At 30.5% G+C, this 256455-nt stretch overlaps 23 protein-coding genes and 1 long non-coding RNA gene across 37 annotated transcripts; 10 read left to right on the top strand and 14 right to left on the bottom strand.

Annotated features, from left to right (window-relative positions):
* Positions 1-3878: 3878 nt before the first annotated feature.
* On the bottom strand, positions 3879-5851 carry LOC127265833 (peptide-N4-(N-acetyl-beta-glucosaminyl)asparagine amidase A-like). The gene has a single exon (XM_051295845.1). It carries the CDS (start codon positions 5817-5819, stop codon positions 4008-4010), a length of 1812 nt encoding a protein of 603 aa, XP_051151802.1. The 5' UTR covers positions 5820-5851; the 3' UTR covers positions 3879-4007.
* A 3996-nt stretch (positions 5852-9847) lies between these two features.
* LOC127266031 (tubby-like F-box protein 7) lies at positions 9848-12526 on the bottom strand. Its single transcript, XM_051296105.1, has 4 exons — positions 11898-12526; positions 11130-11217; positions 10880-11009; positions 9848-10728 (listed from the first exon to the last, which is right to left on the bottom strand). Exons 1-4 carry the CDS (start codon positions 12330-12332, stop codon positions 10188-10190), a joined length of 1194 nt encoding a protein of 397 aa, XP_051152062.1. The 5' UTR covers positions 12333-12526; the 3' UTR covers positions 9848-10187.
* A 7295-nt stretch (positions 12527-19821) lies between these two features.
* LOC127266196 (protein DOG1-like 3) lies at positions 19822-21055 on the bottom strand. Its single transcript, XM_051296364.1, has 2 exons — positions 20537-21055; positions 19822-20426 (listed from the first exon to the last, which is right to left on the bottom strand). Exons 1-2 carry the CDS (start codon positions 20939-20941, stop codon positions 20193-20195), a joined length of 639 nt encoding a protein of 212 aa, XP_051152321.1. The 5' UTR covers positions 20942-21055; the 3' UTR covers positions 19822-20192.
* Positions 21056-27829: 6774 nt separating this feature from the next.
* LOC127265871 (uncharacterized) lies at positions 27830-28372 on the top strand. Its single transcript, XM_051295887.1, has 2 exons — positions 27830-27942; positions 27988-28372. Exons 1-2 carry the CDS (start codon positions 27830-27832, stop codon positions 28370-28372), a joined length of 498 nt encoding a protein of 165 aa, XP_051151844.1.
* A 7053-nt stretch (positions 28373-35425) lies between these two features.
* LOC127266195 (protein DOG1-like 3) lies at positions 35426-36696 on the bottom strand. Its single transcript, XM_051296363.1, has 2 exons — positions 36103-36696; positions 35426-35992 (listed from the first exon to the last, which is right to left on the bottom strand). Exons 1-2 carry the CDS (start codon positions 36538-36540, stop codon positions 35759-35761), a joined length of 672 nt encoding a protein of 223 aa, XP_051152320.1. The 5' UTR covers positions 36541-36696; the 3' UTR covers positions 35426-35758.
* An 11262-nt stretch (positions 36697-47958) lies between these two features.
* Positions 47959-52157, bottom strand: LOC127266160 (protein DELAY OF GERMINATION 1-like). Of its 2 annotated transcripts, none has more exons than XM_051296319.1 (5): positions 52015-52157; positions 50658-51926; positions 50330-50510; positions 48603-49174; positions 47959-48427 (listed from the first exon to the last, which is right to left on the bottom strand). In XM_051296319.1, the coding sequence occupies exons 4-5, from the start codon at positions 49071-49073 to the stop codon at positions 48140-48142; spliced, it is 759 nt and encodes a 252-aa protein (XP_051152276.1). In that variant the 5' UTR covers positions 49074-49174; positions 50330-50510; positions 50658-51926; positions 52015-52157; the 3' UTR covers positions 47959-48139. The 2 variants fall into 2 exon arrangements, with proteins under 2 accessions (XP_051152276.1, XP_051152275.1); XM_051296318.1 differs by having other exon boundaries at positions 50658-51897.
* A 14460-nt stretch (positions 52158-66617) lies between these two features.
* LOC127266066 (pathogen-related protein) lies at positions 66618-73438 on the top strand. Its single transcript, XM_051296159.1, has 4 exons — positions 66618-66839; positions 67109-67241; positions 72022-72320; positions 73112-73438. The coding sequence occupies exons 1-4, from the start codon at positions 66699-66701 to the stop codon at positions 73241-73243; spliced, it is 705 nt and encodes a 234-aa protein (XP_051152116.1). The 5' UTR covers positions 66618-66698; the 3' UTR covers positions 73244-73438.
* Positions 73439-75700: 2262 nt separating this feature from the next.
* On the bottom strand, positions 75701-79012 carry LOC127265786 (uncharacterized). 2 transcript variants are annotated; one of them, XR_007842024.1, is made up of 7 exons: positions 78618-79012; positions 78130-78237; positions 77708-77794; positions 77232-77281; positions 76326-76384; positions 76027-76215; positions 75701-75946 (listed from the first exon to the last, which is right to left on the bottom strand). It is a non-coding gene; the product is annotated as an uncharacterized LOC127265786 (long non-coding RNA). The 2 variants fall into 2 exon arrangements; XR_007842023.1 differs by lacking the exon at positions 76326-76384 and having other exon boundaries at positions 78618-79010.
* Positions 79013-81626: 2614 nt separating this feature from the next.
* Positions 81627-84695, bottom strand: LOC127265869 (uncharacterized). The gene is made up of 5 exons (XM_051295886.1): positions 83864-84695; positions 83480-83575; positions 83288-83383; positions 82904-83191; positions 81627-82615 (listed from the first exon to the last, which is right to left on the bottom strand). Exons 1-5 carry the CDS (start codon positions 84693-84695, stop codon positions 81627-81629), a joined length of 2301 nt encoding a protein of 766 aa, XP_051151843.1.
* An 11413-nt stretch (positions 84696-96108) lies between these two features.
* On the bottom strand, positions 96109-99433 carry LOC127265810 (protein GRAVITROPIC IN THE LIGHT 1-like). The gene is made up of 3 exons (XM_051295815.1): positions 99198-99433; positions 98805-98891; positions 96109-97588 (listed from the first exon to the last, which is right to left on the bottom strand). The coding sequence occupies exon 3, from the start codon at positions 97586-97588 to the stop codon at positions 96251-96253; it is 1338 nt and encodes a 445-aa protein (XP_051151772.1). The 5' UTR covers positions 98805-98891; positions 99198-99433; the 3' UTR covers positions 96109-96250.
* A 5694-nt stretch (positions 99434-105127) lies between these two features.
* LOC127266163 (probable LRR receptor-like serine/threonine-protein kinase At1g53420) lies at positions 105128-108149 on the bottom strand. Of its 3 annotated transcripts, none has more exons than XM_051296323.1 (8): positions 107948-108149; positions 107673-107855; positions 106943-107164; positions 106324-106592; positions 106037-106247; positions 105719-105956; positions 105472-105625; positions 105128-105375 (listed from the first exon to the last, which is right to left on the bottom strand). In XM_051296323.1, the coding sequence occupies exons 1-8, from the start codon at positions 108036-108038 to the stop codon at positions 105190-105192; spliced, it is 1554 nt and encodes a 517-aa protein (XP_051152280.1). In that variant the 5' UTR covers positions 108039-108149; the 3' UTR covers positions 105128-105189. The 3 variants fall into 3 exon arrangements, with proteins under 3 accessions (XP_051152280.1, XP_051152281.1, XP_051152282.1); XM_051296324.1 differs by having other exon boundaries at positions 106037-106235; XM_051296325.1 differs by having other exon boundaries at positions 107727-107855.
* A 9553-nt stretch (positions 108150-117702) lies between these two features.
* On the bottom strand, positions 117703-120655 carry LOC127266167 (universal stress protein PHOS34-like). The gene is made up of 4 exons (XM_051296328.1): positions 120352-120655; positions 119834-119928; positions 118085-118206; positions 117703-117941 (listed from the first exon to the last, which is right to left on the bottom strand). The coding sequence occupies exons 1-4, from the start codon at positions 120521-120523 to the stop codon at positions 117851-117853; spliced, it is 480 nt and encodes a 159-aa protein (XP_051152285.1). The 5' UTR covers positions 120524-120655; the 3' UTR covers positions 117703-117850.
* Positions 120656-121709: 1054 nt separating this feature from the next.
* LOC127265868 (uncharacterized) lies at positions 121710-126685 on the bottom strand. Its single transcript, XM_051295885.1, has 3 exons — positions 126611-126685; positions 122018-122149; positions 121710-121940 (listed from the first exon to the last, which is right to left on the bottom strand). Exons 1-3 carry the CDS (start codon positions 126683-126685, stop codon positions 121710-121712), a joined length of 438 nt encoding a protein of 145 aa, XP_051151842.1.
* LOC127266165 (uncharacterized) lies at positions 126560-130964 on the top strand. Its single transcript, XM_051296326.1, has 7 exons — positions 126560-127036; positions 127270-127341; positions 128654-128821; positions 129456-129626; positions 129720-129929; positions 130039-130130; positions 130232-130964. Exons 1-7 carry the CDS (start codon positions 126853-126855, stop codon positions 130877-130879), a joined length of 1545 nt encoding a protein of 514 aa, XP_051152283.1. The 5' UTR covers positions 126560-126852; the 3' UTR covers positions 130880-130964.
* Positions 130965-131102: 138 nt separating this feature from the next.
* LOC127266168 (uncharacterized) lies at positions 131103-133398 on the top strand. Of its 2 annotated transcripts, none has more exons than XM_051296330.1 (4): positions 131103-131445; positions 131538-131660; positions 132839-132958; positions 133052-133398. In XM_051296330.1, exons 1-4 carry the CDS (start codon positions 131409-131411, stop codon positions 133114-133116), a joined length of 345 nt encoding a protein of 114 aa, XP_051152287.1. In that variant the 5' UTR covers positions 131103-131408; the 3' UTR covers positions 133117-133398. The 2 variants fall into 2 exon arrangements, with proteins under 2 accessions (XP_051152287.1, XP_051152288.1); XM_051296331.1 differs by having other exon boundaries at positions 131550-131660; positions 133052-133396.
* Positions 133399-140570: 7172 nt separating this feature from the next.
* LOC127266166 (BES1/BZR1 homolog protein 4-like) lies at positions 140571-143505 on the top strand. Its single transcript, XM_051296327.1, has 3 exons — positions 140571-141097; positions 142504-143246; positions 143319-143505. Exons 1-3 carry the CDS (start codon positions 140882-140884, stop codon positions 143320-143322), a joined length of 963 nt encoding a protein of 320 aa, XP_051152284.1. The 5' UTR covers positions 140571-140881; the 3' UTR covers positions 143323-143505.
* Position 143506: 1 nt separating this feature from the next.
* Positions 143507-151929, bottom strand: LOC127266162 (probable LRR receptor-like serine/threonine-protein kinase At1g53430). Its single transcript, XM_051296322.1, has 24 exons — positions 151625-151929; positions 148652-148832; positions 148469-148540; positions 148181-148249; positions 147813-147884; positions 147617-147688; positions 147454-147525; positions 147272-147343; positions 147131-147202; positions 146978-147049; positions 146821-146892; positions 146654-146722; positions 146502-146567; positions 146374-146433; positions 146264-146302; positions 146135-146184; positions 145689-146053; positions 145414-145609; positions 145196-145336; positions 145000-145118; positions 144701-144911; positions 144378-144615; positions 144148-144298; positions 143507-144061 (listed from the first exon to the last, which is right to left on the bottom strand). Exons 1-24 carry the CDS (start codon positions 151722-151724, stop codon positions 143648-143650), a joined length of 3045 nt encoding a protein of 1014 aa, XP_051152279.1. The 5' UTR covers positions 151725-151929; the 3' UTR covers positions 143507-143647.
* Positions 151930-168364: 16435 nt separating this feature from the next.
* LOC127266003 (probable leucine-rich repeat receptor-like serine/threonine-protein kinase At3g14840) lies at positions 168365-177047 on the top strand. Its single transcript, XM_051296066.1, has 24 exons — positions 168365-168579; positions 168729-168903; positions 170764-170835; positions 170923-170991; positions 171085-171156; positions 171283-171354; positions 171443-171514; positions 171615-171686; positions 171775-171846; positions 171971-172045; positions 172129-172197; positions 172337-172408; positions 172482-172547; positions 172695-172757; positions 172840-172872; positions 172972-173018; positions 174174-174553; positions 174640-174835; positions 175103-175267; positions 175402-175520; positions 175625-175835; positions 175924-176161; positions 176236-176386; positions 176478-177047. The coding sequence occupies exons 1-24, from the start codon at positions 168489-168491 to the stop codon at positions 176841-176843; spliced, it is 3018 nt and encodes a 1005-aa protein (XP_051152023.1). The 5' UTR covers positions 168365-168488; the 3' UTR covers positions 176844-177047.
* A 16845-nt stretch (positions 177048-193892) lies between these two features.
* On the top strand, positions 193893-199864 carry LOC127266050 (probable LRR receptor-like serine/threonine-protein kinase At1g53420). 4 transcript variants are annotated; one of them, XM_051296141.1, is made up of 24 exons: positions 193893-194127; positions 194335-194518; positions 194615-194686; positions 194775-194843; positions 194954-195025; positions 195210-195281; positions 195392-195463; positions 195550-195621; positions 195702-195773; positions 195872-195949; positions 196033-196104; positions 196187-196258; positions 196347-196412; positions 196548-196610; positions 196689-196721; positions 196814-196851; positions 196946-197328; positions 197394-197589; positions 197676-197816; positions 197899-198008; positions 198103-198313; positions 198394-198631; positions 198709-198859; positions 199359-199864. In XM_051296141.1, exons 1-24 carry the CDS (start codon positions 194040-194042, stop codon positions 199707-199709), a joined length of 2976 nt encoding a protein of 991 aa, XP_051152098.1. In that variant the 5' UTR covers positions 193893-194039; the 3' UTR covers positions 199710-199864. The 4 variants fall into 4 exon arrangements, with proteins under 4 accessions (XP_051152098.1, XP_051152097.1, XP_051152096.1 ...); XM_051296140.1 differs by having other exon boundaries at positions 193894-194127; positions 196811-196851; positions 197394-197586; XM_051296139.1 differs by having other exon boundaries at positions 193894-194127; positions 196811-196851.
* Positions 199865-204150: 4286 nt separating this feature from the next.
* On the top strand, positions 204151-212545 carry LOC127265842 (protein trichome birefringence-like 41). Of its 2 annotated transcripts, none has more exons than XM_051295855.1 (5): positions 204151-204615; positions 208985-209159; positions 210884-211059; positions 211138-211296; positions 212159-212545. In XM_051295855.1, the coding sequence occupies exons 1-5, from the start codon at positions 204206-204208 to the stop codon at positions 212448-212450; spliced, it is 1212 nt and encodes a 403-aa protein (XP_051151812.1). In that variant the 5' UTR covers positions 204151-204205; the 3' UTR covers positions 212451-212545. The 2 variants fall into 2 exon arrangements, with proteins under 2 accessions (XP_051151812.1, XP_051151813.1); XM_051295856.1 differs by having other exon boundaries at positions 204152-204615; positions 208988-209159.
* Positions 212546-214042: 1497 nt separating this feature from the next.
* On the bottom strand, positions 214043-219934 carry LOC127265969 (uncharacterized). Its single transcript, XM_051296021.1, has 9 exons — positions 219566-219934; positions 218982-219191; positions 218098-218899; positions 217507-217574; positions 217366-217424; positions 216574-216677; positions 215135-215207; positions 214838-215018; positions 214043-214614 (listed from the first exon to the last, which is right to left on the bottom strand). Exons 2-9 carry the CDS (start codon positions 219181-219183, stop codon positions 214529-214531), a joined length of 1575 nt encoding a protein of 524 aa, XP_051151978.1. The 5' UTR covers positions 219184-219191; positions 219566-219934; the 3' UTR covers positions 214043-214528.
* A 7971-nt stretch (positions 219935-227905) lies between these two features.
* On the top strand, positions 227906-230777 carry LOC127266077 (protein trichome birefringence-like 43). The gene is made up of 5 exons (XM_051296192.1): positions 227906-228168; positions 228713-228884; positions 228973-229148; positions 229447-229605; positions 230405-230777. Exons 1-5 carry the CDS (start codon positions 227906-227908, stop codon positions 230718-230720), a joined length of 1086 nt encoding a protein of 361 aa, XP_051152149.1. The 3' UTR covers positions 230721-230777.
* A 1201-nt stretch (positions 230778-231978) lies between these two features.
* LOC127266127 (B-box zinc finger protein 22-like) lies at positions 231979-235062 on the bottom strand. Of its 4 annotated transcripts, none has more exons than XM_051296263.1 (4): positions 234602-235062; positions 232905-233339; positions 232479-232803; positions 231979-232369 (listed from the first exon to the last, which is right to left on the bottom strand). In XM_051296263.1, the coding sequence occupies exons 1-3, from the start codon at positions 234782-234784 to the stop codon at positions 232513-232515; spliced, it is 909 nt and encodes a 302-aa protein (XP_051152220.1). In that variant the 5' UTR covers positions 234785-235062; the 3' UTR covers positions 231979-232369; positions 232479-232512. The 4 variants fall into 4 exon arrangements, with proteins under 4 accessions (XP_051152220.1, XP_051152218.1, XP_051152221.1 ...); XM_051296261.1 differs by having other exon boundaries at positions 231979-232346; XM_051296264.1 differs by having other exon boundaries at positions 231979-232331.
* A 4968-nt stretch (positions 235063-240030) lies between these two features.
* On the top strand, positions 240031-253346 carry LOC127266128 (alpha,alpha-trehalose-phosphate synthase [UDP-forming] 1-like). 2 transcript variants are annotated; one of them, XM_051296267.1, is made up of 17 exons: positions 240031-240644; positions 240803-240900; positions 240999-241387; positions 241779-241893; positions 242020-242121; positions 242196-242346; positions 242465-242553; positions 243115-243163; positions 244283-244383; positions 244805-244992; positions 250531-250648; positions 251734-251898; positions 251979-252098; positions 252190-252277; positions 252370-252500; positions 252593-252691; positions 252774-253346. In XM_051296267.1, the coding sequence occupies exons 1-17, from the start codon at positions 240287-240289 to the stop codon at positions 253056-253058; spliced, it is 2646 nt and encodes an 881-aa protein (XP_051152224.1). In that variant the 5' UTR covers positions 240031-240286; the 3' UTR covers positions 253059-253346. The 2 variants fall into 2 exon arrangements, with proteins under 2 accessions (XP_051152224.1, XP_051152223.1); XM_051296266.1 differs by having other exon boundaries at positions 251734-251910.
* Positions 253347-256455: the final 3109 nt, after the last annotated feature.

Below are 256455 nucleotides of genomic sequence, written 5' to 3'. Positions count from 1 at the left end.
AATATTTATAAAATTATATATACTTAAAAATATAAAAATATTAATTTAATTTTTCTAATAAATATTGTCGAACGTTCGCAAACAAGTTCGAGTTCGTTTGTGAACATAACGAGCCAAAATTTATGTTCCTATTCGGCTTGTTTAACTTGACGAACGAGTTCTTAACAAGCTCAAGCAAACCAGACTGAGCCAAGCTCATGAACTATTCATTTATTTTACAGCTCTAAAGAAGGATAGAATGCCAGTGATTTAGTGACTAATCTATTTCCACGAGAAGAAAAAACTTGCACGTCAAGATTACCATGACGTCCGCCGATTAACCTCTAAAGTTGTGAGGGCTGAACAATTCCTTCATGAAGTCCATACCTCTCGAGCCCCATTTTATGTGGGGGTTGAAAAAAACGATCTTGACATCGAAAAAGAGTTAAGAGGATATTTGTTTGATATGAACGAGCCAAGGTTAGGTCTACACATGTCCATCCTTGAGGGTCTCCATCTATAAGAAGGTCAATTCGAAATTCCAAAATTCTTTTGATATTAATTTAAGAAACAAAACAGATTTTTTTAGTATATTTGAAAAATTAACGAGATTCAATAAAGTAAACACCAAATCCTCCGTGGTAATTTTTCTATTCTCCTATACCATCCAATAAAATGATTACATTTGTAAGAATAAATAGGAGAGAATATATATATATATATAGTAATTATTTAGATTTAGATATATTTTTTGAATTATATATTAATTATTTAATCCTTTCACTTATTTTAAAATTAAAAATAAAATAAAACTTATAGTTTATTCTTATTTGTATTTATTTTTTTATTATCATTCATTTATATTTTTTATAAATATATATTATTTTTTACAAAATATTACACTCAACATTATATATAAAAAATTTAATACAAAGTAAATTCTTAAAATATATATATTTAAATTTAATTTCATCCAATATTATAGAAGTCTATATTTTTATTCTCTCTTCGTCCCATAATAAAAATGTCATTTACTTTTAGCATGAACCTTTTTATATATTAGTATTATTTTGTTTATAATACAACTTATGTAAAATAATTTATACCCTTAATAAAATATTTTTTACTAAAAATAATATTTAGTCCTTAATGTCTATTCAAATCTTGAAATGAAACTAACAAAATAACAATTATGCTATTTTACCATTTAAAATGACTTATATACAATAGTAAAAATTGATGTAAAATGAATTATATAATTTTATTATGCTATTTTACTATTTCTTTTAATAAAATATCCTACCTATGTAATAAAAAAATTAAATATGAAATTATAGATCCTTAAGTATTATATAAAAAATTGAATGTATTTAATTTATTATATAATTTTGCATGTATAAAAATAATTAATTTTTACAAAAATTGTAAAGTAACATGAAAAAAATTAAAATTAAAATTAAAATTGGATATAATATTTATTTTTTTAAAAAAAAAAGACTGAACATACAAAATAATGAAGATTGAATTTAAAAAACATTTTTAATTCTAGCTAAATGCTATACTATTTTCTCTTATTTATTACTACTATATATTCCCTCCGTCCCAAAAAATGGTATAAAGTAGAAGATAAAAGACTAAAATACCCTTGTTTTTTTTTAATGATTTTAAAAAGTAGGTTAGAGTAATAATTATTGGTAGTTTGAAAAAATATAAATAATTTTGTTATAAAATGAGGACCACAATTACTAAATAAGGAAACAAAGACAATTGTTTTGGAACGGACGAAAATGAAAAAACAATACAACTTTATTGGGACGGGAGTATATAATTATTTTATTAGATGGAATAAGGAAATAGAGAAAAATTGGCACATACATCTTTCAAAAAATTCAACAAATATTAGAGTACTTTTGTATTCTTCTAATATATGACATTTTTTTATACAATGATATACATATAGTTATATTTGTACTTAATTTTATTTAAAAATAATAATTTTGATATAAATATAAATATATGCACATCATTTATTTTACATAAAATAAAATATGAGGTGAAAGTGAAAAGAAACTTCCAATAAATTTTTTTGATACAAGTGCTCTAAGAAACTTCCACGTAGAAGAAAGTCTCCAAACACATTTTTCACTTCCACCTTATACGGGGTTTGTTTCTTTTCCCCAAAAATTTCAGTATACTATTTTAACTCTGTATTTTTCGAAATATATATATATATTTTCTTCATAAAATATCTTATATACATTATTTTAATATCAAAATCAAACTAATTTTTTTTCCAAACCGATCAAAAAACACATATCGGTACTCTCTTTTATGGTACTCTCTTTTATATCATCATAGTCTATTTTCTTGCCCAAAAGAAAAGAAAAAAAAAAAAAAAAACATATGTATTTATAGTTATTTCAACATAATTTAATTCTAAAATTAAATTTAATAAAAATATATTAATATAAATATTATTTTATAAAAAATAAAATATTATATAGCACAAGGATATAAAAATAAATATAATAAAAATAGATATTAAAAGAAAAGGTACTTTTGGATTTAGGGATGGATAAAGTTACCGAACATATCGAAATACCGACTTATCGTACCGTATCGTGTCGAAAATATCGAAAATCTCGGTATAGTATGGATATCGTACCGAAGTTTTCGATATGGTATCGGTATGAATTTTCAAAAAGTTCGGTATTTCGGTATGATACTGTACCGATATTATTTTTATTAAATAATTTAATTATTAATATAAATAATAATTATTAATATTTTTTAAAATTATAACAAAAAAAAATGTAAACTATTGAAAATTTATTGGTTTCTTCGTAATATTTTTGTGGTGGAGAATAGTGATTTTTGTTAATTCTTTTAATTATTTTGAAATTTAAAATTATATTTTCGGTATAATCGGTATATACCGGTATCTACCGAAATCAAAATTTTCGGTATAAGTGGTATATACCGGTATCGTATCGAAATTGAAATTTTCGGTATAAACAGTATATACCGGTACCGTACCGAAAATTTCGATATACCAAAATTCGGTATATTGAAACTTTCGGTACGATACCAATTTATATTTTAGTCATACCAAAAAGTTTGATACGAAATCGATATGGACACATATTTTCGGTACAGTATTGCATGCAATCCCTAGTTGGGTTGCTGCAACCCAACAACAAAAATATATAAATATATATATATAATATATATATATTTAAATGCTAAAGGATGGCGTGGGAAATTCAAGTGATCGTCCAAAGTGAATTTTTGAACAGTAATAAATATATGTATTTTATTATATAAATTATATGTGTATTTAGTAAAACAATACACAAAATTTGGATATTCTTTTATACATTCATAATTTAATTTACTTTGTTATAAAAAATTAGGGATCGTGATAGTAACAATGTAAGAAATGTAATAAGAGCCCATATTAAATAAAACATGGGCAGGGAAAAGGCCCAACTACAAAATCACTTTTTAAAGGTACCAAATAAATAAATAAAGTTAATTGAAGTAGCTTACCATTTTTAATTAAATATTACTCTTCAAGTTTGATTAAGGACGATCTAAAATTAAAATAAAAGTTTCTATAGACAATAACACTCCATCCATCGATTTAAAGTTAAAATAAAAGCTTCTAAAAATATCAACAATAATATTTTATCGAACAAACAATACATCTCAAGTTGAAATGGAAGTTTCTAGAAACCCAACTTTAATACTTCATCGACATGAAATTTTTATATTTTAGATAGCGACGGCAGATTCCACGTCATAAAATAAAAATAAAAATAAAATAAAAATAAAAGTCTCTAGAGATTCTAACAATAACATTTATCGATCGATTGATAGATCTAAAGTTGAAATGAAAGTTTCTAGAGACACCAACAATGACTTCTTCGATACTTTTCGAACAAGGCAAGAGAATTACATAACAAAACAAACACAAGAAAGCTCATCCAACACATACAATAAGCCACAATCAAACCATCCTTTTGTTCTTACCACGTCAAGGTTGATCCAAGAAAAGCTCGTCGAGGAAAATAAGAATGTCGAAACCTCGCGAATTTGTTCTTACAAGTATCGCTCACCTCGTCGTAAATAATAGTATAGTTCGAGCTGCTCACATTCCTGTAATAACACGTCTCTCCGGTTGCGGCGCTCTCGTATTCTTGCCTCGTACTTCCTAACCCGCTCGAGACCAAGTTCCCCTTCACCACCATATACCCGTCGCCTTTCTGCACGTTCTTGACCTTCCCGTAAAACGTTAGCCCCGATTCTGACACCCTTTCCGAATCCTCGTTCATTCCCAATGTCACGTTCGCTACAGAGTCGTAAGTTCCATTCCCTTTGTCCACGTCGGTGGAGCGAAGGGAAATGGTGAATTTTTTCCTCAACTTGGCGGAGGAACCCGCGGGAGAAGATGGGGTTTTAATTTCGACGGTTGCGTTCAAATTCACGACTTGATCGACGGCCTGCGAGTTCCCGTCGTTATCGATAGTCATAACGTTAGTACACGTAAATCCCTGTCGCGAATGGGTCGTGATCATCCCGTGCGACGAGTTCACCCATCCGACGGACACGATCGACCGGCTAGCGTTGGTTACGAACGATCCATCGAGGCCCGTAAAGTTCGAGACGAGGGACAACGATAGGGGCGAGCTCTCGTGCTTTAACAACGCCCCGTGCGTCGCGGAACTTTTCCCATCCAACCATAGATGCAAATTTGCGTCGACGTACCAAACGTTTAATGCGTTTGTTACGCTAAACCCGATCGTATGCGACTTCCCGTCGAGAAGCTTCGCTAAAAACGGCGTGATTTCGATGTCGTAAGACGGGACGTTGAACGAGCCAATGCCGGTGATCGGACGCCACAAAAGTGGGTTGACGCCGCCGGTGTAGATCACGGTGAACGGAGATATTGCTCCGATGATAATCGATTCGTCTAAACTTACGACGACTTCCCGGAAAGGGCCGTTGCCGGCGGCGCCGGAGATATTGTTTGCAGCAATGTAGTCGTTTGGAAGATTTTGGTAATAAAATTCGTCGTTCTCATGGTAAGATACGTAGAGTTCTAACACAGCTCTGTAAGAATTCAATGGAATCTCGATCGATTTGGACATAATTTGGGTGGAATTGGTAATTTCGAACCACAATCCATCGTTCAATGGCAAGTTTCGAGAAATTGGAAGTATCAAATCGGCTGAAATTGGAAACCCTAATTTTTCCCCCAATTTGTTGTTCCCATGGCGGACGACCTCGGCGGGGTAGAAATGGAGGCTAACGTTGACGTGATAAACGCCGGTGTAAGTTTTATCGACGACGTTGCCCAAATAAACGGCGAGGGTTTGATTACCGGTCAGAAGGAGGGAACGGTACCTGGTGACGTCTTTTTTGACGGTCCAGAAAATGCCGGCGGCGGTGGGCTCCGCCGTGCAGCTGCGGAGGAGCTCGACGCCGCCGAGCCAGACGCCGAAGATCCGGTCGAACTGGCGGCCCTTGCAGGTGGCGGACCATTCGAGGACGATTTTGTCGAAGGTCTGAGAAGGGCAGTCCGTCGGCGGCGAGTAGGCGGCGGCGACCGGCGGGCGGGTGTAGGTGTAAGCGAAGTCGTGGCGGAGGAGGAGGTAGGAGCAGGGAGTGGTTTTGGGGAGGGAGATGGGTTTTGTGACCTCGAAGAATGTGGTCGGAGCCGCGTGCGGCGGCGGCTCCGCCGTGGCTTGGGATCGGAAGAGGGCGGAGGTTTCGCGGAGGCTGGCGGCGGCGGCGGCCGGCGGAGAGAAGAGGAGGAGGAGGAGGAGAAGGGGAGCCATTGGGGGAGGGGGGGGGTACGGTGGGGTACGGTGGTTTGGATATTTAGTGGAGTTTGGAGTGAAAAACGAGATCTGATCGGCATTGTAATGATCAGACGAAATTTAAATAAAAACTTCAATGAATTATTTTATTTATTATAAGTTAAAATTTAGAACAAAATAAGTATTAAGGGAGAAACATTTGTATTAGTCTCTTTTGGAAATCGATGACTAGTAGGGATAAGGGCGTATTTTGCTTCAATTTGGATTTGGGTTTAAGTTTTTAATGGTAAATTTTTTTATTATTACATTGACTTGGATTTGTTTGTTTTGATTTGAATTTGAGTATAATATTTTATAAAGAAAATACTGCCTATTGCACTTGGGACATAAAATAGAGAACCTCTCACCATTTAATTTATATAGCTTAAATCAATATAATTAAGTATGAATGTAAAATATATGTTATGTATTTTTAATAAATACAATACTATATAATAATAAGACATTTGTGTTGCCACCAAAAAAGGGAAAGAAGGATAATTTTTCAATTGTTAAATTATAGTATTCACTATCAATAAAAATATTTATATTTCTTATATTTTGTGCAGAAAAATATACTCCTTCGTCCCAAAATTATAGTGTTATTGTATTGGGCACGGGACGGGATGTAAAGAATATTGATATTATATTGATAGTAGGTAAAAAGTAAGGATAAATGATTTTTTTTGTCTTTTGAGTTTATTAGTGTAAAAAGTAGTGGCAATTATGTAATAATAATAAAAAAATAGGGATAATTCTAGGGTGATACGATTATTTATGGAAATGAGATTATTCTTTTGAAACCGACAAAAATGATAAGTATACAAGAAAATATATCAAAGTGTACATGTTGGGCCTAACTCAAGATAATGGGCCAAACCTAATGAGTCCAAACAAATTGGATCTTTATTGTATGACAAAATCATAGATTGAGGTTAATATTAAAGGCTCAAAAATTAGAAATAATAAATAATAAGATAAATTGCATAATACATTGTTTTATGAAAATTGCATCGAAAATCATATGTTCTATTTATTGCATAATGTATCTTTGTTGTTTAAAAATAGTGATTATTGAGAATCGGACACTTATTATGTAAATGACTTTAGTATTGAAAATATAAATATTGTAAATTTTTTATTAGAATCGTTTTTTTTTTAATCAAAAGAAATAATATTGATATAATATATTATATCTTTATTTTTATTTAAAAAATTAGATAAATTAATAAGAGATGCGTGATCTTATATTATATAGAAATAAAATATTATTAAAAATATAATATTTCATTGGTCTCATAAAAAAATATTATTTTTTATTTATATTTGTCTAAAAACAAGAGTGTCGTTTCTTAATTTAGTAATAATACTACCTATTTAATATAATATATCGTTACTATATTACACAAATATCATTATTTTTATATTATACAATACTAATAGGAGTATTTTTATTATTTTTTAATTACAAATCAATATAATACTAATATTAAAAAATTTACATTTAAAAAAAATAAATAATATTTTCTTGGGAATTGAGGAAATATAACAGTCTATTGCTTAAAAAAGGTAAATAGTTTATGTTGACCAAGTTTTTCTAATTTTGTGATTTTTGTCTAAAAAGTTAAAATCATATATTTATCTTCAAAAGTTATTTGCAAACTAGCTAGATATTTTTTATGAACAAAGAGAAAGAAAGAAAATCACAACAGAGAGGAATTTAAGAGATATTTTTGAATTTCTTCAATTGAATGAATGAATTGGTTTCTTGAGGAGTTATATACATATATATATATATAGTTAATTGAGAAAATTTTTTAAAAAAATATATCATACATCAAACTTAACTCATCTGAAAGCTGCTGAGAGGAAGGCACATAGACAAGATTAATGACTCCATTGGCATAGTGATGATGGATAAAGTGACAGTTTATGTTGATGTGTGTTCATGATGAACCAGATTCTTCACCATCTCTATGGTGGATAGACTCGCTGAGGATAGATATTAGTTGAGGAATGAAAATTTGAAAGTCACCTAAAAGATAGGTGATCTATAAAATCTTTGACACAGTTGAGGCTAAGGCCTGATATTAAGTTTCGGTAGATAAACGGGAGACAATAAGTTGCTTCTTCGTCTTCCATAATATTAGAGATGAACAAAAAAAATGTCAAAACCAGTGAGTGATTTACAAAAGTCTAAACAACAACACCAATCTCCATCAGCGAAGAAAGTGAGCGAAATATCATATTGGGAGGGAAAGAAAAGTTTGAGGTGTTTGGTGCCATGAATATAGTGCAACAGAGGTTGAGCAGCCTTCTAGTGTGGACTGTCGGACAAGACATGAATTAAGAGAATTGTTGGATAACAAAGGATAGATCGGGCCGAGCCATAGTGAGATATAACAACCTTCCAACAACACGACGATACAGAGTAAGCTTGTCAAAGGGAGTCATTTCTTGTTGGAGCTTACAACCAGAGACGAAAGGAGTGGAATTCACTCAAACCCGCATAAGCCAATATATCCTCAATAAATTTGTGGTGTGAGCATAAAGACCAAATGAGGTAGAGTCAATCTGAATGCCAAGAAAAAAATTTGCACAACTAATGTCTTTGATCGTGAGTTCTTTGTCAAGATAAGTTTTAACTTGAATAATGGTGGAGAGATCATTCTCTATTATTAAGACATCATCGACATAGACCAATAAGCAGTGTAGCCAGAGAAGAATGCCATAAAGAAGAGACAATTGTCAAGAGTAGACTTCTGAAAGCCAAAGTGAAGAATCTTATCTAAAAATTCTTTATACCATGTGAGGAACCATGTGCAGATCCTTCTAAACATGGCCATGGAGGAAAGCAATGTTGATGTCAAGTTGATGGATTGCCGAAATCCTTTGTCGCAACTATGACAAGTAATAAGCGCACAATCAAAACTTTAGCAACTGGTGCATATGATTCCATGAAATCACGACCTAGAATTTGGAGGAATCCCTTGACAACCAAGAGAGCTTTATACTTGTGGATAGAGCAAGTGACTGGAGGATCAATGGCAGTTAATTTTCATCTCATATTTTCTGCATTTTGGTGTAGTAAATGGAGACTGAGTCTTCTTCTTGAGTCATTGTAGAGATATTTTTACGCAATTGAAAAATGAGAGATAAGTTGTATTGACCATACTTCTCTGCTAGATTGTCCCAGAGTTGTTTGGTTGTCGGAGCAAATACAAATACATCCTGAAGATCTGGTGCAATTGAGTTTCTAATCAAGACTCTAACTATTGCATTAGCTTCAATCCAAGCTTCATTTGTTTAATCATCAATTGAAGGCATGGGCAATTGATTTGTGATGAAGCTTTGGTTACCTTTTGCCATAAGGGAGGTCCCGAACCGTACAAAACTATGTGATGAAGTTGTTGCCATTAAGGGGAATGGTTAAAAAAGAAAAACATAAGTGATATATGCAGTGGCTTAGTTAAGGAAACCCACAGGATTATCAGATTCCAGAATCAAGGATTTATGGAGCATATGAACAACAGCAAGGGATTTTTTGAGCATCAAACATAGGAAATCAATGGAAAGTAGAAACCTGTTTTGATACGATGATGAACAGAGAAAAAGAAAATCATAATACAAAGAAATATAAGAGGTATTTTTAGATTTTTTAGACTGAGTTAATAAATTAGTTTATCGAGGAATTACAGAAAAGATATATATAGCTAATCCAAAAAATTCTAAAAGAGAATCTATCATACAACAAACTTATAACTAACTAGTATACACATCAACAACCATGTGGTGAAAAGATTTCATCCAATATTATAAAATAAAAGATAAGTATATACAATATTTTTTTTTAAATAAAACAAAGGTGTGTAATACTCTAAAAAAAATAAAGATATTTTTATTTTTCAATCAAAAAAAGATATTTTTATATAGTAGAGTATTAAATAGCATAATTCTTTAATTTCTTAGTTTCGAAAATGACCAAAAATTGAACAAAAACACCGACACGAATATTACAAACAGAAGAAGAGAAGAGGCGAGGCGAGGCTGCTTCAAAGTTCAGACAACCAAATGGACATCAACAACAACGACAATCGGTATAAACCGTTTTCAACATGACCACAACAACTTCGCTTGTAAGAATATATGAGTGAGAAAAAAAAGAGAGATCTAGAGATAGAGAATAAAAACACCATAATTTGATTCACACAAATTTACTAAACTCTCGTACTCCTCCCTTCACAAGTTCCTTCATATTCGAACTCCATTTCACTTCTCCGATTTCAATTCGATTCCGATTGCGATTTCGATTTCGATTCCGATAATCAGCCACCGAGCTTTCGCGGCCTATTCGCACGCGAGTTTCGTCCCGAAGCTCGTCAGGCAAATGGCAAACGCCTGGAACGGCGACAAAGGGTGTCGATAGTCCATCGTAAAAGTGTCATCTCCGACCTTCCCGAACTGAAGCAGCATGGTGTCACCGTCGCCCTTCCCGCCTTGATCAGCGGCAGCTGCGACGAGCTGGAAGTTCTTAACCGACGCCACCGTCACCCTGCCGTGAAAGTTCAAGCACCAACACTGCAGGTGTTCGTGCCACCTCGGCGCTTTGTTCTGCAGAATCACGCGATCGTTGGGATCGTCGTCTTGACCTTTGTTGTCCGGCGACGGCGATGGGGTCGAGATCGAGCACACCATTCTCCGCGGACCTCTCGATTTAAAGAGATTGAACTTGTAAGAAACTTGGCCAACTTCGAAGTTCCCGGCCGGGACTTGTGGGCTTATCTGCTTGCTCCCGACTCGCCTGCTCGCTCGACTCGTCGACGCCTTTGCGCCCCTGTGGGGCGCTTTGCTGTCGTAGATCGTGAAATTAGTGCCGAGGAAATTTGTCCTGCAGATAATTGTATTGTATAGATCATTGTAAGTAGTCGAATTTAGCGAAGAGGGCGCGCAAATGTATCAAAAGAATGACAATGTATTGATACTAAACCAACATATGTTGCGCCGATGAGTATGCGGATGGTTCGGGGTGAATTCATTACCTTATTTTCCCGACGTAGGATTTGCTTCCTTGCGATAAATCGTCAGCATCGAGAGATATGATGAACTCTGAGTGTACGCGTTTTCTGTATCTTCTTGCGGCGAGGAGAAACTTTCCTTTCTCTGTGAATGCTGTTGGAACCATAGATGAGAAATGCAGAATTTGAAAGAGACACGGTGCATAGAGGTAGAGCAATGGCTATGGAGTTATTCGACAATTAAAATAATCAAGGATTGCGAAAGTCTACTTACACTGAGGCAGAGCAAGATAGAGGTAGTACGTCTCGTTCCTCTTGTCTCTTTTAATAAGACATTGGACAGGAGAGTCTTCCGGCCCCGGCTGCATTACATATAAAAAGCTCGAAACGCTTAGAAATTTGGCATATCTTGATGGAACTATGCATTCTTAATCCAAAACATATCATAGAAAGTAACAACCATGAAACAAGGATTATCTCTGGTTGAATTGGTTAAACCAGAGGATCATTTGTTCTAGCTTGTTATCGATTGTAAAACAATGTTTCCAGGAATTGGAAATTCGAAGAACTTCATATGTGCTAGCCTGTTATCGATTGTAAAACAGTATTGCCAGGAGTTGTAAATTTGAAGAAACTATGCACTACAGAGAAGCAAATCGTAGAATTCTCATTAACCTCCCCACCATTTTAGATATTCAGAGCCTTGAAAATTGAAAGCGTGCTTAACCTACCACGTTGTCTTTCATGTTTTGTTTAATATACGAACAGAAGAGCATTGGATTGAATGGGAAATTGAATGAAGCATGAAGAATTAGGGATAGACTGAATAGTTTAACAACAGTTTGATCAAAATTGTTAATCACAAACCAGAACATGTTGAACATCAAACCACGAAATGCATTCATATAAACAATTCGAACCAAAAATAATAATTGAATAATCGAAGGAACATTTCCGAAATCAAATCGAAAGGATCAGTCAAAATTGATACAATCTACAAAAATAGTTATATATATATATATATATATATAATATAGTGTACCTTTTTGAGAGAAGAAGTAAACGTAATTTTCCCTGGCTGACGAAGGGAAGCCTTTTCGACGGCTTCCCCAATAGCTTCCCTCCACTGCTTGCAGACGCCGCCACATGCGACGACGTTTTGTCTCTGCGGCCATTGATCCTCGCTAGCTTCCACTCGCCGCATTATTTCCCCTAACAGCTCCGGTAGCATATCTCCCCAGGAACCCCCAGATTCGCCTGACGGAACGACGCCGCACTGCTGCCTCCGCAGGATGATTCCACCGTCACGATTATTTTCATCGTTCTCCGCCTTTTTAACCTCCCCGCCGAGATGATGATCATAACATTTCTTCTGCGATTCGGATTCTGATTCTGAATCCGATTCCGATCGTGATTCTGAGTGCCCGAAGGAATGGGAAATGATTCCTCCCCACAAAATCGATCGCACCAGCGACATCTCGATCGATCGGCCCGGCGAGAGGGCGGGCGGGGCGGAGGAGGGAATATCGGAGGAATCTGTCTCTACGGAGGGGAAGGAGAACAAACCATGAGACACCAAACACGTGATATATATGTATGAGCAGAACCGGATATAACGTGCTCTGCCTGTCACCCAAATGCTGGTGACGGACGAATGGAAATATCGACACGTGTACGCTACAGACAAATGGACACGTCATTTTCTACGGAGGCAGTGGTGGGTTAGGTTAGGGTAATATTTTTTGAATGGTTCCACTACAACGACGTCGTTTTGTTCTGAAAATCCCGTTGCAAATTTTAACTTATTATTCTTCCACTCTTTAAATTTTAAATAAAATAAAATACTACTATTATATTCGATTGTATATTCTGAAAATATTATATGAAATATTTATGTTTAATTTATTATTAGTATTATATAAACAGGTGTTTTTTTGGATTTGGATGGTGTAAATTTCGTTTTTGAATTTGATATTAAAATAATACTATCTTTTTAAAAATGTAAAATTTAAATAATAAAATTTGAGAAATTAACTTTAGTCGAAAAAACACATTATTTGGTTGAGTTTGTATTGTTTTAATAAAATATTTATATTTATTTATTTTATTTTTTTCCAAACCACTCAAATCATTATTACACAAATCCAAATTAAGAAAACAAGCCCGATCTTGATTTTCTTTTTGAAATTTTTTGGAGTAAATTTTTATTTAAATCATAATTTTAATTTATTGGAGAATAAGAAAAACCAAGAAAAACTTTTTTGATTTTGTTTTTGATTTGAAATTGAAATTTTGTTTTAGTTTTGAAATAAAATAATGTATTTTATTCAAAGTAGTACGTACCGATAGAATTAATTTTGGTTTAAAATACAAAAAAAAAGACACCATTATTAAGTTGTATTTTGCTTTTTTCTTTTGCTTTTTTTTTTTTTTTAATGACATAGGAACCAGCCGCCGCTATCCAAAAGTGCACACTGGATAAACCCCTGGCCGAGCCTAATGTTGTATTTTGCTTCTTAATTATATGATTGCAATTTAATATGATAGCTAACTAATTTAATTATAGTGATTTGATACTTAATTAGAACCATGGAAAATTTGAGTGACAAAACATATTGCTTTTTGAGTGATTAAAGCACCTGGATTTTGGAAATAACTAATTTAAATTAGTTCATTTTGTTTTATTTGATGCAACCATAATTTGTTTATATGATTCTATAATACTCCCTCCGTCCACTCGTAAAGTATACAATTACTTTTTGCGCGGTGCTTAAGAAATAATAGTATTTTAATTATAGTGAGTAGTTAAAAGTAATGTAATGACATTTTTTGTTTTACTTTTTGATGTAAAAGTAATGATGTAATGTAAAGTAATGGTATTTGTGGAAAAAAAATAAGATATTTAATGAAATATTTACTTTGTAATTGAACATCCCAAAATAGAAATATGTATACTTTCTAACTCAACGGAGGGAGTATTAATTATGTTGTATATAATTTTATTATTTCGTTTATGATGTCTCTAATTTGAAAGTTTTTTATATTGAAAAATAATCTTTTATATCATTTGAGTAAAAAAATAGATATTATTTCACTTAATTTTATTTGCATTTTTTATTATTCAATATCTCATATTTATTTTAAATTATAATTTTCAATAATTATTTTACTTTAAATATCAAAATAAATACCAAAAAAAAAAAAAATCAAGCAAACAAATAATTTGAATGTTATTGGGTAAGAGATAATATAAAGAAACTAAATTAGATGATATTTTATTAAAAATCAATAATGGTATAAAGTTCAAATAAATGAAATTTGCAATTTTATAGGTTTAAATTTTTCCATTGTTTTTTAAAGCACAATTTAATAAAATTAAGAAATTGTTCGGAAGTGTTAATTAGCTTTGATGGGAAGGTAATTTAAATTTTAATGAAATACTATAGTTTGATTAAGTGATGTAATATTTGTAATAGAATATTATATTAAATATTTTTATTCAATGCAATAATAAAATAAATATTATATTATATTTTTTATTCTAATTTTTTAATGTTGAAATCAATGTATGCAATTATATAATAAAAAAAATTTGACTTTAATAATTTAAATGTAATTAACACAACAAAAATTTTAATTATAAAAATTTTAAAATAAATAATACCTCAAATTTTTTGAATTTGATTGTTGGTAGGAATGGTTCGTTATATTATATCAAAATTTATAACGCATATCGTATATCTTATCAAAATTTTGATTTAATATTAACTTTTCGGTACCACATCAATAATTTGATATACCAAATTTACGGATGAAAGTATACCGAATTACGAAAATAGCGTGCATACCATATAAAAAATATTAAAAATTTCAAAGTTTCGGTATGGTATGATATTTTAAATATTGAGAAAATTTTAAAAAATCAATATTTCAGTATATATCGAATTTTTTGTGCGGGATTGTTAAACAAACCAAAAAAATTCTATACCTAATTTGGAATTTATGATATGCTATACCGAAGAATTTCTAACCGATAATTTTTATAATACCGGGATTGAAATACTAAAATAAAAAATATTTTTATAATTTTGCAGCGTAAATGAATTTTATTTTTTATTATTTTTTTTAAAAAAAATAAATTTAAAATCAAATTTCGTTAATGTTAACTAAGTTTTCATTCATAAAATACTAAATAAAACGTTAATATTACATTAAATATAATTTAAGATTTTAAATATTACATAAATATCTATCAGTATTAAATTAAGTTATTTATTTATTTTTTTAATTTTTGTTATTCAAAATACTAGCCTAACTTTTAAAATTTACAATTAAACAAAAAATAAAATTAGAAATATTAGTAATAGAAATATTAGTAATTTAATTAAATGTAGTTAAATTTATTATTTTAATTATTATTATATTAGGAAAATGAACTAATTTCGTGAGATGACTAAAAAGAGAAAAATGGGCTACGGAATGATATAGAGACACTTTGATTTCAATAACTGTCAAATAAATACATTTAAGTTCAGTTCCTACGAGTTATTTTAAAATATTGCACTCCCTAGTTTTGTAAAATATTTACATATAGGCTCCCTACGACTCATTTTGCCCTTGAAATGATGAGTTTATGTAACGAATATCTTATATACTCCCGCTCAGTTTATGTAAACCTACATTATTTACTTGCGTACTCTAAATTATTGTGCTATACAAATTTAATTGCAAAGTAATGTACCTTGGTTTATTATTTATATATTATAATCGGTTATAAAAATAACAAACAAAAATAACCGAATCTAACAAATATACATGATCTCAATCACTTTTTTTTCTTAAAAAACTTTTATCCTCTTATTTTCAGGTTGTTGTCTCTGACCGTCGTCCTTGAAATCATCACCGCTACTGCATTGAAAGTTTTTTTTTTATATATTTTTTTATCAAAGACCAACCGAGATAACAAAACAAATCTGCACAGTCTGCTCGAAATATCGAAGATGGTTTACTCTCCCAAATGAAATTCAAAAACTAAGTTAAAGTTTTTGTATTTGGTAAAAACAATATTTTAGTTTTGTTCTTTTGAATTCGTGGTATACTCTAGTTTCTTTGTCATGTGTCTTTATATGGTTTGTAAAAGCTTAAGTGCTAGTCGAGCTTACTTTGACATTGTAACTCACCATCATTTCAAATATAAATTATTTATTATAAATGCATAAAATGCATTTTGAAATGAGAGATCAAGATGCATGTTTGAGTGCATCCATGCATTTACAACTATTGAGTTAATGTGCATATCGTGTCCATTTCATGTCATTCACATTCATTTGAAATTCATACATGGGTTTGATGATGTATTCAGTTTCAGGAAATGTAATCTTCACAATAAATCATCCATTTTGGATGAGATTTATAGACCTCTGATGAGCATGTCTTAAAAAGGCTTTCGATTCATTCTTTTCAACACACCACAACAAAGTTTATTCCTCTCATCTCAAATACATTCTTCTTTTTCCAACATTCCGGCGAGGGTCTGAATTTCTGACGAGTTTTTCGGTTATATTTTCCGGTAGCTCTCCTTGTATTTAATTATCTCGACATAGTATTAGTTCATCGGAGTTTTGAAATATTAGGGTGCCACCTAATTTAGAGACGAACGTCGTTTTATTTTTGGGAACGTTGCGCCACGAACCGGAGGCACTATCGGGACATAATCGTTTTTACGGATAGAAGTTATACCTCGAACTCGACATGATTATCGAATTTTATTTCGATAAATTATTGTGATTATCGAATTTATTTCAATAATTATATCTAACAATTTCTAGACGAGCAATGATCGTTTACCGTTGATGATTCCAATACAACATTTAAATGACATTGTTTTAGATTTTCAATATTTTGTGGTGAGATAGGATGTAAATAAAACCACGTTTATAAATCAAAAGCGAATAGATAAAAAAAAAAAAATGTCTCGTATAGAATTGTCTGATGGTATAGGAGTGAACTTATAACTGTGAAGTCATGGATCAAACGTCTTTAGGTTTCACCTACCACACATATTCGCCTAATTGCCTTGTCGGGTCTACTTTACCTAATTTGCAGGTATTTGGTTCGACACTACACTTGATATGTAGTCAGGTTTTATCTTTATGATAGCTATTGGATGAACTTTAGTTTATCCAACAATATATCGTTAAATTTTATTCAATTTTCTAAATAAAATAATCATTAAAGTATATAATATTTTCTTAAATAATAAACAAATATCATTTTTTTAAAATGACTTTTTTAATAAAAAAATAAAATATTATTGATTTTATAAACGTTTTATTAAATTAGATGAATACATATTAATAGTAAGGTGTGAATTGTGAATAGGAAAAGTTATTTAAAATAATATATAAAATGAAATATTAAAGAAAAATATTCATTTTAAAAATTCTGAATTGGATTAAAAATATTATAGTATCTGGAATTACAAATAATATAAATAAAGTTTTTTTTTATTGCAGATAACTTTACAATTTATATAAGATAAATTATATAATTCTCAATTGTATTTTAGTAAAAATATAAAAAAAATTCTATATTTTATTTATTGCGTGAAACCATAAAATTTGCACGAAACACCTCATTGTCCAAAACTAATGTTTAGTTCTAAATAAAGACTTAAATTGCCTCACAGTCATAAATTCAACTTGAACACCACCAAGTCATTCTTTACGGACATCTAATATGAAATTTTGAAAAGTACATCTATTGTGCATATGAGAAATAAATAAAGTACATGTCAAACACAAATATAATACATTGCATTGTTTCAATAGAAATTTTTCCTTTTTTTTTTTTTTTTTTTTGATAGTTCATAAGCGCTTTCTAGTTACACGAATTATATATCGAATTACATATTTATTAATAGTGTCCATTTATGTAAAAATAGTTGTATAAGATACATATTTATTATGTTCGCAACATATCATGCAATGCCAGCCAACTATTCTATTATCGTTTCACGACTACACTTACCTTTCGGAAAATATATGATACGATAATCATTTTTCGTATAATATTCAAGTTATATTTTATGCGTAAAGTTTAAAATTATATTTTTTCTGTTTGCTAAATGTATTCATCTTTTTGCGTTTGTCCGTTAAATTTAAGTATTTCATTATTATATTTGGAAAAATCAAAATTTAATATTTAATTATTACCTTTTACTTAATACTTATTTACAATAAATATTATTAATTTTATTATATTCTCTCCTTTTATTTTTCTAAATTACTAACTAAATTTTTAAAAATACTTCTGTTGAGCACAAAATAATGGATAGGTTTTTAGGAAATGGGCCTGCCAAGATTAGGTCATTCGAAACGTCCAATGGGCTTTTTGAAAGTCCAAATATGATTGTAGTAACCAGGTCGGATGAGTTTTGAGTCTGTCCAAATCTGGTCGGGTAAATCCCCCAGGTCGGGTGGATGAGGAGATTGGACCTGGTCGGGACCAAATAGTTCGGACGTCAAAAGTCGGACCTAATCAGGTCAAAGTCCGAGGGTCAGATTTAAGAAAGTCGGACGGTTGATAAGATTGGACCTGGTCGGGACCAAATAGATCGGATTTAGAAGTCGGACCTAGTCGGGACAAATTCCAAAGGGTCGGGCATAAGAAGGTTAGGTATCAAAAATAGTTACCCTATAGGTCGGGTAAAATGCAATTTCTGATAGTGGAGGTAGTTTCGACTGGTGAGCGATTTTTAAAGTCGGACGTGACGTGACGGTTCTCATACGTGTCGATAGAAGAGAATTTTTTGGGAGTTAACAGCGGTTATGGTAACCGACCGGATAGCGGTTCGAACCGTATCTTCAAGGAGTTATTTAAAGATTCTGTATGGTATAGAGAGGGTATCTTCAATCGACATCAAATTCAAGAAAATCGCTTTTGGGGATCACCACTTTATTTTCCAGTCTTTATTTTATTCTTATTTCATTCTACAGTGTTTAGAAGTTTCTAATTTCAGACACTCTCCTATCAAATTCGGGAATATTTCTCTATTTTCGAATTTTACTTTTTATTGCTGAAAAACGCATCAACAACTTCTAACTACCGATTTACTTTTTTCACATTCTCTCTATGACGACTCCAAATGGCTAATTGTTGCGTATGAAAAAAGTATATATTATTATAACTTATAATGCATTATATGTGTAAATATCATACACATAAAAAAGTAAATAACGTATATGAGTATGAGTATATATACATTTGTGCGATCATCGTACGAGTAATGAAAAATAAAAAATAAAATAAAATCTTACGTATTAAGACAAAAAATTGATAGTAATATATATATATTTTTATTAGTGATTAAAAATATATTGAAATTAAATAAATAAAATATATTAAAATAGTAAATTTATATTTTAAATTAATTTTAAATATATGAATGGATATTTATCACATAAAAATTTAAAAGTATTAAATAAATGATATTTTATTTTAATTCTTCTCTGAAATAATAATAATAATACAATATATAATGAAATACTGATATTCATTTTCTCCTCTAAAATAATAATAGTAATAATACAATATATAATGAAACACTGATATCTGCTTTCTCCCATAAAATAATAATAATAATGAAACACTGATACCCACTTTCTCCCTCGAAATAATAATAATAATAATAAATAATACAATATATAATAAAATACTGATATCCACTTTCTCCCTGAAATAATAATAATACAGTATATAATGAAATACTGATATCCATTTTTTACCCAGAAATAATAATAATAATAAAAATAATAATACAATATATAATGAAATACTGATATCCACTCTCTCTTGAAATAATAATAATACAGTATATGATAAATTATTGATATCCACTTTCTCCCCTGAAATAATAATAATAATAGTAATAATTCAATATATGATAAAATATTTATATCTATTTTCTCCTCTGAAATAATAATAATAATAATAATAATAATACAAATAATACAGTACACTGATATCCACTTGTCATCACACATGATTGTGATAACGATACGTGTCACCATGCATGCAAATGTTCAACTGTTTCTCTGTATTTCACAACAGTAAATTTTCAAAATTTAACAAAATTAATTATTTAATGTAATATATTTTCTTATATAAATTATTAGTGTTAAATAATTTCATAAAAAAAATTGCTTATTAAACTTGTTCTCATTCGAATTATTACCCATAAATAAAATGATTAATTCACCCACTAATATACGGAATATTCATTTTACCCAAATTATCATAATATAATTAAAACATAAATAAATATATATATTATGAGTCAGATATTACGGCGGCGGCGGTTTCCGTCGTGCTGAATTCCCCAAGCGCGGATTCCGAAGTGCAGCTCGGCGGCGGCGACGAGCAGCTCCGCCGCCTGCTGCGGCGTCAGAAGCTCCACCAGGCTTTTAATGGTCTTGAGACGGAGCTGATCGGCCTTGTCGAGAATCGCCGCCAGTCTCTCCATCTTGCTCTCGATATCTCCGCACATCCCCACCACATCGCACGCGTTGTCCTGTTCGTTCGATCGATCCATTAATTAATTGATGGATTTTTTAATTCTTCCGATTTCGAAATTAATTCGATTGTGGAATTGGATGCGGAAATTGAGAAAATGAAAATTACCTGCCAATCGGAGAGCTCGTCGGAGATGTCGTTCTCGTGGCCGACGGTGGCGCATTGGAGCTCGCTGACGCGCTGGAACTGCGCCGGCGAGAGGTCGCCGAGGTTTCCGGTGTGGACGCCGCGGAGGATGTCGGCGACCTGAGATTCGAAGAGGATGCTGGATTCGGTGTAGAGGAGGTGGGAGGCGGTGGTCGGACGCCAGCCGCCGATCCAGAGGAGGGACCGCTCGAGGGCGGTGGTCCACGGCGGCGCGAAGAAGGCGAGGGCGTCGTGCTTGGCGGCGGCGGATTTGGCCTGGTAGTAGCCGGAGTAGTGGTCGACGGTCTTGTGGACGAGCTGGAGGCGGTGGTGGTCGTCGGCGGCGGCGGAATTGGTGAGCTGATGGATGGTGTGGCGGAATTGCATCAACAAAAAAAAAAAAACGATGGGTACGGTTTTCGAGAATGGGCCTATCAAATTAGGTTAAGGAGTGGTGCAGAGTTTAATGGGCTTGTTAATAGTAATAGGATCTTAAAAAGAGAGTCCAAAACGCTGTTAAGGAAAAGGCTTTCTCGGGAGAAAGCAGAGATCGGGTGTAGAGATCGGGCGTGATAAGGTCGGGCACGGAGCTCAGACATGATAAGGTCGGGCACTGAGGTCGGGCTCGGAGGTCGGGCGTAATAAGGTTGAACACTAAAGTCGGATGTGATCAGGTTGGGCACTGAGGTCGGATGTGATCAGGTCGGGCACGGAGGTCAAACATGATAAAGTCGGGCACAGAGATCAGACGTGATAAGGTCGGGCGTTAAGATCGGATGTGGTAAGGTCGGGCACGAAGGTCGGGCGTGATAAGGTCGGGCACTGAGGTCGGATGTGATTAGGTCGGGCACGGAGGTCAGACATGATAAGGTCTGGCACAAAGGTCAGACGTGATAAGGTCGGGCGTTAAGATCGGATGTGGTAAGGTCGGGCACAAAGGTCGGACGTGATAAGGTCGGGTACTGAGGTCGGACGTGATCATGTCGGGCGTGATAAGGTCGGGCACTGAGGTCGGATATGATCTGGTCGGGTACGGAGGTCGGATGTGATAAGGTCGGGCGTTATATAGGTCGGACGAAGCGAAGTCACGCAAGTCAGGAGGTCAAACAAGTGGAAGACGGACAAGAGAAGACGGAGCAGCAGGTGTGCAGGTCAGGCGAAAAAAGCAGTTTCTGGACAGTTGAAGGAAGTTTCAACCGATGAGCGGATTTGAAGGCACGACTTGGTGGTGGCGGTTGACATGAGTTTTAAATGGGTCTGTTCGTGACTTAAGAAACCATCTTCAATCGACATCAAATTGAAGTGAATTGCTTTTGGGAATCACCACTTTATTTTTTTAGTCTATAGTATTTTATTTCCCTAGTTTATCTATGTATCCTACAGTGCTTAAGGATTCTTAATCTCAGGCATTTAATTTATCAAATTCGAAGATAATTTCTATTTTCGGATTTTACTTTTTATTGTTGAAAAATCGCATCAACAATTTGGCGACCACAGTGAGAGAGAGGCAATATTGCTGATCCTACGTCAACAGAGAATTTCATACGACTGAGGTCCGACCAAATCATCGGAAGAATCCATATGGCAGGCTCATAGCCTCAAGCATCTTCAGCACCGGTGGGAGAAACTGTACCACCTGTCATGCCAAATGCAGGGGATATCCCCCAAGCACCCGCCAATTGGGTGTCTTATGTTCAACATTTGAGCAATCAACAAGCTCTGGCTATGCAAAACATGTTGCGAGAGCAGCAGACCCTCATGTTGCGTGAGCAACAAAATCTTATGCAAAATATGCTAGATCAAGCTCTATTAAGGGTTACTCTTCAACCCACTCAGTCTCCAGCAGGGTTGTCACCGTCCAGGTTACAGAAAAATTTTGCAGGTCCTTCATATGTAGATAGCACTTTTCCAACTGCTACTGCTACTAGGGTTGACAGGGGAAAAACTCCTCTGACATACCCAAATAATGTTCCACTGGGTGTTAGGGCCGAACCAAACGACCCCAGAGAAGAGAGGTCGGGAGGTCAGGCTTACTATCCTATTCCTGTATTCGATCCTGTTCCACCCAGGGTAGATCCAGAAGACGTTGCGCAAGTCTTGAGGGTGCATTTTGGAATGAATCCTCAAACGGTCAACAGACAGGCATATCAGAGGCCATTCCCAGAAATAATCATCAATGAGCACCCCCTTCCGAGGAATTACATACCACTCGACTTTCATTTGTTTTCAGGAGAAGATGGAGCATCAACCATTGAGCATGTAGGACGCTTCACGGCCCAATTGGGGGAAGTGAGCAATAATTCGTTTTACAAATTACAGTTGTTTGGATTATCGCTCACAAGAACCGTTTTTTCATGGTTTGCCAATCTCCCGCCAGGACAGTTGCAAACTTGGGAAGGTCTGGAGGCCGCGTTCCATGCAAGATTCTTTAATCCACTCCCGACGGTCTCACTCACAGATCTCTTGGAGATCCGGCAGATGCCCGAAGAGACTGCTTATCAATTTATAGAGCGAATACCTTTAATGAAGGGACGGTGCCCGACAATCATAGAAGAAAACGAGATGACCAATTTAGTGGTCAGGAATATGCATACCAGACTTTGGGAGGCGTTGACAGCCCACGATGTTCAGGATCTGGCCAGTTTGGCTTCCAAAGCAGGAAGGTTAGAATCTCTTTTTAGAGAAAAATATCATAATTTCTGGCGGAACAGGGTCCAACAGATGGCCAGTGTTGATACAGAAATGTATGCGCCAGATGATAAGCAGGGAAGCAGCATTGAAGAAATGGCAGTTGAAATTGTAAACGGCAAGCCTTATGTGTGTTCCAAACTAAAGCCCCTTCCTGGGGAAGAAGATAAGGAACAACCGACTTTTGATGCGTCTAAAGCAGACGAAATTTTCGATATTATCCTAGCAGATGGGCAAATTCGCATTCCTAAAGGGCAGCGTTTAGCAACGAAAGAAGAGATAAAAGGGAGGCCATACTGTAAGTGGCATAATTCTTTTACGCATTACACTAATCAATGTACGCATTTCCGAAAGGAAATACAGAAGGCTATCAAAGCAGAGAGATTCAAGTATGTAACAATGGGAGTGGAGCACCAGCCGTTCCCAAAGGTGACTACTGCGGTGATCTCTCTGCGCTCTTCACAAGATACGTAAAGTGATGATGAAGAAAATACCAAGCGAAAGGAGCGTAAGCCCAAAGAGCGGGAACACGATCAGGAAGAAAAGTTCAAAGTTTGCGAAACTAGAGTGGCAGGAAAATGGGATAAAGAATATGGATCCTTCGAAGTGGAATTGAAGGATAAAGCTGTAGTACGAGATCGACCAACGTGCAAACCACAACCAGTCCATGACAAATGGAGCCGGAACAGAAAGCCTCTGCCAATAGACGTAGATCCCCGGTTTCCAGGTATGAATCATACACAAATCCGTAATGCTAAGCGCAGGTATGCGGCTCGACATTTAAAGCGAGCAGACAAAAGGAAAGAGAAGAAGGCGTCGTCACCCAAAAGGAAAACCTCGAGTGACCGACTAGAGGAGTACTGGAAGATTGAAAAGCCTATCAAGAAGGCCAGGTTCTGCAGACGGATCAACATTGATCCTGAAATAGGAGATGTCGAGGAAGAGACTCCTGAGATAATCTTCGGGTCATTTGCTCCAGAAGAAACAAAAGTTTTGCGCAGCAAGATAGTGAAGATTGATAAAGCCGGTTCGAAGTCAGGATGACGGATATGCGATGGTTCGAGGAAGAAGAAGAGCCCATCTGCGCAAAGTTCAAGGAAGAAGAAGAACCAGAGTGGGCGGCGATGACTGGCAGTCCTTCACCTATGGTTTTTCCGCCTATACCAGAAGGAGCAATCCCACACTGGAAACCATTGTATGTTAACGCTCACATTTGTGGTAAGCCGATTAACAAGGTTTTCATTGATAATGGGGCCGTCTTCAACGTCATGCCTCTTAAAACTCTGAGAAAATTGGGCAAAGGGATTGGCGACCTGTCTCCAGTAGATATCGAGATGACAAGCTTCACGGGACAACCAACCAAACCAGAAAGGATGATGGTGGCACCCATTGAAGTCGGACCAAAGATGATTTCAACAATATTCTTCGTGGTAGATGCCAGCACTACTTATTCGGTCTTGTTGGGGCGAGACTGGATTCACGCTTCCAAATGCGTGCCTTTTTCTCTCCATCAACAGATCATATTTTGGGAAGGAGATTAGGTATTCACCATGGAAGCCGGCACCAATCCGTTCGGCTCCATAGAAGGTGTGGAAGAGTCAGTGCTTTATTCAAAGTACGTACCGCCGATTTTACGGACAACTGTGGTAGACGAATATCCCTGGAAGGGCTGTAGGCTCACTGCCCAGGGTTATATGTTTCATTAGAAATATTCTTCTGTTTTATGGCTCTGTCGTTAGCCAAAAAAACTTTTTCATTTATTTAAGTTTAATTATGGAAGAAATAAGTAAATGTGATAAGATGATTAGGCAGTTTTATTTAAACCAATTAATGGTTAGGTTACATAATAGGGAAGGTTCCAACAATAATGATGGCGAGGGAGAAGGTTTTCGCTGGCCTGATCTATTGGAAAAGACAGAACCTTCCTTGTCAACTTAGGATCCGCTCATTGAATACAATGTAGGAACCGAACAGATACCCAAGACGGTCAGGGTAAGTGGTTTGTTGTCTAAAAACCAGCAGGAGCAAATGGTAACGCTAATTCGGAATCACATGGTGTGTCTAGCATGGGATTACTCTGAGATGCCCGGATTGGCACGCGATTTGATAGAATATAGGTTGCCTATTAAGAAAGGATTTAGACCGTATAAGCAACCACCAATGAAAGTTAGTCCAGAATCGCTGCCTCAGATCAAAGAAGAGATTGAGAAACTGTTGAAGGTGGGATTCATTTGACCTTGTCGGTATGCAGAATGGTTAGCCAATATTGTTCTGGTAACCAAAAAGAATGGAAAGATTCGGATCTGCATTGATTTCAGAGATCTCAATCTAGCTACCCCGAAACATGAGTATGTGATGCCCATAGCCGATATGTTGATCGACTCGGCAGCAGGGCATCGAATTTTAAGCTTGATGGACGGGTATGCAGGGCATAATAAAATTTCATTAGCGGAAGAAGATATCCCCAAAACCGCGTTCAGATGCCTAGGAGCTTTGGGAATCTACGAATGGACGGTTATGCCATTTGGTTTAAAGAGTGCTGGAGCAACATATCAACGGGCAATGAATACCATCTTTCATGATCTGATCTGGCAGCCAATGGAGGTATACATCGATGGTGTGATCATTAAGTCTACTGACTTTGACACACATTTGTTTGATTTAAAGAATGCTTTTTTACGGATGAAGCAGTACAACCTGAAAATGAACCCAACGAAATGTGCCTTTGGAGTTTCGGCAGGGAATTTCCTGGGGTTTTTAGTGCATGAAAAAGGGATAGAAATTGATGCAAACAAAGCCAAGGCTGTTTTGACAATGCGGCCACCTCGGTCGGTCAAAAAAGTGCAAAGTTTGTTGGGAAAGATAAATTACCTAAGGCGTTTTATATCAAATGCTGCTGGGAAGTTAAAACCTATCACAAAGTTGCTATGGAATAAGGCGGCCGATTTTTCTTGGGGTCAGGAGCAGCATAAGGCATTAGAAGAAATCAAGCAAGCATTAACCAAACCACCTGTATTGGTTCCCCCAAATGGAGATCGACCCCTCCGATTGTATGTTGCAAACAGTTTCGATGTGGTAAGTAGTTTTCTTGCGCAAGAATGGGAAGATGGTAAAAAAAAGGGCTATTTATTATTTAAGTAAAACTCTGATAGGACCAGAGTTAAATTATACTATGCCCGAGAAAATGTGCTATTCTTTAGTTTTTGCGTGTACTCGGCTGGAGCATTATATTCTGCCAATATAAACCGAGGTGGTTTCTAAAATGGATCTGATCAGATTAATTTTGCACAGACCAACCATGCAGGAAAGATTAATGAAATGGGCCATCAAATTGGCTCCTTTCGCGCTGCAACATCGACCTATCAAAGCGGTAAAATGGCAGGTTGTAGCCGACTTGTTGGATGAATTTGCAGGCGATGAATCATTGGAAAACAAAGTAGTGCCGTATATAGGCACCAATCCTTGGAAAATATTTTTTGATGGTTCTCGTTCAAAAGGAAAGTCAGGAGCAAGGGTGATACTAGAAGGACCAGGAGCCAGTAAAATTAGTTTGCAACTTCAAATGGAAGAGATGACTCATAACTCTGCGGAATACGAAGCACTGATTTTGGGTTTAGAAGCACTTATCGCTAAAAGAGTACAATCGGTCCTAATTTGTGGAGATTCTCAACTTGTCATCAACCAAGTGTTAAAACGGTACGCTTGTAATTATCCTCATCTGCATCGATACCGAGATTTGGTATGTCATCTGTTATACAGAATTTCGGAGGTAGTTTTCGAGCATGTACCAAGAACAAAGAATAGGTTGGCGGATAATTTGGCTCAGAATGCTTGCCAACAAATGATCGGGAGCATCGATTCTGGGACTGATTGGAGAACAGAAATTATGGTGTATTTGGAATCACCAAGTTTTGTGACTCCTGTGGGCATTCGATTGAAAGCCTTACGTTTCCAGCTTATTGAAGGGGCTCTGTATAAAAGAACCTTGGAAGGAGTTTTATTGAGGTGTTTGGGGCCGAAAGAATCCATTAAAGTAATGGAAGAGGTCCATGGTGGAATTTGTGGGGCGCACCGAGCAGGATTAAATATGCGATGGGCTATTCATCGTATGAGGTTCTATAGGCCAAAGATTTTTGACGATTGTATCAGATTTGCTAAAGGATGTCAGGAATGCCAGAGGCATGGTCCACTAAATCATCTGCCAACTGTAAAACTGCAGGTAATGGTTAAGCCATGGCCATTCAAAGCTTGGGCGTTGGATGTAATAGGAAAAATTCATCCGACATCGTCAAAACAACATTCATTCATTCTGGTAGCAACTGATTATTTTACCAAATGGGTAGAGGCAGTCCCTTTGAAGAATTCGACGCAGAAAGAGGTGATTGAGTTCGTGCTTAATCACATCGTCTATCGGTTTGGGATTCCGCACACTCTTACAACCGATCAAGGGTTGATGTTTACTGGGGAGAAATTTGTTGATTTTTAGCCGAATTTAATATCAAATTGCATCACTCGTCACCATATTACCCACAGGCTAATGAGTTGGCCGAAACAGAAAATAAGATTGTCATCGGTATCATTCAAAAAATGGTAGAAGAAAATCAAAGGAAATGGCACACATTGCTGTCTCAGGCGTTGTGGGCCTACCGAAATAGTAGAAATACGTCTACTGGATTTTCCCCATACCAGTTAACATTTGGGCAAGATGTTGTTCTTCCGGCATAATTTGTTGTGTCTTCACTCAGAGTGGCTAGTACAACAACATGTATTGATGAGGCATATGCACAAAGGATGTGGCAACAACTGGAGGAGGTGGACACAGATCGTTTGAATGCGTTGGATCAAGTGGTTAGACAGAGTGAGATTAGAGCAAAATATTATGGAAAAAGAGTGTCCCCAAGGTTGTTTATAGAAGGAGATTTGGTTTGGAAAACAATTCTGCCTACGTATAAGAAGGTGGACCAATTAGGGAAATGGTCTCCCAATTGGGAAGGTCCTTTCATCATTTATAAAGTGATTGAGAATGGAGCTTTTATTATTGTAAATCAAGAAGGAAAGCTGGTACATGAGAATATTAATGCTAAGTATCTGAAAAGGTATTACCCTGCCTTTTCAGAACATTGTCATTAGTTCTTATTATAAAATCTAGGAACCCCTCAAAGGGTTCGAACCTATTAGAAAAGGGTTCTCTAATCATCAGAAGGATAGTTGTCCTCTGGTTCAGAGGTTTTATCCCAACTCGCAGAAACCATTTCAGGTTCTTCGTCCAAGAGGTCGTCCAAATCAAGACGGTAGCGATCCCACTGATCCTGCATTTCTTGAAGATCTTGTTCGGTGCGGACCTTCATATCTTGCAGAGATTGATTCTCTCGTTCGACAAGGACGCGCAGTCTGGAAAGTGTTGATCTTTGATGATGGAAAATGTTGTTCCAACTGAGGTCTGGAAGGATTGCTGATACATGATGATCTATCATGTCCAGATGATGATCAAGGTCAGATATGCGGGTGAGTATGTCAGTAAGGGGTTCGTAGCCAGTGGATATACGCTCCATCAGTCGGATCATACGATGTATGGTTCTCCCGCTTCTGCCGGAGAACCTAAATTTAAAGTCCAGTTGTTTTAGCACCTGTATCAGGTCTTCAGCATGATGACCTATGGGGTATTTTCCTACTAGGAATGGTTGCAAAGAACCTTGCCAGTTGGACGAAGGGACCCAACTGCGAGGAGAAACCATTTTGAGTGATGATATGGATGTGCTGATGATATTTGCAGTGAGAGGTATGGAGTTTATATAGGTGTTATGGTGTTTAATTTTTGGTTTATTAAATGTGCAAAAAATATGGATCTTGGTTTTGATGTTTGACTTAGTAAAAATGCAAAAACATAGGATACTTGTTCTGAAAATAGAATATATAGATGAAGTCTGACAATTCTATACAAATTATGTCGGGGTTACAGAGAAAGTAGGGCCTTAAGGGCAGTTTGGAGATCGGTCCACTTTAGCTCCGATTTAGTGGCACGCCGATGTTGATAAGCTTCCTGGTGTCTCCGGACGAGTCTTATTTGTATGGCTGTTTGGAGTTACTGGCAGAGACTCGTCTGAGTATGGTAATGTGCCTCCACCAGACGACTCCCTTCCTGAATGCTGTCATCTAGGGACTTCATCTGTTCTTGGAGGCGTTTGAGTTCTTCCATTTTATGGGAGATCTTATCCGTTAATGTGTGTCGCGCTTGTCGAAGTTCGTCCAACGTAGTCTTGGCAAGATTAAAGTCTTGATCGAACTTTTTCAAGGTTGCCTCAAGACTGGCTGGATCAGCAGTCGGTTGAGATGACGTGGACTAGAGCTTCGAGGTCGGCTAAACTCAGGTCGGCAAAAGATAGGTCGGCGCAGCGTTCCACGATAGATCTGACGGGAGTCGGAAGGTTCACTCGGGCCAAAATGTTCATCTCTTGAGCAGCCTGAGACAAAAGGAAAATGTTAAGTCAGAGAGATATGGTTAACTCATTACAATATAAGGATAAAGTTTACCTGATTTAAGGCGGCCGTGGCTTCAGAAAGGGCCATGAGTCGGAACGTCGTTGAGGCACCATGGTGAGTTGTCGGGCCAGCAACTGATTCGTCTCCCAGTTGAAGAAGGTGAGCGACGGCCAGCTCTATCCCCTAAACGAAGAAAGTTAAGCAAGGAAGAAGGGGAGAAAGCTAGAAAATGGATGAGAGGGAATACTAACCGAACCCCTTGGGACAAAATTGACTGAAGCCTCGCCCGACTTCGAGGAAAAAATCTTATCTATGTCGTGAGGCGGTGGGATCGGTTGGACTGGTTGAGGAGCAATAGGAGGAACCTCATCAATAGGCTGAGCGGCTGGTTGTAAGGGTAGCGCGGCAGCAGCTTGTCGGGTGGTGCCACGACTGGGTCGGGCAATTTTGTGACCTGGTCGGGTTCGGGCACCACCACAATTGCATCAGGTTCCTAGTTGAAATATCATACAAGAGTTAGAGGTTTATAAAAAATCATATGGAAAAATCATGAAAGTTACCTGTGATGGTTCCGCAACCTGGTCGGGGAAGGCGACGGGTTGGTCGGGCATCGCTGCGACCACATCAGTCATTTGTAATGGTGGAAGAGCAGGTAAAGGCGAAATTGTAGGAGAAATTTGCCTCCCCGCCGATTCCTCCGATCGGTGTACCTACAGTAAGAGAATTGAAGTTAATGGCCGAAGTAAGTATTCTCTTTTTTTTTCTTAGGAGCATTAGGAAATACTTACCTCAGCTTGCAAGGAGATCGGTTGTGTGATGGTCGATTGACCAGCGATCGGGATGTTTTCTGGAGGACCAACCGGTTGAGCAGGTCTTTGTTCAGTTAGGGTCGTTGGTGCAACTGATGGTTGATTGGCAGTCGGGTCCTCTCCCCGACGGGTCATTGGTAGTACTACGGATGGGACCATAGTCGGTTGGTTTGTGGCCGGCATCATAGTCGTTTGGTGTGTGATCGGGACTGCAGCTAACTGGGAAGAAGTCAGATGGATGGGTGAGTGCGCCGCAGTCGATTAAGTCATGGTCGGCTGAGTCTCAATCGGTTGAGAGACAATTGGGGTTGTGGTCGGCGGCAATGGAGGGTCCTCTGGAATAGAAGCTGTTAAAGTTAAGAAAAGCTTGCAAGGAAAATAAAATATGGAAGGAAAAAGACTTACCAAATTGTTTCCTCAAGTATTTTGGCATCCCACTTGTATCCACTGGTAGAGATGCTAAGTATTCCTCAATGACCGGCCTATCAATGGCAGGGGCGGCCTTCTGCTTTTGTTTCTTTGCTCCGGATCCGCCTACGGTAGGTGCCTGCCTTTTTCTTCTCGGGGCAACAGCCAATCGAGGAGAACCCAGCGCCAAGACTGGGGGTGGGGCAAGTTTTCCAACCAATTGGTTGGTTGGGGGAGCAATAAAAGACCAGGTGGCCGACCACCAGGCAGGAAATGCTTCGGTCGCCGAAGGTTTTAAGCAGAAAGGCAAGTACGAGTTAGAGGTGATATAGTCGGTGAGTTGGGAAAGGTAGGTCAGGATAAGCTCGGGAATCACCAGCCCTTCTGGGCTTTGAGGTATAAGGTGAGGTTGGGCTAGTGGTCCCGGCAGGCCCTGACAACAACCGAACTGTCGGACCAAAAATTGGGGCTAATAATTGAAAGTATAAAATAATATGTGGTTTTTCTTGTCCGACCTCTTACTAGAAAATAGAGATCGGGGTTTCATGGCGGAGTCCCAAGAGAAGGGATAGGTCGGATGAGGAAGAGGATCAGGATAAATTTGGGAATAAGATGTGTCGAGATAAAGCCAAAAAAGATCGGTCGAATATTGTATAAGGGTTTCGTAGACATAGAAACGGGAATTGCTACGGTTCTCAGTCAGGATTTGGGCGATGACATGATCGGACGGATAGAGATAAGAGGAATTAGGAGTTAATCTGGCCAAGGCATATCCTATAGACCTATAAGGATTCGGGGTGATAAGAAGTCGGCCAAAAAAGGCGTTTGGGAAGTAAAGACGGAGCCACAATTCCATGAACCAAAATGGTCCCGAAGCTGCTGTGTCCGCCTTCTTAGTATCAATCAAGCGGGTGCTCACTCGGGTTAACCCCTCAAAGAGGTTAGCCAAAAAGAGGGTTCCCAATGAGAAAAATTGGCCGTTGGCCAGTTTAATGGCCAGATCAACTTGGGTAGAAAGGACGAGTTTGGAGGGGGAAAGAATGATGTATATGTAAAGAAAGAAGAGATTCAACCAAAACATCCAACTTCGAACTTACGAAAGAGATTTCAAAAGGAAGAAAGCGTACCTGCAGAGCCAGAAAAGAAGGAATGTTGTGTGTTCCAATTCAGAAACAGGGGTGCCTTCCTTACCCTGATATTTGTTGAAAAAATTAGTCCAGCTTCTCTCTTTCTTAGGAAGCTTGGCGAGGGCCCAACTAGCATGGTTGGGTGAAGGCTCTCGGCCCTTAAAAGAAACCAGAACAGGATCATCGCCTACGATTGGCAAATGAGCAATGATAGCCACGTCCATCAGGGTCAGGCCGATAGGACCAGAGGGGAGGAGGAATATGCCCATCTGAGAATGCTAAAAGGCCGCCATCGCTAGTAGGGCTTTGTCGTGAAGATAAAGGGGCTGAGTCGAGAGGAGGATGGCTTTGTCAATGCTTTGCTTTTTCCACTGTTCTTCAAAGTGGGGGAGGAGCCTCGCGTGCCATTTACGGTAGGCGCTTTCGGATCAATGAGGTGAGTTCTGATACTGTCCAAAGACGTTCCGGCTTGAACGCAACATCGTTGACGATTATTAGAGAAACCTGAGAGATGACGGATCTCATATGATCAACATCTTCGGTGGTGGTGCAGTAAGGGCGTACGGTGGGGCAAGGACCCTCGAAGCCACGGAAGGCACTGATGAATCAGCCCCATCGAAAAGAAGAGTAGGAACGTATTGGTTAGCCATTTGAGAAGGAGTTGCAGAAGACGAATAAGTAGAGGGTTCTTGGAAGTTGATCGCTGGGGAGCAAAAGGAGAATTTTAGGATTTTGAGGGCATGAGTATGGCTGGATCAGAGAAGGGTTTTCCATAAAACCTGCGATGTGACATAACACAGTGTAATGATAGCACTGTGTTACAAACCCCTAAACGTCGCATCTCACGCAGTTCAAGGAGTGACGTTTAGGAGTTGGGCGGGAGGAGGCAAGTTGTTGAGCACAAAAAAAAAACGATGGGTAGGGTTTTCGAGAATGGGCCTATCAAATTAGGTTAAGGAGTGGTGCAGAGTTTAATGAGCTTGTTAATAGTAATAGGATTTTAAAAAGAGAGTTCGAAATGCTATTAAGGAAAAGGCTTCCTCGGGAGAAAGCAGAGATCGGGTGTAATAAGGTCGGGTGTAGAGATCGGGCGTGATAAGGTCGGACACGGAGCTCAGACATGATAAGGTTGGGCACTGAGGTCGGGCGTGATCAGGTCGGGCTCGGAGGTCGGGCGTAATAAGGTCGGACACTGAGGTCGGATGTGATCAGGTCGGGCACGGAGGTCAGACATGATAAAGTCGGGCACATAGATCATACGTGATAAGGTCGGGCGTTAAGATCGGATGTGGTAAGGTCGGGCGTGATAAGGTCGGGCACTGAGGTCGGATGTGATTAGGTCGGGCATGGAGGTCAGACATGATAAGGTCGGGCACAGAGATCAGACGTGATAAGGTCGGGCGTTAAGATCGGATGTGGTAAGGTCGGGCACGAAGGTCGGACGTGATAAGGTCGGGTACTGAGGTCGGACGTGATCAGGTCGGGCTCGGAGGTCGGGCGTGATAAGGTCGGGCATTGAGGTCGGATGTGATCAGGTCGGGTACGGAGGTCGGATGTGATAAGGTCGGGCGAAGCGAAGTCAGGCAAGTTAGGAGGTCAAACAAGTGGAAGACGGACAAGAGGAGACGTAGCAGCAGGTGTGCAGGTCGGGCGAAAAAGCAGTTTCTGGACAGTTGAAGGAAGTTTCAACCGATGAGCGGATTTGAAGGGACGACTTGGTGGTGGCAGTTGACATGGGTTTTAAATAGGTTTGTTCGTGACCTAAGAAATCATCTTCAATTGACATCAAATTCAAGTGAATTACTTTTGGGGATCACCACTTTATTTTTCCAGTCTATAGTATTTTATTTCCTAGTTTATCTATGTATCCTACAGTGCTTAGGGATTCTTAGTCTCAACCATTTAATTTATCAAATTTGAAAATAATTTATATTCTCGGATTTTTACTTTTTATTTTTGAAAAATCGCATCAACAACATTGCATTGTTTCAATAGAAATTTTTCCTTTTTTTTTTTGGTAGTTCATAAGCGCTTTCTAGTTACACGAATTATACATCGAATTGCATATTTATTAATAGTGTCCATTTATGTAAAAATAGTTGTATAAAATACATATTTATTATGTTCGCAACATATCATGCAATGCCAGCCAACTATTCTATTATCGTTTCACGACTACACTTACCTTTCGGAAAATATATGATACGATAATCATTTTTCGTATATATTTTATGCGTAAAGTTTAAAATTATATTTTTTTTGTTTGGTAAATGTATTTATCTTTTTGCGATTGTCCGATAAATTTAAGTATTTCATTATTATATTTGAAAAAATCAAAATTTAATATTTAATTATTACCTTTTACTCAATACTTATTTACAATAAATACTATTAATTTTATTATATTCTCTCCTTTTATTTTTCTAAATTACTAACTAAATTTTTAAAAATACTTCTAACTACCGATTTATTTTTTTCACATTCTCTCTGCGACGACTCCAAATAGCTAATTGTTGCGTATGAAAAAAGTATATATTATTATAACTTATAATGCATTTTATGTGTAAATATCATACACATAAAAAAATAAATAACGTATATGAGTATGAGTATATATATATTTGTGCGATCATCGTATCAGTAATGAAAAATAAAAGATAAAATAAAATCTTACGTATTAAGACAAAAAATTGATAGCAATATATATATATTTTTATTAGTGATTAAAAATATATTGAAATTAAATAAATAAAATATATTAAAATAGTAAATTTATATTTTAAATTAATTTTAAATATATAAATGGATATTTATCACATAAAAATTTAAAAGTATTAAATAAATGATATTTTATTTTAATTCTTCTCTGAAATAATAATAATAATACAATATATAATGAAATACTGATATTCATTTTCTCCTCTAAAATAATAATAGTAATAATACAATATATAATGAAACACTGATATCTGTTTTCTCCCATAAAATAATAATAATAATGAAACACTGATACCCACTTTCTCCCTCGAAATAATAATAATAATAATAAATAATACAATATATAATAAAATACTGATATCCACTTTCTCCCTGAAATAATAATAATACAGTATATAATGAAATGCTGATATCCATTTTTTACCCAGAAATAATAATAATAATAAAAATAATAATACAATATATAATGAAATACTGATATCCACTCTCTCTTGAAATAATAATAATACAGTATATGATAAATTATTGATATCCACTTTCTCCCCTGAAATAATAATAATAATAGTATAATTCAATATATGATAAAATATTTATATCTATTTTCTCCTCTGAAATAATAATAATAATAATAATAATAATACAAATAATACAGTACACTGATATCCACTTGTCATCACACATGATTGTGATAACGATACGTGTCACCATGCATGCAAATGTTCAACTGTTTCTCTGTATTTCACAACAGTAAATTTTCAAAATTTAACAAAATTAATTATTTAATGTAATATATTTTCTTATATAAATTATTAGTGTTAAATAATTTCATAAAAAAAATTGCTTATTAAACTTGTTCTCATTCGAATTATTACCCATAAATAAAATGATTAATTCACCCACTAATATACGGAATATTCATTTTACCCAAATTATCATAATATAATTAAAACATAAATAAATATATATATTATGAGTCAGATATTACGGCGGCGGCGGTTTCCGTCGTGCTGAATTCCCCAAGCGCGGATTCCGAAGTGCAGCTCGGCGGCGGCGACGAGCAGCTCCGCCGCCTGCTGCGGCGTCAGAAGCTCCACCAGGCTTTTAATGGTCTTGAGACGGAGCTGATCGGCCTTGTCGAGAATCGCCGCCAGTCTCTCCATCTTGCTCTCGATATCTCCGCACATCCCCACCACATCGCACGCGTTGTCCTGTTCGTTCGATCGATCCATTAATTAATTGATGGATTTTTTAATTCTTCCGATTTCGAAATTAATTCGATTGTGGAATTGGATGCGGAAATTGAGAAAATGAAAATTACCTGCCAATCGGAGAGCTCGTCGGAGATGTCGTTCTCGTGGCCGACGGTGGCGCATTGGAGCTCGCTGACGCGCTGGAACTGCGCCGGCGAGAGGTCGCCGAGGTTTCCGGTGTGGACGCCGCGGAGGATGTCGGCGACCTGAGATTCGAAGAGGATGCTGGATTCGGTGTAGAGGAGGTGGAAGGCGGTGGTCGGACGCCAGCCGCCGATCCAGAGGAGGGACCGCTCGAGGGCGGTGGTCCACGGCGGCGCGAAGAAGGCGAGGGCGTCGTGCTTGGCGGCGGCGGATTTGGCCTGGTAGTAGCCGGAGTAGTGGTCGACGGTCTTGTGGACGAGCTGGAGGCGGTGGTGGTCGTCGGCGGCGGCGGAATTGGTGAGCTGATGGATGGTGTGGCGGAATTGGTCGAACCAGGCGGCGTAGAAGCGTTGGAAAGTCATGGCTGAAGTTGTACGCGGCGGAGGAGTGGCGTTGGGAGGTTAGGGTTTATAGCGGTTGCCGCCGCAGCCGGGACGCTCTGGTAGTGGCGCGTGGCGCACAGTTGTACGGATGCTATTCGTGAGCCTTTCTTTCCTGGACGCCTCAGCTTGCTTCTCCAGCATTATTGTTATATATTTATTTATTTATTTGATTATTTATGATAAAAATAGTTTTTTTTTTTTATGGTATAAAAAATAAAATAAGTGATTTTTTTTTTAATAGAGAGAGAAACAAGAATAAATTTGGATGATAAAAAAAAAGTGAAAATAAATTTAAATGACAGAAGAAGTATATATATAATTAGACGAGAATAAATTTGGATAAAATAATAAAAATAAAATTAGATGAGATAAGAAGTATATATAATTAGACCAATTTTTATGTTATACTTTCCATATATTTATATCATAAAAAATAAATCACAAGATACCAATAAAAAAAACAAATAAATAAATAAATAAATAAATAAATATAGTTTTAGTTTGAAATTAATTTAAAATAAAATAAAATTGATTTGAAATTATGAACTGATTTAATTTTTTGTTCAAATAGTATTTTGATAGATATTTATATAAAAAATAATATATTTTTATTAAATATTGTATATAGTAAATAATTTTAATTTAATTCAAAATTAAAATAAAACCCGATGTTTTATGAATTTATAGCAAATTGTGGGAATTTATAGTTGTTTGCTGAACTATTTTTAATATAATTTCATATCTAATGTGTTTGGATTTGTTATATTGTTGTATTTGCCTAAAAATTTGACTGAAAAATATAGTGCATATGCGTTGATTTTTAAGTTGTTCATCTTTGTAATTATACGGTAGCAGTGGTTAGAATGTTGATTAGATTAAACCAACACATGATCACTTTGATTCGGTTAGTATATAATAAAAAAAGACAATACATGCTTGTATACAATACAATATATAATATATTAAATAAACATGTATTTCACAATTTATGTCATATACTGCATTTTATAAATATATTTATTTTTGTGAAACTAATAGTATATTGTAATATGTGAAATTATACATGCTATTAGGAAATATGTTGTATTTATATTATTATATACAATGTGTATTTTTCTTATATGTGTTGATTGAATTAAAATATCACCGTGTTGATTTGACTCAATTAACATTCTAATCGATCTGCATGCCTGTATATTGTTTTTTAAGTTGGTTATGTTAGTAATTATATGTGTGCCTACATGTAAGAACAATGGATTTATAGATTTTGGTTTTATATTAAATAAGTTGAGCTAATATTATGAAAGCATTGTTTAGAAAGTATAATAAAATAAGGAATTAAATAACTAGAATTTTAAATTTTCTTTACGAAGTGTGTGAGTACGTTGATCTTATGAGTAAACAACTCAATAATGTACTTTTAAAATTTAAAAATTATAATTAAGAGTTAAGTATAAAAAATAAGCATTTCAAACATGAAGTTTAAACGTGTCCACATATTGCCCCAATAGTTACAACAAAAATGTTACGACGTCCTTCTGTAACGTGGTGTTTGCGGACCATCAAACCGTCATGGTGACAAAATGAGAAACGCAACACACTACGTATAAAATTATATATATTATAAATCTTAGGAATATTATATTATTAAATTTCTATTAATCTTCAAAATTTTATATACCTTAAATCATAACATGAAATATTATACCATAAAAAATATAATTTCAATTATATCAAACAAAATAAAATACTATTCATAAATCTCCAAATCATCAATGATATCATCTCAAATCTCAATAATCAAATATCTTTCGTCTACCGCTACAACTAGGAATATTATCCAAAATATCATCATATAATGATACATCTTCTTCATCTAATTCTTGTTCCATGCCGAAGTTGAAGTTTTCCTGAGATGTTAGAACTATAATTGTATTGATGAACCTAATGTGTCACCCATGTTTCCTTTTCTAGAAATGGTGCACTGTTCAAGATTGATCGATGCATCTATGACTTCATCAACATAACTTCATGTAAGATTCTTTTTCGGATGAACTACATCATTAGTGTCGAAAACTCACTCATTATCCCGTTTAAATTCATTCAACACAAAAATATTAAAATTCCTTCATTCATCATATATCATTTGAAATCTATTTGTATTTTTTCTTTATTGTGTTGAACGAAAACTAAATTTTTAAATCTCTTATGCTTAATCTTTTTATCTAGAAAATAATAAATTATAATATATTAGTATGTTAATATGATAATATTAATAATGAACTCCAATTGCATTCATAACAACAATAACTAGTTTTGCAAAATACAAGGATTGAAGTTCGATATGATATGAAGACCTTCAAAAGCATTTTATCAATCAACTAAAATGATGAAATAATTAAAAATAATTATAGACTTGATCACATATTTTTGTTTGCAAATCATCATCCATGATTAATTTTTCAAGAACATCATTGAACATAGTTCGTACTTTACGAACATACGCCTCAGCTTGCTTCTCCAGCATTATTGTTATATATTTATTTATTTATTTGATTATTTATGATAAAAATAGTTTTTTTTATTATGGTATAAAAAATAGAATAATTGATTTTTTTTTAATAGAGAGAAAAACGAGAATAAATTTGGATGACAAAAAATATAAAGTGAAAATAAATTTAAATGACAGAAGTATATATAATTAGACGAGAATAAATTTGGATAAAAAAAGATAAAGTGAAAATAAATTTAGATGAGATACGAAGTATATATAATTAGACCAATTTTTATGTTATACTTTTCACATATTTATATCATAAAAAATAAATCACAAAATACCAATAAACAAATAAATAAATAAATAAATAAAAGAAATAAATATAGTTTTAGTTTGAAATTGATTTAAATTAAGGTAAAATTGATTTGAAATTATGACCTGATTTAATTTTTTGTTCAAATAATATTTTGATGCGGTATTTATATAAAAAATAATATATTTTTATTAAATATTGTATATAGTAAATAATTTTAATTTAATTCAAAATTAAAATAAAACCCGATGTTTTATGAATTTATAGCAAATTGTGGGAATTTATAGTTGTTTGCTGAACTATTTTTAATATAATTTCATATCTAATGTGTTTGGATTTGTTAAATTGTTATATTTGCCTAAAAATTTGACTGAAAAATATAGTGCGTATGCGTTGATTTTTAAGTTGTTCGTCTTTGTAATTATACGGTAGCAGTGGTTAGAATGTTGATTAGATTAAACCAACACATGATCACTTTGATTCGGTTAGTATATAATAAAAGAACACAACACATGCTTTTATACAATACAATATATAATATATTAAATAAACATGCATTTCACAATTTATGTCATATACTGCATTTTATAAATATATTTATTTTGCTGAAATTAATAGTATATTGTAATATGTGGAATTATACATGTTATTAGGAAATATGTTGTAATTATATTATTATATACAATGTGTATTTTTCTTATATGTGTTGATTGAATTAAATTATCACCCTATTAATTTGACTCAATTAACATTGTAATCGATCTGCATGCCTATATATAGCTTTTTAAGTTGATTATATTAGTAATTATACGTGTGCCTACATGTAAGAACAATGGATTTATAGATTTTGGTTTATGTTAAATAAGTTGAGCTAATATTATGAAAGCATTGTTTAGAAAATATAATGAAATAAGGAATTAAATAACTAGAATTTCAAAATTTCTTTATGAAGTGTGTGAGTATGTTGATCTTATGAGTAAACAACTCAATAATGTACTTTTAAAATTAAATAATTATAATTAAGAGTTAAGTATAAAAAATAAGTCTTTCAAACATGAAGTTTAAACGTGTCAACATATTGCCCCAATAGTTACAACAAAAAATGTTACGACATCCTTCTGTAACATGGTGTTTGCGGACCATCAAACCGTCATGGTGACAAAATGACAAACGCAACACACTACGTATAAAATTATATATATTATAAATCTTCGGAATATTACATTATTAAATTTCTATTAATCTTTAAAATTTCATATACCTTAAATCATAACATGAAATATTATACCATAAAAAATATAATTTCAATTATATCAAACAAAATAAAATACTATTCATAAATCTCCAAATCATCAATGATATCATCTCAAATCTCAATAATCAAATATCTTTCGTCCACCGCTACAACTAGGAATATTATCCAAAATATCATCATATAATGATACATCTTCATCATCTAATTCTTGTTTCATGCCGAAGTTGAGGTTTTCCTGAGATGTTAGAACTATAATTGTATTGATGAACCTAATGTGTCACCGATGTTTTCTTTTCTAGAAATGGTGCATCGTTCAAGATTGATCAATGCATCTATGACTTTATCAACATAACTTCATGTAAGATTCTTTTTCGGATGAACTACATCATTAGTGTCGAGTACTCACTCGTTATCCCATTTAAATTCATTCAACACCAAAATATTAAAATTCTTTCATTCATCATACATCATTTGAAATCTATTTGTATTTTTTTTTATTGTATTGAACGAAAACTAAATTTTTAAATCTCTTATGCTTAATCTTTTTATTTAGAAAATAATAAATTATAATATATTAGTATGTTACTATGATAATATTAATAATGAACTCCAATTGCATTCATAACAACAATAACTACTTTTGCGAAATGCAAGTGATTGAAGTTCGATATGAAGACCTTCAAAAGCATTTCATCAATCAACTGAAATGATGAAATAAATAAAAATAATTATAGACTTGATCACATATTTTTGTTTGCAAATCATCATCCATGATTAATTTTTCAAGAATATCATTAAACATAGTTCGTACTTTACGAACATACGTATTATCATTTACATTGATATCAAAATTCTTTGAAGGATTAAGAAACAATGCAACTCTATACAACTGGACTTCTATTTGATCTTCTCATCGGCTATCGATAATATGCATAATTTATCTCAACAAAATTGAATTTTTTTTCCTCAAAATTATCTTTAATTTCATTTTCAGTCACATTCATCACTATAACAAGCTCCGACATCGCTGGCTTCTTATCCCTATTAACTATCCTCAAAACAATTAAAAATATATGTGAAATTTTTATATAGTATCCACACCAGTAAAAGAGAAGACAATCACAATACTGTATTTGCTACAAATTTTTGAGCATTTATATTTTCCCAAAAATAGTCTTGTCCTTGCTAAAAATAACAAGCTTCTCAAAGCATTCTTATACTTGTATAAGATATATAAAGTGAAAAATGAAGTAGCTAACCGGATAAGTCCGGACCTCACGGTCTCTGACATCTATCTTCTCTTTCATCGCATTAAGAAATCTCACGTGCTTATAAATAAAAATAGTAACTCTTTTTGCATTGTCTATCTTTGCCCGAAGATAGATAATTTTCCGATGTTTTCCAACATAAGTTTAAAGCAATGAGCTGTACAAGGAGTCCAATATAATATTGGTACAAATTGCTTCAATAATTTATCCACTTTCTTGAAATTAGCCTCATTGTCGGTTCTATATAAACCACATATTCTTTGTCATTTTTTTCAATTTTAGTCTAAAGTAAATCCACTAGCAATGAAGCAACTTGAGTTTAACTTGATGCATCGATTGACTAAAAAAAAAAATCTTTTGGGTGACAAGAAAATTGATCAAATGCCGATTTTTTATCTATGCACCCATCAGCCATAAGCGAACAACTGTATTGCTCCCAAGCAATTACATATTTTTTCATAAATATTTTTGTCTTTTTTACTGTTTTCAGCAAAAGAAAAACCTATAATTCATGATACCTTGGACGTTTTACACGAAGTTCCATATGTCCCGCCAACTCAATAATAATCTATAAGCTTCGAGATTTTGCCATATTAAATGGTATGCCATTTTCATAAAAAAATCAGCAATATGTGAATGAAATATTTCAATATCCTATTTACTCATCATACAAGCTTTCAACGTTCTTTTAGTGCTACTACTCTCTGTACTGTGTATTTCCTCGATAACTTTTTTTGGGTTTTTTCGAAGTATTGAGCAACTGACTTACTATCTTTTCCACTTTGTGAAGATATTTGTGGAAAATTTAGAACCAATTGTGAAGGTTTTCTCTTGCTCAAGATTCCCGAACTTAGATAAGATATAGATTCGTGCGATAATTCTTGCCTTGCTTCTTGCTTCTAAATCAATGTGACTAGATTATTTTTCTACCAACGTCTCTTTTAAGAACTCCTGCATCTCATTTTGGATTTTTTCTATAGTCTTTAGATATTTTTCTATATTTTAGAATTTCCTATCAAGTGTTATTTCAGTCGCTTTATTCCCAACTATACTTACTAGTGGTAGAACGAGCATTCTACCAAATTTATATTTTCCAAATCCGGCCAAAAATTATATTTTCAATTCGGATCATTTATTTGGCTTTTTTTTTTAGGATCCTTGATAGGTCAAATGTAAATGTTTCGAGAGAGAATTAGAGAGGCAACAACGACGGAGCTAGAACGACTGAGCAACGGAGGAATGACTATTTTGATAATTCGATCGACTGATGTAGGTTTTAAAATTTAGATCCGAACACTCAATTCGATCGACCGTAAGGTATTGGATTGAGATGAAAGGATTGATTTGATCTGGACACATTGTAATGTCCAGTGGCATTGTCATGACGTCTTATACCATTCAATATTACATTTATTTATATAAACACCATAACTACTTACACACTCAACTATAAAAAAAAATTTCATTTCATTAACTCACTCATGTATTTTTCAAAATATTTCTAATTTATATCACAATCAACTAATATACTATTATATTTATTAAAACTCGTGTTTAATCCAAATAAATATACATTTGGTGGATGGAGGGAGTAGTTGTTTTTGCTCTATTTCGCATAATTCATCAAACTAATATTCTTTATACACGTTTATCATAAACTCAAAAAATCTTTTTTAAAGACTGATTATGCACGCATAATTGATGATTCGTTAAGAAAAATGAGCACTCAAACATGAGATTTGAGTATGTATAGAGGATGCCATAGCAGCTGCAACTTCGTCAACATTTTTAATTGACCTATTATATGTTGGATTTTTAGATTGTTTATGATAGTAATTATACAAAACCTATAGGTGGAACAATCAGTTGATATATGTTCATTTGTGTTAAAATTCTTTAGAACGACATGATAAAAGCATTGTTTAAATGATGAGTATGTTAATTTCATGAAGAAAAAAAATTCGATAACGTATTTTTAAAATTAAGCGAGTATAACTGAGGATTAGTTATAAAAATAGACTTCTCACACATGAAGTTTGAGTGCGTCCAGAGGTTGCCAATACTTGCAACTTCACAACTTTTCTTCTGATCAATTGTTATTTTTGTTCTTTTGTGCATAATTCATCCAATTATTATTCTTTGTATATGTTCTTCATAAACTCAACTATAAATTTCTAAAAAGTTATATATAAAGAAAGATTTTCCGTCTTAATCAATGGATGAAAATAATACAAAAATATATATACAATCCATCTACCACTATTGGAATATTCGTTTATAACAATTTCAACAACCTAATATATTCTAAAAGATAATTACACTTAATGTCCAAGTTATAACCCCACAATAATTTATATATATTGGGCTAACATTTAAAATAAAAGTAAGGTAAAGTTACTAAACCCAATTTTAAATTGACAAAGATGTTTCTTTATTGACACTCTATTTTTATTATTTTGATTAAGCTTCTGTGAATTTTCTATACACATAGTTGTCATCACACTTTCTTTTAAACCAAATTTAATCATACTGAGCTAAATACAAAGACCTTTGAATGGAGTCAAATGAGAGTCTCAATGAAAATGTTAGCTATATGTTGTTTGCTTCTAACGTGGATAGGTTTAATAAATCATTTTAGATATTGATGTCGCAAAAGATGACAAGGATTTCTATGCGTTTTATTCCTTCATGGAAAACTTAATTTGACACATCTATAAATGTTTTACGTGTGATTATGATTCAAAGTATTTTATGTTCCTCTATGACTCAATACATGTCATCTTACCGTATTATTCATCGGTCTTCTTGTGCTTATATACACCGTAACAGAATAGAGTTTCAAAGCATAGAAATCATCATCTCATTAGCTAAATTAATATTATTTAATAAGTTTATTTATTTAAATAAATGTTTATAATTTATAAAGATAAAATAATGCTTAAAAATTTATCTAAAAATCCAAACTTGGCCTCAAAAAGTAAAATAATGGCTTCTGGAGCGACACTTGGCCACGGGCTCACAATTCAACAAAAAGTCAACAGCATGGGGTCAAAATCAACGATCAACGGTAGCACAGAAAGCAGTGAGTACGGAATTCCAGCGGCGGCTTCACAAATGCCAACGGATGCAGAATCTGTGTGCGAAGCGGAAGTCCCTACATGGTGGTGAACAAAGCGACGACTACATTCATCTCAACGGCGCAAACCAACCCATTTTTTAAACGAAGTAACGACTATGGATTTATTCTTCTCTTTTTAAGGCAAAAATTCATTTCCTTTCATGGCTCCTATAAAAAAATTCTCAAATTCTCATAATTCAATCTATTGCACCATGAATAAGTTCTAAGTAAGGAAATCAATTTATATATATATAAATAAATATTTATGTTCCTCTTTCTTCTCTATTTTCTTTTTCTCCTTCTACCATAGTTCACCCAATTCTTTCCTCTAAAAAATTTTCCGTCATTTCGGTAAGCCCTAGCTACTTACACCTTCAATCTCTTCCTTCCGCCATCTTCATCTTTTATTTATAAGAAAAAATCATAATTTCACATCCGATTCCCTTTCAATTTCGCCCAGTCCTAATCCTTTTACCGTAAATTCCCCTAATTCCTCCACTAACAACGATGTTCGATGAAATCAATAACACCACCTCCACCAATTCTAACCGCCTCTTATTCCACCACCATTCATCTTGTCTATAAAATGGTAAGCATAAAAAGAAGAAGAAGAAGATTGTATTACTTCACTCCCCCTTCTCTTGCTATTTTTCTCGAATTTCCTTAACTTCGAACATATTACTAATATTCTGAAAATCTGCATGGCTGCATGGGATTGGAGTACCTCTTTTAATTATGTTAATTATTCTCTTGTTGATATTTATTCTAGAGTTGTAATTGTGATTAAGTTGAGAATTATGTTGAAGTTTTGGATCTAATTTAAATTGGAATTAGTCGGTGAGGTTGAACTCATTATTTTAGTTGGTGAATTGTAGAGATTAAGTTGGCGAAAGTGTGAATAATTGATAAGGAACTTCTTATTTTGATTTTAGGATTAGTTGAATTTAGGCAAAGTATAAATAGCCGACAATCAGCCCTTGCAGGTTGTTTTGGGTTTGATTCGATTTGAGAATTGATAATTGAGGCTAGAAGTGTTGTTATGAAAGAAAAAATATCTTAGTTCAAGGATTATTCATTTAAATGTTATTGTGCACTTCTAATTTCCGAAATCGAGGAAAGTCATGTTACTTTGAACATATATTGTTAATGTGGAGATATTACAATAGATAACATTTGTTGTTTGAATATAGGGCATTCAATGAAAAATTTTGTAAACAACTTGTTGTTGCTGGTCACATAATTTGAGAGTTTCAAATTTATTCCATCATGATTCGATACTTATTTTACAATAAGTGTGAGGAGAGGAATATTTTAAGAACTCTTAAGCCTGTCGAAAAGAGAGTTCTATTGCATCATATTTTGATTAATTACATCTATAATGAATTGTGCTATTATGAAATATTGTTTAGATTTGATTGCAGCTCCCTCTGTTGTTTGAGGACGAACATTGGTGCAAGTGTGAGGAGGAAAATTTAATCGGCACCATAAAAAATTTTGAAAAAGATGACAAACGATTTCTATACGTTTTATTCCTTTATGGAAAACTTAATTTGGCGCATCTATAAATATTTTACGTAATGATTATGATTCAAAGTATTTTTTGTTCCTCTATGACTCAATACATGTCATCTTACCACATTATTCATCGATATTCTTGTGTTTATACAGCCTAACAAAATAGAGTTTCAAAGTATAAAAACCATCATCTCATTGAGACTGTCTGGACTCTTCTTATCTATAATCATGTCCATCATAATTTTGGGACAACTTGTTACATAATCAATCATGTCTTCTTATATCTTTTAGAGTGAGGTTTCTCATCAATGTCGTTTTTCATCTGTGCTATTGTTTCCTTTGCCTTATCGCGTCTATTTTAGTGTACTTGTTTCGTTCATGATCACACTCTTGGTCTCGGCAAACTCTTCATGTGATCTATTAAGTATATTTTCCTTAGTTACTTTTGGATTTAAAAGAAATACAAGTGTGCCCACTTACACATCGTCATTATCACTTTTTTGCTAATGACACATTCTTCGAATCATCGTCTTTTCATTGTCTTTCCTCCTCGTCTCGTTTTATTCCCGATGGCCCTTTCTTTTACTTCAACCGAGCCCCTCATTACCACCGCCTTCCCTTGCAACTTTATTATTGATGTCTTCGTCCTACAATTTCTTTCGTGATCTTCAACTTATGCCAACCTTGTTTTATTTGGCATCGGAAAACTCTCCCATTGCCCCCCCCCCCCCCGGCATGGTATATATTTCACATGTAATTCTCACATTTTCTCATTTTTTTCGTCCTAACTAAAAGTACTATTTCTATTATTTTCGTATATTTTATTAAATTTTTTTTTTATATTTTAGTAAAAATAATCATATACTAATACCAAATACCCTTTATTTAAATTACAAACGTATCATTAGACATACAATTTAGAAGCAAAAATATCAAAACTTCTTATCCAATTTAATTATCTAATAAAATATTATTATTTTGTAATTTCTTGCAAGATTTCAAAAGGGAACATTCTTTAGAGTATAATTTTTTAAGCTACCACATAATTTGTCATTTTTAAAAAAATATATAATTATACATTTTAATCACATTTTAAAATTCATAATTTATAATTTTTTTATTTAAATAAAAACTATTTAGTCATTTTAATATCTATAATTATTCTTATTAAATTATAATTATTTTAATTAATACATTTGTTAATTACTTACTAACTATACAATAGCTAAATCTCTGCCTAAATTAATGAAGATAAATTAGCTAGACGGAGTACAATTTTGTGACTACTTTAGAATCTATTTCTCTCTCTAAGTTAGTCTGGGAAGCTCTCTCTCACTGGTTGTAGATAGGCAATGGTGTATGGCAAATTTGATCGGCTTAAGGCTGGATTGGATGGTACTCATAACTAATTTCCAACTGCATCTCCCAAACTTATAGCTTATAAACAAGCATTTAGTAAATACATTAGAAGACAAACAAACACACCCTTAGATCCTTTCATAACATCAACGCCAGAGATACTTCTCTGGACTTTATTATTATTATTACTACTTCCAGAGCAGTCTTCTCCGACCACTTGCATACAACATACATACATAAAACTAGGGTTCGTTCATGACGGAGAAGAAGGTGCGGCCAGCAGTTGATCTCTTCGCTTTCCCCATTCATGAATCGAGAGGTTAAGCTTCTTCGTGGCCACGATAAGATCCACCGCCTGCGCAGGTGTCAGAATCGCCATCAGGTCCTTCAACGTCCGGAGCCGCAGCCGATCCGCGTTGGCCAGCAGGCGACCCAGCGACGCACAGAGCTTATCCATGGCGCGATCCACCGCCTTACTCGGCACCCCAATTTCACCCACTCTCTTCGCCATTATCGCCAGTGGCTCGTCTGCTATGTCCTCCTGCAATATGCACAAATCAACACTCACCAGGTCCAGTTCATTCAATCTCTACTGATACGAATCAATTAGATCTTCGTTCGTTAATTACTTCAGAAATGATTCGAATCCAACATCAATTTCATGATCGATATCTGATAATCTAATTCAGAATCGAACAACTGACGAGGATGCGCACCTGTAAACTCGCAAGGCGGCCAGAGAGCTCGTCTACCTCCAGAACAGTTTTGCAGTGCAGAGTATTGATCATATTCAGCTGTTCCGAAGATATCTCCGCCAGATTGCTTTTCCGGTCACCGGACAGGACGCCGGTGAGCTGATCCTCCACCTCCGAGCCACAGACAGAGTAAACAAGCCTGACGGACAAGGAAGGTCTGCAGCCTCCAATCCACATGAAGGCATTCTCGAGCGAGGAGCACCACGAGGGCGTCAGAAATGACGAGGCGTCGCGCTTGCACATTCTTCCGCGGTTCTCATAGTATTCCTCAAAGTGTTTTATGGCCTTGTCCCCAAGAAGCTTCAGCTTCTCATCAGTTATGGTGGAAGGAGGGGAGATGGCGTTGAGGAGCTCATCAAGGTCTTCGTACTGTTGGGCGATCCAGTTTTTGAAGGACAACTGGAAGTGACCCCAGACGAAGCCCGCAGCCATTTTTTAGTAGGTTTTTGGTGTCGAGACAGGCGGAGAGGTTTCCGAGTTTTATAGTAGGCCATCTGTCGCCGTGGTGCCATTTTATGTGAGCTCAAGCTTTCCTACATAAGCAGCCAAAAAAATATCAATGTCGGGAATTGGAGAATATACATTTATGGGCGGGCTCGTCTAGTTGTATGTAAAATGCACATGCGGAGGGCACCGTGATATTAGCCTACCCGACTATTTCAATATCCGCTCATACAACTTATGATGGACTCATTGTATTCCTCGTGTCAATGAAGTATACATTCTCAAGAGTAGATTAATAAGAATTTCAAAATTAAGCATACTTATCATGAATGGTGCTCTAGTCGATTTGTAGAACGAGTCTACAGGTTCAGGGCAAAGGGCCTGGGCCGGGGTGTTACATATAGACATAACCATATAGTACTGAATAAATTTATTCAGGACTATGCTAACGGCTAATAGTGCATAGATGATGCAATATCGTCTATCGCATGAAATTATGATGGATAATATCATTTTATTCAGTCTAATCTCATATTTTACTTTTATGTGTCTATTGCATGAAATTATGATGGATAATATCATTTTATTCAGTCTAATCTCATATTTACTTTAATGTACCCGGGTATGATATAACTATAAATTTGATAAAATACCCTAATATCATTTCATCCTATGTAATAGAAATATCAAAATTACCATTCATTAAGGGATAAAAAGAAAATAGTATAATATATTTGCAAAAAAGTAATTTAGAATTTTGAGAATAAAATTAAATATATTTAATAAATATTAAAAAATTATATCAAATTTATATATTTAATTAAACAAAATAAAAATTATACTATTAATAATCTATTAATTATATAATTTCTTAAAATAATCTTATATACTATAATCATATTCTCAATAATCCATATAGCACATATTACAATTTAGATCAACACAGCACATAATACAATTAAATTCACCACAAAATAAGTTCTTACATACATGTATTGTGTCAATTTAGACTATATGTTCTCTTACTATTTTCTATCGGTGCTAATTAGCCCTAATCAACGCACTAACCAGTCCCTAACTACACATAACATACATACAAAAACATTGGGAATACACAATGAAAAACAGACAAAAATATGAGAGAAAATCATTGAACTGACTGAAACATTTGGCATTATGTAGAAGAGATGCATATCTAAACTGTAATTGAGAGAGACAGAGCCTTCAGAGTAAAATAGGATCACCTTATATTTCCAAGACAAGAACGACGATAACGATACACAACAAAATCCTGCAGACATATCGATCAGCATCAGCCCCTGAAACCTCAGGTCAAGCCCACAAGGATCACATGAAGTTGTCGCGGTCAGCCGAGCAGATCATGTACCCCACACAATGTAACTACACAACAGATTCAGGTTCATACTGCGATACAGATGTTGCAGAAATAATAAGAGAACAGCCAAAAGTTCGAGTTCTGCCATGGTTTAAATGAAGTAAATTCGAAACAGGAAATTATCGCGGCAGACTACAAGAAATGCACCATAATCAAATACCATTAAGAAGATATACCTGAATCCATCCTGTGCAGTTAACTGAGTTCGGCTTGAGAGCCCCCCGAGAACTGTTCCATGCGACTATAACACTGTTGTAGAGCTTATTAGAGATACGGTGGACAATGTCGAAAATAACAACAATAATAATAATAACAAACATAGGTTAAAACATCAACAGAATGTTATAGATTAGATGAGCAATTATTGTACAAGGTTCGACTAGATAAAGATCACAACTTTCGCAGGCGCCAATTTAAGAATCACAAAAGAGCTTCCTGCAACAAAATTCCCGCAAAGCATGTCCCGGAAAATGGATATTCCTCAATTCAAATGTATAACAAGAAAGATCTCAAAATGGCAATAGGTCGAACAAAGACCTTACAGTTAGTTTCTTACAGGCAATAATACAAACAGAAATTTCGAAGGCCTTAGTCCCATGACCAACAAATATGAACAGTTCTCATCAATCGTTAAGTAGATATGCAACAAAGATAGGTTTCCGAGCAATGATTCTTCTACACTTCACACATGTTCTTGAATCAATGCTAATGCAAAGCAAAAAAATAAATACCGAAAACTTAATTTGCAACGCCCCCGGAACTAAAATTTGCTCAAACATATCTTTGGATACAAAGAAATTATAGCAGCCACCATTCTTGCACAAACACTCCATGGTAAGAAAGATTATCCCCGTAACCAAGAAATTCCAAAAACACACCATTGTCTGTGCCTAAATGTTATCGAAAAATATCAAATCCAACCCGCTAATTACCACTCCCAAAAATATCAAATCCAAAATTACATGCCTCAGTAAAAACATCCCAAAATACAGACCTATTTATCCAAGAATCTCTATCCAAAATACATATGCAGAATGGCGAGAAATCATAAACTGATGGATTCAATGAAAGAGAAACTATATATATATATATATATATATGTATGAATGTATTGGTCAAAATCAGCAAACAATCCCAAAACAGATAGCATAAAAAATCAAACAAACTTCTTCAATCATAAGATCCTAATTAAACAAGGAATCAGTTATTTCGGAGTTCTAAACTACGTAACAATCAACAATCGCTCTTCCAAATCCAAATCCACATCCATTCGTAGGAATTACGCTTATTCAACAGCCTTCTGCACGTTGGATGGATTCTCTACAGACGCTCTCTCTACTCGAAGCTCCTCCTGATTCTGGACCGATTTATCCTTCTCTATTCCTTTCCACTTGTTAATCGCAACGGTGCACACAACTTCAACCAAAAACATCGAAAATCGAAGTCTGTAATTTAATGATACGCAGAGAAAGAAAGTATGAAAATGAATCAATTGAAAGAGATTGCAAAGAAAAAAAGCAAGCAAGTATGTACCTGCAGGACCGATGAAGAAGAGAAGGCGTATGAGCTTGGGGGCGACCTCTTCGCCGGCGGGAACTGGAATCTTCATCGCTAAGTCTCAACTGCTCTTGGGAGAGGAAGAATTGGTGAATATGGACATGGGCCTTCATTGATTGGGCTATGGAATTTTATTTGGCGATTTCTATTTTTATTGGGTCAAAAGCTCGAGGTTTCCGTAGATGATTTTGAAATTTAATTTAAAAAATCCAAAAAAAAAAATATAGATATTGTTGGCTCCAAATTTCGATAAACTCACCGCAATAGTAAATTTCGAAAATTAACACAAAAAAATTTCTTGTTGGATAACTGCTAATACCCAATTCGGTTGCATCAGCCTATTGATGGAATTAGCTTCCGAACTTCAAGGGGAGGAGGGCAAAATTGATATGTTAAATTTATTTTTTTTATTATTCGACTTTCAATTTTAGTATATTTTGAAAAATTTTTTATTGATATTTTATTTGAATCGATGATTTGACTTGTTTATGTATGTAAAAAAGAAAAAAGAAAATTACAAAAATCTACTTGTGAGTTCACTACAGTTAAATTAATATCATTTTATCTTCTTTAATTTTCGTTAACACTATCGTAAAATTATGAAAAATAAATAAATAAACAAAAATAAAAAAAATAAATAAATAAAAAAGTTGTGGGAAATATAAATAAATGAAGTTGTGGCTGCAATGAAAATACAATTTGAGCTACTCTCCTCAATAAATAGACAATCAATCTTTTTATAATAATTCATCATACGTTTCGATAATATGTAAATATCAATTAAAATTTAATCAAGAAAATAACTAGTAATAGATATTTAATACAATAATTTACGAATATATATATATATTTGATGTAATTTTTTAAAAATATGATTTATTAATAGTGCCAAAAACAAATATATATATATATATATATAAATAGATAAATAGAGATAACTTTTATAAATTATTATTCTAATTCCTATGAAAGTATCAATTTACTTTTTTCTAATTAAGTTTTGTAATATTAATATTATAGTATATAATATAATTTTATCTCTAGGAATATTTTGTAACCGTAATTAAATTATATTGATGAATTATTGTATAATGGGATAATAATTTTCTTTTTTGTTTAAATATTTGTAGGGATCACAATTATTAAAAAAAAAAATCAAAATAGATGGATGAATTCTAGATAGAAAGAGTAATTTTAGACTCTTTTTAAATTTATCTTTACTATTCATCAATAATTTTTTTTTGTTTGTTCTTCTGAATTTTTGTCTAATCTTCAAACGAGGGATGTCTTACTGCTTGATGTACAAGGATTTGACAATTAAGTTGCTGACTAGTCTAATTGAATTGAATTTTATAGATTTGGGCTCGGCTCATTAAATATTGAATGTTTGAATTCGATTCATATTTGTTCAATTAATATATACGAGTTGAATTATTTTATTAGCTTGACTAGTAAAATGTTTTTTTTTTTTATTTAAAATTAAATTCAAATAATAATAATTAGAAAAACTTATAAATTTTGCCTTAGATGTGAAATAAATGATTAGTTTTAGATATTTTTTATTTTGTATTTTAAGACAATATCTTAACAGTAGACTTTAATTTTGTCCTTCAATATTAGGAAAAATCACGTACAAATCACGTAATTTTATATGACAGTGTCGGCACCAAGTTGGACATGTTAGAGTTGAAATGGACGCTAAGTGGCATTTTTTCGACGATACCATTTAGCGTTCACTTCAGGGCTTGCAATGGGCATAAGAACACATTATCTGCCCATCAATTTTCCGACATTGGAAAACAAAATTAAGATCTACCATTGAGATATTATCCTAAATTGTGAAATTAAAAAGAAAAATTTAAAATGATAATATGTCTCACAAAATTTGTATTTTTCCTCAATAATTATTATATATTCTATTAATAGTACATGGAAAATTGAATTAATTATAATATCAAAAATATATATTTATTAAATGTAAACCTATTAACTTAATTTTAATGTATTAACAAATTTAAACTTGTTCATGAATATAATGACCTAAAGTTATATGTTTGTGTTTTCCATTTAACTTAGCAAACAACTCAAACTAAATTGTTTGTTTTATAGTACTATGATGTAGTGTAATATCCCCAGAGTTGGAGATGTTGCTTCACCAATTTTCGTGTATGGATGAGTCGGTGTCATACCATCCGAGGTTGAATATAGGTTAAATTAATGGATTGAATAGATTACTAATGTTAACAATGTGCACATTTCTTTTCGGGAGTCCTACTGAAAAAATTCTAGAGTTAAACGTGTTTGTTCTAAAGTAATTTAAGGATGAATGACTCGGGAAGTCTCTTAGGTACGCATGAGTGACGACAAAAGCGCACATGAAAGACTCGTGTTGACCTGTGCGACCAGTCTACAATCCCGACACGCTCGACTTTGCGTAGCTTGCGGATCGGGGTGACATATAATCATGTAAAATGTACTATAAATAAAAGAATATATTTTTTTTTAGAAAAGAAGGAAAAATTAGTAAGGGTATTAGTAATTTTATGTGTGGGGAGTGAATTTCTTTTTTTCTTTTTTTTTTTAAATGAAGAGAATAAGAAAAAAATCAGTGTATTTGGAGTAAATAATACTCCTCTCATTTAATTTGTCCATTATTTTTATTTTCGTCCATTATAAATAATTTATCTTTTTTTTGAAAATATAATTATACACTTTAATCATACTTTAAAATTCATACACAATATTTAAAACTCTGTGCCTGAGCTAAGAGAGACAAATTAGCTGAAACAAGGGGAGGGAGTATTATTTCAAAAACCATTTATATACAACTATTTCAAAATTAATTTCAAATGCTTTGTTCACCAAACACTAATTTTCATTTGCGATTCTCCAAAAATAATATTAATACAAAACATTTCATCCGTCTCATATCTATATATCTATTTTTTTATACGGAATTTTAAAAATATTAGTATTATATTGAGATGTAGTAGAAATAAAGCTTAATATGTTTCTTTTGACAAATTTTCTCAAATTTTACTATTTAGATTTTGCGTTTCCAAAAAAAAAATACATTTTTTCCTCTCACAAAACATCCTATCAAATATTATTTTAATATCAAACTCAAACAAAATTTTCCCAAACTCAAGCAAAAGAAACATATCCTAAAGTAACCTTATCAGTATTATATGATATAAAGGTAAAGACATTTGTATAATATATTGTAAATTTGAAGGATATTTGTACTATTATGTAAATAATACAATTACTAAAAAAAAAATTGATACTTTGTTATGAGACGGACAAAAATGAAAAATTGATAGATTGTTAAGGGTCGGAGGGAGTATATTTTTATAAAAATAAAAAAAGAAAAGAAAATTTCAAATAATTGTTACAAAAAATCAAAATATTCAACTTAAAATAATAAATTTTATATTTTTGATACAATTATCCCTACCACAAAAAAAAAAAAAAAAAAAAAATCAATTATCTAAAACACACTGTGAACAACGGGGTTTTTTTCAAGTAAAATTGTCATTAAAAGTAAAGTTATACTCCCTCCGTCCCGTATACCGTGTCTGCTATACCGTAGACACGGTATTTTAGGAGGAGTATAATTAGTAGATAATTAAGAATATATATTAGTGAAAATAATTATCTTATAATATAAATAATTATAAATTAAGATTAAGATAACTAATTAGTTTAATTAAAATTAATAAAAAAATAAATTTAAAAAATTAAAATGAGATTAAAGTGTATAATCATTTTTAAAAAAATGAAAGTGACATGGAATGTGGGAAAAAAACGGACATGGCATGTGGGACGGAGGGAGTATTAAAAAATTATTAAAAATAAAAATATGATATAATAAAAAAGATTTAAAATTATTCAAAGAGTATCTAACAACTTTATTACTATTATTATTATTATTATTATTATTATTAGATTTGTTCTTGTACAATTGAATATTTGTTATTGAATGATCATGGTGGTAATGCAATTTATGAGTGACAACATCGAATCCATACCATTCTTTTGTGTGCTTTTTTATTTTATTTTATTTTTTCATTATATAGTCATTTGCCTTGGCATGTTGTTACATTTTTTATACACTATCTATCATATATTGAAATATTTTTTCTCCACTAAGCCATATTTTTTATTAAAATATTTTATATTTAAAAAATGTTAAAATAAGAGAATCTTTCTCTTATATATATTTTTTACCAAAAAAATTCTACATAATTCTCTATATTAATTTTAGTCCAAAATTTTCTCTTCACACATTTAATTTTAATTTAATACTTTGTATATATTTTTGTTATAGTTTGAAATTGATTTAAAATTAAATATTAATTTAAATTTTTATTTTTATTAAAATAATAGTTTGACGTAATATTTTATATAAAAAAAATAATATACTTTTATTAAAAATATACAAAATTAATAGTGCTGATTTCAGTTTGAAATCATAACAAATATTATTCAAAATACTCTTTAAAGTAAAATTGTCTATTTACACTTTTTTTACATCATATATTAAAATCAATTAAAACAAATGACATGAAGAATAAATTAAATAGATTAATTGAATTTTAAGATAGCAGAAGTAGACAACGAAGGACAATGAAACATGACAACATACAAGAAAATATGACTGAAAAGTGACAAAAGATAGCACCAAGTGATAAAATGAGAAGAAAGATAACTACGAGTCTATGACCGTAAAATTAAGAACGAAGTCGAAAAATAACGACAATAACGGTTTGCTTGTTTAGTTATTTGATTGATTGTATATAAATAAGGTATAAAGAATTACGTCGGTAATATAAAAAATAATTATATTAAATATTGATTTTTGTGATAGGATAAAATATATATTAAAAATCGTGTAAAATAAATTTGAAATAAACAATGTTTGAATATTTGCGGAAAATAGAAATTATATTTTAATCTAAAAAGAGAATGCATATATATAGGCATATATATGTGGACCCCAAATAACAATATATAAAAAATATGCTAACACCCCCCTAAACTCAAGATGGTAAAGTAGAAACCAACTTGAGTTTGCTCAACAATGTAGAGAAATGGTCTGGGAAGAGAGACTTGGTAAAGATATCCGCAGTCTGATCCTCGAAAGTGACAGAAGATAGATGAACAGTGTCTGCACGAACATGCTGACGAACAAAGTGACAATCAATCTCAATATGCTTGGTGCGTTCGTGAAATACATCATTATGAGAGATCTGAATTGCGCTCGTGTTGTCACAATGGAGGAAAGTGGAAAATGGCTGAGGAACCCCGAGATCATAAAGAAGCCGAAGAAGCCAAAGGAGCTCTGAAGTCGAATTCGCAAGAGCACGATACTCAAACTCTGCACTAGAGCGAGAAACGAGAGTTTGTTTCTTGATGCGCCAAAAAACAAGGGAACTCCCAAGAAAAAAAACAATAACCTGTGATAGAGCGACGATCAGTCGAATCACCTGCCCAATCAGCATCAAAGAAACTTGCAAGAACCAATGGAGAGTTAGCAGAAAAATGAAGACCGTGTAGGAGTGTTCCTTTGAAATAACGAATGATGCGCAACATAACAGCATAGTGAATTGTAAGAGGATTAGTCATGAACTGAGCAACAACATGAACCGCATGAGCTATGTCAGGGCGAGTGACCGTCAAGCATATCAGGGATCCCACTAACTGCCGATAGCGGGAGGGATCCTCTAGTGGAATGCCGTCGAAAGGAGCAAGTCGGTAGTTCCCCTCGAGAGGGGTGGATGCAATTTGGCTATCAGTCAGACCTGAACGAGATATGAGATCAGATGCATATTTCGCCTGAGATATATATATGCCATCTGAAGCGTCAGAAATCTCAAATACGAGAAATTAGCGGAGCTGACTAAGACTCTTCATGTCAAAGTGTCTATGAAGGTAGGTCTGTAGATCGGATGTACCATAAGTATCATCGCTGGTAATAACCATATTATCCACATACAACAAGAGAATAATGATCCCGGAAAGAGAACGACGAATAAAGAGAGCAGAGTCATAGGGAGATGCAGAAAAGCCATACTGAATGAGCGCAACACTAAACTTGGCGAATCAAGCTCGGGGCGTCTGCTTCAGTCCATAAAAGACACAGCGCAGCTAACATGCCTTCCCTGAAAAATCCGAGCCAAGTGGAGGGGTCATGTAGACTTCCTCAGACAAATCTCCATGAAGAAACACATTCTTCACATCCAATTGTAATAATTTCCAACGTCGAACAACGGCAACAACAAGGAGACAACGGACAGATGTCAAACGAGCAACTAGTGCAAATGTCTCCTTATAATCAATACCATACTCCTGTGAAAAACCTCTGGCTACAAGGCGAGTCTAGTAGCCTTCAACAGAACCATCGAAGTGAGTTTTGATTTTGTACACCCTCTTGCAGCCAATAGGTTTCTTGCCAGGACAGAGATCGACGATATCCCACGTGCCGGTCTTCTCAAGAGCCTGCAATTCCTCAGACATAGCGTCGCGCCACAAGGGATCACAGTTCGCCTCACGAAAGATCCTGGGTTCATGATAAGATAAAATGGCAGAAAAAAATGATAATCAAGTAGATGAGAGAGAGGACGACTTACACGGGTGGGTCGCCGATCAGTGACGGCAGGAACTGAAATTTCCGGAGGGTCGGACACAAGCTCAGGAAGCGCAAGAGGGTCAACTAGTGGGGAAGGATCAACATCAGACAGACCAGCAGGAACGGACGGGGGTTCGGGACCTGTAGGAGGATGAGAGGAATCCAGAACAGGAACGGACGGGGTTTCGGGACCTGCAAGAGGAAAAGAGGAATCCAAAAAAAAAAGAACGGGGATTCTTACTCAAAGGGAATGAAAAATTTAGACTCAGAGGAAAAGAACTTATGCTCCCAAAAAGTAATATCCGAAGAGATACGTAGACGATTCGGCATAGAATCCCAACATCGATAACTTTTATGTTCTATCCTTTACCCAAAACAACAACACATACGGGTGCGTGGTTCTAATTTGTTACTTCATGAGGAGGAACAAAGCTGACACAACCAAAAGGATGAATATAAGAGTAATCAGGTACCTAATAGAAGAGCTCTCAAAAGGCGTGGTATCCTGAAAGACAGATGAGGGTAAGCGATTAATATTATAAACAACAGTAAGAGTAGCCTCGCCCCAAAACCGATCTGGACAACTAGCAGATAATAGCATGGCTCGAACTGTGTCTAAATATGACGATGCTTACGCTATGCTCTACCATTTTTGTTGAGATGTGTAGGGATAAGAACGTTGGACAAGAGTACCTTGGGTGGACAGAAAACTAAGAAAGGCAGAATCATTATATTCGGGAGCATTGTCAGTGCGAAGAGTCTTAATAGGACATGAGAATTGAGTTTGCACCATTTTAGCGAATGCAGAGTAAATGGAAGCAAGTTCAGACCGCTTACGCATAAATTAAATCCAAGTAAAGCGAGAGTAATCATCAATAAAAAGTAAAAAGTAAAGAAACCCAATAAGAGTAGCAACATGATAGGGCCCCCAAATGTTAGAATGTACTAACGAAAAAGGTTTATCAGCAATAGACAAGTTATTCAAAAAAGGTAAAGCTGGTTGTTTTCCAAGTTTACTATGCAAGCAATCAAAAGACTCAAACGAGTTGTGCCTAAAACACATGTATTTACAAGAGACTTGAGTTTAGATAGGGAGACATGACCAAGTCTGAGGTGCCAGTAATAGGAAGAGGAAGAATAGACTGCAGCGGAAAGAGATGGTGTCTGATGAGGGCAAAGGTGGTCAAGCTCAAATAGGCGGTCTGTCTTGCGACCCGTCCCAAGTATTTGACCCATCTGTGTGTCCTGAACTTACACACCAGAAGAAGAAAAAATTACAGTAAAATCCTACTCAACCAACTGACCGACAGACGCAAGGTTTAGGGCTGATTTGAGAATGACATAAATATCATCGAGGTGGGGGGACGATATATGGCCAATATGGGTAATGCGCATGGAGGTGTCATCAGCGGTAAGTATAGGAAGGGATGAGGTGACGGGTTAGGAGAAATGTAAAAGACGAGGGTCAAGTGTCGTGTGGTTACAACAAGCAGAATCAATATACCATGTGTTGTTACCTGATGTCGAGACTAATGAAGGATGATTTGATAAAATTTGAGTGAGCATGTGACGTAGATCCTCAAGAGTAGGAGACGGTTGAGGCAGCTGTGATACGCTAGTGGCAGCAACAATGGCAAAGGAAGAGCCGGAAGATGACTGACCAGCCTTGGGATTCTGGGGACAATGCGGACGGATGTGGCATTTCTGATGACAGTGGTGACACCCAACCTTAGGACAATAGATATTAAGATGATCAACATTCGTGCAACTGCGACATTTATCAGACTGCGGTGGTCGGGCATCCTTGCGATTATCTCTGCAATGAGGAGTAGAAGAGGAAACTGCTAAGGCCGAATCAAAAGTAGGAGCCTTGAGCATCTTGAGACGGTTGTCCTCAAACAAAATCTCCTTCATCACTGTCTCCAATGAAGGCAAGAGATGACGATGAAGCAAGGAAGCACACACAGACTCATATTCTGGACCAAGCTTCATCAAGAACTGAATCAACCGAAAGTGCTGAATCTGTATATCGGCCTCATCAATGCGATCCCACATAGACTGTATAGTAGAGAGGAACTCATTCATATCTTGGTTCAAGTCATGTGTCAGTGCATTCAATGACCCTATAAGATGATAATAATGCATGCCTCCAGTGGCCTGATATCGATGCTGCAAATAATCCCAAGCTTTCTTGGCAGTGACCATGCGGCAAAGTTGAATCTGAATAGACTTGGAAGAGGTATTCCGAATCCAAGTAAGAATAATCTGATTCTTACTATCCCACTTATTCAAGGCATTCCGATAGTCCGTGAGATCCTTATTGTTGAGGGGCGCCGTAGAAGTGACAACATGAGCAACCGGCGCAAAAAAGTAGCTAGTAACATAGCGCCATAATTTTTTACCAATCAATAAACTCTTCATGGATTCAGCCTAAAAATCATAATTATCACCAGAAAGAATAACAATATTCCCGGAAGTGTCTACACAATCCATATTAAGAACCATACTATGAAGCGAAAAAATCAAGAATAGTATAGAGCGCGCAAAAGAATCGTGCAGAAAATCTGACTGCGGCTGCCATGCGCCGGCGTTGGCGGCGAAAACAATGAGGATTAGTAGTTATGTCTAACTCTGAAGAAAAATAAGCTCTGATACCATGTTTGAATATTTGCGGATGTTGGGAATTTTGGCCGTTCGAGGCCTAACCCGATAAGTCCCTGGATAAATAATTAGTTGGCCCACTCCATAGCCCGACCCACCGGATTGGTCCAAACCCTTTAAACCAAATCCATTTACCCAAACCCACCTTACTCTGAACACAATTAGTTAGGTTGTTGATTATGTTATAACCGTAAGTGAGTTGGTTACGGTGAGTTAGTTTTGATAGATATAAAAGAATGGGTTTATGGGTGAATTAAGAGAGGTGAGATACACCATAACTGAGTTAGAGAGTTTGGAGTGAGGGAAAGAACCGACGAATGTTTTCCGGTGAGCCGAGCTATTCCAGTGAGTTCCCAGTGAGGTTCGGGACTCTTTTCTTGTGCCGATTCCGGTGGGCGTCGAGGCTTGGAGTAACGAGCCGACCTCCAACCCTGAGGCGTTATTACCTCGGGCCACTTTGCACCATGGACTGAGCCGATATCCGCCGTCCCTTCGCCGCCAGTGAAAGATTGAATGAAGAAAAGAGTCGATTGAAGGTTTTCGTCACTGTCGGAAGGAGTTCTGGAGAAGACGATCGTAGTCTCTGTTCGGCGCTGTCCGTAGGAGTCTGCTGCAGAGCCGATGCTATCCAGCCGCGCTTAGCTGCTGGTTACCGGAAGGAGAGTCGCTATCGCCGTTGTTCGTCGAATCGTCGGAATAAGCTGTCGTGAGTATCAATCTCGTAAGGGAGTTTTCTTCAAATTCTATTCTGGAGTGTTGATTATTAATTGAGTTTTCTCCAAATTCCAAAGGATTTTTGGGAGAAGCCTTGATTACGGCAGCCTATTTAATCAATAGGTCCCCGTCGGTCCCTTTGAAGGGAACTTGCCCCGAATCGATTTGGTGTAGGAAAGATATAGACTTGTCCAACCTTAGAGTCTTTGGTTGTTCCGCTGTTATTCGTGTTTCTAGTGATAAGTTGGAACCTAGAACTTTAGAATGCATTTTCTTAGGATACCCCGAGGGAGTTGAGGGGTATAGGTTGTGGCTAACTTCTAAACCGGGATTCAAAACTTTTGTGAGTCGGGATGTGATGTTCAATGAACATGTGATGCCTTGTTTGATGAATAATGTGCTAAATGAGATAAATGAAACTCTTAGTGATTTGAATAAGACCTCAAATGAGGTGGAGCATAATAAAAGTGTTATGTTTGAATTCGAAAATGTTCCAGCACGCACCGAGACTAAATCTGACCCGAAAAGAGAATCTAGAAATTTCCAGAATATGCCGAGACCAAATTTAACTTCTGAAAATTCTGAAAATCTGTCCCAAAATGTTTTAAATTTTGAAAATGTGCAAAATCTGTTTGAAAATGTTTTGAATTTTGAGAATTTGCATGAACGGTCTGATTTACATGAAAATTCTGATTGTTTAGATTCGGATTTAAATATAAAAAGCCCTGGATTAGAGAATAATCAATTGACTAGTGATAGAACTAGTAAGATAATTAGAAAATCATCTATGTTTGATGATTTTGCTAATATTTTTCTTGCCTTTGATGTTTTTGAATATGCAAGTGGGATTGAACCAAAAAATATAGTAAAGCAATAAAATCAACATATAGAAATGAGTTGGTTAAGGAAATTAATGAAAATAAAATTGGACATGGTCTTTTGAAAAAGTATCTTTATGTTTTGAAACATATAGACATTAGTTGTCATTTCATTCATGAGGTAGTGTCTAAATGTTTGATAAAACTTGAAAAGATATTTTTTGAAAATAACCCTGTGGATATGGGATTAAAGATTTTATCGGTTACGAAATTGGAATTGGGTAAGAAAATGGTGTATATTGATACTTTGATTAGAGATGTGTTTGAAACTGTAAAAATAGTAATTTAATCACTGTTTTTTGGAAAGTAAAAATACACTGTTTTTCTTAACTGTTTTAAAAGGATGTTTTGCTGTTGTTTTCTTATGTAGATAAAATGTCTAAATACTAATCGTGTTAATAAGTCCGCAGGTTAAAAGACTGGAAGCAATTGATGATTCGGACTGTGATAACAGCCACTTTTAAAGCACATTCTTCATGCCCAAAAATGTAGAGATTTGTGGAGTTTTGGGCCAATGAAAAAGAGACCCAATACAAATACAACCGACCCGCCCATTTGAAGCCCAAATCCGTAACTCGCAACCCGACCCGAACATCTCTGTGAGACTTGTTGGCTGGATCTGTTGGATCGCTGAACCGGTTTGAACCGATCTAGACTGAACCGGTCTGATCTGATTCTGTATATATAGGTTGGACCGTCTCATTCATTCAATTCAGAATAGAGATAGAACATATCACGATTCTTCTCTCAAGCCCTAGGCGATTCCGTCGACGTCGCCTGCGTTCTCCAGTGATTTTGTTCGGCAATTTGGGAAGCTCTCCCTCTCCTTCGACACGCACCTTCCCCCTTGGTGTTTCTACGGTTTGATTGCTCGATTTGCGTCTTACTGTTGGTTCGCAGTGTAATATTGTCTGCGATGGTATTAGGCTTTAATTTCGGCAATGTTTCCTTAGATTAGAGTTCGGATTTGAGTGTTAGTTGCGATTCTGTGGCGAGTCATTTGTGGCTTGGGTCTTGGATGTATGTTCCATGTCGGTTTGGTTGATACGTGGGTAAAATTGAGTCCGAGTAGATTGCTTCCGTAATAATAAAAAATTCTTTAAGTTTTTGTTAGATTCGAAATATTCTTATGCGAATATGTGTTGTTGATCTTGGATTAATAACAACAGCGGAAAATATAATTATATTTTAATCTAAAAATAGAGTGCATATATATAGGCATATATATGTGAGCCCCAAATAACAATATATAAAAATATGCTAACAAACAACTCTAAATTCTTACTTTTGAGAAAAAAAAAAAAAAAATAATGGAAAGAGTAAAGGAGAAAATAATAATATTGATGAAATGAAAATTGGAAATTAAAAAAAAAAAAAAAAAAACCAAACTAACCGTTAAAATTTTATGTCTCCATTTTTTTTTAAAACGGAAAACAAAAATAATTGAAATAGTATTTAAAAATAACCGCCAACACCGACAGTTTTACTGGGAGATTAATATTAAATGCGGCATCTATATCCCAACCGCCAAGTTGGATGGTCAATTAAGGCTACCATTTAATTAAAATGCAGCCATACGTAAATTTAATAATATTGTTACGTATGTTTGCTTAATTTTTTTAATTGAGGTAATTTTTACTTAGAAATATAAAAAATTGACTTGATAATAGTCACATTTTGAATTTGATGTTAACTTTTTGTATAAGAGAATAGAATACATATTCCAATCGTTTCAAAATAATAATTTTATTTTGTCATTTTTTGTCAATTTTAAAATAATAGCCTTATTTTAAAATAATTACCTCCCTGTCTTTTACATAATTATTTTAATTTTTATACAATAATTATATAAAAATAAGAGTATTTTAGTCTTTTAGAAACACTTTTACATCTATTATCAATATAATACTATTATTTTTTAATTATCGTGTCCGACCATCCCAAATGTCCCAGAGGAAGTATATTTTATATATATTGAAACTTGTATCAGTAAAAAAATTATTTAAGTGACAAAAGCATTTGTTTTATTATTTTTTGTTTTGATTAGTTTTGGCACCATTTTTAAGTGGTATAATTTTATTAGTTTATATATATATATATATAATGAAAATTTAAAAAAAAAAAAAAAATTGTAACAAAGAGACTTCCAACAAACAGTATTATTTAAAATTTAAAAAGAATCCGCAAACGAACGTAAGTTGAATTTGACTTTGAGGCAGAGTTTTAAACCTCAAGGTTGGAAGTAAATTTTTACAACTTGACTGAATTGTTATAAGATATGATCTTTAACAATTGGAATTACTTATGAAATATTTGACTTGATCATCCTTCGGACGTAGATTATTCTAATCGAATTTGATCCAAAATGTATTTTGTATTTTGTGTTCTTTCTTTATTGTTCTTTATTTTTTAATTTTCACAACATTTTAATGTTTTGTAAAATTATGTTCAATCTATCATATTATAATTTTAGTCTATCTATCAAAAGTATACTACTACATTCAATATGAAATATAATTTTTACTTAAATCTATACTCACTATTGTTCTATTTATTTATATAAATACTATTGATGAACCCTATATATGTATATATACATATATTATATTCTAATCTAAATATTATATTACCAATTATATAAAATTTGAATTCTACCGTTATAACTATTGATATACCTTAAATCTAGTTTATCACTTCGCTAAGTTTTCATAAGGATATCGCTGACCGGTTAGGGAGTCTGGGGTCAAGGGGGCGCCCCCTTTCTTGGGGATCCGGGGGCGCGGAGTGGCCTCCAACCCGACAATATGTAGTATTAGGCTTTTGAGTTAGTATTGGGTTGAATTTGTTTGATGTATTCTCTTGATTTATTTAAATAGACTTAGAGATATAAAATTTGTAATCTCTAACGTAGCCGTCTTCAATAAATTAAGCACTATGCTGACACCACTTCGCAGCACACGGTGTGCGGTCAGACATCACACGGTATTGCTATAGACAACACATCATATGCATTCATATAATATAAATACAACACATAAACTAATATCACATGCTATAGTTTTACACAACACAAACAATATTTGATTTCAGAACATCACATACTGTTATAATATTACTCAAATATAAACACAACACATAAACTACAACACATGCTATAATATTACACAACACAAACGATAGTTGATTTCAACAAACCATATACTGTTGTTATACAACACACTTATAATTATGGACCAACAACATATGTCTTTATTATACAGAACACGTGTGTATAATAAAACTGTATGATATTTGTATATATTACGAGCGCTGGTTTGCACGGTGCTGATTTTTTCAATTCAGCACCCTAACCGTTCTTATTTATATTTAAAAACAAAAAAAAAACACATCAAAATCTATTTTATTACAAATATAAAGCATAATATATATTTTTAGTTTTTTTTTTTTAACTATGTAATTCACCATTTTCTATAAAAAAGTGTATAATATTTTATATCACATAATATTATATTCTTCAAAACATTATATAAATCAAGATTATAATACAAAATCTAATACAAACCAAACATACCAAAATTAACCCAAAATATTTGTAATATTTAAAAGAAAACGAACAAACAAATACACCTTATACTCTTCAATGGAGAGGGCTTTCTTGGTTTGCCTATATATATATATATATATATATATATATGTAGCCTTATCCTTTGAACATAAACACAACATAAATACACACTTCCCATTTCACACATATACACACAACCATTGTTCGAAACATGGCCGATACTTCGCATACAAAAATCGGAGACAAGTACCGGTCTTTCTTACACGACCAACCCGACGATGTAGTATGGCGCCATGGTGGCCCCCCCACTTATGATGCCGTAAACCACCTCTTCGAACAAGGCCGGTCCAAGGTGAGGCACCCCGATTAGTTAGGATCTATTTAGATATGATTTTTGAAAGTTTTAGAATTTTGAAATTTTTTTAAAATAGTAAAATATTGTTTATTTTCATGCAATATTTTATAAAAAAATAAATATTTGATCTGATACCTATTTGTTAGATACATGGAAACAAAACCATATATAAAGAAAGATCAATAGATCTCCCCGGCTTCCATATATATATATGCTTGTGTGCGCGCGGTTGTATGAATGTTGAATTTGATTTTATTTCGAGGTAGGAATGGGAAAAGGGATCGTTGGAAGAGGTGGTACAAAATGCGATCAAGTCGTGGGAGATGGAGTTGTCTCACAAGATTCGCCTTCAAGATTTTAGGACAATAAGTCCTCAAAAGTTCAAACTCATTGTTAATGGTAACTAAATTCAATAAGTTCACTGCTTTACATATAATCATCTTAAATTTTAGGTAAAATTGCTTATAACTCCTCTGTGATTTTAAAATTCAGCATAAAATTTTCATATACTTTAAAAATTGCATGGTACCCCCTTATACTTTAAAAAACGTTGCATGAAACCCCACCACCATGAAACTTTCCTCCTGTGATAAGAAGATTTCCTATTTATATGTTTTTCATGGCAGAGGGGGTTTTATGCAATATTTTTGAAAGTATAAGTGAGCGTCATGCAATTTTTTAAAGTAAAATGAGAATTTATGCTGAGTTTCGAAACCACAAAGTGGTTTCATGCAATATTTTTTAAAGTATAAGGGGGCATCATGAAATTTTTAAAGTAGAGGGGAAATTTACGCTGAGTTTCGAAACCACAGGGGAGTTATGGACAATTTTGCTTAAATTTTATAAAAAATATATATATTTATATGCATGCTTAATTTTAATGATTTTTTTTTCCAATATATAATTAAGTTTCAATTGTTTTGCAATCTAAACCCTAACTGTTCATTTGATTGCCGAATCCTACAATTCTTAGTGCGACATGCATGTGTATAGTTAGGCTAAAACTTTAGATATATAAAACTTAATGCATAAAATTATATAAATAGTTATAAAATAAAATTGGTAACTGAAATTGAAAGCAAAATACTTATTTCGTCAACACCTTGCAATATTTTTACTTTTAGTATGTCTTAAACTAATATTTATTAATAGAAAATAATTAAAATATAAAAAATAAATATATGCTTCTTCTCATTATATCATATAATTATCAAATTATCGTATTTAATACTATCCACTTAAATTTCTGTGTCGGAAACAAATATTGCATCATATTTGAGACGTATAGAGTATATTCGAAGCTTTATATATATATAATTTGATGGATAGAGTTTTTGATTGCTACAAGAAAAATTGAGTCATGATGTTCATCATGAAACTTCTTCCATTGATTTGAAAATGATACCTACCTTTATTAATATTTCATACTTTGAATTGGGCAAATTTATTTAATGTTGTGGGGTTGAGACAATTGATTGGTGATGTCTATGTTGTTTATGAACGATTGACTTTGATATATTTGAAATCAAATAATACTTCTTTTTGTTGCAATATTTTTATTTTATATACCTTTGATACAAATTTTGAAAGTTTATTTTTGATAATTTTAAATTTTAAATTATTTTTCTTTTTAATATTTGTTTGGGATAATTTTATAAATTATATTTTGAGCAAATAGAGAAGAAAATTTGGGTGTGAATCAAAATAGAGTTAACATTTTTACAATATTTCAGATTTAAAATAATAATGAAAGATTTGAAATTAATATACTCCTTTAATTTCATTGTATAAAATAGGGTTTGGTTATTAGGTAAAATACATGTATAGTAGTTATATTTGATTTTAAATAAATAAAATATTTTGATGAATATAATTGTATATATCATCTTCATATGAATTTAAATGATACATAATATAAATGTATAAATTTTAACAAAATAAGAATTCTATGCTTATTTTTAACTTAAATGAAATCAAGTTTTACAGTAAATTTATGAATAACACCTTATGAATATATGTATACATATATATATATATATATTTCTTCCGATTATAAATATTAATTTACACAAAATTAAATATGCTCTCTTAGTAATTACTAAAGGTGTTTGACAATTAGCGAGTAAATTTTAGCTATAAGCTGATTCGATTAGTTGTTAGTTGTTAGCTGATTCAATTAACTGATTTTATTAGCTGATTCGAGTAGTGATTTGGTATTAATTGTTTATACGTAAAATGATCATCGGGGGCATTTACATTATATTTAAAAAATTATATTATTTAGAGTTTAGAATTTTTGATAATTTTTTGTATTGGTTATCTAAAATTGTGAAAGTAATGTTAATATATTTATTTTGCTATTTTAAATATTTTGTAAAATAATAATATATTTTTACCAAAAAAGATAATAATTTTTGTATTGAAAATAATATAAAATATAAAAGAACAATTTTTAGTATATCTATCTTAACACTGATTTAGACGCAATATTTTATTAGTGTAAATATTATTTTGTTTTTATATAGAATTATAAAGATTAAATTGTGAAAAAAATGAAAAAAAATATATATATTATTTTTTTATGCAATTTATTTAAATTTTCTTATTTTTATAGTTGTCTTAACAAGATAAAATAAATTATATATAAATGGGAAAATATCATTACCATTTGACAATTTATGGACAAAAAATTTTCGAAATTAATTGTAACCTCACAAAACTCTTGGGTATCAATCTGCCTTCGTGGAACAAATTAATTTAGTAATTAATGGCTGCCTAAAGTTTGCCTAAAATTTTTGATGTGTCAATATTTTAAGTTTCAATATATTTCATAGGAAATAATGGAAAGATTATTATATATATATAGCTTTTTAAAAAAAGTATGGTTTGTTTGTTTGTGTTTGGGTATTTGTTTGTTTGTTTGTGGGCTTTGAAAGAAAAAAAAAGTAATTTAGATAAACGTCAGCAGCACTGTGCTAATTTTTCTGAAAAGGACGTATTGATTTTATCCAGAGAAATTTTTAGTGCAAATAACGTTGTCTTTTTAAAATAAAATTTATGTATTATATGTTTATTTTTTTTAAATTGATACTTTACAGAAGTATGTCTAGTGTTCTATAGAGTATATACCGTGCTCTGTACAAATATATATATAGTGTTATCTAAATTTTTATTGATACTATCAAAATAATTGAACGATACTTTACGAAGATTGAACGATGCTAGAAGAGAAAATTCGCCAATGAAAATAATCGAAAAATGAAAGTAAAATTATATTATCTATTCTAAATCTAATGGGGCATGTAATAATATGGTTTGTTTGGTTTTGATTTGAGTTTTAGTTTTAATGAGATGTTTTATGATATAAAATAATACTTCATTTGTCCACTTTAACTTATGCACGAAGTTTTAGGTATTGAATAATTAGTAAGTAATTAAGAAGTGTATTATAGTAAAAATAACTATAATTTAATAAAAATAAATGTAGATTAAGATTAAGATGACTAAATAGTTTATTTAAAATATATATTTTTTAAAATTATGAATTTAAAATGTTATTAAAGTGTATAATTATATTTGCAGAAAAAAAAAAAGAACAAATTATGTGAGATGGAGGGAGTATATTTTTATTAAAAATTGTACTACCTCCGTCCGGCTCTAAGGGCCACGTTTATTTTTTACGTGTTGATTTTTTAATATCAATTATTATATAAAAAAGTAGTACAACTAAAAAAAAAATAGCAAAAATATTTTATTAATGTATTATAATACTACTTCGTTTGCACAAAAAAAAATTATACAGATATAATCTTCAAATGTGGATAGAGAGAGTATAAATTAAATATTACTCCCTCCGTCCCAGATACCATATCCATGTTGTCATTTCTGTCCGTCCCACGTACCATGTCACTTTCATTTTTTGGGAAATGATTACACACTTTAATTTCATTTTAAATTTTTAAATTTATTTTTTTTAATTTTAATTAAACTAATTAGTTATCTTAATCTTAATTTATAATTATTTATATTATAGGATAATTATTTTCACTGATACATTATTAATTATCTAATAATTACAACCCTCCTAAAATACAGTGTCTACAGTGTAGCAGACACGATATCTGAGACGGAGAGAGTATTAATTTCTATTAAAAGTACAAACCAAACACAATTTTTTTGGGGAAACTTGTGTCTTTAGTACGTTTTGAATTAGTCTCGACTTGTTGTACTACTTTAATTAAAAATTACTTGCGTGTTTTTACTTGTAATGTAGATTAGGAATCTTAATTATATAATTAATACTTTCTACATCCATCAAATATGTCATATTTTCTTTTTTATTTGTCCAGAAAATATATTTATTTATTATTTATAGCAAACATATATATATATCTTTTATATTTTTAAAATTTATATGTTTCAATATTATATTTATTTACAAATTTATCACAACAGTTTACACATTCAATTTATAATTTTTTTAAAAAAAAAATTTAATTACTCACTCATATACTTTTAAACATATTTATACTTTATCTTAAAATTAACCAATATAATAATATATTTATTAATACTATTTTCAGTTCAAATAAATATACATTTTGTGAACTGATAGATTGATTAATATGATTTAAAAAAATGTTCATTCTATCCCACTATAGCCAATATACAAATAAAAAATAAAAATATCATTAAATTTTATTTTATTTTATTTTTCTACAATCATCACCAATTCTCAAGTTAAATAGCAATGTTTTTATAACTGATCTAATATTTAAAAATCTCTCAAAATTATTACGCGTTCCTTGATATAATAAATTTATCCTATGTATATATATATATATACGTCTCTATTATTATTATTATTATTATTATTATTATTATTATTATTTCAATTTTAATTTTAGTCTGTTCTATAGTTTTCGTCCCTTAAATTTATGTCACGTCTTAATTAAAAAATCAAAACCGCCGAGCACAAATCTGCAAAATAAATAAATAAAAACCATTAGTGTAAATACACTCCCATCCACATCAATATAAATGTATATATATATATATATATTATTTATTATTTATTATTTAAAAAATATTACTACATTCGAACGTTTAAGTTACAGTACACTCACAAAAGCACGAGGTACAAGCCAATCAAGCTAATGGATTGGACCAATGCATGCAGGAAGAGAGGGGCTATCAGCAGAAGAAACCCTAAAACTTGGAAGCTACAATGCTCTGCTGAAAACCTCCATTCCCGACCACCTTAAATTCTACGACGCCGACAAGGAGACTTTCGACTCTTCCCATGACGCATTCCGCTCGGCTTTCCCCCGCGGCTTCGCCTGGGAAGTTCTGGCCGTCTACTCCGGCCCCCCACTTATCACCTTCAAGTTTCGCCATTGGGGATTCTTCGAAGGCCCCTTCAAGGCCCACGCTCCCACCGGAGAAATGGTCCAATTTTACGGTGTCGGAACCCTCAAAGTACGTAATTACTAAAATAATATTCGAAAGAATGAAGGATATATATATATTTTTTAACTAAGCTGGACTTACATAGATATTTTTAAAAATTTAAAAATTCACTAAAATAAAATAGTATATTCGTAACGGAATTTCGTCCCTAAAATTCACGTAGCTAACGTAGTTTCATTCCTAATTATGTTTTCAATGTCATTAGTAATGAAAAAAAGTAAATTTAGGGACAAAAAAATCTCGTTACAAAAATGATATTTTCTTTTAATGATTATTTATTAATAGTATTATTTTTTTAAAAAAAAAATCACATCAAATATACAAATTTTTTATTATTATTTTCAAAATTTTCCGAAACTTCCAAAATATTTATCTAAGAACACCCCTTTGCAACTTTACTTCCTCACTATATATATATATATATATATAAAATCCTTTCTCTAAAATATATCATATTTGAAACATAACTTTTATCTAAATTATTAAATAAAAAATATAGTCTCTATTTAGATAAAAGTTTTGAATTATAGAAAAAAAAAATGAATGATATATATATAATGTTATGTAATTAAGTGTTGGATGAGTATTTATATTAAATATAAAATTTTAATACAATATTCTAAATGAAGAAGAATATTTGATTTATATATATATAATATTACAATTGACTGTTAGTGTGAAGATTTTTAAAATTGTATATATAAAACAAAATAATTTTCTCTGCTAAAAAACCATTATATGTAATATTTATTTATATTACATCAAATACCTATTTATTTTAGATTTGATCTGACATGTAGGTGGATGAATCATTGAGGGTAGAAGATGTGGAAATTTACTACGATCCGGCGGAACTTTTTGCCGGACTTCTTAAAGGTCCTCCCGTCAACGATGGCGATCAGACATCCTCTAAATGTCCTCTCCATCATTAAATCAAATCGAATAAATTGGTACAATTAAAGGATAACTCTATGAGTATGTTTATGTATGGTTTGAATGTTGATTTTTTTTTTTTTTTTTTTTTTGAGTTATTATATAGGTATATGATGTTATGTTGTTTAATGGAAAATAAAACTTGGATGATATGTATTTATGGATAAAAACTAATTTCAGTGTTAATTGTATGATGTGAAAATGTGTTTTTTTTTTTTTTTTTTTTTCAGTTATGTCCACAATTCAATACTTCTTATAAGTTAATTGTGCTATAATGTTTTCTTCTAAGAATGTGGGAGGATTACGGTGAGACGAACACTACCAGAATTACATAGATTTATCTCGAATAAATTGTCTCGAAATCTATATAGATACGTGACAATTAATTGAATACTCTCGGCAATTGTCTCAAAACCTTTGCCGTGGCCGTTTCATTGTGACAATAAGGAAAGTCACGGAATGACAAAACAAATTGTCTCGTCTAATTAACTGAGAGAATGTTGTGACAATTCATTGTCTCAAAAATATTCACAAATGCCATTGAGACTATATTTTGTCTCAACAAAAGATTCCGTGACACAGAATTATCTCGAAACTTTTTTACCGAGACAAAATTTCGAGATAAATTGACATTTTCATGGTAGTGGAAGGTGCAATCTATATATTTACGTAAAATATATACTCCCTCTGTCCTAGGTAATTTGAGCTAGTTACTGTAGACACAAGAATTTAGGTAAAGTATGACTAGTAAGTACTTAACAAGTGTATTAGGAAAAATAATTATTGTACGGTAAAAATAATTATAGATTAAGATTAAAATAACTAAATAGTTCAATTAAGATTAAAAAAATTATAAAATTTAAAATTTAAAATGTAATTAAAGTGTATAATTATATTTCCAAAAAAAGAAAAGACAAGTTATGTGAGACGAATCAAAATAGAAAATAGGGGCAAATTATGTGGACAGGGAGTAAATATTTTTAAAAATGATAGGCTATTCATTAATATTAAATTTTATTACATTAATATTGATTTTTTTATTACAAAATATTATAATAAATAATTAATTTTGATTATTCTAAAAATTTCCAAAATTTATATCTTAACGTGTATTTCCTTTATTTTAAAATCAAAGAGTGTTGATTTGTTGATTTCAACACGAAATTTAAAACACTAGTTAAAAAAATATAAAAAGAAAAAGAAAAAGAGGGAGAATCATTAATATGTTGGAGGGCTAATTGCATAATATAATTATATTAAAGTAAAATATGTTGTCGGCTTAGTTTGCGAACTATTAGATTCAGTTGGGGGTTCACTTAGAGTACACTCAACGAGTAACAACTACAGTTTTTACATTATAAAAAATATATATATATGTCCAAAAATATTTTTTTTATACAATGTTGATTATGTAAATAGTATACAAATAAAAAAGTTGAAATATAGTACTCCTTCCGTCCCTTATCAAATAAGTCATTTGGAGTTTTATAATAGATTAAAAAATAATAATATTTTATTAATTAGTGTAAGTATGTGTTATGTTTGTAATTTAGATAAAAATTAAGAATATTAGTATATGATTACATTTTTTTAAAATATGAACACTACAAAAAAATTCATTGCAAATTCATTATGTGATGGATTGTACATCAAAATGGAAACCGTCTCAAATTATTTGTTGTAATTTCCATACAACTAAACTGAATTCCGTTGCAGAAAATTGCAATGGAAGCAGCAACGGGAATTCCGTCGCAATATCATAGGACTTACATTGGAAAGAATCTCTTACTATTTCCATCGTAATATTAGAGAATATTACAAAAGAATAAATCTATTGTTAATTCCATCACAATATTTAAAAAGTATTACAAGAGAATAATTTTGTTTCTAATTCTATCACAAAATTCATGCCACAATTCAATTATTTTGCTTTTTTTGTCCGTTTTTCCAAATATATATATAGCTAATATATATTCAAATATAAATGAGTCTTATGAACAAAATATCATTAGCAAATATCAACAAATGTAAAAGTTAGCAAATACCATATAAAAATATGTAAAATCGTAGCTAACAAACTATAATTTATTTACTCAATATCATATTTCACTTAGGTCTAACCATCTAACTTAACTCACCAATCAACCTAAGAATAACTTATCCCAACATTTATAATAGTAACACAACAAAAATCTAAATTATGATAAAAATCCAATCGAAATTCATCAGCAACTTAAAAAAATAAGCTTGTTTAACAATATAACAAATCTATCATCCAACATAATTTAAAAAATAAAAAAATAATTTTAGTTACAATGATTATGAAAGCGATAATGAAAATCAATTCACAATTACTTTAGATGCTTTCGGTTAATATACTCATGACGATTGTAACCTTTAGTATGGACCCACGTACATGTGTCAACCTTATTCATCCCATAAATGTTTACAATAGATAAATAAAATTAATAATTAAATTTGAAAAAATTATTAATCAATGTCAACAAATAAATAAAGAAATACCAGCATTTGCGGTGACTCCATAAAAAATTGCGAGCCGCCTGTCTGCGTCAACTCAACTAGAAAAGGGATTGTAAGCATAAATGGCTATAAGTTTTTCATTACCATTCAAGCAAGAACTTAGTTTGCCATTGCGTTTGAAACTCCAAGTTGGTAGCGGCCTCATTCGAATTGCTTAGCTTCTGCAGTAAACATGAGCTTAGTATTTGATTATGAAAAAAAAAAAGGGTTTTAAGCATAGATGGCTATAAGTTTCCATTACCATTCGATCGCAGACAGGAACTGCCAATCCCTGATATCTCTTGGCCTGTTTATGCATTTGCAATTGAACCTTAGATAGCTCCTCCGAACCCGCAAATCTTTTGAGATTCAGCAGCTCTTGCTCCAGCTTTTTAAGTTTAGGCAAAACTCCATTTTTGAGACACCATTATCTTGCCAAGGGGATTCCCTTCTGAAACAAAAAATAAATAAATAAAAAGAAAATTTATTAACAACCATAAATATAATATAGCATCATAGTTTTTTTGAAATTCTCTTGCAGTGACAGAGCAATAGCATTACCTAGAGACAAAACATTTTAAATATGAAATGGATTCATAGTGTTGTTGAGGCTGCAAATCCTAGATTGATAAGAGACAATTAGACATAAAGAAGAAACTTTCTCTAATAATCAAACTTGACAGAGATATGCTATATCACATGGCCTTAAACAGATTAGTCTTATTCTCAAATATGAAGGCATTTGTTTTGGCTTGCCTTCAAAGGTCAATTCCCATCAAAGAAACCAAACATCCAGGAAGAAGACAAACTATGATATGTACAAATGATAAGAAAAATGAATCAGAATATCAAAAAACAAAAACTCAATCAAGAAAGAAAAACAAGTGCAGCCAAAACATACTTGTTAAATAAGTGCTGATACCTCTGCACCAAATTTCAGAGATATGTTGCAACTACTCTTATACTTAAAGATATTGATTTTATGATTTTACACAACATAAGTTAACCCCATCAATACATATACAAGAAAAAGAAACAAAAATTATTACATCATTCCGACACTATGTATCAAAGAATTCTCTCACCAGCAAGGAATCCATTCCTCCATTAGATAGTATACCTATATGAAATAATTTAATAATACAAAAGCTAGAATAACTAAATGAACAAAACCCATGATAAAGAATGTAAGAGAAAGATAAATTTAAAATCTTTAGTCCCAAAAGTACCACCTACCTGCCAAGACTAGGCTTTAGCAGACCATAAGTTTGAAGCAAAAAAATAATAAAAATTCAAGAAGTCATCAGGATGAAAGACACTTTGAGTGTGTCCAGAAGCATAAACAAAAACATCAGCACCATCTCCACCCCTCAAAATAGAAAACTAGACATGACCTAAATATTAATCAGAATTGACGTAAATACATGAGATGACCAAACAAAATTGAATCGCTAAATATGGTCTTACCAAGACAATGAGCACACCAACGTCTTTAGTTCCTTATCTACAAAGCTTATCTGGAAAATGTTAAGAGCAGAGGATGAACAAATGCATTGAAAAATAATAAAGAACTATACAAATTTAAATTTAAAACTCAAACTATAGACTGTTTCACTATTGAGACACAGTTATGATATACATTGTACTTGCACAATGAAATAATAATGTGTTCATAACAAACATTTTAAACAACTCAAAACATACCCTTCAGTATTTTTATTTATGATGAAATATTTCAAAATAAATATGCTGAAAGAAAGAATCAATGTGCTTGAGAGCATTTTAGATACTAACTTTGTCAAGTAAAAATTCTGAATTTTGTTTTGTTCAAAAAGGAATGGCAAAAGTACCATTTAGTATTCAAACATGGAATAAAATCACAATCCTAAGATTTGTCTAATGGGTCCATAATTGAGACTGCATACTGATCCTCAAATACTTACAGTGCCTTTTTCCTGATGATACTACAACATATCCTCAAATGCTCTCTGTCCCTTTTCCTGATACTGCAACATATTTTGGCCACACTTCTAACATATATATATATATATATAGAAACCAGATATAAACAAAGTTAGAAGTAGAATCAAAAGCACCAAAATATTGGAATTCATGTTTGTTCTATACAGAAATGGGAGGATGGCCAAGCAAAGAGGTTGGCTCATTTTTCTTTTTTTTGGATGACACTTGGTTAATTTGCACAATTCCAATAATAAAACAATACAAATAACTGAAAATCATCCATCCATTCTACTATAATATTGACATAAACAACATATCACAAATTAATGCAAAATATCTAAAACAATACGATTTCAAATTAGAAAATAGCTAATTACTTAAAGGAACTAATGAGCTCACTTACTTTTGGTGTAATCACCGAGGCAGGAGATGAGTATAGATCCTATGGCCTCAAGTATCGTCACCGTCCGAAATGAACACCCGAACCTCAGGCTCTCCCGCAGTTGGCTCACTAGACAGTGCAAAACAAAACCATACAATACAGGTGATCATCTATTCGGAATGGTATTTACATTTAGCATATGCAAGAATGAAACCAAGAATTCAGCCAAATTGATTCGCCAATCAGCTGTGTTTTTCTAATCATCATCAAAACTAAGATGAAAATTTCAAAATTCAATTGAGTGTCTATGTTTGGATAAAACCTAATTTGATCTATATTCCCCAACCTCATACATCATCCTACCTAAAACTCAACCACTGAAAGCAAACAAAACCTACAGTGATTCAACCGAATCCTGAATTAGATAATCAATGATCGATCTATTTCCAAAAACATGTTCCAACACACAAACAAAATGGAAGAAACAATGAAAACGACACATAACTTACACCAATGAAGATGAAATTTCGAAGAGTGGCGTCTCACAGCTGAAACTTGGCAGCGGACAATGGTCGGAGGCACCGGAGAAGAGCGGCGATTGATAGAGGAATGGCGGAGGTGCGGCCGCAGTGGCAAGGATTGAGTGGCGGAGGCTTCGGGGTCGCGTGCAGCTGAACGGGAGAAGAAGGCGATGCCGGTAGTGGTGGTTGAATCAGCGAAGTAATGGATTAGGCAAGCGTTTGGGAGTGGAAGACATGGAAGTGGGGAGACGGGAAGATGAGGGAGTTCGTGAAATCGGCGAACGTGAAACCGCGGAGTTGGAGTTGGGTGGGTTTAGGGTTTAGATTGGGGAAAATATTTGTTGTGACGGATGGCGTATCGTCGCACAGTCAATTGCAATATTGCAACGGATTTCCTTTATTCGTCGTATTAAAATTAAAAAACTTGGTATGAATATATATTTTGCGACAATTTGAATTTTTTTGCAAAATCCTTCACTGAATTATGTCAAATTAAATTGATTATTTTGCGATGAAACATTTTTTATTGCAAATTCCATCGTTACATTGCAGTTTGTTATATCGGTCCCAATATTACATTGCAAAAGTGATTAATTAAGACAGATTGTATTTACCTTTGCAATTTCCGTTGAAACATTGTAACAGAATATAAACCTTTGCAAAATTCCATCGTAATTTTAAATTTTTTTAATGAAAAAAGATACTTTGAAATGAAACGACGAAAATGATAAAAATAATAGTTTGAATTCGAACAAATAAAGTACTATTAAATAAAAATTTTTAAATAAAATAATATAAATAATTATTGAAGATGAATTTGAAGATAAGTCAGTGATCTAATTTTTACACACTGTGACATGAAAAATTATCAATGATATATTTATTTCTTTTTATATATATTACTCAATCTGTCGTCCCAGATACCGTGTTCTGCTACACTGTAGACACGGTATTTTAGAAGCATGTAATTAGTAGATAATTAAGAATATATTAGTGAAAATAATTATCTTATAATATAAATAATTATAAATCAAGATTAAGATAACTAATTAGTTTATTAAAATTAAAAAAAAAATAAAATTAAAAAAATTAAAATGAGATTAAAGTGTGTAATCATGACGAATGGAGTATTATTTTTCTTTATTATTGGTATAAAACTTGAATGATTAGTCAGGTGTTTACAACATCACCGATGGATAATAAATATATTTTGTATGTACTTTAATTTTTAAAATATATAAATTAAAAATAATGTAATACATAAAACAAAAAATATATTTTTATATTTAAAACATAATATGGATGGATGAATATTATGCAATTTAGGGTATGTTGGACATATGATTAAATATACGAGGATACGATCCTAAAGTTATTATTTGAAATGTTACACATAAACAACGATTGTTTCATCTTCATTCATCTTCATTCCTTCGAACAAAGTTTCCACATGATCCAGATTAATTCCCGAACTTGTATTGATTCTTCGAATGCATTTTCCAGAATGTCCCAAGCTTCCTTAGCAAATTTGCAGTTGAATATCAGTTTTGTCTTAGTTTCATCTACAGCGTTGAAGATCGAAAAAAGAGCTTTTGAGTTGGCGATTGAAGAAGATTTTTCATTTAGAGTCTATTCTCTTTTTGGTTTCTTCACAAGAGAGGTAATATCATTTTCATCTTGGATGGTCTTCACGGGATAAGACCATGCAAACTCCACAGCATCAGAAACATATTCACCTTGTAACATCATAAAAGCTTTCATCTTGTTTTTCCAACTTCGATAGTTTGTTCCATCAAACAATGAAAGTCTCGACGTTGAACGACCTTCCTTTCGCATCTTTGCAACTGTGAAAGAATCTATTCAGTAACTTAGAGAACACTGCTCTGATTCCAAATGTTGGGAAAATAGGTGTTGCACCAAATCACCTTCGAACACCTATTCAAGGGTCAACTTCCGAAGCGTAGTTATATTACAGTTGTAACAACATCTTGTCAACGAAATAAATATAGTGGCCAAAACAACAAATGACAAGATATTTTGGTAATCCGGTTCGGTTATAACCAACCTACATACGGAGGATTCCAATTCAAGAGAAGTTCACTACTCCTTTTACCCAAACTACAATTACCTAGGAAAATCTCTCCACAGGTATAAGTTGTCACAAACGCGTAATGACAACTAACAAATAGCTGAGCTACTCAGAATTTGAATGTTCCCTTGATCGGAACTCCGAATTCCCTTTGACCGACGAACTCTCCAGCGAGATAGCAGTGTATAACACTCACTCAATGAATGGAGAAGGGAAAGGTTGGGGTTAAGAGTATTAAATACACTTTCTCTCACTACACTTCACTCTCTAAACCCTTACAACAACAAAACTTTCCACACGTCTTACAATTTAGCAGCCATGTAAGACATGCAAGACAAACCTAATTAAAATCCATTACACTAAAAAGGTATTGTATCTCTGCATAATCTATGTTGCCAAGTTGACTAACCAAAAGCATATTCTTTTGTCTTTTCTATACTTCCCTAACCAAGAGAGAAGAACCAGCATGTTGCAGACAGGTTGATGCAGCAACTAAACAAGACACATTACTAAAAATGTTAAAATGAGAAAGACAACAAGAAAAGTAAACATGCAGGTGCCCATATGCCAAAATATATTGGAAAATTCTTGTACCAAAATAAATATACGGATGAATTCTCACTATTATTCTAGTGACTTAAGGGAATGATATATTACATTATATAAAAATTAAATTTCATTAAAATGAATATAATGCAACAATTTTCATTCATATATTACAAAAACAAAAAATATTGAAACATAGAAAAAAAGTACATAAGTAACTAAATAAAATACAAAATCAACAAATGCCCTGCCATTCCATTGGAGGCTAAATTATAAAAACAAAGAAGACAACAAATATTAAATGAAATAATTGAAATCAAATCATATTCTTTGAATTAAAAAGATCGATAGATTTAGCGATACTAGTTGTAGCCATTGTTGAATTCTTCATTTTCATCTTTTTTTTGCTTTTCGGCGTGCTTCACTTTCTCATAGAAAGAATCTTTCTTTTGAGATTTCTTTTTACATGTCTTTTCATCTCCCTTCAATTGATCGTTTTCGTATGGCAAAAATTCTTTTCCATGAGGTAAATCTTCATCCTTCCAATAATGATCTTGAAATTCTTTCCCATGAGTAAAGCCTTCCCCATTGATTAATCCACCATCATGCCCTAATGGTCCTTTTCCATAAGTCAGGTCTTCAACTTTGTGATCTTTTCCTAACGATCTTTTTCCATAAACCGAGCCCTCTACTTTACCATCATGCCGCAAAGATCCCTTTTTATAAATTGAGCCTTTTTCTATGTCGTCTTGTCCTAAAGATCCTTTCCCATAAAACGAACCTTCTACTTTGACATCTCTTCCCAAAGAGCCTTTTCCATTAGCCGAGCCTTCTAATTTACCATCTTCTCCCAAAAAGCCTTTTCCGTTAGTCGAGCCTTCTAATTTTCCATCTTCTCCCAAAGAGCCTTTCCCATAAACCGAGCCTTTAGCTTTGCCATCATCTCCCAATGATCCTTTCGCATAACCTGAGCCTTTCACTTTGCCATCTTCTCCCAAAAAGCCTTTCTCGTAAACGGAGCCTTTTGCTTTGTCATCATCTCTTAATGATCCTTTCGCATAGCCGGAGCCTTCCACTTTGCCATCTTCTCCCAAAGAGCCTTTTCCGTAAACCGAGCCTTTTACTTTGCCATCATCTCCCAATGATCCTTTCGCATAACCTGAGCCTTCCACTTTGCCATCTTCTCCCAAAGAGCCTTTCCCGTAAACCGAGCCTTTTGCTTTTCCATCATCTCCCAATGATTCTTTCGCATAACCTAAGCCTTCTACTTTGCCATCTTCTCCCAAAGAGCCTTTCCCGTAAACCGAGCCTTTTGCTTTTCCATCATCTCCCAATGATCCTTTCGCATAACCTGAGCCTTCCACTTTGCCATCTTCTCCCAAAGAGCCTTTCTCGTAAACCGAGCCTTTTTCTTTGCCATCATCTCCCAATGATCCTTTCGCATAACCTGAGCCTTCCACTCTGCCATCTTCTCCCAAAGAGCCTTTCCCGTAAGCCGAGCCTTTTGCTTTGCCATCATCTCCCAATGATCCTTTCGCATAACCTGAGCCTTCCACTTTGCCATCTTCTCCCAAAGAGCCTTTCCCGTAAACCAAGCCTTTTGCTTTTCCATCATCTCCCAATGATCCTTTCGCATAACCTGAGCCTTCCACTTTGCCATCTTCTCCCAAAGAGCCTTTCCCGTAAACCGAGCCTTTTGCTTTTCCATCATCTCCCAATGATCCTTTCGCATAACCTGAGCCTTCCACTTTGCCATGTTCTCCCAAAGAGCCTTTCCCATAAACCGAGCCTTTTGCTTTGCCATCATCTCCCAATGATCCTTTCGCATAACCTGAGCCTTCTAATTTTCCATTTTCTCCCAAAGAGCCTTTCCCGTAAGCCGAGCCTTTTGCTTTGCCATCATCTCCCAATGATCCTTTCGCATAACCTGAACCTTCTAATTTGCCATTTTCTCCCAAAGAGCCTTTCCCGTAAACCAAGCCTTTTGCTTTTCCATCATCTCCCAATGATCCTTTCGCATAACCTGAGCCTTCCACTTTGCCATCTTCTCCCAAAGAGCCTTTCCCGTAAACCGAGCCTTTTGCTTTTCCATCATCTCCCAATGATCCTTTCGCATAACCTGAGCCTTCCACTTTGCCATCTTCTCCCAAAGAGCCTTTCCCGTAAGCCGAGCCTTTTGCTTTGCCATCATCTCTCAATGATCCTTTCGCATAACCTGAGCCTTCCACTTTGCCATCTTCTCCCAAAGAGCCTTTCCCGTAAACCGAGCCTTTTGCTTTTCCATCATCTCCCAATGATCCTTTCGCATAACCTGAGCCTTCCACTTTGCCATCTTCTCCCAAAGAGCCTTTCCCGTAAGCCGAGCCTTTTGCTTTGCCATCATCTCCCAATGATCCTTTCGCATAACCTGAGCCTTCCACTTTGCCATCTTCTCCCAAAGAGCCTTTCCCGTAAACCGAGTCTTTTGCTTTTCCATCATCTCCCAATGATCCTTTCGCATAACCTGAGCTTTCCACTTTGCCATCTTCTCCCAAAGAGCCTTTCCCGTAAGCCGAGCCTTTTGCTTTGCCATCATCTCCCAATGATCCTTTCGCATAACCTGAGCCTTCCACTTTGCCATCTTCTCCCAAAGAGCCTTTCCCGTAAACCGAGCCTTTTGCTTTTCCATCATCTCCCAATGATCCTTTCGCATAACCTGAGCCTTCCACTTTGCCATCTTCTCCCAAAGAGCCTTTCCCGTAAGCCGAGCCTTTTGCTTTGCCATCATCTCTCAATGATCCTTTCGCATAACCTGAGCCTTCCACTTTTCCATCTTCACCCAAAGAGCCTTTCCCGTAAACCGAGCCTTTTGTTTTTCCATCATCTCCCAATGATCCTTTCGCATAACCTGAGCCTTCCACTTTGCCATCTTCCCCCAAAAAGCCTTTCCCGTAAACCGAGCTATTTGCTTTGCCATCATTTCCCAATGATCCTTTCGTATAACCCGAGCCTTCTAATTTTCCATCTTCTCCCAAAGAGCCTTTCCCGTAAGCCGAGGCTTTTGCTTTGCCATCATCTCCCAATGATCCTTTCGCATAACTTGAGCCTTCCACTTTGCCATCTTGCTCAGAAGATCCTCTCCCATAAACTAGGCCTCCCAACTTGTCATCATGCGGCAACAATCCTTTTCCATAATCCAAACCCTCCTTATTTAAGCCACTCTTCGGTGATTCTTCCCCATAAGTAGATCTCTCTCCCTTTAGAAAGTCGTCGTCATGCCCACCTATAAGCCCTTTTCCATGGGCATAGCCCTCTCCCTTTGTCGATGGATCGCCAAGATGTAACATGCGGCGCGCAACAGCTTCGCATTTTCGAGTACTTGTTATGGCGATCACCATGACAACCAAAATGAATGTAGACTGCAGCTTGGAGCTGCCCTTTCTTCCCATCATTTTATGTATCGAAGCAAATTTAATCCAAATCGAAGTGTCAGAAGATAAAAACTTAGGAAGAGAACATAAACTGTTTATATTTGATTAAGAAGTACTTTGAAGATGTTTGGATATGTCTTCATTGGACCTATTTATAATGCTTTGATATGCCTTGATTATTTGGCTGTCATTAGTTCATTATAGATAATTTAAACTAAGCACTTCAAATGCATAAGGGATTTGGAAATCAAGCCACCACGTCTTAGGGTTCAAATCTTTTTGGGATTTGATATATATATATATATATGGCTATAGTTGGATTTTTTTTTTTTTTTTTTATTCTATTTGGAGATATCTTTTTCCTTCATAAAAAATAGGAAAATTTATTATGAAATACGTTTACAGATTTGTGTTTTTTTTTTTTTTTTTTTACTATATGTATATATGATGTATTATATTTTTATATCTTTTGGTAATAGTTTTATGGAATCATATAAGAGCAAATATTAAGTGAACATGTTAAATATAAAAATACATATATAAAATAAAATACAAACAGAAAATACTTATGATTTGTTTATTTTATATTATTGGGCAATCGTTATTCACAAATCATGTTGGGAGAACGAAGGCCTATAATATTTTACCCTTTTTTTTTTATAATTTGAGGTAAAATAGATATTAACTATTTTATCCGTCCATAATTTTATTATTTATATTATAATGAACTATGAATTTGTTCACTTAGCATATTTAAATTAATTATTTTTTATAAATAATACTAAAAAATACAATAAACATATACATTAATATAATATATAATATATATTTTATCTATTTATAAAAAATCAACAATTTAATATAAGATAATATTTTTTATATTACTAATATAATTCTAGATATCTAATATAAAAAACACTTCCAGCTAAAAGCAAAAAATAAACAAAATTCATTTTCATTTTTTTCATTGCCTTTTTTCAATTTACCTTATTACTCCTTTATTCAACTCTTTAATATTTTTTTTCATAATACACTTACTTTATTTTTTATTTATATTCTCATTATATTAAAACATTATTAATTTGGTTTTCGTATTCAGTTAAATTATATAAATATCCCGAACATAGAATTATAGAAAAGATATACTCCATCACTCAATATCACTTTTCTTTACCAAAAAAAATAAAAATTTCTATTCTTACATATTTTTTTTTTAAAACTCGTGTCCGGTCAAATGAATACACAATTGGACGACGGATGGAGTATTTAAATAACTCACCCTAAGTTAGCCATGCTTTAAATATGTATATATATATATATATAAAATATGTGTATTTTAGTATTGATTTATATATATGGGTTGACGTGAGGATGCTGTAAAGACGTGCATATTAATTTGACGAATCCCATAATTGTTAGATCAAAAAAGACATGCATCCATCAAAGTTTCAATAATTATTCAATAAAATTATAAAATATTATATGATTATAATAGTCGACGTGGTTGTTATAATTTCCAAATTAAATAAACTTAACATAGATAGATTATAATAGTCGACGTGGTTGTTATAATTTCCAAATTAAATAAACTTTACATAGATAAATTTAGAGGTATATTTATTTTGGATTTTATTAGATTTAAAAAAATCTATTGATTTATGTTGATTTAATAAATTTTATTAATTTTATTTATTGATTTAACTGAATTTTTATAAATTTGATTGGGTTATTTATAGATTTATATGAATTTCATAGTATTGTAGAATAATTTTTTTATTAATTTATATAATTTGTATAAATGTATATGAAATATATTTGTATATAATTAAAAAAATATTCAAATAATTAAATAAAAATATAATAGTTAAAAGATACATTAAATTATCTATTATTCTAATCTTCATTCTTACTATCTTCATTTTTATCACCATTATACACATTTGTTACATGTGTACGTGTTTGTTACATGTGTACGTGTGGAGTATTAATTTAACAAATTTAATGTGAAATAACAATATAATAAAATAGATATGAAAAAAATATATATCTTATTGTCAAGTGATTTGGGTTCAAATTCTTTCTTTTATCTTTTTTTTTTAATTAAATCTATTTGAATATTTTTTTATACTAGAGAAAATAACAATTAATTTAGAATTTCAATTAAAAACATATATTTTTGAAAATTTTGTTAATAATTCGCTATTATATTTTAATTTCTGAAATTATTATTATTATATTTTGCTAGTATATTAATTTTTAAAAGCATAATAATAATAATAATTTTAAAATTCTATTAAAGTTTCTCCCGACAATGAGAGATTTTTTACCGTATTGTTTATTTATAATTTTCTATAAGAATCTAACAAAATTCATAAAATTTTAAAGTTTATAAATTGTTGAATACTCTTAATTTCAAAAGACTTTTAAAAATTGCGATTGAATATCTCCAAATTTTAAAATAAAGTCTGGATTAAATACATTTAGATTTTAAAATTTTGGATTAAATACACTCAAATTTTGAAAATCCAACGGAATCCTATAAAATTATGATTGAATACGCTCCCTGGTTTCATTATGTGTTCGTTTATCATTCCATATCCATTTTATACTAAAATATGCAAATGTATATAGGTGGGTTCACCTAGGGTGTGTTGGTTTGTAAGATTTACACAGAATTTTACCGTGGTTTTACTGTTTAAATCCACAATCTACAAATCCCAAAACTCCCCACCTACAAATCATATTCTCCTGTTAGGTTTGCCACAAATCACTTTTCAACTTTTCTTTTTTTTTTTTTTCATATTTTATTTTTGTCACTACAAATTTCCAAATCAGCCTTCTACTTCGGCCAAAGAATGTTGAGGTGCCGGCGACGGCAACAACCGGCGAAAGAAGGTGGCGGAAGAAGGTGTAGAATTTTTAAAAATAAAAATAAAAAAATGAGAAATCAAAATTGTTAAAATAAGGTAAAAAAAAAAGAAAAGAAATCAAAACTCATCAGATGTTCCAGCGGTCGGCGGCGGACCTCGTCTCTGGAAGAAAGCGGCGGCAGAAGATGGGGAAAGGGAAAAAAATAATAATAAAAAAATAACGAAGAGAAGAAAATGAAAAAAGAAGAAAGGAAAAGAGATTGAGGTCGCAGCAGATAGAATGTATTTGTGGAATAGGATTTTTTTTAATCACAAACGTCAAATCAAATTATATTTTATTTATTTATTTATTTTATTTATTTAAATAATATTTAAATATTAATTTATTCAAAATATCACATCAATATATCAAATATTTCAATAAAATAATAATTTTTTTCAACATAACATTACAAAATTCAAACCCTCAAACAAACACAACTTAAAAATTCTTACTTCAAAATTTTCAAAAATCCAAATCCAAAATTCAAACCCCCGACAAACACACCCCTAGTGTTTTTAGGTGGAATTATCCTACATAAATATTATTAAAAATATATACTCCCTTCGTCGAAGAACTATAGTCTAGGTTGTGATTGACACGGGATGGGTAAAAAATACGGATAAAAGACTTTTTTACCTTTGTGGGTATATTAGTATAAAAAGTAGTGGCAATTGTGTAATAATAATGAAAAAATAAGGATAATTTTATAGTGATAAGATTATTTATGGAAATGAAACTATTGTTTTAGGACGGACAAAAATTGTAAACAAGACTATTCTATGGGACAACGGAAGTAATATATATTAACATAATATATATATACATACTACAAAAAAATCAATAATTCAATACAAAATATTGTTGTAAATAAAAGTATTTTTGTTTATAATTTTAATAAACAGGTATTCCCCTTCCCATCTATTATGACTTTCATTTGGGCACAATTATTAAGAAAATCTATATTATAAAGTTAATTATTTTTAATAAAGGAGATCTTCTATAATTTCGCACATGAGTTGTGATTTCTTGGTTTCGTCCGATCATTAATAACTTAATTATTTTTAGATCCAAATCCATCTGAAACAAGACAACAAACGATATCTTAAAACAATAAAAATAACCGAAAACGAGCTAGTGACAACAATAATAGTCATACACTACGGCCAAGTTTCGACTAGAGTGAAAAGGCATAAACTTTATTCGTTAATCATCGTCACAATCTCAGAACCCCACGAAATCTTTGGCCAACGGAAAACGGAATTTGGAATTATAACACGACCATAAGTCGAACTTAATCTCATCAAGTACGAAATTTGACTTCAAATTTGGGTCTTTTCGATTTCAGTTTAAGTAACAAAAATCCTTTTTTTTTTCATATTTACATAAAAAAAACAAAAAAATTATAAATCCAAAAAGGTACAAAATGTATACCGGTAAGAGACATTATCAAATAGCATCCTTAAATTTTGTAAGAACTCTTAAGAAACATAAATAGCATCGAAGCACACGAGGATTCAGATCATTCGGTATTTCACAAGGTACAAATTTAGTTTACCCTTTTTATTACGCATAAATCGATGAACCAAAAGCCGATCAAATACATCCAACAACATTGTTCAACTTTCGACACGTGGAATTCGGTCCTAACGACTAATAACAGCAACAACCAAACTTAGATAGCATACCTATCAGCTCATTAGTAACCACATTACGACACACACACACTTGCGCCGCAACCACAATCAATAACGTCAGAAACACGACAACGAATTTCCATTACCAACATGATCAATGACCGAGATATAGCTTTCCAAATGGAGGTACAAATCGATCACAACGACCCGGAAAAAGTTTCAGACACATGTGTATAGAAACAAACCCAAACTAGCTATCTCTCTACGAATTATTTCATCACACTTTTTTACCTCATCAAATCAGCTGTTAAAATTTCTCCATGGTCGATCAATTATTACAACACTGATCCATGATTTTGATTACAACGAAGATTCAAGAAACTCCTTTCACATAATCATTTCAAACTCCTAAAATTACTCAAAGATGAAAAATATTATATTTCAAATTAACTCTTCGCACATTCTTTATCCAACATTCTCCACTGGTAAAAATCAAGACACGACGACAATAATTAAGCTTAATAAATTCAAAAAAAAAATTATCACAAGGATACAAAAATGTATTACGGAATAAAGAAAATGAGATGAAATTAAAATTTAATCATCGTCCATATCGATAAATGGAAAATTATGTATATGAATATAATATTAAATATTTTAGACTATAATTAATTTCATCTACATGTATTCTCAACCCTCGTCAATGCAATAATTAATTATTTTTTTATAGATTTTTCATTTTAAAAAAAACAAATATTCGAAGGTTGTTTCAAAAACTATCAAATTATTTTTAGTGTCGTTTATAAAAAATATATATAATATCCATCGAAAATTTGAACAAAAGGCATGTGAAATTCCAAATTCAACCGATTGGACAAAAATAAAACCCCAAATTTGTAAATTTTAAAAGTTATACTTTATTCCCCCCGGATCGGAAAATTAAGTGACGGAACAAAAGTTCGCCGGAGAAAATTTAGAATTTAATCATGATATCCATCTCTAAACCGCACGCGCACGAGATCTACACGATGAATTAACTCAAAACATAAGATCGCAACACAAAAACAATGAAATTCAAAATCATCGGAGTTAAAACGGTCAGAGAAAAACACATAAAAGTTTATCGACAAAAAATTGTATGTAATTTCGATATTTACGCTCGTAACCTCTATATCCGCATGCCTCCAGCATTTAATTGTACGGGTAAGATGCTCGGAGTCATTATCGACGAGTAAAACATTTATATTTGTCGTCATTATGCCGGCGAGAAAACGGAGAAAGATCGATTAAGAGAAGAACACGAGAACCAGCCGTAGAAAAAGTGAGAGTGGATGCTTATGCCACTGCCACTGCCCGGACGGATATATACATAGGCGGAAAAAAACCGATTTAATCTAATTTTTATTTTTTAATAAAATTTATACATAAATATATCATCTACGCGTAAGTAAATGAGTGATGTTTGACTAATTTGTATACATAAATAATTTTACATGACTAAAAAAAGTACATAATTAAGGAGTGTTTGTTTGATTTTTTTAGACTTTTTTTTTCTAATAAAATATATATTAAATATGTATAAAATCATTATGATTTTTATTTAGAAACTATAGAAATCCAAAATATATTTGAACAGAACCAAACATGCATAAACGATAAAAAAAAAATGTAAATCCGTTTTTAAATTCAAAATTTGAGAAAATTTATACGATTCATCTGAAATTACCAAACAAAGCAACCAACGACATTGTTTTGTCCATCCAAGGTCATTTAGTATCCCAAAAGCACTAATCACTAAAAATAAGTACACTTATTTTTACACTCGAAATTACACGAAAGTCGCACGGTTAATCTAAAACAGCCGAACCAAGCAACCAACGATATTGTTTTGTTCACCCGATGTTATTTAGGGCCCCAAAAACTCTAGAGGCTTAAAAAAATTGTACATATGTTTTCAGACTCAAAATTACACAATACTTGCACGGATAATAAACAACCAAACAAAATCAACTAGTGATATTATTTTGTCCATCCAAAATAGCTTAGGGCCCTAAAAACCATAACCGCTAAAAAAATATTAAACCATTTTTAGATTGGAATTTGAAAAAATTCTCACGTTTCATCCTAAATGACCAAACGAATCGACCAAAGATATTATTTTGTGCATCCGAAGTTGTTAAAGGCTCTAAAAATCCTATATGCAAAAAAATGTAGCTCATTTTTTGAATCTAAATTAAATAGAACTTTCATGATTTATCCAAAATGAAAAACCGAAACGTAAACTCAATTTTAGATTCAAAATTCGACAAAATTTGCATGATTCATCCAAAATGATCAAACAAACCAACCAATAATATTTTTCTTATTAATTCAAACTCATTTTGGACCATAAAAACCATAAACGATAAAAATATATATATAAATTAATTATTAGATAAAGAAATGAACAAAATTCGCACGGTTCATCCGAAATGAGCATACGAATCAACCAGCGATTTCTTGTTAATCCGAAGTTGTTTAGAGCCAAAAAACCAAAACGCTAAAAAAATATAAATTAATTTTATATTCGAAATTGAACAATTATCAGTCTTGTCTTTAAATTAATTGTCACATTGACAAAATATATCTCATATGTGTCACTTTTTTGCAAATTTTGTCCTTAGCCGTGCATCAAGTTCATGACGGTGTCGGTGTGAGTAAAATGGTGCTAAGGAAAATAAAAATTGCGAAAAAGTGACTAATGTATAATATATTTTTTCAGTGTGACAATTAAGAGACAAAAATGATAATTGACCATAAGTATAGATATTTGTTGCAATTTTCTCATAAATATTATAGGCAAAATAGTAAAAAATCCCCATATGGTTTTTCGAATTAGCTGAAAACCCCCCTCTGATTTTAAAATTCCAAAAAACCTACATGTGGTTTCCAAAATGCTACACACTCTCCTCCATCTCTAAACTTGACTAACGGACGTTAATTTTTATCACATTTGACCGTTATATCTTTATTTATATATGTTTTAATTTATTTCTTTCTTCTTCTCTTCTCTCCAAGAGATTCTTCTTCCCCAATTTCTTCTTCACACGCAGGTTTTTCGCAATTTTTTTTTCTTCTTCTCCAATTCTTTTTCGCGCCCCGCAGCCTTACCCTGTTCTTTCTTTTCTTCTTTTTTCTCCAATTCTTTTTTCCTTCTTCTTCATCTCCAATTCTTCTTTGAAAAATGAAGAACTGGAAAATAATAAGAAGAGAAAGAAGACGACCGGCAGAAACGGCTGGAGCAGGGAAGAAGGAACAAAGAAGAGAAAGAGAAGAAAGAAGAAGCGGAACAAGAAAAGAAAGAAGAAGAAGAAGCGGGCTGGACCAGGTTTTTTATTATTTTTTTTCCTCAAATTTCTTTCTTCTTTCTCTCTTTTTTCACCCAATTTTCTTTCTTCTTTATTTTTCCTCTCCAATTCTTCTTTCATCCTCAATTCTTCTTCTGCAACCAACAATGCCAAATTCTTTCACTTCTTTTTAGATTGATTTAAAATCTGGATGTTAAATTGGTTTCTTTGATTTCTGGATTTGGTAAAATAGAAGAAGAAATTGAACAATAAATTTGGGATCTATTTCAAATTTGGTTATGCTTAGTGGATTTAAAATGAAAAAAAAATAAACTGAGATTAATTTTTAAAAGTATGAAGAAGAACAAGGAAGAAAAAGAATAAGGAAGAAGAAGATGTTGTAGAAATAGTTATTAGGGTATTTTAGTAATTTTATACAAAAATATATCACGCGCGTGACATACAACCACTTTTAAATCCTAATGGATGGAGGATTTTTTGCAACATTTTAGAAACCACGGAGAGGTTTTTTAGATTTTTAGAACCATGGGGAATTTTCAACAAATTCGAAAAACTACAGGGTTTTTTTTGTTATTTTGCCAATATTATATATGTTGTATCAGTACGTATATATTTTATTTTTGATAATATTTATGTAGAGTCATACTATCTAAAAATAAGTTGGATTAATCCATTATTATATTACTCATTCCATCACATTGAAATATTGTTATTTTTTACTTTCGTTCGTTTCAAAACAAGGTTACTATTTCCTAATTTAGTAATTGTATTATCTACCTAATGTAATAAATATCGTTCCAACTTACATTATATTACAAAAATGCCATTATTTTTTTATTACACGACATTAGTAGGGGTATTTTTGTCTTTTTCACTACAACCTACTATAATACTAATATTAAAAAATCTACGTGCAAAAAATAAACAGTAACATTTTTACGGGACGGGGGGAGTATTATTTTTTATATTATCAATATAATTTATTTTTTATAAATATTAATATTTTAATTTTAATTTATCTATTGTGCTATTAGTAAAAAAAAATTAAATCCGCCTCTGACTATTTTTTTTATAACGTGGGAATCCGCAGTCGCTACCTTTTGAATGCACTTTGGATAAACTTTTGGTCGAACATAATAGTTTACAAACTATGCTCGACAAAGGAAGTCACACTATGCGAACCATGTGTGGCAGACAAAATTCGAAGGCGTCTATAAGTAAAATTAATGTGAGAAACTAGACCCGCCCCGATCGACTATTTTACCTATATAATATGTAAAATTAATGTGAGAATATTCATTTCAATAAATATAAATATAAGGATATTTGTAATGTGCATACTCTGTTGTCCATACATTAAAAAAATTATATATTACTCCGAGCTTAGACAATGAAAAATGACAAAAATATATAATTACTAAATAGAATGAGGAAGTACATACTTTTGTTATACTCCCTCCGTCCCAAAAAAAAATATCAATTTGCTTTTTGCACGTAGTTTTAGAAATATTAGTATTATATTGGAATATATTAGGAATAAAGTAGAAATGACTAAAATAACCTTATTAGTATGTGTGATATAAATGTAATGGCATTTGTGTAATATATTGTAAGTTGTAAGGGTATTTGTAATGTTAGGTAGATAGTACAGTTACTAAAAAAGAAAATTGATACTTTGTTATGGGACGGACTAAAATGAAAAAATGGATACTTTATTATGGGACGGAAGGAGTATAAAACATAATATTCTATCTGTCCCGCCACGACCCCATTTTATTTTTGGTACGTCTCACGAAAGATAATCTCTTTCTATTTTTGGTAAATTTATCAATCTTAAACATACTTAACAAATATAAATCAATTTAATTAAACTTCTAACGTCTTACAAGTAGGACCACTCAAAACCTCTTTATTTCTATCTCTCTCCTCAATTAACAAATATTTTTATCTATCTTTAAAATTTTTCATTTTTTTATAAAACTAATTTATGATAATGATAAATAAATAAATATATATTTTTTTATTCATTTGTATTATATAAAATTTTATTGTCTACAAAATGATATACATATTGTATATATTTTATTGAGATATAATTCTAAAAGTATTTAAAATAGCAACAACACTACACATATAAAAAAATAATAAAATATTATCTTAACTTATTATTAATAACTTAATAACCTACACTGTCTACCATACCGTGTCCCTAACAAAAGGCTCCATTTTTCGCGGGACGGAAGGAGTATTTAATAATGATTTTACCTTTAAAAAACAGATCTGATTGTGTTTTTTGAACTTATTATTTTTTGAACAATGATAATATTTATAATATACATATATATATATATATATTTACAAAAAAAAGTGCGATGATTATATAGTAAAAATACTTGAACCTTATCCAACAGAAGCACAACCGCTAAGTTTTTTCAACGGGTGGCTACTCTAAATTGTGTCGATTGAATGCTAAGTGTAGTCATATTTTCAAAACCCTTTCTCTTTAAGGTACCCACCCACTTTTTGATCTTCTCACTTTATGTATAGTTCAAATGAATTTCTTAATCCTCAAACTCAAATCGACACTATTTTATATCCAACATTGTCTGAAAAATGGTTCGATTTCTTGCGCTCACGATGTTTTTACTTCTCATTTCTACCCACACGTCTAGGGATGACAATGTGTCCCGGACTCCCGGGTAGACCTGACACCCGACCTGACCCGGACCCGATCCATTTATTTGGGGTCGAGTCCAATTCGGAGATCGGATCCGGGTTTGGGTCCAATTATTAGGATATCGGATCCGGGTCTGTGTCCGATCGGGTATTGTGTGTCCTTATTGAATCCGGGTCTGAGTCCGGTCGGATTTTGTGTACTCTTATCAGGTCTCGAGTCCAAAAGTGAACCTGTCTGGATCCGATCAATATATTACTAATATATTAATTATATATATTAATTATTTTAATATAATACTTTGAATAAAATATATAAATTTTAATATATGTTAGAATCCGAATCCAATTTTAAGTTAAATTTTAAGAATTGTAAGAACATTTTTGCGTCTGACGGATCTTGTCGAGTATTGTTCAGGTCAGGTCCGGATATAGTCTGATTTGGGTCTCAGATCCAAATATGTGTATTCGAATCGGGTCTCGGGTCCGACTGGATCTGACCAATACCCCACCCATTGCCATCCCTACCGTCTCCAATCCTCAGATATGAAAACGTCCCGGACATCGAAAACCCAAATGTCGACTCAAATCGAGCCCAATCCAATGTAGTACAAGACATCCATCCCCGTGGATCAAGAAAGTCTATTCCGAGCCTCAATATAGGACACCGGACCATAGCCTAAATATTTGATGCGCAATAATCCATTGAACGAACAAATAATTCGCTATGTCTATGTCGATTTTAGTTAATTTAATGTTTAGGTAGCTCGGAGTTGCGCCAATTATGGTTGTATCTGTTACGTACATCGACATACATATATATATATATATAGGCATATAACACAAGGTTCGAGTTATAAGATTCGAATGGAATGTCTAAATACTATCATCGCGCTTTTATATTTATGTCAAAACACTTGGAGACGGCGCTACTTAAACTAAAAGTTTTTAGCTATCCATATACAGTTGCTAGATATCGATCGCGATCCAAAAGCTTAAAGAAAAGAACTTAACGGCGAAGATATACCTGGCATTGAATTACGGTTGGCCCGATTTTGAACCCGGGAACTACGGTGAATGCCACACGAGGGTCGGCTTCCGGGCCGGCGCTATCACAAATCAAGAAAGCCTCGTCGCTTAAGCTCTCCATGTACACTTCGCAAAAACGGCTTCCCCTTCCCGCCTGGAAAATCGAGGCTGGCGGATCGAACGACAACGACAAGCAACGTAGGACCCATACACGCTTCGCCATCTCGATGAACGCCGAAAAACACGGAGCATCAGGAAAATTAATCGAATCCGCGGAATCCCTAATGCCCAAGTTACCGAAAAGGGATGCTTCCATCTTCGGATGAACAATTTCCGCGTACTTTCTACGGCAATATGTAGCGAACGGCGATTTAGGCTTTCGGGATATGTAATCCTTGGGCCGAACCGATTTTAGCTCCGTGAATCTCTCGAAAAATTGGCGACCGCAGTGATCGCCCTGATTCGGCATGGACTCGATTGGGTTGGAGTTGTTGAATCCGTCAAACATTTTCTTGCACACGAAGGACTCGAACGCGTAACATTTATGACTCGGTTTCCAGAACGAGACATCAGGTTCGATCGAGCAGGCTGCGTCATCCATATTCCATCCTGTGGATTCCATTTCTCCGATCAGCAAGCGGACAAAGCTACGGACGGACTTAAGCATATGTCGGAAATATGCAACGAAATGGCTCGGCTGTAGGTCTGATAATCGTATATTCTCCGGATGGACTAACTGCCCGCTTGCGTTCACCTTCTTTTCTAGCACCTTGTTCCCCCTCTCGGCTTCGCACAATTTCTTCTTAAGAGAGGTAATTTCGTCGTCTTTGAGTTTCAGCTGCGATTCCAATTTCTTACCGGTGATCTCGTAAATTTTCAGGAGATTCTTCTGCTCCTGAATCTCGGACAGAAGAAGTGACGTTTCGGGAGGGATAGCATACGCCGGTTTCTGCAAGTAATTCTGTTTCATCGTTGACACATTCTTAAGCTCCGATACAATCATCTGATCGGCTGATTGAATCCCGTCCGCATCGTAAGGCGATTGGGAAAATTGCAGCTGTGCGTACGCAGCCTTAACAGTGGATATGCTGGCGAACAGTTGCGCGAAAAATGCTTCATTTCTAACAGCCTCGTCGTTTTCATCTTCAGAAGGAAGCCGGGATTTTTGGACTACATCGGAATTTGTCTTTTCGAGGGTCTTCGACCTCTTCATTCCCTCATCTTGAGGTACCCCGGAAGCAGCTTGAACTCGAAAGACCTTAGAAAATGGGCCGGACAGTCTACTCTTATTATTCGACAAATTATCATCCAAATCCATCTGAAACAAGAAAATAAACAATATCTTAAAACAATAAAAATAACCAAAAAACGAACTAGTGACAACAACAATAGTCATAACACGACGGCCAAGTTTCAACTAGAGTGAAAAGGCATAAACTTTATTCGTTGATCAACGTCACAATCTCAGAACTCCACGAAATCTTTGACCAACGAAAAACGGAATCTAGAATTATCACATTAGACCGAATAATGACAACATTCCAGCAAGAAAACGATAGGTATTATAACACGAGCATAAGTTGAACTCAATCTCTTCAAGTACAACACTTGACTTGAAATTTGGGCCTTTTCGATTTCAGTCGAAGTAACAAGAATCCTTTTCTTCATATTTACATAACAAAATTATAAATCCAAAAGCTACAAAATGTTAACCGGTAAGAGAACTCTTAGGAAACATAAATTGCATCGAAGCACACGAGGATTCAGATCATTCGGTATTTCATAAGGTACAAATTTAGTTTACCCTTTTTATTATGCATAAACCGATGAACCAAAAGCCGATAAAATACAGCCAATGACATTGTCAACTTTTGACACATGGAATTCGGTCCTAACGACTTATAACAGCAACAACCAAACTTAGATAGCATACATATCAGCTCATTTGTAACCACATTACGACACACACACATGCACGGACCACAATCAATAGAGTCGCAAACACGATCACGAATTTCCATTCCCAACGTGATCAAGGACCGGAGTATAGCTTGGCAAATGGAGGTACAAATCGATCATAACGACCCGAAAAAAGTTTCGACACATATGTATAGAAACAAACCCAAACTAGCTATCCCTCTTTGAATTCTTTCATCACATTTTTACCTCGTCAAATCCGCTGTTAAAATCTCTCCATGGCCCATAAATTATTACAACGCTCATCCATCACTTTCATTACAAAGATTATTCAAGAAAGTCCTTTCACATCATCATTTCAAAATCCTAAAATTACTCAAAGATGAAAATTTTACATTTTAACTTCAACTCTTCGCACATTTCTTAATCCAACATTCTTCACTCACATAATCAGTCCCCCAACCCCACCCCCCCAACCCCCACGTGGTGCTCACGTGATTCATTCTTGATGGATCCACTTCATGATCCATTCGGCCATGGGAGGAGCTCTCAAGAAAAGCTTAAAAAGAACATACATCTAAAAATTACTTTTACAAGAAAAGTAAAAATAGAGTTACCTTTAGAAAGCCCTCAAAAATCGAGATGAACAGCTGATTTAATCAACAAAACACCATCATCGTCATCATCAGATTTCTCCCAAACACCTGATGCAAAACACCATAAACCAAAAAAATAAAATGTAAAGATTTATGCAAATGAACACACACACACACATACACACGTGGGTGGGCAGTGTGTGTTCCGGAATGAAGCCAATTAGAAAAACAAACAAAAGATGGAATCTTTAAGCAGTGAAATATGAATACAAAAATACCTAAACCCGAAAGGGAAAAAGGATCTCAGAGTTGATTTAAAAAACTAAAAAGCCACAAAACGCCGAGGAAAATCTCCCTCAGCAAAATCTAACCTTCAAACGGAATCGAAACGATGGAAAGGAAAACTGCACTAACCTCATTAAGACAGTTCGTGAAATCAGATTCATTCAGAGGTCTGCCATTGAGAAGAAAGATGAAAGCATTTTCATTTCATTTCATGGAGAGTCTTGTTGAATCGCAGAGAATGAATGGGAAATTGGAGTGGTGGGGAGAAGGTGAGGCGGAGGAGAGGAAAAGGACGAAAATGGCGGTCAGAGGACAGGGCATTGGGAGAATCAAAAACCTGCAGCACTCAGCGTGGGGACGAATTCCGCTCTGCAACTCTCCTCCTCAGTTTGCTGTTTTCTTCTTTCTTTGACATGGTTGGACGGATTTGCCCTGCTGGAGTAGGGGTAGTGTGGTAATTTCGATTGATGCCTTAATGACGCGGTTTGGCTTTGGGGGAATGTCCACGAGGGAGGTGTTTGCTTTTCCTAATACTATTATGATAATATGTAATTAAATACCTAAAATATATTTTGTTGTTTTGATTTTTTAGTTTGAATTTACAATTATTTTTTCATATAAATAAATATCAAATGATTTAACTTTTATATAATACTCTCTCAGTCTCAAATACTATGCAGCATTTTTTTTAGTATGTTTCAAATACCATGCAATATTTTTAAAATAGAAAATAATTAATTATATATAATCTCTACCTCACATTTTATTCTCTCACATCGTCCAAATAAAATATATATTTCTCTCTCCATCACATCACCTACTTTTAAAATATCATACTTAATACTATCCACCTAAAAATCCCTGTCAAAAACAAATGTTGCACCTTGTTTGGGACAGAGGGAGTATTAAACAATATATACTGAAATTATTTACTCCACCCGTCCATTATCAAATCATTTTTTGAAATTTTGTAGTAAATTAATAAATATTAATAATATTTTATTAGTCAGTGGAAATGCATAAGATATTTTGATATTTTTATCATTTAACTTTATGTATAAAGTAATTATATTTGCAATGATATGTTTGTAATTTAGGTAAAAGTTAACGGTATTTTGGTATTAATTTATAATTATTTTTTCTAAAATAAGAAAAAATACTTTGAAAAAGACAAACAAAAATGGTAAAATAATATTTTGAATTGAAATGGAGAAAAATTAAATATTTGAAAATATATATTCCTTCCGTCCAGTTAATTGTTCATTTTAACAGTGGCACAAAGTTTTAAATACCATATAATTAATAATTATTTAAAAAGTTAATAGTAAAAATAATTATGATATAATAAAAATAATTATAAATTAAAATTAAAATAACTAAATAATTTAATTAAAATAAAAAAATATGTATATAAATTATGAATTTAAAAATGTGATTAAAGTGTATAATTATTTTTTTTTTAAAAAAAAAAGAAACAATTTATATGAGACCACCAATCTGAAAGAATGAACAAATCAACTGGGACCAATAAAGTAATACTCCCTCCGTCTCATTAGTAAGTATTCAATTACTTTTTACGCGCAGTTTTAGGTATATTAGTATTATATTGGAATATAGTAGGAATAAAGTTGAAATGACTAAAATAATCTTGTTAGTATGTGTGATATAAAGGTAATGACATTTGTGTAATATATTGTAAGCTGTAAGAGTATTTGTAATATTAGGTAATAATACAGTTACTAAAAAAAAGGAAATGGATATTTTGTTATGGAACGGACTAAAATAGAAAAATTGATACTTTGTTATGGGACGGTGGTAGTATTCGGGGTGTGTTTGTTTGGGGGTTTGGATTTTGAGTTGGGATTTGAATAGTAAAAATTTTGAATTTGAATAGTTGTATGATGTGATATAAATAGGTGTTGATGTGATATTTTGAATGTAAAATTGATTTTTAGTATAATATAAAAAATAAAAAATACGTGTTTAATTTGATGTATTTGGGGGGAAAAAATATGATGAACAGTGGATTTAAAATCCAATCACAAACACACCTACATATATTGAATCTTATGAAAAATATAGTATAACATCTACATTCAAATATATATTTAAGTACTACAACAACGGATTATACATCCTACACGTCGATTTGAATTAAATTATTATGGTGTTGATTTAATCAAATCCATGCATGTTATTAAAGTATATAATATATATATAGTATACAATATATTTATAACACATTATATATTTTATTATAGGGAAAATTATTTTTTTAATTTCGTAACTGGATCACTTTATTATTTTAGTCTCGTAAATGAAGGTTGTCTTAAACTAATCTCGTAAGTGAAAAAAACTTTTCAATTTAGTCCGGAATGCCTATTGGTCATCTGCGTGGCAAACTGGCGGATACGTGTCGGCCAGATCAGCGCGCGCCACGTGACTGACACATGGATAATTTTTATTTTTTTTATTTCTATTTTTTTTAAAATAAATAAATAAAAGTTAAATTAAATATATAAAATATATAAAAAAATAAAATTTCAAAATATAAGAAAATAAAATATAAAAATTAAAATGACAAAATAAAAATTATCCATATGTCGGTCAGATCACTACCACATGGCCGCTATATGAATAATTTATATTTTTTATATTGAAAATAAAAATAAAATATAAAAAATACAATTAAAAAATATACTAATATATAAATTATTAAAAGTCACATAGTGCTGACTTGACGTACATATGGATAATTTTATTTTTTATTATTTATTTTATTATTTATTATTTATTTTATTTTTATAATTGTAATTTTTTATATTTTAAAAAAATACAAATAAAAATAATCCACGTGGCAGATATGTGTCAGCCAGTCTGTCGCGCAGATACCACCTGAGGACTAAATTGAGAAAAAATTTTACTTACGGAATTAGTTTATAACAGCCTCCGGTTACCTCCAGTTATATGACTAAAATAATGAAGGGTCAATTACATACTAAAAAACAGTTTACCCTTTGTTATAATATATTTCCTCCGTCCCACGTACCATGTTCACATTGTCGTTTCTGTCCGTCTCACATCCCATGTCACTTTCATTTTTTGGAAAATGATTACACACTTTAATCTGATTTTAAACTTTTTAATTTTTTTTTAAAATTTTAATTAAAGTAATTAGTTATCATCTTAATTTATAATTATTCATATTATAAGATAATTATTTTCACTAATATATTTTTAATTATCTACTAATTATACTTATCCCAATTTTTGTGTCTACAATGATCCATACATTCAATGTGGGACGGAGCGAGTAATATATATATATATATATTATTATATCACTTTTTTTCTAAATTTTATATATCTATGTATATATATTTGAATATTTTAGCGCGGGATCCACAACTAATAATAATAGTTATATACTCTATCTGCACTATAACAGTTAATATATTTTTATTTTTAATAAATTTATTAATAAATATAAATTAAGTTAATTAAATTTATAATATTAGGATTTCCTTAAAATCTCTTCTATTTCTCCTTAGTAAAATAATAATATTTTTATTTATATATAAAATTCCCTATATTATACTCCTAAATTTCTCCTCAGTAAAATAATAATATTTTTATTTATATATAAAATTCCTTATATTATACTCCTACATGCCATGTCCCACGTTTATATTTGCTTTTTATATAAAGTTTTAGAAATATTAGTATTATATTAATATAGAGTATAAATAAAGGTAAAAAGACTAAATTAACCATATTAGTATTGTATGATATAAAGGTAATGACATTTGTGTAATATATTGTAAATTGGATGAGTATTTGTAATATTAGGTAGATAGTACAATTACTAAAAAAAAAAAGAATGGATACTTTATTGTGGTACGGACGAAAATGAAAAAATAGATAGATTGTTAAGGGACGGATGGAGTATAAAATTAGTCTATATTAATTATAAATATTTTTTATTATATAAAATTTTATTTTCTACAAAATAATATTCATATTATATACTCCCTCTGTACTGTTCTAAAAATGTCTCGTTTACCTTTTTGCGTAATTGTATTTATCATTAAAAAAAAATATTTGTATAATTTTTTTGTACAAATGTCATTATAATAGTATTATAAAACACTATTAGAAATATTTTTTTATTTATCTTGATTTGTACTATATTTTCATATAATAACTAATATTTAAATATCAACACGCAAAAAGTAAATAAGACCTTTAAAGCCGGAGATAGTATATTTCACTGATGTATAATATTTAAAATATTTAAATATTATTTTATTTTTTTAATCATATACATTAATTTTTATTTTAAAATATCAATAATACCCACTGATATAAAAATAATAAAATAATATAATAACCTACTAAACTCTATTACTCCTTCCGTCCCGTGTCCACATTGTTGTTTCTATCCGTCATATATCTCATCTCACTTTCTTTTTTTAAAAATAACTACGTAGTAACTTAGCACAGTTTTTAATAAACATTTACTCCCTCCGTCACAGAAGAAGTGTCTTGTTGGAAATTGACACGAAAATTAAAAAATAATAGTATTTAATTAAAAGTGAGTATAAAATAGAATGTAAAAGACTAAAATGTCTTTACTTTTTGAAGGATTTTAAAAAGTAGGTTAGAGTAATAATTATGGGTAATTTGAAAAAGTATGAATAATTTTGTTATAAAGTAGGGACCACGGTTACTAAATAAAGAAACAGGACAATTGTTTTGAAACGGACAAAAATGAAAAAATAAGACAACTCTTTTGGGACGGAAGAAGTACTATTTTTTCATAAAAGATCACATCAAAATACAAATTAAAAAAAAAAAAATTCAAATTCAAATTCAAACTACAATCAAATAGAACCAATTATTTTTTTCGATTTTGAATGGATGCGTGCATGCTTGAGTATGAGAAAAAATTTTGTAAGTGCATGGTGAGTAAAAACCAAATAATACAGACATATTTATTTGTGGGGCCACTCGGTATAAATATATTATTTTTGTAAATTAAATTTATATGACCCCGCCCACATGTATAATTCTAATTGCAATATAAGTTAGAAATAAAATAATAAGAGACTTAAATTGAATTGTTCATAACTTCATGTACACTATTTTCAAATTATTTTAAGAATTTAAAATTTTTTAAGATTACAATTGTAGCTACAAAAATGGATTTTTTCTAACAAATTTCTAAATAGAATTGAGATAACTATTTTTACAAAATATGAGGAGTATGATTGTTTGTTTTTAGTTTGATTTAGTCTTTAAATTAGGTTTTGTATTGAATTATTAATTTTTTTAAATGTATAGAGTATATTATACATATATATATATATATTTTGCTTGCCTATCTGAGTATGTTATAATTATTTAAAAATATTAATTGAAAAATATATCAAATTCTTTTTATAATGGATTTGTTTGTTTAGTGTTTTGGTTTAATTTTTTTTTTTTTAAGATGATTTTTTTTTAAGATGATAATATACATATATATATATATATTAAAAGTTGTGTAGAATTTTTTTTTTTTACAAACAAATCTATTAATATTAATTAAAAAATATATATATCAAAAAAATTTTGGTGAAAAAATACGTCCAGCAGTATTAAAAATTGAGAGTATGTAAAATAGTTTGTTAATTAAAATTAAAGAAAATATATAGAATTATATCCATTTAATTTTATTTTGTTGAAGAACTTTAAAGTGATAGTTTAAATATTATTTGAATATATTTATCAATGTATCTTTAGTAATTTCATTAATATCTATCTTTATTTTTTTTTAATAATAAAAATAGTTCAACAATTATGTAAACTATTTATTTAAAATATATATCATATTATAAAATATCAAAGAATAAATAAAAAATGCCAATGTATAGCACATATTACAATTAGAGTGTATATAAAATATTGCTACACTAAAATAGTCCAACTTGACAATCAAACACTAATTTTATTATGTCAATTTCATTTTGAGAAGTATTCTCAACAATATGTCATTCCCAAATTTTCTACTTACGAAAGCAAGAGAAGGTGAGAGCCCCGTTGACATCTTATTTACAATTTTTTGTTGGTGAAATTTCAATTAAACATAAGTTTTTTTCTCAAGTATGTTGACAACAGTTGACATATTCGGCCTCTCCGTAGATTCAACATTCGTACAAACAAACGCCAACTCGATAATTATTTTTACCTCATTTTCCTTGTAGTTAGATTCCAATCTTGGATCAACTAGTTCTAGCAATTTCCCCATCTTCTTCAAAGATTTTGCCTAAATTTGTACACAAAAATATTACATTTTGCAAATTATAAATCCGAAAAAAAAAAAAAAAAATCGATAGATTTAAAATTGCGATAATGAATTTACCCATTCTAAAAGAAAGAAGGGATCGCCATTCGGCCCACGGGTTGTGGCTATGCTTTTCCCGCTAACAATTTCCAAAAGAACAATCCCAAATGCGTAAACATCTGCTTTGTCCGTTAAATAACCTCGCATAGCATATTCGGGCGACATGTATCCACTTGAAATAGGAAAACAAGACAATAATTATATACATCGAGGTATATGAATAAAACCAAAGTAGAATTAATAAAGTGAATGATTGAATTTTTACTAAGTTCCGGCAATGCGGGTGCTTATATGCGTGCAATCCTCTTCATCGAGCCGGGCAATACCAAAATCAGATATTTTGGGTGTGAGATCTTTATCAAGAAGTACATTAGTAGCCTTGATGTCCCGATGGACAATTTTGATCCTTGATTCTTCGTGAAGGAAATACAAACCTCGTGCAATTCCGAGACAAATATTGCGCCTTGTTGGCCAATCCAAGTGTAATTGTTGTCCTTCGGAACCTAAAAAATTGCAAACACGATTTACAATTTTTTAAAAAGACTCTACCGTCGCCAGATAAAGAGATTGAATAAAAGCGTACCAAATAAAGCACGAGCAAGACTATTGTTTTCCATATACTCATAGACAAGCAATAATTGATTGGCCTCGATGCAACATCCATAGAGCTTAACAAGATGAGGGTGTTTTAGAACAGAAATCATGCCGACTTCATTCACAAACTCACGGTTCCCTTGCTTCGATTTGGTAGAAAGTTGCTTCACCGCGATTACGGTGCCATCCTTTAGACATCCCTTCAAATAAAACAAACGAATCAAAATCTACGCGCTATTATAGTCTTGTACATGCAATATTCAAATTAATTGTCACCTTATACACGGGACCAAAACCACCCTCCCCAACCTTGTTCTTGGGGTTGAAATTATTCGTAGCTGCTTTAATTTGCTTCAAAGTAAACAGTGTAGTATGGAGGGATGGACCCTCATCATCAGTTTTACCATGCCTCGTCGCGTATTTACATGGCCGATAACCCTTCCACCAAAGAAGAGCCCCAAGTAGAAAAATCACAATAACAATTGATGTTACCACACCTAATATTATACCAGTAGAATGACTTGTCGATGTAGACGACTCCTTACCTGAAAGTATATTTACTTTGAATGATTAAATAATTATTTTTTTAAAAAAAAAAAAAATTTCCTCCGTCTGGCTCTAAGGTTCTCGTTTATCTTCTGCGTCATTTTATTAATATTAAAAATATTATTATATTTCTATAATTTTTTGCACAAATATCAATATAATAGTATTATAAGACACTAATAAAAGTATTTTTGTCATTTTCTTCTAATTTGTACTACGTATTCATATAATAATTAATATTAAAAAAACAATTAATTGAGAATAAGCACATTCATTAGAAACAACAATAAAAGTAGGAATTCAAAACACAAATATAAATACAAACTCAAACAAAACCTCAATCCCTTACGCGTGCTTGGGATTGGAGCATGTGCCGGGCTGTAGGGCCACGGGGCTGCAGCCAGACCGGAAGCACGTCCGCCGGGATACTTCCTAGGATCAATAGGATCACCAATAGATGCCAACATCTCTCTTGAGCTTGATCTTAAGCTTGAGCTAATAATAAATCGATCTTTGGAGATACTAGAACTCATCTCTTCCAAACTCAGCTTTCGTAATGGCTTCACCATCTCTATAAAATAAAATCGAAATATATGTCACAATTTAAATCAGAAAATGAGGAACACCTTTTGTTATTTACCTTCGCTCTATTTATATATATACTTCCGAAAATTCTAAATATATATTATTCAATCAACGATAATTTTTTAAAAATATCACGTCGAATATATTTTTTTTTTATTTTTAAAAAAGAGCATCATGTCATTTTGGACAAACGAAGAAATCTTAATGATGAATTAATTATTGTTTCTTGGATTTTATTTTATTTTTATTATTTTTGTAGTGTCATACAATTTTATAAATTTCTACTTAGCAGTTCTTCTAAATTTTGAAAAAATATTAAAATAGTAAAAAATTGAATATTCGATATAATATTTTATAAGAATAGATATCTATTTGATATGAAAACTTTTTTAAAAAGTACTGACGGTAAATAGTATCAAAATTTTAAAAAATATGTATGTATCTTGTTCATTTATTTTATTTTTTGCCGATATATTTTTTAGTATTGTATGCACCTCCCTTTCTGTTATCATTAGGATCCAAACTCGAGCTCGGACTACTGATCCAACCTGTTCTGGCACTTAGAATGGCATGATCAATCTCTAGAGCCACACTCGGGCTGATAGCAATCGAACGCGACAAATCCACACTGCGATCCCAATCACTCTTCCCCAAACTCGTCAACGACTTAAAAGTGCCTACAGAAGTTTCATAAATACCTATCATGAATATAAATGAACATAAACCATTTCAATAAATCTAAATACACGTGCTTGTGCGTGATCGTTACCTTGATGATGATAAGTAGGTGGAACGGCTCGTCCAAAAGCATGACCCCATAGGCAAACAAACACAACAAAAAGCCATTGGAACAGCATCATTACATACAGCCAATCTTACAGATATGTCGAATTCGAAATGAACATACAGAAGAAGCTGCAGCAACTGAAATGGCAGTGTAAGAAGAAGAGCTTGAGTCATGTAGATTTTGAGAGAATTATTTTACTAATTAATTGATGAGATCATATAGAGGTTGACGATGACCAGTTCTAATAACTAAGTCGTATGCATTAATCCTATCTTCAAATGGACTATTGGTTCATTGAAAATTGGAAGAGTGAGTATATATAACTCTCAATGAAAATAACAAGGATAAAAAAAAAAAATACTTTATACCCCGTGTTGATGTTGACACGGCCATGTTGGTGTAAAATATGCTGTCTATATGCAAATGTATGAACACTCATTCTATTGTTTTTACTCCTCGGAGAAGAAATTGACAGCGGCGAAACCAATTTTTCGGGTGTCAACGAAATGAAGAGTAAAGGAAAATATTCATTCTTGAATGCTAAACCACACCTCTCTTTAGCTAAAACATCAACCATTTCGATTGTTTTGCCAAGAAAATATTGGAGCGTTTTGGTGGAAAACATGCATTGCAAGCTTTTAATAAAGCCAAAGTTTCACCGATGAGTAGTTGAGGCATAAATCGGCACTAGACTGGAAGATTTTTTCATCTCAATTGTTTCCTCAAAAATTTTTAAAATTAAACCAACTTATTTAAAAAAATTTATATTACAATCTCTTTCATATTAATTATAGATAAATATATATATATATATAGACATATGTTTTTATTGATTTGTATTAAAAAAAAAATGATTATTTATAAAAGGACACTCATATTCAATATACTTAATTTATTAAAATATACTGTTTGTTTGTTTAGTATTTTGGTTTGACGTATATTTGTTTATGTGAGATATAATAAATTATATATGTAATAAAATGTTGTATTATGCAAAAAAACAAATCCGTTTTGCACCTAACGCCATTTTGGAAAATCAAACAGATATTTGACCAAAAAGCCAACTTTAATTGTATCAAAACGTGTCTTATACATGTTAAAATGAGACAAATCAACTTGTCTCGTATAGGAAACATGCAGGAGAAATCAATAGTGTGTCACGCTCGTCCTGCATGACAATTAATGCCTCGTTTACACTGCACAAAAATGTACACAAAGCATCATGTGAGAAATTTGTGTAGAGTGTATTGAATTGGATTATAGTGGATGAAACATCGGTTTCTCTCACTTCAAATGTGAAATATTTTCTCCTCATCACAGTGAGTTGAGAGGTGTGTTTTATGGAGGTTTGAAGTCGACCAGAAGAAAATTTCATAAAGTCAAAACCAAATCATGAGCTAATAAACTGTTATGCCACCTTAGTTTTAGCTTTAACTGCTAGTCTGTTGGAGTCTTACCGCATTGTAACAACCAGCCCATTTAAGCTTGTAAAACAACATGGAACTTGGTTAGAAGATAAGTCTATTGATTTGTTTGGTATCTTGGATGATGTAAACCAAGTGTTTGGTTTAGTTAACATTCCTTCATTGGAATCTTCCAAACGTAGATTTGAATACCGACCTGGATAAACAAATCGTGTGTATTTTTTTCTTTATTTGCACTTCCTCATCCATTGATTTATGCACATACATGCATTGTTGTTTCAACCGCTAGACAACCTCGTCGTAAAAGTTGTATTTACGTCGATACGTGTTACAACTATGTTGTGTAAATAACTCGAAGGCATTGGACCTCTTATTTGATCGCTGCCCCGATTTTCAATATATATAAATAATATTTTATATTAAATTTAATTTTTTTAGATGATAAAAATATATTATATCTATATATTGAGAATCGAAAAAAAAAAAAAAAAATTAGTAGAACAAACCCTATGTTTTTTAAACATTCAAGACGCATTGTAAATTTACCTTTAATTAAATACATATTACATCATATCTAAACTTATAACCAGTATGGATGTCATTAAATAATTTAGATCCGGTAGGTTGACTCGAGTATAATGTATTTTAAACTAAATCATTTTTTGGCACCTATGGTGACAGTGATGTCGAATTTGAATTTAGAGCAACTCGTCCCAATAGCCTCGTGCAAGAATTGCATTATACCCCAATCCAATTATATCCTAATCCATCTTATCTTACCTAAATTTTTAATTAATACTCTTAATAATTTTTACCGATTTGACCCAATTAACACCTGATCCACACCTTATTTTATTTATTTACTTTTTGTTCTTTATTAGGATTGGAAAATTGAAAATGTAAGATTGGAAACATGTTTCATGTTTAATCGGAAAATTATTGCTGATTTGACCCGATCAGCATATACTATAAAGACGTACAATATAAATTTTGTGTTATAAAATATCAGATGTTGAATTATAATCTAGTATGTGATGTATCATAAAAATGCTCTGATAGTATATAATATGTGATGATTACCTTTATATGATATGCTGACCCGATCGAATCAACATCATATTGATTTGATTGTATCAGCGCCAGATCCGCAGTCATAAAATAAAATAAAATAAATAAGAAACATGTTTGTAATAGTAACTATATCAAATAAAAGTTGCAAGAATTTTTCGTTACAAATTAGAGATATCTCAACTTGATATGTATACAAATTTATTGTTTCAATGATAGTTTCTTGAGCAATTTTAGCATCGAATTGAACCCAAGTTTTCTATTGTAAAAGCGCATAAGAGGGTGAGGGCTCTACGGAGATCTCATTCACAGTCTGGTTCACGGTCATGTCGTCACCAAAGTCGAATTCATGAACACTAGTTCTTCCCTCAAGTATGTCGACAACATTTGACATGCATAAACATCTGCCTTGTTTGTCAGATAACCTCGCATAGTGTATTCAGGCGACATGTATCCACATGAATATAAATGTAAAAAATGAGACAATAATTATACATGTGCACACACACACACAAATATCAAAGAATGTCGATGATTGATTGCTTACTAAGTCCCAGCAATGCGAGTGCTTATATGCGAGCAATCTTCTTCATCTGAGCCGGGCAATACAAAAATCAGATATTTTTGGGACAAGATTTTTATCAAGAAGCACATTCGTAGCTTTGATGTCACGATGGATAAATTTGATCGTTGCTTCTTCATGAGGAAGAACAAACCTCGAGCAATTGTTTGTAGCTGCTCTTATTTGCCTTAGGGTGAATAATGTAGTGTGACGGGACCAGTCCTCGCCATGGGACAGGTCCTCGTCATCAGCTTTATTATACTCCTGTCGCATATTTACATCTTAGATAAAGGACCATAGGTACAAAACTCAACAAAAAAATTGCAGCTACTCTACCTATTACGGCCCCAATAGTAAGGTTGTGACTTTGGCTTTCTGAAAAAAGACTCATATTCATCAGTTCCAATGTACATTTCTTGAAATTATTAAATAATATTTGTAGTATAGTATATTATTCTTATCTCAATTTTGTTATTATTCCTTTTTTTAGAATGTCTCGATGTGAAAGGGAGAAACACCCGATTGGTTGTTTGGCTTTTGGGATTGAAACATAGATAGAAATTGAATTAGTTGATAGAGATAGTGATGGTGATGGTGATGATGAAACTATGATGGGCGATAACAATGGGCCCGAAGAAGTGCAAATAGGTGGAGAAGGTGAATGATGCAATGGAACATGGATGGGGCAGTGTTCGGAAAGCTGAGATTGGTGAGAGAATAAAAACAATGTCCAGTTAGACCGTTCGGCCAGAAAATATTGATGATGAATGCTCATAATTTTATAATTGTGATGACAGCGACTTTGAGAAAGATACGAAGAGTGAGATGATCCCTCTTTGATGTACAATTAATTTGATGATCTAAATGATGATAACATTTTCACATAGTAGCTATAAGAACCACATGATAAGTAAAGTAAGAAAAAGAGAACAGAGAAAAAGCAATCGAGAAGTTAAACAACATCACAAGAAGTCAAGCATGGAGTATAGAAGAAGATATGTTTCCTAAGTATAGTGAGTGGGACGTATATATGGATATGGAGACCAGTGATCTTGCCATAGGTATGAATTTTTCTTCTCGGAAATATTTAAGGGAATTTTGAAGGATTGGATAGTCCGTAAGAATTGAGACTTAAAAATCCCGAGGTTACAGGTATATCCAAAAAGGATTGTGACATATCTTTCAACATATCATCTGCAAAATCAAACATTTCAAATAAGACACTGAGAGAAAAACACATGTGCCGATGTATGACTACCAACTCTCAAGCGGAGTTTAGGTACTTATCTATTTCACAATGTGATTTTGTTTCCATTTCCCTATGTTTTATGAATCAACAAATATATCATTTTAAAACCTATTTTCACAAAATTCCGCAAATCTTAATGATATATACAATTATTAAAGTAGGAAAAAAAATATTAATAAGCATTTTCTGTTTGTTAAGGGAAATACGTTAATCTCTCTGTCCCACCACAACTGACACTATTTTTATTTTAGTTTATTTCATAACAATTGATACTTTTCTATTTTGGGTAAAGGATACTAAATCAAAATATATTTAACAAATATAAATTAACTTAATTAATACATAACTTATAACATTATCATGTAGGACTCATTCAAAATTCATTATTCTATAACTCTCCTCAAAAAACAAAATATTTTATCTACATTTAAAACCCACATCTTTTATAAAATTAATTTATGTTAATTATAAATAAATAAAAGTATTTTTTGTTTACTAGTATTATAAAAAATTTTATTCTCTACAAAATGATATATATATTGCATATATTTTTTATTACGATATAATTTTTAAAATATTTAAATACATATTTTAATTTTTAATCATATATATTAAATTTATTTTAAAACTATCAATATTATTTATTAAAAAAAATAATAAATAATAGCATAGTTCGCTATTATTAACTAATTAAGCATTATTTCTTTAAATAGAGTGTCTCTAATGAAAAATATCAACTATACTGGAATAGAAGGAGTAGAAAAATATTTTTTCTTACATTTGAATAATTTTGTGAGTTCTCTGATATTGCAATAAAGCCTTATGAAAGAATTTTGAGCGTATTTTTTCAATATAGATATATATAATATATTCCATAGTCATTTCTATGTAAATCATAGTATTTCAATTTTATAGATTTATTCTTTTTATATCTTTTTATAATTTTATACATTATTTATTTGTTAGTTCTCCCTATAGAAATTTATTATTTACACTTATTTCTACAGGAGGAATATCAAACCATTAGTTAAACCAAAAACACAAACATAATATTCAAAGAAATCACAATGCAGGGTATATTCTTGGGCACGAATCAAGTGTTGATCGCGTAGATATATTGCGTTATAAGATATCATATATTGAGTTATAATATTGCATATGAAGTATTATAAATATGCTATGATAGTATATAATATGTTGATTATATGATGACCCAATCAAATCAGCACTATGCTGATTGGATCGGGTCAGCACCGGATCCGCAACTCGTATTCTTCTTTAATTTGACTTCAAGTTTTTTTACTATTTCATATAAAAACATACTCCCTTCGTCCGGTGGTAGACTTTCCGTTTGATTTTTCATACTGAATAAGGAAAATAAGCATTTTATAGATATGTAGTATAATAAAGTAATGTAATATCTATTTTACCTTTGAAAAGTAATGTGAAAGATAAAAAAATAATATTATTTTGGTATTTGATTGAGAGATATTTTTCTAAACAAAGAAATGTGAAAGTTTGATTTGGACAAACTAAAATGAAAAATGAAAAATTTAGTAATGGACGGAGAGAGTATTATTTTATCTTACAAAAATATTATATTCAAATCAAACTCAATATATATATATATATATATATTCCTATGATATATTCCAAATTGGGCTCTATATACACACATTGACTTTTAGAACTATTGGCACAATTTATCTACCATAATTTTTGTAAAAACATCAAATCAAAAATATTGTTTTTCCATACAAAATAGCACATCAAATACAAATTTTCTTTTATCAAGTTTATCAAAACTTAGTCTTTTATTATTAATTAATTTTTTTTCAAAAATATCAAATCAAAAGCATATATCACATCAATATCTATTTATTCCAATTTAAATTTTTTACTATTCAAATGTTAAAACACAAAATTCAAGCCATCAAAAGAACACACACTAAAAGTTGGGCCAAAACATTCTACAAAATACAAACACACCCTTTACAATTCCATCTTACATGTCCCTAAAATTATTCTTTTATTTGTTTATGCATCAACCCAAGCACAGTACAGGCGAAACCACTCAACCCATAATCAAAAAATTTAACAAATTTTTTATTACTAATATATACTAATTGTTATAAAAACTGTTATTTTACATAAATAAATTTTCAATTAATAATCAAAACAAATACACAATTAATGTCAGTCTTCAATTACCAAAGCAAACATATGATGCTTGACACGCTGCTGCTGCTGCAGACATGAACCATTTTTTCACTTTTAAAATGTATATTATATTATATTTTATTAATTATATATAATAATTTAATTTATAAAAAACCAAAGAAATTTAACCTAATCTACGCCGCTGCATGTACATTCATTCACTTTCTCTCTTTTTTCTCAGATTTTGGAAAAATCTCCTCCAGCTTCTGTCTTTTAATTTGGTCGATTTCCCTGTTAGCCTTGAGGAAGAAGACGATAAGAGTCGTTCTGAATTTGTTGTTTAGTCGCTGAAGAAGATTTTGTTGTTGTCAAATTTCTCTGTCTGCGCTCCATCGGAATCCGGAGCTTCAGAACGTCGGTGGATCAGATTCTGATTTTCTGGGTTTGATATTTTTGGATTTGAGCGTGAATTTTGGATTCTTGGGTAATTTTTTTCTTTTCGAGAATATAGCTTTATTTATGTTATGTGTTAGTTTCATCGTTATTGGTATATATACTAGTGTTATTTCATAATTTAATGTTATAAAATTTATATTGATTTATTTGTTTAACTTTTTGTTAGGTGTATATTTATTATTTATAGATAAATTTATTATTAAATCAAAGAAGTTAGTTTCTTCTGCTTCGAGTACATCTTTCCCCACACCAAACAGTGTGATTGGTAATTAGATTATTACCGATGATAAAGAATGTGCTAAAAAACGCATAGTAGAAATAGAATTATCAAGAATGATGTGTTGGTAATCCAGGGTTACTTAAACTAATTGATAGTTATCGTATTGATGTTAAACATGAATTAAAAAGACGGTATATGGAGAAAGGCCATGTCAACCATATGATAATGATTTTCCGAGGACTTCATTTGGTAAGATTATGAGAAGTTTCAATCAACGAGGTTCAATCAATATGAGTGACTTGAATATAGTGTATAAAAAGATGTTGCGTTTTATTTTGTATGCTCTTGTTTAATAGAGGTTACAAGTACGGTGGAGATATTACTTTTATTGAAGTTGGTTTTAGAAATTTGGAAAAAAGCCCTAGAAAATTTTTAAAAACATGAAGGACCTTCAACAAGTGCACATCGTTATGTTAAATTCAATGTTCCTCATTTCAACATCAACGACTAAGGTTGATATGTTGGAACAAAGAAGCAATAAGGTGAAAGTTGATTACCCGATTTGATTAACAGCCGTTGTGGATGTAGTTCATTTCTTCTACAACAAGGTTTGGCCCATCGTGGACACGATGAGTCAAATAAATCAATGCAGCGAGGTAATTTTTCTTGAATTATTGAAATGATATTGTGATCGAAGTGAAAAAGTGAAAAAAAAAATGATGAACTTAAATGCTTCGGAAAATAGTCAATTGGCATCTCCTAAGATCCAAAAGAAAATTATTAAATCTTGTGCAACACAGGTGAGAAAAGTTATTTTTGATGAGATTGAAGACAAGTGTTTTTTCTTTTTTGATTGATGAAGCTCGAGATAACTCAATAAAAGAACAAATGTCCATAATTTTGAAATTTGTAAACAAAAAAGGGAGAAGTGATTAAACAGTTTGTTGAAATTGTGCATGTTAAAGATACTTCTTCAAAGGCTTTAAAGAAATCCATTGACGATTTCTTTGCAAAATATGATATATCATTTTTAAAGCTTAGAGGTCAAGATTACGACGAAGCTTCCAATATGTGTGGCGAGTTCAATGGTTTGAAGACACTTATTTTAAATGAAAACCGCAAAGCACATTATATTCATTGTTTTGCTTACCGACTTCAGTTAGTAATTGTGTCAGCTTCAAAGGATCATAGAGTAACTTTTTTTGTCATTTAACTATGATTGTGAATCTTGTTGGAGTTTCGTGTAAAAGAAGGGATGTTCTTTGAAAAAAATATCATGATGATCTTGCACAATGCATAGAAAATGGTAAAGTGGATACGAAAAGAGGCAAAAATCAGGTAATGGGTTTAACTCGGCCAGGTGATACTCATTGGGGCTCACATTATAGGACAATCAATCGAATTTTAGACATATGGGATGTGGTTACAAATGTTCTTGAAATTATTGTTGAAGATGACATTGATCAAAGAAGTCGGGGTGCTATGCAGGTTTAATTGAAAAAATATTGAATTTTGAATTTATTTTCATTGCTAATTTGATGTTCACATTATTGGCGAAAACAAGTGCATTCTCGGTTGTCTTGCAACGAAAATCTCAGAATATTGATAATATTGTATCTTTGATTATAGTATTAAATGATGAATTGAAGGAATTTTTTAAGGATGATAGTTGGGAGAAATTTTTGAAAATTGTCTTGGACTTTTGTTTTAGTAATGATATTTTTTTGCCGAATATGGAAGATCCTATGCCTATCCAAGTTAGATTTCGAAGGCAAATTGATACTCAACCAAAAACGTATTTTTATCGCAATATTTTTCTTCATGTACATGTATATTTTATTTTATTTTATAATTATCAATTATTTTATTTCATTTCCTTTACAAATCATTATTTTTTTTAATTATTATATTAGGTTGTTGATCATATCACATAAGAAATAGATAATCGTTAAGGAGACAAGTTTATTTTAGGCATTGCATTTCTTAATCCTAGATATTCATTTGCTAGTTTTGATGTTGAAAAACTACTCCATCTTACTAAGTTATATTCACATGATTTTGATGATGAAAGAATGGTCAAAAGAAAATGACATACTACTTTGAAGTTAGTGTATCTACTTATGGAGTTGTCGTTAGTTCTACCTCTTATTCTGCGATGAAGATTATCAAGTGATTTGCGCAACAAGACGAGAGATAAATTTTTGGCAGATTTATTGCTATGTTATATGGAAAAATAATTATTTGAAAAGATTGATACAGAAACTATTTTGCAATATTTTCAAAATATGACAACTCGAAGAATACGACAGCAAATAGACGACATGTCCTTTTATATGTATGACTATAAATAGTGTATTATTTATAAAAAATAAAATAAGTAAAAAAAATTCTTAGCCCCCTTTATTTAGAACCCTAGTTCCGGCTTGAACCCAAGGGTAATATATATGTATGCAAGTAAAATTATCTCACGACAATATTACAATTAGTCAGACAATTAAGCAGAATATATATATATATATATATATATAGAGAGAGAGAGAGAGAGAGAGAGAGAGAGAGAGAGAGAGAAGTGGGAATTTAGGATATTGGGCAAACAAATACGATGATGTTAAAACATGCATGCCATAGCCCGTATATAAGACAAGACAGACGACATATTATTGTGGTTATAATTAAATAATACTCCATTATTGACTTACCTTAGGATAGGAGAGTAGGTAGCAGTAGATGGTGAGTGAGGTGATCCTCAGTGCTTGGTTTTAGAGGGCTTCTTAACAATGGTGACCGTGCAGTGTGCGTGGTGGGCGCAGTAATCGCTAACACTGCCTAAAACAGCCCTGCAATAATTTATAATGCATCTTCATCAACTTTATTAAACAATTAAAAATCATTTAATTTGTTTACAGATATATATATATATATTTAATCAATTAACTAACAATCTATTTATAATAATATATATATATATATATAATAAAACCTCTTTATAGCTCCATAGCCATGGCTGCCCACAACCAACATAGATGCACGGTGCTTCTCCACAGCCTCACACAGAATGTTTCGGGCATCGCCTTCCTCAACTTCTAAAATTGCATCATTTACCTTTTTATTGTATCACATACAAAACACTAGATCATTAATTACATATTATATAGTCTTCTATCAATATATATATATATATAAAGTCTTGCATCATTATCTAAATTGTGTTTAATTATTAATTATTAAATGATAATTTCACTTAAAAATTTAAATTAATAGAAAAATACATCATTAATTATTATATATTCCCTCCATCCCAGAATAATCAATATATTTTTCATTTTTGTATATCCCGTAACAATTGACATATTTTTATTTTGAGTAAAAATTTACTAAATCAAAATATATTTAACAAATATAAATCAATTTAATTAACTATACATACATAACTTATAATACGTTACATTGTTAAAACTCACTCAAAACCACTTTATTTCTATTTATTTTTTTTTAAAAAAAAAGAATAAGTATTTTAATTTACATTTAAAACTCGTGTCTTTTATAAAATTAATTTATTTTTAATTACAAATAAATATATGTATATTTTTATTTACTTTTATTATAAAAAATTTAATCTTTGCAATCTAATATCCATCTTGCATGTATTGTTTATTACAATATAATTTTTAAAATATTTAAATATATATTCCATTAACGAGGGTGTGAGACACGAACACCAGATCATGTTATCTTAATTAGTTGAATTTTAATTGGTATAATTTGCCCTACATGAAACCTCTACACCAGTTGTCCATATACAGCTAGAGGAGATTTTATTTTATTTTATTTTATTTATTTATTTATTTTTGCTAGAAGAGAATTAAGCCCATGAATATGAAGGAGCCATGCAAACTGACTCCTCCAAATTCCAACTACTAATCTATTCTCTATATATTTTTTTTATCACTTTTACATTCAGAACATAGAACATGAATCATAGTTTCAATTTAAAATTTTACTATTCAAATCTCAATTAAAAAACAAACCCCAAACAAAAACACCCATAAATATCTCTGATAATTAGCACAAATTAATTTTCAGAAGCAAATGGTTCTAGTCCCCTAGTCGTTCAAATCTATACTCACTTTTCTTTTTACGTTGTCATCGAAAAATATTATTATTTTTTTTAAATAAAAAGTTATTCAATTTTTGTACTCTTTTTTATTATAAAAAAAATTAATAATTATTACTCACTTTTATTAAAACTCGTGTCCAGTCAAATGTGTACACTGTGGGATGCTAATGACCGTCTCACCTAAAAGCTCGAACTTTTTTAGGGAAACTAAGTCATTAGTTATATATCCCGCAAACGGGAGTCCCCAACACGCCCCCTCGGTGCAAGTGGGTCTGCGAAACTTGCACATGCATATGCCACAAATAGGGACGGGTGGGACTCGAACTCGAGACCTAGCCTAGGCTTTGATACCATGTTGGATGCCCGGATCCCTTCTTAATATGGTATCAGAGACATGGTGTCCGTATTGGGTTTGGATCCTGTATGGATTTTCGAGGGGAAGTGTTGAATATTATCCACATTGCTAAATGTGTGGGATCTCCTCTAATATATAAAGGCGAATGACCACTCCACCTATCACCAATTGATTTTAGATTGGATGCTCGGATCCCTTCTTAATATACACATCTGTATGTCGAAGGGAGAAATATAAATGATGATTGCGCAAGTTACCGAATGAGCTGAGCACATTTGTTTAGCCTTTTCCACTACTCTGCCTGCTATTGCTTTCAAATCTCTATCCACGTAAGGTATCACGTCAGCAGCACCTGCAATATACGCAACCACAAACAACGGTTACCAATCGATCAATCCAAAATTGAAACAACAATGCTCTGCAAATTTGTAATGCGCAAAAAACAGATCAAATCATCAATCGGTCTGAGGATTCGAATTTTAACTTGCAACTGTTACCAATCAGTAAACGCAAAATTGAAATCCGCGAAAAATGATCGAGAATTATCAAAATCACAATCGGTTCTGGATTCGAATTTTAACTTGCAACTGTTAGCAATCAGTCAATGCAAAATTGAAATCCGCGAAAAATGATCGAATTATCAAAATCATCAATCGGTTCTGGAAATCGAATTTTAACTTGCTTAGCACTCAAACAATCAATCGACGTTGCGCGCACCCCAATAAAACAAAAAAAAAAACCTAGACGACGAAAAATTGGTCAACTACAAACATACCAGGGCCAGCGAGGGTGACTGCCATAACCGCTTGAGGTTTGGCGTGCACGACGACGAGGTTGAAAGGAGTGTTCTGAATCGCAGGAGGAAACAGATGCTCCAAAGTCCATTCCAAAGCGTGGTAGCTGATCTCGCTGTCGTCAACACCAACTACAATCACGGATTTCTCCATGCCAATTGAGGATCGAATTAATTACACCAAATTCAGTATTATGGAGCAGATTCCGTGAGCGCTTATATTTATAGTCGGCCTCAGAGAGGAATTCGCTGGAAGCTCTGAGAAAGAGAATTAACTAAAGAATGGATGATAATTATTGATCAGAATATATCCTCTACTTTTTTTAATGCAAACAGCAAGAGCTATCTAGGGATGGTATTTTCTTATACCCGACCCGATACTTATTGGACCGGCCCTACCCGATCTTACCTGAAAACACCCGTCAAACTTACCGCAGAACCGAGGATTTAAAAATAGTAAATTATATAATATCCCTATATAGAAAAACACTAGTGTTTTAGTTATTACATAAAATCCTTTTGTTTTATTATATTTTATATAAATAAAATAGTTAAAATATCTTAAAGGAATAAAATAAGTAAATAATTAATTAATTCTTAATTTTATAAATTTTGAAGATAATTTGTCATCTGAAATTTATAAAAATTATAAAATAAATAATTGATCAATTATTTTTTTATTAAAAAATTATTTTAAAAAATTTCATACAATAAATAAAACATAAGTGTTCTGTGTATTTTTATTGAAACATAATATAATTTATCCTTTAAAAAAACATATATGTCTTCTAAAAATTATGTAATTTTAATTAGATAAAAAATAATAATAATAATCGTCTCTTATTTTGGTATTTAATTTAAGTTACATTCACAAAAAAGAAAACGAAAAGTTTTGGTGAGAGGAAAAAAAAAGGTTTTATATAAAATACTAAAAAGATAATAATAAAAAATTACTATTATTTATTAAAATTATGATAATAAAATTATAAAGGAATAAAATAACAAGCCATGTGCTTGTAATCTTATTAGATTAAAAATGCATTAGAACAAATTCTAAGATTCTCTATTTTATTTGATTTTTAACTTATAATAATAATTATTATTTTTATTATTTTCATTTTCAAGATTAAACTAGCCTTGTTCTTTCTGTAGTTCAAAATTTGCTAAATTATCAGGAAAATATTTTGGATTCTAGGCAAGCCAAGCTAACAAACTAAACTAACTTAAACCTATAATATTTCCCCTTCTGTGGGAATATCCGACAGATTTCTTCCCGCTCCCACAACCGTCGAAACTTTCCGGCAGCTCCGGCCGGCCAGAAATCGACCGGCGGCGCAGCCTTAGAACCCGAAGATGCCAAGCTCACTCGCCTTCTCCTTCTCGAATGTCTCAAAATACTGGTAAATAATCGTCACGGCGAGCAAAATTCCTGTCCCGGAGCCGATCGCGCCCATGAGATCCGCCAAAACGGTGAGCGCGCCAATGCACATCCCGCCAAATGCCGCAGCCGTTGGGATGTAGCGGTTCAGCTGGTTGTACAGGTTCGACCCCGGCATCACCATTTGCTGTTCCTGGAAAGCTCAGCGTTTTAGAACAGTTTTTTACAGAATAGAGATTCGATTTGAATTAGCGCGAGCCAAGAACATACCTTGAGCTGCTTTGCGACATCCTTGGCGGAGGATCCCGAGACCTCGATCCAAGTTTTCGAGAATAAAGCGCACACCGATAGCATAAACACGATGTAGAATAACGCGTGGAAAGGATCGGATCGCCAACATATCTTGCAAGCTGCGGATCATAAGATTAGTCGCGACTTTAGTTTTTTTTTTTTTTTTTTTTTTCTTGAGAAAAAAATGTTTCGAATTTTTTATATTCTTCTTTGAATATATATTTACAAAAAGATTAATGATCAAACTACAACTAAACAGTAGCAGAACCTCTTATATTGTTGAAAGTAAACATATTCTTGTATTAATTTTTTTTCTTTAGAAAACTGTATTTTTTTTTTTTTATTTCCATACGAGCTTTAAATAACTATGAAAGCTTTGAGTCATCTTTAACAAAATAATACTCCCTCCGTCCCACGTACTATTTCTACGTTGTCGTTTCTGTCCGTCCTACATTTCATGTCACTTTCTTTTTTCTTGAAAAATGATTACACACTTTAATACTCCCTCCGTCCCACGTATCATGTCCACGTTGTCGTTTCTGTTCGTCCCATATTTCATGTCACTTTCCTTTTTTGGAAAATGATTACACACTTTAATACTCCCTCCGTCCCACATACCATGTCTACGTTGTCGTTTATGTTCGTCCCATATTCCATATCACTTTCCTTTTTTTTGGAAAATGATTAAACACTTTAATCTCATTTTAAATTTTTTAATTTATTTTTTTTTTTAATTTTAATTAAACTAATTAGTTATCTTAATTTTAATTTATAATTATTTATATTATAGAATAATTATTTTTATTAATACGCTCTTAATTATCTACTAATTACACCCCTCTTAAAATACCGTGTCTACAGTGTAACATATACGTATCCGGGACACGGAGAGAGTAATAATAATAAAAAAATTGAAAAATAATTGAATATAAAGATAACATACTTTCTTCTTTTTTTTTTACTATAAAAATCTAAGTATCCACCGTATTCACAAGACTGTCCCGCACAATCAATTTGTACAGTATTTGACTCGTCTTTCTTAGAAAATTGATTACACCTATTGAACTTCATTTTATTTTCTTTAAACCATCGGCTGACATTTTACTATAAGACCATAAAAAATGCAAAATATAATTTTTTGTTCCCGAGTCTTCTTTCTCTTTCACGTTATATCAAGTCAGCTCAAGAACTCATGAAAAATTCATTCAATTTTTTACTCACATTGTAGAACCGAGTTTCGCGTTCCTCAGATTTTTTTTTATTCTATATAATAAATTTATTATTTTATTTACTACAAACTTTATAATATTTTATAATACTTTTTAAAATAATATATTATATACACATTATAATATTTTCTACTTAATAAAATAATTTTAATAATAGTTATTTAATACTTAAATTAAAATAATTTAATAAATAAAATTTTAATATTACATTCATATTATTAGTGTTTAATATAGATTTATTTATGTATGATTTTATAGATAATTTATTTTAAATTAATTTATGAAAAATTACATGAAGCTATTGAAAAAAAAAAAAAAAAGGTATTTGAAAATAACCATAATTTCAGTCTCTAATAAAATTAACATAACAAGTAAATACTGAAATTTAAACATAATATTAATTCTTTTAAATACAATGAAGGAGATATAACATGCATTGTATGTTAGTTATATTAATTCGAGAAATGACAATACCATGCTCAATGATTAATTCTTTTTTGTATAATGAAGTAATATGATATACACTGTGTATTAATTATAAGAAATGACAATACAAAATCTAAAGAATCATTTTATTTTAGTACAATGAAGTGTGTTCTTTTAACAATAAAACACATATTTTTTCAAAAATATTAATATATCACACAAATTCATTATTTCTATATTTCTACATAATTTCTCATACCTCAACATAAAAAAAATAATAATAATAAAAAAATAAAAAAAATAATTTCAAATTATCCCACAAAATAAACATGCTTTTAATACCTTTTAGTACAATGAAATGACGACACAAATGCATGTGAGCAAAAAAATCTATATAAATATACTATTGGTGTGCATATGTTAGTATATGTAATATTCCTCTAGTTATTTTTTATCTAATTATGCATCTCAATTCATCAAAAACTCAAACTTCTTTTTCTTTTAAAATTTTATGAAAATATTGGGGAACAAAAAGATCACAAAACTCTCAATATTCAAACAATCACCTAAATTACCGAATTACACCAATTTTTATTATCCACAACCATTATTTTTCATTTGGTCTAAACTTTTCTCATCCTTCAAACTTCTGACCAATTGATGGTACACCGTATCCTATGAACCAATCTCCAAACGTCCGGCTACTTAAAGAAGTGGTTCAAACCAAAGAAGTGAGGGTGTGAACATCCCGTAATTTAGCACACAAGTTCCTATTCACAATTTTGATAAATAAGATGATGAAGATGTGTAAGTTATCAGTTCTATCGAAGATACAAGAAAAACGTAGAGCCCAAAAGAGGATATTCTCCTCATCAATGGATGGCTCAACACAAACAAAGATACCATTATAAGTACCGATAAAAAAACACTTCTACTTTCTGAAAATGCGTAGTGGACTATTATACGAAAATAAAAAAAATCAATGGGTTTCAAGAGCCATATCTCAATGTAAGTCTCGTTGGCATGAAATTAATCAAGCAATATCAAAATTTGTTAATTGCTATGAGAAAGCTAACCGACAAAAAATTAGTGGACAATCTCAAAATAATGTGTTAAATACCACACACAATATTTATTACGATGATGGTCGAAAGTCATTTGTATTTGAACATGCATGACGTCAGTTAAAAAAGGAACCAAAATGGCGAGGGAGTTTCAAAGCTTCTTATGAAGAATCACAAGCGAGTAAAAAGAAGGGAAAAATAGTATAGAAAAGTATCAAGATTCTAACAATTACGATAAATATTTTGCAGATATGGAAGCTACATATACACAAGTTATATCATATTTAGGAGGTCTTGTAGATTTAAAAGAAGAAAGAATCAAACAGAAACAAAATAATAAGAACAAATCATCTACCTTCAAGAACAAAAAATGAAATAACAATTGAAGCAATAAAAAAGAATCAACTGAAAAAATATATAATTTAAACAATTTACTTGCAAATTATCAACCGACTCCAAATGAAGAAGCATTTAAGGAAAAATTGTTGAAAGAATTATTAAAAAATAATTAGAAGTTTTTTTAAAAAAAAAATTAAGAAATTTAATATATTTATTGCAGTTTAGGGTTTTTAATAGAACAATCTAGTACGTTTTTTTATTATGTACTAGTATTTTGTGCTTATTTTATTATTAATAAAATATTTTAATTTATTTTTAATTAATGTGTATTTTTTACATAAAATATTTAATACAAATATATAATGGATAAAATAAAATAATATTATTATAATTATTAATCCCTCGGTCTTTCATAGATGATATTTTTTTTCTGGCCGTCTCAAAGATGATATCTTTCTATTTTTATAAATTTATTCATCTTAACAAATGTAAATAAATTTAATTAAATTTTTAATACCCCTCAAAACCTATTATTTTTATATCTCTCATCAATAAATAAATATTTTTATTTATAATTAAAAATGTTTGTTCTTTTATAAAATTAATGTTAAGGTGATTATAAATAAATAAATATATTTATTTATTATATTATACTATAAAATTTTATTATTTATGAAATAATATATTTTATTGATATATATTTCATCCGTCTACACATAAAGTATATACTTACTTTTAGCGTGGTGTTTAAAAAATAATAATATTTTAATTATAATAGGTAGTTAAAAATAATATAATGATATTTATGTCCTTGTTTTTTGGTATAAAAGTAATAATATGATTTAAAGTAAAGGTATTTATGAAAAAAATTGAGGTATTTAATAAAATGTTTACTTTGTAATTGGACAAGATAAAAATATTTTTACTTTTTAACTGGACGGAGGAGTAAGACATTACTAAAATTATTTTAAATATCAGCAACTTTATTTATATAAAAAATAATAAAATAATAATAGCATAATTTACTTTTAATAATTTAGTAGTAGTGTCCATTTATGAATTTTTATTACCTTTTGCAATCACACAGAAATGATATGCGGGTGTGTTTGTTTGAAGGATTTTGGAGGATTTCCACTATTTATCCAATTTTTTCCCTTCAAAAACATCAAATCAAACACCTATTTTTCATTTTTTATATTATACTAAAAATTTTACATTCAAAACATCACATCAAACCCTATTTATATCACATCATACAACTATTCAAATTCAAAATTTTTACTATTCAAATCCCAATCCAAAATCCAAACCTCCAAACAAACACACCCGAAATGAAAACTTATCCAAAATTCCCGATACAATTAGTGCTAGTGCTTGCGTGAACGTTGAATCGGATCTGGATTATCCAGAACGAGTAATCGGGTCGGGCGGGATATCACCGCAGCGCGTAGTTCAGACCAGTTCACAGTTCATTTCGCCTTTCTCAAGTGTAAAAGCATCACTGCTGTCAGTACTGAATTCGACTTTCCCAAATTCCTCGAAAGTTGCGCCTTTTCGTTTCCAAATTTCTCCCAAAAGAACGCAATCATGACGAGCCGATGAAGAGCCAAAAGCGACGGAGCAGCAATGGCGGTGGTGTGAATTGTAAATCCCGTCGGTTTTAGGCGAGAACTGCAATTCACCGTGCTTGCAATCTACGCCACATTGCTTCAATTCTCGTTTACATGAAGAAATCTGGAGTGAATTACCTTCGGAAATGTTGATTTGTGCCCTTTTTTTTCTGATCTGCGTTGAGAATACACCAAAAGGTATTTTTTGGAGCTTCAATTTTGGGGAAAGCTTGAAAAAGGCAAGAATGAGGTCGGTCCTATTGTTTCTCATTTTGCTATCCTCCTCAATCGCCTCCATCGTTGAGTTTCGAGCTGAAGCTGCTCCAGCGGGTAATGTATTCCTCTCGTTCGATTCCTGTAAAAATAAATGAATAAATAAAACGTTTGCTCTAACCGTGAAAAAAATAAAAAAAACATAAAACCCTAATTTTATGGTTAGGGTTTTATGCAATTGGGGATTTTATTGAATCGATGTGCTTGTTCTTGTGTGCATTTCTGAATGATAGCTTGATACAGCCATTTTTAAGTTAGTTATTGAGAAGATTATTATTATTATTTTTCAGGGCCGTTGGTAAAGCACCTGTCGTCCCTGGTAAAATGGACCAAGTCTTCCTCCAGAATACCCCATCAGTCAGGTAGTATACTATCTTTGTTAATTTTTCAAAGTGTTGTGATATATTTTAGATATTTGTTTTATGGTTTATATTAGATTTGTTTGATTATATCAATTAAATTAGATTGTTATTATTTGAATATATGACAACCATACCTCTGTTTCCATTAATAATACTCCCTCCCTCCGTCCCAGATACCAGGTCCACGTTGCAGTTTTTGTCCGTCCCACGTACCATGTCAGTTTCTTTTTTGGAAAATCATTACACACTTTAATCTCATTTTAAATTTTTAAATTTTATTTTTTTTAATTTTAATTAAATTAATTAGTTATTTTAATCAATTTATAATTATTTATATTATAAGATAATTATTTTCATTAGTACATTCTTAATTATCTACTAATTACATTCCTCCTAAAATACGGTATCCGGGAGTAATACTCTCTCTGTTCTTTAATCTTTAACAAGGTATCAATTTGACTTTTAAGTTGTTATAACATTAAAAATATTGTTATATTTGTAATAACATTTGTATTATAAAACACTAATAAATGTATTTTTATTTGTACCGCCTATAAATATAATATTAATATTTAAAGTCTAATATACAAAAAGTAAATTGATACGTAGTTACGGGACGGGGAGGGCGTATTAACGTAGTATTATAGCCACATCCTCCAGGTACATTCAACCCGGAAGTTACCTGAGGTCTCTAGACTTTATTTGCAGACTGTAAAATGCTTTGAGAGTTTTATTTCCGATTCTTAACTCCGTTGAAAGTGACCTTTGTTTTTTACTCTAACTTCGTTGTGAACTAGTCTTATTTCTGATTCTACTTCATTCTAACTTCGTTGTGAGAGAGTTTGTTTTCGGTTGTTAATTTTATTGCGAGCGAGTCCTATTTTTTATTCTGACCCAGTGAACGATTTTGGCTACACCATTTTCGATGTCTCTTAGTAAACTCAAGTTTGCAACACCACTATTTGAAGGGATGTTGAGATATTTTGTATATTTGGTTTATTGTTTAGATTAGTTTAATTCGGTTATTATCCACTGTTATTATTTGAGTCTATCAAGTTTGTATCATTGTTAATATACGCAATTCTAAAATTTTGCAATGTAACAATGCGTTTGCAGTGTCGAAGTTTTTGACTGGTTTTGCTTAAGTTGGATGTTTCATTTTATGAGAACGTGATTTGTGTTGGGAGAATGGAGTGTAAGATAGGAATTTGGCAGGGTTGTTCTTAGTTACAGGAGATATTTGGATTGGAATGTGGTGGAAGATGTTTAATTTTCATCTGTTTATTGTCTCGTCTGTTTGGGCTTCTTGCAGATGGAAATGTCCTGCAGTTTGAAGATGGATATTTAGTCGAGACCGTTGTCGAAGGGAATGAACTTGGAACTGTGCCATACAAGATTCGTGTCTCGCAGGATGGAGATCTCTTTGCTGTGGATGCTGTTAACAGCAACATTGTCCGAATTACGCCCCCACTGTCGCACTGTGAGTCTTTGGGCTGTGTAAATTTGTTTTTGGAAGTATTCTAGTCTATTTCGAGAATAGTAAAAATTTGAATTAAATATAGATATTTGATGGGACGTAAATAGGCGATATGCGATGTTTTTGATCTAATATGTTAAAAATAGGTTTACGAATATGATGTTTTTAGAGAAATAAAAAAATTGTGAATAATCCGAGTACAAAGTTGAAAACATAGGTACAGATGTTTTTTTTTTTTTTCGAAAAGTAGATTCCAAAAATCAACACAAAAGGTAAAATTCGGGCAAAACTCGAACTTGATATTAATAATTTGAAGATATAAAAGTCTTCCAAGTTTAGATATAAATACAAGGACAAATGCTGAAAATTTAAAAGGGTGAGTTCGAAGACAAATTCCTAAGAATTTTGTGTTGTCGATTGAAGATGTCTTTGACTGTACAAGATTTGGGTTTTTGTTAGTAATTTCGGACCCTTCTGTTTTCTACTGGTATAGAAATTGCCTTGGCTAATAGTGGATTATGTCGTTGAATGAGTAATCGAGGATCCGCATGGATATATTTCGATAAGATGTTCACACGTGTCGTAAACAGTCATTTCTAGCTTCCCAAATCACAGCTCGGTTTTCTTATGAATACAGATAGCAGGGCAAGGTTGGTTGCTGGATCATTCCAGGGTCGCACGGGCCACGTCGATGGAAAACCAAGTGATGCTCGATTTAATCACCCGAAGGGTGTTACGATGGATGATAAAGGGAATGTTTATGTTGCCGATACAGCAAATCTCGCGATTAGAAAGATCGGGGAATCAGGTTGTCGCAATGCTAACGAGTTTCTATTTGTGAACCTTACTAATGTTAATTTCGCCCTAAAAGGCACCTAAACCTGAAAATCCGTCGTTACAGGCGTGACGACTATTGCTGGAGGAAAATCGCACGTTGCAGGATACAATGACGGTCCTAGTGAAGACGCTAAGTTCTCGAATGATTTTGACGTCATTTATGTTAGGTCTACATGTTCTTTGTTAGTTATTGATCGAGGCAATGCCGCTCTTCGTCAAATTTCCTTGAGCAAGGAGGATTGCTATTACAACAACAGCTCCGGCTCACTCGCAGGTTTGTCGATTGCTTTAAACTTCCGCGGCTTTTTGTGTCTTTTAAATTTTCGACACAATGTCTTGTAGTAGGAGTTCGTTAAATAATTCGTTAAGCCTCGTAAATGCAGATCTTCTTATGGTCGCTGGCGCCATCTTAATTGGATACACGACGTGCGTACTACAACAAGGATTCGGCACCTCGTTTTTCCCCAAGTCGACGGTAATATTAAAGCGATTTTATGCATATCCGAAACATATATATTGTCGTTTACGTTAGATTAATTTTCCGGTTTATAAATAATAAATTTTTCGAATATTCAGAAAGGCGGCACCGAAGGCAAACTCAACGACCAATCGACGAGTAACGAGATACCAACGCCCGTCGACGTGACAGCCGAAGACGAGCAAATAGCTGGGTGGCCGTCATTCGGACAATTGATCTGGGACCTCGCCAAATTTGCGCTGGAAGCAGTCAGCGGCATCTTCGTTAATTTCATTCCCCAGTCTTTTAATAGGAGGATCTCGAAGAAAGGCCTAACTCCTCTAAAAGATTCTCTTATTATGCCTGAAGACGAACCCGAACCTCCTTCAGCTTTGAAGCAGAGAGCCCCGACTCCCCTCGCCGAAACCCGGCAAGCAAATGGACCGATTTACGGCGACAGATTCTCTTCCGAAGTCAGGCCACCGAAAACGAGGTCGTCTACGTTAAAAGATCCATCTCCATCGACCAAGCACCGATCTTCGAAACGACAGGAGTACGCCGAATATTACGGATCAGGTGAAGCTCCTCAGTACGAACAAATCCGATCGAAGGGTCAGAAAGAAAGAAAACATCGACACCGAGACAAAACCGGGGATCCGACAGCATCATCCGCACTCGATCCACCTAAGCCGTCTGAGATCAAGCCAAGCGGCTACGACAGCGCCAAATACGATCCTTACAATTTCCGGAGCAAGTATGGGTATTGATTCTGTCCGAGGTTCTGTTCTTTTAAGGAAATGTAGACTACTGTTTTTCGCCCGCCTCTTGACTAGATTAACTGTTTAAACTCTGCATTGCGCCTATCTTAGTACGCTCTCGCCTAATTTATCATCCTCAGGCTGTTTGCGCGCAGAAATTTCCCGGAGGTTTCTGTGTTAGTTGGTTTAAGTGTTGTTTATTTTCGCTTCGACATTTATTGCGTGTTCGATAAAGTCGAAGAACCAACTGCAGGTCACAAGAAAGCGAAGAAGATTGACAGCCAACTAACAGCTTTACTTTTAACTGCTTTTTGGTTTTCGATTTGAAGATTGTTGTTTCTTGTGGACAGTATTTTTCAGGATGTTCTGTATTATCTTTAAAGAGCTCTCGACTTATCGCAATCCATTATACATGGAGCATCGGTACGAACCTCTTTCCTTAAACCTTTTCGCCGCCTATGTACTTACTGTGTTCAGATTGTCTGTATTGAGTTTGTCGAAAGATTGGATTTGATTTGATTCGTTGGAGTCGTCGAAGATGGGATGTGTTGGATCGTCGCAGGCGAATTCTACAGGTAAGAAAGTAGAGCGGTTAAACGAACCCTATCGAATATGCTTATTAGATCTAATAGAATGATTTTGTAATAGTGATGTTTGTTCTTGGAAGGAACTGTTACAGATATCCGAAAGCCAAAAGCCTGGAAACATCCCCAACCGATCACGAAAAGTCAGTTGATACAGCTGAGAGAAGAGTTTTGGGACACGGCGCCTCACTATGGTGGCCGGAAAGGTACTTTCTTTGGTTAAATTGTACCTCTGTTTCATCACAACTGACACTATTTTTATTTTTGTTTATCGGGGTAACAATTGGTATTTTTTTATTTTTGATAAAAATTATTAAATTAAAATATATTTAACAAATATAAATCATCACAATATCATAAATCACATTTAGAATCACTCAAAATCTCTTTATTTTTGTATTTCTCTTAATAAATAAATATTTTTATGAATATTTAAAATTACACATCTTTTATAAAATTGATTTATGTTAATTATAAATAAACAAAAATATTTTTTTATTTACAGAAAATTTTATTCTTTACAAAATGATATCTATATTGTATATATTTTTTAATTGCTATATAATTTTTAAATATTTAAATATATATTTTAATTTTTTTAATTATATATATTAAATTTACTTTAAAATTATAAATGTTATTAATTACATAAAAAATAATATAATAATATCAAAATTCATTATTATAAACTAATTAAATATAAATGGGTAGAATATTTTATATTTTATGTGAAACTCTTGTTTTAATTTAAATTACATGTAAATTTTAGTATATTCTATCTGTTCCGTAAAATTTTATTGTGTTTAATTAAATTACGCACAAAAATATTAATGTTAGTTATAAATGTACTATTAATTATAAATATTATGCAAATAAACAAGATAAAATATCTTAAAATAATATTCTTTAAATAAAATAAATTAATAGCCAATCTTTTATTTTACCGTTTATACTAACAAAGCCACGTTTCGTCTTCCAATCCATCTAAAATAATCAAAGCTTTTGCTGCTTCATCGGCAAATGTGTGCTCGTTTGACTGGATACGAGTTTTAATAAAAATTAGTAATAATTGTTTTTTTTTTTTATAGTAAAAAACTGTACAAAAGTGAAATGATTTTTTTCTTAAAAAAAAATATATATATTTTTCGATAACAACCCAAAAGAAAAAGTGAGCATAGATTTGAACGATAGAGGGAGTATTTACAACCAACATTAGTTTTAAACTGAAAAATATTTTATTTGTAATGTAATTTAATACGATGATATCATACAATAAATAAAATATAGATCTATTTAATAAAACATGAGTGAGTATTCCGAATTTGTTCTAAATTTTTTTGGATTAAAAATAAAAAAAAGGCGTCTTCACATATTTTCGAGGCAGAAATTTGGGATGCGCTCCGGGCTGCAGCGGAAGCTGATCTCACCCTCGGTCGAGCCATCATCGAGAGCGCCGGAATCATCGTTCACAACCCGGATTTAACGCTTTGCTTCGACGAACGAGGTACGAAAGTTTGATCAAATTATAGCCGTTGGATTGGATTGGATTGAATGGATGGATGTGATTTTGATGGATGAATGTTTTTAACTTTAACAGGTGCAAGATATGAATTGCCCAAGTATGTCTTGAGTGAGCCTAAAAACTTGATCCCAGATCCTTAGAACATTTTTCATTTTTGGTGATCATGTTTGTTTGTTTGTTTGTGTTTTTTTTTCTTTTTCTTTTTTTTTTTTTTTTTTTTTTTTTTTTGGGCTAGGGTATGTGTAGTGAGGAGTGTTCTGTTTGATCTGCTGTACTTGTCCAATTATAATATGGGTGAGTTTACTGCTTCTGATTTTACTATTTTAATTTTTTTTAAAAAAAATATCAAATAAATACTTATTTTTTATTTATTATATTGTATTAAAATTTAATTTTAATTTAAAATATCATATCAAACAATTATTTTAATTTAATTTAAAATTGTACTGTCAAAATCAAAATCTTATATGTATATACACGTCTTCCATCTTATAGAAGATTAAATGATATTTCATTTAAATAAATATATATCATTTTTTTAAATTTTATACATATATTCCAATTTTAAATATTTGTCAAATTAAATAATAATATTAACAATAATAATCATATAATTGAGACTAGGGGTGTATAGTTCGAGAATTGCACTTTGAAAAAAGCTATAAAAGTTTTATTATTATTATTATTATTATTAGTATCACTTAATGGAATTGATTTTCTTTTCCTCATTCAAATATATACATTAATTTATTTAAGTAAATTAAAGAATAATATTATATTTTATTGATGAATAAAAGTATAAGAAAATCTAACAAATATGTCATCTGTAAGTATAATTCTTACTTATCTTAAGAGTTTATTTAGATATTGATAGTATGCTTCTAATTTGCAGAAGAGAAAATAAATAAAATGTATGTATTTTTAATTCAGATTTGTACGTAGTTTGAGTGGGTGGTATTTGTTGGTCAAGACTTCAAATTAATGCTCCTTCCGTCCCATAATAAAGTATTATTTTTTCATTTTAATCCGTCTCATCATAACAAAGTATTCATTTTTTCATTTTAATCCGTCCCATAACAAAGTATTCATTTTTTCATTTTAATCCGTTCCATAACAAAGTATCCATTTTTTTTTACTAATTGTACTATCTACATGACATTACAAATACCCTTGCAATTTACAATATATCACACATACTAATAAGGTTATTTTAGTCCTTTCTACTTTATTCTTACTATATCCCAATATAATACTAATATTTTTAAAACTACGTGAAAAAAGCAAATGAATATTTACTTATAGGACGAAGGGAATATACGATGAGATTGGATAATATATTGGGTTTCTTTCATTTTGTATTTTGGCCTAAATGTATTTTTATGTCTATGTGAAATTATATTAATAATATTAATATCATAAATTTAAAAAATCGCAATCGAACCCTAAATAAATTGCGCACATAAATACACCAATTTTGTTAATGAATACCAATTCCTACCAAAACTCGAACCACAAATTCATATAAATAGATACGCACAAAAATTCAAAAAAATAAAAAAAAAATAAATTTCAAAATTATAAATTTAAAATTTAATTAAAGTATAATTTTTTTCTAATATATATGGAACAAACAAAAATAAAAAATATAACATTATATATAGAACGATAAAATATATATTAAAAATAGCCCTAGAAAAAATTGTATTGGACAAATAAATCTATAATTATTATTCTCCCCATCTCAAAAATATAGTCTTATTGTGTTGAGCACGAGATTTAAGAAATATTGATATTATATTGATAGTTGGTAAAAATTAAGAATAAATGATTTTTTTTTGCTCTTGTGAGTATATTAGTGTAAAAAGTACGTAGTAATTGTGTAATAATAATGAAAAAGTAGAGATAATTTTATGGTAATATGATTATTTATGGAAATGAAACTATTGTTTTGGAACGAATAAAAATAATAAATAAAACTATTATATTGAGACGGAGAGAGTATTATCATTGTCGTTATTGTTATTGATTGTTATTGTTATTGTTATTGTTATTATGATAAAAGTGTTACTCCCTCCGTCCCAAATACTATGTCCACGTTGCCGTTTCTGTCCGTCCCACATACCATGTCACTTTCCTTTTTTGGAAAATAATTACACACTTTAATCTCATTTTAAATTTTGTAATTTTATTTTTTAATTTTAATTAAACTAATTAGTTATCTTAATTTTAATTTATAATTATTTATATTATATGATAATTATTTTTACTAATACATTTTTAATTATTTACTAATTATATATCTCCTAAAATACCGTGTCTACAGTGTAGCAGACACAATATTTGGGACCAAGGAAATATTTTATTTTAAAGTGTTTTTATTAGAGTCAAAGTGGTGAGCATGATTGTGTGATAGGGATTGAGGCTGTGTCTGTGTGTGTGGTGGCAGACACATCTATCACCATTTTGGACCCCACCCCTATTTGGTCCCCCTACCCCCTCTATTAATATATAATTTTTTTTTATTATTATTATCATCATAAAAAAAAGCTCCCACAAATATATTTATATTAAAAATATAGTATAAGTTAAAAAATTATTGCAAAAAATATTTTTATACAAAAAATATTTATATGAAAAAATTATACAAATATAAAAATATTTTTAATATTAAATATAATGCAGCAAAAGCTAAATATGACTTTTAGACGAGCAAAAAGAAATTTGGAGTATAATTTAATACTTGTACTATCATTAAAAAAATTATAAGGTGTGTTTCCACGAGAGGTTTTGATTTTGAGTATTAATTATGAATAGTAAAATTTTGAATTGAAATAGTTGTTTGATATGATATTTTGAATGTAAAATTAAAATTTAATGTAATAAAATAAATAAAAATTAAATATTTGATTTTATATTTTGAAGAAAAAATAAAATTGAAATAATAAAATTATGAATAATATCTTAAAAATAAACAGAACCTATAGTGTTTTACACTTTTACTAAAAATTTAAAATTATACTATTAGTTAAAAAGTGTGAGTGAATAATTTAAATTTTAAAATGTTAATGTAACTAATACTCAAATAATTATCCAATTAAAATAATTAATTTATATTTTAAAATTTTATATGCAAACATAATATTATTATATTATTATTATTGTTTAATGAATTTGAGTTTCTAATTTATTTTATTTTAAATTTATATATTGTATCACCAATTTATTTTATTTTATTTTTTTCTTTTTAGGTCCGCTGTTGTACAAGTGGTAGTTTTGTATAAATGTAGCCTTTAGCAATACCAAAAATTAACATCATATTTTGTTTAAAATTCTTACATTTATTCCAATTTTATTATTTATCTATCACCTTTATATATGTATATAGTAACAAGTACATTAGAAATTTTTAATGTTTTTTACTTTTTCACCATTGTAAAATTTAGAATTTTCCACTCAATGAAAATAATACTACGTCCGTCCCACATACTGCGTCTGCTACAATGTAAACACGATATTTTAGGAGGGATGTAATTAATAGATAATTAAGAATGTATTAATGAAAATAATTATCCTATAATATAAATAATTATAAATTAAGATTAAGATAATTAATTTATTTAATTAAAATTCTAAAAAAATAAAATTAAAAAGTTTAAAATGAGATTAAAGTGTATAATTATTTTCCAGAAAAAAAAGTGACATGGTATGTGGAACGGACAGAAACGGCAACGTGGACATGGTATGTGGGACGGAGGGAGTAATAATAATAATAACCCATTTTTCAATTAATATTATTCAAAAAATAAAATATATTCACCTGCTAATCTAATATATAAATAATATTTATAATCTACACACTCAATAAAGTAAAAAAATAATAATAATAAAATTAACCTCATATATTGTTTTTTATATTTTTGATGTATTTTTTCATACTAATACAATAAAAATATATATAGTTTGTTTGGTTATGGTTTGAAATTGATTTAAAATGAGATGTTGATTTGAATTTTTATTTAAATAATATTTAATGTGATATTATGTAAAATAATAATAATAAGAATATATTTTTTAAAAAAATTGTATCAAATAAATAAAGTTGATTTTAGTTTAAAATAATAAAACAACAAATTTACATTTAAAAATTTGATAATTTTAAGTAAAATAATTATTAAATTATTTTAAATTAAAACTAAATATCTAATACTTAATTCATTTGATAGATTTATTCTTTCTTTCTTTTGCCTCTAAGTTAATTTCACCTTATTCTTAATTTTGAACAAAAAATTCAAATTGAATTATTAGGGACTTTTTTTAAAAAAAAAATAATTTGAAAAGATTTTTTTAATGTGAAGTATATGAAATTTTATAAATAATATAAAAATAATAAATATGTATAATATATTAATTTTTTAAAAATATATAGATATTTGATTTTTCCACAAAACAAACAAACTCTACATTTCATTTACATTTATATAGTTATTGTACATGATTCTCATTCATTCTCTTCACTATTTTTTAGGGTGTGTTTGATTGCCATTTCGTTGCCTATTGATATCATGCTTTCAATTTATTTTTATTTTTAAATATTACTCCCTCTGTCCCAAACACCCTGCAACATTTCTTTTTGCTATGTCTCAAACACCCTGTAATATTTTCAAAATAGGAAATAATTAATTATACTTAATCTCTACCCCACACTTTATCCCCTCACATCATCCAAATAAAAAAATAAAATATATATTTCTCTTTCTGTCACATCACCTAATTTCTAAATTATCCTACTTAATACTATCTACCTAAAAGCTCGTGCCAAAAGTAAATGTTGCACTTTGTTTTAGACGGAGGGAGTACATCATATGGAACACATTCAAAATCTATTTAAAATTTTATATTTTTTATATCTCTTCAATAAACAAATTTTCTATTTGTTCGTAACATTAATTTATTTTAATTATAAATAAATATTTATTTATTTTTGTTTATTTGTATTATATGAAATTTTATCATCTATAAAATTATATTCATATTGTATATATTTTATTAAAATTAAGTAATTAAAATAATTAATTACACGTTTTATTTTTTTTAAACTTTATATATATTACATCATAAATCAAATACTTCATCCGTTCCAGCTAATTTGTCTCATTTAGCCCAGACACAAAGTTTTAGATATTGTGTAATTAGTAAATAATTAAGATATGTATTAATGAAAATAATTATTATATAATAAACTAATTATAGATTAAGATAAGATAACTGAATAGTATAATTAAGATTAAAAATTATAAATTATGAAATTTAAAATGTGATTAAAGTGTATAATTATATTTTCTAAAAAAAATAACAAATAAAGTAAGACGGACGTAAATAGAAATATTAGATAAAAAATGTGAAACAGAGGAAGTAAAAAATAAAAAATAAATATTTGATTTGATATTTTTAAAAAGAATACTTTTTAATAAATATTTCCTCCGTATATGTTCACGTTACTGTAAATACGATAATTTAGATAAAATTGAGTAGTACTAATTAGTAAGTAAATAATTATGATAAGTAAATAATTTAATTAAGATTAAAAATAAAAAAATTTAAATTATAAAATACGATTAAAGTGTATAATCATATTTTTGAAAAAAAAAAAAACAAATAATGTGAGACAAACCAAATATAAAAAATGGACAATTTATGTTAGACTTGGAAGCAGCAGGGATGTTTGTTTTGTAAGATAATTTGAACGGATTTTTTTTTTTTTTTCTAATGCGATGTATAAAGAATTGTATAGAAAATATAAATTAATAAATATATTTCTTCTGTCGCATTGAAAAATTGTTATTTTATATTCTTTTCTATTTTAAAATAAGGTTACTATTTTCTAATTTAATAATAGTACTATTTATCTAATAAAATAAATACCTTTAAACTTATAATATATTACACAACTATTATTATTTTAACATTATATAATACTAATAGGAATAATTTTATTATTTTTAATATAATTTAATATAATACTAATATTAAAAACTTTAGGTGAAAAAATAATGATAATATTTCAATATAAAGAATGAAGTATATCATATATTAATATTTTTTAAAAAAATAAATAATATTCTCTATTTGAAAATTTTACAAGAATACAAACTTACAATGAAAATTCATACGTGGAGAGAAGTATTTTCTTCGATTTATTTATTTATTTATTTATTAAAGATAGTGAGAAAATCATGATGACGCAATAGTAAATTGGTAAGGCAAAAGAGGACAATCGGATCGAATCCGATGATGTAATAATCATTTATTTATTTATTATGTAGCGGCTAACTAAAGATGTCCAGGTCCTACCCTACTGCCCCCAGAGTTGGGCCCCACCACCCACTTATCTCTGTCCGGATGAATCCACGCCGTCCACTGGTATGAACGGTGTGGATTGACCGAGGTCGTGTTTTTCGGTGGTTAAGGAAAAAAAAGTGTGTGATCCCCTAAATGCCCTTTAAACAAAGGCCATGCCTTTGATTCTTTTGTTACCTTTTGACCTCCGTGGGAGCATTTATTACACTTACACACACAAGTGTGTAGCAACTACAACAACAATAATAATAATAATAATAATACTAATAATTCACACTATAATTCACGGTTGAATTAAAATGGACCACATCATTAAAACAAAAAAATAAAAATAGTATTTTTTATATGTATTTTATTTGTATCATGTAAATTAGAATAATATTTTTTATTTTTTTAAATGTGTTTAATTATTTATAAAAATAATTAAAAAGATATCCAAAATGTAGAAATACAAGTGAGGCATACTAGCTGTGTATGTTTTATATAAACTGAATTGATATATATTTGAAAAATATATATGTAAAGTCAACATACTAAATATTTTCATAGGCAAAAATACATTTCTTTTATGGTTTTATTTTTTGCTATATACATTTAATATTTTTAAATAAAATATAATATTATTTATAAAATTAAATATTGAATATAATATTTTATTTAAATAATATATATAAACCCATCATTTTTTCCAAATATCACATGCCATGAATGTTTTATTATTATTGTTATTATAAAAGTGTGATCAGTTGGTTTTATTTTATTTTTTTTAATTTTATTTTAAGTATTACTTTAATATAATATTTTTCTTTAAAAAAATAATATATTTTATTAAGAATAATATAAGATAAATAGTGAGTATTAGTAGTTTTAATTTGAAACACAAAGCAAACAAATTTAATTATATTTAAATATTTGATATTATCTTTAACTTGAAAATTTAAAAATTTTTACAATTTTATTTGTTTGTACATAATTTTTTTTCTTTTGAATATAATTTATAAAATTATTTTGAAAAACGATAACAAAAGATTTCAAAATCATATATAATCTGAAAATCAGTGTAAAAAATATTTGAATATGTTTATATGTAATTTTTTTTTAAACATAAAATTACATTCTAAATAATGAAAAAAAAAAAAAAAAAAGTAGTATAAAGAAAATTATTATAGTAGTAATTTGAGTCAATAGTGGGAAAGGCATTCACATGAGAAAGGGGTTATAATTGCCTACGACGTAGCCCACCTGCACCATCACCTGCACCACCTATGGCTATGGCTACGCTCTTCTTCTTCTTCTTCTACTGCTACTATAACTTCTACCTTCTTTAATTAATGTTTCTTCTCATCATTCAATTCTCCATTTCCCCCCTAGATTCCTCCCCTCCCCTGCTCTGCTCGAATCCCTATTCCCCTGGTTTTCTCCGCTAGCTGCTTTTTGCTTTTAGTCTAATTGCCGGCCATGGCGCAGGACCGAGCGCCGTCTTTGTAAATTTTCCACGTTCGTTTGTAGTTTTTCGTTTTCCGGTGAGTGTAATTTGTGTTGGCGGGGATGACAGGGGGAACTCGGACGCCGACTTGGAAAGAAAGGGAGAACAACAAGCGTCGTGAGCGGCGGCGGAGGGCGATCGCCGCGAAGATATTCGCCGGACTCCGCCTCTACGGGAATTACAAGCTTCCTAAGCATTGCGATAACAATGAGGTCCTCAAGGCGCTCTGCAATGAGGCTGGGTGGACTGTTGAACCTGACGGTACCACCTACCGTAAGGTACTTGCTAATTTAATTAACCAACATTTTGATTCATTTTCCATTATTCTCCAAATTCGATTTCTAGGATACACACGCACACATGATTCTTACTGTTCTGTTGGAATTTAGTTTGTTTAGTAGAAGAATTTGAACTCGAAAATTCAATGCTCTGTTTAACCCTAGATGTTCATTACGAGATCCATGAACAATTCAAATACAGTGTATATAGAATTTGTATGTTCTTCTGGACACAATGTTATTGATTTTTTCTTCTTCTTCAACAATGGTGGAATTGGGAAAAAAATTAGTGAATGAAAAAGAAAATAAAAAGGAAAACCTAAAAACAATGGAATGTCTGGAGAAACGTGCAATCTCAACATGTTGTTACTGTTCTATGCCATCTTATTTCTTCTGTGTGACAGATTTAGAATTTGTTGGGAGCATCTTTGGTGGTGAGGTTTCTTTCACTTTTTTTCCATAGATAGATGAAGAAGTGCAGCAGCAGCAGCAGCAGACCTCTTTTTCAGCTACTGCTTCCCGAGTGGCTCTATTCCACTATCTATCCTCTTTACTGCTATCGTGAAACTTTGTTGAATTACTTGGCCTTCCTTTTGCTTTTTTGCATTTTCCCCCTAAGATGGAATTAAAGTAGGGTTGTTTCTTGGGGCCCTCTGTCAGCTTTCATCATATACACCATGGCCCCATTTTGGGGACTCAGAATTTGCCCCTGCAAAGGCACATGACTGTTTGCAATGCTTAGCTTGTTTGGAATGAAAAACACGAATCTTTTCAGTAATAATTATGTTGTCAAGATTGCTTGTTGCAGAAAATTGATAGCGATATTTGTTGCCTAATCTTGAGTAATTTTTCAGTATATTGAATACTAATGAGAATGATGCATTTGAGCTGAAAATCAAACACAATTTGTTTCTGTTTTGGATTTTGTTAAATATATCTGTGTTTTTTGTTTTCTTGCTGAGGCTTGAAGTTTAATATTTTTGTTTATGTTCAAGCTTTGAATTAGTGTACAATGCTGTTTAACAAATAGGTTGGTTTTGTGATCGATGATAATGAGTGTTTTTCGAGACTAAAAGTCGAAAACTAATGATGAGTGACAAGTGTTTATGTTTATATTGATGAGAAGTATGCATTTGAGCTGAAAATTAAAAGCATTTTGCTTCTGTTTTGGATTTTCTATCTCTTGATAATGTAAAATAGTTTTGTGTTTCTTTTTTTTGCTGAGGTTTGATGTTTAATTCTATCAATTATATTCAAGCTTTGAACTAGTGATATGTGATCGATCATGATGAGTGTTTTAAAGTCGAAAACTAGTGATGAGTGTCGAGTGACAAGTTTTGGATTCTGAACATTCTATACATATGTAGCTTGTGAAGGTAACATGTTTTAATGAGTTGGCTTCACAGGGATGCAGACCAGTGGAATCCATGGACATCATGGGCGGCGGCTCTGCATCGGCTAGTCCCTGCTCTTCTTACCAACCGAGTCCGTTCACTTCTTACAACCCGAGCCCAGGGTCATCTTCCTTTCCGAGCCCGGTTTCATCTGCATACAATGCCGATGGAAATTCCCTCATCCCCTGGCTCAGGAACCTCTCTGCATCGTCGTCTTCATCAGCATCAGCATCAGCATCGAAGTTCATCCATCACTACATGCACAGCGGCTCCATCAGTGCACCCGTTACCCCTCCAATAAGCTCTCCTACTGCCCGATCCCCGCGAATCAAGACCAACTGGGATAACAACACTTTTTCTATAGGAGGGCCTAATCAGCACCCCTTCCTTCCCTTATCCACCCCACCGAGCCCCGGCCGACAGATCCTCCCTGATTCGAAATGGTTGATTCCTCAAAGCCGTCCATCTTCCCCAACATTCAGCCTCATCTCTTCCAACCCTTTTGGCTTCAAGGTGGATGACTTATCCCGAGGTGGCTCTCTTGCGTGCACTCCCGGGCCTAGCGGGACGTGCTCCCCTGCTATTGCTGCTGCCTTGGATCAAACTGCAGATATTCCCATGGCTGAAATGATCACGAACGAATTTGCTTTTGGAAGCAGCGCAGATGGTCTTGTCAAGCCTTGGGAAGGGGAGAGGATCCACGAAGAATGTGGTTCCGATGATCTTGAGCTCACTCTTGGATGCTCGAAAACCAGGTACATGCGCTGCTACCGATGAATCGAAGCAACAGTGTATAAAATATTAATTTGAGTAAATTCCATTTGCAGATAACACATTTGATCCAAGGGAGACAGCCATGGTCACATCGAAAAGATTTAAGCCAGGTAAGTTTTAACGTTTCCATCAACATCTGGTTTTTAGCTGCCGGTAGTTTGTTATTTGTTATTGGAGAAAACAAAACTATGCAACATCGATTGAGTTTAAACTTTGCTATGCTACCTTTTCTTCAGTTAAGTTCTGCATTCGATATAACTTCAGTGGCTATTAGTTGGTGCACAACATGTCTGAATTTAGCTATTGTCGAATGCTCGTACATAGAAGGTTTAATTTACGAATCCATGTGTCCCTATGAGTATATAGTTGCTATATTCGTCGACTATTTCACATCCGGAATAAGTTTACTTGTCGAAGAATCATCCCTACTGTCTTCTTTACTATTCAACGACACAGACGAGTCTATCCACGGCCCGTCCATGGATACACCTCTTTGTTCTCGGCTCTCATGAGCCGCGGACGACACATGTGTCTGGCTGTCCTGTGACAGCATTTCAAGTGCTTTAAACCTGATGTCCTCCCCCATCCCTCCGCGCTTAACCAGCGGTGCTTGAACGGGACTCTTCCCTTCGAGCATGCTCACCGCTGCTGACATGGACGGTCTCAGAGTCGGGGAGGGGTTCGCGCACAACAGCGCCAAGTTCAACATCCTCATCGCCCCTACCTTGGAAAAATCCGAGCCGAGGCTTGGATCCACGAGCTCTAGAAGGTTCCCTTGCTCTTGCAAGACATAGGCCTTTGTAAGAGATACCACAATTAGGATTAGAAGCCATGTAAGAGAACCAATACATAGTAATATAGCATAATGTTGAAAAACCTTACCCAATCTAGAAGATATACGAACTCTTCTTTAGGTCTGTAGTTAGTGTTGCTTTTGCCACTTACAATTTCAAGTGCAACTATCCCAAAACTGTAGACATCTGCTTTGTCTGTTAAGTAGCCTCTCATGGCGTACTCAGGAGCCATGTATCCTCTAAAAAAAAATCGAAATTTATTTTCGACGAATTTGCGAAATATCGATAAAATAGATGTTTCGAGAGGTAGACACGTACATGGTTCCGGCGATCCGCGTGCTGATATGTGTGTTCTCTTCCTCGTCGAGCTTCGCCAATCCAAAGTCCGATATCTTAGCGTTCAAATCCTTGTCTAGAAGAACGTTGGTCGCCTTTATGTCTCGATGGACAATCTTGAGCCTCGACTCCTCGTGTAGATACGCGAGGCCTCTCGCTATTCCTACACATATCTTCATCCTCGTCCCCCAGTCGAGTTTCAGCCTTTGATCCTCGGGACCTTAGCGAGGAATGACATATAGCATGAGTGAGATTGTCGACAAGAACAGAAAACATGAGCTGTCAAAAGTAGGATTAGAAAATACCGAAAAGTGCGCGGGCAAGGCTGTTGTTCTCGAGGTACTCATAGATTAGGAGCAGCTGGTTCCCTTCAATGCAACAGCCGAAGAGTCGAACGAGGTTCGGATGTTGTAAGGCGGATATCATCCCTATCTCGTTGACGAATTCGCGGTTCCCTTGTTTTGACTTTGAGGACAGCTGCTTGACTGCGATAATTGTACCGTCCGATAGAACGCCCTAAAACAGCGAGCACGACGACTTACTTTCGAAGATGTCCTAAATCGAGCGGTGTAAGAATACGCGTACGGTTTTTACGTTAACTTACCCTGTAGACGGGACCAAAACCTCCTTCGCCAATCTTATTAGCGCTGTCGAAGTTTCCCGTGGCAGCTTTGATTTGCCGTAGGGTAAAATAACCTGTCTGAAGATCGAGTGCTCGGAGTTCTGTATCGACAAGACAAGTAGTTACGACTTAGTTTCATCGCATGCAAGAAAAGCGATTTTCGCGACGGATGTAATACCTTTGTCTTCGACTTCTTTTCCTCCTAAGTAGCCTTTCATCCAAAGAAGGGCTAAGATCAAACCTACGACGGATAACGACCCAATGACGATGCCAGCAATCGCTCCCGCCGATAGCCCTTCTCCCGTCTTCACTTCGAAATCTAGAGATATAGAAAGAATAGTATCGATAATGTGTATCGAAAGAGAACAAAAATATCAAGATTTCACGAATACATACTCGGTGTAACGGCAACGGCCGAGATCAAAGGACCGTATACACCTCGAATCGGAATAGCCGTAGTCCCCTTTCCTCTCCAATACAAGTGAATCTCGAGCGTGCTCCCGTTCACGTCGACGTTGTAATCCCGATAAATCCCTCTTCTAACGCCATTCGCTTCCTTCATAATATCGAAGTCCGACTCGACAACCCTCCCCTATTAGAGAAATCCCGGTATCGTTAGCTAATTGTAGAAAGTTTGCAAAGAATTCGACTATATATATACGATGACTTACTTGGATCGCTATGTCGAATAGCCTTCGACCGAGGCTATTATACGTTGCGTTGTCGTAGAATATTATCTCGGCGAAATGAAGGCGAACTCTGTAATTCCCAGAGCGCAAGCAAAGGCCGTAGTATTTGATGGACGATGGGGAAAGTCGAGCGGTTCGGTAGATCTCCGAATCCGGCGAATTCATTGGAGAGTCGTTGCGTACGATGAATAGCGCTCGATCGTTCCCCATGTATCGCCCCGAGCTGCTATACGCCCACTCGTTGTGGTATTCGTAATGCGACGGTCCATTCGTGTTCGAGTTCTCCGCATACTCTTCCCCTTCGAATGTCGTCCTCTCGCCTCCGCAGTTCACGAAGAACGAGTGATCTGCAAAATGATGCGATGGTTATGAAGGCATCAATCGCACGAAGTATATGAGAAGAAAACAGATGCCATGTTTGTAGTTACATCGGGAGCTTGAATCGCAGGGGATGTCCGGCTTCAGACACCACGGAATGCTGTCCAAAAACCAATAGGCTTCGTAATTTAGTCCAGCGTCGTAAGAAAGATCGATCGAAAAATAGCGAAAACACTTACGAACTGGGGGCTGCGGCCGAGTGGCTGGCGACTAAATTCCTGCGACGATGTTAGGTTAGTTGTTTGAGCGCCCAGAAAAAGATCGATAAATGTATATTATGAATGCTTACAAGTTTGAGGATTGACACCCGACTGGAGTCGACCCGGTGAAGTTGTTGTACGAGAGATCCCTGAAGCGACAACAATGTAAGTATCGAAACATGTCCTTAAGAAGTCGATGACGGCCTAGAATTCTTACATGTTTTGTCGGGTATTCACGATCCATCCTGGGATGTTACCAGTTAATGAATTGTGCGACACAAACCTACACGGTAGGAATTCATCGTCGAATAAGTATACTTAAACGAAGAGTAAGAAAGACGCGGATCGAGCTCGATCTGAACTACGTACAGATAATTCAGTCTCGGCAAACTGAAATTCCCCGGAATTTCTCCGCGCAACTCATTGAAACTTAGATCTCTGCAAGAACATAGTTCCCAGACGAAGCCCGTCAGCGATATAACTCCCGATGTACAGCGAAAACAGTCGAGAAAAAAACAGGGGAAGAACATCGTTACATATTTCTGAGCTCAGTCATGTCGCCGAGGTAAAATGGGATCGAATCGTTGATCGAACAATTCCTTAGTATCCTGCATCAATATTCGATTCAAAGATTAGCTTCCCGTAGTCGAAAAGTAAATGCAGCCTAGCTTCGATCCGAAATACGGTACTCACAACTCTTGCATATTCTTTAGGCCTTGCAAGTTGGGAAACCGAATACTCGGGCCATGTAGATCCGATATCCTCCTGAAAATTGAACAAAATCGAGATCATCGAACGAATATCTCGACCTCTCAACGGTCTCGACGATATATTAGGCTTACGTACAGTTCCGTCAAGTTTACGAGCCGGGAAATGGTGTCTGGGATTGGGCCCTCCATCGACGTTCCTTGTATATCTCTGTGGAAGATTTCGTTAGTCTTTCCGGGATAAATATCGAATGATGTAATGACGAAAGTCTAGACTCACAATCGATCGAGTAGCGTCCAGTTGCCTATAAAATCCGGGATTCTTCCCGATATCGAGCTCCCGTCTATCCTACTGCGGATAGTAAGAATGTTCGATGAGTATATCGATATATATGCGTAGATATAAGCTTCGTATGCGACTAGCTCGTTGATGTCTTGGATAAGGACGATTTTGTTACTTACAAATCTGTTAAGCTCGTTAGGTTGGCGTACTCTACTGGTATCGTCCCGTTGAAGTTATTCGCCGAGAAAAGACTGCAGCATTCAAATTTAAAGCTTTTAGACGAGATGATCGAATCAACTTTTTCTAACGACAATGTTAGGATAATGGTCGAGGAAATCTTACATTCGACTCAAATTTCTCAACCGTCCCAAACTCGCCGGGAGATTTCCTTCGAGCATGTTGTCTTCCAAAACCCTGCAAGAAATCGGACAACACCGGTGCCATGAAATGATCGTTACTCAGCATATGAATAGACGGTATTCAACGTATAAAGTTATCGTATTCGAGAAATGAGATTCGTATAGCTCTGAATACTTACAGCTGTTCTAGCGTTGTGATGTCGCCGATCTCATCCGGGATCGGACCGGTGAGATTGTTCCCGAGAAGTGATCTATTACAACAAAACACGTAAGCATCGTTCGATGCCTCGGACATTTAAAAATTGTGTAACTTTTTCTCATGTTTTAAAAAATATTGTACAAAATCTTCGAAATGTCTACACTTAATGATCGGTGAAGATGATTGTTGTCCGAACACTGTAGTTTAAGAAATTTTATACAATATTTTTTAGAACATGAGAAAGATTGCGCAGTTTTTATGTTTATGATATATATTTTTCAAACCACCGATAGATTATAAGCAATTATTCCAAAAAATGAAAAAAAAAAAAAAAAAAAAAAAACTTACAATGTTTTAACACGAAGCCGTCCAAACGCTCTAGGAATCGAACCGTTGAGGTAGTTCCGTGTTAGATCGCTGAAACGGGGAAACAGAATGTTCAAAACTGTTAGAATATGAAACTGAAATGCTGTATTTCAATCATAAGAATATGAGTGATATACAAATCGTCTAAGAATCCTACGAATCTCTTAAATAAGACAACTACCATAAATATAATATATTGCTTCTACATATATATTAACAAAATCAAAGCCAATTATTCGAATGGCGAATACCGTCAGCAATGATACTTACAGCAAGTTCAGGTGAGTGAGATTCGCGAACGCTTCAGGCAAATTTCCGGTTAGATTAAGTCCCTTCAATTCGCTGTCGAGGCAAAGACAATGAGGAAAAGATCGAGTTATGTATACACATACATAAGTATACGCGCGCATGTAAGAATAAGAATTTTAAGTGAAAAAACGGCGCGTAGCGTACATGGCCGTGACATGGCACACGGTGTTGCTATTGAATGAACAATCGCACCCCACGCGGCTATATATGTCGTAGTCGCCATCGACAATGGTTACGTTGAAACCTTTGGCATCGTTGCAAGCGCTTCGACTAAGATTCCAATACGGGATCCGAAGATTCGAGGATATTGTTCGAAGAGTTTCAACTGTTACAGACAACGTTGTTCGTCAGTACGAACGTTGTTTTAACTATTTTGGACAAAGAATTCAATTGAAAAATAAATAAATAACTATTGTTTATTTACCATTTATATTTGTTATACTTCCTATTTTTGTTTTTTTTTTTTTTTATCAATATATTATTTTATTATTTTGGATTGACCACATCTAACGGATCTATTTTATAATTGTGTAGATATGATTTCCACAAAGCATTAAGGTAATACTATATTACTGTGCGTTCGTTTATAGGATTTTGGTAAAATTTTACTATTATTTATCAAATTTTTTCTCTGTAAAAAGTATAAAATAAAATACTTATTTTTTATTTTTATATTATACTAAAAATTAATTTTATATTAAAAATATCACATCAATACATATTTATACATATTAATATCACATCGCACAATCATTATAATTCAAAACTTTTACTATTCTAATTTCACCTCAAAATCCAAACCTCCAAAGTCAACACACTTGCAGTGTACCCATCAAACACAAAATATTAGGGTATGCTTCTTTAACCAAATTTTCCAGAAAAAAATACATTTTCTTCTCTCACAAAACATTCTATCAAATATTATTTACATTAAAAAAAATAAATAGATTGAAAGCGTGTATAGAGTATTTCTTATTTCTAAAGAATATGCCACATTTGATATTTATTTTATCAAATAAAATATTTTATTAAAAATTATTTTTATTCTGGGTGTGTTTGTTTGGAGTTTGAGTTGGAATTTGAATAGTAAAAATTTTGAATTTGAATAATTGTATCGTTGATGTGATGTTTTCAATGTAAAATTAATTATTAATATAATATAAAAAATAAAAAATAGGTGTTTAATTTAATATTTTTTAGGAGAAAAATTGGAATGAATACTGGATTTATAATCCAATCTGCTAAACAAACACATCATAATAGGTGTGTTCGTTTAAAGGACAAACGATTTTTGCCAAATCCTACTATTCATCCAATTTCTCTCCCTCTCAAAACATCAAATCAAATACCTACTTTTTATTTTTTATAAGTATTATATTAAAAATTAATTTTACATTCAAAACATCACGTCAATACCTATTTATATCACATCATACAACTATTATTATTCAAAAATTGTACGATTCAAATATCAACTCAAAATTCAATCCCTCAAACAAACACAAGTATACTACTCTCTCCGTCCCACATAATTTGTCCTTATTTTTTATATTTTCGTCCGTCCCACATAATTTGTTATTTCTTCTTTTGGAAAATTGATTATACACATTAATCATATTTTAAAAAATTTTAAATCTTAATTAAACTATTTAGTTATTTTAATCTTAATCTATAATTATTTTTAGTATATAATAATTATTTTTACTAATACATTTCTTAATAACTTACTAATTATACTTTACCTAAATTATTGTAGGCACATATTATCTAGGACGGAGGGAGTAATATATAAATATTCACACAATATATAATATAAATTCACAACAACTTAACAATAACACAAAATTTTATTTATTTTTTATACTAAGGACACAATTTTTTATACTCTATATAAAAAAACATGTCAATTAAAAAACAATTAAGTTTGTTTGTGTGTTTGAAATTGATTTTGAGATAAGATTTTTTTATGGGGTTTAAAAAATTTTGGTTTAAATTTAGAAATAAAATAATACTCCCTCCGTCCCGCTGGAAGGGTGGTGTTTGCTTTTTACAGTTATTATATTGGATTGTAATAAAAAAGACAAAAATACTGATGTAATATAAAAGTAATGACATTTGTGTAACATATTGTAAGTTGAAATAGTATTTATTATATTAAATAGGTAGTACAATTATTAAATTAAAAAATGATAACTTTGTTACGAACGAAAATGAAAAATGATAACTTTTCAATGGAACGGAGTATATGATAAGATATTTTGCAAGAGAAAAATCGACAAACTTAGAATTCAAATACTAAAACTTCAGTTTAGGACTAAAGGTTTTATTAAATTAGAAGTTGATCGAAAATTAAAAGCAAATAATTTCAAATCAATCACGTTAAACATAAGGGATTTTGTAAATCAATAAATATATATATTACAAAACGCATCCAAAAAAGAAAACAAATTAAGATATTTTTTTAATCTTGAAAATACAAAAAAAATAAATTCATATAAGACTGCTGACAAAACCAAAGCTGTCTGAGAGAGACGCCAACGAAAAGTCAAAACAGATCTTTCTCATTTCAAAATCAATTATTTATTAGTTTATTATTTTTATTTTTTTATATTATTATTATTATTATTATATTATCCATTTCCAGACATTAACAGAGCAACCTCATCGTCATCAAGAAAAAAGCTACAATAATTGCCATTTGCTGACAGATCCAAATAATAATAATAAAATAAATAAATAAATAAATATAAATAATATTAAATAAAAGACAACGACAAAATTCACACATCAACCTCCATTGTTATCTTCAAAAAATAAAAATAAAAAATAAAAATAAAAATAATAGTACAATCCTTCACATAATTTTCAATCAAAATTCCAAATTCCAACTACTGTAACATTTGGCACTAAATTTTCACATAAAATTTCATCACATTCAAAATTATTTCAACTAACACAGAAAATTGATCCCCAAATGTTCATAAACTGCAACAATTACGCATAAGAAACCCTAATTCAAAATTCAATTAAAAATATATAGAAAATGAAAATGAAAATGGTTCTAGATAGAGAGCATATATATATATAAATAGATACAGATGGGTGTATGTATATTACCTTCATCTTGAGGAAGAAGCTGAGAAAATGAAGTAAAAAATAGCAGAGAAGCTGCAAAAATGATTCTAATAAGAAATCTTTTTTCCCCCAAATAAGCCATTATTAATCTTCTTCTTCTTCTTCTTCTGCGGTACTTGAACCTCTCTCTCTCTCTCTCTATATATATATATATATTGCTTTCTCTCTCTATATATCTATCAGTGAGAAACAAAATGCAGCAGTTAAGAGAGGGATAGAGATGGAGAGAGAAATGGGAAGGAAGCAGTTTTGGGAATGAATAAATGGAGCAGTTGAAATTAATACAGTACGTCTGAAACCCTATAATAATAAACAATTTTATTTTATATATATATAAAAAAAAAAAAAGTAATGAAGAATTGAAGGAGTCAAATCAAATTTGGGAACGATGATAAATACGATTTGCAGAAACTTTTTTGTCGAAAAAGGAAGAAGACGAATTCAGGTAAGGAAGAATAACAAGTATTGGTTGCTCCAAAACAGGAATTATTATTATTATTATTAATTTTATTTTATTTTATTATTATTTTTTTTTTTTTTTTGACGTGAGAATCGTATCCACTATCCGAAAGTGCGATCGAACCTAATATATACCTGTAAACTAGAAAGACAAACTAGGCTAACCATATGTAGCAGGTGATAATGAAGCGAGGATTTGTACCCATTATTATTATTATTATTATTATTATTATGATTATCTTCCGTGGGTAGTTTTTGCCTTTATTGTCAATTTGTTGAATTTTCTATTTGCCCACATGGTTTGGGAAAAATAATACTACTTTCGATCCACATCATTTGTTTTTATTTTTTATATTTGTCCGTCTCACATAACTGTTTTTTTTTATTTTTGAAAATATAATTATGCACTTTAATATTTTAAATTTTATAATTTTTTTTAATTTTAATTAAACCATTTACTTATCTTAATTTTAATTTATAATTATTTTTATTAATATACTTTTTAATTACTTACTAATTATATTTTACCTAAATTTATGTGTCTACGGTAATACGGAGTAATGTATATAGTAGGATTGAATTTGGATTTGGAATTTTGAAAGGGATAAAATTTTGAGTTAAAGATAGTAGTTGTTTGAATATCGTAGTAACATTTAATTTGATATAAATAATTGATTGATAATATTTTATTATTGAATGAAAATTAATATTCCTCTCGTTTCAATTCAATTCAAATACTCTATCCGTCCCAACGAAAGGTTGTCATTTTTTATTTTTCTGTCCCAAAACAAGGTTACTATTTTCTAATTTAGTAATTGTAGTACCTACCTAACATAATAAATACCCTTCCAACTTACACTATATTACACAAATGTCATTACTTTTATATTACACAATACTAATAGGGGCATTTTCGTCTTTTTAACTACAACCCATTATAATACTAATATTTAAAAATCTACGTACAAAAAGTAAACATCAATCTTGCACCGGGACGGAGGGAGTATTACTTTTATCATTTTCACCTCTTCCATTTCAAAGTATTATTTTTTTTATTTTAGAAAAAGTAATCGTACACTAATAACAAATTATTCTCACTTTTATTTAAATTACAAACATACTATTACACGTGCAATTACTTTATACAAAAACTCAAATGACAAAAATATTAAAAAATTTTACAAATTTTTACTGACCAATAAAATAATATTAGTTTTTAATCTATTATAAAATTTCAAATATGACGCGGTTCAAATTAGAAGGAAGAAATAGTTTTTTTTAAGTTTTAAAAAATTTGTGAAAAGTAAAAAGATTGACATTTACTATAAAATAATTATTTAAGTAAGATACTTTTTTGAAAAGTTGCTATTACTAATAATACCAAATAAAGGGTATTTAATATTTTAGTAATATATTAAATAAAAATTAAATATTTAATTAGATAGTTTTTTTAATAATAATAATAAACACTACGGATTTATTTGTTTAGTGTTTTGATTTGATGTATTATTTTTTGGTGTGAACTATAAAAAATTGTGTAAATACATAAAAATTAATATTTTATATTGAATATTTATTTTTTATAAAATAATAAAATATAATATATTATATATATAGAAAAAAAACCACACAACCTAATTAATTGTTTTTAATATTATACCTTAATAAGATACATTGCATGCTATTTTATAAAAATAAAAAAAATAAAAAATACAAATCCAATAGTCTAAAAATAAAAATATATCTACATAATTAACCGTAAATTATTTATAATCCATATGAATATATATATATATAGACATATTTATACAAGAGAAAGAAATTGTAAATGAACATAACAAAATAAAAATAACTAGAAACAGTACGACATAACTCAAGTCGACAAGAAAACAAATTTACTGGATAAAAATCCAAACAAACAGCTCCTAACTTCTTACCCGGTTTTGTCTGAATTCAGGGGGTTCTACTGAAAGATGATGGTCCCGGGACTACAAGGACCGGAATCGATCAATGAGAACAATTGTGTTGTGTAGAACGTAGATCTCACAAGTATGGATGGTTTGGATCTTTTCTGGTGTTGTAGTCCTGGTCTTAGAAAAATTTCCACTCTAGGCAGTCCCTTATATGCCCACCCTCACCGAAATCAATGCATATATCATAACTAGTTGTAAAGAAAACATTATTATTAAATTTAATTATGTAATACTTTATCGGCTCTGTTTCATTAATGAGATTTTATTTTTAATTTTATTATAGTATTTTAATTTTTTTAAAAAAAATATTAAATTAAATATTTATTTTTTTATTTATTTTATTACATTAAAATCTAATTTCATATGCAAAACATATCGTCAATGTATATTTATATTATATCAAACAACAATTTCAATTTAAAATTTTACTATTCATAATCAAAATAAAAAAGCATTATAAGTAAACACACCCATATTTTAATTATTCTTTTTTAATGATGTATATAGTAAAAATAATTTTTTTTTAAAAAAAATTATATTTTAAAGTTGTTTCTTATTAATACTGGTTCGGTTCATCCTACATGTTTAAATGAATTGATTTTTAGTGCGTGGAACAAAAAATTATATAAAAAAATAAAATATAATATTTTAAATTGAATTTTTTTGACTTTTTGGAAAGGATATTTGAATTTTCTTTTACTTTTTTATTTAATTAAATATAAAAATTTAATTTAAAACAAAGGATTTGAACCCACATATTTAATAATTGTTATGAAATATCAATAATAAACAAAGGCAGTAAATTTAAAACACCCAAAAACAATAGTGCAAATATGCTTAGTATTATTAAATTTGTAAATATTGCAGAAATAATTGCACAAGTGGATCATATGTATTTCTTGAAATATATACATAGAGGGACATAAATATTCATGCCATGGTCCCATTTTACAGCTGTATATATAATTAATAGTTAATTAATTTATATTTCAATTTTAATTAGGGTCAGAACATTTATCCAAAAAATAATTGATACGCTATACATTTATTATTTTTATATTACATATATAATTTTATATAGCTCAGATAAAAGATATTATTCCAAATCAACCCATCAAATTATCCAATTCCTTAATCTGCAACTAGTAAGTTAATACACTTTTTTATTTTGGTCCCTTAACAATTATATACTTTCTCGGTCCCTTAACAATCTATATATTTTTCTATTTTGGTTTGTCTCATGATAAAGTATTCATTTTTTTTAAGTAACGGTACTATCCACCTGATATTACAAATACCCTTCCAATTTATAATATATTATACAAATGATATTATTTTTATATCATACAATACTAATAAGATTAGTTTAGTCTTTTTACCTTTATTTCTACTACATCCCAATATAATATTAACATTTCTAAAATTCCGTGAAAAAATAAATAAATAGATAAATATGAGACAAAAAGAGTATATAATTGACTCATTTATCTTTATCCTCTTGCAATAGTATATAATAGTTATTTATTAATTATTTAGTACTACTAAAAGGTTATTGCTAATATGCATTATTAACTTATTAACAAAACAATTATTCTTATAGATCATGTGCACAAAATTATCCGCCACCTCCTTTCACAAAGCAATTATTCCTACAAATCTAAGTGCACCAAATTATTCACCACCTCTTTCCACGGACCATAGCTTTTGTTTTTCTTTTATATTTTTATCCGGATGGAAAAACTTTTATTATCAGCGTATCCGAAATATGATGTGTACACATAATCAGGACATAAAAATTATACAATCGTCGGGTCATGATAATTTATGCAATTCAGATGATGGCATGATCTATAAAATATGATCTTTGAAATATTGTAATATGTCACTCGGTATATATTAAAATGTCATCATTTTTTATGGATAAAAAAGCGTACAAGGTAATTAATTTTAATTTTTGATAGGAAGAAAATTTGTAAGGATGATTTTTTTAAAAAAAAACTTAATTGGATTTATTATTTGAAGAAAAATTAGGATAATTTACTTAAAATTTAACCCCGAATTCAAAACCTTTGATTTGTGCAAGTTTAAATTATAAAATATCGAAATTATGATCCCAAAGGGTGTGTTTCTTTATGGGCTTTTTGGAAAAATTTCGGTTTGGATTTGATTTTTATTTGAATTTTGAAATGGGTTTGAATTTTGTTGTTTCTTTTGTATTTGGGTTTGGTTGAGATTTTGGGAGTTTTTTATGTGTATTGATTTGATGGATAATGAATAAAATAATATAAATGTGTATTAAATTTAATTGATAAAATTTATATTGTATGATTTGATTATGAATTTATATTATACCCAACATATATATTCAAATTTTTATTTATTTGTATTATAGAAAATTTTATTCTCTACAAAATGACATATATATTTTATATATTTTTTCCCTTATAATTATAATAAATATTAAGGTTATGTTTCTTTACCCCAATTTTCTCAATTTTTACTATTTGGACGATGAGTTTTCCGAAAAAAAAAATACATGTTTTCCTCTCACAAAATATAACATCAAACATTATTTTAATACCAAACTCAAACTAAAATTTCTCAAACTCAACCAAAAGAAACACACATTATATTTTAATTTTAAAAAAATAAAAAATAAAGTCAAATCTGCCGCAGTTTGGGTCGGCCAAACTGTAGACAACAGATTCATAATAATATAGATGTATATTAATTTGTATAAAATATATTTTATATATACATATATATATTTATAAATTTTTGTTTATTTGTATTATAAAAAAATTTATTTTCTACAAAATGACATATATATATTATATATATTTTATTCAATTATAATTATTATAATCTTTTTTTACATTTATAATTTTAAAAATTTTATTATTTTATTAAAAAAAAAAAGGACAAGGCTTTTTCAGACTTTGTCCTCCAAAACACAAACAGTCCAGGTTTGGGCATTTTCACAGTGAAAATGTAACATCCCCATTTGGTTCATACTGAAAATGCTACCGCCACACTGCATCATGAGGTCGTCACCTTCTAATTCGGCCCACAATACAATGTTAAAGGCTAAAATTAACCATAAAAGCGATTATATAACAAAATCTTTATCTTATTTATTTATTTATTATATTATATTATATTATTAAATTATTAAATTATATTTTATATTTATCCTTATTTATATTTATCTTTATCTTTATCGATATTTATCCGTTTAACCGTCTCTATAATTATAACCAATATACAAAATAGAAATAAAATTTATTCTAAAATATTAATTTATTAATCTTAAAATATTATAAAAATATTTATTTGCTATAATAATATTATTTTATATATTTCAAAATTAGGGCATTACAGAAAACGCCCAAACCTTGGCTAAAGAAACAAGCCCTAATTCATAACTCTTAATTTATATAATCAATTGACTAAATTATGACCAATAAGTCATGCCTTTGTTTATGTAATTATAATTGACTAGTTTTTTTTTTTTTTTTTTTTTTTTTTTTGTCGAGATGGTTCTATCGGCTTGGAGCAGCGCTAAGGCATCATCCGGGGGTATGCCCAAGTAGTAAATAGTTCGTCGCCCAGTGATCCAAGACGGGCTAGAAGGTTAGCTATTTCATTTTCTTCATAATGAATGTATCGTATTAGAATCATAAGGTATTGTCAAAACATGCTTTGAATTGATAGAATGATAGACACATAAGGGTGAATGTCTCCTATTTCACCCTGGAGCATACTAATGGTTGTGGTTGAGTCCGAGTAGCAAAGTAGAGGCAAAGCATGACGGTTGACAACAAAATGAATAGCATGGTATATGCCACCAGCTCCATTTTCAAAAACTGTGATCTATCATGCGGAGCCTGAAACTCCGGCAATCCATTCACCTGTATGCATTCTTAGAACTGCGCGAAACCTGCTCTACGCTTCGATCCGTGCAAGGTACCATCCGGATATGCGACAAAACTTTTGCATCTTTCGGGGAGCCATAACGCATACCTTGGTATAGGAATCTTCTTCAGTGGCTTTTGAAAAAGCTTTGTGAACAAGCATGTGGAAATAACTTTTGGTAAATGTCTCCATTGGCCGAGGAAGAAGTTGGTGGAAGGCTTCTGACTCTTCAAATAAACCATATCACTGTGGGATGAGTGATTTTATCCCTCTTGATCTAATCCCTTAGTTTTGAAGGATTATATATCTTTCTCAGTTATTTGCGTACAGAACTCAAATCGCGCCTATATTGTCTTGTTCTACACGCATTTTTATGTATGTTGCGTTAATTGTGCAGTTTTTTCAGCATAAAAGAAATAGGGACAAAATATCATAATATTAGGATATGTTTGTTTATCGTTTCAAACTCAAATCATCATTATTCAGTCTTGTTAGAAATTTTGGAGAAAAATAATAAAATCATTTTTATTAAATATCAAAATAAATGGGTCTATATATAGGCAACACAAAACAGGCTCGATAGACTCAAATATAAGTAATTTAATCTATGGACAAGACCAAATCTAAATATAAATCTATTAAATCTAAAACTGAATATCTAAAATATCTCCACATTCATCTGAAACTCAAGTGGGATAACAGAAACCAACTTGAGTTTTGATAAAAAAGTTGAATATAAACACAATAAAAAATGCAAATAAAAATAACATTTGACTCTCCATCAGAGCCGAAAACGACATAACTATCCACCAGAGCCGAAAATGACATGACTCTCTACTAGAGTCGAAAACGACATAACTCTCCACCGAGCCGAACATGACATGACTCTCTACCAGAGCCGAAAATGACATAACTCTCTACCAGAGCCAAAAATTACATGACTCTTCATCGGAACTGAAAATTACATAACTCTCCACCGGAGCCGAAGATGACATGATCTCTACCAAAGCCGAAAACGACATGACTCTCTACAGGAGCCGAAATTACATGACTCTCCATCGGAGCCGAAAACGGTAGAACTCTGAATGAAATCAGAGTTAAACGCAGACACGAAAACGATAGAACTCTGAATGAAATCAGAGTTAAACGTAGAGAGATAGTACACAAAACATATCGCAGACATCAGACAAATCATAAATAGCAAACAGATCACAAACATCGGACAGATTGCAGAACAGATCGCAAACATCGGACAAATACAGAACAGATCACAGACAACAAACAGATCACATTGCAAAAATCATAAAGATCACAAAACAAATAGTAGACACCAGACAGATCATAGAATAAATCGCAGACTTCGAACAAATCTTACACAAATTCAAGAGACAAAACGGATCGCACGTAAATAATAGACAAGCAGCAGGCAGATGACAGATCGCAAGACAGATTTTAGATCGCACGCAGGTAACAGACAAACAATGAACAGATGACAGATAACATATAGATTTTAGATAGCACACAGGCAACAGACAGACAGATGACAGATAGCAAACAGATTTACAAAAAGATAGACTTTCAAAGACATGATCTCAAAATTACAAGACCTCCGGGTACAATCCAGGTTGAATGTATCCGAAGAAACGAGGGTTGGTAGGCTATATTTATGGTATGAAAAAATTAAACTCCAATACTATGTTAAAATTTTGGGAGAAAAATAATGAAATCGTATTATTGATCATCAAAATGAAGGAGTTTATATATATGCAACACAAAACATACTCGATATATTCAAATCTAAGTAATCTAATATATGGATAAGATCAAATCTAAATATAAATCTACTAAATCTAAAACTAAATATCTGAAATATCTCAACAAGTCTACATAGTTTTTAATAAAATATAGATTATTATTTTTTTGGGATTGAATTTTAAATACACTATTCATTCTATTTTTTTCCCTCAAATATATCAAATCAAACACATATTTTTCATTTTTTATATTATACTAAAAGTCAATTTTACATACAAAACATCACATCAACACCTATTTATATCACATCATACGACTATTCAAATTCAAAATTTTTACTATTCAAATCTCAACTCAAAATTCAAACACCAAACAACCAAACCCTAAATTCATTCAAAGATTATACATAGCATAAATTTCAACTGTTAATTATTTTTCGATCTAACAAGGATCTACATATTTCTTACTTTGTCTAATTTTTTTACTATTATTTCTACTTTAAAATATTCAAATCTTTCTTCATTTATTAATAGTTTTCTTTTTCCTTGTTTTACCTACCTATCAAATTAATAAATAAAATGATATAGATATTTCTTTTTATCAAAAAAGCAAATATTTAATATATTTTTTCAAAAAAGCTAATATATTACACGTAGAACCTCCGCGCTCTTTAGCATAAGATTTTGAATCTCGTGTGTCGACCATTTCACCGCTAATGTATCTTAAAAGTGCATCATATTTCATGAATAAGATATTTATATAGGGTGTGTTCGTTTTAAAGATTTTTCCCAAAATATATTATTCATAATTTTTTTTTTAAAAAAATATCAAATCAAACACTTATTTTTTATTTTATATATTATGATTAAAAATCAATTTTACATATAAAATATCACATCAATATCTATTTACATCACATCATACAACTAGTCAAATTCAAAATTTTTATTATTTAAATTTCAATTTAAAATCTAAATCCTCAAACAAACGCAACCATAATGTACGATGGAATAGTATTATTTATTTATTATTTTACCAAAAGTGGTTTGACTAGGGGTTTTGACTTTTCTTAGAGATATTTATATATGAACGAGTAACATGTTAATAATTTAGAGTAATCAACGTAGACTCTTTCACATATTTTAGTCAACTTCTTTTTATGATTAACTGAATCTAGCTGTCTGCTTGTGTATTGAAGGAAGATCCTGGACCCCGACACCGGACGATTCGTTTTGTGCTAGTCAGCACTCTGAACGGTGTGGATCAATCTGGTTCATAGAATCCATGGAGCTCTAAACAATCAAGCTGTTGTTGCATGCATGCATGAAGTTGTGTTACGTGCTTGTAGTCAAATATCTTCATTTATTTATTTATCTAGTCATGAATGTTTGGAATAGATCTAAGGCTAATAATAATAATAATAATAATAAAATAAAAATTAAATTTTATTTTGCATTTAATAACTAACCAAAACAAAACAAATTCAAAAGTAAAAAGCAAACAGATTTTAAGGATTTGTTTGGGAGTTTTGAATTTTGATTTAAGATTTGAATAATAAAAATTTTGCATAAATATATGTTGATATGATATTTTGAATATAAAAATAGTTATTTAGTATAATATAGAAAATAAAAATAGATATTTGATTTTATATTTTTGGAGAAATTTTTTTTGATAAATAATAAAAATTTGATAAAATCCACATCCTCAGACCTCTGTGTGTTTGTTTATTCGTAGTTATTTTTTTTGTGAAGTATAAAAAAATATGTTTTTTTTTTTTTTATAACAGTAATTTTGATACTCTTTCATTCAAATTTATATTAAGTTTTCTTTTAATAATTGTTGTAAGAACAAATGAAGTATCACACTTTTTTTATTATAAAAATATTACTCACTTCGTCCCAAAATTATAGTCTTAATTGGATTGGGCACGAGATTTAATGGATATTGATATTATATTGGTAGTTGGTAAAAAGCATAGATAAAAGACTTTTTTGCCCTTGTGAATGTATTAGTGTAAAACATAGTGGCAGTTGTGTAATAAAAATGAAAAAGTAGGGGTAGTTTTATGATGATATAATTATTTATGAAAATAAAACTATTATTTTGGGACGAACAAAAATGATAAATAAAACTTATCGTATTGAGACGGATGAAGTAACTATTTTTATTGAAATTTGTACCAAACTGTATAGACATAATAGTTATAATATTTTATAAATAAAATACTCCCTTCGTCCCATAAATAAATATCAATTTGCTTTTTGCATATAATTTTAGAAATATTAGTATTATATTGAGATATAGTAGGAATAAAGTAAAAAGGACTAAAATAACTTTATTAGTATGTGTGATATAATTGTAATGATATTTGTGTAATATATTGTAAATTGTAAGGATATTTGTAATGTTAGATAGATAGTACAATTACGAAAAAAAAATACTTTATTATGAGACATATTAAAATAAAAAAAATGAATAATTTATTATAGTACATAGAAATAGATATTAATAAAAGTAAAAGTTAACTCCAACAAATAAAGACGAACCAATTCTCACGAAATCTTTTCTTTGTAAGCCTCACAAAGTTGACCAATTAATGATGAACTGTACGAACATTGACCAGGTTATCCGTTGACCTCGATTATCATATCTAATTATTTAATGTTCTTGTCCTTTCATAACAAACTATTCATTTTTTTATTTTAATTTGTCTCATAACAAAGTATTTATTTTTTTAATAATTATATTATCTATCTAATATTACAAATATTCTTATAATTTATAATATATTATACAAATATAGTTACTTTTATATCATACAATACTAATAAGGTTATTTTAGTCATTTCTACCTTATTCATATTACATCCTAATATAATACTAATATTTCTAAATCCTCGCGCAAAAAGCAAATTGATACATAATTATGGAATAGAGGGAGTATTTTTTAGTGTTTACTTGGAGTTGTATATGTTTGCTTTTTATTACTCCCTTCCACTAAAAATTGCCTATTTCGGTTCAGCGTGGAGTTTAAGAAAAATAAATATTTTATTGAAAAAAATGAAAGGTAGTTGCGAGTATTTTTGAAAATTTAGTTAGAAATGAAAGTATATGAAGAGACATAGTGTAATAAAATTGATGGTATATATTTTAAATAAGCATTGAATTAAGGATAATAATTAAATATATATTGTCAAAATTAGTAATGTGATAAATTTAACTGAAAGAGAGAGTATTATTATTGGTTGGTGTAGGTTCTCCTGTTTACGGCGCACACTTTAAACATTTATAAATAATTTACTATTTAATGAAAATTTGGTACAAAAAAATAAAATTACAAGTAAATAAGAATAAAGAATTGAATTGTAAAAAATAGAATTTAATAAAGAATTAGAATTTATTCTTCTTGTTCGGTAAAATAGACAATTCGTTTGAAAAATGTAAAATAATGCTGCTATTTAAATTGATCGATCATGAATAAATGATTAACGAGTAAGAATTTATGAATAAATACTTTTCATAATTTTCTTATTTAAATAATAAATTAGATACTATGTTTTCTAAAATCAAATTTGTGTAATTTTATTGAAAAATAGTAAAAAATATAAATATTTGAATAATTAATTAAATATGATGTTTTATAAAATTGAAATAATATAATTTAAAAAATATAAAAATTAAATAATATAATATAATAAAAAAATAAATAAATATACGGTATACAATTCTTTTTATTTCTTTATATATTACAGAGAAATGAGAGAATAAAATTTACTTCTCAACTCTCAATTCTCTTGAGAGAAATGAGATTATTTCTATTTATCCGGTCTTATTAATAGTATTGCATATATATCCAAATATTTTACTTTTTTTTGTTCCACTTCTTTCGTCTACTATTTTTATTTCGGTCTGTTTCATTTTATTTGTTTTTTTAGTTTTAGGAAATATAATTATTCACTTTAATTATATTTTAAACTTTATAGTTTATAATTTTTAAATTTAATTATATTATTTAGTTATTTTAATTTTAATATTTATTTAATTTTATTATATGATAATTATACTTACTAATACATTTATATTTACTAATTATATTTTATCTAAATTTTTATATTCATCGGAGACCAAACATAAAATATGGGACCGAAGGAGTATTACTTTCAAACTTTTTAATTCTTTTATTTTGTGTAGAGTTTTTGTATAATTAAATATATATATATATATATATTATCTAAAACACACTCAAAATACTGCTCCATTTTTTTATTTTTTTATTTTTTCTTGAGAGTGTATTCTTTTAACAAAATATATACACATATTTTTTAAAGTAATAGTAATATATTATACATATTTATTATTTTTGTATTTTTATTATCTCACAAAACAAACACACTTTGAGTTTGCTTTCAGTTTTTTCATATGATTTTTACTACTCTTTTTGTCTTTTATATTGTGTTATATTCTCATCACATTAATAAAAATAATTATATTATTATAAGAGTAATTATAATAGAATAATATTAAAATAATTAAGTAATTTAATTAAAATTAAAAAATTTAAATGTAATTATTTTTCAAAAAAGACAACGGGACATAATATGTGAAACGTACTAAAACATCAATATGAACAAAAAAAAAAAATTGAAATAGAGTGACTATTTTTTTAAATTTAGAAAGAAAAAAAAATCAATTTTTTATTTTAATTTCTATATTACAATAAAATTTATTTTTACATCAAAAATATTATAGCAATACCTAAATATTTTACATTAAATAATTATTTTACTTTAATATTTTACTATTTAAAAACAATATTCAATTTCAAAAACTACAACCTAACACACCTATTTTAAGTCATTCATCGAAAAAGGCTGCGAAAAAATAATACTCCATATTCTCTTAAAAATCGAGTCTATTTTATATTTTTGTTTATCTTTTAAAATGTTCTTATTTTTTTTATTTAATAAAAAAAATATATTATTTTTTATATTTTTCTTATTATAAATGATAGAAAATAACAAAAAATATCAATCAAATTTTATATATTAATATTTGTACCAAAAAAATTTTTAAGTATAAATTTGAAAGACGAAAAGAATATAAACAAATCGGTAATAAACGGTGTCATATTTATGCATAAACTTTATGGCTATCTTCTTTAGAGTTTGTTGGGATTTGATTTTGTATTTTAATTTTTGAATAACGAAATAATATATAGCAAAGAAAATGAAGTCAATCTTCGAATAAATATAATATTAATTATTATATCAAAATATTGTATAAATTAAGAAAAAAATATAAAAATATTTTTATTAGTATCTTATAATACTAATAGAATGATATTTGTATAAAAAAATTATACAAATATAAGAATATTTTTAATGTTGATTAAGTACAATGACGCAAAAGATAAATGTAACCCTGAGAGGCGGACAGAGGGAGTACTATTTATCAAAATTTTCTTATTTCAAAATTATTAAATCAAATACATATTTTACTTAATACTCCACTGTCCCATAACTATGTATCCATTTACTTTTTGCACGAGTTTTAGAAATATTAGTTTTATATTGGGATGTAGTAGGAATAAAGTAGAAATGACTAAAATAACTTTATTAGTATTGTGTGATATAAAAGTAATGATATTTGTGTAATATATTGTAAGTTGTAAGAGTATTTATAATGTTAGATAGATAGTACAATTACTAAAAAAAATAAAATAAAATGAATACTTTGTTATGAGACGGACTAAAATGGAAAAATTGATAGTTTGTTATGAGACGGAATGAGCAGTATATTTTGAAATAATATATTATCATTCAAAAATTCATATAATACACATTTATTTTATATCATATTTCCTACAATATTTAATTATAATTGACATGGAAAAAATTGATCGACAATGCAACTTGTGATTTAATAAATTTGTGCACCCAAAAAATATATTAATTAAATTATTTCAACCAAATTCTAACTGCGCACAGGATTTCCGCTCCAGAAAACGATCTGCAGCACATTCATGACCTAGGATCTTGTTTTGGATCATCCCGGGACTTAAGGTCCTGGATCACCCTAATTTTCATATTTCCAAACTCGGCATGTGAGCAAGTTGCCGAGCCTCCCGCATAAGTTATTACCATGCAGTCTGTAATAATAACAATTAATCTAATTTATTTATAATTTGAAATATAAAAATTAATTTTATGTTAAGATATTAAAATGGAAAATTTTCATTATAAAATACGCATAAAATACGACATATAATAATTGTAAAAATATTTTAAAAAATTCAAATGACAAGCAAATTGGGTTTGTTTACTTGAGACTGTAAGATAGAAATTTTGGGTGTGTTTGGTTTAGATTTGAAATCAATTTTTTTTTTTAATTTAAATTATAATTTAAATAGTAATTTGATTTAATATTTAGGAAAAAAAAAATCAGTTATTGCAATCGACAGCATATTACACCAAAAACAATTGAATATATTTTTTTAATGAGAAACGTCTTAAATGAATAATAAAAATTTTAAAATTTTAGAAAATTTTGATAATGTAATATTTATAAGAAAAAAATACAATTGATTTAGCTTTTTTTTTAAAAAAAATAAAAAATTACTATTGATGAATATTGTGCCAAATTTTTTTAAAATAAACAAAGGATTTTCCGGTTTGTTTGGTTAAGTTTCAAATGAATTTGTTTACTATCTTTAATATGTCCAGTTCCAAAGGAATAAATTATTTTTTTCACATTATATTAAAATATTATTTAAATTAATTTTTATAAAATTTAAATTATACCAAACAAATTAAACTTTTTTATAGTTTTGAATTTTGCTTTCACAAATGATTTGAATATAATATTTTATAGGAAAAAATATATTTTTACAAGGAATTATAAAATGTGTTCGTTTTTTTTTTTAATTTAATTTTTTTTTTTGTTTCGGTTACCATATATATATGACACTAAAAGCATAAGTAACGATACTTACTAATACAATATACAATACATATTCACATCTTATAATAACATAATATGTAATATAATATAATATATTATTGATTTTTAATATAAAAAAGCATATTTATACAATATAAAATAAATATATAAACAACACGGCACATATTTTTCTTTTATATAAAATAACAGTGTATTCTGTTATACATAATCGCGTGCTTTCTGTCTTGTAGTTAGAGTGTTGACACTAGTCGTCGCTTTTGAGTTTTTTTTTTTTTTTTTTTTCTAAAATACTCTATATGTCCTTAAATAATTACCGTGTTTGGACAGTGATACGATTTTTAAAGTAATGGAGTTTAATAAATTAATAATAGTATATTATTGTATTATTTCATTATTTTTTTTATGTGAATGTAATATGATTTAAAATTTTAAAATATATATTTAAATATTTTAAACACTATATTTTAATATATACTCCATCATTCCCTTATTTAAGTATTTATTTGCTTTATGTACGGAATTTAGTGTATGTAGTAGGAAAAAATATAAATGACTAAAATAATCTTATTAGTATTATGTGATATAAAAGTAATGACATTTGTGTAATATATTATAAGTTACAAGGTATTTGTAATATTATGTAGATAGTCCAGTTATAAAAACAAAATTAAATTGATATTTTGTTATGGGATGAACTAAAATGAAAAAAATGAATAATTTGTTATGGGAGAGAGAATATATAATGTGAATATTATTTGTAGTGAATAAAATTTAATATTATATAAATAAATAGAAAATTTTAAATATAAATAAAAATAAAGGATGTTGAATGAATCCAATGTATAAAATATTAAAAATTTAATTTAATTAATTAATTTATATTTGTTAAATATATTTAAAATTAATAAATTTATAAAAATATGAACTTATTAACTTGTTTATATCATAAAATAAAAAATATGTCAACTGTTATATAGAATCGAATGGAGCAGTTGTTTAAATATAATGGAGTAGTAATTTATAAATATTATATATTTATAAATTTTAACTCCCCCCGTCCTATATATTTTGGTTGTGTTACGGTGGATACGAGAATTTAAATAAAGTATAATTAATAGGTAATTAAAAAGTGTATCAGTAAAAATAATTATATATTAAGATTAAGATAAGTAAATAGTTTAATTAAGATAAAAAAAATTATAAAATTTAAAACTTAAAAGGCGATTAAAATGGATAATCATATTTTCAAAAAATGAAAAGACAAATTATGCGGAACGGACGAAAATAGAAAATATGGACAAATTATGCGGGATGGGGAAATACATGATAAAATTTTTTTGTTTAAAATCTAAAAATCTATAGAAATTAATTCTTTTTTATTTTCATCTAAATTTATTATTTTCTTAAATAAGAAAATATTTCATTTTGTATTTAAAAAGTAAATCTTTTAATTTTTATTTATTTTTCTTAAAATATACTATAAAATAACAAGTTGAAATTAAATTTAAGTACAGAAAACTACATCCTGGTCAGAACAGCGACATCAGTTCCCCCACACACATTATTAAAAAGCGCGTTTCCAATTTACAGACAGCGATTTCTTGTTGCATTAATTTTCCTTACAATAATTAATTAATTCCACTTATCTCCGTTACATACAGTCTCTCTTCACATTGAATTTTCGCATTTCTCTCCTCCTCTGCAAAAGAGTCTTCGTCTTACTTTGTCTCTTCCTCAAAAAATTCTCTCACAAAATTAAACATCATCGTCTCCGACCGCGCATGATCATGCTGCTGAAGTTGCCGCCGAGGTTTCTGGTCTTCTTCTTACTCATTTGCGCACCAACGACCGCCGTTCTGCCTCAAAACGAAGGTATACGTACGTATAATGTATGCCTGAATAATATTTAGTTTAATAAATTAATTAAGACATGTTGGTTGGAGCTTGGAGGTAGCTAGTAGCTAGGTTAATTGTCTGAATATGGAGTATATATTAGTAATGGAATAGATAAATGGATGCAGTGGAAGCGTTGAGGGCAGTGGGGAGAACAGTGGGGAAGATGGATTGGGATTTTGATGTGGATCCATGTAGCGGGTTATCGGGTTGGACCGACCCGTTTGGGACCAAGGAAAATATGACTGCAGTGACGTGTAACTGCACCTTCGCCAACAACACTATTTGCCATGTGGTCAGCATGTCAGTTCACCCTTCTTCATTTTATTTATTTATTTTTTCATATTTCTTTTGATTATTTTTAATTTTTACGGTTTGAACCTCGTTTTTTTTTTTTTTTTTTTTTTTTTTTAAGTATAAATGTTTTTTTTTTTTTTTTACTGATGAAATATCAAAGAAATTATTTAAATAAAATTAAAATTTTCAAATTCAATTTAAATTGGAATTTTTTTTTAAAAAAAAAAACCAAATAACACGCTGTACTTTGGTTTGTTTATCATACATATATAATATGATATGTTTGTAAGGAATCGTATTAAATGAATACTAAGATTTTGGTTTTGAAAACATAACCAAACACTTGTCCAATAGTTTTTTTTTAAACATGATTTTCAATATATAATATACATTTTTTTTATATTACCATATAATTTTTCATATCTTAAAAAAATATATATATTTTAAATTAAAACACTTTATCAAATACTCCATCCCTCCTTCGGACGTGTGCTTATTTAACGGACATAAATTTTAAAAAAAATATATAAAAATAATTTTTTTTATATAAAAAAAATAAATAGTATTTTTTACTTAAAAAATGAAAAAATAATAATTTTAAATGACAATAAAAAAAAAAGATTTGAACAAAAGAGAGTACTTATTTTTTCTAAATAAATAAAATTAAATATTTAATTTTTTATTATTACTTTTTTTCAAAACTAAAAGAAATTCTCTTGCACTATGTTTTAAATATTAAATAAAAGTAGTAGATCCTCTGATGCTGCGAGGGTTGAACTTATGAAGTAAATATGATTTACCTAATGTGACTGTAGCAGCGGCCGGTTTATACTACTCCCTCCGTTTCAAAAGATTTGTCTTGTTTTTTCATTTTTATCTATTTCAAAACAATTGTCTTGTTTCTTTATTTAGTAGTCGTGGTCCCCACTTTATAACAAAATTATTTATACTTTTCCATACTATCCCTAATTATTACTCTAACATATTCTTTAAAATACTTAAAAAAATAAAGGCATTTTAGTCATTTACATTATACTTTACTTCGGTCCATTTAAAAAATTTATATATTTTTATTTTGAATTGTCCAATTATAAAGTAATAATTTTAAAAAACTTTCATTTTTTTTTTTTATAAATATTCATATTTTACCATCACATTATTACTTTTATACTAAAAAATAAGAATAAAATTATGCGCTATGTTACTTTTAAAATAGAAGAAAAAATATTATATAAACCACGACCAAAAAATAAATGTATATTTTTAGTTGAATTGAGGAAATATTAATTTTTATGAAAATATATATTTATATATTTATGTAAATATATGTATATATTATATTTTTTATAATAATAATCATATCAATTTTTTTTTTAAAAAAACAATGAAGGAACACACCATACATGCACGAAAATGTTCGTATATTTATGTTCATGGAGACATAAAACAATATATTCCAATAAATACCTATTTCGATTTGACATGTCTAAAACAATACATTTTTAATATTTTAATCAAAATATTACTTTTAATATAGTATATTTATATTATAACATGTATATTTTTTTTATTTTACTTTTTAATATTTTTGAATTCCAAAATATCAAAGCAAAAAATACATTTTTATTATTTTTTTTTAATATAAACATGCGGACTATGAATTTGAGAATATGAATTTATTTGTTTTTTAAAATTTTAGAGTATGTTTATTTGGATCTTATTTTTATTTTTAATTTAACTTATGGAGTTTATTTATTTATAAAAAAACATCTAAAACTTTGCATATTTTATGAAAGGAGTAAAGTGTTATTTTTCTACATTATAGGGACGTATTATTTAATTGATATAGTTTTGAGTGATCTGCAGACAACTGAAAGCACAAAATCTGAATGGATCAGTCCCTAAAGAGATAATCGGGCTTCCATTCATCGAAGAAATGTAAGAATCTTCGTAAGCAAACCCTAATTCCCAATTAATTTCAGCTGGATCGATCTTAATTCTCTACTTTTCGATCGCATTTCACAGCGAACTCTCTCGGAACTATCTCAGCGGCACAATCCCTAAAGAATGGGGTACCCTGAAGCTTCGAAACATGTACGCTGTTTTCCTTTGGGTTATTGATGAAAATCGGGGATTTTGGATTATTGATGTGGGTATTGATGGACAAAAATGGTGTTTTTAATGCAGTTCTCTTCTCGGAAACCGAGTGACGGGATCGATACCGAAGGAACTTGGCAATATCAGCACACTTGGCAATCTGTAAAGTTTCTCCTCTTCTTTCGAATGCCCTGCGCCTGTTTTGATCGTTGTTCTTGTTGATTAGTAGTTAGGTGATGGATATCTTGTTTAGGGAGCTTTTGTTTATCGGTGAATTGTGTTTTGAAGGACCCTGGAGTACAATCAGTTGTCTGGCCCACTTCCTACAGAGCTCGGGGATTTGTTATCTATAACAAAATTGTAAGTCTTAATTTTGGTTGATTAGATTCTTTGAACAAGTTTGCTTTGAAGCTAAATTTGGTTTATTCTCTGATGTTGTTATGTGAAGTTCAATTTTGTCGAATAATTTTACGGGGGAGTTACCGCCTGAATTGGGAAAGTTGACCACATTGAAAGACTTGTAAGATTTTTCTTATTGATTCTTTCTCTTCGCTTTGGTTTTTTCTTTTACTTATTTTTATAGGATTGTGATTAATTGTGAAATTGTAAAATTAATGCAGTCGTATTGGGGACAACAACTTCACAGGGCGTATACCCGATTTTATTCAGAACTGGAAAAATATTACGAGACTGTAAGAGTTTTAGTATCCTTCATTTGTTGTTTGGATCTTGATGTTGTTTAGCTTTCATCAATGCTGAAAATGGAAGTATTCATGACAGGGTGATTCAGGCTAGTGGTCTTTCTGGACCTATCCCCCCTGGCATTGCTGATCTGACCAAATTAACTGACTTGTGAGTGCTAGTGATTGATTATGTATTGTGTAAGCTTGTAAAAATTATGACAATATATATATATATATATATATTTGTGTATGGATGAGAGAAAATATGATGTCTTGTGATTCTTAACGTGCAGGAGGATCAGTGACTTGAGTGGGAATGATACAACTACATTTCCAGATCTTAGTAACATTTCAGAGCTTAAGACACTGTGAGTAGAATGTTGGTTCTTTTCCCTATAAAAAAAAAATGTAATTGCATCTTTGTATGATTTCGTTTCATTTTGATTTGCAGAATATTGAGGAGTTGCAATATTGTAGGGACATTGCCAAAGAATCTTGGTGCAATGAAACCAACAGTTTTGTTAGTATCATTTTATTTTGCTTAATATAAGAAGCCTTTATAGTTTATATATGTAAACTTAATATTGTTATTTTTAAACCTAGAAGAATAAAATTTTCGTTCTTTAATTAGTAACCATTCTGTACTCTTTTTTTTGCAGAGACTTGAGTTTCAACAAGTTAAGTGGACCCATTCCCGATAGTTATGGTGGTTTGTTCCGAACAAAATACATGTAAGAGGTTTCGGTAATTCGCTTCCAGGATAATAGCATTCCCATATATTCTTAATTCGTATATTCATTTCAGATATCTAACGGGAAACTCCCTAAGTGGACCCGTGCCATCTTGGATGATTTCACAAGGAAAAAATATGTATGCTCCTTCATCCCCTATAGAATTTCCCTTATTTACTACCTTACACTATTTTTTTTCTTTAGAACTACAGTACCTATTCAGAATAGATTAAAATTTTATTTCCGAGATGAGTAATATAGCTTAAATTTATTCAATTTCCTGCAGTGATCTATCATACAACAATCTAACATCTGAAGGTTTGAGTCAAATCTGTCAGCCTCGTGAGTCGTGAGTTTACTAACTCATCCTTTCAATCTTTTTATCTTTCAATTTCGCAACTAAGTAAAAAAATTCGCCAACTATTTTTCAGAAACCTGTTTGCAAGTTCTGAAGGACATAACTCGTGAGTTTCTACCTTCGGTTAAATTACAAAACCCACTTTAAAACTCATCTATCAATATCTCTTGAATTTGATCCCTTTCAATGATCATATTGGGTGCAGTGGCATTGTCTCTTGCTTAAGGGAAGTTGCCACCACTTGTGAGAGAAGTAAGTATTATGTGCTTTACAATATATACTTTGACAGTTTACTTGTCTTGGTTAGGTTTATGCATCTATAGCTTTTTAGTTTTGTCGAATTCATAATGTTTCAAAGGGCAAAAAGCATTTACTCGTAGCTTATAGATTTTCACTTTGCTACCTTTTTCCATTTTTTGGTGCAACAACATTTTGCAAGCAAATTTTTAAAAATCTGAATGTTAAATCCTCTGTCCAAAATTGAGAGCATATGAATCAATAATATTCTGTTTGAGGCCGGGGAAGAAAGATATATTGGTCATTTTATGAGCTTTCATATTATTATGTCAACAGAGTCCCTAAAAACATCATAAATTTTACATGTTACTACCTGCTGCATTTTGTTAAATCAGTCAAAGCAAATTCCTTGAATTTATTATTGACACATTCTATGTACTGCTTTTTTGGCACATTATAAATTTATAATGTATATGTTATTTCAATATTTTGATGAATATAAAAATTGAGATATATTTATTATACAACATATTATATATAACTATGAAGCTATTTTATGAATATTAACATGATGTTATATTATAAATGTATATGACTTTTATATATTTGTTATATAGCATAAGTTCATGTTTATTATAAGATATATGTATATATAATAATACTATATATTTATTCTAAATACGTAAGCATTGTATAAAAATATATTCATTGTATATATATAATAACATTAATTTTAGTATAAATAGATGTTATATATATATATATTATATTAAAGTATGTAAGTTTGTATAATATATCTACAATAAAATTAACAAGATACTTTTGTGCAGTTGGCTAAAAACTATCATTTTCTGTGCATTAGACTGGTAGGTCAAGATTCGAATTAGGCTTTTAATTCTATTTACCAGATATATTGACTTATAAAATTCAATACTTTGGGAGGCCTGTTGACACAAAAATTGAAAAGATAATCAATTAATGCATTCTATCCTTCTTTCAAACATAATATTCTCAAATTTGTTCTGAGATATAGACGACTGAGGCATTAATGTTCTAATGGTGTTATGCTTGAGGGGGTTTGTGGTTTGTTGGCACACAAAAAAGAGGTATTGAAGTGGAATGTAGATGCTAAACTGGGGTTTATCGAGGATTCATTTCATGCTCTCTCAGATTTCACCTCTGTCTACATAAACTGTGGCGGAGGACAAGTGGCTGTGGATAAAGATACCACTTATGTGGATGACATGGAATCTGGCCGTGCTTCACAGTTCTACCAAGGTAAGCCAAATTGGGGATTTAGCAGCACTGGCCACTTCATGGATAATGATGACACTACAGACACATTCATCATGCGAACCAAAGACAGCGTTTCCGGGCAGAATCCCCAGCTTTACAAGGATGCGCGACAATCCCCGCTGTCTTTGACTTACTATTCATATTGTCTGATAAATGGGAACTACACAGTTAGCCTTTATTTTGCGGAGATCGTGTTTACTAATGACAGTACCTTCAGTAGCCTTGGAAGGCGTATATTCGATGTTTACATTCAGGTACTTCTTTAAGTCTTAAATAGTTTACAATTGCTGAAGATTCTGTCTAACATATTGTTGATGGTTCTTGAAATAAATGATCGTAGGGAAAGCTCGTGCTGAAGGATTTCAACATTGCTAATGAAGCAGGAGGAGTTAGAAAGGGAATCGTAAGAAATTTCACCGCAATTGTGGATGATAATACTTTGGACATCCGCTTCTATTGGGCTGGAAAAGGCACGACTGCTCTCCCTTCTAGAGGCGTATATGGTCCTCTGATTTCCGCCATATCTGTGAAATCCGGTATGCTTTCTTCCATGTTTGAGCTTCCTGTAGCTTTTGAAGCACACGCGAATGCTCTTTTCTCTATAGCCCTAACTCATTGAGGTTATGTTTATTAATACTTAGGATAACCTCGACTTTCGGCAATTCTTTGAAACAATGAAGTAGAACATTGCATACTCATTAAAAATCTTGTAGAACATTTTACACTTATTAAATCTTTTAGGGGAATAAAAAGTTGTGCCAAACATTTCATTTACAAAATTCTCCCTTCTCAAATTTTTTCAGATTTTCCACCACCACCGGAAATTGGTAGCAGCAGCGGCGGCGGCGGCGGCATATCTGCAGGTGCTGTAGTTGGTATTGTTGCAGCTGTCATTTTTGGTATCTTTCTCGTCCTAGCTATCCTTTGGTGGATGGGCTGTCTGAGACGCAAAGACACACTGCTCCGTGGTAATGGAGAGGGTTCATTTGCTATTATATTATATGCTGTTACGTTATTTCAATAGATTTTAAACAGAAATTGATGATGTTGAAATAAACCGATGATTTTTATAACAATCTTCTATCCGAAATTTTTTGTGCAGATCTCAAGGGTTTGGGCCTTCCCATGGGACCATTGTCCCTAAGGCAAATTAAAGCAGCCACGAACAATTTCGACCCTGCAAATAAAATCGGAGAAGGTGGTTTTGGTCCAGTATACAAGGTAATGTAAACTACAATACTAAATGAAGTTATAATTGCTTTGTTCTTCGCTTCATTCAATTTCCTGAGGTGTGTCTGATTCTGTCTCGACGCTTTTATTTGCAGGGCCATCTATCAGATAGTACCATCATTGCTGTGAAGCAGCTTTCTTCCAAATCAAAACAAGGAAACCGCGAGTTCTTGAATGAAATCGGAATGATTTCTGCTCTGCAACACCCCCATCTCGTCAAACTGTATGGATGTTGCATCGAGGGAAACCAGTTATTGCTGGTGTACGAGTACATGGAGAATAACAGTCTAGCTCGTGCGTTATTTGGTGAGTTCATTCATGTCTCAGGCATTGTGGAACAAATCTGGTGTTGCGTTTCACATCTTTACTTATAAATCGAGCTGAATTCTTGCAGGCCCGGAAGAACATCAGTTGCATTTGGATTGGCCGACGAGGCAGAAGATTGTCATCGGCATAGCAAGAGGCTTGGCTTATCTCCACGAAGAATCGAGACTCAAAATCGTCCATCGCGACATCAAGACTACAAATGTGCTTCTCGATAAAAATCTCGTTCCTAAAATTTCGGATTTCGGCCTCGCCAAGCTCGATGAAGAAGATAACACGCATATAAGCACCCGTGTCGCCGGAACCTAGTGAGTAGTTGAAATATCTTTACAGTCTAGTCTGACCAGCAATCGAAATGTTACGATCTTATTTTGTTTTGCAGCGGCTACATGGCGCCCGAATACGCGATGCGAGGTCATTTATCCGACAAGGCTGACGTGTACAGCTTCGGCGTCGTCCTTCTAGAAATCGTCAGCGGACGAAGCAACGCGAGCATCAAGCAGAAGGAGGCATCGTTCTATCTTCTCGACTGGGTAATTTCATCATTTCTCATTCATCGCCACCGTTTTTATCTCCGCGACTGCAACGGATCGTATTTTTTTTTTTTCGAATTTCCGGTCTTAGGCAAATTCGTTGAAAGCGAAGGGGGAATTGCTGGAACTAGTCGACCCGAGACTCGGGTCGAACTACAACAGGAAAGAAGCCATGGCGGCGATCAACTTGGCCCTCCTCTGCACCAATGCGGTGGCTGCCGAGAGGCCGAGCATGTCGACTGTGGTGAGCATGCTGGAGGGCAAGGAAGGTCTTTTCGAGTTCGAGCATGTCGACCAGATGAGCGAGGAGGATGCACCGATGATGAGGCGTGGCGGCGGCAGCGATGGGGAGAGCTTGTCGATGGATTTTCCGTGGACGGCATCGTCGGCATCCGCCGCCGGCGATCTGTATCCGATATCGGTTAATTCAGAGTACTGGGCGAAGAGGGATGCTTGAAACCTGCTGGAATACGTACGTATTTTTGACATTATTATTACCGTAAGAGCAGTATTTTGGAGCTCGGCTAATAGGTGTTGCTTCTTTACCTTGTAAAATAATTGTCTTATACTTAGTCCGTTCCAATTTAAGCGGGATTTTTGGTGTTTATACTCCATTTGTCCACGTAGTTTATTCCTATATTCTATTTTTGTTTGTTGCAAATTATTTATCTTTTTTATTGTTTAAAAAATTGGTTATATACTTTAATTATGTTTTATAATTTAAATTTTATAAATTTTAAAATTTTAATTAAACTATTTAGTTATTTTAATTTTAATTTTTAATTATTTTTATAATATAATAATTATTTTTATTAATACACTTCTTAAATATTTATTAATTATATTTTATTTTAAATTTTTGTATTAATAATAATATGTTCATATTATCTAGGACAGAAGGAGTAGGAGTAATACTCTATCCGTCCCGTTCAGACAATTTTTGGAGTTTTATACTAAATTAAAAAATAATAATATTTTATTAGTTGGTAAGAATTTGTTAGAGTATTTATTATTTTTGTCTTTTATTTATAAATTAATTGTATGTATATTATAATTTAAATAAAAATTAAAGATATTTTTGTATTAATATATAATTATTTTTTCTAAAATATGAAAAGTTATTTTAAAGTGAAACAAATAGAAATGATAAAAAAGGTATTTGAATTGGAACAAAAAGAATACTTGTGGGACGCATGTAGTTTCTAAGTTAACTATATTAAAGTACAAAATTATTTTATTACTTTTTATTACGAGGGATGACATTAGTATTTTTAAAATAAAAATTAATAATAGATATGTTTTAAAAAAATTAAGAATATATATTTAAAATTTTAAATATTATTTTATCAACAAAATATATTTATTATATGAATCTCGTTTTAAATATAATAGAAATTTATAAAATATAATAAATTAAAAAAACTATTTTTTTATTTATTATTAATATAAATTAATTTTATAAAAGAATAGAGTTTTAAATATTACTTCCGTCCAAAATTAAACTTCTCATTTATATTCAGTGTCATTGTTTTTAACATTAAAAATATATTTTATTTTTGTATAATTTTTTGTACATAGGTCATTATAAGACGCTAGTATTTTTTAGTTCCCTTAATTTATACTAAATTTTGATATAATAATCAATGTTCACATATCAATGAAAAAAAAATAAAAAATTTAGTTTTGAACAGGAAAGTATATGATAAAAATCATTGTTTATTAAAAAATAAAAATAAATAAATAGTTTTTTGAATCAATCTTATATTATACGATGTTAAGAAATTTAATTATATTTAATATAAATATTAGGGTCACGAAAATAATATCGATAAGGGAAAAGAAAACATCTAAACAAAGGCTACTGTAACAATTCTTATAAAAGAGACTAAAATAAAAAGTACTCCATCAGTCTTGTTTATCATTTTTTTGTCCTAAAATAATAGTTTTATTTCCATAAATTAACCATATCATCGTAAAATTACCTCTATTATTCATTTTTATTACATAATTTTCATTACTTTTTACACTAAGGACAAAAAAGTTTTTTATTCATACTTTTTACTTACTACTAATATAATATTAATATTTTTTTAAATCTTTTATTCAATCCAATTTTAATTATATTTATGGGATGGAGAGAGTATATTGACGGATAAATTAGTTAATGCACATTGTCAAAACACGTGGTGGCAGGTTCGCTGTTACGTCTTCATCCTACGGTTTAGGACAAATCTTAATGATAAATCATTATAATTAATTTAATAATTTTAGCATGACTTCATTAAAGTCCCTCTCAGAGTTATAATTTGGATTTCAGTTGCAGTCTTTTATTATTATTATTATTATTATTATTTATTTGTGGTTGGTTTGGTTGTGTTTGGAATTGATTTGAAATAAGACGTTAGATTGGAGTTTTTGTTTAAATAGTATTCATTTCGTCCCACTTAATTTGTTCTATATTTCTATTTTCATTCGTCTCACTGTCATTTTTTTTTAAAAAAAATATAATTATATATCTTAATTACATTTTAAAATTCATAATTTATATATATATATATATTTATTTTAATTAAACTATTTAGTCATTTTAATCTATAATGATTTTTATTAAATTATAATTATTTTCACTAATACACTTTTTAATTATTTACTAATTATACAATATCTAAAACTTAATGCCTAAGTTAAATATGACAATTTAGTTGGGACAGATGTAGTAATATTTTGATTTAATATTTTATAAAAAAAATAAAATATTTTTATTAAAAATTGTGTCTAATGAATAATGTTGATTTTTTATTTAAAATAAAAAAAAATCCAAAAATTCCTATTTATAATTATGCTACTCCCTCGGTTTCATAGCCGTTTCTGTCCATCCCGCATACCATGTCACTTTCTTTTTTTGGAAAATGATTACACACTTTAATCTCATTTTAAATTTTAATTTTTTTTAAAATTTTAATTAAACTAATTAGTTATATTAATCTTAATTTATAATTATTTATATTATAGAATAATTATTTTCACTGATATATTCTTAATTATCTACTAATTACACCTCTCCTAAAATACCGTGTCTACACTGCAGCAGACACGGTATCTGGGACGAAGGAAGTATTATTTTTTGTTGCGTTAAAATCTAAAAATTTTTATGTACTATAATATCATCACATACTCTCAAAATAACGTGGAAAATATAATATTTTATCCGTTCTGCAAGAAGATTGTTATTTAATTTTTTCGTTATTATAGTTAATATTAAAATATATTTTTATATTTAAATAATTTACTTAGACAAATATTATTATATATACGTGATAAGAGACTAATAAAAACTTTTTTTATTTTTTTTTTATTTTTTTATTTTTACTTTTTCTTGATTTGTATATAAGAATTGAAAAAAAAAAATGTTACAAAATTCTGCAACCCGTTTTAGGGGTCAAACTGCCTCTGCAACCTACAATTACTGCAGTTATACTGTAGGGCCCGGTCACCTTTAATTTTTTTTTTAATTTTAAAGTTTAATAAATACTCTCTCCGTCCTGAAAAGTTTGCATACAATATTCTCTTTATCCAAAATTGATATTTGTTTCGAAATAAAGACCTAAATTACTTAAATTTTATACAAATAAAAAATGTAAAAATCTTAAATAATTTTTTTGAATAAAATAAATAAATAAATAATTGATCAATCACTTATTTTTATAATTTTAATAAAAATCAGACAACAATTTGTCTCAAAAAACTATAAAACGAAGAATTAATAAATTATTTATTTATTTAATGAAAAAAATTATTTAAGATATTTTGCATTTTTTATTTGTATAAAACTTGCATAATTTAGATATTTATTTAAAATTAAATATCAGTTTTGAACAAGAAGAGTGTTTCGTACAAACTTTACATTAACACAATGAGATTTCACATAATAAATGAAACACAGGGTGTTTTGTACATTTTTATTAAAACACAAGGGAGTGTTATATAATTTAATTTGATATTTTTTAGAGAAAAAAATGAGATAAATAATGTATTTAAAATTCAATCACCAAGCACACTGTTTCTCATGAACTGTTGAATGATAAATTACCTATTTATGTATGTTTATTATTTTTTATTTTAAAATTTAATGGCACAAATATACTATGTTTATTACACACCCAAACAATTACATGTATTTTTGTATTGTCATTTTCATTCCTCAATCTCATTTGTCCAACTCAACTGCAGGAAAAATTATGCTTTCAATTACATAAAAAAAAAAAAAAAAAAAATACTATTTTCATCCGATTCTTTACATGTTGATCTTTGAATTTTAATTATTATATCAAAACATAGTACAAATTAAGAAAAAATTGCAAAAATACTTTTATCGGTGTCTTATAATACTAATACAAAGACATTTGTACAAAAAAAAATTATACAAATATAAGAATATTTTTAATGTTAAGTATAATAACGCAAAACGTACATGTGATCCTTAGAGGCGGACAGATGAAGTATAATATTATACAAATATTCAAACTGCTTTTTTTATACGACTAACTTTTTTATTCAATTGAGGTATATAAAGTGTATATATTTGAGTGTCTTTTCATGAGTATATATATATATATACATATTTTTCTAAGTTTATTATACTATAAAATAAATTTATATACTAACAAACTATATACTAGTTTATTATACTCTTTATCTCAAAAAGTAAATATTCATTTGTTTTTTACACGTAATTTTAAAAATATTAGTATTATATTATAATATAGTATAAATAAAGTAGAAATGACTTAAATAACCTTATTAGTATGTGTGATATAAATATGATGATATTTGTGCAATATATTGTAAGTTGTAAGAGTATTTGTAATGTTAGATAGATAGTATAGTTATTAAAATGGAAAAATGGATACTTTGTTATAGGACGGACTAAAATGAAAAAATGGATACTTTGTTATGAGACGGATGGAGTATAAATTAATGTACGAGATATTGTATCCTTATTTTCTTCTAATTTATTGATTTTTAATAATATATCAATCAACATTATCATTACTCTTATTATGATGCATTTATCACTAAAGAATTATTATCTCCGTCTCAACACAAAATATTATTTTCACCTTTTTTGTATGTTTCATTGAAAAATATATATTTCTTGTTTTGAAAAAAAATAATAATTATAAACTAATATCAAAATATTTTTTAATTTTTACATAAATTTTAAATACACAAAATACTCTGTGTTTTATTTATTGCGTTGAAATTCTTTTGTGTTAATATAAAATTTGTATAAAATACCCTTCTTATCCAAAATTGATATTTGATTCTAAATAGAGACCTAAATTACATAAATTTTATACAAATAAAAAACTTAAAATATCTTAAATAATTTTTTTAAATAAAATAAAATAAATAAATAATTAATTAATCCTTCATTTTTTGAGACACATGCTTTTGTTTGTCACTACTTGGAATATTTTCATTGACATTATTCATTAATGTCATAAATTCTACCCTAAACTTGCAATATATATATAGTTCATTGATCATTTTTATTAATATTTTCAACTTCTTACAAAAACTCGTGGAACATATATTTTTGTTATTGATATTTAATAAAAACTTTTAATTTAAGTTATATTATGATATGATTTTTGGAATATAAGTTTTTAAAATTTTGGGGAATAGTAAAAAATTATTTAACATATTTTTTGTCGAGGTGAAAAACATGTTTATTGTGATAAAGATTCTTGTTTTAAATTTTTCTTCCCGTGCTTTTTCTAATAAAATACACTATTAAAACATTAAATATATACTAAATTTATTTACGTTATAAAATCATATAACACAATTAAAAAATACTCTCTTCGTCTCAATACAATAGTTTTGTTTATCATTTTTGTTCATTCCAAAACAATAGTCTCATTTCCTTAAATACTCATATCACTATAAAATTATCTTTACTTTTTCATTATTATTACACAAATGTCACTACTTTTTATATTAATACACTCACAAGGGCAAAAATTATCTTTTATTCATATTTTTTATCGACTATTAATATAATATCAATATTTTTTAAATTTCGTATGCAATTCAAATAAGATCATAGTTTCGGAACGGAGCGAGTGCATTGAATCTTGGCTGGCGGCCTTAACCGGACAAAAGATCTTGGATATTGACGTTTGACCATAGATGCGTTGACTCAATAGATCCCTCCATTTATATAAATAAAATATTTTATATTAAATTAAATACATTCCACCTATGAAATGTGGGACAAAGTAGAAGCATTATTCATTCGAAAACATTTGACAATTATCGATTGGATAGTTGAAAAAAAATGTACAATTCTTTTAAGTATAAATCTATTACAATTACAATGTGTACCAATAAATCAAAATGAAAAATACATATATTTTAAAATGATGCTCGTTCCGTCCACACACAAAATAAACGTTTACTTTTTGTGCGTTGTTTAAAAAATAATAGTATTTTAATTATAGTGGGTAGTTAAAAATAGTGTAATGATATTTTTGCTCTTGTTTTTTAGTGTAAAAGTAATAATGTGATATAAAAGTAGAGGTATTTATGGAAAAAAAAAAGAGGCTAAATTGCACAAAATCCACCCATGGTTTCACGAAATTACACCAAATCCTCCATACTTCTAAAACTGCGTCAAACTCCCTCGTGGTTTTGTAAACTTTGAGTCTAACCCCCTCAGTGGTCTTTATTTAACGGTATTTGACCTAAATGCGCTCAAATTGCGAATAAATTTTAGAATCTCAATTTCTAAACCCCTAAACTTACAAATATATATTTTTTTTATATTTACCCTCAAAAAATAGTAAATATACTCAAAAATAGTTATTTTTATCAGGTTTTAAGAGTTTATTTTTACTTTTTTTAGACTAAATATATATAAAAAAATAAATATATTTGTAATTTTAGGGGTTTAGAAATTGAGATTCTAAAATTTATTTGCAGTTTGAGCGCATTTAGGTCAAATACCGTTAAATAAGGACCGCTAAGGGGATTAGACGCAAAGTTTATGAAACCACGAGGGAGTTTGATGCAGTTTTAGAAGTATGTGGGATTTGGTGCAATTTCATGAAATCACGGGTAGATTTTGTGCAATTTAGCCTGAAAAAAAATGAGGTATTTAATGAAATGTTTACTTTGTAATTGGACGTCCCAAAATAAATGAAGTTGTGATTTTTTTTTCTTTAAATAGTAATTTAATTTAATATTTTATAAGAGAAAATTATATTTATTTCCGTCTGAGTCATATATAATTATTTTATCATTTTAGTCTGTCCAACTCAATATATTAATTTCTTTTTTTAGTAAAAGTACATTTTACTTATTTTGTACTCTCTCCGTCAATTAATAAGTTATTAATAATTAAGTTATAATTTTATTTTATTATATTTTTGTATAAATAGAGTTGTTAGTATTTTAAATATTTTTAGAATTATATATCAATAAAATATATGTAATATAAATATCAGTTTGTAGATAATAAAATTTTATATATTACAAACAAATAAAAAAATATATTTAATTAATATAATTAACTTGAAACTAATTTTATAAAAAATGAAAAATTTTAAATATAGATAAATATATTTTTTTTATTGAGAAGATATACAGAAATAAATGAGTTTTGAAAATGACTTACGTGTCAGAAATAAGAAATTTAATTAAATTGATTTATAATTATTAAATATATTTAAAATAACTAAAGTTACTAAAAATAGAAAATGTAAGGGAAAAAATGTTATTTGTGGTGAATGGTGAAACAAATGGAGTAAATATTACAAACAATATCAATTAAGGCCGACAATAAACGGGTTCGGGTTCAAGTCAACTATAAACGGATTAAAAATATTTTGACCTGAACCTGACTCATTTAATTAAATGGGTATTGACTTTTTATTTTGAATATGACCTTTATAATATGTTTAAATCTAAATTTTTTAAATTTTAATTTAAAATAACCATTTTTACTAACAAATTTTTTTAATGTATAATAGTCAAATTAACAAACACTACACAGTAGTATACAACGTAAACATACCGTGAATTATTTTAAAATGTATTGGAAAAATAAAAAATCAATGCCTTTCCTTTGTTTAACCTTAATTTTATAAAATTTTAACCTAAATTTTATTTTTGAAATTTTTATTTTTATAAAACGGCTATGAATATTTGAATTGGATTAGTAAAGTTTTTAAAAATATATTTAAATTTAAAATCATATTATTTTCAAGTTAAAAATTTGAAATGAACTCTTACTCATTTAATTAAATAGGTTAAACGGATTTAACCCAATTATTAATTAGGTCAAAAATCTCAATCCAAACCTAATTATTTCGAGTCTGGTTGGATCGGATTAATTTTTGCTGGCCATAATACCAATTGTATTATTACCTATAAAAACATTAATATATTAAAATATATGTATAAAAAATAAATTGATACATATGACTCGAAGAAAATTAATATATTTTTATATTAAATTTTTTTTGATATTTGTTTTATATTGACCCTAAACCTAAATCAACGACTTATATAGTTTCAAATATATATTTCTTCCGTCCGCTTCTAAAAATCATATTTATATTTTGCATCATTGTACTTAATTAAAAATATTATTATATTTGTATAATTTTTTTTTTTTACAAATGTCCTTCTATTAGTATTATAAGACACTAATTGAAGTATTTTTGCAATTTTTGTTAATTTGTACTGCGTTTTGATATAATAATTAATATTTAAATATTAACGCGACAAAAAATAAATAAGATTCTTATATTCGAACGGATGTAATATTATTTATTCTCATAAATTTATATTATATTTTTTTCGATAAACAAACAAACAAACCCGTAGGAATTTTGAGATTTTAAACAGTAATAATTTCTATAAAATATCACATTTAAATAACTGAAAAATAAAAAATAAAAAATGACGAGTAAACTATGTGTGGATCAATGGGCGTGACTAAAGCGTGGTTTGGTAAGAAATCTAGAAACACGTCTTTAGAAAAAGGTAGAGAAAATATTCCCTATGGAAGTTTCCTACAATTACTTATTTAAATAGCTTATTAATTAATTCCATATTCGTACATACGTCGTTGTCATTGTTGTAAATTTCTGACTAATTTTATTCATCGGTCAATTTCTGTCTTTTTGGTCAGAGTTTAGTAACACATGGATTCTTTTTGTAATGGAACGGTGACATTTATTTATTTATATATTTTTTTTATAAATTATTTAATATTAATATTATATTGAATTGGAGTAAAAAAAAATAAAAATATTTTTATTTATATTGTGTAATATAAAAGTAATGATATTTGTGTAATATATTGTAATTTGAAAGAGTATTTATTATGTTAGGTACGCAGTACAATTATTAAATTATGAAATGGTAACCTTGTTTTGGGACAGACGAAAATAGAAAATGGTAACCTTTCAATGGGATAGAGGGAGTATTTAATTTTTTAAATATGTTATTCGTTTTAAAATATTACATACACTATTTAAGATAATAATATTTAATATTTAATAATTAATAATAATAAATTATAATATTATTTTTTATTTAATTAAATAATGTCGATAGTTTAAAATAAATTTAATATATATGATTAAAAGAAACTAGAATATGTATTTAAATATTTTAAAAATTATATTGCAATAAAAGTAATGTATATTGATATTATTTTGTAGCTAACAAAACGTTTTATTCCTCCGTCTCACTCGAGAGGGGTCTTTTAGGATTTTGTAGTAAATTAAAAAATAATAAATTTTATTAATTTGTGAAAATGTGTAAGAAGTTTTGATATTTTTGTCATTTGACTTTACATATAAAATAATTGTATATTTTTAATTTATGTACAAATTAAGGATATTTTGATATTAATGTATGACTATTTTTATTAAAATAGAAAGTGATACTTTGGAACGGGACAAAATGATATAAATGGTAATTTGAATTACGACGGATGAAATATAATATAAGTAAATAATAAAAAAAATATGTTTATTTAAGAATTTTGAGTAGATCTTGTTGGATAAATAATCTGGACTGGATGAAAATACGAAGAAATCGAATTCCGCAGGATATACACGATTTTGGATATACTTTGAGTCACATAGATTCGCTTTCCTTATATGATATTTCGACCCTATTAGCGCCCCAGGTTACACGAAATTCGGACGAGGATAAAACAAAGCAACACTCCAATTTTAGGCGAAAAATCGAGCAAGTAAAAAGTTGAGAGATTATTTGCATGTGCAGATTAAATTACAAAATCCTAAGAAAAAATAGATTTTATATCGTTGCCTGTCTGTCTCTGTTTTATTCTCTCTTCTCTATGTCCTATATCCAAAAGACAAAATCTTTTTATGAAAATATGCAACTTTAATTTCAAAACGAAAAGATTCAATTTATTCATTAAAGTTATCAATTCCAATTTAAATAAATTTGAATTTACAAAGGTTTTTTTCAGGAATTAAATAATTTAATTATTCATTTGAAAATAATAATTTTCAAACAATATGTACTATAATTTTCACTTTCATCATATTATTTCATACTTCGTTCAATATCGTATAGGCTTTCTCAAGCGCGCACCCCACGCGACCCTTCCCGAAGATAACTCGATACAACATTCTTTATTTTCGAATAAAGCCAATAACAACAAAATAACCAACAATCCTCCCCCATTTTGTCGTTATCCATGATTTATTCTCAAATTTATCAATATACACAACAAGCTAATACATAAATGAAAATATCATAACGATTGAATTTCATCTTAGTGCATTACACATTCCAAGCATCCGAGAATCTAGGTGTCCAAAGGATTGAATTTATCAACTCATACTGAATACATGAAGATAATATACACAAAAGCTCCATTTTCCCAACAATTTACACTTCACACTTTACAAGTCATGTGTCCCAATCCATTCAAGAACATATCGAAAGCCAAGTCCGTAGCATTTCTTTGAAGCGACAAAACTTCATGTTCGTATAGGTAATTCCTATAGTCTCGCCCCTGCACGACGATTTTTCAAAGAAATTATTAAGAGGCTAAACCTCAACCTAACTTTCTTGCAAGTCTGAACACACTTTTAGGGATGAATAAATCACGTGTGCTCCAATCCTCTAAACGTAAGCTTTCCACATTGAATTCAGCTCCTAGCATCACCAGGAGGGAATTGGGTGTCTCACACTAAGACAATTTAATGGACTTTAAGCATCCCAATAACATATTGTATGTCAGTTTCTTGGCCAATGAATGTCGGTGATTCCACATTCTACACAATTCGACATACAAAACTTCGGCTTCATGATAATTCAAACAGCGGTAACATTTTATGAATGATAAACGATAGCCTCACGCCTAACCGCGATTTGTCATCCTCATGAGCCATCAAAATATTATTCTCAACTTTGTGCACAAGTAATATTTCCAAGAATTATTATTGTGGACAAAATATTTGACGAACTCCACATTTAATTGAAGTCAAATTATATTTGACGATTCTTAAAGTGTACTCAAGTGATTATCGAATAATCACTAATGACCAATTCTCGTAAAAGAATTGCAAACCAACCCTTCGCAAATTAATTTATACAAAATTAATTTTAACGACACCAAAATTGTCATACCATATGTTTTGCAAACACATCAATTAATTTAATCAAATTAATTACATGATATTTTGGCAAAACAAAAATATGTTCAATTAGCATACATCTATATGTATAAAATTGAACCATTGGAATTTTAATTCCGTACTAAAAAGATTATTACATCATTTTGCCCGATATTATCAATAATTCTCGTGTTAATTTTAACTTCAGAATTATATCCACCTCCCCTGCATCCTTCATACATAAACTTGGGAAGAAATAAACCTTTTAATCATATTCCTTTCCACGGTGTTGTTTTTTCACAAACCGCCATAAAATTCTACGAAAAGATAATTGAATACAACGTCATTTCCCAATGCCGTTCTACTGCTTCCAATCTGCCCTGCCATTTGCTGCAGTTTGTTTTATTTTTATTTTTTTTTTATTTTTAATCGTTAGATGATCGATGATCAATTGCACTGTAGACAAGCCGAAATATATTGCTGGCTGTAAAATAATTGTCTGCATTCTTTTCGAGATGCAAATTTTTATTCTCTTAAATAAAAATTCTGAATCCACATCGATTCAGTTTTCAAAATTTAAAAATCAATTTTCTCAATTTGATCATTGGAAATAATATATTCCAATATCTTCAAATTTGGACTGCCTTCCAAATTTTATTTTCATATCCGCCAAAGTATCACATCCAAGATCTTTCGAAAATATCGTATAAGATTGTTGGAGAAATAATCTGAATTGAATGAAAATACGAAGAAATCGAATTCCGCAGGGTATATACGATATTGGATATACTTTGAGTCGCGTAGTTCGCTTTCCTTATACGATCTTTCGACCTTATTAACGCCCGGAGTTACACAAAATTCGTACGAGGATAAAACAAAATAACACTCGAATTTTAGGCAAAAATCGAGCAAATAAAAAGGTTGAGAGATTATTTGCATGTGCAGATTAAATTACATAATCCTAAGAAAGAAGAGACTATTATTTCACCCAAATTCTGTGACTTTCTATAGCTCGCTGTCTCATTCTATTTTCTCTCTATCCTATCTCCTCTCTCTCTAAAAATTACGTGAAGATAAGACATAAATAATATACTTGAAAGTATTTTTTATGAAAAAATTTGAATTTGAATTTTAAATCCAAAAGACACAATCATGAAAATATGCAACTTTAATTTAAAATTGAAAAGATTCAATTTATTCATTAAATTATCAATTCAAATTTAAGTAAATTTGAATTTACAAGGTTTTATGCAGGAATTAAATAATTTAATTCCTCATTTGAAAATAATAATTTTTCAACAATATGTACCATAATTTTTACCTTCATCATATTATTTCATACTTCGTTCAATATCATATAGGCTTTCTCGAGCGCGCACCCCACGCGACCCTTCCCGAAGATAGCTCAATACAACATTCTTTATCTTCGAATAAATTCAATAACAACAAAATAACCAACAGATCTTACATAACATACAATATCATATGTTATGTATTTAATTAAATTATATTTATATTTGTTACATATATTTTAATTTAGTGAGTTTTATTAAAAGTTAAAAAAAAAAGTCAATTATTATGAGACAAAAAAAAATAAAAAAAATATGTCAATTGTTGGGGAAGGAATAAAATTTTATTAAGTATTTATTTTATTATTTTTAAAATTATATGGTTTGTTTGTTTTATGATATTATTGGAAAGTAATTTTTTGATATAAAGTATAGAAAAATGTATAAGAAACATAAAAAATAATTAACGTGTATAATGTATTAATTTTTTAAAAATAACCGTGTGAAAAAAATTATAGAAAAAACAAACGGACCCATAATTTTGCAAAACTTCCATCGAATTTAGCGTGTCTTTGTTTGTGTTATGGACCCTTTGAAATCTTTTTTTTTTTTTATAATTAAATAAATACTTCTTCCCTCTCTAATATAATGATATTTTATTAGTTAATAATAATAAGTTATAATATTATTTTATTATTTTTTATATAATTAAAAAATTAAAATATATATTTAAATATTTTAAAAATTATTTGACAATAAAAAATATAACAATATGAATATCATTTTGTAAAAGATAATTTTATTTATAATACAACTAAATAGAAAATATATTATTTATTTATAATTAATATAAATTAATTTTATAAAAGAAGTGGAGTTATAAATGTAGATAAAATTATTTATATTTTTTAAGAGATAGATAAAAATAAAAGAGTTTTAAGTGAATTTTTATAATATGTATAATATTATATGCTATGTATGTAATTAAATTGATTTATATTTGTTAAATATATTTTAATTTAATAAATTTTATCTAAAATAAAAATATATCAATTATTATAATATAGATAAAAATAGAAACAATGTCAACTAATATGAGACGGATGAAATACTATATTATAAACATAAAATATTAATATCCTAATACAAAATTATAATTAAAATATAAGAAAATATATTCTAAATTTTATAATTGTAATGTGTTTATTTAAAGATTTTATCGTTTTTCTAATGTTTAATATTTTCAAAAAAAAATATTATTATTTTTTTAAAAAAAATATCTTATCAAATAATTATTTTATAAAAAAAATAATAAAAAAATAAATAACATAAATCAAAACAAACTCATGTACAACATAAAGTATATATTTTCAGAGAATCAACATTTGTATTGGTATGTTGTATTGAAAGTTGATTTCAATATTTTTATTATATAATAATATGTTTTTTATATAAAAATATAGGGTGTGTTCTTTATTAAGATTTACAATTCCTAAAAATATATATTTTTTTTAAAAACGTTAATATATTATACACATTTATTATTTTATACTATTAATTACGTAATTCTCTGTAACTCACGTAAAAAATATTTTTCTCAAATAATTTCACTAAGCAAACAATGATTTGTTTGGTTTGTGTTACAGAGTTTGATTTTTTTTTTTTTAATTTAAAGTTTAATTTAAAAAGTATTTTAATTAATATACTTCATATTTTATAAATAAACATATATTTTATTAAGAATCAATTTTATTATTCTTAATATATAATGTACTCAACAAAAATATAATAGTATTATAGTTTATAAAACATATAGAAAATAAAAATAAATATTTTAATAAAAGTATTACAATTCTCAGCAGAAAAAAAAAAAAAAAAAGGGCGCTTGTTTGGATGTTTATGTTTTGAATTTAAGTTTAAATTTTGAATAATAAAAATTTAAATTTAAATAATTATTTACTATGATATAAATAGATATAACATAATATTTTAAATATAATACTATATGATACGGAAAAAAGGAGTTTAATTTGGAATGCATTATTCCCAATTAATATTATAAAAAGAAAATACTATGTATCACATAAAATATATACAAATATATTATCAATTAAAAAATAAATAATTCAATATAAAATATTATTTTTATGTTATAGACACATTTTTTATACCTAACATAAAAATAATCTCAAATAAAAAAAAAAATACACTTTTGATATTTTAATCTGTGAAGTTTTTACCATCCTCAATTCAAGTAATAATTTTTATTTTTTATACTATACTAAATACTAGTATTATTTTCCCCGCCTTGCTTTAACGTGTGCATATTTATATATATTTTTTCGTTCCGCGTTAATATTTATATATATATATATATTAGTAATTATGAACTCTGCATGTTTTAAAATATTCATATTTTATCATCAAATAATTATATTTATATTAAAAAGTAAATAGAAAATAGTCTGTACTCTATTTTTAGTTACCTAACTACAAATATATATATTTTTTCTTTACTCTGAATAAAAATTAGTTGTATATTTTACACCAAAACAAATTAAGTAATTTTTATTTAAAATATTATATCGATATTTATTTATATCATATCAATAAATTTAAAATTTTATTATTTCAAAATTAATCTCAAACTCAAAATTTAAAATTTATATCGACACCATAAATATATTTCTTTATTATTACTATTAAGAATTTATTTGGATGGTTCTAATTGATGGTATGTGTCACAAATTGTTGACTCAATTAGCAAGAAATCTAAGGCAGCGTTGAAAATGTCCACTCAAATTTTGTTATTATTACTATACTATTATTTTCTATAGTAGTAAACACAATAATATATTAAAATAAGATATTTATTTAAATTTTTATTTAAATAGTATTTTATTAAAAATATATGAAGGTAAAACTATTTTATTTCTTTCCACTCACATTTTTTTATCTAAACACAAAAATACTAATTTTCATATCTTTCTTTCTATTTCATTTCCATATAAACTAAACATATCATTATAAGTTTAAAGCAAAATTGCACAAAAATTGTAATTTTATGAAATTGCGCAAAATTTACTTTTAAAATTGCATTAACTCATTTATGATTTCATGAGCCCTAATTCTTACTCCTTAATCGTTTTTATTTAACGATGTTTGACTTACATCCGCCCAAATTGCGAATGAATTTCATAATTCTTATTTATAAATTCATGAAATTATAAATATATTAATTTATTTTATATTTAGTGTAAAAGAATGCAAAAAATTATTGGAACAAGGTAAAAATAACTATTTGTGAATATATTTTTACTATTTCTTTAAGTTAAATATAAATATATATATATTTGTAATTTTAAAAATTTAGAACTAGAAGTTTTGAAGCTGTTAAAAGTATAATTTTCTGTGTATTTGGTTGAAAAAATTTTGAAGATTTTTTATTATTATTATTTATTATTTTTTTGTTCATATCTATTTTTATATTATCAAATTATTATAATATAAATTTTTTTATTATTTAAAATTTAAATTTTTACATAAATATTCTATTAATTTTTTGTAATTTTTTAATTTATTTATTATTTTTATATTATATATTATAAAATAAAAACAAAAAATTAAAAATTATAAGGGGTGGAGTGGGGGGAGAGGGGGGCTGGAGCCCCCTTGCCCCCGCATACAAGAACAACAAAGGATGTTAGACACAGAGTTTATGAAACAATTTTATAAAATTACGGGTGAATTTTCTATAATTTTACCCAATTTTAATTTTATTTTACCTTCCCTTTTATTTTTCCCCTTTTACTAAGCTTATGTTTGTTTTGTAAAATAATTTGAATTTTTATTTTTTATTTAGAATATAGTTTAATGAATAGCGCCTAATATTCATATTAACGAGCCATAAAGATTTTATAACAAACATTTTTACTTGTTTTTTTAATCAAAACGAATTTTGTTTAAATACCCTTACTAAAACAAATTAATTCTAAGAATCTTGAACCTGTTCCCTTATATTTTAAATAGTAAATAGACATACACACGCTAACTAACATATATTAAATTGAATCCATAAGTCAATAAATATATTTATACCGATCAACAACCCTGAATCAAAATTACATTTTAAAAAAAAAAAAAAATCCTCACATTTTAATACTTCCCTGTCATTTAATTATGTGCTCGTTTAATCGAACACAGATTTTAAAAAAATAAATAAAAATAAAATTTTTTTTATTTTTTTTTTAAAAAAATATATTTTTTTTTTACGAAAACAAAAACAAAAATAAATTTAAATGATAAAAAAAAAAAAAAAAAAAAAAAAAAAGAAAAAGAAAATTGAATGAGAGAGGCAAGGAAGTATATACAAATATTATGATTGGCTGTGGAGAAATGAGGATGCAACGACGTCGTAACAGAGTGGCCCACTGTCAATTCTTCTTAACGCCGTCCTCAGAATTCAAACTCTGCTTCCAATCAAAAACCGCCACGTGGCGACGTCTGGGTCGTCTTCGTCAACAGGCAACACACAATTGCACCTCCGACCACTGTTCACTCCCCTCACAATCGCTCCACTTTCTTCACCATCCTCCTTCCTTCCTTCCTTCCTTCCTGCGCCAATAATCATCATTATTAATCATTATTCCCCCTCAATTGATGCAGTGAAACAATCGCCCACCTCTGATCATGTGGCTGCTCCGAGGAGTCGTCGCATTCATACTCATCGCCGTGCTTGCTCTTGCTGCAGCACAACCACGTCTCCCTCCTCGTGAAGGTATACGTAGATATATGGATGGTGTGGGTAGGGTTTATCGACTGAATGCGTGCATAATTTTTGCATAATTTTGTGTTTGTGTGTTTCTGATTGTTTGATATACTTGTACATGGATGGCGTGGTTAGGGTTTATAGCTAATGTCTGCTCAATTTGTTGAATAATTTTTTGTTCATGTGTTTTCTGATTGTTTGATTTATTTGGAGCAGTGGAGGATTTGAGGGTAATTGCAGACATTTTGAAGAAGAGAGACTGGGATTTTAACGTGGATCCATGTAGCGGGCTTTCGGGTTGGGCGAACTCAAACCCGGACCCGGATCGACGGGGGGCAGGCAATGCAGTCGCCTGTAACTGCGCTTTCGAAAACAATACTGTTTGCCATATCGTCAGCATGTGAGAAGTTCTTAATGTTAATTTTGCTTAGGGTTTCATGGTGTTCGTTCAATCACTGTTATAATTCAAATTCAAATCATCCAATTTGTTATGCAGTGTTCTTAGAGGTGAAAATTTGGAAGGAGAATTGCCCAGACAGCTTAGTAATCTCCCCTTTCTTCAAGAAATGTATACTTGTCTCCTTCAAATATGTGAATATATACATGTATTATGTTTAATTTCAGTTTCTGAGTATGAATTTTTCCATCTTATGCAGTGATTTGAGTCGGAATTTACTAAGTGGTACCATCCCTTCCGAATGGGGCTCCATGAAGCTTGTAAACATGTATGCTGTTCTTGCATGTGTGTATATATGCGTGTGTGTTTTAGGTGTCTGTGTGTATGTAATGATGCAGACATATTTTGTATTTGTCGATTAATGGAGTCGAGATGCAGTTCGCTTTTTGGAAATGGGATAACAGGGTCAATACCGAAAGAGCTTGCCAATATCACTACACTTACAAATCTGTAAGTGTTCTTTTGTTCATCATAAGTGTTATGTGTTACTTTTGAGGTTTCGATTTTGTGTTATTGTGATTCTTCACTTGGAGAAAGAAGATAGTGAGAAGTAAAAATTTATATAATTGAATTTTTGTTTAGACGAGAATATTTACATGTATGATGGCTTTTGTTTGCCCTTTTGAAACTGCAGAAATGTCGAGGCCAATCACTTATCGGGTACTATTCCTCGGGAGTTTGGCTCTCTTCCTCAAATAAAAACATTGTAAGATTCAACATGTTCATGAGATTTAATGTCTTCATCTTATGTTATAAACAAACTTTGTTTTTTTGAGCTAATCTGATTTGATCTTTTCCTTTTTCGGTGGTGTGAAGAATATTTAGTTCGAACAGTTTTACCGACCCGATACCTGCAAGTCTAGCAAATTTGTCCACAATACAAGACTTGTAAGATTTTTATGATTTTTTAAGTTCTTGTCTACTTCTTGTTCTGTTGACAGTTTGTGATTGTCCATCTAATTGGTTTAATGCAGCCGTATCAGCGACAACAACTTTCGAGGGCAAATACCGAGTTTCATTACGAACTGGACAAATATTGAAAAATTGTAAGACTTGATAGTTTGTTACTATGATTGTTGTCTGATTCTTTTTGTAAATGTTCGAATTTCAAACTATACAATGCCAGAGTGATTCAGGGCAGTGGCTTGACTGGACCGATCCCTCCCGGCATTGCTTCCTTGACCAAATTAGTTGATCTGTGAGTATAAACTGAATGACTGAGGAACTCTCTGTTTACTTAAAAGAAACAAAACTGATCATATCATCTATCATAATTTTGTAATTCTCGATATTCAGGAGAATCAGCGACTTGAGGGGGAATGAGACTGCATCGACCATTCCCCTGATCAGTAACTTGAGAATGCTCAAAATTCTGTGAGTATAATAATGTTGTTGCATTACTTTATCGACAGAATGCATCAGTTCTTCCATTCGAATTCATGCATCCTTTCATGTAGAATATTGAGGAGTTGCAACATAATCGGGCAGTTGCCGAGTTACATTGGTGAAATGACAAGCTTAACTGTCTTGTGAGTTTGATCTTCGTCTTTGTTCGAAGCTAAAAACCGAACTGTCTATGTTCTTTAATGACACAACCACTGTTTACTGCAGAGATTTTAGCTTCAACAATTTAACAGGACCAATTCCCGACAGCTTCTCAAAGCTGCAAAACATAAACTACATGTAAGTCCTGAGTTTATGTTGAGGCTTGCTTTGAATCAGACTCTTAATTCTTCAACTATATGATGGTTTGCGACTTTCTTGTTTTCAGATATTTAACCGGGAACTCGTTAACTGGAGCTGTGCCTCGTCAAAGTTGGATGGAGAGGAAGATAATGTATGGCTCTTTACCTCTTCCTCATTACTTATCGATTACCAAAGTACTTGATTTAATTTCTGGACATTCATCCATGGTGAAAGAATGTAGAAAATAGTACAGTTGTAACGCTTAAGAATTCGATTTTGTATGCAGTGATCTATCCTACAACAACTTCACATCGGAAAGTTCAGACCTGAGTTGTCATTGGAGAAATGTGTGAGATATCTAACGAACTCGAGTCTTATTTGATTTTAGAATTTTCGTGTTCAAACTAATGTGTGATCTGATGTTCAGAAACTTGTTTGCAAGCTCAAAGGGAGATAAATCGTAAGTTCTTCGTTCCTCATTTAGCAACACCTTCGATTTTCCTAAGAAACATGAATCTGAGCTGTTTTGTGTATGATATCGGGGTGCAGCAGCGACGTTTCCTGCTTAAGAAACATCAAATGTGAAAAGAGTAAGCCATGATTCGATTGCTCGGCATGTCTGTTATCGCGCTATACTAAGATCTTTTAATAGAAGTTGAGGATGCGTCTGATGTTCTTTCACAGAGTACTCGTATCTGCACATAAACTGCGGCGGTCCTGAAGTAAAGGAAGGAGGGAAAATATACGAGGCTGACATGAGTCCTGGTGGACCCTCGAATTTCTACCTCAGTAGTAGAAGCTGGGGATTTAGCAGCACAGGCCACTTCTTAGACGACGAGCGCCTAACAGACTCGATGTTGATCTCTACGAACCGTACACTAAGTTTTGAGAAGAAACTCGGGCTCTACGCAGACGCAAGACGTTCCCCTCTCTCGTTGACATACTTCGCCTCTTGTTTAGTAAACGGACAGTACACTCTAAGGCTTCATTTTGCAGAGATCGAACTTACGGATGATGACACCACGTACCGGAGCCATGCAAGGCGTCTGTTTGATGTTTACGTTCAGGTATCTTCGAAATATCCAAACTTAATCTGAAAGATCGTTACTAACTTCTTGCGAAAAATCATCAGAAGAAGTTGGTGCTCAAGGATTTCGACATTAGAAGCCAAGCCGGGGGAGCATACACCAGAATAGTGCATAACTTCACCGTATACGTGTTCGATCATACGTTGGATATTCGCCTCTATTGGGCTGGGAAAGGGACAACGAGCATTCCATACAGCGGCGAATACGGTCCTCTAATTTCAGCAATATCAGTGGATGGTAGTAAGATCCGAGCTCTTTTTAACGAAACTTCATTTCATTAAATGGGTTACGAGAAGCTCGCGCTAACGTCTCTCCGTTGTGCGCAGATTTTACTACACCACCCGATAAGGTATCTGCGGAAAGCTTGTCAACGGGTATAGTTGTCGCAGTCTTTTTCTTGATCCTTGTGTTCGTGCATATTCTATGGTGGAAGGGCTGGCTCGGGCGCAAAGACTCGATACTAGACGGTAATAACAACATGAAACAGCCGTACTTGTTTTGTCCGATTGAAGCGAAAATTCTAACATCTCGGTCCTGCGCATCATGAAGGTATCGACCTTAACACCGGGACGTTCACGTTGAGGCAAATTGCGGCAGCGACAAGCAATTTCGATCCTGCTAATAAAATCGGAGAAGGAGGCTTCGGTATCGTGTACAAGGTACAATCTAAACCGATGAGATATCGTTTTTCTTTCGATGTTTAGCTCGATAGAGCCGGTGATTCGTCTGACTCCGGTTATGTTTTGTACAAAGGGTTATCTGCCGGACGGCACCATCGTTGCTGTGAAGCAGCTCTCTTCGAAATCGAGGCAAGGGAACCGCGAGTTTGTGAATGAAATCGGAATGATTTCTGCAGTACAGCACCCTCATCTTGTAAAGCTATACGGATGCTCAGTTGACGGCGATCAGTTGCTACTCGTGTACGAGTACATGGAAAACAACAGCCTCGCTCGCGCATTGTTTGGTCTGTTCGTTGCTCCGACGTGCGTTCTTCTGCCGAGGGTTTCGATTTATGCATTTATGTATCGTTCTGCGTTCTTGCAGGTCCGGAGTCGCAACAGCTGCATTTGGATTGGCCGACGAGGTTCAGAATCTGCATCGGTGTGGCGCACGGCTTGGCCTATCTTCACGGAGAATCGAGAATCAAGATCGTCCACCGCGACATCAAGGCGACGAACGTGCTTCTTGACAAATATCTAAACCCGAAAATATCTGATTTCGGCCTCGCAAAGCTTCATGAAGAGGGCAATACGCATATGAGCACTCGCATCGCCGGGACGCTGTAAGTACTTGTTACCTCGTACTTGTACTAGGTTCTTTCTTGTCTTGTCGTTTTTAACACGGTGCTCGGCTTCGAAGTGGCTACATGGCACCCGAATACGCTGTGCGAGGATATTTGACGGACAAGGCCGACGTGTACAGCTTCGGGGTCGTTCTCTTGGAGATCGTAAGCGGAAGAAGCATCATCGTTTTCACCCCCGACGAGGATTGCTTGTGCCTTCTCGACTGGGTAACTTCGATACTTTTGAAACTTTTGATACTATTCAATTTTTTATTATTTTCAAAACTTTTCAAAATTCCGAACTCTTCAAAAACTTCTGTCTAAACAGAACCCTTAATAATCCTCTATATATCGAAAATTTCACGTCTTATCATATACACTACTAAAGTTTTTGATATGCTAAATTCTATATCGATACGGTATGATATACCGAACATTTGAAAATCATATGTCGATATCATACGAAAAAATATCGGTAATGATAAACTTTGGTATACCGAAATCTCTAAGGGTGTGTTTGTTTGTGGGTTTAGATTTTTTTACAGTAAAAAGTTGAATTTGAATAGTTGTTTGATGTGATATAAATAGAGGTTGATGTGATGTTTTGAATGTAAAATTAATTTGCAATATAATATAAAAAAAAAAGTAATTATGATTTTATATTTTTGAATGGAAAAAAGAATATTATAAGATTGCGTCGATCTTTATGCGTTGGGTGTTTAATTAGGTCGATTTATTGCGGGAGAAAGGGCGTTTGCTGGATATAGTCGACCCCCGGCTGGGGTCGAACTTCGACAGGGACGAGGTTCGGAGGGTCGTGAACGTGGCGCTGATGTGCACGAACCCGACGGCAGTGGGGAGGCCGAGCATGGCGGCTGTGGTGGGCATGCTGGAGGGTGAGGTTCAGCTATCGGATTTCGTCGCGGAAACGGGAGTCGAGCAACGAGACAGGGTCGGGCTCGGGTACGGGTACGGGTTCGACGATGTTCGGGGCTTCGCTATGAAGTCGTTCCCTAGTTCGAGTGCGGATTCTTGTACAGCGCCTTTGAGCTCAAATTACTTTGAGAATAGAGAATGAGTTAATAGAGTAAATACATACGTAGAGAGAGAGAGCTGAGCTTTGTACAGAAATTAGATTAATTAATTTTACTTCAATTTTGTACAGTTTTGTGTTGCAGTAAATTTGTATGTAATGCAAGAAAAGGGAGATCAGATCATAGTTTTGTACTTCAATTTTGTCCGGATATCACTGTGTTTTGGTTATGATTTCAAATTTATTTCAATATTATTTAAATTGGTATAAAAGTTTTAATTTTAAAAAAAATATTATTATTATTAATATCACAAGATCATGAATAAATATTATTTAACTAAAATTCAAATTTAACAATTAATTTTAAATTACAACCAAATAAATTTAGAATAAATCCAAATTTGGAAATTTTCAGTATGTATTATTTCATAATTTCTATTCACCTATAACATAAAAATACATATATATATATATATTTTTTTTATTTTTACAAAATATCACATCAAAATATTATATATAAAACAAATCAATTAACATTCTATTTCAAATCAATTTCAAACCGTATTGAAACAAATTTGGAATAAATCCAAATCTTAAAAATTATAGAATGCAACAGGAAAATTTCAGCAACTGTGCTATTCCATAATTTACATTCACCTATAATATGAAAATATAGTATTTTTTCTTAAAAATATCATATCAAACAAAAATTCAAATCAAATAGGATTTTATTTCAAATTATAACCAAATAATATATGATCATATATTGTTTGTTTTTGAATTTTATATTTGAATATGATTTATATAATATATGATTATTATTTATTATTATTATTAGAAATCTAGTATATTGCATATAAAATATAAACTTAGAATTGAAATCAGACAAATATATTTTATTTGATTGTACCTACAACTAAGAGTGACAAAAATAAACACGGCATAAAAAATTGAACTTTAAAAGATAAGCCAGATAATTTTTGGATCGTGCCTGGCCGGACTCATGAAGGTCGAGTCGTGTCTGGCTCAACCAGGTTTTGAAAATTAAAATTAAAATTTTAATAAATATATATATATTAATTCAAATCTAATAAAATAAAAAATAATAATAATAATTTTAAAATTAAAAAAAAAAAAAAAAAAAAAAAAAAAAAAAAAACAACAACCAAGCCGACATGACCGGTTTCAAATCAAGTTGTGGTTAGGCTGGCCTTTCCAAGCCCTATTTGCAATCTGGTTTGGTCGGGCCAGCTACTACAAAAAATCAACCAGCCAGAATTGTCACCCCTATTTAGAAGCTATGATATTAGTGTATTGGTTTTATTGTAAAATTATCATTTGCTATAATATTTTTTTAAAAAAAAAATAATAAAATTGAATTTATTTAAATTTTTTTAAAGACTTGTTTAAAAAAAGGACATATACGTGTACGTCTAAACAATCCTATTGTATAAGAAATTTGAGTTCATTTGTTTGTACGTCTATACAATGCTACTTCTTGATAAGAAAACATATATATATATATATAATATGATAAATATGTGTATATAATATATCCATAATTTTTTAATATTCTAGAGTATGTTTTTTTTAAGTATTTAATAATTTTAAATGTTTTTGTTGCGCAGTATTTGGAATTGTAAAAGTATTATACAAAATAATATTTTACTTCCCTCGTCCCACTTATCGTGTCCACATTTCTATTTCTGTTTATTTCACTTATCCTGTCAATTTTTTTTTAAAAAAAATATACATTTTAATCTCATTTTAGAATTTTAATTTTTAAATTTTTAATTAGACTAATTAGTTATCCTAATCTTAATTTATTTTTATTATACAATAATTATTTTTGAAAAATGATATAATTGGAAATAGTAAGTATACACACAATCCTTAATATTACATCAATCTCTAATCAAGTAGTATTATTTTTATTTTTTATTTTTTATTTTTTTTATCTTAGTAAAATTAACCATATACTAATATTAAAATATCATTAATTTTATCTAAACTATAAGCATATCATTATACATACCGTTAGTTTATACATAAGTAAAAAATCAAAACCTCTTATATATTTTTCTTGATTAATAATTAATATTACTAGTATTATTTTTAAATCTATTACAAAATTCCAAAAAAATAAATAAATAAAAAAAGGTAATTTGAGTGTATAAATTTTGGAAGTTAGTAAAATTTTTTTAAAAATTACTAAAAAGTTTTGTATCTAATATGATACTTTTTTTTAAAAAAAAAAAAATACATTTGATGCAATATTATTCTTATTTTTTAAAGATATTATATATTGATATTGTTAAAATAATTTTAAAATATATAAATAGCGTCTTAGATGATTATATAGGATGATTACCGTCACGGTACTATTACAAATCGACGTCATTTTGATTTATCTATATATAAAATAGATAAATAATATTTTCTCTGTTCTGTTTATCGTGTCCACCTTTTCATTTTCGTCTGTTTCACTTCTATCACTTTCCATTTTTAGAAAAGTATTATATAATTTTTAATCTCATTTTAAAAATTTAAATTTAAATAATTTTTTTTAATTTTAATTATACAAATTAGTTATTTTAATTTTAATTTAAAATTATTTTTAGTAAATAATAATTATTTTCACTAATATATTTTTAATTATTTACGAATTATGCTTCACCTAAATTATCGTGTCTACAGTAAAAGGGACACCATAATTGGGACAGAGGAAATATATATTTTTACCTAATATATTTTGTTAAATAAAAAAAAAAAGTGTTATATTAATATATATATATATTTTTTGTGTTGAAATTAATTATAACATATGTTATGCGAAAATATGTCACGTGCCGTTAGTTTATGTATTATATTTGTATTACATTAGTATAATTATATATTGTATGTCTCTTTATAATGTGTTATTTATCATTATATTATGGGTTGGGGTAAAAATATTATCATGGGTTTTGACAATTCATTTGCTCAATTTGTATTATGCTACCATAATTAATTCATATAAGGTCTGTTTTTTAAACCTGGCAATGAATATTTTAAGCGAGATCCGTTTTTATTATCTGAGTTCATGTTGATCCGTTTTTATTATCTGAGTTCTGAGTTCATGTTGATCCGTTTTTATTATCTGAGTTCATGTTGATCCGTTTATTATCGCGTTGATCCGTGTACATAATTGAGTTGAAATCATTGATTCAAATTTAATTATTTTTTGTCGGATTGTCGTGTTATATTAATTTTTATCGGTACTAGTGTAACGTGTATAATGAATTAGATTAGATTAGTTAAAATTGAATTTAAATTAATAGGTAAACTAATTATCAAATTAAAATTAATCTACATATATAATAAATATGTTAATTAATATATTAGTATATTATAATCGGATTGTCGTATCGAATTTGAGTTCCAAGCTTCAACCCTAACCCAACTCATTTATTATCGTGTCGAGTTCGTTTCAACTCGTCTATATAATTGGGCTGAAATTTTTGTCTCAAATCAAATTATTTTGTATTGAATTTGTGTCGGATTATTGTAATATATCAATTTTTGCCAGCTCTGCTGTTGTTATATTATGTGTTGTATAATAAGCCTGTGATACTATTAGTCTATATCATTTAAAAAATAAAAATAAAAGAATTAAAAGAATTTTTTTTTTTACTATATTTAAATTTATTTAAAAATTTAGGCGTGTTTCTTTTAGTTAAGTTTGATATTAACCTAATATTTGATTATATATTTTGTAAAAAAATTAGAAAAATTTGATTAAAGAAAACAAACAAATTCTTCTCTTCTTTTTTTTTTTCTCTTTTTTTTTTTATTCATTCATTTTTATTTTTTTTATATAATTTATTTAGATCATATATATCTATTTTAGCAAGTATGTCAATACTTAGAAATTGTAGACATTTTTAGATCATATATATTTTAAAAAGTATGTCAATACTTAGAAATAGTATATATATATATATATATTGTATTTGTGTTGAGTTTTGATATATTTTAAATAAAATAGTTATTGATTTGATATTTTTAATAAAAAAATGTTATTAAATATGAGGTTTTTACAAAACTAAAATATCTTTAATATATTACTACATTTCCACTTAATTTCTTTATTCTTTCTTATATATTCGTATATTTCACATAAATTATCTCTTTTTTTTCTGAAATATTATTATATACTTTCATTAAATTTTAAAATTTATAAATTTTTTTATTTTAATTAAATTATTTAGTCATTTTAATCCAGATTAAAAATTTCCCCATTAAACTACACATTAATTCCCTAAAATATTAAATATATATACTAATAAAATATATTAAAATATTATATTTTAATTTAATTCAGAATTTTAATATATCATGAGAAACAATTTGAAAATTCAAAATTTATCAAATATTTAATAGCTTTCGAATATTTTGTTCAGCTCTGCACAAACCCCAGTAGTAGTACGACGCGTTTAATGAATGCTGATAAATTCGCATTTAAATTTTACCGCGGAACTGCCGAAATCTAAGTGGGGGCCATGCTCGGTGTACCTACACCGGCCGCATTATATATATATCGGCAGGCAGAAGGTCAGGCGGCAGCTGTGCATTTCGCTTTTCAATCACACCAATTTCACGATTCTCTCTCCCTCAATGAGATCGATCCACACGACCTAACAGGTAGTAGAGAGATGAATCCCTACCTTCGTTTTCTGGCGATTATCGCGAGCCTCAGCCTGCAGCTTCCTTTCCGCCGTTCACGAGCCTGTGATGTTTTCCAGGGAAGCTGGAAGCTCGCCGGCGACGGCAACGGCGACGGCGATGCTCCGTTTTACACCGCCGCGTCGTGTCCTTTCATTCAGAAGGAGTTTAACTGCCAGAAGAATGGACGCATCGATGACTTGTACCTTAGGTACAAGTGGCAACCGCGCTCCTGCAGCCTGTCAAGGTATGCGTGTATAATCATGTACTGTCGTTTGCTCTTTCTGCTGTTGTCGTTTTGTTTGCTTATACTCAGTGCTTTGAGTGCCTTTTTTGTATGTATATATTAATTATTTTTTATTAAAATTTGTATAATTCCACTACAATTAATTTGCTCGATAATTTTAATTTTGTTGCCAGCGCAAAAATTGTTAGAAAATGTTTTTTTTTTTTTTTTTGGTGATATCAAATCATTAAAATATATTTTCATTTAATTTAGCATTTTTATTTATATGCATATGTTTAGATATTATTTAATTAAGTTTTATAAAAAAAATATTAGTGGGGAAAGATGGTTGGCATATGAACATATATTGTGCATAGACTCTAGAGTGTTCTGATTGGAGGGCGGGAAGTATTTAACGTTACCGTCGGTGAGTCACGGGGTGCCTCGTGACTGTGAGCTTCACAGATCCCACCGCACGCATATATTCGCTGTCTTTTCGTAGTTATTACTCCCATGTAATATGAGTGTATTGATGTAGATACGAGAATTTAGGTAAAATATAATTAGTAAGTAATTAAAAAATAATAATTATTTAGTAAAAATAATTATAAATTAAGATTAAGATAAGTAAATAGTTTAATTAAAATTATAAAAATTATAAAATTTAAAATTTAAAATGCGATTAAAGTGCATAATTATATTTCCAAAAATAAAAAGGACAAGTTATGCGGGACGGATGAAAATAAAAAATAGAAACAAATTATGTGGAATAGAGGAAGTACATTATTATTATTAATATTCATTAGGCATTTTGATGTTTTCTGAATTCTTCAATTAGTGATGTTTTATTTTTGGCACTCTTTATTTTTTAGTTTTTAATGTAAAAATGATAATGCATAGTAAAGTAGAATATTTGTTAAAATATATACTCCTTTCGTCTCATATAAAGAGTAACTTTTGCTTTTTGCACGTAAATTTTTTAATATTAGTATTATATTGAATTGTAATAAAAAAGACGAAAATATCTTTATTGGTATTGTGTAATATATTGTAAATTGAAAAAATATTTATTATGTTAGGTAGGTATTACAATTATTAAATTAAGAGGGAGTATATTTTTTGGAGTAGACTAATGAAGCAATATATTGTTTTATATATTATTATTATATTTAAAAAAAATCATATTCCAAGCATCTAGGGGTGTGTTAGGTACTTTGGTTTATGAATTGCTATATTATATTGTTTAAACAGTGATTGAATATGATGTTATAGATATAAAAATATATTATATTTTATTGAAAACATAAATAAAATAGTTTTAAAAAAATGAGAAATTATTTTCAAAAGAGCACTAATATATTCTTATATATACATTTAACTATTTAATTGTGATTTTAAATTAAAATTAATGATATTCTCTAAGTAAGATTTTCAATAAGTGTACATTATTATATTTTTTTAATATAATATCAAAATATTATTTAAAAAATTTTAAATCAATTCAGAACTAGATTTTCATGTGTCTCAACCATAGGAAAGTATATATAATAATGTTTGTGATTTGTTGTATTGGAATAATAAAAATTTAAAATTTTAATAATTATTTAATCTGATATAAATATATATTTGATGTTATTTTTGAATAAAAAAATTATTTGTATATAATCTTTTAAATAATATATATATATGATATTTTAAAAAGAAAAAAATATATAAATAAGTAGTATAAATAGAAAAAAAAAAAAAATACAACCAAACAAACAATTATCATTTAAGTAATCATTAGTCAAACTTAATTGAAAAACACACTCTTAATTTTACAAAGAGATTAGTTAGAAGGTGCTGCATTTAAGCACATGATGCTGAATGCCTTAGAAATTAATTACTTTTAATTATATTAATTATATAAATTAATTATAAAAATTAATATATTACATTGAAAGGTATTCAACATAATTTCAGTATATGATTCAATAGCACTCAATCCATCCTCTAGTTTAGAATGTGTTTGATCATGGATTTGTGGTTGAAGATTTGATTTGATATTAAATCATTTAAAAGGTAAATTATTTTTTACTCCCTCCGTCCCATAATTATGTATCCGTTTGCTTTTTGTACGAAATTTTAGAAATATTAGTATTATATTGGGATGTAGTAGGAATAAAATAGAAATAACTAAAATAGCTTTATTAGTATTGTGTGATATAAAGGTAATAACATTTGTGTAATATATTGTAATTTGTAAGGGTATTTGTAATGTTAAGTAGATAGTACAGTTATTAAAAAAGAAAATTGATACTTTGTAACGGGACAGACTAAAATGAAAAAATAGATATTTTGTTATGGACAAAGAAAGTATTATTTTTTTATTTTTTTTTAATTCTATACTTCTCTCTATTATCATGTTGCTAAGTAGATTTGACGCTGATATAGTTAATCTGTCCGCACGCACATGTTAGAACCAAGTGGATTTTTACATTGATAAAATCCACTTGGTACTAATGTAGTGCTTACAAAGTAGTCATGTTAGCACCAAATCGATACTGCCAAGTCTACTTAGGGTGTGTTTGTTTGGCAGTTTGGATTTTGGATTGAGATTTGAATAGTAAAAATTTAGAATTTGAATAGTTGTATGATGTGATATAAGGGTGTGTTTGTTTGGAGGTTTGGATTTTGAGTTGGGATTTGAATAGTAAAAATTTTGAATTTGAATAGTTGTATGATGTGATATAAATAGGGTTTGATGTGATGTTTTGAATGTAAAATTGATTTTTAGTATAATATAAAAAATGAAAAATAGGTGTTTGATTTGATGTTTTTTGGGGGAAAAAATTGGATGAATAGTGGAAATCCACCAAAATCCTTCAAACAAACACACCCTAAATAGATGTTGATGTGATGTTTTGAATGTAAAATTGATTTTTTGTATAATATAAAAAATGAAAAATATGTGTTTGATTTGATATTTTTGGGGAAAAAAAAATAGGATGAATAGTGAAAATCCAAATAAAATTTCTCAAACAAACACACCCTTAGGGTGTGCTTGTTTGGGGATTTGGATTTTGAGTTGGGATTTAAATAGTAAAAATTTTGAATTTGAATAGTTGTATGATGTGATATAAATAAGTGTTGATGTAATATTTTGAATGTAAAATTGATTTTTAGTATAATATATAAAATAAATAATAGTTGTTTGATTTGATATTTTTAAGAAAAAATAGGATGAATAGTAGAAATCTAATCCAATCTCCCCAAACAAATACACCCTTAGTGACAATGTAAAATTTTATATAATATAAATATGTTAATACTATATATTTATAAATTATTAATATAATTAAAATTAATGTAGTATATAGAAAGAGTTTTAAATGTGTAGAAATCTATTTGTGTATTTAAAAAATAGATAGAATTGAAAGATTACAAATGAGCCCCAATATTTAAGGAAAAAATTAGAAGATATATATTGTGCAAAGTGTTTTGAGAGTAAAACTTAACAAGCCACTTAACTTGTTATTTGGTGGGTTTTTACTATTGATCAAATTTATTTTACTTTAACATAATGTCAAATTAATTAATTGTTTTTTTTATATTATATTAAAAATTAATTTAACATTCAAAATATTATATCTTCTATCTATTTATATTACGTCAAATAACTATTTTAAATTTTATTATTTATCAAAATACAAACACCCAACCAAATATGCTAATAAAAATGTTCATAGTATCTTGACTTAAAATATATATATATATATTTGTTACAAATATATATTCATGGAAAAAAAATTTCTTAATAAGTATCAATATATTTAGACAATTTATTTTTGTTGTGTAAAGGTTATTGCATCCGTCCAGTCATAAAGCATTCATATTTATATTTTGGATTGTTCAATTATAAAATAATCATTTCATTAAATACTCTATTTTTTTATTTTTTTTTCATAATTACCTCTATTTTATCATTACATAATTACTTTTATACAAAAAAAAAACAAAGACGAAATTGTCTTTACACTACTTTTAACTATCCACTGTCATTAAAATATTAGTTTTTTTAAACTCATGCAAAAAAATAAATGTATACTTCAAGCCTTAAGTTTGAATTTTGATTCGATAAGTCCTGAACATTTTGAGTTTTTCACTTGTATATATTTGTCAGCACTCGTTGAGAGTAAGTAGAATGAATTTTGCAATATTTAGCCCGATTCATTTAGTTCAATTTATTCCAGTTCAAATGTTTTGAACTCGAACAGTTTTTCTTGTTCATAGTAACAAAAATTTACATTTTCAATAGTTTATATAATTTATGTATTGTTTGTTAGAGTGTATTTTATCGCATAAAAGAAAAAAGAACTCGATTCAAGGCTAAATTCAACCATTTATTTAGCAGATTTGATGGGGTCGGGTTTCTAAAGAAATTAAAAGGTAAGAGCGTAATGTTCGTGGGTGATTCCTTGAGCCGTAACCAGTGGCAATCACTCGTATGCATGCTTTATTCCTCGGTACCGGGGATAAACTACATTCAAACCATATCCGACGAGATTTCGAGCTTTACATTTAAGGTTAGTATAGCCCTCGAAATTAAAATTATGCTCGTCTTGATAATTTATTCTTTTTATCTAATTTAATTTTACTTTGATTATTTTAGGTGATAATTTCAATATATATATATATTATTTTACCCTTATTATATTTTGAAATAATTTTATAAATTACATTTAGAAATATAAAAGTATACATATGTGTGTAAAAAATAAATAAAAATTACAAAATTTTCTAACAGGATTCTAAATTAAAAGTAGTAGTAAAAAATTTGATACCAATAAATGTATTTTTTATGAACCAAATAATTAATATAAATTTATTATATATGACTGACAATTACAATGCTGAATGTTATTATTTAGTATTGTGTTGATAATAGCAATAGTGAAAACAATACATAGTAATTATTGCATTTAATTTTAATACAAAAGATATTTTCATAGTAGACATTTATAAAATATGCTTGCTCCGTCCCAAAACTATAGTTTTATTGTGTTGGGCGCGGAATTTAAAAAAATATTGACATTATATTGGTAGTTTGTAAAAAGTAAGAATAAATGATTTTTTTGCCCTTGTGAGTATATTAGTATAAAAAATAGTGACAATTGTGTAATAATAATGAAAAAGTAGAGATAATTTTATGGTGATATAGTTATTTATGAAAATAAAATTATTATTTTGGGACAGATAAAAATAGTAAATAAGACTATGACTATTGTATTAAAACGAAGGTAGTATTCGTCTATTAATTTCAATCAACACTATATATATATATATATTTGTATGTACGTATGTATATTATATGGACAAAGAAAAGAAGGCATCATGTAATGTAATATGTCAATTTGTAATGATGCATCATTAACATGTCATAATAATAATGTGGTCCTAATCTAAGTGGGCATGACATTTTTGGCTGTACTCCATTTGCTTGTTTCAACCAATTATTATGATTGATGAGCCCAATTATAATTATTTTCATTTTCATTTTTTCGACTTTTATTAATTTTAATATATCCTCACTATTTTAAAAAGTATATATATAAATATAGTGTCATGTTAAGATTTTATCAAATTGAACATTTTTAATTTGAAAATTATTTTAATATTTTTTTAAGTTGAAATAAATTGAGTATCACATATATATTTTAATTGGGTTATATTCCATTTTGAGAGAATTTTTTGAAGTTTTGAGGGTGTGTTTGGTTTGTATTTTAAATACAAATCAATTTTATTAATTTAGTACGATTTTTTAAAATATACTATTTGTTTACAAAATATTTTTTAAATTCAAATTCAAATAAAAAAAAAAAACCCAGAAATTTGGAAAATTTTGCAAATAAAATATTGGTTATTTGATAAGATTTTTTTTGGAAAAAAAGTATTACTCCCTAGGGTCACCAAAAATATTCACATTCCATTTGTAAAATAAAAAGAAATGGGAATAGTGGAATAGTGGAATGAAGGAGTAATAATAATTAGTGGCAAAATTTTAAAATATATATATAAATAATAAAATAACTGAACATTTAATATAGTATTTTATAAAAAAATATATATTTAATATAATAATTTGTTAAAAAATAATATTATAAATAAAAGTGTCAGTATTTTAGATGCACAGACACAGTTTTTATATGTTTTTATATTTTATTTATTTAACTTTTATAACTTGCGAATTAAAAGGCAAGTCACACAAAGTTAATCATAGACCTTAAATAAAGCCTTGTATTCTATTCAGGATTTCGATGTCAATATTATGTTGGATCATGCGGTGTTCTTAGTCGACGTTGTAGGAGAACCCAAAGGTCGGATCCTAAAATTGGATTCGATCACACGTGGCAAACACTGGTTGGGCGTCGACGTGCTGATCTTCAACACATGGCATTGGTGGAACCGTCGAGGGCCAACACAACCGTATGCATTCGATAATAATTTTTGTGCCTTAACGAACAATATAAAAATTTACAATAACGTAAAACAATATGCATACAGATGGGATTACATCGAAGACGGGGGACAACTTTACAAGGACATGGACCGTGTCGTGGCCTTCGAGAAAGCCTTGAGGACGTGGGGCAAATGGGTCGATGCCAACATTGACCCGACCAAAACCTCTGTTTTCTTTCAGGGAATTTCTCCTTCTCATTACAAGTAAGTTTGAATCTTAAATTATCATTTAACTTAAAAATTTAAACTTGTAAAAAAAAAAATATCATTAATTAAATAGTTTTTCAGTCTGCTAACAAAATATATATTTTTCATTTGATCTGTACGAACATAAAGTTTATATTTTCCTTTTTAGTAAATTTTACCGCATTACATATTAGAAATATTTTAAAACTTATACTTATTTACATTAATATTATTCTAATAAATGAAAATATAAAGAGTTATACAAAATTACCACCAATTATATTATTGTTTTCGTACCTTAACAATCTATCTATTTTTCTATTTTAGTTTGTTTAGTAACTGTACTATCTACTTAATATTACAAATACCCTTTCAATTTACAATATATTACACAGATGCTATTACCTTTATATCGTACAATATTAATAAGGGTACTTCAGTTTTTTTTATCTTTATTTTTACTACATTCCAATATAATATCAATATTTTTAAAAATTCGTGTAAAAAGTAAATGGATATATATATATATATATGGGACAGAGGAAGTATTAGTTATATACTCGTCATGTCCCCTAAAATTGTGCTCAATTTTTTTTTCTCTTAAAAAAAGTTTTCGGTTTTTCTTATTCAGTAAAAAAATTTATACTACATTTATATTTTTTATTATAAAAAATAATAATAATAATAAAAAGTATCAATTCAAAACTCATACATTAAAATCCATACAAAAAAATTACGAGCACAAAATTTAATAGACTGAATGAGTATTACATAGTCTTCCTGCATCGACCATATCATTTTAAGCAATGTCGTGACAATAGATCGTCTCGATCATATATTAAAAGTGTGTTTTTTCGGTCGTGTTTTAATGCGCATGCAGCGGGAGCGAGTGGAACGAACCAAGGGCAAAGTCGTGCGCGGGACAAAAAGAGCCGGTGGCGGGGTCGACGTATCCGGGAGGGTTGCCGGCGGCGTTGGGCGTGCTAAAGAGAGTTTTGAGTAAGGTGAAGAAGCCTGTGCAACTTCTTGACATAACGAATTTGTCGTTGCTTAGGAAAGACGGACACCCGTCAATTTACGGGCTCGGCGGGAGGTCCGACTGCAGCCATTGGTGCCTGCCCGGAGTGCCCGATACTTGGAATCTAATTCTTTACAACCTTCTCATTCTTTGAACTAAAGGATATATTTGTTTGGGTGATTTTATTTAATTTCTATTTATCTGTAATTTTTTCTTTAAGAAATGTGAGATTAAATATTTATTTTTTTATTTACATTAAATATTAATTTTACATTATTGAAAATATTACATTAAGTTTTAGTCATATCAGATTAGATAATTATTCAAATCAAAACACAAATTATGATTATGTGGTGATAGTATTGTATCATAATGTTACTGATTTTTAACTGCTTTTTATTTATTGATTAATTTAATATATTGAATTCTTATACTATTTTCTTCCGTAAAAATGAGTTAAAATAAGTATACCTAACAATTTAATAAAAACAAAAAAATTACTTTTTATATTATTAATCATAAACAACAACTCAATCTTTAAGCACAAAATATATACACACTTATATATTGTTAATGTAAATATATTTTTAAATAATAATTTATTTTGAAAATTTTATAAATTATATTTAAGTATAATTCAAAATAATTTTTTAAATTTAATAGCTTATATATATTTTACATTTTAATTTTAATACTTCATATGTCAAGTAAAAATAAATTTGAATATAAATTTTAAGTTTCTTTGGCCAACGTTTCTTAATACGATTTTTATAAAATTACAACATACATACAACTGCTATTCTTCTAGATCCGACAAAATAAGTTATATTAGGTAAATATATATGACAAACAAGACCGAAGCACACCAAAGAAAGTCAAATTAGACAACCGTGAAATAATATAATATATAAATTCAATATTTTTATATTATACTTCTCTAATTTATTATTATCATTTATTAGGAATAAACTAATAATTTAAATTTTTAAAACTACTTCAACAACACACAAAATTTTTAAACCCTAAATATTACTCCCCCGTTTCCACATACATATCCGATATTTCTGATATTTTTTTATTTTGGTCCTACCCATGTAGACCTCGTATCTGATCCGATTTGAATTATGATGTTCCAAATTTAAATCCGACCTTTCATTACCATTTCCGAAACCGGAACTAAAAAATGTTGACCGGATCCGAATCTAATATTCAAGAAATTATTTATAAGAAAAAAATCAGCAATTACATTTAAGTATCATAATTTTTAACTTAAATATAAATAACTATGTAATTAACAACATCGTAATGCCAAAGAAAATTTAAACTAACATTATTTACAAATATATAAAAAAAAAAAATTAACAAATAATATAATATATATAAACATCCGGATCCGGATCAATTCAATATTGAAACTAGAATACCAGATCTAGAACCATATAAAACGGATTTGGATCTAGATTCGGAGCCCGTATCCCGTATCAATATGAGATTCCAGATCTGAGAAAAATATACAGGATCGTCAGATCCGGGTCTGAGACAGGTCCAATTGACATGCCTAATCCCACAAGCACTTTTCTTGTCACATTATTTAATTATCAATTTAATCTATTTAATACTATCCACTTTATTGTGCCAAAAACCAAATATTTCACTGTGACAAAGGAAGCACTTTCGAAAAAAAAAAACCAATCTAAGCAAAATAATATATATATATATATTTAAAGCAAAAACCCTTTTTAGAAGTGGATTCAAAGAGGGTCATATTCATTTCAATAGTACATCTCAAACTAGAAAAAGCAAAGAACACATCACAAATTCTGAGATGAAGCTTAATTGAATTGAATTGGGTAGAGCATCATCTGAGCTATTGCTATAAGCATATATATATATATATATATAAATATATATAACAACTAGAAGCAGTAGGTACCTGTCTAAGCACAAACATTACCTCAATGACAACCATCGCCTGTGGAACCTATCGAGCGAGAGTAGCATCCGAACGAGGGATCAGTTCAATTTGTTTTACTATTACCATGCTGTGTTACAAACATGATAAATAAGATAGATGTATAAGGTATGTCCGAGTTACGTCTCCAGAGTCACTGGTTACAGGACAAGACAGCTCCGGGCGAACTCTTTCTGTCTCAGAATACGACACCCACGATGAATTTGAGTCAATAAGTGATGTTTTTTTAGGACAGCCTCAGTTCAGCTCAACTCTGCGCATCACATCTCCGAAACGGACCACAAGTATGCTTCTCTCTCAGTAGCACTTTTTTCGTTCATCCTCTTATACATCTCCTTCTCGTATCCTACAAGAGTAGCCCAAAATCATTATTTCTTATTGGCTAAATGAATAAATGAAATTAATAGATAGCTCGCTTTTTTTCTTTTTTTTCTTTGTTTTTTTTTCATTTTAGCAATTGTGCACTTGGTAGTGCCAATACAACAAAACAGGCTATGGCAAGAGGCAAAAACAAAGATGATGGTGGGAAAAGAAAGCAACCCCATCGAATTCCTATCATAAATTCTCACCATTACTGCGGTCTACGCCATCCCAGTGTCTCCCTGGTTTGATCCCATAACGGTTTGGGGGAGCATCAACTCCTCTTCTTATCCAGCTATGGCTTGGGACCTCCTGTGGGATAATGAAGCCGGATTCTTTCATCCTCTCACTATCACCGAGGTCTGGAAGAACTGGCTCCACATTCTTTTTCTGAAGCATTGGCAAATAATCTTGAGAGTGAGTTATCACACAAAAAGATAGCAAAATACTGCAGAATAATAATCCGTGTAACCAAAAATAAAAAAGACATAGCACTAGCTACTTGCCTTGACTAAATGTGCCATGGGGTCACCCCATCGGACTCTTTCCTTCAGCATTGAGTCAAGATCAGGGTCATCCCTAGAGTCAGAATTGCAACACACGAAAGGCATTTTTATTGTGTATAAAGGTCGGAAAGCTAAGGAAATTCCTATTAAGAAATAAAATCTAATGTATGTCAATAGTGAAGAGAAAGGCACCAGATCTAGTCAATTGGTACAACACTGACATGGTAAGGTTAAAACAACCAGACGAGTTAAACAATAGGACTTCAAATCCATCCGAGAACTTCGGTGAAAATTTTATGGGAAGGTTGCAAAGGGTGCACAAGTCCAGTTAAGTAACTTGTAAATATACCCAAACGAAGTCCTAACCTGGCAAAGACCATTCATTATAACCACCTCGCTTTTCTCGAGGTTCTACGAGCACCTCTAAATAGGTTGCTTTCCTTGTGTTTTCCACAACCCTTGAATAATTTGTTAAAATTTTGCGAAGTTTGAAATGAATTTTCTCAATTTACCTCTCTAACTTTAATATTTTATACAATTGGTGTTGCTTTTTAACGCCACTTGAGGGCTTAGAGTGATACTTGAAATCAAGTCCTCTACTTATACATGCACGGTTCATCATATCAATGGATTTTCTGGTGGAGGAAGCTAAAGCAGGCTAGCTCAATTCTCTCACCTACATGTTCAAAGTTATGAAGTACACAACTTCATAAGGTTTAAACGTTAAAAGGTAAGTGAGTGGTTTCCAACTCTATCGATTAGTGATTGTTTACTTCCTTCAGATCCTCTGCCTAGATTTCAATGTCAATGATCTGTTAGTGTTTAGACTGCATTCCTATCATGCCCATATTTTAGTGGGACATGTCAAGCACAAATACGTCACAAACAAAACAACTGCTGCAACCATATCACCTTACAATCCCATTAAACATGATGGGCTCAATTCTTACAACAAAGAGATTAACACAAGCTAAGTACCATCACTGAAGTTATTCAGATGAGAATGAATAAACGTCATAAATATAACATAAACCTTTCTCAGCACCGCTATGAAACAAACAAATTTTTTTTTTTGGTACTTTACCCAATCAACTTTGTCTTATTAGCCTAGAAAAATTAATTTAAAAGGACTACACGCTACTATCTACTTACCATGTCCATATGAGATAGCCTTCTGATACCTAAGAGCTAAGATGTTTGAAAACTAATACTAAACAAACCATGTAGAAAGTAGCTTCACACTGTTTACTTATCTCCTTTCATCTTGATTCTTAAAATGTGATTGATGTTTATGTTATTAAGTCTTCAAGATTAGCATATTACAGCACATAATATGTATGTACACCTAAAGTGTGTATAAATCCCTGAAACTTACCGCTTGCTTTGCACTTACAACCATTAAATTAGTGAAACAAGAGCCACTTTTATCTTTAAAATACCTGCTCCGAGCAAATGGTTTTTCCTTCTCTGCTTCTAACTCTTTCAACCTAGCTTCAACTTCTCGCTTCTGAGCCAATCCTTTGCCCCATTCCAACTTTATTTCCTGTGGAAAACCATAATCAGAACTTGAATGATGATAGTTCGTATCAACAATCATGTGTACTAATTAATGATTTCCCCTCCATGTGTACATGTTTAAAGCTATTTCCTCTTCTTTGTCACTACTTTTTCTTCTCTCTTTTAAAGAGGAAAGAACAAGATGATAAGGAACCAAATGTAGACTAGGCCAGGTACATTTACAAGAGAAATTTGTATCAAGGGTGTGTTTGTTTGGAGGTTTGGATTTTGGTTTGGAATTTAAATAGTAAAAATTTTTGAATTTGAATAGCTGTATGATGTGATATAAATAGGTGTTGATGTGATGTATTGAATGTAAGATTTATTTTTAGTATAATATAAAAAATAAATAATAGGTGTTTGATTTGATATTTTTTGGGGAAAAATTTGTTATGAATAATAGAAATTTGGTAAAATTTGATAATAGAACACACCCTAAATATATCATCTCTCAAAACCTGATGGATCAGAGGAAGTAAACTGAAAATTACAGAAATTAATGCAGCTTTTACCATATTTTGGTTACTAATTCCGCAAATCTTAACCCCCATTAACAATTTCCCAGTCACCACATAAAAGGAAGAAGTAAACATTGAATTATAAAACAAGGAGTGCAATGAGAGGGGGTAGAGGGAGAGACAAAGAAACTGGAAAAATTAAAATAAACAAAGCACCTTGGGCTTCTCTTCTTTCTTCTGAGATTTGAGAAACTCTTGCTTTGACATGCGTTTACCTGGAAACGAAAATTGGATTCCTGAAATGTACTTCATTGATAACAGAGGATAGAAAAACGATGAGAAAAGCCTTCAGCAAACCAGTTAATTTGTCGCGGTAAACAGGTTCAGCATCTCGACCACTTATAGAAGGATCCAGTTCTTGAAACCTATAGTGGCATATAGCAAAGACTTATTAGTTCGTACACACATCTTATTGCAGGGAAAATGAGATTAGAGCACAAAACCAAATAGATTATAGCAAGTATTACAAAGTAAGCTCAATAACATTCAGTTAAGTAGTGTATAACATACATAAGATCATTTGATCAAATAGTTGCAGACCTAAGAAAGTTAATCCATGTTAGAACGAAGTAACCAAATTTTTAAATGTGTGTGGTGAAATAGTTTGAGCAGAATCATAATCTAAACATGTAAAAACTGAAATCATGACAAAAAGGACTGCAAGGTTTGTCTAGTAACCTGGCTAATGTTTAACTGCTACCCAGAAGTGCAAAAATATAAAATACTATATAATGGTTCTGCCAATTTTCAGGTTAAAATTAGTGACAATATACTCTTAAATGTATAATCCGAACACACAGAAGAATGAAGTAGTCTTATTGAGGAGACCATATTAAAGGAATACTAGGGAGAATTAAAGCTGCATTAGATGACAACCAAAGGGCTTACCTCAAGAAGTCTTCCTTCATCTTCTTCTCGTTTTCATCTTTCATGTCTCCACCAGTGACTAATCCAGTTTTTCGTTTATGCACAACACTTGGCGATTCGTTCTTCCTCTTCCTTGGAGGAGATAGATCAGAAACTGAAGTTGTACGATCAGATGTATGTTGGCCTTCTAAATAGTGAACTGGCTTCCTTGCAGATCGAACGGAACCAGATCTATCACTCTTGGTCTTCCTAGGAGGCGAAAGATCAAAATCTGCTGAAGCTCGAGAATCATTTTCACTTCTAGGATCACGACGAGAACGTCGAGGGGGAGAAATGTCAGAATCCATAAGCTTAGGATGTGAGAGTACTTTTTCAGGGTCAGTCAATTCTCTTTGTTTCCGTCGGGGTGGCGACAAATCTGTCTCTCTATCATTTACTGAAGCGCGCAGATGTGGCTCAGGTGATGGTGTATCGAAGCGGGCAGACCGAGCACCTGTAGAGCGAGATGGTCCTGTTTCTGTACCTGGAGGACTCTGGTGATGCTTGTGTGACTTCCGTGGTGGAGATAAATCAGTATCAGCAAGAATTTCGGATTTCCGGTCAGGTCTTGGCGATGGAGTATCATTTCGTTGCCTGCTTTTGCGAGGAGGGGAAATGTCAGAATTTTGGTCCTCAGACTTTAAACTGCTACGTGTCTCAGACACAGAAACCCAACCGCTTCCGTCCTCAGAAATGGCACCATACGGGCGCTTCAACTTAAGTAGCTCTAGTCTCCTCATACGCTTCACTTCAATATCCTCGTCAACTTGTGGCTTCTCTTCATCTGCAACGATGTGCATCAATATACAAGAGAACAAAGATTTATAAACCAGAACAAAAAAATAAACAAACATAAGCTTAGTTGCCTGCTGAATCTTCTTCTTCTTCATCAAGATTGACAGGCTTTTGCCAAACGGGATCTTCGTCCAGTACAAGAACTCCAGCAGCATTAGCTTTAGTATCTTTCTTCTTCTTCCTCTTCTTACTTTTCTTCTTTTCATCATCATTACTTGTGTACTTTTTTAGATACTCCTTAAGTGAGGTTGATGATGAAACTGCTCCCGCCATTGTTAACCCTAACAAGGAGTATTAAACTAATTTCTTCATCAAGCTGAATAAAATGACTCATTCTAAGCATTATCATCACAAATCCCAAATAAAATGACTCCAAAAATGCACCACCAATCAAACATCTCGGCCCAAGAGCAAGAAGGTATGTGTTTCTCTAAAACAAATGAAGTATAAATCTCTGTTTCATTCTTCAAGTTACTGAATCAAGATTCGAGTGAAAAAGTTAAGGTTCCACAATCGATGCTTCGCCGGATCGGCAGGAGGCTAATCGGAACATTATTTCAGAATCCAAAATTGCCAATTTATGTCAAACAAAAACTAGGGGAACTCAACACAACGATTATATAATTGAGCGAGAAAACGAAAGGCAAGCTCAAACCGATTTGAAGGCAACGATTGCAGACGCGAAGGAGCTGAAATTAGGGCGGGAATGAATCGGGCTTCGTAGTCGCCCGTTACTTCTATTTGGAAAACATTTCACGCCATCAGGGGAAGAGTGCGCTTGTTGATTTTCCTTCCTTATGAGAACATTTTTGGCCGTCAACGCTGTTGCACACGAGCAGAGAACCGGTCGGCGCCACCCTTCCTTTTCCACTAAAAGTTCCCTGCCCCGCCACGAAAATAGAGATGATGTTGGCAGAAAACGAGGAGAACGACGATGGAGGCAAAACCGGCGGCAGAAGGACGACGGAGATGGAAGACGACGGATGCGGAGGAAATTAAACGCGACTAGGGTTTATTTCTTTAAAATAATTATTCCGTACGTCAATATAATTGGTCCCTATTTCATCAACGTAATTTGCCCTTTTTTTTTTTTTAAATATAATTATAAATTTTAATTATATTTTATATTTTATATTTTATAATATTTTTAATATTAATTAAAATATTTATTAATTTTAATTTTAATTTATAATTATTTTTATTATATAATAATTATTTTATAATTATTATATATTTTTTAATTATTTATTAATTATATTTTACTTGACTCATATTTCTTGGGTTCATGGGTGTGTTTGTTTGGGGGTTTGGATTTTGAGTTGGGATTTGAATAGTAAAAATTTTGAATTTGAATAGTTGTATGATGTGATATAAATAGGTGTTGATGTGATGTTTTGAATGTAAAATTAATTTTTAGTATAATATAAAAAATGAAAAATAGATGTTTGATTTGATGTTTTTGGGGGAAAAAAATTGGATGAATAGTAAAATTTTAAAACCGAACACACCCATAATTTGTTCCTATTTTGTCCACATAATTTGTTCTTTTTTTAAAAAATATAATTATATATTTTAATTATATTTTAAATTTTTTATTTTGTAATATTTTTAATATTAATTAAACTATTTACTTATTTTAATTTTAATTTATAATTATTTTTATTATACTATAATTATTACATATTTTTTAATTACTTATTAATTATATTTTATCTAACCCATATTTCTTGGGACGGAGGAAGTAATAAATAAAACAATGTTCTGCTTCCTCTTTCGTCGTTTTGATAGCTCATTTGACTCTGTATGAATTTTGAAAAAAAAATTGATAAAAATGAATATAATAGATAAAAATAAAATTTATTATATTTTAGAATAAAAAAAATAGGATAATTTTTTTATTAAAAATATGAAAATATACTTAAATGACAAAAAAAATAATAATAATTAAAAATAATAATACTCTTTTCTTTTACTTTAAAAGTTTATATTTATTTTTTAGTAGTGATATTTGAATATTAAGTATTATATTAAAACGTTGTAAAAATTAAAAAAAAAAAACAAAAAACAAAAATGAGTGTGTTATAATATTAATAAAATGATGTTTTTTTAGCCTTAAGTATGTAAATAAAAGGTCATATAGGATGTTTTATCAATGTAAAATTTCGAAATATCATATTTCATTTTATAGACATTAATAGATTGAATTGTTAGAGTAAATAATAATAATAATAATAATAATAATAATAATAATAATAATGCTCAAATTATAATTAAATCGAAGCACAAAAAGATCATACAACATGAAAATATATTTACATAAAACATACATGTGGTCTAAAATTTTAATTCTATTAGACTCATTTAATCATATAATAAAACTATCAACTATATTCATTTTTTAATTGATGTGGGTAAATTAGAAATGTAGTTGATATAATATCCTAATTAGCCATACAAATATAACAAAATTCATATGGTAAATTTTATTATATCAGGTATGATTACAATTTATGTTATTTACTATATGCAACTGTAAATATAAAATATAATTTTAATTAATCACAAAAGCTGTGGTGATTTCAAAATTAATTAAAACTACACTAATCACATAACATGGCAAGAAAATCGATCTTATAATGATTTTCAACATCAATTTCTCAAAAATATCTCAAACAAAAAAAAAAATCCATTTAAATAAAATAAAATAAAAATATCAAGGTAGAAGTAAAAACATGCTTTGATATCGAATGAAAGACATAATGATTGATTCAATGCGGAATAAAACTTAAAGAATCGAAACTAAAATAAACTCCAAGAACATACCTCTGACTATTGGTGTCAAATCCGAATGCAATATTTTATTTGGTTCTTCTAAGCATTTGCACTATATTTTTAGTTGATTATTCTGTATAGAAGACCAGAAACTCTAAAATTCATATCTCAGTTACTTTCTTCTATCAAGGATGTAATCACGTATTTAAGAGTGGAGAGTGGACAGAGTAGTCAAGTAACAGAGACTTTTCATATAGACCACATTAATACTCCCTCCGTCCAACTACAAAGTATACATATTTCTATTTTGGAACGTCCAATTATAAAGTAACCATTTTATTAAATACCTTATTTTTTTCCACAAATACTCTTACTTTACATCACATCATTACTTTTATACCAAAAAATAAGGGCAAAAATATCATTACACTGCTTTTACCTACCCACTATAATTAAAATATTATTATTTCTTAAAATTCGCACAAATCCGCGGACGGATGGAGTATTTAATAGTGAAATAATAGAGACTTTTCACATAGATCCATTAATTTACACAGACCACGTAACATTAACACGGGCTCCATTGGCTTTGAGTCACCATTTCAGGATTTGAGTCTTTACCCGCGAAGCTTACCGTCGTCTATTTCGGGATTTGGGTCTTTATTGGCAAAGCTTCATCCTAGTTGGGATTTGAGTGATTTCTTCAAATTATTAGCATATGTACAAAAATTTGGGACGGGTGTGTTTGTTTGGGTTTGGAATTTTGGATTGGGATTTGAATAGTAAAAATTTTGAATTTGAATAATTATATGATGCGATATAAATATGTGTTGATGTAATGTTTTAAATATAAAATTAATTTTTACTATAATATAAAAAAATGAAAAATAGGTGTTTAATTTGATTTATTGGAAAAAAAAATTGGATGAATAGTTAAATTTAAATTCAATCCTACAAACAAACACACCCCAAGAATCCCTCTATTCTCTTCCCTCTCTATTACACTCGAATAATTCGAGTATTTATTGCACAGATTTTTTATAAAAAAATATAATAATATATAATATTAAAATATTATTTAAATTAAAATTTAATTAAAAAAACTCAATTTTGCGGACTTTGAGGCATCGTAGTTTTTATATGAAAATATAATACTCCCTCCATCCCATTGAAATGTTATCATTTTTTATTTTCGTCCGTCCCAAAAATAAGGTTATCATTTCCTAATTTAATAATTGTATTACCTATCTAACATAAATTCAACTTACATTATGTTACACAAATGTCATTACTTTTATATTACACATACTAGTAGGAGTATTTTGTCTTTTTTATTGCAATCCAATATAGTACTAATATTAAAATATCTACCTACCAAAAACAAATATCACTCTTCCAATGAGAGTGAGAGAGTATAAATATTATATATATTAAGAATTATGTCCAACAACAAAATTATTTAATTTTAAAACACACGTTTTTTTATTTTAAAATATTTATTTATTTTGTTTTTAATACTATGCCGATATTCAAGTATTAATGTATATATTGTATGTATATTTAATTACACATCTAAATTATAGTATTGTATATTTTAAAATATTTTTAATCGAATCATTTTAATAAATTTAATTATATTCCTCTCTTCATCCGAATTTATTTTATTTTTTTGTATCGTCTAAATTTATTCTGGTTTTATTTTTTTAGTAAAAAAATTTATTTTCTACTTTTCTTTAGTCTAAAAAATAAAAAAAAAATTTATATATTTTTTTTTAAAATTTGTGTCCGATCAAATAAATACACAATTAGATGATAGAGATAATATCATTTTAAATTTATATATAAACTTCGTCTCATAATATTTGACACATTTTATTTTAATATATCTTATATTAGTTAAAAGGTTTCTATTTATAATAAAATACTCTATTTGTTTTGTAAAATAGTTGGAATAAATACTTTTTATATGAGGTATAAAAAATATTTAATATAAAAATAATGAATATTTGTAATATATAACTCCCTCTTGTCTATTTCAAATGGCCTTATGGGATTTTATAGTAGATCAAGAAATAATAATATTTTATTAGTGAATGGAAATGTGTAAGAGATTTTGATATTTTTGTCTTTGATTTTATGTATAAAGTAATTATATGTGTAATGGTGTATTTGTAATTTAAGTAAAAGTTAAGAGTATTTTAGTATTAGTATATGATTATTTTTTCTAAAATAGGAAATGAATACTTTGAAATGAGACAGACAAAAATGTTAAAAATAATACTCTGAAATAAGACGGAGAAGTAATTTTTTAAGGAATATATATATATATTTTCTTGCCAAAAGAACACACTTCCAAAACATAATTAAAAAATATACTCCCTCCGTCCCGCATACTATGTCCACGTTGGCGAAAATGATTATACACTTTAATCTCATTTTAAAATTTTTAATTTTATTTTTTTAAATTTTAATTAAAGTAATTAGTTATTTTTTAAATTTTAATTAAACTAATTAGTTATCTTAATCTTAATTTATAATTATTTATATTATAGGATAATTATTTTCACTAATACATTCTTAATTATCTACTAATTACATCCCTCCTAAAATACGGTGTCTACAGTATAGCAGACACGGTATGTGGGACGGAGAGAGTATTATTTAACTTAATTAACATCCCAGCATATTATACCATCTAAATTTACTTAAAATTTTCTCTTTCTATATCTCTTCAATATATATATATATATGTATTTAAAATTTTCTATTTTTATAAAATTAATTTATATTAAGTATGAATATTTTTTATATATATTTGTATTATATAAAATTTTATTCATTATAAAACAATACTCCTATTGTATATATTTATTGAAATATAATTTTTGAAATGATAACCAATATACCTTTTGAGATAGAAAAAAGAAAATCAATATACCAAATATCAAAATATTATAATATACATATTATTACAATATCTCAAAGCGCCCAAAGAATTGGAAAGTCATCCAAACATAAGCTTATATATATATATATATATATTTTTATGACGTGAAAATCCACTGTCGTTATCCGAAAGTGCGCACTGGCTTCGTTGTTTTTATTAGAGTTGTTGACTATGATTCATAAATTCGTATCCAAAGGCTATCTTTGTTTACCTATATTTTTAATTTTATTTACGTCTTATTTTTTTTTTTTTTTAAATTATACTAAAACATTATATCCAACATGTAGGTTGTATTCTTTTGTGGGTTTTAAAACAGATTTTTACTATTCGGATTTTTTTTTTCTAAAAATATCATATCAAATAATTAATTTTCCTTTTTTTTTATATTATACTATAAATTTATTTTATATTCAAAACATCACATTAATATATATTTATATCACATCAAATAACTATTCAAATTCAATTTTTTAGTATTAAAAATCGAAACCAAAAAATTCAAACTCACAAACAAACACACTCGTTATTAATTTTATATGAAATATTAATTTTAATATTTATTTAAATATTATTTTGATGTAATATTTTATGATCGAAAATAATATATTTTATTGAAATATATACGTAATAAATAATGTTGATTTGAATATAGTTTATTCAAAATGTTACTTATTACACTTATTTAGATGATATGCAATATATATTTTCATTCAAATTTTTAATATTTATAAAATCATCTAAAATCTCAAAATACTTATTAAACCTAATTAAACAAACCCAATATTTAAATTATATTGAAAATTGGTAAATTAGTACAACAATAACATACAAACTAATATATTTCTATGATTGTAAGATTACATATAAAGAATGCAATGCTTGTCTTAGAAGAATGAAAATGAGCAGTGGACTCCTACTTACTAATCATCAATTTAACAAATGAGGCAAAGATATACTCTTTCCGTCCCATAAAAAAATATCCATTTGATTTTTGCACATAGTTTTAGAAATATTAATATTATATTAGGATATAGTATAAATAAAATAGAAATGACTAAAATAACCTTATTAGTATGTGTGATATAAAGGTAATGACATTTGTGTAATATATTGTAAATTGTAAAAGTATTTGTAATGTTAGGTAAATAGTACAGTTACTAAAAAATGAAATGAATACTTTGTTATGAGACAGACTAAAATGAAAAAATAGATACTTTGTTATGGGACGGAGGGAGTATATATAACACTAATCATATAAATATACATGTGAGTATAATTAGAGCTCGGATATCGGTTGTTTGAACTCGATCCGAGTTTGTTAGCAATATAGATTCGATGCGACTTAGCTTATTAAGAATTCAAACTAAATTAATGCTTGATCTTAGTTCGTTAGATTCAAATTCAAGCTCAAACTCATCTCATAAGATTTAAAATTCAAATATGGCTCGAATTATATATATATATATATTATACATTATAGAAAAAAATTATATTTTTAGTTCGTAACTAAAAACAATTTATTAGCTCTATGTGTATTTGATGTGATAAAGTAGATTACATTTTTTATTTATTTTTATTATACATTTTATTCGTATGCAATAAAAATATATACATTTTTCATATGATATATTCCATTTAGTAAGTGTATAACAAATATTGGATTTGTTTTTTTATATGACTGTAGGTTAAAAATTAAAATATACTACCTCCGTCGTCTGGCTCTAAGGGTCTAATTTACTTTATATTTGAATATTAATTATTATATTAAAACGTAGTACAAATTTAAAAAAAAAAATTGCAAAAATATTTTCATTGGTGTCTTATAATACTAATAGAAGGATATTTGTACTAGAAATTATACAAATATAATTTTTTTTAATATTAAATACAATTACACAAAAGGTAAATATAATTCTTAGAGGCGGACGAGTACAAAATATAAAAAGAACACACCCTTAATCATGACCTTTTAGATTAGAAAGTTATTACTTCTATAAAATGAATAGTATTAAATATTTTATCCATCCCAAAGTTTTACTATTATTTTTAAATTAAGATGTTCCAACAATTTTACAATATATATATATATATATACATGAAAAATTTTCTTTTTTTATTATTTTAAATATAATTTTGTAAAATCAAAATTACAAAAATAAGAGAAAATTATTAAAATTTTACGGCCTCTCAAAATGTACTATGAGAAACTTCAAAGAAAGTATAAAAATAGTCAATTGTACATAATAAATGAATTATTAGATTTCATTTATTTTAAAGTTAATTATAGTAAAAAGGATTGGCAAATAATAGGTTTATTTGGTTGTGATTTGAATTTCAAATTATTACTATTTATTTTATATAAATTTTAATAAAAATATATTATCAATTCTTATAAAATATCATATTAAAATATAATTTAAATAAAAATTCAAATCAAATTTATTTTATTGTTTAAATAACTAGTACAAATATATGAAAATATGTTAAATAATTTCCTGTTGTTAAATGTCATTGGATATACTTTCCTATTAATGTTGTAAAATAATTATTATTATTATTATTATTATTAAATATAAAATATATTATATATATATTACATAAATACTTCTTTATACCTAGTATAAAAAAAAAACTCTACCAAAATAGAATGGATCCAGTATATATTTTCAATAAATTTTCATATATTATAATTATTAAATTAACATATTTTTTCGAACTATATATCTATTACATTAAATGAAATGAAGATATATCAAATCAAATATATATTTATCTCTTTTTTTTTTCTATATATAAATAGACTGCAATATCATTTCCTTTTAATTTTTTATCACATTCAGCTATGGATACTTAGCGGAGATCCTCGTACATTGTGAATAACCAAATTCCAATTGAAATGAAATCTTTAGAATAAATCAATGCAATTTAGGAGAAAAAATGAATTATCTTTTATATATATATATTCTATAATATACAACCAATGACTTTTTTCTACGTAGTAATAATATATTATATTTTAATTAAAAATCAGTATTATTTTTAACGCATTTATATTATATTTTGATTAAAAATCAGTATTATTTTTAACACCAAATGTGCTACTTCTATATATATATATATCTTCCTTTTGTAAGTTTGTTAGAGAAAATTGTCTTTCCCTCCAAGTTAATATATATATAGATATAGTGTAAGTACCAAACATCAACCAACACTTCCTAACTAATTCATATATAAGTGTTCATTTTATTGTTTTCAATGTTTTCTTATAGCTAAATAATGGGGTTTGATAAGTTCTTCATTTTCTTCACTTATATTTACTTTTTTATGCTATCAACCCTCTTATATTCTCGACATTCTTCATGCATTGATCCGGGGTGTGACTTCTACCGGGGCCAATGGATTTACGATGATTCGTATCCTTCCTATAAAGCCTCACAATGTTCGTTTATTGAAGATCAATTTGATTGTATAGGCAACGGAAGGCCCGATAAAGCCTACCTCAACTATAGATGGAAGCCCGACGGATGCCAACTTCCCAAGTAGGCGTAGAATTATTATATTGTGTTTATGTAATAATTTATTCAGTTGTCGTTATAAGATCTTTATTTGAAAGTATTTGATTTTAAATATGACAATTCGAAGTTGATTTAACTCATTTCGTGATGACTCGGTTTTGGATTAAGCCTAAAAATCTAGATCTAGACACAACCTGATTTTCAGTTCAATTTTTTTAAAAAGAAAAGTAATTTTAGTTATATTTTATGTAATTTTTTTTTATTAAAAAATAAATTATATCAATCTAAATAAATACAATTTATAATAAAATAATATTTTTCTTGACTTATATTCAGTTATATTAAGTTGTTTTTTTACTTATACTTAAACTGTTTTGATAAATCGGGTCGGGGTTAGACACGGTCCAATTTGCATAAATCCAAAAAACAACTTGGTTTTACAAATATGTAATTGGTCTGATTCGAAAATCTTTCGAACTCTAATTTATAAATCCAAATATTTATTTTCATATGCTATAATCAAATTTTCGAATCATGTTTATTTTTGCAAACTGTATTTGATATACAGATTTAGCGGGCAAGATTTCGTGACAAGGTTTCGAGGGAAGAGAATTATGTTTGTAGGGGACTCACTTAGCCTCAATCAGTGGCAATCTCTTACATGTATGCTTCATACATCTCTTCCCAAATCAAATTTCACCCTTGCCAAAGTTGGAGATGTCTCGACATTTTATATCCCGGTTTGATATATCTACTATTTTAATATACATGAACTTTTTTTTTTTCTTTCAAACAACGATAATTATTCATTTAAAAAATTATTTGCAGGACTACAACATATCACTGATGCTATCTCGAAATGCTTTTCTAGTCGATCTAGACATCGTCAATAAGAGTAGAATTTTGAAGCTCGAGTCTATCCGTAACGGAGAAACGTGGAAAGGTTTCGATATGCTCGTATTCAACACATGGCATTGGTGGCTCCACAAGGGGAAACAAAAAGCGTACGGACCTAACTATTTATTACATAAAGCATATAACAAATACTATAAGAAAAAATCATTTTTGTAACGGAACTTTTTTATTTCTAAATCTATTTTTTTTATGTTACCAATGACGTTAGAGACAGAATTAGGAATAGAATTACGTTAGCTACGTGAACTTTATGGACGAAATTTTATTACAAATATATTATTTTTTTTTGTAGCGAAAATTACATGTTTGATCAACCAAATATTCATTTTGTTACAATTATAAATATATTTTTTTATTGATTATATATATATATATATATATATGCAGATGGGACTACATAGAGTTTGGTGGTAAAGTATATGAAGACATGGACAGATTGGTAGCATTTAAGGAGGGACTAAAGACATGGTCAAAATGGATTGATTCTAACATAGATCCTTCTATTACCAAAGTTTATTTTCAGGGCATCTCTCCCACTCACTACAAGTAATATTCTTTCCTTTCTATCTTTCTTTGTAAAGTACAATTTAGTTTTTTTTTTTTTTTTTTTTAAATAGTAGTTTAAATTTAATATTTTGTGAACTATATATATACATATCCGTGTAATATATTTTTTAGTGTGTTTAGTTGTGATTTTCTTATATATATATATATTTATGTTTATATATATATATTGAATGTGATATGATAAATAAAAATTAGTATTTAATATAATATATAGTGTTTTATGAGGAAGATCAACAAGTAAAAATTTGTAATGCAAATCACGAGTAACACACTAATTTTGTTTGTTTTGTGAAATGATTGGAAATGAAAAAAATAAAATAAAATTGCGAAGTATAAGAAATTGTGTAGTAAATATAAAAACAACTATAGTATATTAATTTTTTTGAAAAAATATGTCTTAAAAAATATAGAAAGAATACTTAGAGTTAGTTTCTCTTAAAGTTCTCTTTTAATCATGCAATTTATTTTCTCTCCAACAATATTATTATACATTTCACATCTATATTCATATAAAGTATTACATTCAATAAATATTTTAATTCATAATAATAATAATAATAATAATAATAATAAACTTTTTTTGAGATTTGAAAAGTTTCAAAAATAATAAAAATTTAATATTTGATGTGATATTTTATAAGATAAAAGAATATACTTGATGTGTTGTTTTTATTTTTTATTTTTTTTAAAAAAAATTACTATTGATAAATAACAAATTTTTTAAAAAATATCTCTGTAAACAAAAGTTTAAAGCCTTGTCAAAATTATTAATTAACAGTGGTGCCGAGTGGAATGCATCTACAAAAGGGACAACATGCCTCGGAGAAACCCTACCGATCATCGGGCCGGCGTCCGGAGGCAATTTGCCGGCAGTCGAGGTGGTCAAGGGAGTGATAAATAACATGACGAAGGTGGGGATTGTACGCCTTCTCGATATAACAGAACTTTCGGCATTGCGAAAAGATGGACACCCGTCGGCGTATGGATTGGGAGGCCAAAAGGGCAACGATTGTAGCCATTGGTGCCTCGCCGGTGTCCCCGATACGTGGAACCACTTGTTATATAGCATATTAGTTACCAGCATAAAGTCATAAAGTCCTAACGTGTGTATTGGAAAATAAATTTGGGCAAATAATATGCTCCATTTTCATCCAAATATATTTTCATTTTTTTTTTATTGTTATCTAAATCTATTCTTAGGTTTTTTTATTTATTTTTTATTTTTATTGTTATCCAAATTTATTCTAATTTTTTTAAGTAAAAAACTATTTTTTTTTCTATTTTCTCTTTATCCAAAAATGTATTAGTTTCTATTTTATCTATTTTCTTAAAATTTATGTCCAGTCAAATGAGCATACAATTTGATGACGAAGGGGGTATTATTTTTTTTACTTAAGGATCCTTTTATCGATGAAAAATTACTTTTAAAAAATATAACATATTAAATATTTATTTTTTATTTCAAATGGTATACAAAATATTGCATCTTATACTTATTTACACCAAATAATTATTTATATTTAAATTTTTTACTATTTTTGAATTTTCAAAATATTTTTTTGACTGTAATTAAAGCCAGTCTTAATATTTAATCCTTTTGCACACAAGCTACAATGCTTCATAAACAAAATTCTATTTATCATCTAATTGTGGGTTCATTTGACCTGTTACATATTTTTAAAATGGATATAAAAAAAAAAATTACTTTTATGGTAAAAAAAAGAGTAAAAAATATGATTTTTTTTATTTAAAAAAAAATCGAGAATAAGTTTAATAACAATAATAAAAATAAATGAAAATAAATTTAGACGACGCAAATAAAACAAGTTACAACGAATCACCACGGTCGTAATAAGAATGACAATTTCTTCAATGATAATTACCAAAGTAACACAACAATTTTATCTCATTCGTTAAATATACACATATATAAATAAGTAGTTTTATAATTATTAATGTATTAAATTTTAAAATCATGTATTTGATCTCTTATTATTTTAGTGATAATTGAAAGTTGTATATGTTTAATTTTTCACCTGTAAAATTTTGACAGAAATAATCGTCATAATCAAAATCGCCACTGAATAAATTTATCATTGTTTATCAGATTTACTACAAAATGAATATATATCATAGATGTAGAAATACATAACTAGCATATATTAGTTATTAAAAATATGAGAATTCATATATATATATATATATATATATGTATATGTATACATTTGTTTATTTAGAAGACATATATTTAAACTATTATAAACAATGGAAAATTGGTAGCATTATGTCTTAGGATAAACTTGTCATCGTAAAGTTATGGATTTAGACGGGCATTTCCACAAAGATAACAAAGACACAAAATGACCCTTTTTTTTCTTAGTATTTTTTTAATTCATACAATCATGTATGTGAATGAAGATACAAAGACATGAATCTAACACTCTAATCAAAACTATCTCCCAACATTACACCAAACAAAATTTAAATAAAAAAAGCATCAAAAGAATGCTTCCATCCACATAATACAACACACAAACTCTAAAGAAGAAATATCCTCTCTCACTTTTGCACATTAAGTCTTACCTATAAATGTAGCCATAACACAACTATGGAGGATCAACTATCAAGCACACACTACCACTAAAATAAGCCTTTCCCATCCCATCATCGGCCGGTGTTTTCAACCTGTCAGATCGATTTCAATCCTGCGACGATAGTTTCTAGAGCATGGAAATCACACAAACTAAAGCAAATCAATGAAAATGCACTCTTGGACTCGTATTATTTTTTATTTTTCAAATTTTCGGGAGCTATGAAACAATCCTATTCAATATATTAAATAGAGAGCACACCTGACAGATAGTTCCCTCAGGCAGTCGGGAATCATCACGAATGTCTTCTTCGCTTAGAAGAACGAGCATTGGAGTTACGATATTGGAAGCTCTGCCGGGGAGAGGAACTTATATCAGGCACATATGCCGTGGAGTAAGATATATTCTCGTTGTAACTTCTAGGCCAGTGAAGCCCCGATGCTGTTGGTGGAGACGGCATCTGTGGTACTGCCCAGAATGAATCCGGGGCCTGCCCCAAAAACTCATCGCTGCCATCTAATTCTGCATCAGCTGCCCGGAGTACTGGGGAGAAGTCGGAGTCACTTCCGAGCTTCCCGCTGTCAGCCTGATTAAATTTTTTCGAAAAATTGAAATTTCTTAGCACTTAAGATCGATCATCACAAAATAAGAGAAAACATAACCGATAAAAATTAATCCTAATAATACCTTAGAAGAGCCACCGTCCATGAAATTATAATTCGGATTGTAATCACTAAGTGCAAGAAAGTCATCCAGATGCCACTGTGAAACGCTTCCGGTCACAGATCCTCCATTAAAAGGCATCTTTGATGATGAATAATCGCCTGGTACAGTAGCTTCAACAGGGAGACTTTTACCACATTGACCAGTTTGTGAAACCGAACCGTTCTTCGGCTGAGAGCGAGGGTCCGGCCCTACATTTTTCTCATTAGACTGAGAATGCAATTTCCCCGAGGATGATGAAGGTGTACCAGGCTCTGCAGCTTCAAGGCCTACTTTAACGCCGGTGAGCAAGAACCTCTGGTGAGCTGAAACCAGAGAATTCGCTGTGTGTATAGCAACATCACATTTTCTACAAAGTAACGCTCGGTCCTCCAGGCAAAAGAAATAGCCAACTGTTTCCTGGGAAAGATTACAACACGAGCATTATACCCTACCGAATCAATAAACATAAAACAACAGGTATGTTGTCACCCACTACGTATCAGTTTATAGTAACAAAATGCCAGTGAATCCGATCCTGGCAACCAAAGAAAGGATATTTACTTTGATGCTGTTTGTACATAGCAAATCAAAGTATAATGCATCATTAGTATGCAGCGTAACAACCAGAAACATCCGGTATCAGTTAATCCACACATTATTAATCATGACTAGAGTTCCTCTCAAATATATATCGAGCATAATCTTCACAAACATTTGCAGAAGGGCCCCTCAAGATTAGTTGAACATAAACATAGAAAAAAGGGCAATAATATAAACAGATACATGACCCTATAAACCTAAAACTTTTAAAGTGGCCATTAAACGTGGTGTTAGAGCTAAAGGGACACGATGCATATGCTTTGTATGATAACAGCATGGGGCACAAGCATGGCAACCTAAAATGTCTAGTCATGATAGCACATGGTTTTGCTCCCCAATCGACCCACTTGAGAAAGACAAAATGCATCATCGACGGTCCCAATATGCTGATTGAAATGCATGGCACAAAATTTTGATCGATCCTATACACCACCTCCCATCCCAAGACCACAAACCTTTAAATTGAAGTAGGTTAGTACGGAATTTAATAATCGTGTACTCAAGACTCGAAACCGAGCAGTGGGCCGCGGTTGTTAACTAACCATAACATACATTACGAACATTCCAAAAATTATGCCCTTGGCCTTAATGCAGGCCCTCAAAAACTTGATTTGATTACTATTTGACAAAAACATATCAGCAATACAAAACACTTGGATCTAATTAATTGATATATAGATCAATCCTCTGTTATCTACTTATTTCTTGTTCTCATCTTTCTTCCTGTTCAAAATCCAAGTGGGAATTGGGATTTTTAGCATCTATCAGCATCACAGTTGACTGAACACAACAGAAGAATTTAAAAACAGATGTGAAATGAATTGAGTGTAATGTCAAAGCAGCTCAGCCTCAAGAACATCAACAAGCATTAGAATGAAGACAAAATCACTATAATCAAATCAAAAAATTCACAGAAACAAAAAAATCAGTCCTCGATAATGCATCACAAGCAAGTTCAACAAATACGCGCCAAGATACTCATCAACATTAAAATAATCACTGAAATTACTGTTATCTATTATACTCATAATCTAATTCCCAAAAAAAAAAAGTAATGGAGAAGAAGATCATCCAAAAACCTGGCAAATATCACACTTCGGCATCTGTGCAGACGAGCTCGACAGCGGAACCCTCTGGTGCTTGCTCGCGAGCTTGTTCGCCGCGTGCACTTTCTGATCGCACCCCCAACACAGCGCCGCCTCGTCGGCGCAGCAGAGGACGTTCGCCTCCGCCGCCTCACACACGTTGCACTGAATTTTCATCGCTCCTATATAACAACAACTCCAGCTCGAAATTAAGCAGCAACACCGCCCCGATCCTTCACTGAATTTGGACAAAAATAGAGAAACTTCAAGGAACAAAGCACGAGCACCCGAGGCTGGGCCTCAGCCTTCAGAAATGCGTCCAGATTCAGTAGGATGCGTACTGAGCTTGGTGGTGATTTAATGGCAGCCGTCGGCTACGTCTAGTAGGGAAGCGAATGAAGGAAGTAAGGAAGCAAGGCCAGATTATTTTCCAATTTTTAAAATAAATAATAGTATCATATTTGGGAAAAGTCATTAATTAATTATATCTAAATATAATAATATATATATTAAAAAATAAAAAATAAAAATGGTTTTAAGGTAAGGCGGTTAGGAACGTGTCCGTCTGTGAGTGTTAAGAGGCGCTGAGCTGTAATTTGCATAGAATATATATATATTTTTTATTATTTTTTCAAAATTCGGAAAATATCTTAGCAGTGAAGAATTCTGCATTATATATTTATATATTAATCGAATATGATACTGCCTAGAATTGTTCCTTTTTTTTATATATTTGAAATATAATAATAATAAAAAATATAAATAAATATAGTATATGTATTTGTAAATGTTTAATACATTGGAAAAATTCATTTGATGAAGACTGAATGTTCTATACGGGTTGGCAAAATAGTAGAAAAGCAAGGCTACCAAAACTAATATTAAAATATAGTGAATTTTTAGTGAATTTTTATTTATATTATAAATATATTATTATATATGCAATTATTTATATATAAAATTAAAGGCTAAAAATATAAAAAAAATATCTTATACAATATTATTATAAATAATTACTACTCTCTCCGTCCAACTAAAAAGTATACATATTTCTATTTTAGGACGTCCAATTACTAAGTAAACATTTCATTAAATACTTTATTTTTTTTCACAAATACCCTTACTTTACATCACATCATTACCGACAAAAATGTCATTACACTACTTTTAACTATCAACTATAATTAATATACTATTAGTTATTAAACACTGTGTCAAAAGTAAATGTATACATTGTAAGTGGACGGAGGGAGTATAAGTTAACTTATGATAACTTTCTTTATATATATACTCTCTCCGTCTCACTTAAATTGTTCCATTTAGTTTAGATTTTTAGGTATTGGATAATTAGTAAATAATTTAAAAGTATCTTAGTTAAAAAATTATAATTTAATAAAAATAAATATAGATTAAGATAACTAAATAGTTTAATTAAAATATAAAAAAAATTATAAATTATGAAATTTAAAATGTGATTGTATAATTATAATTCCAAAAAATGAAATGACAAATTACGTGAGACGAATAAAAATAGAAAAAATAAACAAATTAAGTGGGACCGAATGGAAAAACCTCACTGGTTGTTGGTGAACACAAAAACTGTAGGTACACAGATAAGGGTCGACGAACTGACGCTGGAGACCGAGAGTGCAAGAAACAATATCAATGCACTTAAATAGCGTCGCACGAGGACGTCTGCGACTTAAAGTGGGGGAGTATTGTGACAGGTTGACATTTTTGCCCCAAGTTCTCAGCCATAGTCCGTCTCATGTGTGCGAGTCCCTATCTTGTACGGATGATTGACGGCGTATATCTTGGTGCAGGTACGTGTTCCGCATAATTCTTCCATACTGTATGGTATATCCCAGCGTGTTGCGCATAAAAGACAACTGGTTTGGGCCTCAACACATGCGTGGCCTACGCGCCGGACGTGTCAGCATTCTGACACGTTACATATAATCTCAGAGCGGACCTTGACGCTAGTGGCGAAGAAGCAACAGAGTGGGACATTGCTCAGTAACGGAGCATGCCCGTTGGCACGTTAAGGATTGACATTCCATACACTACAAGAAAATCTTACTTTTCCGTCCTTAAATATACGTTTCCGTTACTAATGACATTAGAGACGGAATTAAGGATGAAATTATGTTAGCTATGTGAACTTTAGGGACGGAATTCCGTTACAAATATAGTATTCTTTTTGTAATGAGAGAGGGAGTACTCCTAGGGTAGAAAAGTATGCTCGACGGGCCAAGAGGGCCGAACATTGCCCGTGAAGGCGAAACCATGTTAAGGATGATGTTTAGGTGAGTTGAATTGAATTTAATATAAATTAATTACTTATTTTTTTTTTTTAATATTGTCAAATTAAATATATTTTTTATATTTAAAATACAATGACAGCTTTTGGTTATATAATTTCTTATGTAGTATATTTTTCTTATTTATATAAAAATGTAATCTTTTAAAAAAACTAATCTTTTCGTTTAAATTCAAAAAGACTTTTAGAAATTTTATAATAAATTAAAAAATAATAATATTTTATTAGTTAGTAGAAGTGCGAGATTTTAATATTTTTGCCTTTTAACTTTATATATAAAATAATTATAGTAATTTAAGTAAAAATTAAAGAGAATTTTAATATTAGTGTATTATTAATTTTTCTAAAAAAAAAATACTTTAAGTATGACAAAATAATAATAATAATAATAATTTTTATATTATACTTAAAATATATTTTATATTTAAAATATTAACTCATTATATATTTATATTGTTTCAATTCAAAATTTTAATATTTACAATCTATACTCGATCCAAACCTCACATGCAAAACACAACCAAACACACAACAAAATATGAAAAAAAAAATAATAATAATAATAATAAAATGAAATATATTGCAATTTAATAGTAAACCCAAATTCCCTTGATTTTGTTTAATTTGTTTTATTTTCTTTTGATTTTTTTTAGTTGAAGAGTTAGAATTTGGGTGTGTTTTATTTTTTAAATACAAATCAATATTATTTAGTTTATATAATTATAGGATAAAATTATATTTTTTTCAATTTAATTCAAAGTATCATTTTTATTATTTTATTCTATTTTATTTTAAAATATTTTTTTCCTATTTTTTAAAAAAGTAATTATATATTAATACTCTCTCGGTTGTGTAAATTTATGCTCATTTGATCGAGCACGAATTTTAAGAAAAATAATTAAAAATAAAAATTTATTCTTTTTATAGTAAAAAAAAATAAAAAAATGATATATTTTTAATTAAAAGAGAAACAATAATAACTTTGGATGAAAAAAAAAAGTGAAAATAAATATGAATGACAGATAAGAGTATCAAAATACTCATCTTTTACTTAAATTACAAATATAATATTACACGTACAATTATTTATACATAAATTAAAATGGTAAAAATATCAAAACTTTTATACACTTCTACTAATTAATATAATAATTTTTTTTTTGAATTGAGTGAGTATTTTTTTTTTTCCCACATCAAGTTATTCTTTATATAAAAATATATATTTAGTATGAGAAAAAGTGTTAATAATATAAAAATAATATTTTGTGAATGTATAAAATATATTATTATATATATTGTGTTGATATTTATATTGTCTTAAAATACTGGGGGTGTTTATTTGGGTGTTCAGATTTTGAGTTGTGATTTGAATAATAAAATTTTTAATTAGAATAATTGTATAATATGGTATAAATATGTGTTACCTTGATGTTTTGAATATAAAATTAATTTTTTAATAAAATATAAAAAATAAAAAATAATTGTTTGATTTGATACTTTTGGAATAAAACAAAATTGATGAATAGTAAAAAATTTTATTTGAATAGTAAAAATTTTGATTTGAATAGTTGTATGATGTGATATAAATAGGTGTTGATACGATATTTTGAATGTAAAATTAATTTTTAGTACTCCCTCCGTGCCATATAATATGAGTGTATTACTGTAAATACGAGAATTTAGTTAAAATATAATTAGTAAATAATTAAGAAGTATATTAGTAAAAATAATTATAGATTAAGATTAAGATAAGTAAATATTTTAATTAAAATTAAGAAAATTATAAAATTTAAAATACGATTAAAGTGCATAATTATATTTTCAAAAATAGAAAGGACAAGTTACGTGGGACAGACGAAAATAGAAAATATGGATAAATTATGTGGAACGAAGAGAGTATAATATAGAAAATAAAAAATAGGTGTTTGATTTGATATTTTTTTAAAAAAATAAAATAAAATAAATAATATATTTAAAATCCAATATCCAAAACAAACACTCCCATATTTAAATTAAATGATAAAAATAAAAATCACTATGGTAAATACTACTCCCATTTAATTTTCCAGCTCTACGGCGCAAGTACCACAGACCAGCAGAGTTTTCTTTTTAAATAATCTCTCTCTATCTCTCTCTAGATATATATATACACACGTGTTTATACGTCAGCAATGAATGGTAGCGTAACTGAAAAGGTTTGGTTTCATCTCCATGGCTCGTCCGTGGCTACTGCAGTGCAGTGTACCCCTTCCTTCTTCTTTCTCTCTCTCAACTCTAAACAACACTTTTGTCTCTTTCTCTGCCCTCGGTCTCTACTGTGCATGAGCTGAGCTGAGCTGAGCTGAGATAATTATCGAATTTGGAGTGATAATGCATGCTACAGGTTAGTTACAGGCAGTTTATAGTTGTAATGTGCGATCGCTCATTCTTTAATGGAGGGAGAGCTCATTGTTTGTTATATATATATATATACTCTCACTGCTGCCTGCATGGAGTTGCTCTTCACAGCCCTATCTCTCTCTCTCTCTCTCTTCATTTTGATTTTCAGACTACTCTGCGAACGCTCTTCCAGTTTTGGAGTGATTGTTGTTGTTGCTGTTGTTAGGTTTGCGATCATCAAAGCGGTGAGAATAGTTGAATTTCATTTTCTTTTTCCTTGCAGCATTACTCGTTGTTTATTCGAATTAGTTTGGTGATCAGGTTAGAGCTACTGTGTGAATTTCGCGACGCACGTTATTGAATTTGATCTTTCCTTTCTTCTTCTTCAATTTGAGCTGTGTGTGTGTCTTGAAGCTGATTTAGAACTCTGATTTTTCTGCATGCAACGCGTTCTCGTTTCGACAGTGGAACCGAATTTCTTCTTTCTTTGCTTCAAGTCTTGTATATATTCATGTCTGTATGTATCTCTGCGATTACAGAGTCCACACATTCATCCATACTGCACCAGTGTTCGTTGTTCTTGTTTGTCTACACACATAATTCACAGTTCGATGAATTTTGGGTACTGTGTTGGTTTTTGGGCCCATATTTCTGAAACCGCTGTGGATCCCATTCTCTGAATCTCTTTCTGTGTGCACTATATCTTCCTTCCCACGTCTTTCTCTCTCGAACGGATAAATTTTGGCAAGTGCCTTTCAGCGTCGACTTCCATTTGAGAAAGCAAAACTGATTTCACTGAAAATCTGCAAAAAAATTTCTGTTTCCGCGAAACAATTATGCAATTAATTACCCCTCATTTCATACTGGGGAGAAACTGTGCCAACGCCTGCTTCTCAATTTGTCGTGCTAATCAAAATGCAGGGCAACTGCTTCGCGGCGTACGTGAACTTTGCAGCATTTCGGAAGTCGTGTCATAAAAAATGGTGGTCGGCACGTATAGCAACGATTCACAAATCCCCGTCACCCGACTCGAAATACTTGTGAAAAAAAGAGCGCTGAAGATAAATGGCAGTTCTTCTTCTACAGAAGAGAGCAATGGTGGGGACAACGAGATTAAGAGCCCTGGACATGCTATCTCAGAGATTCTCGCTGTAGAAAACGGCTCGGAAGGAGCAGGGCCGGGAGCCGTCGGCCAAGAGTCGGAAAATGGCGACTCAAAGCCTGTCGGGCCAAGATTGTTGGTGGTTGCTAATAGGCTTCAAATCTCTGCAATAAGAAAAGGTGAAGACTCTTGGGCACTGGAAACAAGTGCAGGAGGTCTAGTGAGCGCTCTTATGGGTGAGCAAGCATTTACTGCACTGCATTGAAATTCCTTGTTTCTGCTCCATCACCATGCCTTTGAGTTTGACCCGTAATTTAATTATGGCACTAAATGTCTGGATCTTTGTGTCTCGAATGCTTCGTTCATTTGGGTTAATGTTTGTGTCTTGATATAGGTGTGAATGGTTTTGATATACGGTGGATTGGTTGGCCCGGTGTAAACGTGCCGGACGAGGTTGGGCGCAAGGCTCTTACGAAAGCTCTGGCTGAGAAGGTTGGATGGTTTTGGGATATTGGTTTTATACATCTTAAATTTCATGGAGTTTTCATCAAGATATTGCCATTGAATTGTTCTTTTTGTTCACTCTGCAGAGGTCCATCCCTGTTTTCCTGGACGGAGATACCTTTCATCAGTATTACAATGGATACTGCAACAACATTTTATGGCCTCTTTTCCATTATCTTGGCCTTCCCAAGGAAGATCGACTGGACACCACCAGGTCTTTCCAGACACAGTTTGATGCTTATAAGAGGGCAAATCAATTGTTTGCTGCTGTGGTTTTAGAACACTACAAAGAAGGTGATATTATTTGGTGTCATGATTACCATCTCATGTTCCTGCCTAAGTACCTGAAGGAATCTAACAGTGGGATAAGAGTTGGGTGGTTTCTACATACTCCTTTCCCATCTTCTGAGATCCACCGGACCCTGCCGTCTCGTTCAGAAGTACTCCTTGCTGTTCTAGCTGCTGATTTGATTGGGTAATATGCTGTTGCTCTAACAGTTTATAACATAATCTGCCATTTGCTCTTTCTTAAGAAGGATATGCTATTTGAAATAAAACATTTATGCAGCATAATCTATGTGGAAAGCCATAGATTGAATTCAATAATTTGAACAATATCTCGTGTTATTCTGCCAGTTATAGTGAAGACCTAAAGATATGCTTTATCGTTTTTAACTTCTGGCTTGACATATTTTGTTTACCCTAAAGGTCCTTCCTTTGAACTTCCCCTTAAATTTGGGATTCCACAGCAGAATTCTGTCATGCTATGTGATTTGTTTCTATCTGGTCCTTTTGGGGCACTTTGTTTTGTTATCTTGCATGGATCTTGTTGAATGCTAATCTATTACACATGGCTTTATTTCCAGTTTCCACACTTATGACTATACCAGGCATTTTTTAAGTGCATGCACTCGGATTCTCGGACTCGAAGGCACTCCCGACGGAGTAGATTATCAAGGGAGAATAACTCGTGTGTCTGCTGTATGATCCCACAACTTTTATTGGAGCCCTGTTCCTTGTAATTTGCTCCCAGTGCTGCTATTTGCCTATGGTCTAGAAGTAGATCTGTGAGTAATCTCAGATGTCTCCAATGTTCTTTGAATGCAGTTCCCAATTGGAATAAATCCCGAGAGGTTCACGCATTCTCTTGAGAAGCCAAAAGTTCAGGACATTATCAAAGACTTGAAAAGAAGATTTGCTGGAAGAAAGGTTCCTCCCGTGTCAAGTTTTCCATCCTTCACATAGTTTACTTCATTTTGTCAACTAAATTTGAATTCTGGCAGGTAATGCTTGGCGTGGATCGCCTTGATATGATCAAAGGAATTCCTCAAAAGTTACTTGCCTTTGAAAAGTTTCTTGAAGAAAATCCAGAATGGCGTGAAAAGGTGGTTTTGATGCAAATTGCTGTGCCAACAAGAACAGACGTTCCTAAATGTAAAGTTTTAGGATGGCTTCTCCAGATTCGCATTCATCCCCCAAACCAGTATTTAGCTTCTGGTGATATTTGTGTACTCTATTGTTCTGGAATTTTGTCTGTGATTGTCATCTGCAGATCAAAAACTTGCAAGTGAGGTTCATGAAATTGTTGGGCGGATAAATGGAAGATTTGGAACCTTGACTACCGTTCCCATACATCATCTGGTTAGAAAATTATACTCAGCATCTTATACTCTTTATGATGGTTATTAACAATGTACATGCCTAGCAATATTTAAAAGGCAAATTCCAAATAATTAGGTCTACTTTGCCCATTCTATAACATGATCTATCAACTTTGAATACTCCACTTAGCCTATCCCTGAAATTTAGCACATTGCATCAATAATAAGCGCAACTCAATAAAGTTTGTCTTCTAGAACCTAAGACTTTACTTCATCTTCGTTGATTGGTCGGTCCCCTTCCAAATAATATTGATATATTTTTATTTTTTTTTCCCTTTAAATTGAATACAGCAGAATTTGAATGAATGAAAGTTATCTTACTATTGTCTGTTTTTCTCAGGTGCAAAAATTGATTAACAGAAAGGTTTTTTTTTTTTTTTTTTTTTTTTTTTTTTTTTTTTTTTCTTATGCTACATTTAGCCCTCCAATAGGACCAGTAAGATTGATTTCCAACGCATACATGCTTTGATTATAAAAATGTGACTACTAAGCAATTTTCCTTATTATTTTAATGCCCCTGATTTTTTATTTTTTATTGCAGGACCGTTCTATCAACTTCCTTGAATTGTGTGCGGTGTATGCTGTCACTGGTAATATTAGCTGCTACTGAAATCTGAATTTTTAAATTTCCTCCTGTTCGTATACAAAGTAAAACTTCTGTGTTTTGTAGTTTTGGCTGCAATGCCCCAGCTACATGTGCAGCTTATATGCAACTGTAGCATCCCTGTTGATTGTCAACTGTAATGGTTGAGTTTTAAGTTGAAGTTGAATTGGGAGTGAATCAACGTTGCTATATGATGTAATACGATTAACAAAATTTAACATATATTTTCAAATAATAAAAAAGTATAATTTTTTTTTATAATTAACATATATTAATTTTAGAAAAAAATAGGGAGTTTTAAATGTATATAAATATATATTTTTTATTGAAGAGAGATAGAAATAAAAGATTTTGAGTGGATTCCATATGATATAATATTTTGAAAAAAAAAAAGTTAGCATACTGCCAACCGGAATTGAGGTGATAAACCAAACACACCCTCAGAATGGCCAGTTACAATTCAAATTTATGTACATCACCTTTTGATTGTGTGTGGCAGTGCTTAGAGTGGTTTAAAACTCCATATTTTAGGTGAGATACTAAATGAGAAAACTCATCATTTATATGTCCAAATCTTTTTGTTCTTAAATATCTTGTATTGCATTTCTCCTTTTGCTTCAAATTGCTCCTTAGACAATGTCATGTGCTAATAGTTCAAATAGTCCTACTAATTGTTTCCCTTTATTTGTACTCCATGATTTTTGTTTCTATTTTAGAATTGTAAGAAATAAGGAATGCACTATGCTATTATGGTGGACCAAGTAGAATTCATAGTGCATAATAACACTAAAACCTCCCTGTGAATTTCTATATTTTAAAAAACAAGAAAAAAGGCTCAATTCTATGTTTTGCTGTACTTAAGTTATTCATATCCTTTTTGACTGGTTCTGTTTTTGATCTTCTCTTATACAATATAGAACAGCTACTTTGCAATATGCCAATTCTGGGGGACTCAAATCTTAGTCTTTCTTTCTAGTTTAAATTATAAGAGGATACCTTAACTAGGATTTATGACATCTCATTTTATCATGCTTGGCTACTTACTCTATTTGATGAAGCACAGAACCTTTCTGATGACTTGTGTCCTGGTTTCATTGATTCATAGATGTCGCACTTGTCACTTCCTTGCGGGATGGAATGAACCTTGTCAGCTATGAGTTTGTGGCATGTCAAAATTCCAATAAAGGGGTTCTCATACTCAGTGAAGTTATTATCCCACTCTGATACTTTATGATTATATATCTACTTTGATTGAGCTGAATATATATATATATATATATTGTTCAATATAACAATAGAAAATTATCAATTGTTTCAAGAAGAGATGCAGAATCTTTTTTTATCTGCACATGCTCAGCATCTGTATATGGCACACACTTTCTTGCAAATGCAAAGATGCAGGCACATATTTCTTGGTTCTTTTCAAAGTTGCATGAATCAGTTATGTCTCAGTAGTATGGTTGATAAAATATTCATCAGCCTTGGTATTACTGTATTGAATCCATAAGCTTTGGCATTACTTGTAAACCTTTTTCAGGTAAGATTTCCCATTTTACATGTATGTCAAGTATGTTTGTTCAATTATGCTTTCGTTTCGCATTTTGATGTTTGTTTATCCTCTACTCAGTTTGCTGGAGCAGCACAATCTCTTGGTGCCGGAGCACTTCTTGTAAATCCTTGGAACATCACAGATGTTGCTTCTGCAATAGAGCAAGCTTTGAATATGCCGGCAGAAGAAAGAGAGAAACGGCACCGGATTAACTTCAATCATGTGACAACTCATACTGCTCAAATGTGGGCTGATTTCTTCGTAAGGTGTGTTAATAATGACATAGTTTGAATATACCTGATAAATGGTGGGAGTAATGTGTATATAAGAAAAGGGTGTGTTTGTTTAGTGAGATTGTTGGAAAAAAAAATTATGTGAAGTATAGGGAACTGTGTAGAAAATATAAAAATAATGAATGTGTATAATGAATTAATATTTTTGGAAAAACGTGTGAAAAAAAATTGTAGAAAGAACAAATCCTCAGTTATTTGGATAAAGGTCCAGAAGTTTTACCATTGTCCTCTGCTTAGAATTCAGATCATAATGGTACCTCAGTTCTTTTGCTTCATAAATAGTCAATACTAATACAAAAAAAAAAAAAGAAATGTCTGCAGCTTTAAAACTGCTTGAATTAAAAATAAATAAGTACATAAATCAATTGTCATTCTCCACACAGTAAATACAATTTCTGATTATATAACAATTGCACCGGAAACAACAGTGTTCGAATATTTGTTAAGAAGGGTTTGTGGTTTCAACTTAAAATCAATTTGTGTTAAGTGGAGTACCTTTCACCCTTCTATCCAAAGGGGAGTTCCCACAATTTCCCAATATGGGACAATATTCAATATGATAATCTCGAAAATCTTAATCGGAATCAATAGCTAATACGGGCACCATGGCTCTGATACCACGTTAAGAAGAAATTCGGGTACTAATTTAAAATCAATTGGTACTAAGTGGAGTAGTCATTTACCCTTATATCTAAAGGGAATTTCCCACAATTTTACAATGTAGGACAAAATTCAAAAACATTTTAGTTCTACTACATCACAGCCTTGGAGGATTTTTTGGACCATCTTAAACATTCAAGTCATTTATTGCATTGAGTTGTGTTAAAATATATTTAGAAAATATATTATATTTATGGTAGTTATTTTATTTAAGAGATTTGTAGGATTTTTGCATTATTCAGATTTGTACGTCATTATAAATATGTACGAATTCTTATGATTGAAAAAGAGAATTTCAGTTTCATATTCTAATATGGTATTAGAGATTATTTTTCTATAGCTTACCAACCCCCGTTTCTCCGGGTACATTCAACCTGGATTGTATCCGGAGGTCTTGTGATTTTGAGATCATGCCTTTGCAAGTCTGTCTTTTTGTAAATCGGTCTGCTATCTGTCATCTGTCCGTTGTTTGTGTGCAATCTGAAATCTATCTGCTATCTGTCAGTTGTTTGTCCGTTGCTTGCATTTGTTCTGCGATCTGAATTATATTTGCATTTGTTCTGCGATCTGTTCTATGACTTGTCTGGTGTTTGCAATCTGTTGTATGATCTCTCCGATTTTTGCAATGTGATATGTCTGTTGTTTGCGATATGTTTTGTGATATGTCCGATGTTTGCGATTTACAATTTATCGGATATCTGCGATCTACAATCTATCCGATACCTGCGATCTATTTTGTGTGCTATTTGTCTGCGTTTGACTCTGATTCCACTTAGAGTCCTGTCGTTTTTTGTTCCGGTAAAAAGTCATGTCGTTTTCAATTTTGGTAGAGAGTCGTGTTATTTTTTGCTCCGGTGGAGAGTCAACTATTTTCGACTCCGGTAGCGAGTCATATCGATATCGTTTTCGGTTCTGGTGGAGAGTCATGTCGTTTTCGACTCCGGTAGAGAGTCGTATTATTTTTTATTTTATTTTTTTGATAACGTGGGAACCCGTAGCCGCTATCCGAAAGTGCACACTGGGTAAACCCTCGGCCGAACCTAATACTCTGCAAACTAGCCCCGACAGGCAAGTTACACTAGGTGAACTATGTGTAACAGGTGACCTGAGGCGTTCGAGGTTTGAATCCATGACCTCACGATCACATGCCCAACCCCACACCACCAGGCAAGTCACTAGGCGTTCGAGGTTTGCTCCGGTAGCTGGTGAAAAGTCAACTGTTATTTTTATTTGCATTTATATTCAATTTTTTTATCAAACTCAAATTGATTTCTATTATACCGCTTGAGTTTGAAGGGGATATTGAGATATTTTAGATATTCGGTTTTAGATTTAATAGATTTATATTTAAATTTGGTCTTATCCATAGATTATATTATTTACAATTTCATTATCTTCCCCCAAAATTTCTAAATGGTGTCAAAGCCAAATTCTCTCCGATCTATTATATCTCGTATATAATTTTATATTTTTATTGATGTATTTGTTTCTATCTACGATCATACTGTCATTTTTATGCCATCTCCGTCTCTACTAATTCGATCTCCACTGATAAAGTTCTACTTTAAACTCTAACGTCGTTGAGAGTCCTGTTCCGACTCTAACTCTGTTGTGAGCAAACGAGTTCTGCTTTCGACTCTAGCTCTATTAAGAGTAAGCGAATCCTGTTTTCGACTTTAGTTTCATTGTGAACGAGCGGTTTCTGTTTCCAACTCTAATGGTGTTGAGTTCTGATTCTAACTTTGACCCAGTGGACGGCTATACCACTTTCGATCAATTTTTGAAAATTCAAGTTCGTTCGTGGAAGATTTCGGCTATATTTTTGTGGGTCACTTCTGACAAACTTAGTTTGTTCGATCATCTCTTCAGTTTGAGGAGTGTTAAAATATATTTAGAAAATATATATTATATTTATGGTATTATGATTTGTACGTTATTATAAATATGTACGAATTCTAATAATTGACAGAGAGAATTTCAATTTTATATTCTAACAAGTTACACTTACCTCTCCTCAATTCAAGTATTACATAGATTTTCTTACATATTTGTACCTAATATCTGTCGCTACCTGTGCTTAGCTTGATAACACTGTGCATTTGAAATTGAATTTCATTTGCACTTCTTGTAAAAGAGATTGCATTCCTTACCTGAACTCTGTCTAAGCCCATTTGGACAACGAGCATGACCGCACAGAAAACAGTCCATATGTTTTTTGATGTAGTTGTGTGACACAATCTTGTGTTTATTCTCAAATTCAATCTCTGAGATAAATAATTAACCTGCACACCCTCATATTTTGTATTATTTTAAGATGATCAATCTCCTTTTGAGTCTTTTTTGTGTAGAGACTTGTATAATCGGAGTTTTTTTTCTGTTAATTTGAACTGTGGAAACTTGGATAATTTCATAAAATGAAAACTATAATAAGTTTTTTAGATGTTTTGATGGAGCGGCACCTAGCTGGTTAAAAATGGACAGGAATTGTATGTTTTGTTGAATTTCCCCTATTTCTGCAAACAGAAAGTGCATTTTTTTCAACAGATTTCTGCTAGTCCACACCCAACATGGACAAACCTAAGTTGGTGGCTACCGACAGTTCGCTGCGTAAGATGTGACCTCGTATCACTTATATATCTAATTAATGGTTTAAATATAATGAAATTAATAATAAATTTAATAATAACAATATTATTATGATTAAGTGAAACTTGGTCTAGTCAAATTAAAAGTTGTTTAAAACCATTTATCATTATCCCATGTTGATAGAACGTGAACAAGACGGTTTGGTTAGGACGATGAGTTGGATCTTTTGGTTTCTCCCTCTTAGCCTCAACGTCAGAATACATAAGTTAGTTATCTTGAGTGATAGAATGAATTTATTTTGGCCCTTTTATAGGCCGATGAAGAACCAGATTCCTAACGTTAAAAATTAAACCATATTCTATCAACGTTAAATAATGATAAAGTGGTTTCAAACTATTTTTAATATGACTAGACCAAGTCCCACTTAATAATAATAATAATGTTATTATTACTTTTATTATATTTAAACTATTAATTAGATATATTATATCTAATTAATAAGTGACACGAGATCACATTTTACACGATTAGGTCATAATGGGCTTTCTTTATTTGTGGTTAGTGATAATGTGTATTACAACTTCATCTACAAGATTAAGTTTGTTATGAGAATAAGTGAGAACTATTATGAAGTGTATAAGCTGCTTTGTTAGATTCCATATGCGTTTATAGTTTATAAAATGTCAAAGCTTGTGAGCTATTAGATCTTATTTTAAAAATCAGGTGGCAATGCATTTGGATAAATTACCACCTTATAAACTTTGAAATATTAGTTTGGATATGATTAGAAACATAGAACATCGGTAGTATTGAATGAGTAAGCACATTATTGTATTAAAATATACAATGGGGAAACTTCTAAGTTATGGATGTATTACACTTTATAAAGAGCTAAACTCTACATAGCATACTTTTAAGGCTAATAAAAGATCTTGCATAAAAGTACTTCACTACGCACTTTTGTAATCTATCAAGTGTCTTCCATGTTGTTTAGAGAATAACTCATAAGCACACAATTTCTCAATCACTATAGCATCTCACTGAGCATATGAATACAGTTTGTGTTTTTTTCATTGTAGCATGTAAAACTTCTTTATGTATGGCAGGTATTAATGAGAGTGAACTAGGAAAAATAATCTGCACAAACATCTTACTCACTCTGTACATTTTTCTCTCTTGTTTTAAGCTAAGCCACATTGAGTGCTTTATTTTTGCCAAACGGGTGGTTATCGATGCATATTTCATAAATTTTATTAGAGAGAAAGATATTTAGTAAGTAATAGATATAGTAACCTATACTAACACCCTATTTTTTTAATGGTAACTTTAAATTAAATCTTCATTTTATCATAACCGGATGAAAGGAAGCAGCCATGTCTCCCTCTGCCCATTAGAACCATGTTTGCATTTTCATTTTTTTTTGCTTTAGTGTTTTGTAATAGATATAATAGCCTATAATAATATCCAAATTTTTAATAGTAATTTTAAATGAACACTATAATTTATAATAACCTTGTTAAAAGAAGCATACCTGTGATCATATCTTCCTCGGCCCATTAGAACTATGTTTGTGTTTATTGCTTTAGTGTTTTGAGTCATTTGTGAGTGCATTTCACTATTTTATGAGAGTAATATGTGATGTAAACTTGAGTCATGCTGCTACTTATTTGGTTTATGTTTTTGTTTACTTCTTTTTATATATTATACAAGATGATTAAATCGACAAATGCTTAACTGATGCCACTCCATGCATGCTATTTTTACATTGGCTAATAATGGTTAAATGTGTTTATTAATGCACTAATAATGATCTTGGCAGAACAATGAATCAGAAACATTGTCACAACTGTTAATTTGAAAGAAAATGGTTGAGAACTTGAATATTTGTCATGAGCAAATTATTCATGCAAGCACCAGCATGTCTTATAAGCATTACTGATGTTTCCATTTCTATTTTATCATGATGAATGGCTGAGCGCATTACGCCGTTTGTTCATGCTAGTTCTTCTTATGAGTCATGCCAAAATTGCATCATCACTGACATTGATGGATGATGGCCCCACTAGCAACCGGCTTACCAAGTTGATTTTAAGTCATCTGTCTTATCTTCTCATTATTTGTCGGTATCAAAGATGTATTGCAGCACAATTAGAACTAGCAGACCAAAATAATTATTGCCTCATTTTGTTCATAGGATATGGAAATTGGAAATCTGATGTCTGTGCTTAACCTGAAACCTAATGTTTTCGTGGTTGATGTTTGCAGCGAACTCACCCGTACTATCCTCGAAGCTCAGAGGAGAATAAGACAAGCAGCACCTCCGCTTGTTATCAGTGATGCCATTGAGCGTTACATGCAGTCCAAGAATAGACTAATTATTCTGGTATGCTCCTTACCAAGTATTTCACATTAAAAGACATGAAAACTTAATATATATATATATATATACACATATATAATGTGGGACCTTATGTCTATCATAGCACAACTAAATTCTTAGGTATAGATTATTTTTTGAGTTTTAGTTATGAGTCTAAGTGGGGCTCTTTGATTGTAGTCGTCTCTGACCCTCATTTTGCTATTCCTGTGAATAACCAACTTGACAAGTTTGCCTTTCAAGATTAAACAATGTTCTCGATGCAATGTATAATCGGCTGCAGAGCAGAGAACTTATCTTTGTCGCATCTTATGGGTTAAGCTTTATGTGTTTAAATAAGCTCACTTTATGTGCATTTGGTAAAATTATTCTCACTGTTATCAGGCACTGGCATTCAAAAGTCAATCTTCCTTTATTTGTCGGAATATATATTGGCTTGTGTGTCTTTGATTGGTAAGAATTTTAAGTGATTTTTTGTTTCATTTATTGCAACTCCATAGCTTCTGAAAATTGCTGGGTGTGTCTTTTGCGTGCATTTCTGTTTGAATTCTTATCCATACTCCGCAGTTTTTGTTTGATTGTGTGTTTCTATATATGATGTTATTTGATGATCAAATGATTTGGATTATAGAGAGGAAACATTGTTAGTCCTTGTATGTTTTGTGTGTATTTGTGTACGAGGCTATAATTTGTGATAGTAAATGTAATGATGAATTCTTAGAAATTGTTCTATATATAAGGATTTATCACATATGAATTATTTGGGGATGCAATATCTTTTTGTATGTAAGAACTTATATTCTTTCCATTTAGAGGGGAAAAAAACAGAGATGAAAGATATTGTCCTAATACTTTACCAGTTAACAAACAGAAAATAATATCAGTATCTGCATAGGTCTGTTTGTGATTTTGCAGAGTCTGTGCTTGACACCATGCACACAATTAACAGATCATGTAATATAATCTATGCATTTTGGACTTCATGGATTAGCACAGATTGATAGAAACAATTGTAGTGATTTACGATTCTGTTGTGATCTGCATGCTTAACTTTCACTGTTGTGATCAACATGATAACTTTTCTGTTCCAGGGCTTTAATGCTGCGTTAACTGAAACAATCGAGTCTCCTGGAAAAAGAGGAGATCAGATTAAAGAAATGGAGCTTACACTGCATCCTGATGTGAAAGAACCTCTGAGAATCCTCAGCAGTGATCCGAACACAACTATTTTGATTCTCAGTGGAAGTGACAGAAAGGTCCTGGATAATGTATGTACATCATCTATTTTCATTAATTGATCCATTTACCTTACCAACACCTCCCACTGGTTTGGTAGAAATTCGGGGCGTATGATGTGTGGTTGGCGGCTGAGAATGGAATATATCTAAGATCAACAAAAGGAGACTGGATGATTACAGTGGCAGAGCCAAATACAGATTGGATGGATGGTGCTAAGGTATGCATATTGAGCAGCCATGTCCTGCCTCAATATAATCTTGTCGATTTCTAACTCTAAATTCGCCTAATACTTTTCACTACTTCCACAGCACGTCTTTGCGTACTTCACCGAAAGAACTCCAAGATCATGTTTTGAGCTGCGCGAATATTCCCTCATCTGGAACTTTAAATACTCTAGTAGGGAGTTGAATTCAATCTTGGAAATATCATCACACCCTAATTTCCCATTTCCTTTTCTTCCCCCATCGATCTTTCATCAATGATTTCAGATACAGAATTTGGGAGGCTTCAAGCTAGAGTCCTGCTGGAACATCTCTGGACTGGCCCAATATCTAATTCCAATGTCGATGTCATCCAAGGAAGCCGCTCTGTTGAGGTTCGAGCTTTAGGTATCACAAAGGTAGTAGCTAAGCCTATGTGCAACATTTCAAGTTTGTCGAATCCTGCTTTTGTTTGAGCATTACTTAGTATATTCTTGTTGCTTTTCATCAGGGAGTAGCTATATGCTCTATAATAAGCGAGATCCACCATTGCCAGACTACCTCCACCCCAATAGATTATGTCTTGTGCTTGGGTCATTTCTTATCAAAGGTAGATTGTATCCATCACCACTAGTGCTGGTGTGCATGCACAAATTCAACTCATCGACTAAACACTCTTTTGGATGGTTTAGGACGAGGACATCTACACATATTTTGAACCAGAGCCCGGGAGTGCCGGTAGATCCAAAACACCAGATGCAATCAAGCGTCTTCATTCACTGTGCGAAACTCCAAAGCAATACTCGCCCTCGGTTACGAAATCCACTGAAAAACCTTCTTTAAAAGTGTTGGACCTGAAGGCGGAGAACTATTTTTCTTGCACTGTGGGACGAACTTGCACAAAAGCTCGATATATGCTCAATTCCTCAGACGATGTGGCTCACCTTCTGAAGGAGATGGCAGCAGCTCTTCAATAGTATCATCCTCTCGGACTCTCGGTCTCAGGTATTATATCAACCCTTGCTTTGCTTTCCCCTGATCCATCATCAGTATGTTTTTTTATTTTTGGTCATTTGCATATATAGGAAGAAAAGTGTACATGCTTGGTTACTTAATGGACATTATAAAGAAAAATGGACAAGCTACAGATATTCAAAATAAAGTGCTTTATATTTTCATCAAGCTTATAGATGTTTAGAGAGTTCGAAATAGGTTTTGTACTTAGGTTAAATATATATAATAATTCTTGTAAGGTTATTGGTAGATATTAGTATATTTGTTGTGAAAGTGTGAAAATAGTAATGGATGATGTTTGAAGTTAAGGGAGAATGTGATTTATGATGGTTGTGAGAGATGTAAGTCTAGGCAATGAACTCATTGATGATTGTGATGTTCATGAATAATCTTCCTAAGGAATTATACTCAGAATTCACTCACTAGCTTGTGTGATGTACAATTTTAGGCCGATTTTATTTAGTGTGATTTACTAGATCTTGTTGCATGGGTCGAAGAGTAACCTCTACTTGGTTATCTCTAGTTCAATCCAAACTAGAATTTGCAACTCTAACCACTGATGCCAGCTAGTGTCGAATTTAGCATATGACCGCCATGAAAGAGGTGGTCAAGTTGACGTGGTAGATGAACTTTATGAGTTCAAATCCTATCAATGCTTTCTCCATTGAACTTCAGTTCCAGATAATTGAATCAAAATAAATAATTATGATATTGAATAAGACCAAAAATATTTTTAGCCAAGTTAAAGTTGTTTGGACCTTGGCTGCATTTTATAAATAGGCTTAGATGGGTCCATATTGAGGGCTCGTGATTGAATCCAAAAATAAATATTTTCACGAGTGTACTCCTTTAGTTTTTTGTATATATTAAAAAATAATTATGTAAAATGATTTTAACATTTAATACTAGTGTAATTACTTTATTATAATTAAAAATAAATAATTTTTAATAGAACGAAAATGAATATATATATTGGAAATATTCTTTTGACAACGCGAAATTTGAGAAAATATTTTTTTTATATAATATAAAAAATATTTCAAATTCAAAACGCATAATATGTTTATCTGGGGTTTGGAGAGTAGCTGAGTTTAGGTTTTGAAAAATAAAAATTTGAATTTGAATAATTTTTTAATCATGAATGTAATATGTATATTGATATATAAAATTACTTTTAATATAATATAATTTTATTTAATATTTTTAGAGAAAAAATAAGTAATAAATAGTAAAAGTCCTTTAGAAATCCCATATGTATAAATTTTATCTCTTTCCTGTGTCATCAAATTTAAAGTTTTTAATGTATTCATAGAACTTCTCTCCTCGCATATTTTTTAATTTTTTAATTTTTTTCTACTTAAATTTATTTAGATAGAGTTTTTTATGTTTTTTTTTTAATGAGTGATAAATAACTAATACAATATCTTATGAAATAAAAAATATTATTAACGTTATAATTGTTGAAAATTTTATTAGTATTTAATAATTTTATAAAATCAAAGTACATATAAAAGGAGAGATATTTTGGAACTCTCATAAAAGTCTTTCAATCTCATCTTTTCTGTGTCATCGATTTTATTAGTATTTTGTATAATTTTTTGTATTTTTTATTTAACAGTGTTAAAATATCTGTACAAAGTTGTGTTGTACTAACATTTTGATTTTTTATTTTTGAATATTAAAGTTTTGAATTGAAATAGCTTTTTTTTAGTGTTAAAATTATAATTTGCTAATCTACATTACCAAAATAGGCTTTGCTTATTTAACAAATTTTAACTTATTTGGCACTATTCATTTTAAAAAAATACTGTATCAAATATTTTTTTTTTCTAAAAAATATCAATCAAATACTAATTTTTTTATTTTTTTAAAAATTTTCAAAATTCTAAAAGTTTCACATAAAACCCCATTTAAACGGAGCCTATGTGTTTGATTTCATATTTTCGATAAAAAAAAATAAAAATTAAAATAGTAAAATTATTGTAAATCTTACAAATAAATACATTATAATTGAAAGTTTTGATTGAAATAAAATAGTATAAATTGCTTAATAATGTCATATAAATTTAATTAACATAATATTTAAATATTTTAAAATTTATATATTAATAAAATATATTTGATATAATTATTAGTTAACAAAATACATTTCTATATTATTAATGCTTTCTCCCACCAAACTTATAGTTATTGTTTTTTGTACGTTTAATAAGTCCATAATTTTATTATTATTATTATTATTATTATTATAAACAAATAATTAATTTATTATTTTTTCTTCTCGCACAATATTTTTATCAATTTTTATATAAATTTTTTATAACACTACATCTTACTTTTTAGTTTTTATATTAAGATATTATTATTTGAAATGTTCAAACAAAACAAAATTACATAAGTTTGACACACAAAAATACACTTCCTCCGCTCATATAATTTGTTCATATTTTCTATTTTCGTCCATTTCACATAACTTATCTTTTCTTTTTTTTTGAAAATAATTATACACTTTAATCACATTTTAAATTTTATAATTTTTTTAATCTTAATTAAACTATTTAGTTATCTTAATCTTAATATACAATTATTTTTAATATACAATAATTATTTTTACTAATATATTTTTTAATTACTTATTAACTATACTTTACCTAAATTCTCGTGTCTACAGTAACACACCCAAGGTACGTGAGATGAATGAAGTAAATTATTTTAATAAAGATCTGAATATATATTTATTTATTTATAAAACTTAAAATAAATTTTAGTGAATTCTATATTAATGTTTTAAAAAATATAAAAATGAAAAAAGAAAAAGAAAATTGGAATCATTTGAAGGGACAAACCATTGACATGCCATGTGTATACAACTATAGTATAGATTGCCTAGTTTATATATACATTTTTGTAGGTTAATCAATTTTAATATATACTCTACCCTTAATAATCTATATCTTTCTTTTTTTTTTAATCTGTCCATAAAAAATATCATTTTTTTTTTCACAAATTATATTATTTACCTAATATTACAAATACCCTTCCAATTTACAATATATTACACAAATATCATTACCTTTAATATCATGTTAAATTAGTCTTTTTATCTTTATTTTTACTTTATCCCAATATAATACTAATATTTTTAAAACTCCATGCAAAAAGCAAATGGACATATAAATATGAGATGGATGGAGTATATTGTACGATCTATCTATGTATGTGTATATATATATATTGGATTTGTATTATGTAAACATATACTTCGTTACTTCCTTCGTTCACAAAAAGACGGTACCTTTTGTTTGAGTACGAGAATTTAGATAGTATCCGATTAGTCATTTAGATAGATGTAAGTTATTT

The sequence above is a fragment of the Andrographis paniculata genome, unplaced genomic scaffold (assembly GCF_009805555.1).
Source record: "Andrographis paniculata isolate CXL003 unplaced genomic scaffold, ASM980555v1 Contig74END, whole genome shotgun sequence".
Lineage (NCBI taxonomy): Eukaryota > Viridiplantae > Streptophyta > Magnoliopsida > Lamiales > Acanthaceae > Andrographis > Andrographis paniculata.
The sequence above is the reverse complement of the archived record's forward strand: the minus strand, read 5'-3'. Positions and strand labels throughout refer to the sequence as shown.

What these genes read in the sequence shown, in the direction of transcription:
- LOC127265833 (XM_051295845.1), bottom strand. Translation starts at nt 5,819, where the DNA reads ATGGCTCCCCTTCTCCTCCTCCTCCTCCTCTTCTCTCCGCCGGCCGCC.
- LOC127266031 (XM_051296105.1), bottom strand. Translation starts at nt 12,332, where the DNA reads ATGTCGCTGGTGCGATCGATTTTGTGGGGAGGAATCATTTCCCATTCC. An exon ending in CTATCTTGCTCTGCCTCAGT is followed by an intron (nt 11,010 to 11,129) that starts GTAAGTAGACTT and finishes TGGTTCCAACAG; the next exon opens with CATTCACAGAGAAAGGAAAG. An exon ending in TCCTACGTCGGGAAAATAAG is followed by an intron (nt 10,729 to 10,879) that starts GTAATGAATTCA and finishes AATTATCTGCAG; the next exon opens with GACAAATTTCCTCGGCACTA.
- LOC127266196 (XM_051296364.1), bottom strand. Translation starts at nt 20,941, where the DNA reads ATGCAATTCCGCCACACCATCCATCAGCTCACCAATTCCGCCGCCGCC. An exon ending in ACGAGCTCTCCGATTGGCAG is followed by an intron (nt 20,427 to 20,536) that starts GTAATTTTCATT and finishes TCGAACGAACAG; the next exon opens with GACAACGCGTGCGATGTGGT.
- LOC127265871 (XM_051295887.1), top strand. Translation starts at nt 27,830, where the DNA reads ATGGTAGAAGAAAATCAAAGGAAATGGCACACATTGCTGTCTCAGGCG. An exon ending in CCATACCAGTTAACATTTGG is followed by an intron (nt 27,943 to 27,987) that starts GCAAGATGTTGT and finishes GTCTTCACTCAG; the next exon opens with AGTGGCTAGTACAACAACAT.
- LOC127266195 (XM_051296363.1), bottom strand. Translation starts at nt 36,540, where the DNA reads ATGACTTTCCAACGCTTCTACGCCGCCTGGTTCGACCAATTCCGCCAC. An exon ending in ACGAGCTCTCCGATTGGCAG is followed by an intron (nt 35,993 to 36,102) that starts GTAATTTTCATT and finishes TCGAACGAACAG; the next exon opens with GACAACGCGTGCGATGTGGT.
- LOC127266160 (XM_051296319.1), bottom strand. Translation starts at nt 49,073, where the DNA reads ATGGCTGCGGGCTTCGTCTGGGGTCACTTCCAGTTGTCCTTCAAAAAC. An exon ending in GCCGCCTTGCGAGTTTACAG is followed by an intron (nt 48,428 to 48,602) that starts GTGCGCATCCTC and finishes TGCATATTGCAG; the next exon opens with GAGGACATAGCAGACGAGCC.
- LOC127266066 (XM_051296159.1), top strand. Translation starts at nt 66,699, where the DNA reads ATGGCCGATACTTCGCATACAAAAATCGGAGACAAGTACCGGTCTTTC. An exon ending in TCGAACAAGGCCGGTCCAAG is followed by an intron (nt 66,840 to 67,108) that starts GTGAGGCACCCC and finishes ATTTCGAGGTAG; the next exon opens with GAATGGGAAAAGGGATCGTT. An exon ending in GTTCAAACTCATTGTTAATG is followed by an intron (nt 67,242 to 72,021) that starts GTAACTAAATTC and finishes CAATGCATGCAG; the next exon opens with GAAGAGAGGGGCTATCAGCA.
- LOC127265869 (XM_051295886.1), bottom strand. Translation starts at nt 84,695, where the DNA reads ATGATGGGAAGAAAGGGCAGCTCCAAGCTGCAGTCTACATTCATTTTG. An exon ending in TGGCAAAGTGGAAGGCTCAG is followed by an intron (nt 83,192 to 83,287) that starts GTTATGCGAAAG and finishes TAGAAGGTTCAG; the next exon opens with GTTATGCGAAAGGATCATTG. An exon ending in TGGCAAAGTGGAAGGCTCAG is followed by an intron (nt 82,616 to 82,903) that starts GTTATGCGAAAG and finishes TGGAAGGCTCAG; the next exon opens with GTTATGCGAAAGGATCATTG.
- LOC127265810 (XM_051295815.1), bottom strand. Translation starts at nt 97,588, where the DNA reads ATGGATTTGGATGATAATTTGTCGAATAATAAGAGTAGACTGTCCGGC.
- LOC127266163 (XM_051296323.1), bottom strand. Translation starts at nt 108,038, where the DNA reads ATGATGCTGTTCCAATGGCTTTTTGTTGTGTTTGTTTGCCTATGGGGT. An exon ending in TGCTCCAATCCCAAGCACGC is followed by an intron (nt 106,593 to 106,942) that starts GTAAGGGATTGA and finishes ATATACTTTCAG; the next exon opens with GTAAGGAGTCGTCTACATCG. An exon ending in ACCCGCATTGCCGGAACTTA is followed by an intron (nt 105,626 to 105,718) that starts GTAAAAATTCAA and finishes TCCTATTTCAAG; the next exon opens with TGGATACATGTCGCCCGAAT.
- LOC127266167 (XM_051296328.1), bottom strand. Translation starts at nt 120,523, where the DNA reads ATGGAGAAATCCGTGATTGTAGTTGGTGTTGACGACAGCGAGATCAGC. An exon ending in AAATGTGCTCAGCTCATTCG is followed by an intron (nt 118,207 to 119,833) that starts GTAACTTGCGCA and finishes TACAATAAAAAG; the next exon opens with GTAAATGATGCAATTTTAGA. An exon ending in GGCTATGGAGCTATAAAGAG is followed by an intron (nt 117,942 to 118,084) that starts GTTTTATTATAT and finishes AAATTATTGCAG; the next exon opens with GGCTGTTTTAGGCAGTGTTA.
- LOC127265868 (XM_051295885.1), bottom strand. Translation starts at nt 126,685, where the DNA reads ATGATTGCGTTCTTTTGGGAGAAATTTGGAAACGAAAAGGCGCAACTT. An exon ending in ATTTGGGAAAGTCGAATTCA is followed by an intron (nt 122,150 to 126,610) that starts GTACTGACAGCA and finishes GCAGCTTGCAAG; the next exon opens with ATATGTTGGCGATCCGATCC. An exon ending in ATGTCGCAAAGCAGCTCAAG is followed by an intron (nt 121,941 to 122,017) that starts GTATGTTCTTGG and finishes TGAGCTTTCCAG; the next exon opens with GAACAGCAAATGGTGATGCC.
- LOC127266165 (XM_051296326.1), top strand. Translation starts at nt 126,853, where the DNA reads ATGTTGATTTGTGCCCTTTTTTTTCTGATCTGCGTTGAGAATACACCA. An exon ending in AGCTGAAGCTGCTCCAGCGG is followed by an intron (nt 127,037 to 127,269) that starts GTAATGTATTCC and finishes ATTATTTTTCAG; the next exon opens with GGCCGTTGGTAAAGCACCTG. An exon ending in TAGAAAGATCGGGGAATCAG is followed by an intron (nt 129,627 to 129,719) that starts GTTGTCGCAATG and finishes CCGTCGTTACAG; the next exon opens with GCGTGACGACTATTGCTGGA.
- LOC127266168 (XM_051296330.1), top strand. Translation starts at nt 131,409, where the DNA reads ATGGGATGTGTTGGATCGTCGCAGGCGAATTCTACAG. An exon ending in GTCGCAGGCGAATTCTACAG is followed by an intron (nt 131,446 to 131,537) that starts GTAAGAAAGTAG and finishes TGTTCTTGGAAG; the next exon opens with GAACTGTTACAGATATCCGA. An exon ending in TCACTATGGTGGCCGGAAAG is followed by an intron (nt 131,661 to 132,838) that starts GTACTTTCTTTG and finishes TTTTCGAGGCAG; the next exon opens with AAATTTGGGATGCGCTCCGG.
- LOC127266166 (XM_051296327.1), top strand. Translation starts at nt 140,882, where the DNA reads ATGACAGGGGGAACTCGGACGCCGACTTGGAAAGAAAGGGAGAACAAC. An exon ending in ACGGTACCACCTACCGTAAG is followed by an intron (nt 141,098 to 142,503) that starts GTACTTGCTAAT and finishes TTGGCTTCACAG; the next exon opens with GGATGCAGACCAGTGGAATC.
- LOC127266162 (XM_051296322.1), bottom strand. Translation starts at nt 151,724, where the DNA reads ATGGCTTATTTGGGGGAAAAAAGATTTCTTATTAGAATCATTTTTGCA. An exon ending in CTCGTAAACTTGACGGAACT is followed by an intron (nt 147,050 to 147,130) that starts GTACGTAAGCCT and finishes TTCAATTTTCAG; the next exon opens with GAGGATATCGGATCTACATG. An exon ending in GGCCGTTGCCGTTACACCGA is followed by an intron (nt 145,337 to 145,413) that starts GTATGTATTCGT and finishes CTATATCTCTAG; the next exon opens with ATTTCGAAGTGAAGACGGGA.
- LOC127266003 (XM_051296066.1), top strand. Translation starts at nt 168,489, where the DNA reads ATGATCATGCTGCTGAAGTTGCCGCCGAGGTTTCTGGTCTTCTTCTTA. An exon ending in TTGTTATCTATAACAAAATT is followed by an intron (nt 171,355 to 171,442) that starts GTAAGTCTTAAT and finishes TGTTATGTGAAG; the next exon opens with TTCAATTTTGTCGAATAATT. An exon ending in TTGTTCCGAACAAAATACAT is followed by an intron (nt 172,409 to 172,481) that starts GTAAGAGGTTTC and finishes TATTCATTTCAG; the next exon opens with ATATCTAACGGGAAACTCCC.
- LOC127266050 (XM_051296139.1), top strand. Translation starts at nt 194,040, where the DNA reads ATGTGGCTGCTCCGAGGAGTCGTCGCATTCATACTCATCGCCGTGCTT. An exon ending in CTCCCCTTTCTTCAAGAAAT is followed by an intron (nt 194,687 to 194,774) that starts GTATACTTGTCT and finishes CATCTTATGCAG; the next exon opens with TGATTTGAGTCGGAATTTAC. An exon ending in TGTTTGATGTTTACGTTCAG is followed by an intron (nt 197,329 to 197,393) that starts GTATCTTCGAAA and finishes AAAAATCATCAG; the next exon opens with AAGAAGTTGGTGCTCAAGGA.
- LOC127265842 (XM_051295855.1), top strand. Translation starts at nt 204,206, where the DNA reads ATGCTCGGTGTACCTACACCGGCCGCATTATATATATATCGGCAGGCA. An exon ending in CGCTCCTGCAGCCTGTCAAG is followed by an intron (nt 204,616 to 208,984) that starts GTATGCGTGTAT and finishes CCATTTATTTAG; the next exon opens with CAGATTTGATGGGGTCGGGT. An exon ending in TTTCGAGCTTTACATTTAAG is followed by an intron (nt 209,160 to 210,883) that starts GTTAGTATAGCC and finishes TATTCTATTCAG; the next exon opens with GATTTCGATGTCAATATTAT.
- LOC127265969 (XM_051296021.1), bottom strand. Translation starts at nt 219,183, where the DNA reads ATGGCGGGAGCAGTTTCATCATCAACCTCACTTAAGGAGTATCTAAAA. An exon ending in ATGAAGGAAGACTTCTTGAG is followed by an intron (nt 217,575 to 218,097) that starts GTAAGCCCTTTG and finishes ATGCCACTATAG; the next exon opens with GTTTCAAGAACTGGATCCTT. An exon ending in AGAAAGAAGAGAAGCCCAAG is followed by an intron (nt 216,678 to 217,365) that starts GTGCTTTGTTTA and finishes GGTTTTCCACAG; the next exon opens with GAAATAAAGTTGGAATGGGG.
- LOC127266077 (XM_051296192.1), top strand. Translation starts at nt 227,906, where the DNA reads ATGGGGTTTGATAAGTTCTTCATTTTCTTCACTTATATTTACTTTTTT. An exon ending in GACGGATGCCAACTTCCCAA is followed by an intron (nt 228,169 to 228,712) that starts GTAGGCGTAGAA and finishes TTTGATATACAG; the next exon opens with ATTTAGCGGGCAAGATTTCG. An exon ending in ATCTCTCCCACTCACTACAA is followed by an intron (nt 229,606 to 230,404) that starts GTAATATTCTTT and finishes ATTAATTAACAG; the next exon opens with TGGTGCCGAGTGGAATGCAT.
- LOC127266127 (XM_051296263.1), bottom strand. Translation starts at nt 234,784, where the DNA reads ATGAAAATTCAGTGCAACGTGTGTGAGGCGGCGGAGGCGAACGTCCTC. An exon ending in CGAAGTGTGATATTTGCCAG is followed by an intron (nt 233,340 to 234,601) that starts GTTTTTGGATGA and finishes AATCTTTCCCAG; the next exon opens with GAAACAGTTGGCTATTTCTT. An exon ending in TGGACGGTGGCTCTTCTAAG is followed by an intron (nt 232,804 to 232,904) that starts GTATTATTAGGA and finishes AAATTTAATCAG; the next exon opens with GCTGACAGCGGGAAGCTCGG.
- LOC127266128 (XM_051296266.1), top strand. Translation starts at nt 240,287, where the DNA reads ATGGTGGTCGGCACGTATAGCAACGATTCACAAATCCCCGTCACCCGA. An exon ending in CTAGCTGCTGATTTGATTGG is followed by an intron (nt 241,388 to 241,778) that starts GTAATATGCTGT and finishes CTTTATTTCCAG; the next exon opens with TTTCCACACTTATGACTATA. An exon ending in GAGCTTTAGGTATCACAAAG is followed by an intron (nt 252,501 to 252,592) that starts GTAGTAGCTAAG and finishes GCTTTTCATCAG; the next exon opens with GGAGTAGCTATATGCTCTAT.